The sequence below is a fragment of the Lacerta agilis genome, chromosome 3 (genome assembly GCF_009819535.1).
Source record: "Lacerta agilis isolate rLacAgi1 chromosome 3, rLacAgi1.pri, whole genome shotgun sequence".
NCBI lineage: Eukaryota > Metazoa > Chordata > Lepidosauria > Squamata > Lacertidae > Lacerta > Lacerta agilis.
Window position 1 is genome coordinate 79,138,867 of NC_046314.1, and position 238,904 is coordinate 79,377,770.

At 40.8% G+C, this 238,904-nt stretch overlaps 4 protein-coding genes and 1 long non-coding RNA gene across 22 annotated transcripts; 3 read left to right on the forward strand and 2 right to left on the reverse strand.

Moving 5' to 3' along the window:
- Nucleotides 1-6,960: 6,960 nt before the first annotated feature.
- On the forward strand, nt 6,961-149,916 carry CRIM1 (cysteine rich transmembrane BMP regulator 1). Of its 3 annotated transcripts, XM_033144428.1 has the most exons (18): nt 6,961-7,100; nt 7,143-7,548; nt 24,553-24,723; nt 80,344-80,586; nt 84,855-84,975; nt 89,869-89,990; nt 98,750-98,932; nt 100,000-100,197; nt 116,772-116,900; nt 127,654-127,810; nt 131,408-131,529; nt 132,708-132,917; nt 134,959-135,174; nt 141,350-141,571; nt 143,664-143,858; nt 144,994-145,116; nt 147,750-147,937; nt 149,385-149,916. In XM_033144428.1, the coding sequence occupies exons 2-18, from the start codon at nt 7,197-7,199 to the stop codon at nt 149,559-149,561; spliced, it is 3,129 nt and encodes a 1,042-aa protein (XP_033000319.1). In that variant the 5' UTR covers nt 6,961-7,100; nt 7,143-7,196; the 3' UTR covers nt 149,562-149,916. The 3 variants fall into 3 exon arrangements, with proteins under 3 accessions (XP_033000319.1, XP_033000321.1, XP_033000320.1); XM_033144430.1 differs by lacking the exon at nt 80,344-80,586; XM_033144429.1 differs by lacking the exon at nt 24,553-24,723.
- Nucleotides 149,917-156,707: 6,791 nt separating this feature from the next.
- Nucleotides 156,708-174,833, forward strand: FEZ2 (fasciculation and elongation protein zeta 2). 2 transcript variants are annotated; one of them, XM_033144431.1, is made up of 10 exons: nt 156,708-157,030; nt 159,042-159,150; nt 159,829-159,945; nt 160,265-160,409; nt 161,671-161,939; nt 164,795-164,875; nt 168,954-169,029; nt 171,408-171,473; nt 173,855-173,883; nt 174,328-174,833. In XM_033144431.1, exons 1-9 carry the CDS (start codon nt 156,765-156,767, stop codon nt 173,863-173,865), a joined length of 1,140 nt encoding a protein of 379 aa, XP_033000322.1. In that variant the 5' UTR covers nt 156,708-156,764; the 3' UTR covers nt 173,866-173,883; nt 174,328-174,833. The 2 variants fall into 2 exon arrangements, with proteins under 2 accessions (XP_033000322.1, XP_033000323.1); XM_033144432.1 differs by lacking the exons at nt 164,795-164,875; nt 173,855-173,883.
- A 6,476-nt stretch (nt 174,834-181,309) lies between these two features.
- LOC117044064 lies at nt 181,310-184,833 on the reverse strand. Its single transcript, XR_004426264.1, has 2 exons — nt 183,494-184,833; nt 181,310-182,327 (listed from the first exon to the last, which is right to left on the reverse strand). It is a non-coding gene; the product is annotated as an uncharacterized LOC117044064 (long non-coding RNA).
- A 1,123-nt stretch (nt 184,834-185,956) lies between these two features.
- LOC117044062 (protein SOGA3-like) lies at nt 185,957-203,781 on the reverse strand. 13 transcript variants are annotated; one of them, XM_033144442.1, is made up of 7 exons: nt 203,534-203,773; nt 201,636-201,860; nt 199,357-199,515; nt 193,753-193,824; nt 191,423-192,589; nt 189,471-189,639; nt 185,957-186,022 (listed from the first exon to the last, which is right to left on the reverse strand). In XM_033144442.1, exons 1-6 carry the CDS (start codon nt 203,756-203,758, stop codon nt 189,532-189,534), a joined length of 1,956 nt encoding a protein of 651 aa, XP_033000333.1. In that variant the 5' UTR covers nt 203,759-203,773; the 3' UTR covers nt 185,957-186,022; nt 189,471-189,531. The 13 variants fall into 13 exon arrangements, with proteins under 13 accessions (XP_033000333.1, XP_033000326.1, XP_033000334.1 ...); XM_033144435.1 differs by having other exon boundaries at nt 189,471-189,667; XM_033144443.1 differs by having other exon boundaries at nt 189,471-189,623; nt 191,419-192,589.
- A 5,598-nt stretch (nt 203,782-209,379) lies between these two features.
- On the forward strand, nt 209,380-230,049 carry LOC117044065 (opsin-5-like). 3 transcript variants are annotated; one of them, XM_033144448.1, is made up of 6 exons: nt 209,380-209,835; nt 215,052-215,257; nt 226,395-226,494; nt 227,142-227,246; nt 228,512-228,735; nt 229,243-230,049. In XM_033144448.1, the coding sequence occupies exons 1-6, from the start codon at nt 209,715-209,717 to the stop codon at nt 229,684-229,686; spliced, it is 1,200 nt and encodes a 399-aa protein (XP_033000339.1). In that variant the 5' UTR covers nt 209,380-209,714; the 3' UTR covers nt 229,687-230,049. The 3 variants fall into 3 exon arrangements, with proteins under 3 accessions (XP_033000339.1, XP_033000340.1, XP_033000341.1); XM_033144450.1 differs by lacking the exon at nt 209,380-209,835 and adding an exon at nt 212,434-212,773; XM_033144449.1 differs by lacking the exon at nt 227,142-227,246.
- The last annotated feature ends 8,855 nt before the right edge of the window (nt 230,050-238,904 follow it).

The following is a 238,904-nucleotide window of genomic DNA, read 5'->3' on the forward strand; positions in this document are numbered from 1 at the left end:
GTACCAGGACTGCATTTTCTGCCTATTTTTATTGTTATGAGTTTAGGGGCAGGGTAGGCCGAGACACTTCAATTTCCTGGATGCAGCAAGTGTTAAAATCTAAGGAAGGATTCAAATTGTTGGAACAGTCAGACAAGCTTCTTGATAAATGCCCTCTAAATATAGGTCGTTAAGGTAACAAATGAAGCAGCTTTGTGCCAGAAGACAAAAGGGTGGGCCTCTCTCCCTCCATTTGCTGGTAGTTAGAAAAGACAAAGTCCAGAGCTGAGTTGTGTGTAAGTTAGAAGCTGGAGGAGGAAGCAGGCTGAAACTAGAGAGTCAGAAGCATGCTTGATTTCTGCCAGAATCCAGGGCTGCAGCCATGGGAGAGGCAGAACCCTCTTGGGTTGATAATGCTGTGAACCCCTCCATCGTAGGCTCAGGTTGTTTATGTGTTTAAATAAACCATATACCATAAAGACACCACAGTCTCCTCTGTGCCTTATTCTGAGGGAAATACGAACCATTTTGGAACCCCTGGAATTTCGCACCACTCATAAATTAGGGTAGTGTGAAAGAGTATTTTTGATCTGGTCATGTCACATCATTTTTTATGCTACTCCCTTGCTTCTCAACTTTCCCCACCTATTTGGAGGGCATTGTTAGATTGCTACTACACTCTGGCTAAACTTCACGTCCACGTCTAGCTAAAAATGAAGTGTTTGCGGAGGGTTCTATTGTTCCATCACAACAGCTCACCCCTGGTGAATACAGGAAAATCCACCCTGCATTCCTTTAATACAAACAACAACTCGGTCACAGTGCAAAGGGGGTTCCTTCTAGGTCAGTGGTGTCCAAACTTTTTTCAAAGAGGGCCAGATTTGATGAAGTGAACGGCCGACCGAAGAGCCAACCAAAGTTGTTAACCTTTTTTTAGGATTGAAGTTGTTGAGGCTTTTTAAGGATTTTACTCCAGGAAATAAACTGCCACAGGGGCCGGATTAAACTGACCGGCAGGCTGGATTAGGCCCCCAAAACAGACTTTGGACATGCCTGTTCTAGGTAAATCCACCCAGAAAGGAGAGAAAGGTGCCCTTGGAAATGAACATCAGCTACAACGAGAAAGAAATGAGACAAGGAGAATTGAGGCTTGGTGGGTGGAGTGTGGGCAGCAGTACAGAGGGGGAGCTGAGGGGGAAATGGGATAACCCCAAAAACGTGATATGGCAAACACAGTGGAATATAATCATTTTAGAAGAATTTTTCATGTTAGTTAGGCAAAAAGCGAATTTTAGCTCCAAGAAACTGAGATGCCACCTGGACAGTGTAAGCATAATGTGATTCAAAGCTAAAAAATGCAAGAAGAGGCAACCTACAAGGAGAGTTTTGAGATGGTGCAGATGAGGCCTGAAAAAGCCAGGCAAATATTGAAAAGCAAGTCTCAGCGTAAGTGCACTTTCTACCCCAATAATCTTCCCAACACATGCATTGGGTTGTATCCCACACTGCATGAGCAGAGTTCTAGTATGCAATGGTACTTCCCCTTCCTGAGGACCCAAACAATTACCGCCCAGTCAGCTTGACATCAATACCAGGAAAGATTCTAGAGCAGATCATTAAGCAAATGGTCTGTGAGCAACTAGAAAGGAATGCTGTGATAACTAAAAGTCAGCATGGGTTTCTGAAAAATAAGTCATGTCAGACTAACCTGATCTCATTCTTTGACAGAATTACAAGCCTTGTAGATGAAGAGAATGCTGTGGATATAGCCTATCTTGATTTCAGCAAGGCCTTTGACAAGGTGCCCCATGATATTCTTGTAAAGAAGCTGGTAAAATGTGGGCTAGACAATGCTACCAGTCAGTGGATTTGTAACTGGCTGACTGACCGAACCCAAAGGGTGCTCATCAATGGCTCCTCTTCATCCTGGAGAGAAGTGACTAGTGGAGTGCCACAGGGTTCTGTCTTGGGCCCAGTCTTATTCAACATCTTCATCAATGACTTGGATGATGGGCTTGAGGGCATCCTGATCAAGTTTGCAGATGACACCAAATGGGGGGTGGGGATGGCTAATACCCCAGAGGACAGGATCACACTTCAAAATGACCTTAAGAGATTAGACAACTGGGCCAAAGCAAACAAGATGAATTTTAACAAGGAGAAATGTAGAGTACTACACTTGGGCAAAAAAAATGAAAGGAACAAATACAGGATGGGTGACATCTGCCTTGAGAGCAGTACATGTGAAAAGGATCTAGGGGTCTTGGTAGACCACAAACTTGACATGAGTCAACAGTGTGATGTAGCAGCTAAAAAAGCCAATGCAATTCTGGGCTGCATCAATAGGAGTATAGCGTCTAGATCAAGGGAAGTAATAGTACCACTATATTCTGCTCTGGTCAGACCTCACCTGGAATACTGTGTCCAGTTCTGGGTACCACAGTTCAAGAAGGATACTGACAAGCTGGAACGTGTCCAGAAGAGGGCAACCAAAATGGTCAAAGGCCTGGAAACGATGCCTTATGAGGAACGGCTTAGGGAGCTGGGTATGTTTAGCCTGAAGAAGAGAAGGTTAAGGGGTGATATGATAGCCATGTTCAAATATATAAAAGGTGTCATATAGAGGAGGGTGAAAGGTTGTTTTCTGCTGCTCCAGAGAAGCGGACACAGAGCAATGGATTCAAACTACAAGAAAGAAGATTCCACCTAAACATTAGGAAGAACTTCCTGACAGTGAGAGCTGTTCGGCAGTGGAATTTGCTACCAAGGAGTGTGGTGGAGTCTCCTTCTTTGGAGGTCTTTAAGCAGAGACTTGACAGCCATCTGTCAGGAATGCTTTGATGGTGTTTCCTGCTTGGCAGGGGGTTGGACTGGATGGCCCTTGTGGTCTCTTCCAACTCTATGATTCTATGATTCCTCTATTTTCCCTGCACCCTCAATCCAAATCTGTTCTGGAGAATCCTCCAGCCCTCTGAAACAGATTTGTGGGGTGAGGTGGCAGGAGGAGAGCAGCTGAAATTTCTGTTGGGATGCACAAGAGCAGTCAACAGGTAGCAGCTTTTCCTAGGCTAAGCAATTCACCCCCAGAGAACACAAATTCTGAGGTGGGCCTAATACTGCCAAAATATCCTTACAAGCTACAGCATCTCAGCATTTCAGTTCCATGTGTTTGTTTATTACTCATTCCAGCTTTCAGTGTATGTCATGAACGCTGGGCATTGTCAGGAACAAGGCCCTACTAGACACAAACAGCTGCTAGACTTCTTTGCTTTTTATATTTCCACCTTGCCCTCTTGGGGGCTTACTACTTTGCTGAGAGCGAAGTGAGTAGGCATTGTGTTTGTTTTCAGCATTTCCCTTCTCTCATTAGTCACTCTTCGTTATTCTTCCCCTGGGCTGCAGTTCAGATGTTTAATTCAATTGGGCCTTCATTCCACCATGCAGACTCACACCCTCTCTTGTCCTTTTTCTCGCTTAGTTATTTCATAGCCTTGTGTTCCTTTGGAGGAATGTTCCATTTTGCAGGAGGAGAAGGGCAGCTGTTTGACAAGGAGGTTTATTGATTATTGGGAAAGATTTGTGATCTTTGCTCCAGTATAGGCCAGGGATTCAACTGGGGACTTCATTTGCTAAGATCAGAAAAGTTACACACAAACTACTGGTATTTCATGTGCTGTTTTGAGAGGGCTGCTGAAAAGCTCAGGGTTGATGCGAATGGAAAAGGAAGAAGGCTGAATTCCCCTGAAGAGGAATCATGTGTCATTTTGCTGACTTGTGAGCAGCTTAACAACATCTGGGTCAGATCGGACGTCCATCTAATCAAGCACTGTGCCCATGAGTGGCCAACTCCAGATAATGTCTCAGAAAAATATCCAACCTGGGTACAGTGGAGACTGGAGACAGATGCCCTCTGTTGCATGTCTCAGCCTTAGGGAATCAGAGGCATGCTGCCTCCTCACAGATTCCATTCACATGGTAAACAGTCACTGATAACTAAACCCTTCCTGAGCATTTGCCTGCTGACTGACAGGGGCACTGTGTTAAAGCTGTTTTGTGTAGGAAGAATATTCAGTCACCAAGGAGTAGGCCAGAGATGAAAGCGCTCTGCCTAAGACTCATCACACATGGTCTGGAAATGTGTTGGTGGAGGCGTGTGTGTAATAGCCTTCTGTCCTACCCAAATGGTGCCCTTGGAGTCACAGCCAAGACTCTACATGTCTTCTGGTGGCTGGTGGGAGTTCAAAACACCTGAAGGGCAGCAGATTGAGGAAGGCTACTTTAGTCACTCATTTTCTGGCTTTATGACTTGGGCCACACTTCTCTGCAAGCTCTTCCAGGCCTAAGAGAAATAAGGAGATTTTGCTGCTTTTGAACCCACTCCCCTGCTCTACAAGCGGTTTCCCAGGGAGGTCAAAGGCACATTTTTACGGGATGTCATGACTTTTCAATCACCAGGGCACCTCACAGCAATTCAGTTTCCCACCTCAGGCTGTGCCTGTAAAGCAGGGTTACCTTTCAAATAATTTTTTTTTGTTTTTAAGGAGCATCACAGGGAAGCTTTGTGGTTCATTTGCCAGAGGCTTGTTTTTCTGGAATAAAGAACATCTATCATCTTTGGTTGCAAAACAACCTTCTTAAAAAAAGAGAAAAAGAATTTTTTTTTTTTTTGGAGCATGATGGGGTTAAAACAACAATAACAAACTTACGATTCACACAATACAGTGAAGAGAGAAGTCAAGTTTCCTAATCCTAGAAATGTTTGCAGCCTCCCATCTTTTCACCCTGGTCAAGGACAGGTCCCGTCCTCTTTGCTCTTTTGAAACACCCATTTCTGCACCTTCTCACCACAGATAGAAAGGGGAACAGAGGCATTATTCACTCACCTTCCATCCACAGTGGAATGGCAGCTGAAAGGAGAAGCCACCACTACTTGCTCACTTGCAAAACCATCCTTTCCGAGTGTCAGTAGAAATAGGATCCAGCTGCACCTAGAGGGAGCGACTAGGCAAACAGTGTGCAAGAGTGTACAAATCCTGGACATGTGTGGGTATATGATTAGTGGTTTCCCAAAGCATATTTTGGGGTGCTTATTTTTTCCCTATGTATCTCTGGTTATCTCCTGCTTGGACTACAGTCATACCTCATGTTACAGCCGCTGTGGGTTGCGTTCGTCACAGGATATGAACGCGCCGAACCCGGAAGTACCGGAACGGGTTACTTCCGGGTTTGGCAATTAGTGCATGCACAGAAGCGCTGAATCGCGCTGCGCACATGCGCAGACGTGACACTTCATGTTGCGTTCTGCTCATGTTGCGAAAGGGACTCCGGAACGGATCCCATTCACAACATGAGGTACCACTGCACTGCAAAACTATAACTAATTTAGAATGCAGCTCCCAGATGTGACTGGGAACAGCTGCCGGGACCATATAACATGGGTCCTAAAGGATCTACATTGGCTCCCAGTACATTTTCGAGAACAGTTCAAAGTGTTTGTGCTGACCTTTAAAGCCGTAATCAGCCTCGGCCATGTATACCTGAAGGAGCATCTTGTCTCTGTTCTTCATCCCAGACACTGAGGTCCAATTCAGAGGACCTTCTGGTGAGAAGGGAACGGGGGGGGGGGGGTTATTCGGTTGTCTTTGTCTTTGTTTTTATTATATATTTTGTTTTTTGTAATGTTATGTTGTGAACTGCCCTGTGATCTAACGGTATAGGGTGGCATACAAATTTAATAAATAATAATAGGCAGAGGGCCTTCTCGGTAGTGGCGCCTGCCCTGTGGAATGCCTCCCACCAAACAGGATTTGACTTTATTGACCAAAGTTATTGGTGTGCATAGATGCCTTTGTTTGTACCATGCATCTGCAGGCAGCTGAGCTTTGCTGGATCTGTTGGTATGTGCAATTGCAAATTTGTTTGCTTAGAAGATGTATCTCTGATTTATGCTGACCCCAAGCACATTTTGGAGTGGCCATCCCCCATGGATCTGGGCTATTGTTGACTATCCTCAATGTGCACAGACACCCTTGTCCGTGCCATGTGCTCACAGGAAGTTTATTGGCATATAGCAGAGAAGTCTCTTTGATGTTGCTTGGGTGTGTGCTTTGCCCAGGCTCAGATCATATTTTGGGGTGGGCACCCCCAATGATATATTTATTATGGTGTTCCGATATCATCGTGAATTTATGAGCGTTTTGGAAGCATGATGTTCTTTTTGGCATTCTGGGATACACGAGCTTTCCTTCTTCTTCTCGCTTTGCGCTTCCGAGCCAAGGAGGGGCTGGGAAGAACTAGCGACGAACTTAAGCGCCGTGTGGAGTTAGTTTCCCGCATACGGATTTGCAGCCTCCAGGTTGACTTTCAGTGCAGCCTCGCTTCCCCACCTCTCCCCTTTGCAATCAGCGCTGCCCTTTATTTAATTAGGGCCCCTCCCACCCGCGACTGCCTTTTCCCGGACTGGCTGGGCATGTCGCTTGACCTCCGGTTGGTCGCTCTCCGGGCCCGCCTCTGAGAACTCAGCGCCACAGGCAGGGGAGGGGCAGAGCACGAGGGGAGGGGAGGGAGGCAGGCAGCCGCCGTGGGGCCCAAGCTGCTGCTGCTGCTGCTCCTCCTGCAGCAGCGCCTCTCCCACTTCCATCCACCAACAGAGCGAAAAGGCTCCGGGAGCGAGAGGGGCGGCGCGAGCGGTCCAATCCGCGGGAACGAAAGCAGCCTCGGGGCGGAGCCAGGCGCGCCGCTACCCAATGGCACGGGCGCTGGGGCGGGGCGGAGCTCTGGGAGAGCTTGTGAGGAGTCTGAGGCGGCGAAAGAGTCCGGAGTCGGGAGGCGAGTTTGTTGGTGGAGCTGCTGAGGCTCGTCTCGTGCTCTCTCTGGCGCCCGTTATAGCAGCTGCGTAGTCGCCGCCGCCGCCGTAGTCGCGCGCGCGGGGCCGCTGAGGGGAGACCGAAGGCTTTGGAGGCACCGGCAGGCCGGCGGGGAGGAGTGGGCGGGAGGCGCTTCTTCACGGCGAAAGGAGCGGGAAGCCGCCCGGGGTAGAACTTTGGCTGGACTCGCCGCCGCTGAGGAAACTTTTCTCGAGGGGCCGCTGCCGGGGGAGGAGAGGCGGCTGAGGCGTCGCCGCCGCCGCGGCAGCAGCAGCAGCAGCAACAAGAGCCGCAGCTGGGGCTGGGCTGCTCCCTGCCGGACTCAGGGGCGCTTTTTCGGCCCTGGCCGGGATGTACCTGGCAGCGGTATCGGCGGGGCGGCGGCGGCGGGGCGGCGTCGGCTGGCCCTGGGCGGCGGGTTGGCCTCCGCTGCTGCTGGCGCTGGTGTTCCTGGGGGAGTCCGGGACGCGGGCGTTCGTGTGCCTGCCTTGCGACGAGTCCCGCTGCGAGGAGCCCAAGAACTGCCCCGGCGGCGTCGTGATGGACATCTGCGGCTGTTGCTTCATGTGCGCCCGGCAGCGCAACGAGAGCTGCGGGGGCTTCTTCGGGCTGCACGGCGCCTGCGACCGCGGGCTGCGCTGCGTGATCCGCCCGCCGCTCAACGGGGACTCGCTCACGGAATACGAAGCGGGCGTCTGCGAAGGTAACAAGGCAAAAAGCCCTTCCAAAGGCGAACGGCCGCCTCTTCCTTCCAGGCAGAGGGGCGCGGAGTCACTCCGCCCCGGCGCGGACTGACGCGCGTAGAGCTAGCGCGTGTCTTGGGAGGTTGGGGGGCGGCGGCGGAGAGAGGGACTGGGGATTTCTTTCCGGGAGGAAAGCGGGGCGGAGGGGACTGGGGCCCTTGTCAGACCCCACTTTGAAAGTATTTTGGTGTTTCGGGGGTCTCTCCACCACCCCACCCCCGCCAAGCCACTCCATTTTTTTCAGGACACTGATGATAGTGTGAAATGTTGGCTGCATGTACCGTGAAAGCTGGTCGGCAGATTGGAAGGAAAGGTTGGGGCTTCCTAGTGTGGCGTGTTGTCTCCGTCGATTGCATGTTCTGACTCTTCTCTCCCCTCCCCCTCTCCCCCCACCCCGCTTTCCTCATAGTTATTTTCCATACTTGCCCACATCATATGCAGGTGTTCATCCGCCAATCTGCACTGCTTAAAAAACAAAAAACAAAGAGGAGGTATCTCTCTTTAATGCTACAGTGGCTCAGAGTAGTATGTGCACGCGTGTGTTTTGCCGGTGTAGAACCTATTGCTTCCCCCTCACAAGGTGGATGTTGCGTTTTCCTCTTCTGTTTCGTCCTTTACATTTCCCTCTCCCTTTGCTTATTGTTCCCAGCGGTCGTGGATTTTAAAGTGGCTTTTGAACTAGGGCATGGAAATAAAAAGCGTATTTTTTCTGAAGTCGGGATAGGTTCTTCTTTATTTTTTAAATGTAGGTATCTCTGGTCCTAACAGTTCGATTTTCTTTTTCCTTTGGCTTTGGTCTGCTCTTTTTTTCAACCTTTTTTGCAGCCCATTACTAACAATGTTTTCCACCTAGTAGTGAGACAGTGAGAGTTGTATATTAGTAAGTGCATTTAGGGCTATAGTCGTCAGTGTCTTGATTTCCCCCCATTCCAGATGTGCAGGCAGATGGCTATTGATTGTCATGTAGCAATCCAACTTTTCTGCAATTTATTTTTGAAAGCTATCATAATTGCATAATTTTTGTTTAATGGTATATTTTCAGAAACATTACAACATGCAGACAATATTTGATAAGAGTAGCTTTATTTCATAATTGGATGATATTGCTTACCCATTAGCCCTGATTCATGTTTTTTTGAAATGTCAGATTGACACCTGTCTTTTCAATCTTCTGAATTCAAATGGCTTGTAATCAGTAATGAATGAGAATTCTTGAATCAGTAAATAATCAAAGGGTGACCATTATTGAAATGTTTAAAATGCTTATACCTATCACTTTATGCATCATTGGGGGGGGGCATAAATCTACCTTTCATTTTCATGCAATTCAATTGGCTATAATTTGTATTGTACATCAGTCTTCTTCATAATAGGTTGGAGTCAAATAATTGGAAATATATGAATATTTTGCCTGATAGCTGTGTAAGTGGCATGAGAGAGTTCAATCTACCATTTTCACCTCTTCAAACATTAGGAAAGTTTGGGATACTATAGTGTGGATGAGAATCAAAATTTATATGGAAATTTTTTGTCTTCCCCCTCCCTTTTCATTGGTTACTTAAAACAAGGATGATTTTTGTACATCCACTAGAGAGCAGCTGTGAGTTCAGGAATTCCTCTGAAGAACGGTAGTAAAGTCATAAAAAAGCGCACACTCCAACTGTTTAAAGATAGCTAGTGCCCTTGTATCCCCCCAAATGACATTTAGACTTAACAATTGTTACATACATTTGTTCATAGTTTAGTTTTACTTTTACTACTCTTGGTTATGACATAAATAAGATGCAGTTTTCTGTACAGATTAGCTCTCCTCCGCACATTTTCAGTTGGGTTTTCTGAACATGATGAGAATCGGCATGGATCTGTCAGGCTTTTACAACTGTTTGGAGTTGTAGTTGTTTTACATGTTTGTATGGGGAGAGTTTAAATATAAGGAGCATGCAAGCATATTAAGTTGTGAATAAATATCTGTCATGATCTTCCACTCAGATGTTGCATGTTTCCTGTGTAACTACACCTTAATTTTTATGTGAGAGGGAAATTAAATTGAAAACTTCCTATAATGCTTTGACACTGCCTCCCTTAATGTATAGCAGTCTAGAGCTTTCTGGCACTTTTAGGAGAACTATAATTCTTTAGAAGTGATGCAATGCTGGACTTCAATGGAAAGCACATCTGGCATTCCCCTGCTGAAAATAATATGGAGAGTCTCTCAAGAAGAGACTTCAGCTAGTGGTGGACTTGACATTAGACCCAGCTGTCCCAGTTCCAACTATCCCACAGAAACAGTCTACAGAAATTAGCAAAACTGTTGCTATATAAATCACTTAGCTGCATGAGTATGTACAGTTGAAGCTTTTGGTCACCAGTGGGGCTGAAGTCTTAGTAGCTTTAAATTTGGCAACACATTCATAAGATTATTTTGAGCTTTCACATAAAAATATTAGAGCTAAAATCTGTTAATGATTCCAGCAATTGAATTGGGACCAGTGGTTGAGTTTACTGTTTCTTTAGATCTGTTGATACAACAAAGCTTTACTGGGAACAGTCTTGACATGAATATCATTTGTAGATGAAAGCCTATCTGCCACAAAAGGGTAGGTTTTCACATTTTTACAAATCTATTCTCTTTTCAGTCTTTCTTACAATAGAATTTTTATCCTGATACGACCCCTACTGGTCACAATGTAGAACTCTTTTTAAAGCTTTTAGATGGGTTCATGAAAAACACTGACACAGCCAAAAATGTGTTCTCAGTCCAGTGGTTATTAATATGGATCATGGTTTAATCGGCTACAGCAAATTGTTATCTCAAATCTTCTGAAAGCAGTATGTATTAAATAGAATAAAGCAAATGCTGACTGATATTTTTGTAATGTCATGGTGGCTTAACAATAAGGGTGTTATTTAAATGTTCTCTGAAGAAAACAAAATTTATTTTATATATTTATATAACATTTCATATAACAACATTAGGTGTGCATTCTGATTTTGGAAAAATATCCATTCTGGACTGGCACAACTTCTTGCTACTATACTGTAGTTATACTCTGTGTTCTGCTTCCTAGATTCACCGTTGTGGAGTTCCTTTTTAACATTGCTCTAGCTATGATTCCATAGTTCAACAGTTATTTGCTGAAAGCTGTAATGCTACTGGTATTCCACTGGTCTTGATCCCTTTGTGGTAAAGTACCATATGAACTCATGTAACTAATTTCATAAACCTTCATATAAGTAACGAGCAGGGAACAACTCAAAACTATTTTAACAGTATTGACAGCAGATGCATTGCATTAGAAATAAGCCCTGACACCATTTTAATTACTGAGAAGATTGGTGCTGAACTGGAGAGAGACTCCAATGTAATCGGGTCATGTATGTGATGCCAATAAGCAGTTGTTGGAGCTTTGCTGGTGGGGTGGGGCGGGGCAGCTGTGAAATATAGATCTATAAAAGTAGTAGTGTGGAACTTGTAGTCCTCCAGACTTCAGCTCCTGTTATCCCTGATCATTGTACATGCTGGCTTTTGTTAGGGGACATAAACTACTATTTAAACTATTTCCAGTATTTGGCCTGGAAACTATTCTAACATTTGGCAATAGTCCTCTGGGAGGTCTTTGTTTAGAAACAGTTTGGTTTCCTTTCAACTGTGTAAACCTTCACTTTCCCTTCTGGAATATTTGCATGTCATGGACTCAACTTAGTCCTGACCCTTTCCATAACAGTGCTATTCAATGTAGTTTTACAATACTTCTGTAAAAGTTCATTAAGCTTTTTTTTTTTCTTAAGCAGGGCTATTTTTATTAGGGGAAGAATTGGTGATGAATTTCTGAAGTTGCTGCACCTGATTGACATAAGGTGCCTAAAGCTCATTTGGCGACCTTATTCCAGGCACTGTCTCTTTGTGTGACCTACCTCACTGGTTGAGCACCTGCTTTGTATGCAAGTTCAATCCTCTTCATCACCAGGTAGGGCTGGGAATGTTTCCTGCGTGAAATCATGGAGAGCCACTGTCAGTCATTGTAGACAATGCTGAGCTAGATGGAGCTATGGTCAGCAACAATATATGACAACTTCCTATGTTGCCTGTGATATGAATGTAATAAATTAATAATATACAGTATTAAACTACTTGTTTCCATATAAAGCATTCTAAAATAGCACATCTATGGCTAGTGCTCTATAAATGTTCCAGGTTCCCTGGATCTGAATGCTATAGCTTCCTGAATTTATGCTAAATTTCCATAAGAGGTTAAGAAGAGCCAGCTGGATCATGTCAGTCCAGCGTCTTGTTCTCACAGTGGCCAACCAGATGCCTGTGGGAAACCTGCAAGTGGGATTTGAGTACAAGAGCACTCTCCCCTCCTGTGGTTTCCAGCAGTTGGTATTCAGAAGCGTTGCTTCCTCCAACTGTGGAGGCAGAGCACAGCCATCATAGCAAGGAGCTTTCCATAGCCCTCTCTTCTATGAATTTGTCTAGTTCAGGGGTTGGCAAGGCTTACCTGGCATGGGCTGGATCACTCCCGCGGAGATCCTTTGTGGGCCTGGCCAGCGCAGCGCGATGACGGAAATTGCTTCTGCGCATGCCCAGATGCTGGAAATCGTGCCTGCACAGAAGCGATTTTCGGCATCTGGGCATGCGCAGATGCGATTTCCAGAGCTGCAGAAGAGAGTCGCCACTGCACCCGTTTAGTGCAGCGTGAGCAGGCCTCTCGGTTTGGGGGCAGCTCTTTGACCAGTTAAATGGCCTCCGTGGGCCACAGGTTGGGGATCCCTGGTCTATTTCTCTTTTGAATTCATCTGTGTTGGTGGCTATCATTGCCTGCTGTGGGGGCAAGTTCTGTAGTTTAACTATGCACTTAGCTATGTGTGAAGAAGCACCTACTTCTTTAAACATTCAGCTTCCTTGGTTGTAAATGAGTTCTAGTTTACAGTTAATGAATTATGTTAGTTTTTGTAGGAGATGTTTGTGATCAGCTTTATACTGCCACAAAAGCAGTACTTATAACAGGAACAGAACCTCAGGCCTCTCTTCTGTAGGACTTTCCCCAAAGCCTACTCCTCATTGTCTCTGTTCTGTGCTCTCCTCAGGGATACATTCCAGCCAAGCAGAAGGACTTAACTATGTTAATGCCTCTTGCTTGCCTGGACGGATGTGTGTGTGCTGAGCTCTCTGAATTTTGTGTGACTGGAATGTAAGCTAACAAAAAGGTAAAAGTAAAGTCTGTTGCTCCACCTACTTTTTGCCTCTGGTCCCACCCAACCCCATAAGGGAATGCAGTACTTGGACTGCAAAAGATTCTCCACACTGATCTGTCATTTTAATATCATTTTCTCATGACTTTCCTCAAACAATCCAGGAAAGGGCAGTTGAGTGAGATACTGCGAAATATTGGAGATTCCTAGTTTATTACCACAATAAACATTTTCAGGGAAGATAGGAAAGTTTGTTAAAGTTTGTTGAAAATGCCTTCAGTCTTACCTTTGACACCTTGGCATGTTTTTCTTGTTAAACTTCAAGGCTATATTGGTATGCAGCACCTTTATCATAAATACTGATTTCCAAAGAAGTACTCTGAGATATAAAAGATGTATGGATTTAGTAAGTTAATTTCATTAAACGTTTTATAACTCTGACTGCAGTTTGATACTGCAACTGACTGTTGCTACAGTTTTGCTCAAGAATAGCAGTATCATTTTTAAAAAACAAAACTGGCAGGATTATGTGGTAGCCTATCCAGGCAAATCTGCTTGCTGTGAAGTGAGTCTGGTTTAAGCTTCTGTGTGCTGCTTCTACATGAATAGTGCTTGCAGTACAGTATTCTGAACTATTTTGAGATTTGAGTACTCAACCAGACTGAGATGTTCAGGCTTAGCCTTTTACATCTTCATCTGGAGGTTCTAGTTGCTGCTTTCTTCTGCATTGTTATAATATTTATATACCGCCTTTCCCCCAGAATTGGGACTCAAGGTGGCTTACAAAAATTAAAACCAACTTGAATAAAATGCAGAAAGCTTAAAAGATATAAAAGATATGATTATGTTGTTGCAGTTGCACAATCTGGTGTCAATGTGAGATCAGTGGCTTTTGATATGATCAACCATGGTATGCTCCTGGATTGGTTTTGTGGGCTGGGGATTGGAGGCATTATTCTTTAGAGATTCTGCTACTAACTGCAGGACTGGTTCCAGAGAGTAGTACTCACTCTCACTTTCACTCTCACCCCCACCCACCCCAGGCACATTACTTTGCCCCCAATACTATTTAAAATCTATATTAAATCATTGGGAGCAGTCAATTGGAGTGCAATGTCTTAATTATTCTGATGACACTTTGCTCTATTTCTCTGTGATCCAGAAGTGAACACTCATGGCCTGAGTTGTTTTCTGGATAGAGGCCCTTTGGATGTTTGGTTCTTGTGTCCAGGAAGTGATACATTTACTGGTCACATTCCTTTTGAAAGAGCAGGATCATCTTTGGGGCCTTCTCATTTATTCATCTTTGGCTTCAGTGGCTAGGAGTACTATCTATCAGGTTTGGCTGGTACAGTAGCTACAGCCATTCCTGGACAGGGATGATATGGCCACAGTGATCCATGTATTGGTAATATCAAGACTGATTACTATCAAGAGCCAACCATCATCAATGTATTAAACCTTTTGTTGACACAACTGCACTGGCTACCAATATACTACCAGGCCAGATTCAGTGTGACATTGTTACTTGCTTAGAAACTCCTAAACATCTTGGCACCAGGCTACCTGAGAGACCATCTCTCCCCTGCCTGGCAGTTGCATAGATTACCCCCAGTGCTACTGAGAGGTCTTAATATTTGCTTTCAGTGTTGTTGCCCTTTTAATATGGAATGCGTTACCACCTGAGATAAGGCATGCACCAATTATCTATTCTTTCAAATGCATGCTTATGAACTTTTTATTTACTCAAGCCGTTTCTGACTGAATTTTTAATTACTGGCTGCTGATGCATCTGCTGCTGTACTGCTGTTTTCAGCTGTTATTTTTAGCAGTTCGAAAGCATGTCAGAGTGCAAGTAGATAAATAGGGACCGCTCCGGCAGGAAGGTAAACAGCGTTCCTGTGCGCTGCTCTGGTTCACCAGAAGCTGCTTTGTCATGCTGGCCACATGACCCGGAAGCTGTACGCCGGCTCCCTCGGCTAGTAACATGAGATGAGCACCGCAACCCCAGAGTCAGACACGACTGGACCTAATGGTCAGGGGTCCCTTTACCTTTACCATTACACTGCTCAGATATTTTTAAATTAGAGCAAAAATTTTAAAATGAAAATAAAGTAAGTTTAGCAGAAGCAGGTACTCCCAAACCATAGTTTGAATTGTTGGCACTAAGCATAGTTAATGATACTGGTTAGAATTGGACATGCAAGCCAGGATTATGCTCAGTCAGCCATGGTTTGTCATGGTTTCAGCCACACAGTGGTCCCAATATACACCAGGGTACTGTGTAACTAAAGCTGAAACAAGAGTCCCAAACTTTTTGTTTTGCTGTTGTGTGAACAAGAAGGAAAATGCAGAAAGGGACACTGCAGAGGAAAGGACATACGGTACTTTATTCTTAATGTCTGAGACATAGAAAGATTGTGCCTTAGCTCGGTAATGTGCCTTTCCTTTTTATTTATGAAACTTGTGTCTGACATGCCTTCATACAGGAAAAAAAGTAAGTGCTTTATTTACAAATAGTGTTTTATGGGGGACAAAGCATGCTCTCTATCTCTTACAATGCTTGGCCAAAACCACTGGAAAGTACTGTATATGTATTTTTTGTGCAGGGAAGCATCTCTTGGAGATGCTTGCAGGATACTAGCCAGCACTCCACACCTGCCTGTCATGACTGACATTTTGCTAATATTTGCTCAGTGTTCTGCAGGTATCAAAGCAAATACTAATTACTTGGTATAATACTTAATGTACAAGGTGCAGGGCTAGCCATTTTAATTAGAAGAAAGCAGCCTGCCTCAGACAGCAGATTTTGGGGTATCATTTAACGGCAGGCAAATGTAGGAGACCGGGCATCATTTAATTGATTTACCAATATAGGAAGACACAATCCCCTGCCTTGTTTAAGTTGCAATATGAAATATTAGCTATGCAAGATAAATAATAAAGGAGGAACAGAAAAATAAATGTCATTTGTTTAGTTACAGGATATAACTTTTTTGTCTTTAACAATACAATCTTGTATATGTCTACTCAGAAGTAAGTGAGGGCAACTAGTGTGGAGCTCCACCACAACACACCTGACCTCCTATTAACAGTATCACTTTGCTTACTGAGAGGAAGAGGGGTGAAGTTGTGGGGAGTTCAGCATGGTGCTGGTGCAGTGGGGGAACCAGTTCAGTGCTTCTATTGCTTGACCTGCATCACATCACTGCCTTGCTCCTCCCTCATTCCCCCAGTCAACACAGCAGCAACACTGCTGGGCAGCCATGTGTACAGTGGCACACCTCCACAATGGCTGCCCATTGAAGACTTACTCCCAGGTAAACATGTATAGGATTGCAATCCTAAATGTTCTTAATATGTGGAAATTAATAGCTGAAGTAAAAGGGTTCTGGTCTGAATTCTGGAAGGGAAGAAGTTGCTTGAAACTTGCTGAAACACAAAGCCTTGTTGTCTCTGTGTCTCCACCCTCTATGAATTGGAGTGTGACTGAAATACCAGTCTACAAATGTAGGTTTATTGCTAGCCCATCTTATCACAAATCCCTATAATAACATTTTTTTGCTCACTGACCAGAATTGGAAACAAATCCACAAAGTTACTTGTCTACAAAAGATTACTGTTACATTTCCCTCCAGTAATCATTTCTAGTATCATTAACTCTCCAGCTTACAAAGGTTTCCTGCCTTTATCTTCCAAGGATGATGCTTGCTTGGCATAGGAGAGCAGACATGTGGCTATTTACAGGGCTTGTTAATGAGATCTAATGAGTGGGAGGGGAGGAGCCAAGGGCCAGGCTATTGGTTCAGGCAGACTAATAGGCAGGACCTTTGATCAGCTATATGGATTTCTATTTTGAATGGGGGTATCAACTCTTAAAATTATGTATTCACATTGACTCTGCAAACTTAGGGGCCAAGAGTGATCAAGTTTGCGGCCAGCAACTTGGATCCAACTCTAATTTATATGTTTCCATTGTGTAATCTAACTCATTATTGGGTTCCTCTGCAGTATTTAGAGTCCTTGGAAGAGGGGAGAGAGCATAATATGCTTGAAATCAGTTTTTTTTCTGTATTAGTGTGAATTGAAGTTCTGATGTAAAATTCTGTAAGGATTTAGTCCATTTTGATCAGTAAGCAAGTGAAATTCTTCATCTCAGTTCACTAATAAATTCTAATTTCATTACTAATACACTGCATTATTATATATCAGTGTTTTAAAATACATTGTCTATTCCCAATAATTTGATGATATCCAGTTGGATCCATACCAAGTTAGTTGCACTTTGAGATCGGTGTGAAAACATGGTTCCCATTCAAATTAATGGAACCAGTGTAAGTAATTTAGTCACCTCGTCTGTTAAGCGTATAAGACATTTGCCCCCCAAATATCTGACTTTTATAGAACTGAGAAGACCTCAGTGACATTGTTAAGCTAGGTTTCTAAGAATTTTAACACTGTCTCGTTGGCTTGAAAAACTTGAGGTTGGCATCCAGAATATTTATCCTAGTAACTATGAATGCTTTTTCTAGTCCTGACAGACACAGTTCCAAAAATGAACTGACAATGTAATAAATGTTGGGTCCTATTATTTTAGCTATCAGGGATTACTTCTAGACGTTGGACATTTCCAGAATTCCATTTAGTGTCACATTTACGCCATCACATGTAATCAGGATTGACCACTGATTCAGCTTTAGCAACCAGTTTCCATATCACTTGTTTCTTCATCTTTGGCTTCATTGTCATGAGTATTTCAATAGAGAGACTATAGTTCATTAGCTTTTGTTCCTAATACTTTGTATGTGGAAATACACCCGAAGCAGTTACATTGCAAAGTGTGGAGAAGTATGTTTACAAACAGAAATACTATTGTGGCTTTTTACTGACTTACACTAGCTCTAAGAGTGTGTTGCACTTATTCCCTCTTGAATTAACTTGAATTTTCTTGTCCTGTTATTCTAATACAAATATTTTACTTATCCTATAATTGAAGCTATCAGTCTCACTGTGTTGAGGACTAGCAGTAATCATTTAAGTTTCCATAATTTTGTCTGCATTTTAAAGGAACAATTTCCATATGAAGATATACTAGAGTTATATATTGTTTTTAATTTCCTTTCGTTGTTTAATTTAATTTCGTTGTTAGCCAGAAAAAAATATTACTTTACAAAACTACATTAGCAGTAAAAGCTGTGAGAATTTAATGAATTTTTACATAGCTTCAAATATTTGTCTGACAGATTTTAAACCAGAGGGCCTTTTTAGATGTTTGATTTATGATGAGAATGCATACCAGTTACTTATTTGACCTTTGAGATGTTGCGTCAGCAAGAAGTAATAGTCATACTGCTGTTTTTTTAAGCAGGTAGCCTGCTTAACTGAACTGCTGGGTGCAATTTTCCTTCCATGAAGCATGGTCATTGTATTCTGGGGGTTGGGGGTACTTATTGGCTAATGCCTGTGGTATTACGTTTAGTGCATTTTGAAAATACTGTGATATTTTGAAACATATTTTAAAGAGATTTTTAATTTTTACATCAATTACTTTCGGCTGATCATCTTTTTCTGTGTTGCTTTACTGGGAGGCCTCATCTTTTCAGAAATTATGAAAGAATAGTACCTGCATGGCTACACCCATTTGATTTGTTCCTTTCCTTATGCTTTAAGTTAAACTTGTTCTTTTTCCACTTTCCGTTGTTGAAGTGTTTGCGCAGCCTTATTTATAAGTAAAAGTAATGGTGGGGAAAATAGTGAACAGGTTACCCCAATAGGAAAATTACCTTAGTGACCCTATCAATTTCCTGGTAGCAGAATATGATATGGTGCTATGAACAACAGATTTAGGATAACTGAATGGCTTTTTGAAGAGTACATTCTGAACATGAGTCCTAACTGAAGCTTCATGGAGCGATCTACATTGTGCTATACTGTATGAATTGAACTGTGAAAGTGTGGTTTTGACTTCAACTAGACTTTGATCATTTTTCTTTTTCTTTTATTCTCTAACGTAACCTGAAGGGTGACAATTCCCTGAAACATGTATTATACAGTTATACTGATGAGATATAATGAATAAAATGGACACTTTTGGACGTTTTTGTTGTATACACCCTGAAATGAATGATACTTGATACTCATCCAGGATTCTATAGTCTTTTTAGAAACAGAAGTTCTGCCAGCCACCAATTCATTGCCTTACTCAATTAGAGCTTCAACTTTTAGAACAATATTTTGGCGGAAAGATTGAATATATTTATAGGCAAATATATCAAGGCTGATCAAGTGGAGTTTCCTAAGAGTGGTAAAATGGCACCTAATGTTACAAAACAAAGATTCCATATGGGTTGTTATTTATAAATGCCAAAAAGGAGTTTGATAGAGTAGAATGGAGGTATCAATTACAGTTTCTGTAAAAAAAGATTGGGAATAGTTTTCATTTCATTGCTCAACTGATATATGCCATCCAACAGCCTCAATATTTGTGAATAATGTAAAATTGGAAAAATTCTAAATTTTAGAGTGGCACTTGTCAAGGATGCTCACTGTCACCATTGCTATTTAACATGTCAATAGAATAGTTTGCAGAGTCTGCTGGAACACATCCAGGAATTGTGGGGCAAAAAGCAGGAGGTAATTACTTAAGTCAATTTTCATGCATCTGCTATAGTCCCAATTTTGAGAGACCCAGAGGAAATAAAGCCAATCTTAAACATACTTGATATTTAAGTACATTTATATCTTGGAATGTAAGATAAAGCTGCAAAATTCAGAATGGTTTGGTTATCATAAGCAGAGGACTATAACAGATAATGGGAAAAGATGCCAAATTCTATGGAGAGGAACCCCAAGTAGATATTTCAGAATCTGGATTACCCAGGATCTGAAAAAAATAATATAAACAATAATAATGATATAAAATTATTGTTTATACCCTGCCCACCTGGCTGGGTTTCCTTAGCCACTCTGGGCAGCTTCCAGCAAAATATAAAAAATAATAAAATTAAACATAACTACTACTATTTAATTCAGGAAATGAGAAAATATCATCTAATTGGGAAAGTCTAAAACTTTCATGAGTAGGTAGAAGCACCATAATAAAAATGAATATAATGCCTTGTATTCTGTTTGTTATGAAATCATATTAAAAGCAAATGATCATTCAGTTAAAAATATTCTGTTACGTTTTCAATGGTCAGGCAAGAAACCCAGAATTATGATGAAAATGCTCAGTCAATAAACTTTAGAAGAGTTGGCATTTCCTAATGTAAAACGTTTTATTTTGCTTGTATGTTTGAATGTCTAAAGATACTGTTTGAAATTTAAGAGTTAAAAAATTGAACAAAGGCGTTTCTGTAAAATAAAATAGCACCCTTTGGTAACACTAGGAGGAACTTAATAGTAACTCAGACCCTATCAATTTGCCATTAAAAAAAAAAACTGGAAGAGCATGCTCATCCAGGATTGTCACCTCACTGTGGTTTTTTTATAATATTGAGTGCAAAAAGAAAGAATCATTAGGAGATATGAAGCTGTGGAAACATGGGGGTTAATTGAACTTAAGGGTAAAGGGACCCCTGACCATTAGGTCCAGTCGTGTCCGACTCTGGGGTTGCGGCGCTTATCTCTCATTACTGGTTGAGGGAGCCAGCGTACAGCTTCCGGGTCATGTGGCCAGCATGACAAAGCCGCTTCTGGTGAACCAGAGCAGCACACGGAAACACTGTTTACCTTCCCGCCGGAGCGGTACCTATTTATTTACTTGCACTTTTGATGTGCTTTCAAACTGCTAGGTGGGCAGGAGCTGGGACCGAGCAACAGGAGCTCACCCCATCGCGGGGATTCGAACCGCCGACCTTCTGATCAGTAACCCCTAAGCTCTGTGGTTTAACCCACAGCGCCACCCACGTTGAACTTAGGGATGTGATAAAGGAAGGACTAGGGAAAAATGGCCATCCAATTTAAAACATGAAAAAGTTAAAATACTAAAACAGATCAGAATCACCTCAACTTCCTAAGCATCTGGATAGGCTTGTCTGAACAATAATGTTTTTAGCAAGAGCTGAAAACTACATTGAAGGTGTCTGCTTGATATCAATAGGCAGGGAGTTCCAAAGTGTAGGTGCTACCCACTGGTGTTACATGCTGACAAGGTCTTACTCTTGTCAGCAGCAGGGGTGCCAACTTAAATAAAATATTGGGGAGGGGACCAGGTAAGACCCGCCCAGGCCCCACATAATCACAAGATGGCATGCACACACACCATTTGAACGGCAATGCCCATCAACTTTGGGGGGGGCAGGTCCCCTCAAATACTTTATGTTCCTTTTTCATGTTCCTATTCTAATAGGGTTTTTATATTGCTGTGTTTTGGAATAAAGTAATGAAATAATATACATGCATGTTTTACAAATAAAGAAAAATATACATGCATTTTTAAAGATTAGTGTTCTGTATGTATTTATGTATCCAGTTATCTTACATGCAGCTGTAATATTTCTATTCATAATACTTGTAATCTATGTAAATATTGACTAAGTAAAGTGAACTTGTGAGTTTATATAGCTCCACATGTCCACTGCATGCTTCATAGCTAAATGGTCTGTTTGTAAGCCAGATTTATTGAATTACATTAGACATTTTAAAAATGGGAAATGAGTTATTACCTCATTGCTTGACAATAGTGCAAAGGAAAGTTTTGCATTGTGGGGTAAAAGTTCAGTGTCTCATTGAACAGGGGAGTATGGAAGTTATGCCATAACTAGTTATTTCTATGCCCCCATACCATATATGATTGAAAACACTTCAAAATAATATGGAACAGTTAAAGAATTTAAAGGTATAAAGAAGGTGGTAACCCCTAATACTGGCTCCTATAGGAAGTGTTTATTAAAACGTTTTTTAAATAGTTCACATGTAGCTTTACATTTCTGAAAATAAATGCTGAATGGTTCACAGTTAATCTTAAAACATTAAATATAACATTGCAAAAAAGTACAAATGAAAATCAAATACAAAATATAATAAAATATTTACATTTAAAGTAGCATGATTAACATGAATGAAAATTCCACATATAAACTAGTATAAGCCACCGAACACAATAACTCTGTCCCCCCCATTGCCTCGTAGTAGCATCTTCCATACACATCCTTAGCACTTCCACATACAAACATGACCAGTAGATTTTCTGGACTGTTTTCAATTGCCATAAATGGAAATCTAACTAACTTAGGAACATTGGAGGTTAGCTGCATTATGTCAAGTCAGACAAACTGGTCCATCTAGCTCAGTATTGTCCACAATGCCCTCAACTAACTGGCAGAGGCTCTCCGGGGTTTCAGACAAGAATCACCCTGGAGATGCTGGGGATTGAACCCAGACAGATGGGCGGGGTATAAATAATAAAATTATTATTGTATTATTATTTTTCATACACGACGGATTCTCTACTGCTGAGCTGTGGCTACTCCCCCAGTACTTAGAAAATGAAAAATTGAAAGTAGATTGATTTTCCATGCTGTAATTCACCCCCCCCCCCAATAACCAAAAGTTGTTGAACTGAAATATGCTGTGGGTGAGGTTTAGAAATGCCTTTATATATAAAATATTATATTTAAACCAATCCATTGGAATGCTGCTAAATATTTTAAGTTTTGTCAGCTAGGGGTGTGCAAATCTGTCAATTTCTGCAATTACACATCAGTTTGTATATATATAAAAAGTCCTAATGAAATTTCATCAGTGAACTTCTCCAAACATAGATTATTTTGTAAAGCAATTTCCCCTACTAAAATGCATTTTTGTCTTTTTTCAGCAATACATGCATTTTTTCCTACTATATACATTTTTGTATTTTTGCTTGTGGTGAATATCTTGCAAAACTTGTAGAAGTGCAAATCATGTAGGCTCATTTTTAGTCCAAATTTTCTCCCATCTCTAATGACAACTCAGTAGCAATAACTCAGTAACATATACCTGCTTTACCTATTTTAAATTAGAAGAGCAGTGGGAAATGAAGATACTGAAAAAACATATCCTAATTTTGGATATCCAAGCAACTGTACACTAAATATGTTTCCTAGGGATGTTGTTGTTGTTGTTCAGTCGTTCAGTCGTGTCCGACTCTTCGTGACCCCATGGACCAGAGCACGCCAGGCACGCCTATCCTTCACTGCCTCTCGCAGTTTGGCCAAACTCATGTTAGTAGCTTCAAGAACACTGTCCAACCATCTCATGGGATAGTCACCTATAAAGAAGTTAATTGCAACTTCAGTTTTAAATTGGAATAGTACTGTATATTCTGGCGTATAAGACTACTTTTTAATCCAGGAAAATCTTCTCAAAAGTCGGGGGTCGTCTTATACGCTGGGTAGAGAATCTGTGGTCGAGTATATCTCAAACTATATTTTAACTGGAAAAGTTTGGGATCGTCTTATATGCCCAGTCGTCTTATACGCCGGAAAGTACGGTATTTTATCCTATCCAGTTCCACAGCTTTGGCTTCTGTTCATTATGTTGCTAATTACATTTATGTAATTGTATTTCTAAAAGTGGAAATGGGAAAAAATAGTTATGGGTTGAAAACTTTCCACCCCATTGTTGTAAAGTACTTATACTTTTTTTTACCTAGTACAGATGCCTCTTTTGCCTCTTTCTATTTACACCACTGAAGAGATGTCAGAGATCTGTCAATGCGTATCATCATGTGCTAGAGCAGCTACTGTATCGTTAAACAGACAGAGCTATAAGTTATGAGCAACACATTTTTCTGCCAGGTATACTTGTTTCTAGTGGTGAACAGTCAATAATTTGGAGTAAAAGCAGGGAAATACAATGTGATAAGAGATCATATACATGTGGGTCCTAATCTTGACACACCAGTGCCATTTGCAGATCCATGTTGTATGCAGTCACTATGGAAACTGATGCAGGTGCTGGATAAAAAGTGATTTAGGAGTAGGCAGAGGCCATAATTGAGTGGACATAGTATATAGTATATGTATTGTATATTGGAATACCTGGGAGGCAGTGCTGTAGGACTGCTTGTAGGTTGATGAAAGACACATTTTTATCATGAAAAGCTGCCAATATTCCAAACAAAATAAAATCAAAAAATCCTTCCAGTAGCACCTTAGAGACCAACTAAGTTTGTTCTTGGTATGAGCTTTCGTGTGCATGCACACTTCTTCAGATGCACACGAAAGCTCATACCAAGAACAAACTTAGTTGGTCTCTAAGATGCTACTGGAAGGAATTTTTTATTTTATTTTGTTTTGACTATGGCAGAACAACACCGCTACCTACCAGTAACTGCCAATATTCCAAATTGCTTAGAATTCTTTCACAGAGACTCTTAATTGGGACTTGTGTGTAGTCTAAACCTCTAGAAAGTTAGTGTCGTTTGTTCAAAATTGAGGTTATGACTTGAAAATAAAGGGCCTTGTCTGAGCCTGTAGGATGTTCTGGATTTTATATTCTCTATTTGGTTACAGGTGCTAGAAATAACTTTAAAAAGAGAAAGGGGGAATAAGGTGGTTCTGAAGCTTCTCTGATGAATAGAAGTGCTCTAGGTTCACACACAACTTTTTTTTAAATTGTGGTGAAGTTATACAAACATGAAATGTGAACTGTACAGAACTTCATAGTGTACCTGCTAAAGCTGAATTTAATATTTGCATTTAGATGTGTAGGTGTTTGGCAAAATATATTAAATGAAACAAATCAATGACCTACTGGTATTATAGTTGTTTCATTTTGGTTTTTAGATGAAAACTGGGATGATCAGCTACTTGGATTTGAGCCTTGCAATGAAAACCTCATAACAGGCTGCAATATAATCAATGGAAAATGCGAATGTGATACTATTAGGACCTGTAGTAATCCCTTTGAGTTTCCAAGCCGGGATACTTGCCTGTCAGCTTTAAAAAGAATTGAAGGTAAGTCTGTATTCACTAGTACTTGATTTGTAATTATTTTTGGCACATCACCTTAAAGGCCTAATATGTAATTTTTTATTCTGTATCCCATGCTTGTTGAAAGGAGATGTTAGAGCAATAGTGTTGGCAAATGAGATGTTTCTGGTTTTGTGATTTTGAATATAATGATTTAAAGTTTTTTCTGTTGTGGTACGTGAATAATGAGTATTGGATATTTTGCTTGGTTGTGTATCCTGAATAAAGGTGACTTTTATTGTGGGGAAAAGGCAAATTGATCGGAGTTTACTTACTAGTGTCTATTGTAATTACACATATGTTCCTTGTTGCCTCTGGAAAACTTCCCTTTCCCAATCCAAGGATATTTCAAGCCTGTGAAAAGAGATGATCCACACAATTGCATTCTGCCCAAGGCGTGGCCTGATTTGTTTTCTGCTGCAGTGCATGTTGAGACTGTTGTAAAGTACACATGGGCTTTTTTAGACAGGTGGAGCAAACTTGTGTTCTTTTTTCTGCTGTAGAGGTATCTTGATTTTCATAGCTCTGTGCACAATACCCAAAACATCCCAAATGTGGTAGGGAAACAAACAGCACCCTGGAAAGTGTAGGCTTTTTGATTTTTAAAGTTCTGAATCAAATATGTTCTGTTGTCAGAGCAGTTGACAAGTTGAGATTGATGTTTAATACTCTAATTTTTCTCAGGTTTGTGAAAGATTATACATTTATTTGCTTTGCTCTGTCTTTCCTGCTTGGTTAAAATATGTTAGTAGCATAAGCTGTCCAATGCAGCTTTAATTGTCTAGTGTTAAATGGCATATTGTCTACGTGAATATAATCATATAGCTAGAGAGACCAGGAATTTTTTACTAGTGTCCATATAGAAAAATAATTACTTGTTCTGCTTAGGAAATGAATATATACACATGATATTGTCAGGTAGAAAAAAATGCCATATATGTGAAATTGCCATTGAAATATTCTGCTATCAGCCATGGGAACTTACTGTGTATATGTGGATTGTTCCTTGAAATAGCAGCTTTATTTGTGTTGTGTAAAATTAGAATTGGGAGCTGTTGTCTTGGTGTTGCTTCCTTACTAAAACTGTTCCACAATAAAGGAGAGTACTTGGGATTGTGACAACTAAAGTATAGCCTAGAGCAGTGGTTCCCAATTTGCTAAGTACCGTGGACAACCTGTTTTTCAAAGACCAGACTATGAACCCCCTACTTTTGAAAATTCTGATATCTCTGTGGTAGTTTTTGTTATGTGAATGGTGCCACGGACCCCCTGGATGGGTTATGTGGACCTCCTAGGGTCCATGGACCATCAGTTGGGAAACACTGATCTAGATTATTATTGTTACTTTAAAGATGTCCCAAGTATTTTAAGCAGTTCACAACTGTTAAGCCATGTGTATGTTCTTTAGTATTTCTTCATTTTTCAAAGGCAGTAGTATCTGTCCATATAATAGAAAAGGAATGACAGGGTAGAATTTAACTTACCTTAAATGTGCTAAGAGAACGGTTTCCCACTGCAACTTTGTTGGTGGGCAGACTACTGGTGTGTAATTTCCAGATCATTTATGGTAGGTAAGAGAGCAGAGTGTCCTTGTACTCAGGTACCAACAGATAGAAGCTTGTATTATTTTAAAAAAGTATTTTAAAAAGGGTTATTTAATAGTTAACTATTGAAGGTGGTCGTAGTTAAGAGAGTGGAGGAAGAAGTGATATTGCCAAAGAAGTTGTGCTGTGACTGCTTCAGTTTTCAAGATAAAGTGTAGTGAGAATTGAAAAGGTGACCAGAGTTGTACCTTACCTTTCTTTATGCTGTTGCTTAAAACACAGGGAGGAGGCATGTTAATAATAATAATAATAATAATAATAATATAATTTTAATATCCTGCCCTTCATCAAATGGTCCTAGATAGGTTACCAAATATAATTAAAATAACTATAGTGTACAATTAAAATCTTAAAATAAAACAATGAAAACAACCAATATTAAATAACAAATAGTGTGGTGCAAAGTAATGTAGGATGTATTCTCTAGTGTGAAACAAGAAAATATTAAAAAGAGAACTCTTCTCAGCCTCAGCAAGTCTTTACAAGGCAGAGTTCACTGGAAGTGGAAGTGTACAAAAATAATGTGCTAAATCATGGCTCCAGTGTCAGTCAGACTGATTTTAACCCAGAAATCCTCTTCTGGGGTTACCTGGAGTTCAAAGGTTCAGAAATGGCAACAAGTCAGCAGCTCCAGAATGTAGACCAGAGTCTACTATGTGCAAAACAGGTTGTACTGAATCAGAACTGCACTGAATCAAATCTAATTACATTGGAGTGCAGCCCATGGTAGGATAAATTAATTAGATTAGACTATGCTAGGTGCAAAAGAGAATTTGAAATGCAGCCACACTAGAGCTCTTGATGCAACCAGAAATCAGTTTTGTACCTAGCAGAGTCTAATCTAATTAAACCCTACCATCTGCCACACACCATTTTAAGATTGTTATAAAATGCAGATTTTAATGCTTTCTTTATACCAGTCCTTTCCTTCCCCTGCCATGTTTTACCTACCACCCAGCAGTTACAGACACTTTCATATTGAGTAAGAAAAATAAGTACAGCCTCATTAATCTTGGAGTGGGAGTATGGAAGATGGTGCAGTTTGGAGTGTCTGGTTTGTGTGGACACTTGATTGAGAAAAAGGAAGGTAGAATTTGAACCAGACTAATGTGAACTGAGATCATTTAGGAAGATAGGGTGGAGAATTACTCTTTCCATCAGCAGGATACATCATGGGGGGTAGGAGTGTTGGCTGCTGCTTTTAATAGCTTTTTCAGCCTTACCCTCCTGAATCAGACTGATTAGTCCATAGCAGTCTGAATATCCAGCTTGGAAAAGGTATTTATCTATCTACACACAGGAAGTCAGGATAACACTTCATGGATCTGATAAAGTAGACTATAGTCCATAAAAGCTAACAAATTTGTTAATTTTCTAAGGATTGTCAATTCTTTTAAGTGTGTTCAAAAAGTCTTTGGCCAAACACTGGTACCTGATACATCCAGGTCTATATCCCAGAAATGTTTAAGTCAGATTTAACATGTGGAAGACAGTTTGTTCACATCTGGCAGTTCAAATCTAGAGTTCACTAGGAATTAAAACAGCTTTTGGGAGCCTTTACAATATACTATTTACCGGTACATTCCTGTAGCAGAATAACTCTAAAACTGGTTGAACAGGTATTTTAACATTTGCCTGTTAAATGAAGATTTTGTGGAATTTTTTCCCCAAATACTTCTAAAGTTCCTAGCTGTCAGGTTTAAATTTGTGATGACATGTAGATGAATTCTCTGAAAGTTTTTGGAATATTTGTGGTCAAAGAGCTAGTTATAACATTTAACCCAAGGAAAAAGGCACTCTTTTCTCCTCTTATAAATTGGATTGTTCTTGTGACTGAACAACTGTTTGGCTTGCATAAGCATACATACATGGACATTATATAAATTTCCAATGAGGAATGCAGTCCTTTCTATTACCGTATTTCTTCTTACAGTTTTTATATATTTCAGTCCTCCTTAATTATAGCATACTTAACATATAAGTTACTTGGTTGTGTTGTCTGACATTTTGGGTGTTGCAGAATTGCCTAAGGTCAAATGCAATTTATTTAACACTAGAAAGTGTTGTGTTATTTCCTTAGGAATGCTTAAAAACTGCATGTAGAAAGTCCCAGGTTCAGTCCTTGGCAATTCCAGGTAGAGCTGGGGAAAACTCTGCTGTAGACAACACTGAGTTTGAGTTATGAAAATGCCATGGTACATAAGTTTTTAATGACTGCATGTGGCCCTGAAGAGCTAGAGCATGGCCTTGGAAACCATTTAGAGCTTTAAAAGTCAATATAACTTAAAACTGGGCCAGAAAACTGGCAACAAGTATTGCTGGTTGTATCTTCCATCCACTTGGCTCTTGCCATTACCCAGACAGAGACATTTTGCAACATTATAAATTCTTGAACTGTTTTTAAAGGCAGCCCCATGGAAAGCACCTTACAATAGTCAATTATGAATGTCACCAGAGCATGGGTAACTGAAGCATGTTCCATCTGTTGAGATAGAGTCACACTTGGTGTACCAACCTCAGCTGTTAAAAGGCACTCCTGGAACATTTGCTACCTGAACTCTTTCATTTAGTTCTGAGCCCTGCAGAACTCCCAAACTGTGTACATGTCCTTCGGGGGGAATGCAGGCCTGCCTGAGGCTCATTGCAGATTTCCATGCTGGGCATTTGGTTACCTCACACATATTACCTCCATCTTGTCCAGATTAAGCTTCACCCTCATCTAGCCATCTGTGTTCCATGCACAGTGGCCCTGAATGTTCCTGAAAATCTCACACTTTGTGTAATTTCAGTTTTGGCAGCATGTTCTGGCACTCCTATCCTAAACCAAGAGCTTACAAAAATGCTGCGTTGTAATTCAGTTCTATCCTTCAATTGCAGTTTGTTTAGAATAGCTTGGGCCAGCAAATTGTGACCAGACTGGCTAGTATGCCTTTAAAATGAACACAAATATTATCCTATCCTGCACGCTGTTCTGTATGTTCTCTTTGTTCTGTGCTGCTACTTTTGTCAGCCTTAGTTCTGTATACTGTATTCTGTTTGCGCTCCTGTTGCAGGGGGAGATAAAAACATTTGGAGCCTCAAATATTTATGTAATTTGAAAAAGAAAATGAAAGGATTATTGTGAGTTTAGAAGTGATGCTGTGGATAAATAATGGACTTTATTCTATCAGAGAACTAAAAACTCATTATTAGCTGCCTTAAAAGCACTGAGACTTAAACTTAACGGTTGTAAGAAATAATACATTCTGTAGACTTGATACCAGTATTGAAGATAGAAGTATATTCCTTTGGCAGTGTTTGTGACAATTTCAATCAATAGCTCAGTACAGTAACGTCTTGCTCTATTGAACCATATCATGTTAACTATGAAACAGATGCTCTCCAAGAGTATATGTTCTATCATTAGCAGCTTTAAATCCAATGGCAGTAGCTATTTATTTATTTATTTTTACTTATCTTACCTAAATTAAAAGTTCAGATTAATGAGAAACATTCTTAAGAATGCAGTTATTAATAATCGACTATATACTTGCCTTGAAATAAAACACTTGACACTTACAGTGTCAAAATTGTAATGATAGTTTTTTTGAAGAATTGGACTTCAAACAGATTTTGCTAATCATGCTGCACATGGGCATTCATGGTTCTGGAAAACCAAAGAAAATATTCACCCAGGGCTTACGAATACAGGCTGTCGGATGTTCTCTTTGACCTTTGGCTGGAGGATATAGTTGCAAAGGAAATGCTTAACATTCTGGCATCTGGGGTTGAGTCTTCATGTTACTTGGCACAGTTATTTAAGCTGGTTTTTACTTCCTCTATTCAATGGCAGCTAAGCCAGATGTTTTGCAAAAAGTAGATACAGCAAATTGGCCAAAAGCAATATGTTTGTGTCTTTGGTCTACACTAAGTATAATTAAATAACTTATTACAGGAGAATAGCTTGAGAGAAATTTGGCTTTCTGCAGTTAAGAAATTAAACTTGAAAGTAACATGATTACTACATTCAATTCCACAAAAACTTCAGCAGCATGTTTAAAGCAATATTATTTCTTAATTAGCAGCAGCACAGTGCCCAATATCGCAATAGTGAGCAAGCTTTTGAATTCCCCAGGACTCTTAAAAAGGCAGGATGTTAAAACTGTGTTAGTGTTTAACCAGAAGTAGTGTAGTGGTGGTTCCCCATGTCTGCATCCTGGAATTCAGGATGAGTTTAGCACATATTTATATGATCCTTTTTGTGCTTCTGTGGAGTTGGATTTTCTCCTTATGGGGCAACATGGCTACCTTTTGCTTTTTGTGTACCTTGAAGAATATTTAGCCATTCAAAAGTATGATCCTAAAATGGAGGAAGCGAATTTTATACCATCTAAAAATGGTACCTCAAACCACTACAGAGAACTTTGGCATAGGTTTGTGTGTGTAAAAAGATAGTTTTAATGCATTGCTCAAATGTGTGAATATTTGCAAGAGAGGCAAAAACTAATACAGTGGTACCTCTGGTTGCGAACAGGATCCATTCCGGAGCCCTGTTCGCAACTGTTTCCCGGGATATCTTCAACAATTGAATGGTTTTCATCCACATGAGTTGTAAGAACCAAATACTGTACTTTCCAAATGCTGAATTTTAGTAACTTAAACAGGATTTATTTAGGATATTTTAAACCTGCTTATATACTCCAATTCACAGCACAAGACACTAATTATAAAGCTGTCTGAAAAGGCAAGTTGTAACTACTCACTTGACAGGGCAAGCTCCTAGATTTAACACAGTGTTGGAGAGCTTATTCTGAATGCATGTTAGTATGGTAGCCACTGTCTAACAGGTGGTGGTACTGCAAAAAGGTTTTCATATTCAGAGCTTAAAAGTCAGGAACATATGGAATAAGAATTGTCTCAGGTACATGGGGTCATGTTGTAAATGGCATTAAAGGTAAATACCATCACTTTGACTTCAGTTGAAAAGCAAATCTGTGATTAGAGGAGTTCTTAAAGAACAGGTTTTATTTGCTTACTGCAGTTAACTAAAAAGAACGATAAAATATATTCCATATGGTTACTAAAATAGGCAGTAGAAGGAATATATCACTTTTGCAACAATTAGTAAAAATGAAAATAGATCCAGTTTATCTACTGGTCCTACTCTTAACCTCTGGGACTTGTTTTGCTTTTACTTTCCTGATTGCTGCCAAAGCAAGCCCTATGTGCAGTACTACATGGCACAAAGACCATTACCAGACTCCCTTGGCATAGCTCTCTTTGTTAAGCTTGCCCTTTTAGTTAGCTTTGTCAGCCTATTAAATTGTTCTCTTTAAATCAATTGGGGGAAAGTGTGCATTCCTATCATGCTGTTGGTTCTAGAAACAAAAAAAATCATGTGGAAAATAGACTTGTTGAATATATGTTACCATATTTTTGCCAGTTATAATAAGAGAAAGGCGGGGGAAACTGTTTATAGGCACAGAAACTGACTATTAAAGTGAGCATATGGCAGTTGTCATAGTACAGGGTTGTGCTGGGTTCTTCAATTTTTCTACCTTCTCGAATCTTAAATTTTAGCAACAGCATCTCTTCAGAGTAGTGCAACCAGAGCTATGAAAACACAACTTCTATCTCCACTATTTCGTGGAGAGTTTCTCATACAGTTAATCAAGATTTATCTTTTGATTAGTGGATGATAATTTCTTAGCTTTTCAGAGCTGCTAAAATAATGTTAAAGTTTTGATCTCCCCTACTATTGATTAAAGGGAAAAAAATGCATAAGGCCAAACAACATATTGCTATGTCTATTTTGTCCCTGAAGCTATTACCATTTCCCAAGCTTAGGAAGATACAAAAATGCAGACTAGGAATGCTTAGAGTTGGTTGGTTGGCATCCACCAGTCTCAGGAGACAATGGAGGAGTGTGCCCTTTCAGGTGAAGTCAAACTGTTGGAAGATTAGTGTCTGCCGTGGCTGTAGAGACCAATGTGGGGGAGACATGTTTTGTTGCAGCTGGGGCCAGTGACAGTGTCTTCTGTGCTGCGTCAGATCCACTATGGTGTTTCTTTTTTCTGCATTTCTCCCAGTGATCATTCCAAATATTAATTTATACCACCTGTGATATTGGAGGTAGTAACAGTCATCAGTGAAAGGTGTATGTAGTCTATCTGGAGTTCATGGGAGTTGAATAATATCAAGGGCCATAGTTTCTCCACCTCTGATGTAGATAGTTGACATGTTCAAACGTTAATATTTTGCTTGACAGCAGATGCATATGAGGGGAAGACATTCAGATTTGTTTAGTTATCATTTGCCAAGAATTGACAGATGAACTATCTGTTGTATAAAATATTAATAAGAACAATTGTGCTGTAGTGTTCTCTTAAGTTATTTACTTTGCAGAGCACTGAACAGAGATCTGGACTGTTAATGCATGGAATGAATTCCAGTTATACCCTTGTACCCCAACCTATATGTTAATGACTAGAAATCTGCTGCCTGACTGCACAATCCCATGCATGTCTTCTCAGAAGCACGCACTACTGAGTTCAGTGGGACGTATTCCCCAGTAATGTATACTACTGCAGCCTAAAGCTAATTAAAGGCTGCCTGGGCTGCATTCCAAATGTAGATTTCAGCAGTGCTGACTTTTACTGGTTTTTGTTTGATCCTTTCAGTGGGAGCGGTGAATGCTTGCTTGTTTACTTGCCAAACCTAAGCTTTATACTGTAACATAAAATGTATTTAAAAGTATTATCTATCTTTGGATATATCTAATATTGTTCATAAATATACTCAGATTCTGAATATGGAGCAACAAACTGCTGTGCTCTGAGGTACCATATATATATATATATATATATATATATATATATATATATATATATATATATATATATATATATATATATATAAAATCAATTGAGGAAAACTGGGAACAGGAGGGAAACTTGAAACTGAAGCACATAAATATTACAGTAAATAATGGAAAGTATTATTACTTTGGTTGGCATAGCTGTCATAAGGTCTAGGGAAGTATGGAGTGGCACATATCCTCTGCAATGTTAGAAATCTGCCAGGCGCTTTATGCAACTGGCACGGGTCCAGTTGCGACAGCGTGGAGATCTCTGGTTGCCAGGTTGGCGACTGACATCTCCATCTGGTTGACCTCTCCAGCTTTCTTAAGCAGGTAAGCAGAAGAGCTTATTTATTGCATTTATATCCCACCTTTTTCTCCAAGGAGTACATAGTTCACCCCCCACCTCAGTTAATCCATACAACAACCCAGTGATGTAGGTTAAGAGACTGTGGCTGGGCCAAGGTCACCCAGTAAGCTTCATGACTGAGTGTGGATTTGAACTCTGATCTCCCAGGTCCTAGTCGTGTGACACTCTTAATAACAAATTCCATTGTGGAAAGAATAGTGCCTAGACCATAACCTAGAAAAAAGTGCACCAAGAACTCTGGCCAGTAAATTTCAATGGTGGGAATAAATCCTACTCACAAGTCTAAAGTCAAACAAAAGTATGTATTCTGAAAAGAATTACAAACTTAAACAAAGAATACAAATTTAAACAAAGATTACAGCTTCAAAACTCACAATAGTATATGTGGCACAATAATTTGTTACAGTATATGGATACAATAGTTTTTAAATAACAACAAATTCATATAAGCCGTTTCATGTATTGAGCCGAAGTTAAGAGTCGAGTCTGGGTCGAAAACCAGGACAGGGCCCTGTTTCGATGTGGATGCCTTTGTCAGCTATTTTTTATGGGTCGTGTTAATTTGTAGTACTCGTATGAATATATCTTGTAATTTCTAGGTGTGAATTGATCCATGTGTATCTTAAGCTTTTCTGTGCGTTTTTAATCTTGGCTTAGACCGTAACCTAGACTTAAGGCTCCACTTGGCAATTAGCTTCTTTATCTGAGTTTATCACTGGGTTTGTCTCCTGCTACAAATCTAGGCTGAATTGCACCATACTCCAGGAAGCTGTCTAGCCTAGCATCTAGTGGATCCATGCCTTGCTCAGCTTAGCCCCAGAATGTCCCATTTCAGAGCCTTCCATTGGCTATTGTGGGAACACCACTAGTTGTAGCTTCTTACCTGCCCATACTTTCTGTGATGTGCATGGATCTTTGGCAGCAGAGTCCTCCACTAGTAAAGGCTATGGCAGAAAAAGATTAAAAATTTTATCTCATCCCATTCCTCCTGACCAATCCTGCCAATAGGTCACCTCAGGACTCATGATAGTCCTAGTTGTTATCTGCATTGGATTTGAAATTGTGTAGATATAGATATAGATACAGATACACACACATGAATTGTAAAATCGTTTTGAGATTCTTCATAAGAAGTGATTCATATACAAATAAAATAATAATGCAGGGTGGGGACTTCAGGATCAGGGACTGAAAGCAGCCCTCTAACCCTTTCTATCTCATACTCAGGATTCTCTGCATGCACAGCCCTCACTGGCACTGCTAGACATCCTCCTCTAGTAATTTTACTTGGCTGGAATGTGTCCTTGAACTGTGATAATACTTGGGTGGAGGAATGGACAGTGCGTATCTGGCCACACCCACCACTAGTATATGGCACAAAGGAATGTGGCCCTCTGGCATAAATAAGTTTCCCATGCCTAGTACAAGGACTTAGGTTTCTAGATGACTTTTCAAAAGCGTAGTTGTCTGAAGCCGAAGTACAAGTATGACTATACACACTGGTATGGATTTACAGGTTTATTGTTAATATGGACTGCAGCATTCTTTGATTTGTACCCATTAGGGAGCATATCAAGAAGTATATAGAATTGATTCTAAGCATCTCCCTTCTTGCTCATTTCTTATTTCCAAAACCAATGTTGAATGTGTGAGCAGATATTAGTGACTGATTTATATTTGGTACCTCAGGTAAAAAAAAAATCTATTAAGACTTCTGAATGCTTTCCCTAAGTATAAGAATAATGTTAATGTGGGGTAGGGGACAATCCAAAGTCATTTACTGTTCATTTTTGCTGAGGAGAGCTAGAGAATAATAATTTACTATTTATTATTATTTATTAAATTTGTATATCACCTATCATCTGACAATCACAGGGTGGTTCGCAATAGAAAAATAAAAAATGGGAATACAGAATGCATAACCCCCCCCCAAAAAAAACCAATACCCCCCTCTGAATAGCTCTTTCCCTGTTTTCTTGTACACCAGCATCACCTGCATCAGGAATGGTGTAGGTAAAAAGTGTGATGTGTGTGAGTCCTTGTGCCAGATTTCTGCAACCAGAAGCTGGGATCTCCATAAACAGTAACTATTCCTAGATCAAGACCAACACATGTATTGTAGTTCTTATCAGATGATTAGACTTTGTGAAAGGTAGCAGCACTACCACCTGTTCAGGGGATAAGGGACCAAATACAATTGCCTGTCTCTCCATCAACAGTAAATCAGTACAGTACTTTCTGTCAGATCAACAGACAAATGTAGAAAGTGTATGCAGAAGTGTGCTCTCTCTGTCTCGCTCTCTCTTTATATGTGTGTGTATCTTGGTTGGCACCAAAACTTCTGACAACTTACCTTGTTTCCGTTAAGTTTCTTCAGTGACTTGTCATTCTTTATATTTGATAGTTCCAGGATTTTTAAAGAAATCCTATTCCTACAGATCTTCCTCTTTTTTTAATAGAGAGCAACAACAACAACAACAACAACAACAACCAATCAGTTGTAGTCTGAAAGAGTATACACTTGCATATCTGCTTGCTCCAGTGCTCCAGTCATGTTCTTAAACTATATTCTCTGTAGGCTTTGCACAGATGGCATTTTACTCTCAATAGATTGTATATAGTTGTGGCGATCACCCAAATTTAGGATTGGCACAGAAGGAGTTAAAAGGATTAACCAGTAAAAGCCTTTAGGGGGCGGAGTTATGTGGGCTATATAAACCCCTCCCGGGGAAGGAAGGGGGTTCTTTAGTTCTTTAGTCTTTGGTCTTGAGTCTTTTGGGCTTGTCTTTAGGCTTGTCGTTTGTCTTTATCCAGGGGGCTTGTTGTGGGTATTGGGAGGTTGGAAGAAGGGTGGCAAGGGAAGGAGTAGGAACAGGGGTGGGAGAAATCGTTGTTAACAAGAACACAACCAAGAAAGTACTGTTTATTCAGAAACCACATGCTTATGTACTAAACTTCAAATAAAACAGTTTTGTTCCAATATTCTCCTTGACTGAACTGAGTGAAGTAAATACCAGACAGACTGGTTGGTGGCAGCGGTTAATTAATAAAGTGGTGAGTGCAGGTATCAACGGACCGTTAAACGTCTGGGGGACCTGTGCAGGTTGAGCGAACCGCCACAATAGTACAAAGGAGATAAGTCAAAATTGTTGTTATGACTTATATATGGAGTCTCCAAAGTGATGCGCAGGCACACCACACCAACGTCAGACAATCCCCATGCTCGTCAAGGCTTCCTGGCCCTTCAGATTATTAATACTTTTATTTGAGATTTTTTTTGTTGAATTGTTGTTGTTGTTATTGTTCAGTCGTTCAGTCGTGTCCGACTCTTCGTGACCCCATGGACCAGAGCACGCCAGGCACGCCTATCCTTCACTGCCTCTCGCAGTTTGGCCAAACTCATGTTAGTAGCTTCAAGAACACTGTCCAACCATCTCATCCTCTGTTGTCCCCTTCTCCTCTTTCCCAACATCAGGGTCTTTTCTAGGGAGTCTTCTCATGAGGTGGCCAAAGTACTGGAGAGTTGTCTTCTTTTTCGGTTTATGTTCATTTGTTTTTGGGTGTATGTAGATGTTTTTTAGGCTGAGGTTTGACCATCACTGGTTTTTCTCCTGTTGAGGGGCATTTCGTGATGCCCACAAAAGCTTCTTGGATGTCCTAATGTGCTTCCAAGACCCCTGATTCTATTCAGTTCTTTCCTAACATTTTATTTACAGCACATTACTTTTATTATTATTTTTCAGTTGAGCTTTCTAAAATGAAACAACATTGCATATTCTGGTTACTGTTAGTACTATATGAAACCCGTTGGTCAGAATTCCATGGACTTGCCATCCATAAAGGTATCTTGCATTAGAAATGTTACTTACAAGATTATTTTTTTAAAAACAACAACCCCCTACTGGTATTTTATAAAGAGAACTGATATAAATGAAGAGAGTGCTGTTGCCCTTAGGTGCTGATAGCAGACTTCTCATATGCATTTGGTTGGCCACTCTGAGAACAGGATGCTGAACTAGATAGACCACTGGTTTCATCCTGTAGGTCTATTCTTATTTTATGTTAAATCTTGTAAGTAATGTTCATTTCAAGTTTTATAAACTCAAAGCAGATTACTTTATGCTACTAACTAGAAAATGTTTATTACTGAGAAACAGCAACATTTAGTTTTATTTCTGATAATATGACTGGTCTCTTCCTATTCTTCAACAGATAAAGCCTCCAAGTGATGCATGAAATATTAATAAAGCTGGGACCCAGAACCTTTATAAAGTTCTAAAATATTAGTAACTCTCTACAGAACATAGGAGTCTCTTAATAAGAACCAACCCAATAGTTTTGTACTTTGGCATATCTCTAGTTTTGCTTCAGAGCATGTAACTGAATTCCCAGACTTGGTTGAAGCAATATATTGCAGTTCATCTTCAAGCATTTGAGGGGGTGTATGTTATGATATTTTCTTTCTCTAGATTATACAATTAGACTTTTTTCAGGTGGAGAAATAGGTAGGTAAAAGAATCATAATCTGAAGTGTCGTCTGTGCAGTAAAATTAGATGTCGGGTTTTAAGTGGAGCACTAAAACCTACCATAGTGTGATTTTTAAAAAATACAGTTTTGGTTACAACATGTTAAAAGAATATTCTGTGCATGTTAAAATGTACATCTTAAAACAGATTCCTAGATAACAATTGCAGTGTGTTAAACTTTCTCTTTCACTGTAGCTGGCAAGTGATTGTATTTTCAGATAGGAAATGCTGTGACTCTTCTTTCTGCTGCTCATTTGTAACCTTTTCAATTTTATGCAGTCCTTGGGTAGTGGTTTGGCTTTCAGTGATTTCACAGATGAGTTCTTTGATTCTTTTAATAAACACTGGGCAAACCTAATTTAGGCTAGAGAAGTGTATGAATAGTGCAAAATGTTATATATTACTATAGTGAACATGCTTTCCTCTTTTTTCCAAACTGTGCAACATTTTCTTGGTAAGCTCAGCTCTCCAAAGAAACATTTAATTATGTCTTTCTATCACCTTTGTGGGACCCAGGTGGCGCTGTGGGTTAAACCACAGAGCCTAGGGCTTGCTGATCAGAAGGTCGGCGGTTCGAATCCCTGCCACGGGGTGAGCTCCCGTTGCTTGGTCCCAGCTCCTGCCCACCTAGCAGTTCGAAAGCACGTCAAAGTGCAAGTAGATAAATAGGGACCGCTCCAGCGGGGAGGTAAACGGCGTTTCCGTGTGCTGCTCTGGTTCGGCAGAAGCGGCTTAGTCATGCTGGCCACATGACCCGGAAGCTGTCTGTGGACAAACGCCGGCTCCCTCGGCCTATAGAGCGAGATGAGCGCCGCAACCCCAGAGTCGGACACGACTGGACCTGATGGTCAGGGGTCCCTTTACCTTTACCTTTATCACCTTTGTAGTACGTACTTAACCTCCCGAAGAAGAGCTTTAAATGAGGTGGAAGCGGGCAAGGTGGTACCTTGTGATGTTCTTGATTGACAATTCTTTTGCTTCCTGGTAGGTGGAGCCATTACGCTTAGTATAAGGACTCAGTTGTAGGCTGAAGGAAGAGGAAGACTACTGTTAAAAGAACTGCTGGTAAGTTTGCTTTTCATTTGTACTGATCACACAAAAGATAATGTGAAGGCTTTGCTGCATGTCAGATTGAAGACTGCTCAGTAAGGCCTTCCAGGAATCAAGGCATACAGTAGGAAATCTAGAATGGTTTGATCTGATGAACATATTGATGCACTGAAATATTTTGTAGGAAAACACTTGGTATGTTCTTAGGGAAGCACGTGGTGAGGCAGCAAGGCTTATGTGGAACACTTGCATTTTAAATGTAGGTAGAATAATTTGACTATATACTTTACTATTTACTTTTACCTTGAACATTATGAGTACTAAAATCTTAACCAAGTAAGTCTATCAAAGCTCATGTACATACACACAAAATTATATTGTATATTTAAAGTATATTTGCAGGAACAGTGTCTGTGGCAGGTGAAAGATCCAAATACAGCTTTCTGTGTTGTATGACGTAGTACAGAAACTCATGAACATGGTGTTCTATACTAAAAATAGACTGTATTGAGATCACAAGAGACTCTACACCCAACATTGTTGCATATTTATTTTATTTTCCTTATTTTAAGAATTTATAAACAGTTCTGTATAGAATATCTTAAGTGGTAAACAGGAGTATATAAAAATGCATAAAATAAAACCAGTCAAACAAAATTACAAAGCATAATAAAAATCCTTCTTTATAGATCTTTCTGACTGTAAACTAAAAAGGATAGTTCAAATAAGGAAGGCACTAGGTGCCTAAAGTGCAGGAAATGCTACCAGACTGAGTAGGCACCTCTCTAATAGTCCATGGGATAGAGTTCCATAATGCTGATTCACGCACACTGAAGGCCCCACACATTGAATGTGTGGCATCACCAGAAAGGCCTAATCAGCTGAGTACAGAGACCAGATGAGGATATGGAGCAAGGCAATCTCCAAGAAACCTGGTCCTGAGTTGTTTAGGGATTTATGAACTGCAAGTGCTTCATATTAAGTGTGTGATACAGTTTTCTCAGGCACTCGGTGTAGCTCTTTGCATCGTCTGATAATGCTATCTTTTCTGATTTATCAGACATGTTTCTTGCTCAAACTAAGATGTAATATGATGTGAGAGGCAAATCTTATCTCTGATGACTTAAATCAACTATGAACTGTGGATGCAATCTGGCTTTATGAGTTTTGTTTGAAACAGACTCTATGCTTTCTCCCTAATATATTTGTTTAGCTGCTACAGTATAAATAAGTTTATAGTCTTGGCATTGTAACTCTTGAGAGAGATGTCTTTTAACGTAGTAACATTAGTGAATTTTGTGTGTGTGTGTTTGTACTCTTGGTGTTTAAATTGATTGAATCTTACCTAAAAGGAATCGTAAGATGAGGAAGACAAAGATAGTATACAGTCATCTAAGCTTGTAAGAATAAGTGGAAGTTTTCTATATTAGCTTTTTTTGTTTTGCAAATACTTAGCTAATAGCTTTAACTGGACACTTTAGTAGGCTAGAACTAGAGAGTTGTATTACTAATCATGACTGTAATGCAGTTTCCACTCCATTTTCATAAAATTTCATAGTGCAAGTCTTGGGGAACACAATATTAACAATAGGATACTTTCCAAGTACAGTATCTAAAAGATGATGTGCTAGTGTACTGGAGTAAATACTGGGTTACGTTGTTAAAATTAGAAAAGCATAACATTTGTATGCCCAGGCGTATTAAGACGACTGGGCGTATAAGATGACCCCCAACTTTTCCAGTTAAAATATAGAGTTTGAGATATATTCGACTGCAGATTCTCCACCCGGCGTATAAGATGACCCCCGACTTTTGAGAAGATTTTCCTGGATTAAAAAGTAGTCTTATACGCCAGGATATACAGCAATGGTCTAAAACCAGGATGCAAAAGTTTCCCCAGTACTGTAATCCTGATAGCTCTAATATTTCTGTGCACATTTCACAAAAGCCTGGTGTAAAATAAACAAGTAAACTACCAAACAAACGTGGTTTCATTAAAATTTATTGTTTATTGAAGTAGTGAGTAACTACTTGAAGGAGTCCCAGTGATGACAAATCACTTAGTAAGAGAGTAGTGACATCTGTAAAATCAATGTCCAGTTTTCAAGCTACTAATGTTGGACACATTTTATGAAAATCTGCTAATGCCCAGATACAGTGGTGCCCTGCTAGACGAAAATAATTCGTTCTGCGAGTATTTTTGTCTAGCGGGTTTTTCGTCTAGTGAAGCGGCAATGCAAACCGCGGTTTTCGCTAGACGAAAAAAAATTCGTCTTGCGAGGCAGCCCCATAGACAAATTCGTCTAGCAGGGCACCACTGTACTACCTTTTCTGTAAGCTTTTCTGTCAGTGGCTGTGGCTGTCCATACTTAATTTGTAACCAAATGCCAGAAAATACTATATCCTATGCTTACTACATCCCTCTCTAACATTTCAGAGGATTTTCAATTTAGGACCTTCCAACCAGTTTTGAGCCATCTCCTAACCCTCCAGAATGGATCTGTGGGATACGTAGGAACAGAGGGGGGCAGGGAGAGAGCTGGAAGCCGTGTTACACTAGTGGGAGCCATTGTGCTGGGTTCTGCTAATGCTGGGTAGTTGAATCTAGCCCTATGTCTGTACTTCATATAAACAACTTCTGATTAGCCTTTTTCATGGTCAAATTTTGGGAAATAAATCAAAATTTCGGAGCCCTGTATAGCAGTCCCTCGGGGTTTCTCATCCTTGTTCCTTGCACTTCTCTTCTTATTTTCTTACTTTCTATGATTTCTAATTTTAACAAAAAGTTATAAATACTGTGAAAGTCTTGAAGGTTTCAGATTTTAAAAAAGTCACATTGTGCTGCAGTGGGTGTCCTTTGTATCAGAAATGAATGAGGATGAGTAGAGGGGACATTGATCTACCAGTTGGACTTTTGGATAAACTGGATATATTATGCATTATCAGATAATGAAAAGTGATATAAACAAAAATAAATAAATTTCTACCACTAAACAAATAATGTGATCTGATAGGGTTCTTCCTTGGATCATTAATCTTTGTGTTTTGTTTTTGTTTTTGGTGGTTTTTTGGAAGAATACTTTTTTAAAGAGAAATGTATGCAGATGGGCCTAGGATGTGTTTAGATTTCAGCTTTATTATGGCTGATGTAGTTCTGTGGCAGGAATATTGGTGAGGGTGTTCATAGTAAAATGTACCAACTATGCTGATATTGTCTACATCTGTATGGGCTACTAGTGGTTACTACAGGGCTTCATTGAGCCCCTGTGTAGTTTAAGGTTTCAGGCATGCTGAATCAATAGTTTTCATGATAAAAAAATGGTTAACCCATTCTTGCCTAAAATTCCTGCCTAAAATCCTGTTCATATCTCTTATTTGAGAAAATGGTACAGGGTATCAAGAGCATTGCTACACACCTCTCGTGGCTGTTACAACTTGTCCATCCGTCTGTGTCCCCCCCCCCCATTAAACCATAGTTTATTAGACAAACAAAGTGTAATGCCTGTGCATAACCAAAGTCAGATCTTGGTTAGATATGCTGGCTTGTAGTCTGTTTCCTAATTTGGATGTAACAGGAAACTGGTTTAACAAAATCTAAATGTATAGAAGGGCAGACTAGGAGAAGGGAATACATTGCACAGTTTTCATAGTATTCATTCTAATGAACCATAAGTTACTAGCTCATATCTAAACCGAGCCTGTACTATAAGTAATACTTTTTAATGTGATTTTGTATGACACTTTATTTTATTTATTGAATTTATATCCCACCCTTCCTCCTAAAGGAATTTCTGTGAGGTTTCAGTCATGTTCTTAAAATGGTATATTCTATTGAGATTGTTTCTGGAAATTGCTTTAGTATCTAAATAGGCAGAGAATTGTAGCATTTCTTTTACAGTATGATCACATCTTATGCCTGTTTAACTTGTGTGATTTCATCCTTCTGCATTTGAAGTTTGGCCGGTTGAAATTGTGCAAATTAAATCCATGCAAGTCTTTCTGACTTGCTTACTGTGAGGGTGTCCAAGTTTTCATGAGATTGCCATGGATTTAACCAGTTGTAAGTTAGCCTGATTTCATGTTGTAAAGTCCATTGTACTTCTTTTCAGATACTTCTCTGTCTGACATTGAGAAAGTAACTTCTCCCAATTTACTGAGATCAGTTGAAGTGGAGTATAACATGAAAACCCTTCAGTTTCTGTAAATTGCCATTAAAATGAATTATTTGTGTACAAGTAAATAGGGTGGGAAATATGAGACAGAAGTGATGATAAAGCTGTGGTATTCATACTATGAAACATACACTGTTGTACTTTTTTCTAAACTCCAAATATTGAAAATATTTCAGGCTTGTGATACTATTAACATGTTGTGTATGATAACTTGCACTTGCATTCAGTATCCAGTATAAATTCAACATCTCTTGACTGCTCAAGAAATTCCATATTTAATGTCACATATTAGAAAAAATTATAATCATTTGTTAACAAATGTCTTAAACTTACCTATAAGGAATGCAACTATGAGGTCCTCACAAAACTTGAAAGGAAAAAATCTCTCCTCAGTAACACTTTTTAATAAGCAGAAGGCCTGCCTTCACACTTGTGGAGGAAAATGGGTCTACTCCATGGGTAGGCAAACTAAGGCCCAGGGGCTGGATCCGGCCCAATAGCCTTCTAAATCCGGCCTGTGGACGGTCCAGGAATCATTGTTTTTTTACATGAGTAGAATGTGCCCTTTTATTTAAAATGCATCTCTGGGTTATTTGTGGGGCCTGCCTGGTGTTTTTACATGAATAGAATGTGTGCTTTTATTTAAAATGCACCTCTGGGTTATAGTCTGGTCCCCCACAAGGTCTGAGGGACAGTGGACCGGTCCCCCTGCTGAAAATGTTTGCTGACCCCTGGTCTACTCTCCTCCATGTATCCTTAGAGCTCAGTCGCCTCCCCATTTTTCCAAGTGTAGAGGGTCTGCCATTGGTAGAAACCCTTTCCTATCCAGCCCCCAGAATTAGCATTCTGTGGTCACTGAGCATTCTCAGTTTTCCTGGGACCGCTTGAGTTTTGAGGGGTTTTGTCTCCTTAATTTCTTTTTCTAAATATTTTTTTGTACTTCTGCAGACTTTGGGGTTTTCCTGAGCGTTTGGATATATTTTAGTTTTTCAGTAAATACATAGCTGACACTGCCTACATGTAGAAGCAAAAGGAGGCAAAAAGAAAGGGGGAAGAAAAAACAGCCTTGAATGGGGAAGGAGGGGAGCAAAATATATATGGAGTAGCCATGATAGGAAAAGAAAAGTGGTGCATGTGTATTTGGGTAATGGTTCTGGGTGGTGGTGAGGAAGGATATGTTCAGCAGACAGAAAAAAGTTTGCCTTCTGTAAATAAATAGGAGTTTTACCTTCTGGTAAAGGGTGTTCTGTTGGAACAGAAAACTGGGTTCAAAAGAGTGGTTTTGTAGCTCAGCCTCCTCCCCTGCCTTGTACCTATTTCATTTTCTGTGGTGCCCTCAGCACTTGCTCAGAATCTGGATGTTTCCACAGGTCCAAAATGGTTGGGGAATTCTGGCTTTTGTTAGTTACTTATTGTGGCTTATGATTTCTAATAGCTTTCCTTTTTAACATGTACAGATTTCTAGACTATGCTAATTAGAAGGAGTGGGCAACCAATTGGTTGTGTATTATAATCAGATTGCAAATTATTCTAATTACTTTGCATATGTTCTTCTCTACATCTGGTGGAAGTTATACAAAATACAGGTTGAAGCCCCATGTTTAGGTGGTATAGAGAAGTAGTTGTAGGGATAGCCAATGTGATGCCTTCCAGATGTTGTTGTACTTCAACTCCTGTCAGCACCAACCAGCATGGACAGTGATCAGGAATGATGGAAACTGTAGTCTAATAAGAAGTTGGCTAAAATGCATTGGGATTTTAAAATTGATTTAGGATTTACAGCGTAAAAACCAGCACCTTAAATTGTGCCTAGATTACTGTGGAAAACCAGCATTGATTATTACTTGTAGGGATTAACTGAGGAGGGGTGAAACATGTCCTCCTTGCAGAGAGAAATGGGATATAAATGCAATAAATAAGCTCTTCTGCTTGCCTGCTTAAGAAAGCTGGAGGGGCAAGCCAGATGGAGATCTCAGTCGCCAACCTGGCATCCAGAGATCTCCACATGGTTGCAGTTGGACCCGCACCAGTTGCAAAATGCATCTGACGCATGACTTAATTTCTAACACTGCAGGCCCCTCCCCCATACATCTAAGTGGTCAAAAGTTGTACTACTTTGACTAAATGTAAGAGTCGGACATGACTAAACAACAACAACAATACTTCTTTTGTTTTTAACAACAAAAGTTTGTGTTGGCAACTTTGTATTTAAAGAAGCTTATATATTTTCACCTCAAGTTCAGTCTACAGGAGTTGGAATGAGAATAAAGCACTGAGATTCTTTTTTGAAAACACTAAATTGTTGAACATTGCAGGTGGTTTTTTTATGGCAGATTGTGTGCAACTATAATTAGTGTTTCTTAAAGGCTGATGTCTTCATGCCTCAGAACCTAAGGATGGTGATCACATAAGGTGATACATGTTTTCTTTTTTGTCACATTGTCTAGTAAAAGGCTTTTAGAATCTTCTGTAATATCAAAATACTTATTTTAGTCTAGGCATACTTTATTACGATGCAGTCTTCTGGCATTCAGGGTAGTTCAAAGCAAGTACATATGAGAATGCATTCTGTGTGAAGACTGGGCTGAAGTGCCATCCTGCCTCATGACTGAGTTGGTTTTCAAGGAGCCGATTGTAGAAATGTGTGAGCATTTGTGCTGGGTCACTTTCTGTGTGAGTATAGCTCTTTGCTTGCTTGTGCGTGTGTGCATGCACACACAAATTGGTAGCAAATTGGGTGCTGGGGGCACTTTTCCACAGTGGCTCTGCTCCTACATACAGGACCATGTCTCCAATGCTCTTCATTATCTATATGAAGCCACTGCATGTGGTCATTCAGAGTTTTGGGGCAAAGTATCATACAGTACACTGATGAGATCCAGCTTTCCTTCTCCATAACATCTGAGTAAAGAGAGGCTGTGCATGTTCTAGATTACTGTCTAAGATCAGTGGTGGAGTGAATATGGGCCAGCTGTGCTGGAACCCTGGGAAGACAGAGGCACTGTGGGTTGGTTGTTCCCATGCCTGGGAGATTGGCCAGTTGTCTGTCCTGTATGTTGTTCGACTCCTGCTGGGGGAAAAAAACAGGTTTGTAGGTACTTTTGCTTATATCTTTGTCTGAAGGCTCAAGTAGGAGTGCCTTTTACCAGCTACAGCTGGTATGCCAACTATGGTCATTGTTAGACAGGGATAATCTGGCTGTGGTGATTCATGCATTGCTAACCTCAAGACTTGATTATTGCAATGTTCTCTCTGTGTGGCTACTCTTGGGCCTGATCCAGAGGTTCCAGCAGGCGCAAAACACTGTGACTAAATGGGCACATACTATTCCTAGCACATAACCCTGGTGCTTAAAAGTTTACATTGGCTGCCCAAATGCTACTAGGCCAGGTTCAAGGTTTTTGAAAATTAATACAAGGCCCTTTACAACATTGGTCCCTGCAGGGACTGATGCCTTAGATCCCTGCTCAAACACTGAGGTCTTTGGGCAAGTTACTGTTAGTGGTCCCTCAAGGCCTCTATCCACAAGGAGCTGTGCATTAAGTATTGTGGGCCCAGTTTTGTGGAACTCCCTTCCAGTTGAGGTCAGACAGGCCCCCTTCCACTGAATCTGTAGCACTTACTGATGACTGTTTTATTGCAACAGGCTTTTTAATTGCATTCTGATTTTAGAGTTTTAACTCACTTTGAATCTTACTGTATTGGGTCTCCTGTAAACCATTTAGACAACTATAAGCACTATACAGTAAAAATCATTGAAATAAATAAGAAGTAATTGTTAGAAGTGCTCAAATTGCTGTGTATGTTATCTCAGTAATCCTACAGTCATCCCATAATGAATGCCATATTTCTACCACATTTCAGATCAGAGACATGAAGCTCAAAGTGTAGTTTTCTTCAGGTCACATGACCAGTTTCAGGCTGAAGCAAAATTTGCAACGGAACTTTGTATCTTAACTTCTCACTAAATAACAGTCAGTGGATAGAACATACACCATTAGATGTACTGCTAGTTAAGTGTTTAATGGTTTTTGTTTTTGTTTAAAAACCAATAAACAATTGTTTTTTAAAAATTGATTCAGCAAGCCTGTGATATTGAGAAGCATTAAGCATAAAAATACCAACATTTAAGGAATTGAAGTACTGTAGTAATATTCTGTGTATATTGCTGAAATGGCTTAATTATGTGGATGCTTTCAAAACAAGTATTGCATTCCATTTTGCAAGCTTGCAGTTTCCAACCTTTTTGTTTTTGTCTGGAAGATTAAATACCTCTGTCTCATCTTGGTGGCAGTATCTGAATTCAGATGTTGTGCATGGGTTTTAAATCAAGAAGCTTGAAATTGCCTTGCTCCTCACTGAAATCAAGATAGAAAAAGAAGGATTTATTGGGAAGGTTAATGGCTGACTTTTAGTCTGTACTGCTGTCTATTGAAAAAAGCCAGGAAAGAATGCTGAAGCTTTATGTGGTATTCACTGTAACTCAGAAGCATAAGTTGCTTGTGATGTATCTTTCTAGAAAGCCTGTGAGATGAGTCTGCTGTTGAGTTCTTTAAAACACTTGTTTTAAAGATTCTTGTTTCAAGACTAACTGGCCTTCATCATGGCTTTCAAAAAAGCTTCCCTGATGGGCTGCATAATAGTTTTCTGGAACCACTATAGTAAAAAAAAAAAAATTAAAAAAAATGATAGTTTTGCCTTCCAAGCTGAAAATTGATATCTGTTCTGAAATGTTTGCTAAACTTTAAAGTTCGGTGATCACAGGGTAACCAGTGGACTCCTGTGGTTTAGACTGAGGAAAAGGAGTTTACCTTATTTTGTTGGCCCTAAGAGAGCTTGTAACGTACAAATAAAAAATGGGTTGGGTGGGAATTGGTAGCCATTAGGAACCAGTGAAGAACATAGTATTAGATCTTCTAATTTGGTGTTTCTGGTCACAAGGTAAACTGTAGTATGCAGATTTGACTTCAGATAACAACTGTGATTGGTACTGATGCTAGCTAAGAATAGAGAAGGTACAGTATGTACTGTAGATTGTTGCTGTTGCTGGTGTGCACAGATATAGTGGCATTTTGCAGGAAGGACAAATACTGAAACAACACATTTTCACTAAAATAAAATCCATGCCCATCAGAAGGAAAACTAATAACCCATGCCTGCATCATTTTGAAATGTTATTCCACTGATTTGCTTCCACTTAGATGGCTCATTTTAATAGCTTGTATGGACTAGGTTATTTTTTCAGGAAATAGTTTGTCTGCAGTGACTTGAACATTAGTGCCTCTTAGGTTAGGGTCTAGATCCCAATAATTACACAGGGTTTCTTCAGTTTCGGCATATGCACAGAACTGCAATTGTGTGCCCTGTTCAGCAGTTGCTAGTGTATGAGGAACTTCTGAGATGTATATGGGCTATACCTATTGTAAGGCACCTCTGCTGGTTTCAAGGGAGGAAGCTAATGTATGTGCTCTCCAGTCATATGAGTGAATCAGATCCAATAATTTAAAATATGGTCACATGCCTGTGCATGCATGAAAGCTCTTGATGGACTGCTTAAGGGTCATAGCATGAAATAAAACATGTTTTAAGTTTTACAAAAAGTAAAGGTAGCTGTGTTGGCCTATAAGAAATATTCCAACACTATCTAAGGGGAATCAGGCTGACCTAATAAATGTATCACTCTAATATGGACTTTGGAATATTATAGTTGGTGTCACAGGAAATAGTTGGAATATTTGTGGAAACTGTCATACTTTGAAATTATAGTTTCCCCTGACTTTCCATTACCACCACCCTTAAATATGTAGTATATTTAAGAAAATTGTATAAGCATTCTTTTCTGCTAGTGCTGTACTATTTCATGCCATAGGTTACTGAACCTGAATTTTGGCCTTAATTTTTTTAAACACTTCCATAAATAATGACTTTTAAAGGAAAATGTTTGGAAGCAAAATGTTATCCAAAAGATCTATATAATGAGATGTTACACCATGCATCCTTACATTGTAGTCAAGATGTGTGGTTTAACATAAATTTACTCAGCTTGTGATATGGAATTTGGTATATGTCACTCTTGCCATACGACACTCAATTTGGCCAATGAACCTAAGTCAGCTTTTTAAAATTTAAACTTTCATTCTGTGTCTCTCTCTTTTCTGTTTAGGTCTTCGCCCCTCCCCAACAACCTGGCTATAGGGTGGGACCACTCCCACTTTGCTGATGACGTCTTAGCTGGATCCATTGTGGGGAGGAGCAGCATCAGCAGTTCTGAGGGTGAGTAGAGGCTGCCAGGGCTTGGGCCTGGACTGTAGTGCCTCTCTTCCCCAGCTCTCATCCTTTGTCCTTAGTGTAATTACCCCAAGGCTACTTCACAAGTGACACTTTTCTTAGATGGAAATAAATCTGCATGGGAAAAATGTACACACCATCCTACCTCTTCTGAAGTGTAGCACAAGTATGTGTGGTGTTGTCTGTAGGCAGGTTGGGAAGGTTGTGTCGATAGCGACTTTTCCAGTCTGGGTGCTCACAGAAAGGTGAAACATTGTGCAGTGCTTCAGAAGCTATGGAGTTTCTCTGCATAGTGGAAAATGTCATGTGTGAACAGAGTTTGAGCCTCTGTTTGAGCCTTTGTCTCCTGTTTGGAGGTAGGATGGGCCATCATTTTGTCATCTATTTTTTTGGTTGAGCATCCAGGGAATAGTTCAAAGATTTCTGTCACATGGGATGAATAAATTATTTGACTCTCCAAGACTCTAAAGTGCAGTCTTGTCATTTGAAAGTTGGGAGGAATTGTAGACAGTTGCTATATTTGATAAAATGAATCAAATGCAATTGTAGTACACCAAAATTTGAATGGGGGCAGGGGAAAAAATTAAAATAGAACTGCAAATAGCATTATACATGCTTAGAACAATCTGGGGGTCACAAGTAAATGTGGAACTATAGTTTGGAGATTAGAAAAAGATGCTGTAGATAGGCTATAGGGGAAATAGCATGAGTATTCTCGAGTGATTCCTACTTAAGTATTTTGTTTATTCAAGAATTAGGTTATTTTCATTCCTGTGGTTTAGCACTTGATCAGACATACCGGTACCTCCTTTTTTCCAACCTCCTCAAGGGCTTACTTCCTCAATATTTTGCATAAGTAAAATAAAGTAGTCATGGTTCATAAGTGTATGAACTTGCAGCTAGGAGTAAGGTGTTGCCAAATACAGAAGGTTCCAGTTCAGTCCCCAGTATCTCCAGGTAGGACTGGGAATGTTCCCTGCCTGAAACCCTGGAGAGCTGCTGCCAGTTAATGTATACAATATTGAGCTAAGTGAACCAATAGTCTGACTCAATATAAGGCAGCTTCCTATGTTCTTATGTTCTCCATCTTTTAATTGTGAATCCTATACATGATGAGAAATTTGCCATTTTGAAGCGATCAGGCTCAGGTCTGACATTTACCAGTTTTAAGATTGAGTGGAAGTGCCGTCTTAAAGATTATCTGTGCAACAATTTAGGCCTGCACAGTTCCACACAGCGCCTTTTCAGCTGATTCTCCTTTACTGACAGAGAAATACTTTCTTCCATGTGGGAGAAACTTCAGTTATGTCAATGGTAATGCAGAAGACCACTCATCACAGTGGGTGATATGGATCATGTATAAAGCTATATGGCAGCAATACCCAACCTGGTAATGGCTGGCACTTCCAGACAATTGGGGCGATATGTTTGATGACTGGCCTCTAAATGTTATGACTGTTACTTGTTCTTCAGCAGCCTGTCATGGGGATGGAGAACAGTAATGCAAGGAATGATCCTGAACATATTCTGGAAGCGATTTAACTCACTTTATTTTGGGGCTCACTTTTAGGATGGTGTTTTAATAATTCTGAGATGCCAGTTCTCATAATTAGTCAGTGACTTGCTTTGGACCATAGGATGTATACATTGTATAAATAAGTCTCTGAAAAAGTACTGTTGCTTCTTTGACTGCTGCTTTAAGACTGCTTTTTTGAGAAATGTTAGATTATATTTATGGAAATATGCCGTATGATGATTCCTGTGATTTTTAACATACTTAAGAGCAACAGTTTCTAATTGGTTTTTCTCATGAGATTGGTTATGGTAGTAAACAATTATATGAAGCCTGTTCACCCTCTTTGACAGACATAGTTGATGATACAGAGGGAACAAATTGGGTCCAAACTACATGTGAAATTGGTCATGTGTTTAAGCAAGTGTGCATAAAACTGGTTGCTTTTTATTGTTATGGAAAAGCAGCACCAGGGCTCCAATTTAGAACATGCTCGCAGATCAGGGAAGTTGTCTGCTGAAAATAGTGATAGACACTAAGAAGTGTCTTAGCTGACTTCTGCTTGTTTTTTAAACCAATGCCCACAGCAGTCTTGGAAGCATCAATACCTTGCTTCTGAAATCGTTATGAGGACTATTTAAAGCTCCAAGCAAATAAGGGCTGAGTTTGACAGTCAGAACTGCACCAGCTACAACTTGTTACCTTCCATATCATAGCAAACCCAGTTCAAGCTACACCTATCTGTGTAGTTTTACCCACCTTGTGTGATTCTGTTTATACAGAAGAATATGTTATCAGTTTAGACATTGATTTAATTCACATGTCACGGTCAGCTACGGTTATAAATGATAATCCATAGTTTAATGTGAATGAGCATCATACTAGTGCATGCTGCTGAAAACTTCCCACTCCACTCTTCCCCTTGTGGTAACCACGCATAAGGACTCCAACTAGTGTGAAGGTGGCTTGAGAAAAAAACACATCTTTTATATTAAAAAGTATGGTATACATATGCATTTTGGACATCATGTGAACATCAGTGTTAGAAATTACTCAGGCGTCAGGCACGTTTTGCAACTGGTGCAGGTCAGGTTGCGACCATGTGGAGATCTCTGGATGCCAGGTTGGCGACTGACATCGCCATCTGGCTGACCCTTCTAGTTTTCTGAAGCAGGTAAGCAGAAGAGCTTATTTATTGCATTTACATCCCATGTTTTTCTCCAAGGAGGACATGGTTTACTCCCTCGTCAGTTAATCCCTACTACGACCTTGTGAGGTAGGTTTAAGAGGCTGTGATTGGCCCAAGGTCACCCAGTGAGCTTCATGACTGAGGGGGGATTTGAACCCTGATCCCCAGTTCCTAGTCTGATACTTTAATCACTGCACTACACTGGCTTCCTGGAGTACTATGCTATGAGCAGCTATATAAATTAAGTAGGTAAATATGGGGAAAGCAGAATATCATTTAGAAAATGATTGAAATATTTTTTCTTGAAATTTGTTTTATTCTGAATTACTTTAATGTTTTAATGTGGTATAAACTGCTTTGAGATTTTTTTCTTTAAAATATATAGTTGTATAGAAATGAAACTAATAATAATAACAATTGAATATTTTTCCATTTTTCAAAAAAGGCACCTAGTCATTCCCTCGTGGCAACCATAACCTACATTTAAGGTGTCATTTGGTGATTAGCTTATTTATCTGAGTTTCTAACACTGGTGAACACATTAAAAACCCCGCACTGGAAAAGTAGTGAGTGCACCAACAGTCCTTTTCTCATTTTACAATTTTCCTCCAGTTTTCAAATTTGGGTGCATTATGTTTTATATAGATCTAGAGAGGTAATTGTTGCATGAATTTATGATAACACTGTCATGGGAGAAATAACTCTAAAAATCTTGTCACAATCCTGAAGGATTTAAACTTGTTTTTCTTAAAAAATAAATAAAATAACAACCCAGCATTATTGGGATTCTGGTGGATGTAAAGAAAACAATTTGGTAAGCTTTTTCCCCTGAATAAGTTCCAAATCAAATAGCAGCAGAGCAGGAAAAAGTAGCATTAGGTATTAAATAGCAGATAAAACAGAAAATGAGTCCGCAATGATACCGGTACTTAACTGATAAATACAAATCATTGTTCACTTTTTAAAAGGGTGTGATTAGAGATGTAAAATCTCCAGAAATTTTGAGGCTCAGAAAAAATTCTGTTTTGGGGGGGGGGAATTTTTGGGGAAATTGAAAAAATGCACTTCTTTTTTTCTTTTCCAGATTGAAAGTCATTCTGTTACTTTAGAAATATAAAATATAACTATGGACAATTTTAATGGGCATAAAATTATCACAACTAGCATATTAAAAATATAGTGTATCCAAACAATTATTACAAACAGAATTTACTTTTAAAATAATATTTATTTGTATTTCTAACAAATGGAGCAACAATCTCCTGAACTGTTTACTAGTGTATGTGGAACAAAAAAAACCTCCACAAAACAATTTTTAAAAATCCAGAAGTAACAATTATTCATATTTCCTCTCCACAGTATTTAAAAAAAAATTCTCATAAAAAGAACTGAAGAAGGAAGTGGGACTAAGTTTCAGTGAATGGGCATGAAATTTAATCAGAATCATTTTCTGAGCTGTAATTAAGTATATACTTTCAGGCCCTTTTTGTTGCTCTATATTTTCTTCTAGTGCTTTGAGGCCTAGTGAAGAGGAACAGAACCAATGCATACCACACACATGCAAAAACAAAACTGAAACCTTTTTCTTTTCTGGTGACAACAACACTTCCTAAAGGAAGAAATGTATCTTGTTCTTGCATTGGAGAGTTCAGTTTGTAACATAGGACTTGCTTGTCCTCACAGAAATTAGAATAATCTGACACCATACATATTTTTTAGAAATGATTTATAAAATATTTGAACCCCTTATCTTAAAATATTTTATTCATCATGTTAAAATAAAACATTCCATAATCTATTTTTTTCCATTTTGGGGGGGGGGGGAGGGAAAGGCTTCAGGAAAAACCCAGTTTTTTCTGATTTTTTCTGGGGGGGGTTTCCGGGCCTTCACATCTATAGGTGTGATACCTTCTTCTTTTTTGGTGGCTGGGGGGGGGAGTGTCATATGCTGGTAGTGGATGAGACCGAAGACAACCGTGGGTAGCGTCAGAGCTGAAAGTGATGAGGCCACCACTGATTTCAGATGGTTTGCTCTCCCTCTCCATTCAGTGGGCTAGTGGAGGGAATGCATTGTCTTGCCAGCAGTCTGAACTGCTCACTTCCAGAGGGATTTTGAAACCATACCATATGTCCCAAGGTCTCCAGAGTACCTACTCCTAAAACTGCAAAAATATTAATGTGGTGCCTAAGCTAACAAAGCTGCCAAGCAACCTGTCTTAAGACTGTTATATTGCTATATTGTTAGTTACATGCTTTGGGTTGAGTTGCAAATGCACTGCACCTTTATTTGGTTAGGTCCACTAACTCCTGACTTGGAGGGAAAAAGATGCTATTTTCTAAATAGCAGATCCTAGGACTAGAGAAACCTGGGTTCAAATAACCACTCACCTATGAAGTTTACTGAATGACTTTTGGCCTGACATACTCTAAGCCTAACCAACCTCAGAGAGTTTTAGAATAAAAAGGAGACCATATATGTTACCTCAACCTCCTTGAGGATAAAAGGCAGGATAAATATACAATTTATGTACTTGTTTGGAAGATCTGCCCACATCACCTGAGGTTTTCAGTCTGATCTTAACTTTGAGAGTACATCACATTTAAATTTAGTAGAGCTTACTCCTAAGTAAGTTTGTGATGTGATGAAAGCCTTATATGAAGAGCCAAGTTAATTTCATGAGAACTAGGATTTGTGTGTTTGAGAGGATATGCTATACCAGAGCAATTCCAGGAACTAAAATAAAATACTAATAAAATACCATAGCACTTGTATTTTTAATGCTGTCCACCGTGGGAATGTAGCAGGATAGAAATGAAATATTTTACTAGTGACTGTTCTACTGTCCACTAAAGCCTGCTTACCGGTTTGACAGGCAGGATTCTATGCAAATGCCAGAGGGGGGCTAATGGGCCATAGAATTCCCCAAGGGGGGATCTGGAGGGATTGCCCAGAATTGATGCATGTCATAGGGTGATCTTAAACCAAGGATTGAACCTGAAGGAATAATCACCCAGCAAAAGGGTGGGTTGGTTGGGAAACATATCCAGTGCCTATGCCAAAACCTACTGACATCTGTAATCAATGAAATTGTGGCCATTTTGATCCCAATATATTGTCCTGCCATTACTATTCATTTCCAACACCCCGACCCAGATGACTCTGAGCACACTGCCTGGGACTGCAACCATTTTTCCTTTCTTCACAAATCTTTCTGTTCTGCAGGACTCCCAAGAGCTGTGGTCAAATGCACCTTATTTGAAAGAAGTATGACCACCTTAATTGTGCACTGCGTACAGTTTTCTCTCAGTTGTGTTCATTCCTCAAGTTTTAATGTACTCAATGCAGTCCTTGCAGTTTGCAATCAGATCGAATTGAAATGCTGATTAGAAGGAATAGAGGAGCATGACACATCTCTCATTGATGGTTGAACCCTATTTAAAGTGAGGCCATGGTATTTTAGAAATTACCTATTCACTAAGTACTGTATAAGCACACAATTATAGAGTTCAGTAGCCATCTTTGATTCTCTCCAAGAGACTCTTGCCTATCCTAGTGAATGAACCCTAGTTGATATTTGTGAAATAGTGCATGATGGATTGGGTCAATCTGGCTTCTGCTGCTGTGTAAAACATAAAAATAATTTAAACTTTTTAGCAGTTAACTGTAAGTTAATTTCATATTTAGATGTACATGTGCACACGGGCCCTTGGACGTAATGATTTTTAAAAAATCATACCTCTGTTGCTATGTAGACATTTCTATAATATGTGACAGAATTGGTCCTCTAGACTTAAGTGGTCAAGTAAATAAAAACACATGATGAGACTACTCTACTTCATTAGCTATAGCTTGTAAGGTAGAGAAACAACATGATACCACAGCCCATATTTTTACCATAATTTTAATTGCTACAAGACTATTTTCACTGGCAGGCTCACATCTCTTGCAACTTCTACTACTTCTCTTAATTTGTCTGTCAATACACACTGCATTTGTGATGTTCATACCACTGTTGACACATTCCTGTACATTTTGACCGCAATAGCTGTTTAATACAATGCATACTATATCAAATGGATAGCATTTTTCAATCTCATGCACTTAAGCAGTCCCTCATTAGGTCATCTGAAACAATTTGGCATTATTTGCACAGCTACCAGTAGATATCTTAAATTAGAAGGTTCTCGTGTGTGTGTGTCTGTCTATCTATCTATATCTGTCTTTCTTGCATGCAGCAAGTGCGCCTATCTTAAACTTTACTTGCAACTTCTTTTCATTACGTATAAAACCATTTAACTTGGTTACCTTGAGTAGAATAAAGAACACAGAATGGACTTAACAGAACAAGGCTTTAGATCTTTAGACAAGTCATTTGCACATACCAAATAAATAACTCACTGTAGGCATCTAAGTTTGAGCTTCTGCCAAGTAACTTGGGAGACTTGCCATTTTTTGCTTAGCTTCCGTTAAATTAGTGCTGGTTGGTAGTTAGCACAGATGGGTGTGTACATATGGAAGAATGTAACCTGTTATGTCAGTGTTGGTATGTGAGAACATGCCTTATACTTGACCTGTGTAAGCAAGGCCTATAATTTTTCAGACTTGTCTCAACAGGAAAGCTTTTTATTAAGGGGGTTAAACTAACTCAAGTGAGAGTGGACTGTAGGAGTTTTCTGCTTCGGAAAGCAGAATTACATTGGTTGGAACTAATTTAAATGGTTTTAAAGGACCAGCCTTATGGTGGTGAAAAATCAACTAGTATGCAAAATATGGGGGGAAATATTAGTGGGCAACAGCTACACAGTTCTAACTTCTGAATATTGTAGAGGAAGCTACTTAGTGTTGCCATGTTCAGTTATTAGTTGTTTTATCCCTTATTTTGGAAATAAGACTCAAAAGCCCTTTGAAGTACAGAGTATTTACCATATACTTAACATGTTCTAGAGTTTAAAGTAGATCTAAAGAGTCTGTTTTAATAAAGTTGTTTCATTTCTCATTTCTTTTCATAATACCATGTATTAATTTTATTATGAGTATTCCATGTGCATCTAGTCTTCACTTGAATTATCTCTTGCTTCCCACCCTTGGCTATTCTAAATTTCTAATATGTTTTAGAACCACCTCTATAGCAACTATCAGTGGATCTTAGTAGTGAGACATATCATTTGATAACTTTTGTTTTATTATTCTTTCTTATGCAAATTTAGTAATTCCAGGTTGACATCTCATTGAGTAAGCAGTGTCTTCTGATTCATAAGCAAAATAATTGTAACAGGTGGAGAATTTGTTTGAGGGCTGTACCATTTATTTTGTGACGTTCCCTGGAAATTGTTGTGTTAGGTGAGGGTTCACATAGGAAGTGGGAAACTCAGGATGTTTGGATATCTAAATCTGCAGAGTGTATAGCGAGGTTTGGGCATAATTCTTTACATACAGATAAATGAATTTTCACATTGCAAGTGGGTAGATAGTGGGACCTGCGTGTAATTCAATAAATTATGTGACAGTGAACTGTGGTCAATCTGCCTCCTTTGATGTCTATCTGTAGAATATAATTTTATATTTTCACCTTTGTTGTTCTTTGTCCATGGAGTTTTCTTGGCAGGGATACTGGAGCGGCTTGCCAGTTCCTTCTCCAGGTGGATCACGTTTGGTCCAAACTCTCCACTATGACCTGTCCATCTTGACCTGTCCATAGCTTCCCTGAGTAATTCAAGCCCCTTCGCCACGACAAGGCAGTGATCCATGAAGGGGATTTTCACCTACACATTTTTATTATAGTGAAGTATGTGAAGCAGCACTTATTCCAACTTTGTCTGAAGACCGAACTCCTTAGCAACTAATATTTTCTGGTTTCTGTCTTAGCAATCAGTAAATGGCAGCTACTATCAAAATGTAGTGTGAACAAATTCTTGCAAATTAGGTTTGAAGTATAGGTTCAGTTGCTTAGTATATGTGAAGTTGCAGGATCCTCTGTGTGTTTTGTGTGTATGGCTTCAATTAGTAAAGGACAAGTACAGGAAGCTGCAGAGCACCTTGTAGTGCTCCATGGTCACTAGACCTATAATATAAGAGGCAGCAACATTTTATTGGCAATTGCATGTAAGATTTAGGGTAGACAAGTGAACTTAGCCATATATGCCTGACATTTATAAAGGGTTCTTTACACCTTTTGGATAAAACATTCACATACACCAGCAGTCTGTTGCATGGGCAGAAGCTGTTCTGGCATGATAGAGCTGGCAGACATGTTAAAATCACTTTAGGCAAGATGTAAGGCTGCACAAAGGCCAAAAGAAGTACTGTAACTATGTTTTTGTGACTCCTATATTTATATTGGCCCTAAATGCACAGCCAGAACAGCACTTTGATCTATTTCTTGAGGGCCCATTGTAATGAGCTGCATAGTCTGGGGAATGACAAAAGGTATGCTCAAAGATATGTTTTGTATATTATACTTTCAAAATCTACTGGTATGTTCTTGAGGTAATATACCTAGCAAGATTTTGAAGAGAGTACTTAGTACTATTAAGTGACCTTAAAACCACCTTTTCAAGCTTTAGTTAGGCTTCAGGGATTTTGAAGATTTCTTAGTTTTATTGGCCACATTTTTTTCCTTTTAAAGGCCAGATGTATAGACCTTTTCTGAGAGTAACTGAGATTCCAATGTATTTTTAATCTAAATTATTGATTCTCCAACTATAGTTTTTGATCAGGAATATAGGAAGCTGCCCTATACCAAGTCAACCATTGCTCCATCTAACTCAGTATTGGCTACACAGACTGGCAGCAGGTCTCCAGGATTTCAGATGGGTCTCTTCTAGCCTAGCTGGAGACACTGCGGATTGAACTTGGGACCTTCTGTGTGTTAAAAGCAAAATGCTCTACCACTGAGTTACAGATCTGGTTTTGTTTTAACTTCTTGGTATCTTAATTTTGCACTTAATGCATGGGTTGTTGGGTTTTTTAAATGATCCACACAGGGTGGTACAAAGGGAGGTGAAGAATCAGACATTCCCAAATTACTGTTACCTGAACATACATCAAAACAAAATAAAAAATAAAAAAAATCCTTCCAGTAGCACCTTAGAGACCAAATAAGTTTGTTCTTGGTATTGTTTTGACTATGGCAGACCAACACGGCTACCTACCTGTAACTGAACATACATGTAAATCCTACTGTCTGTTGGCAGTCAATTTAAAATATTTACTCCTATAGCTGAGAATTAATACTATCTGGTACTCTTTACTTCAGTAAGCTGCTCCTGTGGGTCTCTTAGTTTAAAAAATGATTTTTATTTCTACATATGAAATAGGGAAAGGAACCCAATTGTAGAGCAAACTGCTTTGCATAGTTGCTTTTGGAACAGCATTTAGTTTACTTAGAAGGCAATCCTAATTGATTAGGTTACCTGATGTGCAGGGTTTAGGGTAGACTTGGCCCTTCCCTGATCTCAGAATGTCGGGGGGGGGGGGCTTTCTACTGTCTGGCTTCACCTATAGCAGGCAGACTGGGAAGGTCAGCACTGACAAGAGTAATGTTGGTCTCACTCCACTGGCAGGGCTGGGAGGTGTGGCTCGGGAAACCCATCCAGATAGGTGGTGTTTAAATAATAAAATTATTATGAACATGGTTTATTAACTCAATCCAAACCCTACCTCCAGACAGTTGTAAATGGGTTTGGATTGCTCTGCCCATTTACTTACTTGAGTTTGCAAAATTCAAAGATATCTGAAGTACTTGAAAGAGTTAAACACTGATTGGTTTTGAAAGTATATTTTTACTGACATGCATGTATGATTTAGCAATGATTTTCTACTTCAGTGTAAATATATTACATGGGCTGGTTAGAAAAAAGGTTGATCATGTAGATTTTAAATTGATCATACAATTAAGATTAATAGATTAAATTACATAAATATGCATATGAATACAAATTGTTTTGAAAACCATTACTTCTTCGTATTTTAGATGATGAACTTGTGTGGCACTGTGCCATCATATGCAGCCCTAGGTCACACAACTCAAACCATGGTGTAGTACAAACCTACATGTTCCAGGACCAGTATTGTGGCTGCAGCACTCCTCTCCTGCTGCCGTGCTCTGTGCAGCTATGCCTATACTTCTGAACCTAGGCTTGTGGTTTGTCATTAAGCCAAAAACAGTGGGTGCACTCGAGAAGAGTTAAGATGACTGCTTGCTCCAGCTGTTCTGTGTTGGGCTCTTCCCGTCCCCACCCATACCACTTATTTCATGGCAGTATGAAAGAAGTTAGAGAGAATTTGATACTTAACAGGATAATAGTAGGAGTGATGGCAACCAGGGATTGGGAGATAAATTGGATTTAGGTGATACATGAAACGATTATATAAAAAAGGGAAGCAATCTTAAGAGATTTGCATGGTGAAGAAGGTGGACTGGATGTGGGTGGGGAAGGGAGAATAGAAAAGCTATTATCTGAAGAGCAGGTACTGTGTTGGCTCTTCAGTAAGGAAATTGAAGCCATCTGCTGCAATCTTTCTATTATCCTCTCATCCTCCACCAGCCTTTCTTAATGAGGAATGGTAAGGTAAAGAGGCAATACTTTTTCTGCAACCCCACCTATCTTGGAGAAAGCTTCATTAGAATCATTGGACTTATTTCTGAGTAGACCTGTATGATTCCTTGGTTTAAGAGGATGGGGAACAGGGGAGAGATTGTACGTTTAACATAGAATGTCACAATTTTTTCGTGCTGACTCTATGGTTTCAGTGGCACAAGCTCAGGAAAGATATTGAATAGAGAGGACCCACTGAGGATTAGAACAGTGAATGGATGGGTGGGATAATGGGACAACAGAGTCAAGAGATTCAGGATAGGCAGAAGTTGAAGTTGGGAAAGATAGTATAGTAGTACATAAAGTACTGATGCATGGATAGATGAGATAAGAGAAGGGGGAATATGCTTTCAACAGAAGTCAAATAACTTTTAAATATAAAAAATATTATTTAGCTTATTATTTCATTTGGGAAGGTACTGGCTTGAATATGCCCTGATCATAAGGAGTGGTTCCCAATTGATCCTGGCCTGTCCTAGGAGAGTGGCGAGCAAGAATGAAACATTCCTAGTTTGGGCACCACTGCTTGAATACATGATATGTTATGGCATGCAAAATTCAGTGAAATAAAGGAGAGCACCATCTTTTAAGAACACATTTGCAAACCACAAGTTTTGTGAATATTTGTATTAAATTTGAAAATCTGTTTAATTAATCAGGAAAATTCAATCAGTCTGACAGTAGTAGTGGGAGAACAGAATGCAAAGAAGAAATTAGTCTTGAGTTTGGAACCTTTGTCCCACAGGTTTAGTACAATGGATTTTTCCACAGTGTTCCCAACAGAAGGTCTCTGTATGGTACAAAGTTGAACACAATTAATGGGAAGTAACTACCTCCATGACATCATGGTGGAGGCAGGCTTCAAAGAGCAGGCCTGAGTTGTAGTCTTCAGAAAGAATAAAAGAGGCTTTTCTTTATCAGCTCTTATTCTTTTTGAAATTAATGACCAGAGCATTGCATAGTGTTCAACCTGTTTTTTTTCTAGTTAGCTCCTGCCATTTTAGACACCATTGATGAATGTCAAATTAAGTGTTTTTTACTCCTGGATTATTCCATATCAAGTGGTCCAACTTTTTTTGCCTCATGTCATCCACTTTTCTGAATATTTTGTACACTTGTTAAATTATCAAAACTAAGTTTAAATCTAAAAATTTAATTTTTTCACATCATCCCATTTTTGCATGATAGAATTAACACTTTGAAAGAATTCTTGTTAGTACTTCATCTCATGGACATTTAGATTTTAGTTTTGAAGTATCTCAATCCTGAGCTGAGCTTTTAAAGGCTTTTGTGCAAGGCCAAAATTGTCAATTTGCTATTTCAAACCCTCATAAAACCCCCATAACTCAAAAATGGGAAATGTTTTAGATATGAACTTAGTTTTGATAATTCAACAAGTGTACAAAATATTAATAACATTGGATGTCATGAGGTAAAAAAGTTGGATCACTTGATATGGAATGACCCTCCTTGTATTGATAATTTTCCATGTAATAACATGTTAAGTTATTCAGTAATTTTGGTACTTATTAACAGTTTGAAGAAAGCCCTTTAAAGCTCTTCCTTCTCTTGGGATTAGGCCACCTTAAATTTGCTATCTGTAGATAGGATCTTGTGACATTAGATCCATGGGTGTACCAACTTTTTTTTTTAAATATTTTTTATTAAAGATTTTCAAAGGTAGTACAATGTCTCTCTCAAGCTTTTCCATATAACATTTTTATAAGTCAGTGTTTGTGAGACATTAGAAGAGAAAGGGGGGGGAAGGGGGAAGAAGTGGGTGGGACGGGGAGGTAGGTGGGGTGGGGTGACTGTGTTTCTTTTTTACTTGATATGAGTAGGGTTTGGTGTCAGCATTGTTTATGTAGGTTCTCTTTTTAAAGGGAACAAGATTCAGTATGGATCTTTAGGGAGACTTCAATGGTTGTCTATATTTATTAGGACTGCGCTGAATTTTTGCCCACAGAAATGGTTCTGATTGCAAGGGGACGGGAGTTAGTCTCATGAAACCCCTGTACCATTTTAGGTCCTGCTTGTTTGATGTTCATAGCAGCTGCAATTCACAGTTTGACTTAAATTGACGGCCAGTCAGGCATGACATTGACTGTGTGGCAACATGATACTGATATTTAGGTTTGTAAAAGTGAAATCAGAATGAGGGCAGTGCTTCATTTTCCAGCTTCAAAAGAGGAGACCTAGTTTCTTAGCTTTCCTTGTTGATAGACTTTTGGAAAAGTCCAGATGATATAGTTGAAGAACCTAAAGAGGTGCTGATATTTATACCTGTGTCTAGTAAGAATGGATTCTCAGACAAGTAATTTTGGATGGTTTTGTAAATTGGAAAAAGTTGGTACTTAGGTAAGATTTCACTCGACAGATACTCATTTTTAAAAAATTCTATCTGAATTTCTCTTACCGCTTTTCTTCCATTCCCTTTCTCTCTATGGTTTAGCATTCTTCACCATTCTTTCTCACTTCTCTATGGTCAGATTTATTGTGAGGGCTAGAAGGGTTACTGCTGTATCAGACACAGAGGCAGCAGGGACCCCAGTCTCTGAACATTTTTCTTTTAAGTCTCTAGGGTTTGTGAAATGAGTTACAAAGTAAAATGTGCACTATTCTAACCAGTTGTTTTGCGACAAATGAGGTGTTTCCTGCCTTTCAGTGTTTTTAACTAGTGTGGACGAGATGACCCCTTGAAGTTCATTCCATCTCTTATTCTATGGTTCTATGTAGTGAAGTCACAGTTGTAGGTATATTCATGTCAAAAGTTCAAATCCTGTTTTCTCAAAGCAAATGGTCACTTGGCACTGGTCAGTGTGCCGGTACAATTCCTATAGTCCAGGGTTTGCCAATCTTTGGGGGCCCTTGGTCATATTTTGCAAACTGGAGATACACCTGTGGGCACCATAACCATACACAAACGTACATTCCTCCCCCAAGCAGTCTGACTTGGGAAAAAAGTGTGTTAACTTTTTAAATGCCAAATTGCATGGGCAATGATCTTCCTGGAGACTGCAGCTGGGGACATAGGAGTTAACCTTCTATTCCAAGCTGTAATCTTCATGAAGATCACGCCATCCTAGCTGAAATTAATTAACTGCAGGTGGGGATTTCTGGAAACTGAAATTCAACAGGTCTTTCCTGGTATGAAAATACATTGTCTTTTAGACATACTACTCTTTTGTAGTTCCTGGTTTATTTTGGGTGTCGGAATACACTTCGTGGATCCGTTAAAGATCCGCGGTTATTTGTTTATTTTAATGGTTATTAAGAACTACTTTTTGTATCCTTACACTTAAAATTGAAAGTGAAAGTAAGAATGAAGAGTCACTTTGCTATTAGGATTATTCCGCCCTTAACTTGTAGTCCCGGTAATGTTTCAAAGTTATCAATGAACGTTTATCCTGCTTCCCGCCTTTTTGGAGGGCAGCAACAGTGGTTTTATTGGTTGAATTATTTGTTGTGATGTCATACCTGTTCCTAAATAAAAGGCTGAGGCTCCCCGCTTAGGCAAGTTATTCTTTAGTTCTTTCAGTTAGGTCAAGTTTAGTTTAAGGGTTTTGGGAGCGGGCTGGATGGGTTTCTTTTAGTTAGGTTTAGTTTGCGGAAGATCTTTCGGTGAGGTTTTTAGTTAGGCTTTTAGGTTTAGCCTAGGGCTAGATTTGCGGAAGATATTTCGGTTTAGTTTTATTTAGTTAGCATCGCGGAAGAATTGGCGCGCAGGGACTGAGAGCTCAGGGAAACTTAGTTTAGGGCCAGAAGACGAGCCTATGCGGGTTTTGCCAAAGCCACTAAAGATAGATTCGGTGTCTGTCGTCAATTGGGGAAAAGAGAAAAGGTTTTAGGATTTTTTAATTTCTGCCAGAGAAATCTTATGCTTAAACAACATCCTTGGTTTGGTTTCCTTTATTGCTAAATGTTAGTGCAGGAGGTTACAAGTAGTTCCAATTCAGATTCGAGGCATCCATTAGTTTTCGAGGCATCTACTTTATTTTGAGGCATTCATTCACTCACGCACCTTCGGAGTCATTTTTCGTCTTACTCAGCTACCTTCGGATTGTGAGACTTGGCCAGCGCCCGTGCTCATATAGCACGCGGAACGCTGGCCGCTTTCCCCCCGCAACTGGTACCTCGTGCGTGGGCAGCTTAAGCTCACGCACGGGGAGCTCCAGCACCGAACCCGGCATTTGGGGACCTCTATCCCATTTGTTGAAGAGGGCACAAATATGACACAGTGCATATATTGTGTCCTTTTGTGGGTACCTGTCTATGGTATGCATTCACTTTTTATTTGCTTGGTAGTTGATTAATTTGCTCTGTCTATATCACAGACTGCACTGGTTATGAATACATGATTCTGCTGCTAGGCAGTTAAATGCCTGTCAAAAACTAGTGGTCATCACTCTAATGTTCTCGTTTTTGCCCAAACTTCTAGGCTCTTGCTTTTCTTCGTGTACATGTTCCTTTCAGCATTCACAGTATTGTCATCTACCACAATGTGTACTCTGATCTGGGGCTACCTCAGAGTAGCTGGAGATTACAAGTGGTTCAGAATGTGGTTTCCAGGGTATTGACAATAGTAGGGCATTTGGAATATAAAACAGCAGTTTTTGCAACCATTTAGTGGTTCAGTGCTGACCCAGTTTAGTGATGCTTTTGCACTTTAAAACCCTAAAACTCTCTGGGTCCAGGACATTTCAAGGGCTGCCTTCTCCCATAAGAATCTGACTAAACCTTAAGAGATTTCTCCAGGCTATCTGAGGCAAGGTTGTTACACAGCTCTTAAACATCAGTACAGTATCAAGTTTATTCACATCTCTTCCTTTGAAAGTCAACTTTTCTCCATTCTTGTTTTTAGGATTTAAGCAAATATGGTGCTCCTCCAGCAGGTTTTTGGGGTTTGTTTATTTCTAACAATCTGTACATTCCTTTTGTCCTAAATTGTTGGTGGCTCTGTTTGTTTTATTAGCAATTTGTTTGCTGAAACAAATTGTATTCATTTACATTGCTGTTCTTGCCCATCTTGTTTGCAACCTCCTGCAAGACAAAAAGGTTGAGTGTTATTCATTGCCCCCCTTTGCACATATGCAGAAATTGAAATGCTTCCTTCACCCTATTTTTTTAATTGAGTAAAGTACTTCGGAAATTAATACTCTGACTTAATAGTTATGTCAGCTAAATGGAAAAACATACTCTTTCAGTCATCATTGTGTTCTATATCCTTCCACCTGTACCAGGGGACTCACTTCTGCTCAGCCCCTTTGCCTCCACCACTTTTTGTCCAGTGTGTCCATATGCCATATGCCCACTTTACTGAACAGAAAATCTGGCTGCTGTCTTATGAGTAAAGAAACTGTCTGGTCCAGCTGCCCACGAGGCAAACTTTCCTCTGCTGATCAGTAGCTAGGCTAATCTGAACCAATAAAAAGTAGATTGCATATTCTTTCCCATTCATCCTAAAAGTAGATGTTGCTGCCAAGCCCCTCATGAAGTAACAAGCTTGCACCTCAACTTCTCAGCTCCTAAATTTCTTTATGTTCTATATAAATGGAGTGACAAGGATGTATGTGACTAGATTTGTTGCTTTTGGCTATTGCACAATAATAATAAAAAATAATAATAATTTATTATTTGTACCCCGCCCATCTGGCTGGGTCTCCCCAGCCACTCTGGGCAGCTTCCACCAAACATTAAAATACATTTAAAATATCACAGTTTAAAAACTCCTCAAAGTGGAGGAGGATAGTTTCTAGCAAATTCTGGTATTTTACAATAGAAAGGCAATGAGTCTGTTTATACTTGAAACACTGAGAACAGTTCTGAATCAGGAAGAAAATTGAAGCTGCTGTTGGATGAGTTTTGTTCCCACCACAGTTGTGAGAAGATGCTGATCCAGAGTTCTACCTTTCATTGAAAATCTTTATTGCATGAGATTCCTTACAATTGTAAAAAAAAAGTTATTAAAAATTTGATCGCCCCTTGCTCTTGTTGCCTGAATGTGTAGCTATTTATTGTTCATTTATTTTCAGTGACTTTGTCAAATTTCATCCAAGATAGCTGCAACCCAGTTTCAAAAACTTCTAATTATTTGCCAGGATTTTATTTTATTAATCTTCATTTTCACCCTTTTCCCTCACACATCACCCCTCTCTCCCTCCCTTTGTTTGTCTTGAAATAGCCCTGAAACTCTTACTGTATAATTTCCAAACCAATTTATCAACTTCATAAAATTAAATCTTCCAATGCACTTCTAGCATTCAGAGATATTCTGCTTCTTAGATTGCACCAAAGACCCCTACAGTATTGCATCCTGTTCCCAACTGTCGCCAGCTATTTGAGTTGAATAATTTGTCTTTCATGGTTTCATTTAAAGATGCATCTCTCACTATTAAGACCCAAAAGGGAAAAAGTGTAAGGTGTAGCATCCCCCTTCTGTTCACTTGAGGTAGGGGTTTTTCTTCATGTATCCTTCCACTTATCCTTGTTCTTAGCTCCTCTGCACTGCTCAGATTGCAGGGAAATCCTTCGTGGCTGATAACTATATTGATCTTAAATGCAGCTCCTTAGGCTACATTCTCCTCTGCTCTCCTGAGACATCCAGATTTCCTTCCCCTAGAAGCCAGATTTTCCCCTAGGCCAAAATAACGTGGCTACTTTCTGAACCTATATTTCTATTTTTTCTGTGAGTCGTTTTCTTGTATTTACCCGGTATGTTCTATCTTTCCTCCATGGGGTTATACATTTTTCTCCCTCACAAGAACTCTGTGAAGTAAGTTAGATGGGCACTTAATGAGCTGCATGGCTGACACCTCATGCTCCACCAGAACAGGGCGCAAGTGCTTAACGACTATCAGGTTAGCTCCTGGTGGGGATTGGGGGGAAGCAACAGGAATCCATTTCCTTACCTAGTTCGCAGCATAGGTAACCTTTCGTGGCCTCCCAGGGCAGTTTTATTCCCAAACCCAGGCTAGAACCCTGACTGCAGTGGTCCATATAATTCATAGCATCCAAAACAACCTCAAGTTAGGTTGCCACCACATAGTACCACACTAAGTGGCGCTGTGGGTTAAACCACAGAGCCTAGGGCTTGCCAATCAGAAGTTCAGCGGTTCAAATCCCCGCGACGGGGTGAGCTCCCGTTGCTCAGTCCCTGCTCCTGCCAACCTAGCAGTTCGAAAGCACATCAAAGTGCAAGTAGATAAATAGGTACCGCTCTGGCGGGAAGGTAAACGGCGTTTTCGTGCACTGCTCGGGTTCGCCAGAAGTGGCTTAGTCATGCTCGCCACATGACCCAGAAGCTGTACGCCGGCTCCCTTGGCCAATAAAGCGAGATGAGCACCACAACCCCAGAGTCGTCCACGAGTGCACCTAATGGTCAGGAATCCCTTTACGTTTAAGTGTATCTTATGTAAGACTACATCTCTGTCATTGCATGAAGGACAACACAAGGGTTTACCTTTTCATTGCTTATTATAATACTATTAGTACTTTTGAATACTTTTGAGTACTTTTGGCTGAGAATAAGAACTTCAAGTGAACTTGTTATTTGTATTGCGTTGAGGATAATGAAATGCCATGCTTAATGCTACCTTTCATTCATATATGAGATTGGTTTTAATGGATTGGTTTAAAGCCAATAGTAAATAGTAAGCTTCAGTAGTAAATATTTCATGTATTGCTTTCTAATTGCTGCTTTAGGAACTTTCTGCTTCACTCAGTCCAGTCCTCGTGTGCCCCCGAAGTCTGCTTCTGGGGGTGCTCCAAAACTCTCAGGCACATTTTAAGAGGGCACATGGAGTTGCAAGGGGAAGGGGAGGAAGAAGAAACCTCGTTGTGCAAGAGTATGTGCTTGTATTATGTTTGATTTTACCCTTAGTACAAGTGTTGCCACAAGAAGATCTTTGGGATCAGAGCATTGACAAAGTGAGCAATTGGACCACTTTGAGCATGGAACTACATATTGTACAAATGGGGTCCAGGAGAATGAGATAAACATTTAGGTATGAGAAGAACATTTTCACTCTCCATGTCTGGTTGGTGGCTTTCTTCTGCAGACCACCACCACCACCAGCAGCAGCAGCAGCAGCAGCAGCAGCAGCTGCTGCTGCTCTTCCTTTCAGATCAGATTAGACTCCCACTCTCAACTTGCATAGGAGATGAGAAGCTGTGCTTGGCAGAAAGATTTGCCTCAGTTGCTGGGTACTTTGCATAGCTCCCAGGTTTTATCCCTGGAACCTGCAGTTAAAAGCATTAGGTATCTGGTATTTCGTCTGAAGCTTGGAGGATAATACTAATAAGATGGGACAAAAGGGTCACCAAAAGGCAGCTTTATATGTTTTAAGGAAATTGTATACAGTTTTATGATTAAAGTAAGGTGATGCAATTGGGTTTTACTACAGGTTCTGCACAGTGAGCCCCTTCTCTGTGGTGTGATCCTAGCTTTGCAGGATGTTTTTTTATGCTTGTATTCATTCATTTACCTGGTGGGTGGGGACTCTGAACCACAATTCAGTTAAGTAAAATTTCTGTTTTCTCTCTCACACAAGTAAAGATTAAGATGTGTTCTTAGTCTATCCCTATTCTTGTACATTAGGCAGGTGATGCATGCACAAAACTCTTATGGTGACTGGAGGAAAGAACGGAATATTTTTTGATGATTTAATGAGCACAAGTCAATAGGCAGATTCTACAACTGCCTTTTCCTCTGTTCAGTGTGTGAAATATTAAAAGGAAAAAACCCAATGCAAATTCTAAAGAAAAATGCAGTTCACTGTTCCTATGTAGCAGGAAGGGGCTGTGGACTGGTGATAGGCATTTATGACATGTAATGCAGTGTAATGTGCACTGTAAACTGTATATCAGGCTCTTGAGAGATTTACAAGAACCCCAGAGTGTTGTCTAGAGGTGTTGGGTGCCTTTGCAGGTTGGGGGTTGGAGAGAGAGAGAAAGAGAGAGTGACTTGCAACAATTATGCATTGTTATTCAGTGCTTTTATCCACACATTTCCGTTAGGATATATATACCACAAACCAGCAGTAGTATTCACTCTTATATCTCTGTTGCAGGTTGAAACTCTGAGTGTAGCTCTCAGCCTGCTATTGTCAAAGGTGCTTCTCAGCCAAAGGACTGCACACGGCAGATAGTTAACTTTATTGTCAAAGATAGCACTTACAATTGCTTCTACAGCTCTGGATACCTACATGCACCAATCTAGTGTCTATGCAGCTGTTTCCAGATTGGCACTCTTTTAGTGGAAAACGTGGAAGAAGAAAAATGGAGGAGGTATAGGTTTGGCATTACGCAGCCAACCCTTCCTGTGAGTCCTTGCAGGAGTACTCCTGCCCTTGAGTGTGGCCCATCTGGGACTTGATTGCCCAGATTAGGATCCCTGCCTGGTTGAGGCAGGTACAAATAGTGCAGGGCAACATGGTCGAGTAGGAAGAGGATGATGGACCAAATACTGCCGAGGCTTCCCACGGTTGGATCTGGTGTTATATGTGGGTCTGGTGGGGGGAATTGTTCTTTTAGCGGTTATTCCTTTGGGGTTATTTCTCATTGTAAGAAGGTTTACTGTTTGAGGGTTGTTGGTTTATTTCTGTTTGAGGAGGTTTTCCTATTCTGTTCAAATAAAAATATCATTTCCCTCATATATTGACGATCAAAGATCCTTTAAAGAAGCTGTAGAGTTATTTGGCAAAACAGCTCCATGGAGCAGTTATAGCAACAGGGGACTACTCCCCCTCAACCAGTTTATGTACCTTCCCCTGATGGGCTGTGAACATGCAGCCAGGGATTACACCTACATGGAAACTTTCTCTGCTCATCCCTTTTCAGTCCCCTCTTGGTCCTGGGAGGCAGAGATGCAGCAGAAGATGGGGAAGCACCTGGTCCTTCACTTGCCTGACCTGCCTCTTCGTCCTCTTCTTCTGATCCATCCTTTGCTCCTCCCTCCAACTCTGAAGTTATAAAGATAATCTTTCATTCCACAGCTTGGAGTTATCCCCCCCCCCATGTGAGCCTTCATTACCTTAATAAAGAATACGCTTCTTCCTTCAACTTTGTTTATATCATCTCTGCCTCCCCCCCCTAAATTAATGGTCTTCAGCTGGATCACACTAGTAGCTCTACTTTATTTTTGCACTATTTCATGTATGATGAGGTGTGTGCATAAAGGATTGAGGAGTTCACAGGGAATTTTAATTCCAAAGAACAGTCTCTAACTGATCTTATGGTGGTTATACTTGAACAGAATAGTACAGTGCAAATGCAGAATTACAATTTACTAGGTAATTCCATTGTGTCACCTGTGGCTTCAGTCAACATGGGATTCGAACTGCCGACCTTCTGATCAGCAAGCCCTAGGCTCTGTGGTTTAACCCACAGCGCCACCTGCGCTCCTTAAATGTTCTATATTTTTATTTGTACATTAAGAAATACACAGTGTGTGTAATAATAGATTGATACATGCAAGACTTATTCACCACTTTCATTTTGCTAATTTGTGTTAGATCATAATTATACACATGTCCCAGTGTCCACCCCCCTCCAAAGTATTGTTTCACATTCCCTATCTTCCGGGTATTCAAAACTTCTTCGTATATCTGCAGAGACAATTAGTGGAGGAGAGTGATGCTTGGTGGGAGCCTACCAAGGTGGTGGTAGTATTGCTGTAATTCCCTAGACGAGAATATATACACTATTGTGATGTTTGTGAATCAGTCCAGAATAAGTGGCAGGCTGCTTATATTTACTAGTGTGCATTCGAATTGGTACTTTGTGCAAAAATGCACATTATAAGTATGAGGAGAAGCAAGCCACTTTAATGTATCCTTCCATATGTTTAGCTGTAAAAGGTATGTGATCCATAAGTTTTGACAGGGGTGAAACTAGACTCATTCTCACCCAGGTCAAAGACCCAGTTTGATACACACACACACACACACACACACACACACACACCTGCAAGGGGTATAAATAATCTATTATTATTATTATTATTATTATTATTATTATTATTATTATTACTACTACTACTGCTACTAGTGTACACACACACACACACACACGCTGGGAGCCTCAGTGGCACCCCTCTGGAGGCTCCACCCAAAGCCAAAAACCCGGCTTCTCTCTCTCCCCCCCCCCCCCCGGCTACAATTTAGTTTTGAGTGTGCTGCTTGAGTTTTTTTATTCTTTCGCCATTTCTTCACTCCTGTTTTCCAGTTGTCATTATTGAAGTTTTTTTATTTGTGTAGCTTCCTTTTTTCCAAGGTAATTTTAGTTGCTCTTCTACTTCAAGCTGAAACTTCCTGAAGTTTGTGTTGCTCAACAAAGTAGAACTATGCAATATAAGTATAATTGATGCTACATTGTGGGAGAAGTTTTAACAATTCCCAATTCAGACACATTTTTAAGGCAGGAATGGTGGTTTCTTTCTCTTGCATACTAGTGAAGCAAAGCTGGCACAACTGATGCATGGCATGCAAACAGTGTATCTCATAAAAACAAGTTGATAGCACATACTTTGATGGCTGTAAGGCCTGTGAATTCAGAATTGGAAATATATTTCCAGATAAGTAATGTTAACATTTTTGGTTGGGTTGTGCACATCTTTTTTTAACACTATCATGTTTAGTTTCTCTTGCATCTCTGTGTTGTTGGATCCACACTCTCCCTTGATGGTTACTACTGAATTATTTTAGTAATAAATTTCACATAAATGAATTGCTTTCTTGGAATTGTTTGTAATAACCCCCTATATCTATTATGTGAAATATTTATGAACCTCCCATAATAGGATATCTCTAACTTAAATCAAAGTAAATCATGATTGTGTTCCCTTCCTCATCTTCTGTCAACCTGTGCAACCCAGTGACTGCCTCCTTGTGCCTGCCCTCAGAACAGCTTTTGAATTTGGCATGATAGATGATTGAAACGCAGTACCTTCCACATAGGTGGGGAATTGACAGAGACCTTTCTCAGAACCTTTTGTAAGTGATGAAGAGATGGACAGTTCTGCTGTTTCCCATATACTGGTGAATATGAGAGTACTACAGTCAATATTCTACCCACTCCCAGTTTACGTATTCTTGTCTTACTTGCAAAATGTTATGAAGTCTTAACTTTGAAGAGAGAATGGGGGAGCTGCTTTAGTTTCTTATATACCTAATCTTCAATTCTGACAGTTGGATTAAATATGGCGCTAATAGCAGGTTTATGCTAGTATTCAGTGATAAAGTGTCAGTTTGTGACATGTATTCTTCCCATCTCATCTTTTGTAGTTATATTGGGTCTTCTATCTTACATTGATCTCTTCTCTGCTGCTGGTATTTTTGGCTGATATTAATATAAGTGGGCAAGTTTAAGGTTTCTTCCTCTCCTGGATAAATTAAAATCCCACCCCCACTTGCAGTGTAGCAATGCAGCATTGACTAAGAATTGACTAGGCTGCTACATTTGCAGTGCTGGTCGCTCCTTTTCTGCTTCCCCCTATACCTGTATTTATACCCCATCATATGGAAATCAGAAAACTGAATCATGTTTCCTGGAATGCAGGTGATACCATTCAATTTTGCTACTCAGCTGGCTTTGTGCACTTTCCCTGAAAGTATAGACAGTGGTTTTCTGAGTCATTGATATTGCTAATGTGCAGTACCCCTGGAAATTGCCACACTGAGCAGTTAGCTATCTTACCACACCAGGTGGAATGGTGCTGCTTAGAAACTTTAGTTTGTTAAAGATCATCATGAAAATTAATAAAATTAGTTTTACGCTGACAGCATTATATCTGAAGAAGTGAGCATGTACACGAAAACTCATACCAAGAACAAACTTAGTTGGTCTCTAACGTGCTACTGGAAGGAATTTTTTTATTTTATTTTGTTTTGACTATGGCAGACCAACACGGCTACCTACCTGTAACTAGCATTATGAGTGTTCAACATGTTGCAGGGTGGAGTTAGGGCTCAAAAATATATCGAATTCCTAGCTGAATATTAGATGTTGACTTCTCGGAATCTCGTCTTTCCCCCCCCCCAAAAGGGCCAGATTTGATGAAGTGAAGGGCCGTGGGGGCCAACCAAAGTTGTTGACCTTTTTTTAGGGTTGGCGTTGTTGAGCTTCTTTTAGGGTTGGCGTTGTTGAGGTTTCTTAGGATTTTACCCCAGGAAATAAACTGCCACAGGGGCCGGATTAAACCGACTGGCAGGCCAGATTAGGCCCCTGAAACGGATTTTGGACATGCCTGGTTTAGAGGGTCTGCCTTATTCTCTTTGTAGCTTGTTTGGGAGGGGCTAGGATAGAAATTCTCATTCTTTCCTCTGGCAATTCAAGTAAGTATACATGCTTCCCAGTTGTCTTACTTTGTTCTCAACAACCACTACATGAGGTTTAGATTAAGCTGAGAGTGACTGCCCAACTTCATCTAGTGAGCTTCATAGATAAGCAGGGATTTGAACATAGGAGTGTATAGTCTAAATTCATCATTTAGTATTATAGGATAAGAGAGTCCTTCTAATGGATCAGTAACTGGTTAAAGAGCAGAATCCTGAGAGGAATAAGAAAGGATTGAAAATAAAACTGCCAATATTACTATGCTGTTATATAAACCTATATAAAATAATCTGCTAGTTTGTCATGTATGTTGTATAAAACCTTGATCCTGTCCCTAAAAATCCAGAGCATTTTTTTTAAAAAAGAGTCCAGATACGATTTGAAGATTATGTAAAAGTTCAGTGTAGTTCTTTTTTTTTCTATCTCAAACCAGTTCATCCATGTGGGATGTTATACATATTGTGTGTCCAAGATAATCTCTCTTTAAAATCTAATTAACTATCCTTTTGATATCCTGAAAATCCTTTTGGGTATTTTGCATTCCTGTAGAGATGCCTGTCTGGCTGACTGCTTCAGCTGGGTAATCATTTTTCTTGTTTATCCCTAATCCTTTTAATATTTCCTTCCTGCTCATGTGTATAACTGTACAGTACTTCTATTGTTTGGCATCTATTTCAATGACAACTGCAAGGGACTGCCAAGTGGAAGAAAGGTGTTTTGTGTTTTAGTGTGGATTTAACAAGGGATATAAAATAAAAAGAACAACTGTTTTCAGCACAGTGACCACAAAGAATACTAATTTGAGGCATAATTTGAGTTGAACTCTTTGCATGTCCGACAGTGCAATCTTATACATGTTTAAGTATAAGTGCTACTATGTTCAATTAGACTTACTTCCAAGGAAGCATGCCTAGGATTGTATTCTGAGTAAGACAAATTACATAATAAAAGAGTTATGTCAACAGATCTTGCTTTGTTTCGAAATAACTCTTTTTTCAACTCTCCCATGGATGTTCTCATGCCTTATTTGTTTAGTTTTCAGGCATCAGAGGGGGGAAACATTCAAAAGAATAATTTCACTTGGATAAGATTACCCGGTATATAGAAGCATAATCAGAAACACTGAAAAACAGCATTACTTTAGCTGAATTAGACTTCTGGGCAATACTTCATCAGTTTTGAAAGAATAAAACTTGGTTTTGTGTTTGGTTTTAGAGAATAAAAGGTAATATATGTTATAAAATAGTGGTAATTTTCAAATACTGTATATTATGTATGTTAGCATTTCAGAATTGGTCCAAAAGCTTTATTGATATGGGGACAATATCTTTATTAGGCCAAACAAACTGTCACAAAATAGTATGCTACATACAAGCTTTCAAGTTTCACAGAATTTTTCATTAGGCTAGATGGTAAAAAATACAGAGGCAGTTGGAGAGAGAAAGGAAAGTTGTTGCATCAAGCCATCCATGTCTGCATCTGATAAGTGTTTTAAGATGGAGTGTGGGGAAAGGTAGCAGGCATTCAAAAGGGGCCTTTTAGGTGCTTTGCAGAATTCAGGTTGTACCTGGGTCTTGGAGAAACACATGATGACTGATTCCCCACTCTCTGCAAATATAATAATCAACTGTAAATACAGTTTTATTTCCATCCTTTAAGTGATATATGCATTCCTCTGACTAGGTGGAGTAACTATGCACCATGTCAGTTACATTGCTATTGTAAACTTGCTTGAAATCAGTAGCTAGTGTGCATTTTCTGAAATAGTGACTTGTATATATAAATTATCCTTGAATTATTATTTGGGTGGTAGTTTATGCACATTGATCAGATGGTTTACTTGCCCTTTCCAGAAGAGCTGTGATGTTGTATGAGTTCAGAGTTGTAATATTACGCTTCTTGGGTGTGTAGTTATTTGTGCAAGTAATTTGGCTATTGATTATGGGAATCAACTAAATCAACAAACATCTCTAGAGTCAACTAATTCATAATGGGAAGCACATGTCCTCTGGTAGCTTTACACATTCACTCATCCTGTAGTTCCAAACATACTTAATCTGGAAGTCCTGTTGAACTTTATAAATCTTTTTTCTAGATGTAGACATAATTATGACACTGGTATGTAGAGAGATTTCTAGCCTGTCCATTTTTGTAGTCTTCAGATATGGTTGCAATAGATTAATAGCCATGCAGCATTGAATGTCAGGGTTAATGTCGCTGGCTTTAAAATAAAAAATAAAAATCATAGCTTCTTTTTTGGTAGCCCTGGGATGAAATTTGTAGGCATACTAGCTCCTGAGGAAGTGGAGCCTATCAATTTTCAGCCAGAAGACAAACAGTTGAACATATATACTATTGCTCAGATACAGACTTAAAAATATTTAACATTGAGCTTTTCTCAAATGCAAGTAGTGCTAGGGGTAGGGGTATAAGGAAAGGCCTTAACTAATAACTGAAACACCAGGCAGAAACAAAAATGCAAGAATAAATAATTGGGATAGAAGGGCTTGGATTTTAGAACGGGATTGGTCAGGATTATTTTTTTAAAATACTGTTTCACTATAAACAAAATGGTCAATTATATCTTGCACATATGACCCAACAAAGAGCATGTGGATGTCACATCCAAAATATTGACTTAGAACATTGAGATAACAAAAGTTTTGATGAAATATAAAACATATAAATAAAAACAACCTGAAGCATCCATTCAGCAATGGTATGGGAGTCCTTCAAATAACTGAGCTTTTCTAGAACAGGTAAGTGGTAGTGGTTTTCCTATTACGGGATGGTATTGGGGTTAAGTTGACAATTGCTTTTCTTATTGTCTGTATATGAATAACAAAATACAGCCACCACTCCATAGCTCTTCAGTGTTGTACTTCCTAGCAGAGTCAACCTGATTTCTCCTCCAGAAGATTAGGTGTTCTTTGTCTTCTGCAGCAAAAAACCCAGAACCTTTTGGTGCCTTAAAGACTAACACATTTATTGTGGCATAAGCATTTGAGGAAGTGGGCATCAGTTCATGAAAGCATATGCTGTAATGAACTTGCAACTTCAACTTGCAAAAGAACACTGAAACAACTTCTAAAATGTTGGTTCGGGGCAGAGATCCTATGGTCCTCTTGTTGTCGCTGGGGTCAAACTTGCATCATCCCAGTCGACTGTGCTGGCTGGGACTGATGGGAATTAAGAGTCTGAACACTGGGAAGGCCACAAATTTCTGACCCTTGCATTAAGGAAACGTTCCCTCCAAAACTATTGTGATTGTAGAGCCCTGGTTGAAAGCTACAGCTGTCAGTCACAAAAGATGCCACCCTCCCCCCTGCCTGGCAGTTCCCTTTTATGGGTAGCTTGAGGGGAGGTTCAGAAATTTACCACTTTTGGCCAGAAAGAAAAAGATACCTAAAACAGGATTGAAATTCTGTGAGCAGCCCACTGAACTTCAGACAAGACCTGTTTTTCTTTAGAGTGAATACCTCCAAATCAAGCCAGTTCATTATTAGGTTACATCCAAAGTGGGTGCACACTCCTCCTGTGCCCCACCCACAAATGGAATTCACTGCATCTCCCCAATGTTCTTCCCCTCCAAAACTATAAAAGCCCCAAATTCCTTTCATCATAGGGAAGGCACTCATGCCATTTAAATCATTTTGGTTTTCCTTTTTTGTATATTTTTGGTTCAGTGAGTTACTTTTTGAGCACACAGTGTTGATTAAAAAACAACAACAACCACTCTGGCTACTGCTGTCTGTAAGCTCAGACTTTTTAATGCTGTCACTGTTTTACTGATCCAGCTTTTAAGTGCATGTTCCAAATTCAGCCCTATAAGAGGGAGGGAAATAATGGAATCCTACAGGAAGGATCCTGTAGAAAATGCTCAGATCTTGTAGTATTGCACCGAAATACTTCTTCAGAACTGTTCTTAAGTTACTTCCATGTTACCCTACAAATCCAGAATTAGGGAGAATAAATTTTACAGAAATATATGTTACTTTAGGTACACAGAAACCCTGAGCATTGGAAGATTATGATGAGCTGGATTATTGTAAACCAATTAGAATAAACTTTCACAAATGTCAGTTTCTGCTTTTTGTATCTCCACTCCCTCCACCCACTACATTTTCCAAACATTTTAGATTTCTGAACCTCTGGGAGTTAAATATGTGCTTAAGGTGCTCTAACATAGAAATGAGAGAGGGATCATTGATTTAATCCAAAATGGTGCTTCTCTACTACAAGAAGCAAGCCAAGTCAAACTGCTTTAAATTAATGATTGCAGCACAACTAACCTCAGTATATAATAATGGAATGGAAAATGGCCAGAAAGTTCAAAACCATTATATTAAATTTTAGAAGGGCCATTTATAACAAATGTGAGGATTAGAATGTTGAACACTAAAATAGTGATGTGGGTGGTTCAGTTAATGAAAGCTTAGATAGTATTTAAACCATCTTAGGGACTCCACTCCAGATTTGTGTAGGGTTTATTCCTCAGCCTTTTTTTCCCCCTCCCGAAGATATCCTGCAAGGCAGTGGAGGTTTAGAATCAGAGATTTCCTTCTGTTAGATGGACTACCTTCCCAGCTTGATGAGCCCTATCGGCCCCTCACTTCCCTCTACAGCAGCCTTTTTCAACCTTGGGTCCCCAGATGTTTTTGGCCTACAACTCCCATCATCCCTGACCACTCGTCCTGCCAACAAGGGATGATGGGAGTTGTAGGCCAGAAACATCTGGGGACCCAAGGTTGAGGAAAGGCTGCTCTACAGCATTTGCAGAAACTGCTTTCTTGATTGTTGGACCCACTATTGGTCTTGTCCTCGGGTACCCTCATTTGGTTTAGCCAGCCAGTTGAAGCCATTTCTGGGGCTTCTGGGAGCTACAGGCGAGAGCTCCACAGGTGTGGAGGTTGGGTACCAAAGGTGGACAGTCTACCCCAGAAGGAACACAACATGTCCACTCCAGAGGTTACCCCTCTGTTAGCACCCCATACTTCCAATGATTGTCTGTAGGATTTTAATATTTATGGTATATTGTGGCATATACAGTTAGATCACTTTTCAGCAGAGCCAGCCCACCAATGGGATGAGGAGAAACAACTTGCCTCAAGTGGTGGAAGCACAAGAGTCGGTGCCCCACCTGCCCCACTGCCACCAGTAACAAAGCACTCCCTTCTCACTGGTGAGAGGGAGGCATTCTGGCATGTAGTGTTGCCATCCATCTTCCTCACCTCTGGGGCAGAAAAGACAAGTGACAACGCTTTGAGGAGTGCCTTGGTGAGAGCCAGAGCGAGGAGTTTAGCAAGAGCCAGATGTTCCTGCGCACAGTGGTGCTGCCGCTCATCTCCAAGTCCAGAGAGATGGGGGAAATACAGTGACAGTGGAATTGAGCAGTACGACAGGGAGCAAAATATTACCACTTTTGCCTTAGGTGGCGAAAGGGGGTGGGCCGCCCCCACTTTTCAGGCATGCCTAGGTTTCAGTGATTGATACCAGTGGTGTCTTAGAATGGTAAATCTGCCAGGAGGATTATTATCCCCCCCTTTAAAGCAACCCTAATCAATGTACTTGTTCCAGCATGTTTGTGTATGTGTACATGCGTGCCTGAGTAAAAAACTTAGAATGATGAAAATGTGTGCCTGCTGTGTACTTCATGCCTATGATGAAACAAGTACTTGGCAGTAAAAGTCTTTCTTCTTTAATTTTTAAGGCAGAGCTTTCCAAACTTCTGTATCACAGTACGTTAGTGTGTTGTCTTCAGTGTGTAGGTGTATCATGCAAATGCTCCTCGTGCTCCTCCCAGGGCTGGAAAGGGGTTAGTTTAACCTCCAGTTTGCTAGTAAAACTGAATTACTGTGTTGTGAAATGTATGTCTAAAAAGTGTGTCACCAACATAAAAAGTTTGGAAAGCTCTGCTTTAAGGTTCCATGGGTCTCTTTCTCCATCTTTCTGTTACCTGCAATGGCAGATTTAGCCAAAAACAGCTGACATCCCTTTTGGGGGAATGGACATAGCTCCGTCAAAACAGTTTCTAGTGATACCTCTTCTGTATGGTATGAATGTCCTAAGCTTTAAATTAACAGGACAACGTATTACTGACATCCACACACTGTCTTGTTTTCAGAAGAAAAGCCTGACTGCTCCAAGGCCCGTTGTGAAGTACAGTTTTCTCCTCGCTGTCCAGAAGATTCTATTTTGATTGAAGGGTATGCGCCACCTGGTGAATGTTGCCCTCTACCTAGCCGCTGCGTGTGCAACCCTACAGGGTGCTTGAGGAAAGTTTGCCAACCAGGCTATTTGAATATATTGGTTTCTAAAGCATCAGGCAAGCCGGGGGAATGCTGTGACTTCTATGAATGTAAACCAGGTAATGTGTACCTTTACCACCACCCCAGCCCAATTGCATCAGTGTTTATGCATATTAACCTATCAAAAATGAACTCCTTCATGTGTCTCTTTTCCTGTCACTGTCTCTATCACTGCACTATCAGGGAAAATTTCACCCCAGCCAAACTTTCCTATCTTACAAGCTATTCATAACAGAGGAACACTGATGGAATAACATATATGCAAAGATATGTGAGGCAGGTGCTATAATACTGATTATCCTGACCCCTTGTGTTATCAAGCTAGGTAACATAATTGTTTGATAATCATGTGCAAGCATTTAGTCCAGTGGCAGCTAGTGCTCACAAATGATGATAAAACCATTTGGTGGAAAGCAATGCATGATAAAAGCTAGACTATAACTATATTATAGTTATGTGAACTGATCTCTTTTGTCTGACACAATAGCATCTCCTCTAGTAATTGAAAGCACAGTTCTAGAGTTCAAGTTGACCATTTAGAGTACAAGATGTAGAGGTGAATGTTTGGAATTGAACATGTTTTGGAAACTGACAAAGAACTGAAAAATTGACCATCCTGCACCTTCCCTTTCATTGGTTGTCTACTCATAAAAATAAGGGGCATTCCCAGACTGATTGAAATCAAGTCTCCCCAAGGGCAAATCCAGCTGACTTCAAAGGGACTGTCCAGTATGTGTGCTTGGGATTGCAGTCACCATCTAGACAGATTCACACATCCATTAATGGGCACATACTAATGTATTGTGGCTATTATTATTTTAATTTATTATATGTCCTTCACTCTGATGTCCCAACAATTTAAAATACAAAATTAAAAACAATTTTAAAAACTTACTGTTACAAAAGAGAGAGCAAAAAATAGGTTGGATCTAGTATCAGGGGTCCCCAAATGGTGTCTGCGCTTGAGAGGAAGCTGTACAGATACGTAGATAATTTGCTGCCACTGTCTTGTCCCTCCCTGTACTGAAACCTTGGCTAGACTGGAATACAACTTTCATTAGTTGGATAAATGGAAACACAAGCACCTTGTCACTCGAAAAATTATAATGGAAAAGTTCATTTATTTCAGGAATTCAACTTAAAAGGTGAAACTAACATATGAGATAGACTCATGACATGCAAAGTGAGAGATGTCAAGCCTTTATTTGTCATAATTGTGATGATTGTGGCGTACAGCTGATGAAAACCCCAAATTCACAATCTCAGAAAATTAGAATATTGTGAAAAGGTGCAGTAGCTACTCAATCCATAACACCTGCAAAAGGTTCCGGAGCCTTTAAATGGTCTCCCAGTCTGGGTCAGTAGGAATCACAATCATGGGGAAGGCTGCTGACCTGACAGCTGTGCAGAAAACCATCACTGAGACCCTCCATAAGGAGGGAAAGCCTCAAAAGGTAATTGCGGAAGAAGTTGGATGTTCCCAAAGTGCTGTATCAAAGCACATTAATGGAACGTTATGCGGAAGGGGAAAATGTGGAAGAAAAAGGTGCACAAGCAGCAGGGATGACCGCACCCTGGAGAGGATTGTCAGGAAGGGACCATTCAAACGTGTTGGGGACTTTCATAAGGAGTGGACTGAGGCTGGAGTTAGTGCATCCAGAGCTACCACACACAGACAGATCCTGGAAATGGGCTTCAGATGTCGTATTCCTCTTGTCAAGCCACTCCTGAACAAGAAACAACGTCAGAAGTGTCTTACCTGGGCTACAGAAAAAAAGAACTGGTCTGTTGCTCAGTGGTCTCAAGTCCTCTTTTCTGATGAGAGCAACTTTTGCATCTCATTTGGAAACCAAGGACTCAGAGTCTGGAGGAAGAATGGGGAGGCACACAATGCCAGATGCTTGAAGTCCAGTATGAAGTTTCCACAGTCTGTGTTGATTTGGGGCGCCATGTCATCTGCTGGTGTTGGTCCACTGTGCTTTATTAAGTCCAGGGTCAACGCAGCCGTCTACCAGGAGATTTTGGAGCATTTCATACTTCCTTCTGCAGATGAGCTTTATGGGGATGCTGACTTCATTTTCCAGCAGGACTTGGCACCCGCCCACACTGCCAAAAGTACCAAAACCTGGTTCAATGCCCATGGGATCACTGTGCTTGACTGGCCAGCAAACTTGCCTGACCTGAACCCCATAGAGAATCTATGGGGCATTGTCAAGAGAAAGATGAGAGATATGAGACCAAGCAATGCAGAAGAGCTGAAGGCCACTATTGAAGCATCCTGGTCTTCCATAACACCTCAGCAGCCTGATAGCATCCATGCCATGCCGCATTGCGGCAGTAATTGATGCAAAAGGGGCCCAAACAAAGTACTGAGTACATATGCATGCTTCTGCTTTTCAGAGGTCCACTATTGTTCTATTTGCAATCCTTGTTTTGATGATTTCATTTAATACGCTAATTCTCAGATTGTGAATTTGGGGTTTTCATCAGCTGTATGCCACAATCATCACAATTATGACAAATAAAGACTTGACACCTCTCGCTTTGCATGTCATGAGTTTATCTCATATGTTAGTTTCACCTTTTAAGTTGAATTCCTGAAATAAATGAACTTTTCTATCTCATATGTTAGTTTCACCTTTTAAGTTGAATTCCTGAAATAAATGAACTTTTCCACGATATTCTAATTTTTCGAGTATCACCTGTACATAGCCATATAGCCATATATACACGGAGGAAAGGAAGGAGGGATGCATGTGCACCTATTTACTTATTATGATTTTTTATTTCTCACCTTTTGGGGTAGAAGTCTACGGTGGCTTATAAGTGACTTACAAGTCTTTATAAGTGGCTTATAAGGTGTTTTTTTTTAAAACCCACAATAAACAGTATCAGGATCCTTCCCCAGGCAGTTGGTGTTGGGGGCAAAGAATAACCGGAAAACACAGCACAACCTCCTTCACTGATAAAGGATATGACACAGACAGCCCACCTCTCCCCTATGCTCACACACAAATGGAAATTTATCATTGTGGATCACTGAAATTCTGTCCTATCCCTTTGCTTTCTACACCGCTGCTGTCACTAATTCAGCTGTCACAAACAAACACTGCATACTGGCTGCATTGGTTGTGTTTCACTTGGAACAGCCAGTGGGTGTGATGGGTGGCTGCTGACTAAAAGGGAATTGGATATCTAGCTATCATGAGGGAGAACTACTAGTAAGTTCTGCAATGCCGGTGTAGCCTCTGCAAAGCACAGCCTACTGTGCCAGAAATGGCCGCTCCCAAGTCTTCTGACAACTGAACTGCCTTTTATAAATTGTATACCGCTGGTTGGCAAGTCACTTAACAGCATTCCATTTTGAAATAATAAAATTAATGTTATAATGCCTCTATGTCTAGGATAAAATTTATGCTCACCACTTTTGGCCAGAATGGTTGGGAGCTGCCCCACCTATGAGCATGTCTTGCCTTGATGTTTTGGCATATTACATAAAAACAACACACACACTCTTCTTAATTCCAATGCACATATTCCAGAAATGTGTAACATGACTGAAAATGGGGTTTAAAGATTGCACATATCAGTTGTACTTGCTTTGGAGTTAATATGCAAATATCAGGCTTACATGTTATATTAATGCATGGAAGCAGGCATAATTACCCTCCCCACCTACATGAAGGTGCTGTGAATTAAACCTTTGAGAATATAGGTTTGGGGACTGTTGGTTGGCATATGTCCTTGTCTGCATTTGCAATCATCCAGATTGGTATTGAAGTAATATAGTTCGGATTCAGTGACCTGTGTACCATATTATTCTATTTACTTACTTATTCCTTGTACACTGCCCAATAACCAAAGTTATTTGGGAAGTTTACAGTGAACATTAAAACCACAAGATAGAACAATCTATGAAATCTAAAAGAGAATTAAAAAGCACAATACAGGTCCAAAAACAAGCAGAGAATAGCAGTAGTGTAAAATATCTAAGAAATACTAAGACACTTCTAAAAAGCCTGAGAAAATGATAATGTATTCACCTGGTGGCAAAAGTGTAGGTGCCAGGTGAGCATCTCTGCGGAAGGCATTCTGTAACTTAAGATGCCATCTTTGAAGAGGCCCTCTGTTTAGTAGCTGTCTACCTCACCTCATTTGGCAGGGGCACCCGGAAGAGGGTCACAGAGGATTGCTTTATTCTGGGCACATATAAATGGAAGGAGACACTCCTTCAGGTACCCTGTGAAAGAATTGGACTCTTTATTGTCATTTTTTCTAAAGCAATATGAGTTCTAATCAATTTCTAAATACATTTTTCTTCCAACAGTGTTCAGCATAGACTGTAGCACAGTAGAATGTCCTCCTGTCCAGCAAGTTGCTTGCCCCTTGGATAGCTATGAAACTCAAGTCAGGCTGACAGCTGATGGATGTTGTACTCTCCCTACCAGGTTTGTTATACATTTGATACAAGACTTTAAAAGTCACTGCATTTAAGGTTTCTACTTAAGAACTAAAAGCAGTTGTGATACAAGTACCAAAGGAGTACTGAGCATCACTGTTGCTCTAGATGATTTTACATAACAGTTGAATTCCTGTTGAAGATTTTGGAGGTGTATGTTGAGCAATTGCTGTGTGAAAGTGTTAATGACTAAAATGGAATTAGTAACTGCTTTGACTTCTGAAATAAGATATATGAGAAGAATTAGTGACTAAATCTTTTCTTTAAAATCTTTAGGGGGGAATTGACATGTTTCTCATTCATGTAAAAATAAAATAGGAGTAATTTTAGCTTGTAGTTCTCATGTTTTTATTAGCCTTAACTTAGTAACTTACTTAAAAAGGGTGTACAGAAATAGCGTATTTTATAGATGGGAACAACACAAGGAGAGAACTAGATGTCCTACAGTTTTATTTCCAAACACAAGGAGAGAACTTAATGTCATGTAGCTTTTTCTTAATGTATTTGGTTGTATAGAAATATAAGATTAAACTTGGTTGCATAGAGGATGACCCTGAATCTTAGGATATGATGGTACCAATAAACACTTCCTAGTAAGAAGCTGTACATCTTTTTCCGATTCAGTCTTGCAACAATAATTTATGACCTAACCTCAAGTCTTGACTACAGTAATGTGGTATATATGAACTATAGGGCATTTCTGGGTTCTCTAACTTGATACTTTAAGATGAAGCAGATCCTGAGAGTGTCCCAGCAACTGCTCCCCAAAGGTTCCACATATCCTATCCAAATACTACCATTCCTGTCATGTGTTCAGCAACCAAGAGCCGTCACATGCTGAGGACCTGGAATCTAATCCCACTGTAGATAATTCTCTGGTCCAAGAAATTACCTGATATGGCAAGATAAAATAGTCTAAAAAACAGCACAAAATATAACAGTATAAGAATTTAGAAATTATTCTGCTATATAGTATTTAGGAACTAGTGACACTGGGACTGCAAATGTCCATACATTTCACTGGATACAGTATCTAACATTGATTGCTGTCTTGTTCTTAAACATTCTTGCGTATCTTGATTTCAAACAGTATTATCATTTAGTTGTGGAACGAGTGACAGCAGGACAGGAAATTTGTTCTCTGAAATAGTTTTAAAGCTGTCTTACAGTATTAATGTTGCACTAGAGTAATTACTTTCATTCTTATAACTATAAGTAACAGTTCTTGGTTAACTGCTGATGGCAGTGCATTCAGAAGTCCTAGTACAAAATGCATGCTTATCCATATCCCAGACTGATGCATAGAAAATGTTGCATTTTATGTCAACTGACTTAAGTGGTTATTTTAATCCTCTTCCTTATTGCATTTCTGTGAGTTTATTCCAATCTTTAATCTGCACTTGTTTTGATTATAGCATTCGCTTCTCTCTACTGCTTCTATTTGTTAGGTTCACAATTCTTAAGTGAGCTGAATGTTAAGCATATGCTGATGGTTGCTGATAGAAGTTTTTAGTTTCTTTAATAATCACTCTTGCTTCCTAGCCATTTATGAAAACAGAAGGGAAAATTATTAGTACTCAACATCCCTCCTTTTTCTGTATAGTCATAGCTAACCAGCTAAGTAATTAGTAGTAGTGTTAGATTTATGCTGAAAAAGCAAAAACACCGCAAAACAATTCCTCTATCATTACAGTATCTGTATAGTCATAGTAATCAGGCCTAAAGGACTCTTCCATCCTGCCAACAAAAATCCTTCTGACAATTATTAAGAACAGTTATTGTTCATTTTATTTCTTCTGTGTGCTAGAATTGGTGAGATGATTTACCCATGGTTGCACAGCCCTACTCTTGCCAAAAGGGGTGAGCCGTTTTGGTGACATTGCACCTCAGTGACTGCTTGATTTCAAGTAGTCTGCCAGGGTAGGTTCCAAGCTTGTTGCTCCCATCCTTCTCTCAAATGGCTGTGGGAAGAGAGAGCACACTGCTCTTCAGTATTCCTTAGATGTCATAAGTGGCAGATAAGGGGAAACATTCTTTCCATAGAAAGGGGAGACAACATTTTAAAAAAATCCTTATTCTGCCCCTGCTAATCTATTTGTCTGTCCTGTATATATTTATGTTATATCTTGTAGATCACTTGGTGCTTTTGTTCTTGACCTATTTTGGTAAAAAAATAATTATATTTGATTACACTTAACAAGTTGGATGTGGTTCAATTTATTTATTTTAGCAGTTGCAATTCCAGCCTTCATCAAAAGATCTCAGGGCAGATAACAAGATTTAAAACACACCCAAAAATGAATAAAAACAAAATATACTAATTAGTTTAATCTCATCAAAATAGCTCCACTGTACTACAGAGGTCACACATCTTATTACCCATTGGCCTGACAAAAGCTGGCACTGAACGAATTAAAAATTACTCACAGGACTTGTGGAGAGCTTTTCAAATTTATTATTTTCTTAAATCTAACTATATTATGGTCTGAAGGCACAGGAGACCAGCACCTTGCTGAAGCTAAGCAATTCTAGATCTGCTCATTGCCTGAATAGGGGACTATAATAATAATAGCCATGAAGGTGGGACAGAAATGTAAGAAATTCATAAATAGTATTTTCATGCTTTCTGTAAGTTAATAATAAATACAAAATGTTATTCTTTTTGAATGTTCCTGTATGCTTAGTGATTTGATCTTCTAAGCCCAAATACAGATTCACCCTTGTTGATTAGCAACCAATAAAAACATAGAACAAATAAAGCAGTAAACATTCCAGATAATACAACATTGGGTAATGAAATCTGATTTGCCACCCTCCCCACTTTTGACATAACTAACTAATCTCTCTCTTTAAAAAAAAAGTGCCAATTTTGTTCAGTAGGAGCATATTGTGAGAGAGACTACGAAGGGATGGGTGACCATTGTTTGCCTCAAAACTATTGGGGGTTTGTAGTTTTTGTGATAGGCGTGCCTGGCGTGCTCTGGTCCATGGGGTCACGAAGAGTCGGACACGACTGAACGACTGAACAACAACAGTTTTTGTGACTGCTCACAAACCAGTGAGGGATTTTCAAGAGCTTTGATATTTTTTATGATATAGCAATACAGGCAGCGACCATTTTTGTGTGTCTAGTTGACGTGTGGCTGCCAAAGCATAGGTCCTTTTGGACCCGGAAGAGGACAAAACAGGGTGGAGCGGGCTTATGCACACTCCACCAATGTGCACAGGGGCAAGGAACGGAATTTCTGTGCAAAACAGTTGCTGCTTTATATACATATTTTCATAAATAAAAATAAAGTTGCTGTGAGATATTTCTCCTGTATAAAGCAGCTGTGTGGGAAGAGTTTGGGCCTCATGGCATAGATCTCTCAACCCTATCTTAATCTCAGTACAGGATATTTTAAACTGTTTGGGAGAGGGGGTTATAGATTAATTAGGAATAGAGCAAGCACCTTTCTTCTGACCCTGAATTGGTCTAGACCCTAATAAGATTATAGTATACAGGGATACGTTGGGGCACTGAGTGTCAGGGATGCACACAAACTAGTTTTTCTGCATTGCTTGGGAGTTGCCCAAGCAGTTAAAAGCCCCTGTCTTATTGGAGGCAATATTGATTGATTTAGGTGGTAAAATGGTGTTTTACTACTAAATGGGGGGAATCTGCTGCCACAGTTAAATTCTCTTCCCCTCTGCCGACTTTTTTCAAACAGTCCTCCTCTACCCCACATATATTTTCAGCAATATTCAGTATGCTCGTACTTAATATGGTACCCTTCAGGTGTTATTAGGCTTCAGCTCCCATCAGCCCCAACCAGCAAAGATAGTGATCAGGGATGGTGGCATAGCTGTCAACCTTTCCCTTTTTTGCGGGAAATTCCCTTATTTTAGCATTGGGAAACAGCAGGGAGGGTTGACAGCTATGTATATAGCAGTGGGAAACAGCAGGGAGGGTTGACAGCTTTGGATGGTGGGAGGGTCCCACATTGGTTACCCCTATCTGATACGTAAGTATATGATGTTTTATTCTTAAAGGATGATTCCATATTCTTCTTTTCTCACTTCAACTCTCCTCTGGATGGATATTTCAGGGGTTAGCATTCATGATTTAAAAAATAATTTGCAAATGTCTTCACTGTCAGCTCCTCTTTAAAGAGGGGTTTATTCATCCTTTTGTGTATCTCAGAAACCTCCTAAGTATTCATTGTAGGTAGATTAAGCTTTGGATTGTTTGGATAGTTTAAGGTTTATTATCCATAGTTTGAAAAGCTAATGACCAGAAAATGTCTGGTGTGGGATGTTGTTCACTTTCCATGAATGAGGCTGAAATGACTTGTATAAGTAAACTTTAAATGTTGATGGTTGAGTTTGCAACACTGTCCTAGGACTTCTGGAAGATTTATACAGATCCTAATTACTCATGTTACCTTATGTTACATTTCCATGCCATTTCAAATTAAATATCACATCACAGAGTTAAGAGAATGAGCTGCTAGAGATAGGGTTAGTACTGTATAGTACAGTAGTAATATTTTAAGCAGTTTCGTAGCATAGAATGCTCCTTCGTTATTATTTTGATGATTCTCCCCAAAACTCTGTAAAGTATATGGTTCTTATGATAAAGAACTTTTCAACAGACCTACCTCTGCTTGGGGTGTATGTAAGATTTGGAACGCCAGTCTTCTGATCAAAGCCAAGCATTGTCCATTGGAACAAGTGTTAAATCTCGTTTACTGTGTTGTGTTTTAAATAGTCATGTTGTCTTTTATTATGTAACAGCAGAAAACCAACTTGCTATCACCAGCTGTTTGCCCCCATGTTTGTGCTTTCCCTCCCTCATATGTTGCCTCACTTATTTATGGAGCTTTCAATGCTTCGGTTTCAGGTGCGAATGTCTCTCTGGTTTATGTGGTGTTCCAAAATGCGAGGCAGGCTACATCCCCCAAATAGTGTCACGTGGAGACGGAACACCTGGCAAGTGCTGTGATGTCTTTGAATGTGTCAATGGTATGTTACGTTCTCGGTGTATTTGGGCTGAACATTTTAAGGAGTTTGGTTTATGAATAATTTAGATATGTTGTCCAATATGGGGCACAAGTAGAAACTATATATAAGTTTACATAGGACAATATTCCTCCTGAAAACTTTTAGGGTATTAAAACTTAACCTTATTTAGAAGGGATCTGTGCATACTGGGTATGATAGGTTACTTCTTTGAATTAATTATTTTTCAGGGGGAAATAAGCATATAATACAACAATATGAAAGCCATTTTAAATATTCCATAGCCATAGATTAATTTTAAACCCTTGAACAGAGTACCGGAACCTTTGACGATGACCTTGAAAGCCAGGTTTTGCCAGAAGTCGTGCAAATATTTATTTATTTATTTATTTATTTGGGTTTATGGCCTACCCTTTATCCCAAAAGAGGTCAGGAGATTGAACTGGGTATGCTTCTCTGAGACATCACTTTACACCTGACATATGCCATGCAAAGAGTCTGGGAATAGCAGTAGGAGGCAGTTGCACATACAGTCGTACCTTGTGTTACGAATGCACCAAACCCGGTAGTACCGGAATGGGTTCGGCGGTTCGCACATGTGCTGACGTGCAAAGTGACATCATGCGCAGAAGCGCCGATTTGTGTCATGCACATGCGCAGACGTGGCGCTTCAGGATTTGGACCTTTCAGGTTATGAGCAGGGCTCCGGAACGGATCCCATTTGTAACCAGAGGTACCACTGTATACAGGGTACATGTCTCTAGCACCCACACAAGGACAGTTAGAGGGACTGTTCGCTTTTAATGAAAGTGGAGCCCTCTGCAACTCAGATCTTATGAACTGCCTCCAAGATTTTGTCCCTATTTTTCATCAAAATCACAGATTTTTATCTCTCGGTAAAAGTGTACCATGTTCCAATTTATTGTGCTAACAGGAGGCTGTCTTAAATGAGATGCTGTGCTTAGAAAATGGAAAGGAGCACTCAGATCTGCTACAATGTTTTCTGAGTCCTGGTGATGATTGCAAACCACTCAGGAAAGAGTACCCCTTCTTGGTTCCTGAGCACTTTGTAGCCATCTTCCTGGCAATCCTTTGCTCCTGCTGTTATGTGCAGTTCGTTTTTTTAAAAAAAAAAGTCTGCTGCAGGTGCCATCACAGGCAACTAAGTAGATGGAGGGGGCATGTTTCAAGGGGTGAACCCAGCCCTCTTTACACCTCTGTGTAAATAGATTATTGAAGAATTGTATCCTTCAACTTAAACTGCTAAACTACAAATTAAGCCATATCACTGAATAACGAGGGGGGCACAGTTAATTAATAGTGGTCTGCATTATTCTTGTTTGAAAGTTATAATTTCATGTTGTTTACACATAATGTGAAAAATGGAAATATAGTGGAGAATAAATACAAATCTTCCAAAGTATATCTGCAGTGACATGGTTTTTTCAAATACTCATGAGGGAAATCTGAAGGCAAGCTATTTTTGTTTATTCTATTCTGATTGATGGCCAGGCAGGCTGTGATACTTCTATGCTAATGTAGCAAGTGAATGGGCCAGGCACATGGAGAAATGTGTATTAACGGCAAGGCTTTACCTGTAGCTCATGCCCTGTATCAGGTCTGAAAAGCCCCAGTGAATGCTCAGAGATAGCCAGATAACTCTCTGGATTCTTGCTCACAAAATTAGGAAAGAATTGGGCTACAGTTATACCTTGGGTTGTGCTCGCTGCAGGTTGCGCATTTTCAGGATACGAACACACCAAACCCGTAAGTACTGGAATGGTTTACTTCCGGGTTTTGGTGCTTGTGCATGTGCAGAAAAATAAATCGTACTTTGTGCATGCACAGAAGCGCTGAATTGTGTCACCCGTGTGCACAGATGCAGTGGTGTGGGTTGCGAACGTGCCTCCCACACGGATCGTGCTCGCAACCTGAGCGTCCACTGTACTAGTTAACTACTGAGATTTACTGCTAGATGTCAGCATTACCTGTTATGCATTACTTTCTACTGGGATTGCTAACCTATGACCCTCCAGGTGTTTTTAAATTCCATCTCTCATCAGCTTCACCTAGTGTGCCCAGTTGCCAGGGATGATGAGACTTATAGTTGCCCAGTTGCCAGGGATGATGAGAGCCAGTGTGGTGTAGTGGTTAAGAGCGGTAGACTCGTTATCTGGGGAACCGGGTTCGCGTCTCCACTCCTCCACATGCAGCTGCTGGGTGACCTTGGGCTAGTCACACTTCTCTGAAGTCTCTCAGCCCCACTCACCTCACAGAGTGTTTGTTGTGGGGGAGGAAGGGAAAGGAGAATGTTAGCCGCTTTGAGACTCCTTCGGGTAGTGAAAAGCGGGATATCAAATCCAAACTCTTCTTCTTCTTCTTCTTATAGTCCAGCAACATCTGGAGGGGCACAGTTTAGCTATCCCTGAACTATTAGTTCCCAAAATATCAATAATAAACAATAAGTATCAACAAAACTACTATAAATGTTCAGATTCTGTGCATCTCAGTATTAGATTAGTTAAATAGTAGTTTAAATTTAATTAAATCTGGGGCAGATGGCAAGAGCAAAAACAAATCAGTTTAAAACAAAATAAAACCATTTGAATGAAGTACCCGTATTTAAGAAAGATACAAAACAAGGGTTTAGGAAACAAATACCACAACTGGAGAGAGATCTGTTGGAATGTAATGTTAAAGTGCTGTCTAAAATGTATAAGATATTATTGGATTAGGAGACAAAGGATGAGCAAGTAAAATCTTCAATGATACATTAGGCAATAGATATAGATACGAACCCAGATTTAGATGTACATAATGCTAAACTAAACCATGGCTTAGGGCAGTAGCAGCAGGATCAGGAGAGAGCAAAGCTACCACAATTTTTGCTGTGAGAGCCCACATGCTTGCTCGTTCATGCTTAGCCAGGGTTGGTCTTAGCATTAAGGGTGAACAGGCCTATAATCTCTAGAATTTTTGATGTTTTCTACCATCTCTCTTTATATCGTTACATTTCATATCTTTGAGTTCATTTTGAACGTAAAAATCATAGGGACACGTGCTATTTTAATTACTCATTGAGATGCTGTGTAATTATAACATGTAAACCAAGTAAACATTAATATTCTTTTCCTAAGTACAGTGGTGCCTCGCTAGACGAAAATAATTCGTTCTGCGAGTGCTGTCGTATAGCGAATTTTTCGTCTTGCGAAGCACCAACGAGAGAATAGCGGTTTGACGAAAAAAAGAAAAAAAAAAACGGAAATTTTTTCGTCTTGCGAGGCAAGCCCATTGAAAAATTCGTCTTGCGAGGCAGCCTTCCGCTAGCGAATGCCTTTCGTCTAGCGAGTTTTTCGTCTAGCGAGGCATTCGTCTAGCGGGGTACCACTGTACCAGGCAAGATGCAGATATTCTAGTGAAGCAACTTTTGTTTGCTTGATATAAAAACACATCAAAGATCACAAACAAAATGATATGATAGAATAATAACTCTCATTGTAAGAATTATGTTACAAAAGTACCACTGCTGAAATAATGTTTACTATACAAACCACAGAGCCTAGGGCTTACCGATCAGAAGGTCGGCGGTTCGAATCCCCGCGATGGGGTGAGCTCCTGTTGTTTGGTCCCAGCTCCTGCCCACCCAGCAGTTTGAAAGCACGTCAAAGTGCAAGTAGATAAATAGGTACCGCTCCGGCGGGAAGGTAAACGGCGTTTCCATGCACTGCTCTGGTTCGCCAGAAGTGGCTTAGTCATGCTGGCCACATGACCTGGAAGCTGTCTGTGGACAAACGGCGGCTCCCTCTGCCTATAGAGTGAGATGAGCGCTGCAACCCCAGAGTCATCTGCAACTGGACCTAACAGTCAGGGGTACCTTTACATTTACCATTATACAAATAACAACTCAAACTAATAAATGTATAGTATGCTACTGGGCTATAGATCTAACAACAGTGAAGTTATGCCTTTAAAAGGCAAACTCAGTTAAGGATTATTATTTTATTCTTTCTCTCTTTTCCTGAAATTTCTGTTCATGCTATGTACCGCTCTTTAATGAATGTTACTGTGCAAATATGTGTTTAAAAATCCGTATCCTTTAGGGGTTCTATATCCAAAGTCATAAAGTTATAAATATAACAGAGGTTCTTTATTTAAATTTAGATCTACTGGCTTCTGGCCAGATACAGCCCACTCACATTCCCTTCCATCCTGTGCCTACTCCTTGCCCCCACCCACTGGTTACCAATGGGAAAAGTGTGCTTCACCAACAGCCTTGAAGTAGTGGCTCCTGAAGAGCAAGAGATGGGGAAGCAAGCTGAGTACCTCATAGTGGTGGTTCCTGAAACTTCACACATTCACACACACCCCTGGGTCAAAGGGAAATCCATGCTCCAGATAATGATAAAGAGAATGAAGTGAGCATACTGTGTAGGAGACCCAGGTGCTTTGCAATTCTAGATTTTCCCCCTAGTGTTTTCTGGTAGAGAAGGAAACACTGAGGGGAAGAGTAGATGAGGGCAAAGCAGGGCTTGATTTCTGGTCTCAGGTTTACCTGTAATCACGTTTTCTGATCTAGAAAGCGATCCTGAAAGTCTCCCAAGTTTGTGTGGACTGGCTGCTGCTGTTCAGTGATGGCATCAATGCAGCCAGGCTGGAGCAGGAGATGGCAGTGAGATCCAATCCTTGTGGGAAGGGTGGATATGATCTTAGGAGAAGGAGTGATGGTGATGATCTTGAGAAAAAGAATGAGGGACGATGATGATTTTGAGAGAAATTGTGTGGGAGGTTCTAGCTCACTCACTTTTGGTTCTGGCCCTTTCCAGCACTAGGATGCAGCTCTGAACAAATTACCCAAGAGGGAATGTGGGCTTTCACCTAGTGGTGGTGGTACCTGTTTTGAAAAGAGAAAAGAAGTTGTTTGACGGCAATTACAGTATTATGGTGACTATTTGGGCTGGCACTGTAGCATCAGGTAAAATAAAATTCACCCTGCAGAATTGGATGGACTGTAGCTAAGTGGTAGAGCATCTGTTTTGCATACAAAAGGTACCTCCTTCAATCCTCAGGTAGGGACTCCTGCCTGAAACTTTGGAGAGTCACTGCCAGTCAGTGTAGACCATAATATTTAGGGAAGCTTTTAATGTGTGATATTTTAATGTATTTGATTTTTGTTGGAAGCCGCCCAGAGTAGCTGGGGAAATCCAGCCAGATGGGTGGGGTACAAATAATAATAATAATTATTATTATTATTATTATTATTATTATTTATTATGAACTACATGGACCAGTAGTCTGACTTGGTATGAGGTATGTTCCTATAGTGTTACAGATTAAAACACATTATTTATGTGGAATTTAGCAGCTACTAATTATCATAGCCGCAAAAGCAGATTTAAGATAGGTTAGGTAGGACATTTAGGCAACAGATATCCCACGAGTATGCTACATGGCTTAGTGAAGGAAAAAGAACTTCCTGCTGATAATCTGCTGAATTAAATACAAAAATGTCATCCAGGGTTCATAGCAATCAAAATACACTGCAGTCACCTTTAGAAATTGTCTGCAAAGAAATGTCTGGAATTTTTTTTGTTTTCCTAATGTGTTCCGACTTCTAAAACGGTTGGAGTAAGATGATCTTGCTCTTAACAGACCTTAAACGCCTTTTAAAAACATTCTCTGAGTTCCAGTAACTTTCCAGATGTAATGCAGTTTCTGTTAATTAATCCAATAGTGTACCATCAAATATTTTCTGTTTCTGTTTATTGCACTGAAATAACGCCCTTCAGTGTCAATACAGATAGCTAAACCCTAAGAAACACCAGGCATATATGAAAGCCAGGATGATCCAATGGACAGACAGAATTGCCAGACAACATAGGTATGTTAACTCCTGACCAAGAGATGCTTGGACTGCTTTGATCCACCTGCAGTTCCTGAGCTCCAGGTACATCTGGGGATTGCTTGAGCTGAAAGAGGCACAGGCAGCAGTGTAGTGTAGAAGTTGTAAGAAGGTGCACTGATGTTTCACTGCAAGCATTGACTTCCAAAATCATTAAGATTATGCATTATGAGGTATTCTAAATGGAGAGGCTGTGAGACAAAGGACTATGTGTCACACCCCAATACCCATAACGTTTAGCTATATATCAGCTACCTTTCTGTTAAACGAGTGAATAGGAGTTGTGGTTTGTTTTTAATATAATCAGAGTGATAGACTGCATGATTTGCATGCAGAAAATGCTAGGTTCAATACTAGTCTGAAATCTAGAGAGCCATTGCCAGTTGGTGCAAGTGCCAAGTTAGACCAATGGTCAGACTCCATACTGAGAAAGCTTCAAAACAAAATAAAGAAATCCTTCCAGTAGCACTTTAGAGACCAACTAAGTTTGTTCTTGGTATGAGCTTTCGTGTGCATGCACACTTCTTCAGATGCAATTCTTCAGATATCTGAAGAAGAGTGCATGCACACGAAAGCTCATACCAAGAACAAACTTAGTTGGTCTCTAAGGTGCTACTGGAAGGATTTTTTTATTATTTTTTATTTCGTTTTGACTATGGCAGACCAACACGGCTACCTACCTGTAACTGAGAAAGCTTCATTTACTCATACAGAATCTTAGCTGCAAATAAAATGTTTTAAGTATGTTTTACATGCAGTATACAATGTGACAATAGATGGCGATGGTGAGCCTTATGGAAAATTCAATGTATTTTTTAAAATCGCTTTTAAAAAAGCATTTTCAGAATGTTTTTAATTTGTGGGCAGATTCCACCTTAGTGTCTTCAAAGTGCTAGGTATACATCATCACAGCAGTACTTACAACAACTCGGTGAGATCGATCCGTATTATTTTTTTCCTTTATCTAAGGCTGAAAGAGTGTATTGCTAGCCCAAAGCCACCTTGAATTGGAGACTTCTGTGTCACTGCATATTCTGTGGTTTAATGTTGTTTAATGTCCACTTGCCCTTTTTAAGCTGTAAATAGCAGTCATTGAATCCCCCAATTAGGATTAGACCACAACAGGGAGGGAGAGCTTAATGCTTCCCCTGGGTCAGAGTCACAACAAATTTTCATTAAGAGGGAATTTCCTGTTGGGCTAAGTGGGAGCTGCCTCTTCAATGTAAATAAATTCAAAAGGGCATTTTTGGGTCAGGGCTACAGTGCAGGCACAGGAAAAGGCTCCTCCCTCACTTCCTGATTGGGGCCCCCGGTGCTGTTATTTGCAATTTTAAAGGTATACATGCAACATTAAAGCAGGTATTTAATGTTGCATTTAATTTGGCCTGAAGCCACTGTGCTATGTTAGCTTCCATTAAGAATAGACAATATTTAAAAATTCTTAGACAATTTATCCATGAGATGAATCGGTAAAAAAATTCAGTTTCATGTGCCACTCTTGAATATGAATGATTTCAGGATAATTGATAAAAAATAAAATAAAAATTAGGGTAGTGGAACCAATTAATCAATAATTAGCAATATGTTTGAACAGAACCTTTTTCCTGGCATAAGCAAGTATTTGTAGTACATAAAGGTAGAATGGGGTTTGGCATATAAATTGGGCTCAGAGAAAGGTGCAGGAGTGCTGCCAAATGATTCTGTGCAATGTGGGGGCTTGCCATGACATTTGATCCAATGAAGGAAATTTATCCCAAATTTATATCTGTGAAACCAGCATAGTCATGAGCATTTTTCAAAAAATACATCTTTATTGAAATTCTCCTGTAAAGTATATAAACAAATAAAATGTAAAATGAACAGCAACAGTCATATTTCATTCAACAAAACAAAACGTGTGCTGGGTGTTCACCAGCAAACTCTGTTGGCAGAACTAAAATGAGAGTTAAATATCACCCTACGGCCTCACAGTAAACAGGCTGTATATAGAACTTTTTGTTTCTGCACCCTGCATGTCTTCCGACTTTTTGAAAAGGCCTAGCCTACGTTGATGAAGCTGAGGCTAAGTTCAATATAAGTGGCTCTTTCCTTCATAGATGGATGGAGTAGCTGGAGTACACCAGTAGTTCTTCTGTCACTATCATTCTTTTTTATAATTGTAGATGTAGAACATGCCCTAGAACAGGGGTCCCCAAACTAAGGCCCGGGGGCCGGATGTGGCCCAATTACCTTCTAAATGCGGCCCACGGGTAGGATGTGTCCTTTTATTTAAAATGCATCTCTGGGTTATTTGTGGGGCCTACCTGGTGTTTTTACATGAGTAGAATGTGTGCTTTTATTTAAAATGCATCTCTGGGTTATTTGTGGGGCATAGGAATTCGTTCATTTTTTTAAAAAAAAATATTCCGACCCCCCCCACACAAGGTCTGAGGGACAGTGGACCGGCCCCCTGCTGAAAAGGTTTGCTGACCCCTGCCCTAGAATATGCAGCTGCCATCCAGAAAAAAATACCCTCCAAGCTTAAGTCCCTCCTGAAAACCATTCCTGAATGTTGGGGGACCCTCCAGAACAAAATAGGATGTATCGTGGAGGACTACAGTAGGTGAAGGTAGGATTAGCAAAAATCACATTCCCCAGCTTTTACAAGTAGGAGCACTTTAAGCTGAGCTGAGGCACTTTCAGCCTGGTACTGTATATATTAAGTAAACTGTGAAACATTTCAAAAACAAAAATCCAGATTTATTTATTTTTTACCAAGGAGTAGATAGTCATATATCTGAGAATTTCATGAGTTGTCACTATGCTTTTTATAGCCAGGCACCTTTATGAAAAGTTATTTTGTTGTTGTTGTTGCTATTTTCAGAAGTGAAGCCAGCTTGTATATTTAATAGTGTGGAATATTATGATGGAGATATGTTTCGAATGGATGCCTGCCGGTTTTGTCGATGCCAAGGTGGTGTGTCTATTTGTTTCTCGGCACAGTGTGGTGAGCTACATTGTGACAGATACTATGTACCAGAAGGAGAATGCTGTCCAGTATGTGAAGGTAATTATTATTATTATTATTATTATTATTATTATTATTATTATTATTATTATTATTATTGCTCTGGTGCTATTTGAATTTGATTTAAAAGTAAAGTCGACTCATAACTTGCATGCATTTAACTTCAGCAATGACAGCTTTACATGTTTAGTGGCCAGCCAGCTGTGGTTGCACAAATTAAATGCATGCAAGGTGGAGAGCTTGAAAGCTCCCAGGCTTGCTTACTGAGCGCTGGGAAGGTCTCATGAGATCTCACAGGACCATCTGAGATCTTGTGAAACCTCTAGAGCCTAGTAAACAAACCAGAGAGTTTAAAACTGCTATCTGGGCTGGTTTCCCCTGCCACAGAAAGCACTTTTAAGCTCTCTGCCTTGCCTACTGGGCTCTGGGAAAGTATCAAATGGGCCCTGGGATCTCACTGAAGTCTCCCAGAGTCCAGTAAGCAAGGCTCCACTTTACACTGGGGTCAAGGCCCACTCAGCACTCTGGCTTCAGGAAGGTTGGGATGGTCACACGGGTGTGGTTCTGGGCTTGTTCTAGCTATACATGATTTCAGCTTTACATGCAGTTCCTGGAAGCTAACCCCTGTGCAAGTTGTGAGTTGTCATAGATTTTAGTATTATTTAATGTGTTGAAGCGATAGCTCAAAATTCCTGGCAAAAGAACCTTGAAAATGGAATGGCTGCTCAGGATGCTATTCACTTCCCTGATACCCCAAGAGTTTTATAAAAAATCTGAATTATCTCTCGTGCTTATATATCTTCTGCAAATGTAGTATTTCTGTCAGTTTTCCTTATTAAAATAGAGTCCAATTCATAAAGTTCTGTAAAAATATAATTCACTGTTGATAAGATTTGGGAAAGATAATTTACATTTTTGACACTTTTAAAGCTGTGCAGCCTTGCTGTTGTAATGAATATCAATGTGGTCTTGTAATAAATTATTTTTAATCCTATGTTGATATTCTCTCAGAATGTTCAAAATGCTATATTATGAACAAAACATATGTATTAAACACTACAAATAAATTGAACCATTTTGATGTGGTTTGGGGGTTGTTTTTTTAGATTCCATTTCTCCCGTTAGTAACCCTGCTGGGTGTTACGCTAATGGCCAGATTCAAGCACACGGTGACCGCTGGAGGGAAGACGACTGTACTTTCTGCCAATGTATCAATGGAGAATCTCACTGTGTTGCCACAGCCTGTGGCCAGAGCTGCTTGAATCCTGTAAAAGTGCCTGGGGAATGCTGCCCAATGTGTGAAGGTAAGACATGGAGAATGCAAAATACCATTTTAAGAATTGGCATAAAAACTTTCCTAGTGTTAATTTTTGATACGGTGCTAGAGTTACTGTTAACATTCAGAGGAGCTTCTCTAGTATGTGACGTCAGCCAGGTATAGATTATATAGTGAACATGATGACCGGTAGCCAATCAGAGCAACTAGGTGCCAACTTTCCTGAGGGCACATGAAGCCTTCCCATTTCCCACACAGCATAGGAGGAAGAAGGAACACATCTTTATCGGTCAGAAATTTTCACTGCTTCATCATATTTGCTGGCAGTTTCATTGCTCACCAGTGTTTTGTGTTCTGTTCTAGATAGAGATTCAGGTCCCCATCCCTACTGCTTTGCAATCAGCCATTGAAATTCAGCTAGTTTCTGATGAGGGTACATTGCCTCCCTTGCCCTGACAAGGGGGGCATGTTTGTTTTTCCTTCTGTTACGTACCCCTCTTCTGAATACCATCAGATCAGGTTTGACTATGGGATAATAGTAGTGAAAGCAAACAAAGCCCTCCCATTGCCCTCACTCTGAATTGGAGAGGGGGGGTACATTTCTGTTGCCCAGGTAACTGGGCAATTCTTTCTGTAATTCTTCCCAAGCTTTACTGGCAGCTTTGCACACTTTCTTGCAAGAATACAAATGCCATGAAAAGGGGCTGTATTTCATAGCGGGAATGGTGAACATTTTCATGAATGTCCTTCCCATTGCAACTTAGTAGTTGTTTGAGTACTGTTGATTAGGAGTGAAAAAATGAGAAGGTGCCAAAATGTTCCATTTTCTGAAACATTGGAAAGTATTTCTCTCTCCAAAAAAAAACAAAAAAAAAACCAAGTCCTGTTTCCTGTTCAGTACTATCATCACTATTAGCTTTGGATCATAGATCTAAGGGATTTGCAACAAGTCTGAAATGGCTTCAAAACAACATTGTTTCTGTAAGAAATGAATTTTATTTCAGGCTCCCCACTATAAAATACATTTTAAAAAATTAGGCTTCTGAAAATAAGAACATGAGAACCAAAAATATGCTCTCCCCCCAATTTTTTTAAGGTTTTTTGTGGTTTTAGATACTGTCAGAGCACTAGCTCTGAAGCTGTTCAGAATTCTAAGAGGCCAAATTTGTGATAACAAGCAACAAGCCACACTCCTGATTGACTTTCCTTTTTTGATGCCCACGGTGACATTGATTTCACAGAGAGCCAGGCCTTTGGCTAGATACCTCAGGTGAAATTTATTTATTTTTGAACCTGAATTCCATGTTGAAGAGCACTCTCACTTGTGCCAGTTTGCCATGATTTTTTTTTTTATAAAGATTTATAAAGATTTTATTGGTTTTCCACAAAAACAAAAAGACAATACAAAAACACAAGTACAACATACAACAATTAAAGACAAAAATAAACAAAAATACACCTAAACTAGAATACCAACATCCCTTGACTGGTACAAAAATAATAATTCTTCTTTCGAATCTACTTGGGGTGCTTCCCCCGTTATCTCTCCTTTGCTTTCAGTTCTAATTTACTTTAATAACATCCATCTTTAAATTTTAAATCTATTATCATCAAAATATCCAAATAGACTTCTTTATATTTAATTTACTTCATAATACAACATAATACTTCTTAAATCAAATCTTAAATCTTATTTTACTTAAACTGCTGCTGATAATCAATCACATATCTCTTCACTAGTTCAAAATCATAAAATCTTAACACACTGTCTTCAGGGTACCATGGTAGGCCGTCCTAATTATATTTCAGATATTTTCACCCTATTCCTCTTCTAACCATTTTCCTTCGCCATCTCGGGATCACCCACCAAACATCTCTCCTCCTCCCTCCAGCATCATTGTTCAGAACATCCTCTTTTTCTTTAAAACCAAAGATCAAAACACAATCCATAAACTTCCTCGCAGAGAACTCCGGGAAACACAGACCATCACCTTCCAGCATCTCCATTTCAAAGTTCAGATCATCTTCAAATTGCATTCTCAAAAATCTTTTTGCCTTCATTTCTGGGCTCTCACCCCAGAAATAGGATATAAATCTTCCAACCCTGGGTCTCTCACACCAACAGGGTTTTCCAGCTTCTTGGAGTTGCATTTCAAAGTTCAGATCATCTTCAAATTGCATTCTCAAAAATCTTTTCGCCTTCATTTCTGGGCTCTCACCCCAGAAACAGGATATAGATCTTCCAACCCTGGGTCTCTCACACCCACAGGATTTTCCAGCTTCTTGGGGTTGCATAGTCACTTTGTTATATTTCTCAGATATTCCCTCCAGTTCCCTAGAAAGGTTTTCTTCCAATTTAGCAAAGTTCTCAAGAGTCTCAAAAGTCTTTCCTGTTACATAAAACTTTTCTTCCACGTTCTGTCTCAACAATTCCAATTTCTGGTTTAGCAGTTCAAGCTTTAAAAGAATTATCCTTTGTTCATGGGTCATACCAGTTTGAAAACGAAAGCCAGCATGGTAGAAGTAGACAAAGGGTATCAAATTTCAGCACTTTTCCATCTTTAGCCGCAAGTTTTCCGCCGCCATTTTCCCCGGAGTCAGGGTGAAAAGATTACAGTCAAGCAACTTCTAAGAAGAAATATTTCCAATATCTTAATTCCCTTAACAGGGATTCAGTCAAACTCGCCTGTCAAAAGGCTTCTTAAGCAACATTGTATCCGCAAATGCAGCCACAGCCAGAAACATTGTTATTTTCTCCTTTGAACAAAGGGAGGAACGGGCTTCCTTTTAACATTCCTCCCGGGTGCCAATTGTCAATTTTCAATCCAATCAGTCCGTACTTACGGCATACGGGGTTCTTTTTGCTTCCTTCTAATCTCAGAAGAACGACACGCTCATGCAGGCGGCAGCCGCCGCATCGCCTGCCCGTTTGGGGCATTACCTCCACAGCCCGGCGCCGTAGTCCCTTCACTCCCAAGCCCCTTTTACAAGGGGATCGGGAGAAGGGTTCAGCGCCATAGTGGGCTCGCTGGAGAGCCCGTGCCGCGGGACGCTCGACCCGCAGTTTGGCGGAGCCCCGCTGTGCGGTAGCGGGGCTCCTACCCCCGGGCTGGCCTGGGTCGTCTCGCTACCGAAACAACCCACGACCGCCCAGCATGGCGTCCTCGCCGGAAGTCTTGCCATGATCTTTCAAATGATCTGTCTTGGAACCTTTTTCTGAAAAAGGACACACAATGCTTGAACCATACATAGCTATGGGAGTCCAGTGGTTTAGACATTGTTTTGGGAAAATATTCCTGAACTGATATGCATCTTATGAAGTTGGTGAATCTGTGTTGCCCTTCATATGAAAAGCTGAGAAGGTGGAGGTATGTTGAAAAAAGAGAAAAGAGAAATGAATGCCACTCTGTTCTAGGCTTGTCCATACTCATGTCTGCTCTGTTGGGAGAGTTTTCATGCTTCTTCCTTTGCTTCTATTGTTGCTGTAGAATATCACCTCCTTTGTGAATTCTTTGCTTTTATTTCTTCTGTAAAGTTTTAATTAAAGGACCAAACCAAGCAATGCAGCCTTAAAGCCACTTTGTTGTTTCTGCATTAGGAATTTGGGCACCAGGAAGGAAATTCTCTAGCACTGAACTTGGAACTGGTATTTTTCATGTAATGAACTCAGGGAAAAGAAAAGCTGTCTGGAATGCTAGCTATGAGGATGGAAAACATTTAGTCACCCTTGGAATGATATGAATGTTTTTCCAGGAAGCTTAAGTAAACGCATATTATGCAGCTCAGGAGGCAGCATTTAACTTTTTTTGGAAGACAGACAATGTTCCACAAAGAACATGAAAGTTTAAAAAGTTAATTAAGGAACAGGTTTGTCAGGGGCAAAACAGATTGTTCTGTTTGATTAATCAGTTAACCTTGCAGCTGCACACTTTTGTGCACTTGAGCATATCTTTATAACATTTTAATAAACTATAATATAGGCATTTTAATGAATCATTTGCCTCTGTGGCTTAGATAGAAAGATGTCTGGCATAAGAGGAGATACACTTCCACATGCATATAAGGAAGGCCCCAAACTTTTGATTATTTCCTATCCTTCCCGAATCACACCCTTCTTGTTCTGAAGGCTCCCCAAGCTTCCAGTGGTTGTTCAGGGGCAGTGGGGGAAAGGAATTGAGCTAGGAAGGAAGAGGTAAGGAAGCTCCATTCTGTGAGCAGAACACTGTGTGTGGAAGTTAAGAGCCAAGAAACTTAACTTTCTAGTGCCTGCACTGTCATATGAATTTAACAAAAGGGGTCCACAATAAGTCCAGCTTCTTTGAGGACCATAACACTTTTTTGGTTTATATTGATGGACTATCATGTTCTGGAATGGAGTGGCCATTCTACCCTTCCTATCTTTTGGCAGACAGCATGAGTAGATCTTAGAAATTGTTCACCTAAGTACAGTATTGTCTGCTAAACCTTTTCCTGCATGTTTTGTTTAGTTTTTGTTTTTAGAATTCATTGCCAAATCTGAATTCTTTCGGATATTCATGAATGTTTTATAATGCAAAGCATATACACCGATCATTTAGCAATTTCAAAAATTTTAAAGACTACCAAAACTTTATTGATCCTCAGTGCCCTAATAAGCAATCATTGGGCAATGTAGGTAGGTAAAAATTAATTAAATAAGCATTCCTTATTATAGATTGTTTTAACTAAAGTCTATGGTAATGAGAGTAGAAGTTGTTTGAAAAGCCACTAATTAGAGGTGCCACCTTCTTAATGCCCTGTCTCTCATTGTGACACTTTGATCTAGATGATGTGGACAAATCATTTGAAATAATTCTAATATGCACCTTGCATTTTGAAACTTTCAAACACATTCTTCTAAACTTGAAAGGAGATGACTCATAAATGGAAAGTACTCAGCAGAGAAATTATTTAGTAGTTGTAGGTAAGACAGCTCATGTTCATAAAGAAAACGAAAACATGTATTTGCATTGTGTTTCATGATCTAAAGAATCTGAATACAGAAGGCATTTAAAGAGAAGTTGAGTATTTTCTAGTGGTTAGCCTGTCCCAACTCTTCTCCCACTCATGACACCTCAGTAACTGACTTATCCTTCAATAAGGCTCTTTCTGCTGATGCCTTCATTTTTTCTGTAAGTACTTATAGTATACACAGGGACCTACAGATATAGTTGCCAGGTCACTAGTGTAGTTCTTGTAGGACCAGTGGAGAAAAGCCTCTTGTGTTCTATGCGATTTTGTGATCACAAAATAAGAGGATTGAGTTGGTTTTTAAGGGCAGTGTTCCACTTCTTCTGACCAAGAGATTGCAATACAGTAACATGAAACCAAGACTTTGCAGGCAATAATAATGTAGCATGTTGTATTGTCTTTACCAAATATTTTGTAAGTGTTTGGAGACCTTGCACAATTTCAGCTATAATGACATATTGAATTTGGTGATCTGTAGACAAACTGTTTACAGTAGACAGTTAGACCAGGGAAACACTGAAAATAGAGCTGAAACTTTACATTGAGCATTCTTTTAGTTCTTCATGAACTAAAAAATAAAATTGCCCGGTGGTTACAGACATATATGCAGCTGGGTTGGTGGATTGGCACCACATTGGCATCACATTGGGTCTTTATTCTGACAAGTAAACTTGTCAACATTATTTAGCTAGTTCAGCATTAAACTTTAGTCTGTCAATGTTATTTTCTCGATAGACTTTCTGAATGCTGGTGTATATAGTTTGTTAAATACCACAGTGTTATTCCACAGAAATTCCTATGAATTAATGGCTGTCCGTTGCAATTACATTTATCTTTAAATATAATTGTAATCAGTAATATTAGCAGCAGTCTTCTTTACCATTTTCATCCCTTTTTAAAAAAAATCTTTCTACAGTTTAGAGTCACATCTAAAATATACAGAGACAGAATGTTATTTTCCCATCCATTGTCTCGTCATCTGTGCACTCAGTCTTTCTTCTGCAGTTTGTCAAGGGCAGCAATGAAAGGCTAACCTAGGTCACATGACCATGTGTGCTTTTTCAAGCTTAACTGTTTGTCTATTCAAATAGCTAGAAGCCTGGCAGTAGCTGAACTAGCTTTATTTGTTGAGTCTTGTTCAGTGAAGTGAAAAGAGCTGATTTCCCCCTCCTTTTTTTGTAACTGCATTTTTTGGGGGGGAGGGAGGGGACTGAAATTATTTCTTTTGTCCTCTTTTGCAGCTTATTGAAACTCAGGCATCCATATAAAATTACTCTATCTTGGGGTTTACCTTTGTGGATAGGAAAAGTTAGTTATTGATAAGCTTGTTCTGAGAAAAAAAATTGAGATGTATAGAATTGGAATCTGTATGTGAGTAGCTGCAGCATGAAAAAAACACCCCACATATGAATGACTACCAGCAGTTGTTTCTGCCAGGCATTACAGAAGTTCTAACACATTATTCAAGAAAAAACAGCTATCTTTCAAGAATCTGCAAAACATAAACAATTGTAGTTTACAAGGGTTGAAAGAAGTACCGTAATTGAGAATAACAGCATAGCTATGTAAATGTATAAATAAAATATTTAATATTTATTTTCGGGTCTCTTCTCAGCATCCAACAAAGACTGAAATAAATATTTCAATAGGCTTTTAACACAAGGGCATAATAAGAGCTTGTTGGGTCAAGCCAATGGCTGCATCCTGTTCTCATTCTGGCCACCCAAGAACACTCCTGTGGGTACAGCCATCATGATCAGTAGTCATATTTATAGCCTTATCTGCCATGAATTTGTTTAATTCTCTTTTCAAGCCATCCATGTTGGTGATTATCACTGCCTCCTGTTGGAGTGAGTTCCATAGTTTTAACTATGTGCTGCATGAAGAAGTATGTTCTTTTATCTGCCCTTAATTGTCCAACATTCTGTTCCATCTGATGTTCATGAATTCTGGTGTTACGATCCAGCCGGCTCTTCTTATATCCTTATGGAAAAGGATATCCATTCTCTAACTGCATGCCATGAATAATTTTATGAATAAAAAACCCTTTGTCTTAGTTAAACACTAAGCTATGCATATTCTTGTAGGATTGTTCGTCAAGTTTTCTGAAGGATCTCCTTATCAAACATTGTTCTTTTTCACTGAGACACACATATTGTACATGTGGCATAGCACCTGCTAGATAAGAAGTGTATTGACCCCCAAGGCCCTGTTTAACAATTTGATTTTTTCCCCCTACCTAAAGTTTCAAAACTTCATTCAGATGTATAGGGAGCTGTTTTGATAGCATCTAGCTTTATCTAACATGTATTATAATCCAAGATTGCTATAATTTGTTTATATAAATAAAGATTTTAAAAATGTTGGCTCTTCTCAGCTTAACATTATGTCTGAAATCGCAAATACAAAATAATGATTTAGCACACTTGTTCATAGCTGTCTGGACTATACATTTTCTTTGTGGAGTCAGTCTACTTACGTTGTGCCTAACAAAATGAAATTTCAAACTCATTTAAAATCTATTGGGACTACTATGAGATTAGAAATAAGATATTTTCACCATTTCAGTGGTTTTCTTTTACAATAATTGCACAGAGCACAGCAAAACATGAGAGCCTTTCTGAGTGATAATAGTTTCACTCATAACTGCCTTTGCTGGCTTCACTTAGTTATGTCTCTGTGATAGATCTAATAGAATTCTCAAGCCCATCTAAATTGTTTGCAGCATTTATCAGTTCAATGAACCAAATATGTTTTGGCACTGGCATTGGTCCTTGCAGAATCTGAGGATTCCAAATACCAATAGCTTATATTTTTGTTTTGTTCTTTAAATATGTAAGGCGTTCTGAATTTCTCTCAGAAATCATCCGTTTTCTTATTACTGACAATTCCCTGGCAGCATTCTTTCATTGCATTCATAGGAAATTATATATGCACATAGAATGTATGAATTTATTTTTTTTTTTATAAGATTTTATTATTTTCTATTAAGACAAAAGAAAAACATAGCATAAACACCAACATTAACAATACAGAAATACAATACATAAACACAACACAAAAACACGATCAAACAATTACAATAAAAAGAAACATATACAAACCTTTAAACTAACACTTGTCCTCTTACTTTTCTTGTTGCTATCTTCTCTATTTTAGGGGACTTCCCCCATTCCCTCCACTGTCTTCAAAATCATATATATCTTCTAGGTAGCTTTGTATCTTATTCTATTCACATTTGCTCAATTTTTAATGTGCTTTACTTTACTTAATTATATCTTAACTTAAACACCAAATCTTAACATATTTTCTAACAAATAAATCTTTCACACAAAAATATCTTGCTAACCATTTTATCTAACATATACCTGCTAAAGCCGCTGTTCTATTTAATTCTGCTCAAATATTCAATTTTACTGATTTAACTAGATAGTCTTTAAATTTCTTCCAGTCCCGTGACACCTTCTCCTCCCTCTGGTCCCGGATTCTGGCGGTCAGTTCTACGAGTTCCATATACTCCATCATCTTCATCTGCCATTCTTCCACCGTTGGTATCTCTTTGCCTTTCCATGTTCTTGCCAATAAGATTCTAGCTGCTGTTGTGGCATACATAAAAAACACTCTATCCTGACTGGGTATCTCTTCATTAGTTATGCTCAGAAGAAATGCCTCTGGTTTCTTACAAAAGGTAACCTTCATTACCTTCTTGAGTTCGTTATAAATCTTGTCCCAGAAAGCATTTACCGCTGGGCACAACCACCACATATGAAAAAAGGTACCTTTCGCATGTTTACATTTCCAACATACATCTGACATTTTGGTATTCATCCTAGCTATCTTAACTGGTGTCAAATACCATCTGTAAACCATTTTCATTATATTTTCTCTTAAACTATGACAAGCAGTGAATTTAATACCTTTTTGCCACAATCTCTCCCAGTCATCCATCATGATATTATGTCCTACATCTTTCGCCCAGTCTATCATTGACGATTTAACCAGTTCATCTTTCGTATGCCACTCTAGCAAAAGATTATACATTTTGGAAAGGTTTTTAAAATTCGATTCTATCAATTCTGTTTCCAGTTTTGATTTTTCTACTTGAAAACCAACTTTTTTGTCCATTTTAAATGTTTCATATACCTGATGATAATGCAGCCAGTCGGGGACCTGGCTTTTCACTTGATCGTAGCTTTTTAGCTTAAAAGAGTCCCCTTCCTGCTGCAATATGTCCATATATCTTAACCAGTTTGCAGACATGTTCGGTCTCTTATAGGCTTTGGCCTCCACTGGAGAGATCCATCTAGGGGTCTTTCTCTCTAACAAGTCTTTATATCTAATCCAGACCTGATACAAGGATTTTCTAACTATATGAGACTTAAAAGTTCTGTGGATCTTAACCTTGTCATACCAAAGGTATGCATGCCAGCCAAACATATTATCATGTCCTTCCAAGTCCAATACATCAACGTTCTCTAGTTTGAACCAATCCTTTAGCCAGCAAAAGGCCGCTGCATCCCAGGCAATTCTTTTCTCCACTTCGGAGCTCCAATTTATCTGAAAGTATTCTTTCATCTTTTTCGCCGCTCTTTCTACTAGCTTGGTGTCTCTCATCAAAGCGTCATCCATTCTCCATCTAAAAGAATCCTTGGAAATCATTTTTAAATTTAACTGTACCGGATTGTGGTCTGAAAGAGTTTTAGGACCAATTTCTGCCTTTTGTATTTTTGGAGCCAATTCATTCGAAATCCAAATATAATCTATCCTCGACCATGACTTCTGAGATTCACTAAAGTAAGTTGCCTCTGTATCTGTAGGGTTTTTTAATCTCCAAGAGTCCACCAAATTCAAATTATCCACCATTTCGAAAAAAGTCTTTGGGAGTTTCCCATCATTCGTTAATTTGGTTCTTTGAGATCTATCCATTAGTGTGGAAACTGCACCATTAAAGTCTCCAAGGCAAACTAATTTGTAATCCAAATAGTCCAACAGCAGATCATGTATTTTCTTATAAAAAATTGACTTTCCGTCATTTGGTGCATAAAGTCCCAGAATCAAAAGTTTTTCGCCTTGTATATTAATTTCAATTGCGATGTATCTCCCTTCTTCATCTTTAAAAAGCTGTCTTGGGCTATATTTCTCCTTTGCATATATCACTACTCCTCTCTTCTTGACCTTGTCCGATGATATAAACTCTTGGCCTAATTTTTTGTTCTGTAGTAATCTTCTGTGACGTCGGGCTATGTGGGTTTCCTGTAAACATATTATATCCAAATTCTTCTTTTCTATGCTGTAAAACACTCTGCGTCTCTTTGGTCTCTGATTCAATCCCCGGACATTCCATGTCATTAGCTTGAGCGCCATTTTCCTTTCTTTATTCTTCTCCTCCAGTTGCTTCTCCTTTCTTGTCTTTCTCTGGATCCTGGCTTGAACCTGGTAAACTTGGTAGTCCCGGCGGTGGTGGAAATTCCGCTGGGAACCTGTATAATTGTGCTGGATCGAGTGGTGTGCCTTTAAATTGTTCCTGATGCTTGTCCAAAAACTTTTGCTTCTCCGCCAAGGACCTTATTCTTATCTTTTTTCCTTCAAACGTAAATGCCAGGCCTTCTGGAAATTCCCAACTGAAGGGAATTTTTGGCCTTAATGCCATTCAAGAATTTTTCTCCAACTCCCATCCTTTCCAGATTCTTTTTCATAAATATCCAAGAAACTTTATCAAATGCTTTCTCTGCATCAACAAACAGTAGTGCCGCATCTGTGTTTATGTTTCTCTCCAGTTTTTCTAAAATATCCACAATAATTCTCGTGTTGTTACTAATTTGTCTTCCTGGCAAGAAACCTGCTTGATCTCTGTGTATATAATCTTTCAACACTCTTTTCAGCCTTGTAGCCAATACATTTGCAAAAATTTTATAATCCACATTCAAAAGGGATATTGGACGGTAATTTTTCATTTGAGTCTTATCAGTATCTGGTTTTGGAATCAGTGTGATAAAGGCTTCTTTCCACGTCTCTGGTGCCCTATCTCCTTCTAGTATTTTGTTGCAAATTTCTCTTAGCGGCTGTGATAACCAGTCTTTCAATGTCTTATAATATTTTGCTGTTAATCCATCCGGTCCTGGAGCCTTCCCTAATTGCATGTTATTTATTGCATCTTCTATCTCCTGTGTCGATATTGGGTGGTTGAGAGTAGCTAGTTTTTCCTCTGGGACTTTTTGCAATCCGTTCTTTTCCAGAAATCGGTCTATTTCTACTTCATCTATCTTCTCCTCCTTGTACAGTTGCTTGTAGAATCTTTGAAAACACCATCTGATTTCCTCCGGTTTCTCCACATTTTTTCCATTTACTACCAAATTATTGATGACATTTGCCTTTTGTCTTTTCTTCAATTGCCAAGCTAGTAGTTTTCCACACTTATTAGCCGATTCAAATGTTCTTTGTTTCATCATTTTCACTTTCCATTCGATGTCCTGATTCATTATATTAGCACATTGGGATTGCAAGTATTTAATTTCTTTTTGGATTTTAACACATCTGGGATGCCCTCTTAATTCTTTTTCCTTTTCTTTGATTGACTTCAACAATCTCTCCATTTCTGCATTTTGTTGTCTCTTCTTTTTTGCTTTTTCACTAATGAGAAATCCTCTCATTACAGCTTTACTTGCATCCCAAGCAATTCTTTTCTCCACTTCGGAGCTCCAATTTATCTGAAAGTATTCTTTCATCTTTTTCGCCGCTCTTTCTACTAGCTTGGTGTCTCTCATCAAAGCGTCATCCATTCTCCATCTAAAAGAATCCTTGGAAATCATTTTTAAATTTAACTGTACCGGATTGTGGTCTGAAAGAGTTTTAGGACCAATTTCTGCCTTTTGTATTTTTGGAGCCAATTCATTCGAAATCCAAATATAATCTATCCTCGACCATGACTTCTGAGATTCACTAAAGTAAGTTGCCTCTGTATCTGTAGGGTTTTTTAATCTCCAAGAGTCCACCAAATTCAAATTATCCACCATTTCGAAAAAAGTCTTTGGGAGTTTCCCATCATTCGTTAATTTGGTTCTTTGAGATCTATCCATTAGTGTGGAAACTGCACCATTAAAGTCTCCAAGGCAAACTAATTTGTAATCCAAATAGTCCAACAGCAGATCATGTATTTTCTTATAAAAAATTGACTTTCCGTCATTTGGTGCATAAAGTCCCAGAATCAAAAGTTTTTCGCCTTGTATATTAATTTCAATTGCGATGTATCTCCCTTCTTCATCTTTAAAAAGCTGTCTTGGGCTATATTTCTCCTTTGCATATATCACTACTCCTCTCTTCTTGACCTTGTCCGATGATATAAACTCTTGGCCTAATTTTTTGTTCTGTAGTAATCTTCTGTGACGTCGGGCTATGTGGGTTTCCTGTAAACATATTATATCCAAATTCTTCTTTTCTATGCTGTAAAACACTCTGCGTCTCTTTGGTCTCTGATTCAATCCCCGGACATTCCATGTCATTAGCTTGAGCGCCATTTTCCTTTCTTTATTCTTCTCCTCCAGTTGCTTCTCCTTTCTTGTCTTTCTCTGGATCCTGGCTTGAACCTGGTAAACTTGGTAGTCCCGGCGGTGGTGGAAATTCCGCTGGGAACCTGTATAATTGTGCTGGATCGAGTGGTGTGCCTTTAAATTGTTCCTGATGCTTGTCCAAAAACTTTTGCTTCTCCGCCAAGGACCTTATTCTTATCTTTTTTCCTTCAAACGTAAATGCCAGGCCTTCTGGAAATTCCCAACTGAAGGGAATTTTTCTTTTTCTAAGCTCAGTCACCAAGTCGTTGTAAGGAACTCTTTTGTCCAGGAAAAATCTGGGGATGTCCTTATAAAAAATTACTTTATTCTGCTCTACCACCAGGTTGTTTCTATAATGCAAGTCCAGAAAAAAGTCCCTATCGTGTCGATCGTGTAGCACAATCAAACAGTCACTGACTGTTTTGTTGCTTTTCTTTCCTCTGGAACCTCTTGGACCAAATCTGAAGGCCTTCACTATGCGCGCTGAGACGTTAACTTCTTCTAGCTCCCAATATCCTGAAAATAGCTTCACAATATAAGCTTTTAGGTCTTCCCCTTCCAATTCTGGAAGACCCCTTAGACGGATGTTGCCCTCTCTCTGATGTAGTTGCAGAAAAGCGAGAGACTCTTCAACAGTTCTCTGTCGTGTTCCAATATTCTCTATCTGCTCCAAATCCAAATTGTCCAATTTTTCCTCCACCTTTTTTATTTTTTCTTTGACCACTTTAATTTCCTCAGAGTCCTTTTTCAGGGTGGTCACCTCCTGCCCAATTCTATTAATTTCTTCTCTGTTCTTCCTTACGTTCTCCTCAATTTGCCCAATTGATTTTTCCAGGGTCTGCGTAGAATTTTTAATATCAGCTTTTATGTCAGCTTGTAATTTTTCTATTGCTGAGTTCACTGCTGTATTTCCTGATGAAACTTGATCTTGTGTTTGTTTCAACCCTTCAGTGACGCTTTTCAATCCTGCTGCAATTTCTGCCACGCTAACAACCAATTTCTCCATTTGTTCCTGTAGAGTTAGGGAAACAGAGCCTCTTTTTTGTGCAGAGCTAGAACCAGCTGTTTTTGATCTAGTGTCCATCTCCTGTGGGCTCTGCAATTGTAATCTCAAGGTCACTCCAGTTGCTGTGGTAACAATCTCAGACATTCACAGCAGAAGGCCAACAGTCCCAAAAGTAAACACCAGGTGGCCAGCAGCTCAATTCTGAGAACAAAGAGACTGCTGAGCCAGGAGCCCACACCAGTCCCAAAAATCCAGCTTTTAGGCAGAGAGTTTAAATTTTCCAAAATATAAATTCCTTAAAGCCAAGAAGGGTTTATTTTCATATAGCCCAAGTCAGTAACAGTTTCTAACTTGCAGTGTTACCACCAAAGTCCATAAAGTAACTTGTATCTGGTTACAAAGAAGTCAAAATGTCTCCACTGGTAAACAGTCACTAAAACACCAACAAAGAAAAAATGGCAACAATATATCACAGCCCGCTACTGACCCGGAATCCTAATCCAGAGGGTGAGGGGCATCTTCTTTTGCCATATCAACTGTTTTTAAGTCTTTAAACATCCTTTAAGCAACTTTTAATCAACTTTTAAAAAGTTTGGCAGAGTTCGCAAAACTTTCCCGTTAGTCGCGGCTTTGATCTTTTAGCGCTACCAAGCTCGCGCAAACAGTTCAAAGGGAACAGGCTTCCTTTTGCAGTTTCCTCTGCAAGCAGTGCTCTTTAAACTTGTAAAATAATCCAATATTTTAACTTACAGAGTTTCTTTGGAAGTTTCTGTGTAGGAAGTGCCGGGTGCTCAGGTCTGGCGGGATCGCTGCTTTGATCCTCCGCAGGCAGTCGCTTCTTCAGTCCCGTGCTGGGGCTCCGCTCGCCTGATTTTCCCCCTTACGAGGGTCAATCAGGAGCGGAGACAGCACGTCTGGGACCCACGAAGCCGTCGGTCCACGGGACGCTCTTCCCGTGGCTTTAAGGGACCCGTGGCGCAGGCACGGAGATCCCTATCGCCTAACGGAGGACGGAGCCGTCAGACTCCCGTCCGCCATTGACTCGGTACCTAACCGGAAGTTCCAGAATGTATGAATTTAATGACGTTAACAAAAGGCCAGTTTGAGACCTCAGTCATGTGCGTTTTAAAGAACATGATGAAATGTGTATACATATGTTTTTCAAACTTGACAAAGCATATCTGTATTGTGTGTTCACATAGTGTATTTTATGTATTCACAAAAATAGTGAGAAATGGCCACTAAAATATCTTTCAAATACTATGCATTTCTGTGTCTGGTGGTCTGGAAATTTATCCTATGAACTAGAAAACTCATTTGAAATTAAGAATAATGGTCTGGTTCCAATGAACTTCTGTATGTGTAGAGTATTTGTGGTGGCAAAACAAGACTGCATTTCCTTGCCCACTAGGCAAGCTTAGCACACCATACATCCATCTATGAATACTGTATAACATTTGTGTATGTACTGTCTAGTGTGCATACTCTTCTGTGTAATTGACAAGTCACAGAAAGTTGACATACAGGCATGTGGTTCAAATTTATGGATGTTGAGTTTTATCTTTGTACACTTTAAGTAAACATTGGATCCAACACATTGGCATCTGGGAGTCTCATTGCAGTGAACTGGACCAATAAAAGCTACTGTTTGGCTGCTAATACTTAAGTTCCAGTTAATCTTTTAAAAGAGTTGAACAGGCTATGATTGCCACAAGCTCATTTGCATAGTATGTGAAATTAATTATTTTGTTTAAGTTTACTGAAAGATGGATTCTGGTGAGACGGGTCTTAGCTTTGGGATATGTTTGGTTGCAGGCTGAAACTATGAGTCACTGAACAAATATGGTAGGCTCCCCACTGCAGACAACGTTTTAGTTCCTAGCCATACCATGTGTATTGCACAAAGCAACATTTAGCACCTTGAGCAAAATTACCGTATTTTCCGGCGTATAAGACGACCCCCAACTTTTCCAGTTAAAATATAGAGTTTGGGATACTCTTCTAACACACACCAAATAAAAATTAAAAAACATCAGATTTGATTTCAATATGGTAATTTTAATTCAAATGCTTATGACATGCAGGTACTGCCTCTGAGAAGCTGCTTCAAGGAACCACCTTTTAGCTTTTAGCTTCCAGGACAGAAAAGTAGTGGGGGCACTAGGACCCAATCAAGTACTGTTTGCTGTTGATCGGCAGCCACGTGGGGCGAACATAGCAGGAGGCTGCAAGGACAAGCCAGCATGTTTACACAGAAAATGGTAATCTAGGTCCCGCTCACGTCCTCAGAAGTATGCTGCCTGGTTTACTCGAAAGGCAGTAAGGGAGAAAAGGCTGCGATCCCTAAATGGGAGCCCTGAGGCTGCAAAGCAGAGTTGCAAAACCATGTGTAATTAATCCAGCCAAGCTAACAGGGAGCTTAGCAGCTGAGCTTCATTCAAAAGGACAGGGCATACAAATCACAGAGGCTGCTGAGGGGAAGAGGGCTTGTGCGTCTTCGAGAGCCTCTTCTGCCTGATCTCCGGTAAGCCCAGCCTTGTCTTCAGCTGCCCAATGCCCACCCGCTTCCTTCTCCTCCCGGCTGGACTTTCCTTCAGCTCCCCTAGGGGAAACACGGTAGCATCGCTTTTAGCTTCCAGGACAGTCCTGAAAGCTACAACTGATGCTAGCAAAGCCCGGCAAAGCACCCCGGCTTCATCCGCCAAGTGCCTATAAGATGACACCCGGCGTATAAGACGATCCCCAACTTTTGAGAAGATTTTACTGGGTTAAAAAGTCGTATTATACGCCAGAAAATACGGTATGGCAAAGATAAAGTCAGATCCTGTTAGGGGCAGGAACTGGGGAAGGCAGAGCAAGTGTAACAAATCTCAGTTTCAGATTTCAAAGCAGATAGCTAATGGGGTCTGAGCAATTAAATGAAATGTAGTCAAGTTTTTCTAGTTGGCTAGAGCCAACAATGTCCAAATTTTAACACATTTGAATAAGCATTTCCACTAATGACTCTTAGATCTTAACATGTGCATATTTTAAAATAAATTATTGCTTTCCTTCCATTAGAGCCAACATACATCACAATAGGTCCACCCACGTGTTATCCTTTGGTGAATTGCACATTAACTGAGATGGATTGTATTTATGACTTCAGAATAGACCAAAATGGTTGTCGCATCTGCCAGTGCAAAACTCGTAAGTATACAGTTGATGCTGAATTGTGATTCTGAAGAGCCTATGTTGACCAAAATCATTTTCAAAACATTCTTAGCAACTTTGCATTCTTTTTTCCGTCTTCAATACTGTCTCATGCGCAATATACCATGTTCCCTTTTCCCAAAAAAAGAGTAAACTTACAGTGAGAGAGTACCCTTTTGAAAAATCTATGCAACAGAAATAAATTTCCAGGTATATATATATTTGATATGAATTTTGTCAGTCATATTTTTGGACCCTGCAGATAAAGGTCAGTATGGCTCTATAAACTGTTTGGGAGCATTTGAATGGTCATCCACCATTTTTTAAAGGTGTTTGTGATCCTGATTTACTGATGTTAGCATGTCTGTGCCCATGAAAATGGGGAGAGGGGAGAGAGCGCTATTCACACATTACATATGGGCTACCTGTTCATCCCAAGGGAATCAACAGCACCCTATTGCAATTTCCAGCAACTGGTATTCAGAAGTATATTCCCTCCAGCCGTGGAGGCAGAACATAGCCATTGATAGCCCTGTCCCTCATGAATGTCTCTTGTGGGTTTACTAGACTCGTAATTAACTCCTCTCAACCAGGCTTTCTTCTGAGATGGTTTTGGGATGAGGGAAGATAAATTCCACCTTAGATCTGAATGTGTGAAGCCACAAACTGACATCCAGTGGTTTCCATGCATAAGTAGAAGTCAACTCACACAATGCTGGATTTCAGAAATGTGCTCTAAGGAGTGTTTATTGGTGGGATTGATGGAGGGGAGGGGTTAACAGGGAAGCATTATGTGGTTGTTTTAACTAGACATGTTTAAAGAAAGCTTAAGGTTGAGTTCTAGTGCATCATGGGAACTAAGGGGGTATGCCAAAAAGGATTTTGAAGGAAGTATGACAATGATTGTATTAGCCATAAACTGTAACCTTATCAGCAGTGCCTTTTCCAAGGGGTTAAGAATGATCAATGAGAGCTGATTTGTGATAGCACTTATGCAGATTGAAATAAACAAAAGCTAAAAACATAGACTGATATATACCTGTAAGTATAGACAAGTTTAAATATAATTGCACTTAGGAGTTTAGTCCTGCATTTTCTTTCTTTCCAACCCTGACAGTGCTTTTGACAAACTGTCATTTAGAGGCTTCAGACTACAGGGAATGCAATTTGCTGTTCTTTTCAATTGCCCTTTCTTCTGTCTGGTCAGTCCAGGGGATGGTGAACCATTTCTCACTGGTGGACCAGATCCATACTCATATCCAATTTCACAGATGTCCCTATGACATCAGTAGATGGTGCACTTTAAATCCTGAGTGTTTGAATGTAATGCACAGCTGGGCAGTGTTCAAACATTCCTGTCGAAACAAAATAAAATTCCTTCCAGTAGCACCTTAGTTTGTTATTGGTATGAGCTTTTGTGTGCATGCACACTTCTTCAGGTACTGGAAGGATTTTATTATTGTTTTTGTTTGTTTGTTTGTTTGTTTCGACTACAGCAGACCAACACAGCTACCTACCCCCTGTAACTAAAAACATTCCTGTGCTACTCTTTGAATTTCAGAAAACCAGCTCGTTTTCAGAGTTTTGAAGAGGAATGTAGGGAAGTTTGTGAAAAAGGTTTTAAATAGTCCTGCACTGTTCTTTAAACTTCCAGAGGTTTAAAGGTTTTAAACACCACCGGTTCAAGGAGCAGCACAGAGTTGTTTACAGAAGGGAAACTGCTTCCCATTTCTGGAGCAGGGCATGTTCCCACTGCCAATCAGCTAATGAATGAGGGAAATGGCCTCATGGGACAGATTGGAACCCACAGTGGGTTCAGTGTGGCCTGCATGCTATCCACTCCTGCTCTTAAGAGCTTGCCGAAAATCAGGGAGATTTTCTTCTTCTTCAGCAACTCTGTTTCCCCGATCCTTAGTATCCCTGCTTCTCTGGGTTCCCCCCAGACCCAGAAATTCTACTTCTCAGCCACTTGCCTGACACCATGACTAGTTGTCCTGTTGTTTCCTCCACCTTCATTCTCATGGGTTCCTCTCAAGGCTAATGTTCCTGTTAATTTAAGGGAAAGCTATGGCTGATTTCACTAATAACAAACTTTAATTTGTTATTAATTTGTTTTGTTTTATTTATACTTAAAAACAGTGATGATAAAAGGCAACAAAGCACAGTCTAGCAATGTTTTCTTTGTTAAGTTGCTATTCGAACTACACTTTGCTTATGGTAGCTGTATACTTAATCTGTGATTCTCCAAAAAAAACCTTTAGAAATAAATACCGTATTTTTCGCTCCATAGGGCGCACCTTGTTTTTAGAGGAGGAAACAAGAAAAAAATATTTTTCTGGTTTTCCTCCTCTAAAAGCCGGGGTTTTTTTGTTTTTTTTGTTTTGAGGATCGGCTAAAAGTTTTGCAGCTTTTTTGCAAAGGGAAAAGCCCTGTTTTTTTGAGCATCAGCTAAAAGTTTTGAAGCTTTTTTTGCAAAGGGAAAAGCCCTGGTTTTTTTGAGGATCAGCTAAAAGTTTTGCAGCTTTTTTGCAAAGGGAAAAGCCCAGGCTTTTTGAGGATCAGCTAAAAGTTTTGCAGCTTTTTTTTGCAAAGGGGGAAAAGCAAGGCTCCTTTTGCAAAGGGGGGAAAGCAAAGAGGAAAAGCCCCGTTTTTTATGGGGTTCAGCTCACATTTCTGCAGCTTCTAAAGGAAAGGGAGCCTTTTATACAGTTTCCAGACAGATAATCTAATCAACCAGTCACATGTCGCTGGGGAATCAAACAACCTCCCTCTGCAGCACATTCAACAAAGGCGGGCGGGGCTGAAAGGGAGCCGGGGACTCTTATCTCTCTCCCGATCTCTTGCTGATCAGCTGCTGAGCGGGGTCCTTTCAACACTCCCTTTTCTCTTTGTAAAATAAAAAGCATGATCCTCTTTTGGCCCCTTAGCAATTCAGCTCCAGGGACCACCATTCGCTCCGTAAGACGCACAGATATTTCCCCTTACTTTTTAGGAGGAAAAAAGTGCATCTTATGGAGCGAAAAATACGGTATATACAAGCTGGGAGGGAAATATTCATTAGCATTTCTACCATATAATGCAATTCTTTTAAACAACTAATTGTTGTTAGCAAAATGTACTGTAATGTGTATCAGTTCTAACATTATAGAGTTGATCTAGTTGAACATGATCTGCATTTTTACCTCCACCAAGTGAAAAATCAGTCCTGAGTGTGGAGCTCCCTGAAGCACTACTTCTCCATACCTTCAGTTTCAGTAGGCTTTGTTGTCCCTGCTGCCACCAGTAAATGGGAATTAATGCATCACTTGGGCCCCAAGAGACATGGACAATGAAGGAGCTGCTGCAGTGACCTGCAACACCTATGCCATGTTTGTCTTCCTTCCTGAGAACGTGCAAAACTACACCTGCAGCAAGTGCAAGCTGGTTCCCTTGCTGGGAGTTAGGAGAAGCATTATATGTAAAGGATGTGTACACTTGTGAAGAGATCTGTGACTTGGAATATGGAATGCAGATTGAGAGTTTCCCAAGGTGGAAGAAGTAACAAGGGGATCGTCTCTCTTGGACACAATCCTCACCAACAGGGAAGAACTGATTGATGAAGTGAAAGTACGTGGGAACCTTGGGAGGAAGTCATCGTGGTTTCATCATACAGAGGCAAGGGAAAGCTGAATGTAGTTGGACATGCACTCTGGACTTTAAGGCTGCTTATTTCAGAAAGCTTAAGAAGATCCTGAGTGAGATCCCATGGTCAGAAATACTCAAAGAAAAAGGGAGTTCAAGGTGAATGGGAGTTTCTTATTGAAGGTGAAATATTGAAGGCAGAAATGCAGGCAATTCCAACAAGAAAAAATGGTGAAAGGCACCTAAAGAAACCAGTGTGGCTGTAAGGATGAGCTGAGATGTTAAGAAGGGCATGTATAAGAAATGGTATAAAGGAGAAATCACAAAGGAGGGGTATACACAAGTAGCCAACAGTTGCAGGGAGAAGGTCAGGAGCTAAGACTGATCTAAGGCTTGCAAGAGAGGTTAAAAATAATAAAAACTGTTTCTTCAGACATGTTCAAAGCAAGAGGAAGAACAAGCAAGTGGTAGGTCCTCTGGAGAATATGGTTAAGTGCTATTGGGTGACAGAGATGATGGAACTGCTCAACACCTACTTTGTCATGCAAAAGGAAGGACAGTACCCCACCTGGTGATAACAGAATAAATGATACAAGGAAGAAGATGCAGACCAAGATAGGAAAAGAGAGTGATGAGGGAACACGTAGCTGCTTTAAATGAATTCGGATCTCCAGGGCCTGATGAGCTGCACCCAAGGGTACTCAAAGGAGCTTGTGGATGTAATCTCAGAGCCTTTTGTCTATAATCATTGAGAATTGTTGGAGAACTGGTGAGGTCCCTGTGGATTGGAGGCCTGCAATTGTTGACCCCACTTTCAAAAAGCTGAGGGAGAAGACCCAGGTAACTACTGACCGGTCAGCTTTATGTTGATATGAGGAAAGGTCCCAGAACAGATAATTAAATAGTCAATTTGTGAGCACTTAGAAAAGGAGGCTGTGATTACCCCAGCTTGGGTTTCTGGAAAAGAAGTCATGCCAGATGAATCTGGTTTGGTTTGGTTTGGTTTTTTGATAGTTACAAGCTTGTTGGATCAGGGGAATGATGTGGACATAATGTATCTTGATATCAGTAAGGCTTTTGACAAAGTTCCCCATGATATTCTTGTGGAGCAGGTGATAAAATGTTGGCTGGACAAGGTAACTGTTATGTGGATTTGGTTGACTTACCAAACCTAAAGACTATTAATGGTTCCCTGTCACCCTGTAAAAAAGTGAGAAGTGGAATGCCGCAAGGTTCTGTCCTGAGCCCATTGTTGTTCAACATCTTTATACACAATTTTTTCTAGGCTGCATCAACATAAGCATTGTGTCCAAGTCAAGGGAAATAACAGTACTGCTGTATTCTGCCTTAGTCAGACCACTTCGGGATTCCTGTGTCCAGTTCTGGGTGCCACAATGTAAAAATGCTAGCTGGAACATGTGCAGAGGGCACCCAGGGTGATCAAGTGTCTGAAAACCAAGCCTTATGAGGCAAGGCACAATTGAAGGAGTTGGGTATGTTTAGCCTTGTAAAGAGGAGACAGAGAGGAAATATGATAGCTGTCACATGGAAGATGGAGCAAGCTTGTTTTCTCCTGCTCTGGAGGCTGTGACCTGAACCAATGGTTTCAAGTTACAAGAAAGTACCGGTAGATTCTGACTAAACAGGAAGAAATTTCTAACAGCAAGAGCTGTTCAACAGTTGAATGGTCTCCCTTGGAAGGTGGTGGACTCCCCTTCCTTGGAAGTTTTTAAGCAAAGGTTGAATGGCTACCTGTCATGTATGCTTTCATTGAGATTTCTACATTGCAAGGTCCCTTCCAACTCCACAACATATAGTAAACAAGGTACAGTACACTTAAGGATATAATAAGCTGGTTTTCTATACATGTTCACAGCTTATCTTTTAAAATCACATGTGGTTATTGCTGTAGCTACTCATTACTATTTTGTACAACACAAGTTGTGACCATCATTTTCTGTCTTACCAATATTTTCATACAAACCATAGTTTGAAAATTCCAAAGACTAAAATATCTGTGAACTTGCAGTGTTCGCGTGTTTTCTTCTGTACATTTGAATTGACTTACCAGGTTGTCAGCTTTCACAAATTCATATGCAATGGGGTTTGGGATCTTAAGTTCCCCAAGAGAAGGTGTTGTTTCAATTTTTGATAGGCCTTCTGAGGTAGTAGTAGTAGGTGGCACTTTGCTGAGAGTACAAACTGAAGATAACGTGTTCAGGTTGTTGCAGAACCTTGCCTGTTTGTTTACTTGTTTGCTTGCTTGTTTATATTGCACACTCTTGAGAAGTTTAGAATGGTTTACATGGAGTTTCCAGGTTATCTCCCTTAACAATCAATTATTAGGCTGAGACCTACTTAGCTTTAACAGTGTAGCAGCAGCATGTGCCTATTCCCTCTGAACTGAGTTTGTACCTACCGGTACTATTTTTTCTGTCCCCAAGTAACATGGTACAACATGCAAGTTGGGCTTCCCTTTTACACGTGTGGTAAAAGGGAAGGAAATGGGAATAAGAAAAGCAGGAAATCTTGTTGGGTGAGTTTTGAGAATAAGTAGCTCAAAGATCTGCTTGCTTTCATAAATAATATCCAATAAGTGGGTTGCTATTTGTATTCTTCAGCTTTTAGTCAAGTTGTATTAGTTTCCACTAAGTGTGGAATTCTCTTTCTTTACTGTTTTGCCTGACCATCTTTTGAATAGGAATAGGAAAGATCAAGAAGAAAGGAGGGGAGGTAGAATGTGGTAAAAGGATTCAATCAAGGAAGTCAAATAAAAAAATGAGGCAAAATAGAAAAAAATAAGTTACTTAATTTATATCTGGCCTTTTGACCTAGGATGAAATATCCAATCCAGGCCTAAAGCAATGGAGAAGCTATGCAGTCCTAAAGCAGTTGGCATAAAATATAAAAGGGTAGATCCGCAAAAGCCCACAGAAGGGGGCTGCCAGCCGCTGACTGCTCCTGTAGGTTGGAGGGTCCTACTGAATAGTGTGAGCTGTTAACTTGTGGAAGTTGCCTCTGCCCAATCTGGGGGATTCCCTTTAACTTCCCATGCTGCAGCCCACTTCTTCAGCCACAGCCCCACCCCCCGGCCTTTTGAACAGGCTTTTCAATGAGTTGTCAGAGAAAGGAGGGGGCAGGAAAGTATTTATTTATTTATTTAAAATATTTATAATTATGGCTTACATTATACTAAATTATAATTTATTTTTAGGAGTCGCCTTCTGTAGACTTTTCTTTGGATCCAACCCAGTAACAATAAACTATGCAAATATAAAACACTGTAGTTTTAAAACCGGCAAAAACTATGTAATGCATCAGAAGTCAATTAACAAGGTGCCCTCTATAATATAAGTACCCATCTAAAAAGAAGAAGAGGGTACCTCATATATGTTTCTCAAAGTTTGAAAAGTAGCACCATTTTGGGAAAACAATTCTGACCAAGAACTTACTTGATTCAGCAAACGCTGTCCAAAACATGGGGAGAATTGAGTATGTTTCTCTCAGATCATTGACTTATTTTTTTATATATGTGCTCCAGAAATACACTAGGAATATGGCAGTACACTTGCAACCAACGAAAAACACAGGATACTGTTCTTACATTCCTAAATCTCATTGCTGAGTTTTGAATGACTTTTTCTTGTCTTGCCTGAGCACTTGAAAAGACCCATTCCATTTCCTCCAGGCTAGGTGGAACGTGAAACTTTTTTCCATCACTTTCTTGGTTTCCAAAAGCAATGGAGGCCACTAGCTGCCTGTGGAGCTGAAGGAAGCCTCCTCTTTCTCTTGGGTCCCAAGCTTCAATAGACAGTCTTTGAAGTAAGTGGTCCAGGATTTTCATTGTGTATGAAGAATCTGTGTGCAGGCACAAATGGCTAATCCCACATTATGTATTTGGTAAAAATATTTTTTATTACCACACATCCAAATTACCAAGAGCAATTTGGGAAGGAGATTTTGCCTCTGCTGTAATGCGTAATAATGCTGTATTATGAATATATGTGAATTTATACTAACTTGCGAAATTTACATCGACACATAGTTATAAGCTGTATTTGGAAGAAGTGGTCTGAAGGATCTTAATTTGACTTCAATGTTATTGGAACATAATTTGCTATTAATGTTAATGGAAGTTTTGCATGTCAGGTGTTGCATAGTACTTTGGAAAGGCACACTGTTTTCTTTGTGACATCTGTATTAATGGATTATATATCATACATGCTGTTACTGTGATTACTTTTCAAGATACTTGTCGAAGCTGTGAACCTGCTGCTTGGAGTCATCCAACAAAACTGGTTCACAGTTTAAGATAATAGCATGGACATATTTTTAATGCAATATATCCTTGGCCTTATTGAATTCATTGCCATAAGATATGGTGATGGACATTAGTTTATGTATCTTCTTAAAAAAAGGATTAGAAAAATTATCAATCAGTGACTATAATGATATTTTAAAATGGCATTTTCATTTTCAGGTGTCTTGTACCTCTGATTACCATATTCTGGAAAAAGAGGGTTGTTAACTCAGTGGCATCTGACTGGTGCTGGATTATCACTGATCTCATTCAGAAATTTAGTTCTTCTGTTCAGGAGATCAGAGTGTATCCTTACTGTACTCTACTGTATGAGATTAACAACATTGATGTTTAGAATCCTTTTGAGCTATGCAGTTACTACCCTATTATGAAAGTTTCTCAATATTTTATTTTGTCATAATGGTTTGATCCATTGTTTCATCCATTCTCAGATATATCCCATTTTTATTATCCATTCATTTTCACCTCTTGACTTCCTTTGCTATTGCCTTATATTTCCTTATATTGTGGCTTGCTCCTTTATGCCTTACAGTGCAATACTGTTTACTCAAAAGTTAGACCTCTTGTATTCAGTGGGACTTGCTCTAAGGTAGTGGACCTATGATTGCAACCTTAGTAGCTGTAAAATACTTGAGTATTATTTAAGTTACTATTAAAAAGTAAGGTAAAAGTTTTCAGGAGTACATTATTAGTCACTCACAGCTCTTTGCATCTGTTTGCTTGTACATAGCATGTGAGTTCCCCCTAGTGGTTGAAGGAAGGAATATCTGTTCAATTTGAAGAAGCATTTTTGTATCTAATTTTCTGGAGTAGGTACGAGTGTGTTCAACCTTTTGGGTCTGTCTAGCTTCTTTTCAGTAAAGCCCCTCTCCTTGGTGGTTAATCTGAGTTCCTGTTTCTCCCTTGGTCTATCTAGCCACCTACCACTTTTTCTTACCCTTAACATTTTTCTTGTTTATTTGCACGGACTTGGTATAGTCTAAAGACAAGACGAAGTCTCTGCATTTGGTCAAGAAATTAGAAGAACAATATCCTTTTCATTGGTTCTACCACCCATACCAACTGCCTCAGTCTTTTTGTCCATTCAGAGGAAAAGATGTCTGGTCCTCTCACCCCTTCTGTGATAGGCAACAACTCCAAGTAGAGGGCAACAGCAATTCCAGAGCATGTTCTTCCTCCCCTCAGTTCCGATACAAAAAACATAGTTCTGACACCACCCTGCCACCAGTGGGAGGTCATATTCTAAAGTACTGGGATAGGTGGGCTGCTGGGTGCTGCAAAGTTCTACAGCTGGGATTCATTTCCATGCCTCCTCACAAGTTTTTTTCCATCTCTGGATTCTAAGGATCCCTGAAAGAGGGGCAGCATTCTCTTTAAATGCACCTGCACCATACTGCAGCCACTTGGGCTAACCCCAATGCATTTATCAAGTACTATATATTGTGAACTGCCCTGAAATCTTTTGATGAAGGGTGGTATATAAATCTAATAAATAAAATAAGGTGGATTTTTTTGCTGCAGCTGAGACAGCTTTGGGGAAGTGTGTCCTACAACATGCTGTCCCTAAGAGGTAGCCAGCCTTTTATTAATGTCCAACCCTATATGGGTCAGCTTGGGTATGTCCCACATGATGTCATGATACACATGAGAAAAGATACCATTGGTACTTACCTGTGAAGGTTCTTTTTCATACATATAACATGATGCCAGGACATCACCCTATTTTGGTTATACTGGCTGCCTAACTCCTTTTAAAATTTCTGCAACCTACCAGTTTTTCCCACATTCCAGTTTTCTCTAGGCAGGGACTGTTGCATGTTTGCCTTTTTCTGTTTGCTGTTTGCTGTTTGCTTCTTGCTTGTATACATACATGGCTTATCTGCGTACAATTGGCTGTATGTACAACAAAGCACCAGACGCCTCTTCAGATTGAGCAGCAATTCCTGCCTTCAACCACTTGGTGGAGCTCACATCCCACCTGATTTCATGATATGAAAAATAACACTTCAGAATAATACTAATAAGTAATGGCCTCACTTATTAGTATTATTCTGAATCCTGTGGATATATTCTAGACAAAAATATGGCAATTTTATGTAAATTTCAACAGCAAGTGGTTTGAAAATCTGTAAATGATAGACTTCTTTGGTGTGAGGATTCTATAGCCATTTCAGAATTGCAAGGCTCTGATGCCTAATTCTGAATGCATTACATGAAACTCCTGCTGATTTAACCATTAACATAATTAGTTTAATTAGTGTAGATGTAGGCAAGTTCCCTATTGCAATCTAGAGAAGCAATTTCTATGTAGTTTAGGGGAAAATCCATGCACCAAAAGCTATATTTGGTGGTCTTTTGCAACAGATTACAGTTCTGAGGAGGCAGCATGATTTTTAAACTGCAGTTTGCAATTTATGCATGGAAGCTGCAGTAGAGAAGATATGGGAGGGGGGACTCTTAACTGAATAGAGAGGTCCGTTATGATTAAATGTTGTCTTTGGACTACAACTACTGTCTTCATCTATTGCTTTCAGAAAAGGCAAATTCATTTTGCAACTAGTTCTGTTGGCTCCCTCCTGTGCTTTCTTAAACATTTGCCTAACTAGTAGTCTACACAAACGTGAACTGCATCAAAATGAAATGTTCTTGCTGATGGTTCCAGTCAGGCAGCCATGACCTATTCCAAAATACCATACTCTGTGAGGTGTGTTGCGGGGGTGGGGGGGAGTATTCTTCATGTGCCTGCATTTTATTTCTGATATGAATAACTATTAGTGGTTTTTGCTAAGTTTCATGTGTTCTTCACAGGAGAAGAGCTGTGTACTGACCTCATGTCGGATTGTTCCTTGGATTGCGCCTTTGGCTTCCAGACTGATGTCCACAACTGTAAGACCTGCCAGTGCCGCCCACGACCTAAGAAATGCAAACCCATAGTATGTGACAAGTACTGTCCATTTGGATACTTGTACGTATTCTTACTTTAAAAACATGCTTATCAAAATCAATAAACTAATAATACTGTGTAAAGCCCACTAGCATTGTTCTGTGTATTATAGGAAAACATGTAGCATGCAGAGTATGTAAGAGTCTCAGAAGTACATATCAACATGGATAACTTGAATGTATATACATTTACAAATGCTTTTGATTACCTAGAAATAGCAAAAAAAAATATATTATAAAAAGAGAAAATTAGAACTTGAGAAGTATTTTCTTACTATCTCTTCCACCTCCTGTGGTCAGCTGAAATTGATGTGTGGGTTACTGAACAGTTGTTTGAGGAGCACTACTGAAGCATCATCACAAGAAATAGTTCATGTGAAATCAGCCAAAAGAACAACTTCTGCCAAATTCTGCTTAGCAAAGTACCCCAATACCCCTTCTTAATGATATTTGGTCTTCACTGAGCACTTTTATCTCATCCATCAGCCTAGGGGTGGGTATGTCCACCTGTTTTGACTGTGCTCACCCATGGCATGTGGCCCCTGGACGTTTGGCCATGAAGGAATGTCATGCTGTGGCTGAAAAAGATTCTTTACCCCATTTTACAATATTCCAGCCTTGATGGGTCATGGATTATTATGACCAGATCCTCTCCCCAAGATGGGACCTAGCTGGGCACTTACAAACTACCAAATCTGATCCTTGAGGAAAAGTGTGACTCCAACCAATTTGTGGTCCCAGTTTGTACTGGCTGAGCAGATAAGCAGGATTCTTGGAACTGTGATGCCAAACACCTGAGTGCTTGGCCCTTGCCTTTAAGGCAGCCAGATGCAATTACATAAAGATAGTGATCAGTGCCTCCTTAGACTGATGGGAGAATATAGCTCCACAATCTACAACAAGGCTGTTGTAAAACTTTGTTGAAGAAACTATTTTTAAGTCACAAAATTTTGGACAATTTACAGACAGTCTCCCATAATCTCTTTGGGGGCAATAATCTCTGCTTGGTGCGTGTGGTCGCAGCTCAATTCCAGGGATCTCTGGATGTTAGAAATTATCTAAATATTTCAGTCCAGCCTCAAGTTCAGTTTCAGGATGGAGAGAAGTCATTATCCCCTCGTTTGATATATTGATGAGGAACTGGCCGGTTTGGGGGGTGGGGTAGGCTATTGGTTCAGCTTTCACCACCATCACCATTTTAAGTTTCTAGGTTGCCTAGTTGGGATAGGACTTGGATGCACTGTGCTGCAGTGGCTCCTGGTTCTTCCCAGAGGGACAAACCAAAAGGAACTACTGTGGAACTACTTTTAGTTGCTTGGCTGCTGGTCTGTGGTATTCCCACATGGTTCCACCTTGTTCCCCTGTATTATTCAATATACGCATGAAACCACTGGGAGAGGTCAGCCAGTGATTTGGAGTGCTGTGTCATCAATAAATAGATGAGACCCAGCTCTAGTTCTCTTTTCCATTTGTGTCTAGAGAAGCTGGTGAACTTTAACCATTGGGCCAGACTCTGTACTGGTGCCCCATCTAGTGGATAAGATGATGTCTGCACTTGAACTTTTGAATAAAGACTGATGCATCTTGCATATTCCTGCGTGAAATGGGTTTCTTAGTTTCTGAGCCCGGTTTTGGCTGGGGAGGGCGGGGTATAAATAAATATTATTATTATTATTATTATTATTATTATTATTATTATTATTATTATTTTGAGAAAGAAGATAAGCATGACAAGGCCACAGCCAAAGTCTTACGGAAATTGTAATAGTTTAGACAAGAATTACTCTGTCCTCTGTTCTGAGATAGCCTGGATAGCTCAGTTGGCTAGAGTGTGATGCTAATAATGCCAAGGTTGCAGCTTTGATTCCCATATGGGATAGCTGCATATTACTGCATTAAAGGGGTTTGGGACTAGATGGTCCTCAGGGTCCCTTCCAACTCTACGATGCTATGAACAGGAGTAGGTGTGCCAAGCTGTATTTAAAAAATGACATGGCATCTTTCTTAAGTTACCTATAAGTTTCTGTGGCTGCTGCTAGTGTCAGCACACACTTCTAAGTGTTGTCAATTCAGAAATGGAATTGTAGCTGTTCGCACAGATGTCCAGCCAACTGAGTTTCTGAGCACAAGGTTGGCCTAAGTGGTAATGGTTCTTTTAAGGTTTTGGGTAAGCTTACAAGATAGATATGCCAGACCTTTCTAAAATGTATTCATGTGCATCTTTCTTTTCTGATTTCTCATAGTATTAGATGCTTCTATAAATTTATAGTGCAATCCTTCTACTCCAAATTATGTTCCACTTTGTGTCGCTCCATAGTAAATGTTTTTTAAAATCACAATCTTAGGGCCCAAGTGAATTTTAAACATGCCTGCATGAATTTTGTACCTCTTCAAGTCTTTTTTTTTTTAAGCGGGCCCAAATGCAGGTAGAAGGTGATATTCAACTTAAGTTTTACTCAACATAGACCCATTAAAATTAATGTGCATGACTTAACTTAGGTCTATTAATTTCAGTAGGTCTACTCAGAGTTTGCAGGGGAAGGCGTTATAAACTTTTCTTGATATCATTTTCCCAGCTAAAATCCCACACAGAAATATATATACCCCAAAGGTGCTTTTTTGCCCTAGAAAGAAAGAAAACACCTTTTGAAGTGGGGCAGTCAGTTTTTGTTGTGAAAACTCTAGAGCAGGAATATGGAATTTCTGGCACACAGGACAATCTTGGCCCACCTGGGAGTCCAGGTTGGCCTATGAGGCCATGTCCCCCAAACCACAGTCACCTGTCCATCAGCTGACAACCCCATCCTGTGGGGAATGTGTTAGCAAAAACCAGCCCCTTCAGCCAGCAGAATTTAACCATCGCTCATCAGCTAGAACTGAGGGTTCTGTTCTGGGTGTTATTTTGCCAGCATATTCCCTGGGGAATTCACTGGGGAATGAATGAGATACCTGTATTGAGCAGGAAGGTCTGATGAGCAGACAGATCAGTCCTGCTGGATGCTGCTTTACCATCACATTCCCAACAGGCACTGCAATGGTGAAGCACAACCCTTTCCCCCACATGAGTGGGAGCGACCACCTGTCAGTCATCTGATGTCTCTGTGGCATCATGTTTGGCCAGTGGTCACAGGATATCTGACCCGCCAGATCAAAAGTGTTCCACACTCCTGCTCTATAGGTTACCACCACCATAGTTTCAGTCCTCATGTGGAGGAAGCTGCTGTTTTCTTTAAAAGTTCTAAAAGTCATCATAAACTTGTAATCTTGTTTACACAGTTGTTGTCCAATTTTGTTCCGTTTGTTTTCCTATGAGATGGAGAAGAGTTCATAATGTCCTGTAATTTATAGGTGTTTTTATATGCACACCAAAACAGTTGTTCCTAAGTGATGTTATAAACAGGACCTTGCTGCAAGCCATCTCACAATACAAACAAAAGGCTTAATTTTATTTTACAATGTTTTTTTTTTTCTTTTTGTTTCACTCCCTTTGAGAACAGAAGTATAATTAAATAACTTTCAACATTTGTCATTTCAGGGAAAAAATTGTAGTAATTACTACTGTTTAGACTGCTTTTTAAAGTATGACTAATCAAAGTATGTATCTTTTAAAACTGTGTAGGAAGAACAAACATGGATGTGAAATTTGCCGCTGTAAAAAATGCCCAGAACTTTCATGTGGTAAGATTTGTCCAATGGGCTACCAGCAAAACAATCAAGGATGCCTTGTCTGCAAATGTACAGGTAGACTCAATTCCTTCAGAGCTGTTTCTTTTCAACCCATTTTGATATTAAGGAAAATGTATATTAACAATAATGTTGTGTCTTGAAAGCGAGTCCCATCTAACCCTAATAATAATAATAATAGTTATGATAATCAATTAATAGGAATTTGAAAATGAAAAACTTGAACAAGCAAATTGAATTATTGCTTATTTTATTCAATCTAAAAAAAACTGTATAGTATGATATTCTTAAAAGTGTTTTTATACCTACAGTTAAAAGATCATTGTACATTATAGGCGTCAATTATTTGAAAAACGGCCAATTTTTAGTAATGGATGCATTATGCACCCTTATCCAGAGCATCTATGTAGACAGAGCTCTTAAGTGCATGTGTTTCCCTGGAAATATCTAATTAGCATTCAGAGGAATGGACACGTGGATCTTCATTTCTCTTGAACTGAACACGGAAGCCCTTGTGATGTGAGCATCACTCAATGAAAAGATCAGGACCAGGATATTGGCCCTTATTGTAAGATACCAGTTCTCAGTAGGAAACAGTGGTATAAAACAGATCTGAACAACCCTACAGCCCTTTAATACCTAGCATACTACCACCACCACCACCACCACCACTACTACTAAGAATAATAATTATTATTATTTATTTATACCCCGTCCATCTGTCTGGGTTTCCCCAGCCACTCTGGGTGGCTGTTGGCTAGGTAGATGTTAAACGTAAGGACAGGCGGCAATGAGTAACTGTTCTCCAGACTTCAATACCCAAAATAGTTGGGAAATGTTCATAATTTTCAGTTAGATCGCTCTCCCATGCATTCTAAAAGATAGTATTGTCCTTCACAGAGCCAGCTTTTGGTGGATACATACAGGAGAATACTACTTCATGAACGCAGTGTTTGAATATTCTTCTGTTACCAACTTTTGAAAAAATAAACCTACAGATCTCTTTCTAGTTCTTTGAGTTTGTTCCCATTAACTATTAAATGTTCTGTATGTGTGCCCTTCAGCATTCTGCTGTTGGAAGCATATTAGAAATCTATGCTATACATAGCCTCTCAGTCTGAACATTTTACTAAGTTGCTACAACAAATAAAAGAGAAGATTTAGCTGTTGGTTGTTATTACCATCCTATTGATGCACTGGTTGTTGTTGTTTTTTTTAAAAACAAACTCGTACAGAGATACCAGCTTCTGTAATGCCACCAGCGAAGGCAGGTTCTTGCTTGTCAGTGGATGGGCACCGTCATGAAAATGAAGAAAGTTGGCATGATGGCTGCCGTGAATGCTACTGTCATAATGGACGGGAGATGTGTGCTTTGATCACCTGCTCTGTACCAAACTGTGGCAATCCCACCATACATCCAGGACAATGTTGCCCATCATGTCCAGGTACCATTTTGTGTTCCCTGTTGGGCTATAAAGCACACCTTGCATTCTATCTGCATCTCTTTTTCTCCTTTCGGAGGAAAATTGAACAGTAAAGACAAAGTATTTTGTCTCCACATAATTCTGCCTTGACCTTTGTAAATTAACAATTGACACTAAGTTTATATATCACAAATGTTCAGTTTTAGCCATAAAATATATTGCCTACTATTTTTTCTGAGTATTGTTAGCATTTTAATTTAATGCAGACAAATAAAGTATTGGGAGCAGAAGGAAGGAGGTATACTTCAGCATTTAGCAGTTTTAATTTCCAATAAAGGGGGAGGGGAGTAGAATTCTCTAAATTTTAGATGCACTTACCGTGAGGTAAGCATAATATTTCTCAAATTCTGTCCCAGTTGCTGCCAACCTGTCAGTGACTTTTGAATCCAATTTATTACAGTTGAGTTAGTATTTTTTCTTACTGCATATTTTCACCTATTTCATACCCAATGCACAGAGTTCACCCTGATGTGGCAAGGAAACTAACCCAAACATCATTGCAAACTATTGCTTTTTCTTGAATCATAACAGAATCTGAATCACTGTGTATATGTGTTTGCCTGTACCTAAAGCAGTGGTGGCTAACTGCAACTCTCATTATACTTGACCGTTGGAGCGCTGGAATACAAATTTGTATTCAAGCCCAGAATTTAGGTCAGGGTTTGAATACTAATCTGTATATTTCATTTTCATGCTGTGTTCATTTTCAAATGTCTACCTTGCAAGCAGCTATCAGGTGTACCAAAAGCACAATAAGCATTGTGGGGGACAATTTTAAAGTGTTGGGTTTCTGTGCTGTGTTTGGAGGTTATAAGTAGCATGCAAGAGTCTAGTTGCTGCCCACTGTGGTTTTATGTTGTTGTTATTTAGTCGTTTAGTCGTGTCCGACTCTTCATGGTTTTATAGTGAAAGTAAAAAAGAATTAGCATGAAAAATTATGGACAAAAGTAGATCACTGAAGTTCAGAGGGTTAGACTTTCTAAACATGGTTACTCCATGTGACCTGACTCAGAAATCAGAAGTAAGTAAGGAATCTACTATTACCCTCCTTGCATATAAAAGTATTGTACAGTATTGAAACGCTTTACGCAGGGAAAGGGGGAAATGGTGTGAGAAAGCTCAGTCGATTTTTATGTCAATGATTGATTTGTAGGTTTTAAATTTAGCCCTGTTTTGATCTTTTGTTTTGCTTGTAAGCTACTTTGGATGGGCATTTGTCCAGAAACATGATCTAAAAAAGACATTTTCTTAATAGTCATTTACTGTTGTGATCTTGACATATCGCTAATAATTCTCTCAAACTTCGAAGGTCAGTTGTATAAGGAAAAAGGACCAAGGACAGCTATGTTATTGGTATTCTAAAGTTGTTATGATACTGGTAGCCACGGTAACATTCTGTACCTCGTTTTACATTTATTTATATGGAAAATTCATTGCTGGTGATTTGTAGTTAGTTTAAATTTCCTTGGCTCTGGCACATATGAGATAGCATGCGGAAAAATAGTGTTACTCAATCACACTGCTGATGAAATACAGGAAACTGGGTTTTACTAAACCACAGAGCCTAGGGCTTGCTGATCAGAAGGTCAGCATTTCACATCCCTGTGACGGGGTGAGCTACCATTGTTCGGTCCCAGCTCCTGCCCACCTAGCAGTTCAAAAGCACGTCAAGTGCAAATAGATAAATAGGTACTGCTCTGGTGGGAAGGTAAATGGCGTTTCTGTGCGCTGCTCTGGTTCACGAGAAGCAGCTTAGTCATGCTGGCCACATGACCCAGAAACTGTCTGTGGACAAACAGCAGCTCCCTCGGCATATAGAGCGAGATAAGCGCGGCAACCCGAGTCATCCGCAACTGGACCGAATGGTCAGGGGTACCTTTACCTTTATTTTCATATATAACATGTTATCTATGCATAAACAAGCTCATAAATCTATTGGTGCAAAACTTAATGTGTTGCTTAATTTTCTGTGACTTTGTTTTGGGCTTCTTTTCCCCCTCAGATGAATCCCTTGTGCAGAAGCCGGAACTCAGTGGTCCAACCATTTGCTATGTTCCAGGAGGAGAGTATTTTTTGGAAGGAGATACGTGGAATATTGATACTTGTACACAGTGCACATGTCATAATGCACGAGTTTTGTGTGACACGGAAGTCTGCCCACCTCTTCTTTGTCGGAACCCCTCCCGTACTCAGGACTCATGTTGTCCTCAGTGCCCAGGTTAGCATTACCTTCCAGCTTTCAGCATACACTTCCCAGTTGTTGGTTCTCTCTGTGCATGATGCTGTTCTAAAATATGATACTTAATCCTTGTTAAAGTGTGCAAGAAGTAAGCTAAACTGACAATTATTGAACAAAAGTCTGTGAAGCTAGAAGAGTGTTTTGTAGGGCTGATACAAATAGCATATAACCTGTGGCTAACAGGAAGTATGAGAGCTTAGTTTACACATTCATATACTGTGATGCAGAACTTTTACTATGGGTTGTTCTAGAGCCTACATTCTGACAAACTGAATTTTCATTAGTATATTTGTACAATTCATTATTTGAAAGCACAGTGCTAATACTAGATTATATCCAGGAATGTTGCCCCCTTCATACAAGGACTTCGACTTGCTCAACAGAACTTCTCTTCCCCCCTCCCTGTGCACCCCACCCCCTGACCTGCTCTAGGTGGTGGGGGGTGCATGGTGGGAGGGGAGGTTCAATTGTGCAAGCAAAAGTCCTTGCATGAACAGGAAAGCTTCATTGGATACAACTCACTATTTACAACTCTTTCATCGAAACAGTTATTAAAATGTGTTTTCCTGAAAAAGTGTTGTAAACAGCATCAGTGATGGGCTTCTTAATCCAGCAAAAATTCACTTCAGGCTTAAGTCCTCTTTTTAAAAAAAAAGTTTTAATTTTAATTAAATTTTAACTATAAATACAAATAAAATAAAATTACAGATGAATTTTCTGTTCCTGCCAAGTTGCTCCTTTGGCCTTGTGAGACCCACTACTGTTGATTAAGCATGCCCCAGAAGTAGTGCAGCCTTTGTATTCAGGGAAGGTATGTGTGGATCAACTTCCTGGTGGGCATGACTAAATTAACAGCTAGGTGTACTTTCTTATAATGCTATCTCAAAGTTGTACCTCTTTTTCTCCAAATGCAAGTGTACAGTGATATAAGAATGAGGGAACTGTTGTGATAGGTAAAGTTGCCAAAATTCAGAAATCTTTCATGGCTTATATGTACTTTGTATCACACAAAAACGGTGCAGATAAGCCTTTAAATAAAAATTACACTATGAAAGATAGAAGAGCAACTGTTGAGAACTAAATTGCCCACCAAAATAAAAAAATCCTTCCAGTAGCACCTTGTTGTTGTTCAGTCGTTCAGTCGTGTCCGACTCTTCGTGACCCCATGGACCATAGCACGCCAGGCACGCCTATCCTTCACTGCCTCTCGCAGTTTGGCCAAACTCATGTTAGTAGCTCCGAGAACACTGTCCAACCATCTCAACCTCTGTCGTCCCCTTCTCCTTGTGCCCTCCATCTTTCCCAACATCAGGGTCTTTTCTAGGGAGTCTTCTCTTCTCATGAGGTGGCCAAAGTACTGGAGGCTCAACTTCATAATAATAATAATAATAATTTATTATTTATACCCCGCCCATCTGGCCGGGTCTCCCCAGCCACTCTGGGCGGCCTCCAACAATCAAAATACAATACAGAGTCACAAATTAAAAACTTCCCTAAACAGGGCTGCCTTTAGGTGTTTTCTGAATGTCAGGTAGTTGTTTATTCCCTTGACTTCTGACGGGAGGGCGTTCCACAGGGCGGGCGCCACTACCGAGAAGGCCCTCTGCCTGGTTCCCTGTAGTTTTGCTTCTCGCAGTGAGGGAACCGCCAGAAGGCCCTCGGCGCTGGATCTCAGTGTCCGGGCTGAATGATGGGGGTGGAGACGCTCCTTCAGGTATACAGGACCGAGGCCGTTTAGGGCTTTAAAGGTCAACACCAACACTTTGAATTGTGCTCGGAAACGTACTGGGAGCCAATGCAGATCTCTCAGGACCGGTGTTATGTGGTCCCGGCGGCCACTCCCAGTCACCAGTCTAGCTGCCGCATTCTGGATTAATTGCAGTTTCCGGGTCACCTTCAAAGGTAGCCCCACGTAGAGCGCATTGCAGTAGTCCAAGCGGGAGATAACCAGAGCATGCACCACTCTGACAAGACAGTCTGCGGGCAGGTAGGGTCTCAGCCTGCGTACCAGATGGAGCTGGTAGACAGCCGCCCTGGACACAGAATTAACCTGCGCTTCCATGGACAGCTGTGAGTCCAAAATGACTCCCAGGCTGCGCACCTGGTCCTTCAGGGGCACAGTTACCCCATTCAGGACCAGGGAGTCCCCCACACCCGCCCGCCTCCTGTCCCCCAAAAACAGTACTTCTGTCTTGTCAGGATTCAACCTCAATCTGTTAGCCGCCATCCATCCTCCAACAGCCTCCAGGCACTCACACAGGACCTTCACCGCCTTCACTGGTTCTGATTTAAAAGAGAGGTAGAGCTGGGTGTCATCTGCATATTGATGAACACCCAACCCAAACCCCCTAATGATCTCTCCCAGCGGCTTCATATAGATATTAAAAAGCATGGGGGAGAGGACAGAACCCTGAGGCACCCCACAAGTGAGAGCCCAGGGGTCTGAACACTCATCCCCCACCACCACTTTCTGAACACGGCCCAGGAGGAAAGAGCGGAACCACTGTATAACAGTGCCCCCAGCTCCCAACCCCTCTAGCCGGTCCAGAAGGATGTTATGGTCGATGGTGTCAAAGGCCGCTGAGAGATCCAGCAGAACCAGGAAACAGCTCTCACCTTTGTCCCTAGCCCGCCGGAGATCATCAACCAGCGCGACCAAGGCAGTTTCAGTCCCATGATGAGGCCTGAATCCTGATTGGAAGGGATCCAAATGGTCCGCATCTTCCAGGCGTGCTTGGAGTTGTTCAGCAACCACCCGCTCAATCACCTTGCCCAAGAATGGTAAATTTGAGACTGGGCGATAGTTGGCCATATTGGCCGGGTCTAGAGATGTTTTTTTAAGAAGCGGTTTAATGACCGCCTCTTTCAGCGGGTCTGGAAAGATTCCCTCGCAGAGGGAAGCATTCACCACCGCGCAGAGCCCATCGCCCAGCCCTTCCCGGCTAGCTTTTATAAGCCAGGATGGGCAAGGATCTAGGAGACAGGTGGTCGGTTTCACTCGTCCAAGCAGCCTGTCCACATCCTCGGAGGTAACAGATTGGAATTGATCCCATGAAACATGACTAGACAGGGCTCTAGCACTCTCCCGCCCCGGCCCTGCTCCCACGGTGGAGTCTACCTCCTTCTGAATCTGAGCGACTTTATCTGCAAAAAACTTTGCAAAAGCATTGCAGGAGATCTTGGGGTCCCTACCAGACCCCGGTGATAAAGGTGGTTCTGCTAGGTTGCGAACCACCTGGAAGAGTCTCCTGCTGCTGTTTTCTGCAGATGCAATAGAAACAGCGAAGAAGGTCCTCTTCGCTGTCGCCATTGCCACTTGGTAGGCTCGAAGTTGAGCTCTAACCCGTGTCCGGTCTGATTCAGAATGAGTTTTCCGCCACCGGCGCTCTAGCCGTCTCAGCGACTGTTTCATCGCCCTCAGCTCCGGGGAAAACCACGGAGCTGTCCGGGCTCCATGCAATCGGAGAGGACGCTTCGGAGCCAGACAGTCAATAGCCCTGGTTAACTCCGCATTCCAGCGGGCCACCAGGGAATCAACTGAAAGGCCATCAACATGGGATAATGCATCCCCTACCACTCTCTGGAAACCAATTGGATCCATTAAGTAGCGGGGGCGGACCATCTGAATCGGTCCCACCTCCCTGCAGAGGGGAAGGGTTGCAGAGAAGTCCAGCTGCACCAGGAAGTGATCTGACCATGGCACTTCTTTTGTTTCACTTTTACTTAGTGTCAGATCACCAACATCCATAGAGGTAAACACCAGGTCTAAGGCATGTCCGCGGCTATGAGTTGGACCAGACTTATTCAGGGACAGCCCCATGGAGGCCATGCTTTCCACGAAGTCCCGAGCGGCCCCTTGTAAGGTCGTGTCGGCATGGATGTTAAAATCCCCTAAGACAACCAAACTAGGTGTCTCCAGGAGCATATCCGCCACGACCTGAAGCAGCTCGGGCAGGGAATCCTTGGTGCAGCGGGGAGGTCGGTACACCAAAAGGAATCCTGTACTGCCCCTATTGCCCAACTTCCAGAACATGCACTCAGAAAACTGGGTCTTCCCAATAGGACGCCTGGTGCAAACTAATGACTTCCTAAAAATCACTGCAACCCCCCCTCCCCGCCCAGATGGCCTGGGTTGCTGTGCGTAAGAGAAACCTGGTGGACAAGCAGCGGCAAGGACAGGCCCATCTGCTTCATCCAACCAAGTCTCTGTTACACATGCCAGGTCAAATCCTCCATCCACAATCAAGTCGTGGATGGCAGTGGTTTTGTTAATCATTGACCTGGCATTACACAGCAACACTTTCAGGTCATGTGGGTATCCCCTGCTGATTCCAATATCCATCCGGTCAGGACCAGACCTGGAGGCAGGGATAGTCCTCAGACAACGACTAAACCTGCCTCCTCGGTAATGACATGATCTGGTCTTAGCGTGACTCCTCCTCCTGCCCATGATCACTGAGATCGGGTGTCTTTCCAAGACTACCCCCCCCCTGTGGAACCTGCCCCAGCCATCCTGTTGGCTGAGGCCCAATCCCAGGCAGCCCTACCCCTATCCCCTTAAAAAACAAATAAAGACCATACACTAAATTAACAAAATAATACAAATAAACAGAGAACAACGCTAAAATTAAACTAAACATTTGCCCCACCCCCAACAAAAAATAATAAAATGATATAAAAACCACCATTAAAACAAATTAAAAGTGCAGCAGTGAGTGCAGGCCTCGCCCCCTCAGCCAGGTGGAATTAGCAGGAGAAGGGAGCGGTCTTCCCAACACTCACGCAGCAAGCGGCAGCAGCAATGTCCCAGGCCTCTCTGCAGGCTTTTAAGCTGTAACGGTGAGTGCAGGCCCCGCCCCCTCAGCCAGGTGGAATTAGCAGGAGAAGGGAGCGGCCTTCCCAACACTCACGCAGCAGCAATGTCCCAGGCCTCTCTGCAGGCTTTTAAGCTGTAACGGAGAGTGCAGGCCCCGCCCCCTCAGCCAGGTGGAATTAGCAGGAGAAGGGAGCGGCCTTCCCAACACTCACGCAGCAAGCGGCAGCAGCAATGTCCCAGGCCTCTCTGCAGGCTTTTAAGCTGTAACGGTGAGTGCAGGCCCCGCCCCCTCAGCCAGGTGGAATTAGCAGGAGAAGGGAGCGGCCTTCCCAACACTCACGCAGCAGCAATGTCCCAGGCCTCTCTGCAGGCTTTTAAGCTGTAACGGAGAGTGCAGGCCCCGCCCCCTCAGCCAGGTGGAATTAGCAGGAGAAGGGAGCGGCCTTCCCAACACTCACGCAGCAAGCGGCAGCAGCAATGTCCCAGGCCTCTCTGCAGGCTTTTAAGCTGTAACGGTGAGTGCAGGCCCCGCCCCCTCAGCCAGGTGGAATTAGCAGGAGAAGGGAGAGGCCTTCCCAACACTCACGCAGCAGCAATGTCCCAGGCCTCTCTGCAGGCTTTTAAGCTGTAACGGAGAGTGCAGGCCCCGCCCCCTCAGCCAGGTGGAATTAGCAGGAGAAGGGAGCGGCCTTCCCAACACTCACGCAGCAGCAATGTCCCAGGCCTCTCTGCAGGCTTTTAAGCTGTAACGGAGAGTGCAGGCCCCGCCCCCTCAGCCAGGTGGAATTAGCAGGAGAAGGGAGCGGCCTTCCCAACACTCACGCAGCAAGCGGCAGCAGCAATGTCCCAGGCCTCTCTGCAGGCTTTTAAGCTGTAACGGTGAGTGCAGGCCCCGCCCCCTCAGCCAGGTGGAATTAGCAGGAGAAGGGAGCGGCCTTCCCAACACTCACGCAGCAACTTCAGGATCTGTCCTTCTAGTGAGCACTCAGGGCTGATTTCTTTGAGAATGGATAGGCAGACTCCTCACTCTCTCACTATATATAAGGGTCTGGTGACTTCTATTTCAGTGTATCTGAAGAAGTGTGCATGCACACAAAAGCTCATACCAAGAACAAACTTAGTTGGTCTCTAAGGTGCTATTGGAAGGAATTTTTTATTTTGTTTTGACTATGGCAGACCAACATGGCTTCCTACCTGTAACTTGCTCACCAAAGTCATTTTCTAGATTTTGCCTGAGTGGACTGGAGGACATTCATTTAACAGGATGACTCCTCCCACTGGTTTGGATAGGCAGGGCATTGCAAGTCTTGATTGCTTATTTGCATGCTTATATTTTAGATGAGCCAGTTCAGCCTTCCTTGTCAAGCAATGAGAGCATGCCCAGCTACTGCAAAAATGATGATGGTGATATTTTCCTGACTGCTGAATCCTGGAAGCCCAATGTTTGTACCAGTTGCATTTGCATGGATGGTGAAATCAGCTGCTATTCTGAGTCTTGCCCTCCAGTATCTTGTGACAGACCTGTTTTGAGAAAGGGACAGTGTTGTCCTTATTGTATAGGTAAGTTCTGAAAAGGGGAAAGAAGTATGTGATAGGAGGGCTTTTTCAGTTACTCCCTATCATGGTGTCTTCTCAATTTTTACCTTCTTTGACTTCTATGCTTTATTTCTGGTGTATCCTGCTGTTTCTGCTGAGAACAGTGATACTATTTTTATTAATACCATTAGCAGATATATTTTTATGTATGTCATCTTCTAACATGAAAGTATTTCATAGGATTGAGAATGTGTTGTTGCAATTTGGGCCAGAATAGTTTCTTTTTTTTTCATCGGTCCTGGATCCAGCCATAATGAGTCATGCCTTGCTCCCACCAAAAGTAGTGAAACTTGACTTAACCGAACAGCTATATTTCATTGGTGTCAATGGAGCTGAAGGGTGCATCTAGACATTAAGGGGTGTGTGTGTGTTTGTTTGTTTGTTTTAATGTAGTGGCATTATCCTTTAATCTCTTATTTTAAACTTTATTTAGTAAGGAAAATCTGCTGCAAAAAGATCTTTAGCTATTAAGAGGACCCTCTTCTGCCTAGAAACAGATTTATTTTTTTTATCCCGCTCATCCTGGCACAATCCATGGTTCCATACCATGCATTTGGCTTCCGTTTGTTGTCAACAGCATAAAATTACTGTGCAGAAGAGAGACCAGATGCACATAAAAGTGCCCCCCTCAGCAATGAACCTTGGGAACAACCAGTGTTTCACATGCCTTCAATATGGCAGATTTATATTCAAAAGACCAAGATTCTGAACAGATTTTTGAACAGACAGGTGAAGGTTGTGGCTGGGTGCTTGATGGAATTTTTTAAGGTCAAGACTCCAGGACAGCCTTCCCCAACCTAGCGTCATCCACAAGTTTTAAATTAAATCTCCCATCACCTCTGACCATTGGCCATGCTGAGGCTGATGGCATTTGTAGTCCAAAATATCTAGGGATCATTTGGCTGATACTTTAACCCCATCACATCTGTAATAAGCCTCGGGTTAATGTGTTTCTTCAACACCCCTCTTCCACTGGGGTCTCCCCACACTACATAGATGTCAATGCCCAAATTATGCCATCCTAGTTGTTCACTGTAGAGTAATCCCTTAAACCTGGATACTGCAATATTTCCTCAGCAATTTCTGAATAGGGAAGATCCTAGAAATGATCCAGTAACCCAGAAATGTATGAACCATGATATAAGGATAAAATGGAGGAATCGTGTGCACCCCAGCAAGCATCTTGGAGGAAAGTTAGAATTAAAATGTAGCAAATAGAAAACATTGTAAGTAATAATTCATAAAGTTACTGAAGTCACTGATTTTAGCAATTTAGGGTTGTGACCAGTGCAGGGAAGGGCAAAACAATTGTGTCCAATGATGTCACACAATGGCTGCGAGACAGCATCAGAGTTTCTGAAACTTTTAAAATAAAATTAAATAATAGTTGCATTAAGCATAGACATACATAGTTTTTATTTTGAATTTCGTTGGAAACCAAGAGAAATAAGAACTGTGGACTTATTTTACTTAAGGTAGTTTAAGTAAAACCAGTGTTGGTTTTAGCATAATGGCTCTATTAATAATTTTTTTCCAGCATATTAAGTCTTTCCACTGCTTATCAGGTATAAGGCAGACTGTTATTACCATTTCACAGAGGAGGAATTAATGCAGAGAAAGGAGACTAACCTAATGACTTCATAACTAACTGAGCAAAGGTTTTAACTCTGATTTTGCTGGTTAGTATTAATATACCAGTCACAGCACCACATTAAATAGATATGTTATCTATTTTATAAACTGAAAAATGTTAACACAAAAAATGTTTTAATTTCTCACTAACTGGAGAAGTTGAAGAGAACAATTCAGATCTCAGAAGATCTGCAAAATTTATTTGATTCCTTTCTCCTCATAATGGAACTTCAGTACCTGCTATATATTATTTGATTAGCAGTAAACAGATGCTTCCAGCCAAGAGCAAAATGTCAACCTGCCACGCAACGACAACAACAAATCATCTAGTCCCAAGGCTGGGCCTATAATCACTTGTTTCTCTCTTTCAATTACTCTGAAATGGCTTTCTAAACTCCCAGTTGTGGCATTATTATTTCAACAGAAGACACAACATCAAAGAAGGCAGTGTGTCACTTTAATGGGAAAACATATGCAGATGAAGAGCGTTGGGATATTGATAGCTGCACACACTGCTACTGTCTGCAGGGTCAGACCCTTTGCTCCACGGTCAGTTGCCCTCCTCTTCCTTGTGTGGAGCCCATCAACGTGGAAGGAAGTTGCTGTCCCATGTGTCCAGGTAAGTTAATGTTCATATTCATGTTAAGAGTTTATCAGGAATTTTGCACATGCATAAAATAGATAATCACTTTGCCTAGACAAGCATATACTATGCACATCCAGGATTGCAAGACCTACTGGTAACCAAACTGTCTCCTTTGAGACCTTCCCAGCAACTATCTTACAATCTAGCTGCTGTATTGAGAAACATAAGATGACACCACTGGTATAATTTACACCAGGCACCCCCAACCTGTGGCCTTCCAGATGTTTTGGGCTACAACTCCCATGATCCCTATCTAACAGAACCAGTGGTCAGGGATGATGGGAATTGTAGTCCAAAACATCTGGAGGGCCAAAGGTTGGGGATGCCTGATTTAGACTGAGGATTAAGTAAACATTTTGTTTGTGTTTCAGATATAATATATCTTGAATCAGGATTTGGAATACAGCAAATGAATATTTTCCTGTTTTCTCTCAGAACAAATAATTCAGCCATTCAAATATGCTTTAATTAACAGAAATGCCTTATTTATTTATTTATTTATTTATTTATTTTAATCTAACACAGTTTTTAAGTTTTGCTTGTTCTACAGTATTTTATTTGGCCTATTTCATATGTTAAGTAAACTATGATTTAACATTAGGTAGCCATAGGTTCACACAAACGCCTACCCATTTTGTCCTCTCAGGCATAACTGTTTGAAAATATGCTGTAGTTGAACCACAGTTTGCCCTTTTTGGATATAACAATAAATTACAGCTACTGTTAAAGAGGAAGCAACATTTTCAAATCTCCACCATGCAGCAGTACTGAAGGAAAAGAGAAGAGCACATGAGCCTAAGTTTTGTGCCTTTTTCTAGTAGTGATACACTTAAAACAGCCCTTTGTTTAAATGATTTTATTTTTGATGACTCAAAAATTACCTTCTTGGTCATGTTCAAGAACAACAAATTTGCCAGAAAATATCAAGAAAAACATTAATGAAGTATCAAAAGGTATCTCAAACACTTATTAGTTTTACTTTGGCCTCATAATAGAAGCAGTAGGTGGGCAGGATAGAGTAAAACATTAAGATGCAGGAAATGTAAGGATGTAAGGGATGAAGCTTAATGACTATTAAGTTCCTTTGACAATTTTCTTTTTTTAATAGAAATGTATGTACCTGAACCTACCAACATTCCAATTGAGAAGACAAATCATAAAGGAGATAATGAACTGGGTGCACCAGTTTGGCCTACACACAGTGAAAATGACATTGTTCATATCCACAGAGGTAAATTGTATTTCATGTCATGAGTCAGAGGCTGCTTAGGAGGGTTTTTGTTTTGTTTTTGCTCAAAATCACTTTTTGGAGTCTTAAAAAACTTTTATCTATGACTAAGAGAACCAGATTTCACTACAGAGCCTAAGTCTACCGCCATGCTACTCTTCTTTTTTCTTCTTCTCTTTTTACATCCAACTACTTAGGAGTTTCTGCTTATATTGATACAAGCATTGTACGTTTAGTCTACATTCACCCACATCACCTATTGTAGATGCCTTTCCAATCAACTTCATATCTCACATTTGTCTTACAGCAATAAGACATAGGAATAGCCTCTAAATTCATGTGGTTTCATGAGATTTGTCAGGGAACTGCCCTCGGCAGGGCAGGAGGTCTTGTTGATATACTGAGAGCTCTGACACCTCCTCAGTAGTGAAGCCTCTTCCAGAGGGAAAAGCTGCCCTCCTCCAGCAGGGAGGGGCAGGCTGAAAACAGCCAGGCGAGACAAGGGCTTGGAGATGCTGCTGAGAGCCCCAGCACACCTCATGAGTTTCGCTCTGAGGGGAGCACGCCACTTCTGTCGCCCCAGTTGCACAGAGGGGGCAAAAGGAGACAGGGGAGGCGGCGCTTTGGGGTGTTGAAATTCTTATGTTGGGGTCACAGCTGGAAACGGGCACTCCCGGATTCTGCGAGTGACTAGGACGGTCATGTTTTCACGTTCTCTGCAGTGTTTGCACCATTAAACTGTTAAAAGACAGTTGAGACTCATGCCTGATTACTCGTGAGCAACCCTAAAGCAGATCTGACAAGATTAAAATAACTTGAGGCAAAGCAGATAATCAATACACACAATGAATATTTCTTTTGGAGTAATCAATGTAATTGCTGCATTAAAAAAACTTCAAGCAATTCTAACTAAGGTTTTAATTCTGTTATGATGTTAAACTGGAATTGGATCGGTGAATATAAATGTATATAAAGCTTTCAGTAACTCATCTTTTTCAAGGGGCATTAGACAAAACTCATCCTTACCAAGGAAAGCTTCATTTGAATAAACAAAAAAGGGGGGGAGGTTTTTTGACCAAATGTTATATACATACAGTAGGCCTAATACTTTTGGTTCCCCTAAGGCAGGAGAAACATATGTACATGAAACATATTTACCAAATTAAACAAATGATTATTAACTTGGATGCTTCCTACAGAAAATTTTAAGCGTAAGGCAAAGGGCAGGAGGCACCCCCTTATAAATATTCATCAACACAGAACAAAAGGAATGCCTGGTTGCATTATGCAGATTTTACAGGAAAATATGGTTTCAGTACTCACACCCAAGCAGAATGCATACTGGCAAAGCGGGTTGCCACATACCCTCCAGAGTGGAGTGGGATGGAATTGACTACAAGCTGAGCATTCAATTAGTGACTCTCCTGTGTATAAGCAGAAATGTCTTCTGTTTCAGGTCTGGGTTCTTTGGATTCATCCCAATGTCATATGTGTTCAGATAATGTAATGACTACTATGAGTACTGTCCAATTTTCTCAAAATAGTATGCCAATAAATTATAAGAAATATTTAGTTCCAGTTAAGACTTACTTAACATGGGTGGTGCTGTGGGTTAAACCACAGAGCCTAGGGCTTGCCGATCAGAAGGTCAACGGTTCAAATCCCCGCGACGGGGTGAGCTCCCGTTGTTCGGTCCCTGCTCCTGCCAACCTAGCAGTTCGAAAGCACATCAAAGTGCAAGTAGATAAATAGGTACCACTCTGGCGGGAAGGTAAACGGCGTTCCGTGTGCTGCTCTGGTTCACCAGAAGTGGCTTAGTCATGCTGGCCACACAACCTGGAAGCTGTACGCCGGCTCCCTCGACCAATAAAGCGAGATGAGCGCCGCAACAATGATATCTGTATTGGGCCCATTGCTGTCACTTGATGGCAGCAGGGATAGCTCAGGATTCCATGGCTCCAGAGATTGCTGTGCCTTGCTTTCTGTTTGCCATTGTATGGGGAATGCTGCTGCTAGTAGCTTCTGCCTATTGTTTGGGCAGGTGCATTGAGGCATCCCTCACTGAGGGGCTTCCCTGCCAACATTGTGGTCACAATGTTGTGTAAAATGATAAACTCAAGATGACAGTCAACTCGAAAGGCTGAGTAGTGTACCTGTGGCTCTCCTGATGTTGGACTCACAAATTCTGTTCACCTCAGCCAACACTGCCAGTAGTCAGGGAATTGGGAGCTGCAGTTCCAATAATATTTGGAGGGCCAAAGGTTACCCACCCCTGCTGTAAAGAGTAAGGAAGAAGAGGTGATCCTTTAGGTATGTTGGATTCGAACATTGTGGACTTTACCAGAATCAGTTCCCTTCCATGTCTTAAATAGGATGTTTTAGTGCCATGGAAATATTTCATATATTCTACTGTAATTTTATAGTACTCTCTCACTTTGTTGTTACATGTCATCTTGTTAAGTAAGATAATACATATCCAAGGTAACTCGATGGGGTAAAGTGTAGAATTCTTCTTACTCAGGGTAGCAGTTATGGTGTCTTGTCTTGGGATTTTAAAAATAGTGGCATGATGGAGCTACTCTATTAGGGGTGTTATTTAATTGTTCATTACCAACATGCTTATTCACACCTTTCAGATATGGGTCATCTTCAGGGGGATTATAGAGAAACCAGAGGATCGCAACCAAGTGCAGAAGCATCTCTTAGTTCTCTTGCCTGGGTGACAGTGCCCATCATGACAGCTCTCGTTCTTATAATAGCACTTCTACTTATCAATCAGAAAAAGCAGTGGATACCAGTATCCTGCTACAGAGCACCAACAAAGGTAAATAGAGTTCATATATTTAGGCATTAAACCATCTTTCTTGTACTGCATTTGGTATAAACAGGTAGCATGATTTCTTGAATTGGCTAAGACACTTGAACAAAAATTGAAAAGGGATGGAGAAAGCTCCAAAAAGGCAGGAGGGCAAATACAGTCATACCTCGGGTTGCGAACACTGTGTGTTATGTCTTTTTGGGTTGCACTCTGCACCGAACCCGGAAGCACCAGAACAGGTTACTTCCGGGTTCGGCGCATGCGCAGAAGCGGTGCTACGGGTTGCGAACGTGCCTCCAGCACGGATCACATCGCAACTAGAGCTTCCACTGTACTAATGTCTATCTGGCTGTTCCCTTTGAACATGTTTTAGATTACATTCCAGATTGTATAGGGTCTAGTTCAAATAAGATCTAGAGCAGGCACCCCCAAACTCGGCCCTCCAGATGTTTTGGGACTACAATTCCCATCATCCCTGACCACTGGTCCTGTTAGCTAGGGATGATGGGAGTTGTAGTCCCAAAACATCTGGAGGGTAGAGTTTACCCCCTAGTAGGTTCAAGGTCCGAAACATCAACGCTTGCCTGGGCCTTGATAGATAAAGAGATGTAGCTGCAGCCTTTGTTAAATAAAGCTTTCCCTTCTGCCCTTAATATTCCTTCATCATAGGTAGAGAGACCTTCAGTTGTGGCCAAAGGCTGCATCAGGTACTTATTGAATCCTCTCTGCTTGACATTATTCACTAGAGTAGGAGTACACTGTGAAGGATCTGAATGATGGACTCATGGAGCCCTTGGTCACTTTTGTGCATGCAAATTAACAGTGTTCTTTTGCTATTTGGATTGTGTTCTCCGGCTTTTGATTCCAATCTTTATTGGGACCAACTATTATGGTTAACAGTGATGCTCACAATGCTAGAACTTGCATTCATATAAATCACAGGGACTTGGGAAGCTGTTTGATCCCAAATCAGATCATTTGTCTATCTTGTCCAATATTGTCTACTCTATTTTGACTGATGGCAGCTCTTTGGGGTTTTATGTGGTACACAATTCTTTTAAATGGAGTTCCTTAGGATTGAACCTGGGAATTTTTTACATGCAAAGCATGAGCTAATTTGTTGGCAGTAGGTTCAGGTCATAGCTCAGTGGTAAAGCATGTTCTTTGCATGCAAAAGTCCCAGATTTAATTCCTGGCTCCTCCAGGTAGGGTGGGGAGATTCCTGTGTGAATTCTTGGCTAACATCTCCCAGTCATTACGGATAATACTGAGCCAGTTGGGCTATTGTCTAACTTCATAAAAGCCAGCTTCCTAAGTTAAAGAAATCACTGTTCCACACAGCACATAATTGACTTATGAAATGCTCTACCAAAAGATGTGGCAAGGACTACTAGCTTGTGTGGCTTTTCATATATCTTGACTTCCTATCCTGTGCCTTTCTATATTCCAACAGCCTTCTTGTCTAAACAATCAATTGGTGTACGTAGACTGCAAGAAAGGAACTATGGTTCAGGTGGACAGTTCTCAGAGGATGCTCAGAATTGCTGACCCAGACTCAAGATACAGTGGATTCTACAGCATGCAAAAACAGAACAACTTACAGGCAGATAATTTCTATCAGACAGTGTGAGAAGTTGCACCCTTACAAAGAAGTTAAGAAGAAACAAAGACTGAGTCTGCTATTAAAATAAAACTAGAATTGTGCACTTGCTTAGTGGATTGTATTGGATTTGTGACTTCATGTACAGCTCTAAGACCTTACTGGGATGGGCTCTGACTCCTGCAATGTGCCAGAACAAGCATTCCCATTTCTCCTTGCGATAACTGACCAAGTGTTTTCTTAGAACCAAAGTTTTAAAACTTGTTAAGATGTTTTGCTTGTAACATAGTAATAGAGATTGTTTGGAAAGGGGAAATTGGGGTTGAGTTTGAGTGGTAATAACAGGAAGCCTCAAAGAAGAAAAGCTGGTCAGCTTGACTTGGAGTCAAACAATATAAGAATATAGCTTTTTTCCTATCACTCCAAAATAGCATTTATTGCAGTGAAGTATAAGCATAACCATACCTTGAACTTAAATAACCAAGTCTGGGGTTTTTTTTCAGCTGTGCTACAAAAATATAGAACCTGTCACATCACAGGTGTGGTATAGCTGCAACTATGTTTTTCTACCTGATCAGAAGCTGCAAGAGCTAATGACATAGTGAGGGAAACATTAAAGCAGAAATACAAAGGGTGAATTATTGAAGCTGTGTACAATTATACCTTGTGCTGCTTTTTGTTTTTCCTTTTGATGCTGTTTGTCAAGTTTTTTTGCAATCAGCAAGTGGCTAAGGCCTGTATAATTCCTGATATGAGCACTGGATCTTTTGACAACAGTAGTGGCGAGGGAGAGAAAGGAAGGAGAAAGTTAAAAACACCATCTGATTCCAGAGCTTGTGTGTGTGTGTGTGTGTGTGTGTGTGTGTGTGTGTGTGTGTGTGTGTGTGTATGTGTTTTTTATTTTATTTTACCATTGTGTATCAATTTCAGGTGGTTCAAAGGTTTTTCATTGGAGGAAAAGAAATATATTTGTTGGTTGAAGATCTTGCTCAGATTACTTTTTTTTTTTTAATCATGTTAAGGGTTTTTTCTGTTACTGATTATGCAGACTAGAAACAACTTCCATGCTAGGAAGCTGCTTAATTTTAATTGTATATTACTCAAGCACCTTTTTGGAAGCTCAGAAAGAAAGGAGATCATGCTTCTTTAAAACTTTAGCTTTATAGAAATATTTATGTAAATATAGTTATGCTGGAAACAAAGCATTTGTATGTCTGTGTGTGTATATATGTGTGTGTATGTGTATATATACATCTATGTGTGTATACATACACACATATACACACACTATATATGTGTATATATATGTATATATACAGTATATATATGGTATTTATATATACAGTATATATCAGTATAATTTTGTATTTTCCCCTGTTGAATGTATTTTTAACTGAGATTTTACCCAGAACAGAAACACAGGCATTCCACATTTTTGCTTAATCATTTGTGTTTAGGAAAGACAAGATGAGAGTATCTCATTCTACCTAGTTTTATTTGATTTGAAAGTGTGAGTATGCAAGTGTGTGTGCACGCGTGCCCTTGTGTTTGCATATGTGTACAAGTATGTGCACAATTTTAGCAGTAAGCATTGCTCTTGCTACTTGCTACATTTCAGGGTGTGTTCCTTTTTCTTTTCCTGCATGGCCTTAAAAAGGCTGTTAATTCAATGCATTGGCTAGATACACTGATAACATACAGGCAGCACTCATCAGTTCCACAACTTAACTGCATCAGCATTTGGATATATTTGAAGATAGTTGTTTGAAACAACTACTGGAGTACAGTCTACAACTAGCTGGAAGTTTGTTGCAGCTTGACTCGTAACTTTTAACTGTATCATACAACATTAACTTTTCCAAATATGTCTTGGCACTTTTATACTAACTGCCCATTTGTGTATGCCTCTTTCTTTTACAGTTGCTTGTCATAAGACACAGATACCCAGTATGCTTAATGTGAAAAGAAAATGTATTTTTTGTAAAGGAACTCTCAAGTATTGTTGTAAATACTTGGTCAGAGGTTACTGAACTTTAAAACTGAAAAACCTAATTTATTATATGACCTAATTTATTAATCCGAAGATTAACAAATGTCTTGTTTTAGAATATCAAAAAAGTGTTCTAGCTGTTTGCATCAAAGAGAAAAATAGGTGTATCATAAAGGCTCAACATTTTTTTCTGTTTATAAATTCAGTTTCCAAAAAACAAAGAAAAAATGTAGTCACTCCCCCCCAGCATTTTATACTCATATGACAACACTGAAACAAATGTTACTCTCCAGTTATTACCCAGATTCTGTCAAGATAAATCATCCATTCCTTTCATAAGAGTAAGCAGTCGTTATCCAGAAATTGTAAATGCTTGCTTTTATTTTACAATCAAGGCCATATTCTGAGAAATATTAGCAGGATATAGGACATGGTGTAAAATGTTTTATTATTATTATTATTTTATTATTATTTTATTATTATTATTATTTTGAAGATATTATTTATCCTATGTGCTGTATCCATTACATTCTTTTACTTTGGTTCCTGTTGTGCTCTTGTAAGAGAAATGCAGATATCATTTTCTGGAAAAAAAATAGATGCATATGTGGCACTTGGAGTGCACTGCAATTCGGCAGATTGCTTGTTTACTTTTTAAAATGTAAGACGGTTTCTTGTAATTTGGCTCTTGGCAGCACAATAAAAATAAACTTGATGAACTTTTCATAAATTTCTAATTGATTTCTTCTCTGTTATGTTTAACATCTTTTAGTGTTTTATTGTTTCCCAGTTACATTGTGGCAAAAAAGGTATACAAGTGGAACCTGCTGCCACCATGTTGCAATGTAGAGTGCTCCTGTTTATGATTCCAGCAAACAATGCCCTCTGCTAGGATATTCCAATTTCCTGACTGCAGTTTTCTGTTTTCTTTTCCTTCCTCCAACAGTCAGCATTTTGTGTCCACTAAGCATGCTCAGTCCATTTTGGGATGTTTGGGGGGGATTTCTCCCCTTTATTTTTGAAGAATTGCCAAACATTTCACCAACACATGCTTAAGCATTCATATCCTTAACATAATCCTTAAATGTGACATATGCAGAACTTTCTATCGTTACTCTTAATTCTGTTGGTATGCCACTAATACTGATGTACTGTATGACAAAAATGTTTACCTGACCAGGCACTGCAGCAATTGTTAGAGATTGAGAGCATTTTAGTACAAAAATGGGAAGGGGGTGGCACAGGTGGACAGCAAGTATCTTTATGTAACCAATAAGACCCAATTGCCACTGTATGCGGGGACATTCGGACCCAGGGGCCAAATGCAGCACTCCAGGCCTCCCTCTCTGACTGGCCCTTGAAACTCTCCTTATGTCACATTGCCTCCAAATCCCATGCCCCTTACCAGTCTTGCTTTGCCACCCTCCTTGAGTGCTTTTACCTGGCTGGAATGTTTCCTTGAACTCTAATGGTGCTTCTTTGTGGTCTGGATGGAGGCCAAAGAGAGTGCAAAGAAACTAGAGGGCTGTACTGTCATGAACTGGTTGGACGCAGAAGAATGGTGGGAGAAACCAGCTGGAGAACCACCAAGGGAAGAAGACTCAGAGACAAGGGAGCAGTGATAGGACGCTGGAGACGCTGGAGAAGAATGGGAAAAGGTGTCAGAAGTTCAAGAGGGAACAGGGCTTAGTGAGCTAACAGTGTGGCAGAAAGAAATCCAGAAGCTGAAGGAGGGGAGAACGAGGCACAGATGAGTCAGGCTGCTGAAGAGTCACAGATATCTCTCCCTCCTGCTGCAACAAGCTCCTCACATCCTCTATCTCCCAGAACCAGGAAAGGCATGAAAAGGGTGGAGGAGAGATTGGCTACACACAGGCACAGACACTGCTTTCTTGGGGAAAAGCCCTGGAGTGGAGTGGACTTATTGACAGCTGTGGTGAGACAGGGACTTTCAGCCTCAGCAACTGATTCATGGGGGAAAGACCTACTGGGGAGTAGCAGCTGTGCTCGTTAGGCCCAACACTTGGCCTAGTCTGCAGATCGTGTTTTTGTTGATAGTTTACTCCAACTCTGAACTCTGTGATTTACTGCAAGCTCGCTCTTTGGCATGTACAAAGGTAAAACCTGCATTTATTCCTCTGTCCACCACTGATAATGGGACCCTCATAAGGGACTGTGGTCCTCAAAATGAAAAAAGGTTCTCTAACCCTGCTGTACACACAGAATCAGCTCCTGGTTATGGTTCCACAGCATGTAGAAACAGGAGCCAACTATTGCTTCAAATTGTGCCACTTTAGAGTTACTGGGCTTAAGTATCTGAAAGAAACACACATAAAGTACCCTGGTTCCCAAAATGGCTTAGTTGAACAAATCAGCTCCCGAATGCCACAAACCCAGACGTAAGTGTTCCAGTTTGTGAATGTTTTTTGGAAGCCGAACATCTGTTTTGGCTGTCAGCATTGTTTCCGGGGCCAATCAGCCAGTCGGAAGTCGTGCCTTGATTTTTGGAAGTTGAGCGGACTTCCAGAACTGATTGAGTTCAAGAACCAAGGTACCACTGTACTAGATAGCAGAAATGCCAATTACAACTTTGAGTTAATATTTTTACTAGCTCACAAAAAATGTATTAAAACTGTCTATAAAAGGTAAAGGGACCTCTGACCATTAGGTCCAGTCGTGTCCGACTGGCGCTCATCTCACGTTACTGGCCGAGGGGGCTGGTGTACAGCTTCCGGGCCATGTGGCCAGCATGACAGAGCTGCTTCTGGTGAACCAGAGCAGCGCATAGAAACGCCGTTTCTGGTGCATAAGGGCATTCCACAAGCAGGGAGCCAACACTGAAAAGCCTGTTCTTGTGTCACCACTTTCCACACCACACTCTTAAGGGTGCATGTGAAGGGCCTTGGAAAGGGAACACAGGCTCCAAGTTGGTTCATGAGGGGAGAGGCAGCCCTTGAGGTATTGGGGTTCTGAGCCACATAAGGCTTTTTAGGTCAAAACCAGCACTGTGAATTGAGCCAAGGTAATTGGTATCTAGAGCAGTCATACCATAATTGGTTTTATATGTTCGGACCATCGTTCCCTGGTCAGCGATTTGGCCACTGAATTCTGCACCAGCTGCAGTTTCCAAACCATTTTCAAAGGCAGCCCCACATATAATGCATTGCAGTAATCTAACCAGAGCCTAGACAACAGATGTTAAGCTGTGCTTGTCCATTCATGGTGCATGGTGGAAGGCACCTCACTCACTGCAAGGCTTGAGCTTTGAGCAACAGTAGTGGATCCAAAAGTCCTTCAGAGGTAGTGTAACCCAACCCAGAGCAGACAAAATCCACTCCAGTCTCATGAACCACTCCCTACCATTGCCTTAAATCTTGTATGGATTAAGCTTCAGGTTATTGGCTCTCATCCTGCCAATTTACAGCAGCAAGACATCTATCTGCCTTGCACATCCACTCCTACACCTGCATATGTCAAGAAGCAGAACTGCATATGACTGCATATAAAGGTGCTTACCCAAGCCCTATCAAGTTATTATGACAGCTGGGGCATAAAATCCCACAAGCACCTCTCCTCCCTCCTTGGCACTAAAATAAAAATAAATTAAAGTTAACGAATTTCTGCTTTTCCATGACACCCTCAATCAGTTGTGTGAGGTAGTGCCTCTCTGCTTGGTAGGGAAGGGCCTATCCATTAACATGTAAGGCACTAGGTTGGCTACCCATGGACTCCATGTTTAGATATATATTTTTAAGATGCTTTCTATCCAATAGGAAAGGTGTTCTGTACATGTTCACAGTCACTCACTGAGAAGCAAAATGTTTTTGTTGGGTTTTTTTTTTGAGGGGGGAAGTGCAAACATTTTAGAGGACATCCATGAAGTTCATCCCCAGCACTCATTTTAGGATTTAAGTGATGCTTAAAAGCCTTACTGAAATCAAGATGCGCTATGTCCACAGCATTCCCCTGATCCACCAAGCTTGTAGATCTGCTTCCAACAAGCCTCTTTCCTAGCTTAAGTTCAGCATATCTTGAATGCAGAGGAATGCATGAAAATGCAGCCATTATTATTTAGAGGTTGCTTTTTTGAGAGTTTGTCAGTGAATTTTAAAAATGAAATGTTTGGGCTCTATGCCTGTTTAAATATCACAGTGACTGACTCTACATCCTTCCTCAAATCTGGAAAATATTCTCCCTAACACAGAGGCCAATTATGATTACCCTAGTGCCATGCTCTGCACATGAGCCATATCATTTTCAGTACTGAGCCATGCATTGCAATTATGTTCTGCTATGCCCTGGCTGAAATGATTTTTTTTTTGGGGGGGGGGTGTCTGTTGGTTGGAATCCTTAAAAAAAACAACTAAGAGTGGGGAAAGCATTTTTTATCATTAAAAGTTAAACTGATTTGCAGGGGCATGAAAACTGCATGCCATTGGAAGCAAGTGTTCCTCACATTTTATAAAGTTGTGTGTAGGCCTACTATGTTTAGAGTTCTGGCAATGGTCAGTGAAATCGATACATGTATTTTAAAACTTACATGGAACAACTAAATTTCTAAATAAGAGTTATGGAGTCAACCTTGTTTGAAAATCATACTTGATTGCTGTTGCCTTGAAGGTGTCCGTAGATGCGCAATAATAATTCCTCCCCCCCCCTTATTTTAGAGAAAGTGTGGAGACAGCAGCACTCTGCACATGTGTAATGGCACCCTTTCCTTAAAAAGTGCCGCACACTCGCTTCCTATGAAAACATGACAGGCTAAAAACTGCAGCCCAACCCACCCGAAATGTTACCACCAGCGGCCCCTGATGTAACTCTTCTTGTTTAAAACCAGTTCAAAATCTGTTGTTGTAACTGAAACAGGTAGTGATAGGTAGCAATGGGGGCGGGATACGGTTCGCACCGGGCACAGGTGTGGTTTACTACGGCACTTGGCCAGCTCTTAGATTCAAAGAGGCTGCAATTCTAGAGGAGAGTATATAAACTTAGGGAGCAAAGCCACGTTCAACAATGCGGGGCTGGCTTTCGAGTCACCCAACTGCCTATTATCGCGAAGCTTCCCAAACCAAGATCTCAATTTCGGTGGGAGCGATGGGCAGCCTCCCTCCTTAACGGGGCGCCCCTCCGCCCGGGCAAACCGGGAGCGCGCGCTGCGGAGTGCCGGGGCGGAGGCGAGGCGGCGAGCACGCGCAGGCCGGGCCCGGCCGGCCTCTCTCCTCTCAGCCGCAGCGTCGTCGGCCATGGCGGCGGCGGCGGCCTCGCAACGGGACCCTGCCGGGGACTGGCAGGACTTCTCGGGCTTCCAGCCCCCGGCCGAGGAGAGCGGCTGCACGGAGGCCCCGGCGGCGTGTCGGGAAGGCGGCTCTTGGGGCGACGGCGGAGGAGGCAACGACCTGGCGGCCCAGCTGCCGCTCTGCTTCCAGGCGCCGCCGCCGAGCTGCGCCGAAGGGGAAGCGCGGGTCCCGCCGCGGCCTCTCAGCGACCAGAACGCGCTGCACGAAGACGAGTGAGTGGCCGGGCCGGGCTTGGGACCTTTCCTGGTTGGGGGGGGAGGGTGCGTGATGGGACCGCCTGCCCCCCAGGCCGGTGTCGCCTTTTCGAGACGGGGTGCATAGTTTGGGGGGGCAAATATTAACGCCCTGGGGGAGCGTCGGCCCTGAGAGGCTGCTCCCCGCGAAGAGCTGGTGGTTGGGGATGAATAGGCTGCTGGGAGCGCAGAATCGCCCCCTCGAGGAGACGGAAGGGAGCTGCGCCTCCCTGTGCATTCCCCAGCACTGCGCGGTCCCCGAGGCCCTTGAGGAAGATGTCGGCATGCAACAGTGGGGTTGGTTTTGCAGCGTTCGGCGAGCTCGGCGGCGGCCTTGCCTTTTGCTCGTGAGGGGGGTTGCTCGGAAGCTCAGAGCAGTTTCCTGTAGGTATCGTGCCAGCTTGCGCGTGCCAAGGGTTGGACTAGATGACCCGCGGGGTTCCCTTCCAACTCTGCCATTCTATGAAGCTTCTTTATTTTAGTACGTCAGGACTCGGCCACGCAGGCAAGCTTTTTCTAGTCCCCCAGAACTGGCTTCCAGTTTAGAGCGGGGACTTCTCTGTCTGATGGAAGGAGAACTACCGGTATCTGTGGAGAGGCCCTTTACAAAACCGTCCAGTCCCAGAAGACGTGTTGGCTCTGCATGTTTACTCACTGCATTCAATGGGGCTTATTCTTGGTCAAAAGATTGCAGCCTCAGGCTTGAGGAGTTTACATACAGACATGAGTTGTCGCTTCTAAACCATAATATTTGAGAACGAGCTTGTCAGTGTTCTTAAAACCTCTTGCTCACTAGAGGTTTCTCTTTAAAGTCTGTGGAACTTTGACTTCGTCTTTTATGTTTGCTTCTTAGCAAGCACAAGTTTGTCATCTGCTCTGATTTGTGCTCCAATACAGTTAATCCTCTCAGATTAGATTCTCTGTTTATAAACACATATTCTCTGGGTTGTCCCCAAAGTAATAAATCTTTGAGGTTACAGGTGGGTAGCCGTGTTGGTCTGCCATAGTCGAAACAAAATAGGAAATTCTTTCCAGTAGCACCTTAGAGACCAACTGAGTTTGTTCTTGGTATGAGCTTTCGTGTGCATGCACACTTCTTCAGATACTTTGAGGAATATTCTTCAGAGCCCTTGTTAACCTAGTCAACACAGTCCAGTTACTGGAGACAAAAAACAAGTCAGCTATTTGTGTTGCTGACTTGCTGGTGAGCTTCCCAGAGAAATATGATTTGACCACTGTTACAGACAAGAGTACTGACTAGATCAGTGTTTTTCAACCACTGTTCCGCGGCACACTAGTGTGCCGCGAGATGTTGCCTGGTGTGCCGTGGGAAAAATTGAAAAATTCAAGAGAATTACTTTATATATAGTCAATATAGGCACAGAGTTAATTTTTTTAACATTTTCTAATGGTGGTGTGCCTCGTGATTTTTTTCATGAAACAAGTGTGCCTTTGCCCAAAAAAGGTTGAAAAACACTGGACTAGATACAGTCTAACCGAGCAAGGCAATTGCTAGATTCTTGCCTCTGCGCATGCAAAACTAATTGCTGCTGTTATTCACGTATCTATGTTATTACCTTAAAAGTACTCACTCCATCCCAGCAACGGAAATCCACATGCAGAAGCAAGTATACTTCCATGGACACATAGGCATTATGAATGTGCATCATGAAATCCATCTGGGTCCCATTGAACTGGCTGGATATGGCTTTTTATTTCCCTAAGGGTGGGGGGTAGGAATGAGTATGGGCCACAGCTTATTGCACACAAGTAAGGATGGGTTAGGGCTATCCCATCTTATTTGAGAGATTCATTTTTATTGTTATGTATGTAGTTCCAAAATATTTTATTTTGGAACCACTGTGGGATTCACCTGGTTAATGCATTTTTAAAACCACAGTGTTGCTCAGTATATTTGTCAGATTCAATATAGTAGTTGCTGTATAGCTTGAAGGCTAAAATATAATTTCTTTATTCCCCACCCCCTCAGGATTTGGAATGCTCTGACAGATAATTATGGTAATGTAATGCCAGTTGACTGGAAGTCTTCACACACCAGAGCACTGCATTTGCCAACACTGAATCTTTCTGAAAAGGGAGTAAGTACACGCCTACAATACTTTCTGAACAGTTTTCTCTAGAATGCTTTATGCTGTGGCACATAACCACAATGTCGTTGCATTATTTGTCAAATGAAGGAACTTTTGCCAAAATTCTCAACATTCTGTTTCCATCTTGAGGTTGTCTCTTAAATACAATATCTGCCAAATTTCTGTGATTAGAAATGAGAGTCAATGTATTTACCTCTTTGCCTTGGCCTTTTGACACTTGGAGTTGTATATTTTCGGCACCCACCCTATTTTTTGTGACTGCGGATGAACTGTGGGTAATAAATTAAAGTAATAATATTTAACATTTCTTTCACTCTTATAGTTGCAGTTGTGTGCATACTTTTAAGTTAGTGTATGTCCAAATCAGAAAATGGCTTCTTTGGTTACAGCTAAAAGCAATTTTGCCTCTAATTTTGGGCTAAAGTTGTTGTTCTGACCTAGTCATTTTGTTTTGCTTCCAGTGCTTTGCAGTAGAATCCTATGCATGTTTACTGAAAAGTAAGTTCCATGGAGTTGTGGGGTCAGTGGGTTTAGGATTGCCTTTAGTTTAAAGTGATCACATATTTCTTGGAAGGATTTAAGATCCAAAAACAATAGTTGAGATTTGGCACATAATGTCTTGATGCTTTTAATAGTGATTTTCTTACACCTCTTTTTGTTATATAGGTTAATGACAACATGAACCTTGACTTATCAGATGACGAAGAGCTGAGAGAGCAACTAGACATGCATTCTATTATAGTTTCCTGCATTAATGAAGAACCGCTCTTCACAGCTGAGCAGGTAAAGAATGGAAAGCACCCATGCAGCTTTTGATAACTGCACCTAAATACACTTGAAGACAAACTATAGGAATGCAGGAATGTAACCCAAAGTCCAGCCTTTGCTATCATATTGTAATTTTGTTTGGATTTACAAGTATGCTTGCTTTTCATAAAAAGACACAGATGAAATATCAGGAGAAGATTTGCCTCATACGACAATATTTTATATTGAAGGGAAATGCTTAGAAAGTTATCGTTCAGTTTTGAAAATCAGCCCTGAATGTTACGTTGTGTCTTTGATTTTCCATAACTCTGTGTTTGTGTGTTTACTTTGAAAGGTGATTGAAGAAATAGAGGAAATGATGCAGGAATCTCCAGATCCAGATGATGAAGAAACACCAACCCAGTCAGACCGCCTGTCCTTACTGTCCCAGGAAATTCAAACGCTTAAGAGATCTAGTACAAACCACAATTATGAAGAACGTAAGGAATCCTTCTGTATTTTGCATTTGATTTCCTCTTCTTACAAACTGTTCTACGTTTGAAATAGCATTTCACTTCTATACACACAGTCAGGCATTATTTTCATTAGATGCCTTGATTGCATGATTTGTCTGAAGAGGTCAGAACAGTAAGTCATATGAAGCCAAGGAGTTGTTTCTGATCTGTCAAAATAAAACATTTTCCAGAACACTTTCCTGCATTTTGTCAGGATTCTTTTTGCTTTTTTTGGAACTTGCCTGATTATAGAATAGTTTGCAATGAGCTGGGATTCTTCTGAAGACCTTTATGCTCCAGCGTACTGCAATGCCATCTTCACATAACAGGGTTTTGTCTAAACAAAATAAAATAAAAAATTCCTTCCATTAGCACCTTAGAGACCAACTAAGTTTGTTCTTGGTATGAGCTTTCTTGTGCATGCACACTTCTTCAGATACACTGAAACGGAAGTCACCACACCCTTAAATATAGTGAGGGAGTGGGGAGGGGTATTACTCAGAAGGGTGGTGGGAATGGGTGATCAGTTAAAGGCTAATGCCTGCATGGCACTGATCTCAATCTGGATATAATAAATATTATAAGGAAACTTTTTAAAGCAAATCCCAGTTTGTGTAACATACAAAAGTTTGCCTCATTTACATAAAAGTGATATCCCTCCCCCCAAAAAAGTATTTTCCAGTATAGAATGATGAACACCTGATTTACTATGTTTCAATTTATGATGTTTGTCTATCTTTTTCTTGGTAGTTTTGCTATGTTGTCCACAGATAAGGCCAAGTAGAAGTGGAAGCAGACTGTATGTGGTTATGTACATGTCTGTAATTCTCTGCAGAAATACAGTCTTGAGGAATTTTAGTTATCCAGGATAACTAAATGTTTTTCTGCCCCATCCTGATAGGAGGCTTTCTCCTCCTATAAGCAACTATTGAGTAGGACAAATGGACATGTTGTCCTTAAAACTGGTGACACCTCTTGAAAATAACATTTCAATTCTTCTGGTCAGTAGTCAGGGATGATGCAAGTAGTCCAACAGCACTTGGAAGGTGATAGCTTGTCCACCCCTGATACACACCATCATATGTGAAGTGAGTTACAGTTGCAGAAGAGTGTTTCACCATAAGTTCATAGATTTGACAGCTGTTGCTCTTTGGGTGCATTTGTTAGGAGCAAAGTACTGGATTTATGCTGTTTTTGATACACATTATTATATGCAACATAATTTTTTGTTCTGTTTGGAAAACAGGTGTGAAAAATCTATCTGTGACAGAATTAAATGATCTGTTAGAAGAGATTGAGACCGCCATCAAGGACTACTCTGAGGAGCTAGTACAGCAGTTGGCACTACGAGATGAGCTGGAATTTGAGAAGGAAGTAAAGAACAGCTTCATCTCTGTCCTTATTGAAGTACAAAACAAACAAAGAGAACAGAAGGAAATGGCCAAGAAGAAAAAGAAACTGAAAAATGGCAGTCCTCAGAATGGCAAGCAAGAGAGGGGTCATATGCCTGGAACAGTAAGAACATTGTCTTTTGTGTCTGTATATATAAACCACATTTATAATTTTAACTCTAGTTGATCACTTTCTATCTACATCTTACTTCTTAAAGTATATACAGCTCCTGTCTTTCTGGTTGCCATTATTGAATCTCATAGCTTCTGATTGGCAACTATGACTTCATCAAACTGTAACAGTTATACATTTACAGTGGGTTCTTTTCAACATAGTACTAATCCTTGCAATAGTACAACCATTTAGTCAAATACTTAGAGAAGTTGTACTCCTTATGGATAAACACTGCACTTATTCTGTTCTAGGGAATGCATACATGCTTTGTTTTACTTCCTTGAGCAACTTGTAAGGAGTAAAGAGGAATGCCCTGGAAATTCAGAAAATGATGGAAACCTTTCAATCTAAAATCTAGAAATCCGAAGTACAGAGTCTTGGTAGTAATTTTCCATTAGAGTGATTACAGAAATGGAATAGAAGTTAAGTTGTTCACAAGGATGCAGAACTGTTGGACAGATTTCAGTAACTGTCATTGCAATAGCATACATACCCTTTCTCATATAAAGTTTCCCACATACCCCATCTCCTTTCATTAGCCTTCTTTTTTCTCAATTCTGTATGTCTTCTATGTCCTGCTTAAGCCTCTGTCTCCTCCAGTTGCTCAGGGATCACGCATTATTTTGCCAGTGTTGTCATCAGCATGCAGAGGCCCCTCAAAACCCTTTTCCAGGTACACTACAACTTAAAGATGCTGGAGTACTTACCACATACAGTGCATCCTCTTAATGTCAGGGACTTTGGGGGACCAGAAAGATCCTGCCACAGATTTTAGTAAGATCTATGCTAAGTAGGATTGCACTGTAGTTGTCAAGTAAGCTTTGCCTCATTGCATTATATCTTCATTAAAAAAAGAAAAGGCTAGGGAGTAAGTGCTTAATGAAATATATTTATGAAGGACTTCATGTATAAATAATGCTGCCATAAAAAGTACAGAACACTTTTAATAGTAAATGCATAAATAACAGCATTAATAGACTCTGTATTGGCCAGGAGATTGGTTAGTCATAAGCTTTGTTAATTTTAGGAATAGGAACATGTACCATAAAGTGACTGTCATTTTAAAGGTCAGTTGGCTCCAGAGAGAAGTATACAGATGCTCAAACATCATGTGCTAGAGCATCAAGGAGTTTCTAGTTGAACGCTAGTGATGTTTCTGAGGCACAATCTTTTTCTCTACCTTTGTTCACACGTATCATGTGTGCCATTTATGTGTGATGCAGTCCGCATGTCTTTTTACTTGAGTACAGTATCCCAAGTTCAAAAAGTGGTCCTAATCGTAAGTGGTACAAAGGATGATAGAGGTCGTGGCATTGCACAGGGCCTTGTAGCCTGCTTATCTATGAGAGGGGCTTGAGGAGATGCAGGAGGACAGCTGTGAGCTGCCCCTAAATGCCTGCCCCTTTTGCAACCTCCTTATGCTGCTGTTCGTAGTAAAAAGGTCTGTTGGTATGCAACTTCTCTTTCTGCTCCCCTTTTCAGCCGAGGCAAGAGCAGTTTTGAGAGGGGTGCTCAAGGATTTCCAGCTGCAGTTTGACTGCAAAGGATGGTGGAACTAAAAATGCTCTATGAGATGAACATTGGTATACAAAACAACTGGGTTTGGAACAAGAGGGGGCAGGACATTTTCAGCCTGAGGGCCACATTCCATTAGAGGGTGGAGCTGGAGGTGAAACAATTAATATAAATATGATATAGTAAGCTAGTTTTTAATCACATTTGCATACCCCTCTCTATCCTCCATTAGGACAAGCAGGAGGTATTATCAGTGCTCAAGTGCACATTTCAGCCAGGCAAAAAACACATGGGGTGCTAAGCAGGGCCAGTGAGTGGTGTGGCCTAGGAAAAGTGCCAAGTGCCAAATAGAGAGGCCTGGAGGGCTGCATTTGGCCCCCAAGCCTGAGATTCCCCACCTGTGGGTCGTAAAATAGAAACTAAGCTGATGTGTGAACCAAATGCAATGGTCCCTGTGCACCTGCACATTTTTGGGCTGCATTCAAAGCCGTCAAAACAGATGGTTGGTTTTATTCATGTTGTAATCATTAATTACTTTTTTGTGTCAGTGGGGAGGTCAGAACAGAGAAAGGTAGAATACAAACACGTGACTCTCACTGTTGTCAAACCATGTTAGGGGTTACACATGCAGACCTTACCCAGTACCAAGCTCCCCATGTACATTCACATGTGCTATACACACAGCACCCTTTTAAATGCAAGGGATCCAGTCAAGAAGGTGACTTACCAGTGGGACTTGTTTTTACATGTTTTTAATTATACAACTAAGTATAAGTTTTTTTATATCTTAGGTTTTAAGTGTTGTTCTTTTTTCTACATGCTGGATATTAATTTAATGGTTGGTGTAAATAAAGTAAAAGAATAGCTACTATAGCAAGGGTGAGCAACTGGATTCATCCAGAGGGCCAGATCCAGAAGTAGTGAACCCTCCACAGGTTAGCTTGACAGGTGGGCAAACATCAGGTGCCTGAAGCTTTAGGCTGTGGCTGCAAACAAGTCTGTTTTATGACATTTAGCATCTCACATAATTCATGTAGAAAACACTTTGGTATCAGGCCTGTGTTTATAAAATTGTACTCATGGTCCTATTTCTAAATTCTTTAGTTTTCTTTTGCTAAAGAACTAAATATTGAAAAAGTAAGCTTTTCCTCACTTGCATTTATTCATTCCTAACAGCTTGTCTCTGTCATTTACCTTGCTTGCATCTTTAGTAAATCCTAACTAATAGCTTTTAAATTTTTCTGTTCTCCCTTCCCTTTTCCCTCCTGCCATGTTCTTGCTCCCTATAGCGGTTCAGCATGGAAGGGATCTCAAATGTTATTCAGAATGGCTTCCGTCAAACGTTTGGAAACTCAGGTGGAGAAAAACAGGTGCTGGGCTATCCTCTGACGCTTTGATTTTTCCTTGTGCTATCCTTTCTGTCTTTATATAAATCAAGGCCTTAAAAAGCTGCCAGCAGTAGCATTTTCAGACTACAAGTGATCACCAGAGGGGGGAGGGGATATTAGCATTCTCACTCGCGTCTTCTCTGCCTTCAAGGCTATGATTTGTTTGCAAAGGTTTTATTTCCTCGGTAGTTAAAGAGCAGACAAGCCTTGATATGCAGCACAGAAAAATTGCAGCAAATGAACAATTTCCCTCTAGGGTTCATTTAACCTCTGAAAATAAAATATAGGCATCAGCATAATACATACTTGGAATGAACTGCGTGCATAAGAAATCAGCAGCAGAAGGTCATGTCAGCTTAAATACTTCAGCACAAGAAGAAAGAAATGCACGAAAATAGTATATAGTAAATAAGTCTAGCAATTTCCAATATGTTTAAAGCCTCTTTATTATGGATTCTAAAATATCATGTATTTCCTTGGACAATTTTCCTTGGACAATTTATTTTAAGCAAATATATGTGTAATCCGCAATCCAAAGGGATATTAAATGCCATACTGTAAATAGTTCAATACTTTTTTTTCTCCAAACAATTTATTATTATTATGTTTTATATCCCAATGTCAGATTGCTAGACTGTAATATAGTATTGAAAAGGTATGTCTATACAATCTTACCATAATCAGGGGGTGGACTAGATGACCCTAGGGGTCCCTTCCAACTCTACAGTTATGTGGTTCTGTTGAAGAAGTGTGTATATAGAGTAGTGATCAAAAACTGCCACTATATAGTATTGACACAAATGACCTGAAAGTACTAGGTGTGTGTGTGATTTTGGCTGGCTTTTATGATCAGGCATATTTGTTTTAGATCAGGCCCACAGCTAGTGCTGCTATGCAAATTTTCATGAGGATCAAATTGTTTAAAAGACAAGATACACATTTTTTTTTACTAAACACATTCCCATTTTAAAAATCTCAGACAGAACATGTTCTTCTATATTTGTACAGGCTTTAGATATAGGTAACAAAAACAATTCTGAGACAGATGGTATAAGACAAGGTAACTTCCTATGTACGTATTACATAGTCTGTGGTTATCTTTTAAACAATATTAAAATCATTGGACAGCTTCTCTTTGCAGTTAGCACCACTTAGCATAAACATTGGAGTGACTAGTGACAATAGGATTTGGAGAGGGTAGAATCTAATGTTGACCAGCCCTCATCTTGGAGAGTCCTGAAGAGAGGCTGCGAACATTAGGGTTGAGAACTCTTTAAATCCTGGTTCCGTAAAGAATATGGAAGGTAGAAGAGCAGTGTGATGCTGATAAAAACAAGGTTGAAGGTTCAATCCCGGTATGGGACACCTGCATAATAGAGTTGGAAGGGAACCTGAGGATCATCTAGCCCAACCCCTGCAATGTTGGAGCACACAGCTGTCCCTTACAGGGATTGAACCCGCAACCTTGGTGTCCACCACATTTTAATCAACTGAGCTGGACAGCCCTCAGAGTCTCTTCCAACTATAATTCTATTGGGTCAGCCTGGATAGCTCAGTTGGTTACAGTGGTTTGCAATCTACTAAGTCCAGAAGAAGGTCATGGAGCTGAAAGGAATAAGCTGGGGTCTTTTGGACTGCTGTGTATGTTGCCAGTGTCCCCAGTGGAGCCCGTTCCAAGCAGTCCCTGCCAGTGCTACCATGGTAGTCCGTATACTAGACGAATACAATCCGTTTGCACACTGAGCTCCTGCAGATGCCTAGATCTCTGTTCAGCTTGGTGCTTGCAAATTAAGCCCTTCTGTTGAAATAAATGCCCAAGTTATTGGCAGAGAACTCGGGGTGCAAAATCCCATGTACTACTTATCTATCTCTGAACTGGAGCAAAGGTTGTATCAGTTTTTGGTGTTAGAGTGTTGAAAGGAGGGGCTGTGTGACCATTGCTGAGCTCCAATATTGTTTGCTGTCAGAACCTTCAACATTGTTTTAGAAGCTCATCGTAAGGTATATGTACTATGTACATTAATTTGACACCACCTCTGTAATTTGCAAAATAAGTATTTTACTAGTTTGATAGCTCTCTATCCCAAATACAAAGATGCTAACATGCATATTTCTTTTTCTGGAATTTTAAAATGCATAATGCTTCTTTTCAGACTAAGGTATTCTGCCTCAGGCAGCAGCTTCTCAAGTCATTTAGGCTGCAGTCCTGAACACACTTACAGGGGAATAAGTGATTGAACATAGCAGGACTTGCATATAGCTCAGTCAGTAGAGCATGAGACTCTTAATCTCAGAGTTATGGGGTTGAGCCTCACATTGGGCAAAAGAGTCCTGTGTGGTGTAGTGGTTAAGAGCGGTAGACTCGTAATCTGGGGAACCGGGTTCGCGTCTCCGCTCCTCCACATGCAGCTGCTGGGTGACCTTGGGCTAGTCACACTTCTCTGAAGTCTCTCAGCCCCACTCACCTCACAGAGTGTTTGTTGTGGGGGAGGAAGGGAAAGGAGAATGTTAGCCGCTTTGAGACTCCTTCGGGTAGTGAAAAGCGGGGTATCAAATCCAAACTACTCTTCTTCTTCTTCTGCATTGCAGGGCGTTGGGCTAGGTAATCCTCGTGGTCCCTTCCAACTCTACAGTGCTATGATTCTGTGAATAGGATTGTGCTATTTATTATATTCTTATCATGGGGGGAATACTCTGTGTATGTTGCCATAGGGTAACAAGTCAATTGGTTTCAATGGTTGAAAGAGTTTTAAAATGTTATTTGCATGGGTACAGCTCTGCATATTGCCTTGTGATCTATTAGCAAGGAGGGCTTCTTTATTTCAGAAATCCCTGCGAGTTCAGTTTTGGGTTTGAGGGTCTACAAAAAAACCCCAATGAATGCCAAATTTGAAATTATGGAGCAAAAAAATATTGCCAGTAAAAGCTTCAAAAGAAACACGTTCAGTTTTCTTAAATCTGTATATTTATTCAAACCAATTTGAACTAAATTCAGATGTGGATAATGTAAGCCCATGTATTGGGAGCAACTGTGTTTAAAGTTGAAATACATAATTGAAAAGACTGGAGTAGTGATGGGTGTCTGCCATAAAACATTACTACTACTGCTACTATTTTCATTACTATTATTACTACTACACATTTCTGTGTGGCAATAATAAATCATGCCACCAAAGGAATAATGCTGAAGAACTAGAGACAGAATGCTGATTGAAAGCAGCTTGGTTCTTCAGCAGCACAAAGCAGCTGCAGTTGAAAAGAGTACCTACCTGTAGCTTCAGAAATGCCTTTCCAAGCAAAATGGGCTATGTCCACAAAGTGAAAGCAAATAAGGGTTGTTCAATACAGTTGGGCAGCTCAGCTCCCTTGACTGTTACGTTGCCATTGCCACTTAGTAAGCCTGCATGCAAGTGTATTGGGGAAGCTAGCACACAACCTTTCCTGGCAGCAGCTGTGGGAGCTGGGCCTGACAGAATGCGATAATTCCTGAACAAATATAGTAACTATTCTTTATTATTGGCATTTAAAAGATCTGTGGGTTTACATTTGGTTGTCCAGGTTATCAAATGCAAAAATAAAATGTGTGTACTATCCCATTATAACTTCCTTGCAGCGCAGAAAACCTCTAAAAGGAAGAGTTTGGCTAACTACAATGTGTCATATCCAACAGTGTCCATTGGCATAAGTAATCTGTCAGAAGAATGAGAGAGCGAAACAATTTTCAGCATTTGTCTCCCTCAAATCTGCTTTGCAGAATCACCAGAAATTGTTTCTGTCCTCATTCTGCAAACAGATTCTTTCCATCAGTGAGGGAATGGACACCCTTGGATGCTAACTTTTAAACAATATTCTGGAATTTAAGATCAAGTTTGACACGCTGTATTGACACACATCATTTTGTTGCTTTCTAGAATATATTTGAATTGGCTTCAGTGTGTTTAGATAGAATTTAACAGATGTGGTTTGTACATAATGAGATATATTTATCGTATGACTGTAAACTGGAAGTTGTGCCCAGAATCACTGATGCTATTTAGTAATCATTGCATTCATTTGGCAGTACCTGACAACTGTTATTCCTTATGAGAAGAAAAGTGGACCTCCATCAGTTGAAGATCTCCAAACATTAACAAAAAGTAAGTATATAGCAGTGACTATTTTCAAAAGTCAAATTCTAGATTATTTTCTCACATGTCCCGAAGAGTCAGTGGGGTTGCACATCTCCCAGTGTATCATTGGAGGAAAATTGCATTAGAAGGCCAAGCAAGCATTTTATGTTCTAAAATCAGAAATAACTCAAAAATGCCTGGAGTTGATTAGCAGCCATATGCTTGTTCATGTTATCCAGAGAGGCCACTAACTGCCCCATGGCATGTAGATCAAATGAAGTCTTATTTAAAAGGTTGTACCTTTCCTGCATCTTTCGGTGAAATCAGTGTTATTCCTCAGCTCAGATATGCATTAATATTCTGAAATTGGTAGAACTAACTTCTGTTTAGCTTTAAACAACCAGGAAGTTCAGGTACATAATATGATTAGCCAAATTTCTTCAGGTTCACTGTCTGCATCCCAAGGTAGCAGTAACTTCCAAGCAAATAGTTATCCGATTCTCCTGAAACATTTCTCTCCAGATTGTTTTTCCATATCAAGTACTTGGCAAGAGTCACAGCCATAGTAATGAAAAACTATCCCTTTCTCCATTCATAAACAGTTCAGAGGAGGCACTGTCTAAAGAGTTAACGGTATTGTTTTCCACTGACTAGCTGCAACTTGATTCTTGACGCAGTAACAGACTTCCTGACTCTCCCTGCTAACACTGTGTGGCAGGCCTCAAAACATTTATTTAGAGCACTAGACTCTCAGCTGTTGGTATACAAATATTTCAGAACAAAACAGTAAATGTGCTACAATCAAGTATAATTTTACATATTTACTCTTAAATATTAAGGAGGTTGGGATATGTTCTTCATAAAAGTTGCCCATTATTTGACTCCTCTGTCTAGTGAGCTTTTAATTATAAAATGATTGGTTTTAAAAAAAAGAAATCTGAGAGGCTGGCTGATGTGCATAGTTTGGCAACACTTGAGTTGTAAACTTCCCCACAAGAGAAATTTTTGTTCCCTGTATATTTTTGTATAGAATTTAAGAAAGCCACATTTTTGTAAATATATGGGTACTAGATATGTGAAGACTCAGGAACAGGTGCAAAAGTTTGCAAAGGAGCTTGGTAAGCATTTTAAGCTCAAGGAACTAGGTCCGTTGAAGGTTTACCTAGGTGTCAAGAAAGACAGGACAGAAGATGGAAGTTTCTTGCTGAGTCAAGAAGGTAAGATTGAGCAATTGCTCTGCAACAATTCTCTCTGCTCTCTTCCTGGCTCGAGCAGCATAAAGTGTCTCTATTGGAGGCAAACTAACACCAATTACCCTCTGCAATTCTTACTGCTCGTTGGAGCCTCTTCTTATCCAGCTTAGAGGCTGTGCCATACCAGACAGTAATAGTAATAAGAAGTAAACCCTTCTTATTCTTTTATGAAGGCACTAAAAGATTAATTATAGATATTAATGTTTGTTTGTTTTTCAACTGAGGCTTCTAGAAATTGACAAAAGGTTGTGTTTGATCTCAACACATTGAATTTTTTATTTCAGTAAGCAGAAAACATGTCCAAAAAAGTTCCATTTAGATAGGTTTTCTTCTAGGGTAGATTCTCATCTATCCCTCTCCAGCACAAAATCCAGATACAGCTTTGAACATTGATTCACATATATTGATCCGAAAGGGAAATAGTAAAATTATCCTTGCCACTTGGCAGGTTAGTACAAGTGGCCAGTTTACCAAATTACCAGCATCTGTTGGTTTCTAGACCTGTTGTGGGGAGGGGTTGCTTTGAATGCACTTGAGAAATAATTATTTTGGTGCATTGTGGACAAAGCAGCCATGAAGTGAGCTATCTACCACTTGCTGACCATGGAGCGCAACACTAAAGACTCCAGCTTCCAATGCTGCAGCTAGGAACCCCTGCCCTTGTACCGTGAGAACTTGGGGGACATTTGTGAGGTGGCCAGGCAAGTAGTGCTATCATGGAAAACGAACCCAGTTATTAGAGATTAATAGAACAGTCCACTTTGTTGGGGAGACATACATTTGATTAAAGCTATGGTTGTTTAATGTTCTTATCCATGGTTGACTTGGATGAAGGGGGGGGCGCGAAATAATGTGCACCAGAACCTTCAATACAGTTGCTCTAATGATGGGTTTCTAAACAGTTGTCAGTGCACTTCTTTTAGGTAGTCGACTACGTGCCTGTAAAGATACAGTTAAAGATCACACCTTATCTAGCACAGTGCATTGCAATTACTACAACAGGCAGAAAAATCATTAAATGGTCTGCCAAGACCCTCGGCAATTTTCCAGCGGTTTGTGTGAAAAAAGTTTGGGGAGCACTGCTCTAAATGCCAGGTTTATATTGACTAAATTGGTGCTTCTTCCACTGATCATCTTCTCCACATTTTACAGTTCTTCATGCCATGAAAGAAGACAGTGAGAAAGTGCCAAGCTTATTAACAGACTACATTTTGAAGGGTGAGCTAGTCATGCATCTATTTTTTTAATGTTGATTTGTAGAGTATGAAATATTTCTACATTTCAAGACGTTTATCCATTCAGGCTTTTGGCCAATAATTTTATAAAGCCTTTTCACTACTAGTTTTAACTGCTGTCTGCAGTATGTTACAGTGTTTTTAAAAATTGTTTTATGTAATATAATTATTGTGAGCTGCCCTGGGGTCCCTTTAGAGAGGAAGGGTGTAAGTTGTGAATTTGAAATAGTAAATAAATCAAAACACTCTGCTGGCTTCACGAATGGAGCAGGTGAAGAAGACACATTGAGGGAGAGAGCTCTGAGATGTGGAGATTAAACATTGGATGCAGAGACTTAAAAGTCATTTGCCTGTGTTTTGGAAATGGTTCAAAGGGCAATGCTCCCTTGTGAGTGTTGCTGGACGAAACACTTCCTCACACCAGTATTTTATAGGGGTTGTAAACAACTTGCCACATGGAAAAGCTGCTCTCATGAAATATGCCAGCACTAAAAGCTATGTTGCTCATGTCTTAATGAGACCTATGCAATGTTTGAGAAGGTTCTAGAGAATTATTACATATTCCTCAGTAACTGTTTACCTGGTCAAAACAAAATAAAATAAAAAATCCCTTCCAGTAGCACCTTAGAGACCAACTAAGTGTGTTCTTGGTATGAGCTTTCGTGTGCACGAAAGCTCATACCAAGAATAAACTTAGTTGGTCTCTAAGGTGCTACTGGAAGGGATTTTTTATTTTGTTTTGACTATGGCAGACCAACACGGCTACTTACCTGTAACTGTTTACCTGGTATTCTTATAGAAGCTGAGAGAAAAGCAGTGTTCTGTTCTACCTGTGCAGTGTTTCAAAGTGGTATTTTAAACTCTCCACCTTGCGTGTGTTTAATTTGTGTGATGGTGTGCGGGCTAGCCACCAAGCGCATAAAGCAGCAATCACACAAGTTAAATGCGTGCAAGTTGTGAGTCAACTGTAAAGAAATATTTCCATAGTATGAGGGTTTTTTTAGAAAAGGATTTCTAAGGTTAGGGTGATAACTTGAAGCTGAATAAAAAACAACAACCCATTAAGCTGGTTTTCAGAAAATCCATTTTGTCTTTATCCTTTGACTTGTGGGAAAAAAGCAAGTACAACAATGTAATGCTGTTCACATACCTGGTGCGATACTGCTGCAAAATACTTTTGTGTCAGTTCAATGTAGCAGTAAGAGTTTAGGATTTGCATTTGCGCCTGTTGGAATTCAAGGTGTGAGTGCTAGAAATTTACTTTATCGTAGGCTTTGGAAAATTCGTTGGGCACTGCAGATATGCAAATAGCATAAACAGGATAGGGGATAAGAAATATAAAATGTTAAAAAGTATGTCCTCATACACTTTTAAGAAACAATTATCATATTCCTTTTTGTAAAAGTTTACTTGTGATTTTTTTTAATGGTGTGACATGTCAGTACAAATATGTCTAACAAACCAAACAATCCCCTAAAACCAAATATATTTCTTTCAAACCAGCCAAGTCCCACATTAGTAAGGCACAAAATATAACCTAAAGACCTCTATAAAAATAAATGCAGAGCAGCATGCAAACAAACATGAGAAATTAAACCATTTTTAGAAACAGTTCTCCTATCTAGTAGTAACTTCTGTTGCAAGAAGCATCTGAAATGAAACTTTTTATACCCTCTTAAACCAATTGCCCATGCAGTCTGGTGCTGCCAATAAAGCAGAATTTTGAAGAGAGAAACTTTTCACCAGATGCAATGCTTAAGGCTAATCAAATGGAATACAAAAAGTACTTTTAACCCCTTGCTGGCATAAAGGTTCCTGAACCTAAATAAGTAGGCAGTGGACTGAAAACCAGTGGCAAAAAGCAGCAGCAGAGGAACAACAAAGAAAATTGCTTAAAGCTCTGGCCTGCAACAAGGTTGGGAAGGGAAAGGGTTACACCCCTCTTCTCCCATGTCAAGCTTTGTGTAAAAAGTGTTGAACAATCACATGATTGCCCAAACATCTAGATTTATCCTAGCAAGAGGGAGAAATTGTTCACCTTCCTGGTTGAAGGTTGACTTATGGGTGGAAAAGAACTTGACACCACAGAACGTTTGTGTGCTATCAATGAATATATATAAGATAGATAGATAGATAGATATGTGGTGTGGTTTTGAGCTTTGGGTTTTTGTTTGCAATCTTTTGAATTAAAATGGGATTTTAACACTACTTTTATAGTTTGTTATCTGCAGGGTAAAGGTTTTCTTAATAAAAAAACTGTTTTAAGATTAGCACAAAATATTCATGGTACTAAAGAAATATGTACTTTTTCCTCTTTTGATAACCTTAAACCTTACTTCTTCATTTGCTTTTGTGTTGTGCTAGCATTGGTTTGAAAGCTGGATTGCTCTGAGGTTTGTGTCTTTTAGCTCTGAAGCAGGAATGAGGAATATGTAAAGGACATGTCTTGACTCCCGCTGTAATCTGTCAGTGGAGAGTACACTTTGCATCGGAGTTGTTCTTTCATTGTTGCTGCATGGAGTATCTGAGAGATCTGCTAGTTATCCAGTACAATTACTTTTTAAAAGAATTATTCTGTGTCACCCAAGACATGACCTTCTATTTAACTCATTTCTGTAAGTAATTAGTTGATGGTAGTGTGTGTTCCTTTATGGATTTGTTTTGTGTGGTGGGGAATGAGGTCCATATTCATTATGCATAGCAATTGCTTCCTGTGGATTTGGTAACGCTTTTAGAATAGAGATCTCAGCATTCTAGTTTTATTAGCTCATATCTGACACCATTTTGGCATGAGCCAATCCAAAAATACCTATATGCATATCTTTATTCTTTTCCAGTTTTGTGCCCTACATGAAGAGAGCTGTGTTTGGTGCAAGGCGGCCAGGCTAATTCCTGTGACAAAGGTTGTTCAAAGCCTTTCAGTTTGGCCCTGTGTTCTCATGTATTTACTATTTTCATTGCCTGCTTGGACTCTTGAATCCTGGAGTGAGTTCTCCAGAGTATGTAGAATTCATCCATTATTCTTTTTGTGATGTATTTGAGCAGAGAACAAATGCTGTACAGTTTTATCCACATGCATTGTTTTGGCTTTTTAAACAGTATTTTTACAAACACACGGCATGTAATTATCCTCCACAACAATCTGAGTCTGTGGAAGAACAAGAAACTTTAGTGTAAATAAAAACCTATTACATTGAATGGAACTTTAATAGTAACTGCAATAGGTTATTGCATTAAATGTGTAAAATGGCTCAAAAGCTGAACCTGCACTGCAAAAATTCGACTTAAGTTCTTCATTGGAGACTCTAGAATAGTGATATGAGAACTAGCACTGAACTTTTTTTAATGTAACAGTTAAAAAGAAGTATTGTTGTGTGTAGTGTTACTGTTTACCAATTCTCATCCATTTTTCAGCACTCTACAGAAGTAAAAAGAGATATGGAAAAATGATACCCTTACTGGTTGGCTCACTTAATGAGATTGCAATTCATCAGGAAGTTATTCTCTACAAGTCCCACGCAAATGAATGTGAAAGACCACAGTTAGCCTTGCATGGGAAATCTTCCTGATTGATTTGTTTCAAATTATTGTCTCATTAATATTGTGCTCAGTATTTTAATTATTTAAATTAATGTAGCTGAATATGGATATCTTGCTGCTATCGTGCTTTTTAGTCCACATGTTAAATGTTTGGTCATAGTATAACATTTTATATGCTGCAGTATATTAATGAACATTTTTAAAAAGACATGCTTGTCCTGTTGTTATTTGATTTTATTTATGTATTGCAGCACAATGTCTGCCCACTGCACTTCTTTTGCTTATGGTGCATAACATACCAACTCCTCTCAAAGGTGGGACTTTGGCAATAACAACAAAATAGAAGTCTCGCCAAGTTTTCAAGTGTCTCAGCAGCTACAGGGGATCCTTAAAACTGCAGAAGGAAATAGCAATAGCTTAAGAGAGGAATGTGCAAAAAAAAACTGGCTGTAAAAAAGCATTCCCTTCAGGATTGTTTATCCTGTGCAACTTGCTGCAGCCTTCAGTTTCCCGAAATGTCAAGAATGTGACCCAATACACAAGTTATCTGCTGGTATATCTAATACTGGAACAGAAAGTTACCCTGTTCCTAGGAACACCTATGCAGGTTCAATCTTTCATCCTTTATCAAACGTAGCCACATCACAGCAGCTCCAATGTATACTCTGGGTAGAGGCAAAGTAAGAACTATAGTCTGAGGGTTGGCAGAAGGAAATTCTTTTTAACAAGGGTATCCTATCTTTATGGACTTCTCCTAGTGTCAGATTCATTTTGAAGCTGAGAAGATTTCACATTATCTCTGTCTGAGCAGGAAGTTATGACTTTTCCTCTGGGATGCTAATCTCACCACAGCAATATGTATCTTTGCCACCTGCAGATCAAATTGCCACCATGCACAGGATATTTCATGACAGCCGGAAACAGCAGCTAGTTGAGAGGGTAGCAGCTTGCGTGCTTAGCAACAGTGTTTGTGACGGATTTTAACCTGCGCTTTCCAAGATCTACTGACTTTCAGTTTATTTATAGATGCAGTATACCTGGGCACAAACTATTCAGTAAGTTTCCATATATCCTCCAGAAGTAACGAAAATTAATTCAGGGTTTATTTCCCACCCACCCTCCTCAGTGTGGCTCCATTGTGTACAGTGATTTTGGTGCAGAAAATAATAATACTGAAGCCCTGTCCATTGCATATTAAGCATATCTATCTAAATTTATGACATGTTACAGAGGCCAATGGCTGCTTGCCAGCAAAGCTGGTTTGAAAGCGACTAACTGATTACTGGATGTAGAGTGTTGCATTGTTTTTTAAAAAGTCAAATCACTAGGTCAAGGACCAGAAAACAATAATGACACAGTATTAACAGAGGAAACAAGAAACAATGGACTGTTTAAAGCAATTAAACCAGTAGAACAAAAATAGACATGTATTGATAGAGTTATAATTGTCATTTAGCATTAGTGGGGATTTCCCCCCTAAATTATCTTGCTAAATTTGTATATGCTTTTATTTAGTATCTGAGAAAATCATAGATGCAGCTTCTTATAAATCAAAAAAAAAAAAAAAGATTATCCCTTTTCACCTTTCAGATGGAGGTGACTTTGCTTAAGGTTGCAAATTCACATAGTATGAGGTACGAGTATCTTCAATTAGAGAGTTCTCTTTTTCTCCTCACTATTTTGAATACAGAATTTTTGCTGCTAATCTTATATTGATTGGTGGTGTCTGCCCTGGATTTTGGTAGTGGTGTTGCACAATGCGTCTAATCCTGATTTTGGCCCATTTCCCTGCCCCAGTAACCACCCCCCATTCCATGCCATTCAGGAGACGCTCCCAACCCTCTGGCCATATTATCTGTGAGGGGCTGTTTAAATCAAATAAATCCTGTCATTGCAGAGGACTGGTGATCTTCAAGGTCTCTTCTAATTGTACTATTCTACATTTTAGGTCAATACCATGTGTTTACATGTATGAATGGAAGACTTGGAGATGTCAAAGTCACTGACTCTAAATCCAATCCTAGAAGTTAAAACAAACAAACAAATTTTTTAATCGTTTTTTTGTACAGTATGTCTAAATGCTTAACAATGCCTGACCTTTAAAAAAAAAAACAGCCTTCCATTCCCATGGGGCCAGATCAAATATAAATTAACACTATTGACTTTTTGGCTTTAGAGCTTAAGCCTCTATGGCAGAGGCCCAATATTTTAAAAATGGTGAATAGGTATTGATTTGAGGGAGATTATATCACAATCTCATTAAAAAGCTGCATTCAGTAATGGGGCTGATTGAAATTTCAAATTTTATTCTTTCCCCCTGTATTAGAGATAAGGATATTTCCTCTTTGCCTTTCATTTTGAGGTAAAACATCTGTGTCACTAACCTCTACAGACAAGACTGTGTTGTCACTATTTTCTTTGTATGTTCCTGCTGGGGGGTGGGGGATGTGTGTGCAAACCAGCTAATCTAACTACTCCTTCTCCTTTGGTCCACACCACGGACACCAAGCAAATATTTCCCCCCCCCCCACTCTGGTTGCTTTGGGCATGGATCAGCCCAAATAAAATCACAAAGAATGTGAATCTTAGCATAATGACAAATGAACTTCGGAAAGAATGACAGTCACCCAATTACAGCTTACAATTATTTGAGGCATGCACTATAAAAGGAAAAAAAAAAATTTGAATTTGTAGTTTTTAAGAAAAAAATCATATTGTAAATCAAAGATGCTGAGAAAAGGGAGAAATTTGTTGACTTGTGGAAGTCAGTTGGTAGTTCACCATGCCCAAGCAGTGTGATGTATCAGCTAGATAATGCTGTTGTGATAGTGTTAGTGGATCTCTCTGTACTTATGTATCTTACTCCAAAGACCAAAAGAACTATATATTGTAGATAGCAGTGTCTAGCTTTGTCTTGTGTCTTGGGACAACAAACACTTTGTTACTTTGAACTGTATGGGAGAGGAGTTTTTCCTTTAACCTGGGACTCTGGAATAAGCTATCTGCTGGGGAAACGAAATCTCTGAAGACTCTTACTGGGGCTTCTCAAACTCTGCTGATACATCACACTGCTTGGGCATGGTGAACTACCAACTGACTTCCACAAGTCAACAAATTTCTCACAGATTCAGAGTCAGACCCTGACAGCAAACAGGACAGGACATGGCAAGACATAGTGAAATCGGTAGCCTAGAGACTATTATACCCATTTCTACATGTAGGCATATTTCTTGAACAATTGGGAGAGTGAATGACTAGGCCTCACTGGTGTTGCTATGGTAACCCAGTGCACCTGGCACCTTATCTCAGAACTTCCAGGCATGGGGGATATGCACCTCAAGACATGAGCCCAAGCACTGTGCAGTTTTACACATTGTTCACATTACACCAACAAAATGTTATCAGTCATTAACTCATTAATATCCCACAGTCTTCCATGCAGCTGAAAGCAGAATATATAAACTTTCCTAGCAACCTTCAATCCAGACACGGTCTAGGCCCAGGACTGCTTAGGTTCAGCAAAGTGCTATATAATGTGCCTTCATATTGTACCACACGACTAAAAAGCAAATAGTGCATTGTTCTGGTTACAGGTAGGTAGCCGTATTTCTGAATCAATTACCCAACTTTTAGAAGACATCTAAAGGCAGCCCTGTTTAGGGAAGCTTTTAATGTTTGATGGACTACAGTGGTACCTCTGGTTACGAACTTAATTCGTTTCGGAGGTCCGTTCTTAACCTGAAACTGTTCTTACCCTGAAGCACCACTTTAGCTAATGGGGCCTCCCGCTGCTGCTGCGCCGCCAGAGCATGATTTCTGTTCTTATCCTGAAGCAAAGTTCTTATCCTGAAGCGTTATTTCTGGGTTAGCGGAGTATGTAACCTGAAGCGTATGTAACCCGAGGTACCATTGTAGATAAATAGCTACTGCTCCGGCGGGAAGGTAAACAGCGTTTCCGTGTGCTGCTCTGGTTTGCCAGAAGCGGCCTAGTCATGCTGGCCACATGACCCGGAAGCTGTACACCGGCTCCCTCGGCCAAATAAAGCGAGATAAGCCGCAACCCCAGAGTCGTCCGCGACTGGACCTAATGGTCAGAGGTCCCTTTACCTTTACCTTTAACTATGCTCAGGATTTCAACATGTCAGACCAATCCTAACTTGAAAGTAAATCCTGTTTTGCTTGCCAGAGCGTACTCCAAGTAAGTGATCATAGGACTGCAGTTCTTTAATATACTTCAGAAATTTTTCTAGAGATAGGGAAGCGCTCAACAAGGTCTTATCAAGCAGAAAATGGACATTTAGTACCTAATGTTTTCTAGTTTCCCACTGACACAAACCTACAGGGTTACAGAAACTGCAGCAGCAAGATTTAGCTCAGCTGCAACTTGTCAGTCCCCCTGTAAACATCTCTGGACTGCACCACTTGCTCTCCTGCCTAGCTCTTCCTTTGATCCTTCTCTGCTACTGCTACCACCTCCTCTTCCTAGTCCAGAGATCAGTGGAAGCCAGAAGACCAACACAAGAGGCTGGAGGAAGTAAGCTATGCCAATATGGTAAACCCATCACCAGTGTTTGGTACAGTTTCTCAATCTTGGGGGGTGGGTGGGGTGGAGAGAATCTTAATAAGTCTGTTTTGTTTCCTTGGAAGTTCCAGGAGGCGAGCACAACACACCAGAACCCACACGTTACACAAAGTTTAGTCACAAACTTTCTTTATACAATGCTAAACACGTTTCACACCATTATCCATTTAAGAGATGCAGATAGGTACCACATTGCACTGAAGCTTCCCCTGCAGCCACTGGGTACTATTTGCAATGGGAGCCGTTTTATCAGGCTGTGTGTTTATATCCAAAAATCAAACAACCGACCACCTACCTACCTGTTTATAGAATTCAAATATCTGGTTATGTAGATTAGAAAGACACAATTCTTTTGGGGAAGGGAGAAAACGCTTTTGTTGGTATGAATTATGTAGCACAGAATTTTGATTTAAAAACAAAACAAAACTTTAGTGCAGTATATAAACTAGTCTATTCTCTGGTTCTTTTACTGACACAATGACGGTAATAGAATCACTATCTGGATTAGCACAATAATTTCTCCAAGAGTACTACAGTCACCTTACAAGACAAAAGAAGTCCTTCTCTTTGCAACCTTAAGAAAATTCCCATTAAGCAAAATGGTATCATAGAAACATAGAATTGATCATCTAGTCCAACCCCCTACAATGCAAAAATATGCAACTGACCTGTACGAGGATCAAACCTGCAACCCTGGCATTAGCACCATGCTCTAACCAACTCAGCTATTGGTGGATGTTGAAAGCTTGCCTGAAATGTCTGAACATGCTACCTGTACTGAGTTGGGAAGGGAAATGTAAGAAACCAGGCTGATGTAACAGAACTGCCTCTATGTTCCTAGTAAGCTGAGTGGATTGTTGTTTGCTCTTCCTCCATTTTTATGGTACTTAAATAATGAAATATAGATCCTGCTGAGATGCCTTAAGACTGCTGGGAAGCCAGGCCATATACACAGCACACTAATAGCTAAAAACACAGAGACGGGTTATGACAAATAGATACTTCTAATGCCATCAGTCTAAATATCCTGGCAAGCCAGCAAAGTTATCGGGATTCAGCATGTACTTTATGCCAAAATGCAAGCAAACCTCACAGTGGAGAGCTGCTTGTATCACCCATGGGAGCAGAATGTGTGCAACTGCCTTGGGCATCTGAAGCCCAGCTGGAGATTAAGAAAAGCAGAAGAGAAGTAGACCACTGTACTTCAATAGATTCTACTTTTGTTCCAAACAAACGTTGCCTTGCCAGACCTCTGACTGCAGTCTGGACCAATGTAATGGGAAGCAGGAGGAGCTGTACAAAATCCACCAAGTTTAGCTTAAGCCCTGACATTCAGCAAACCCTGACAGCAATTACCTAAATGGCTTGGCTGTATCTTCATAAACAGAATTTTAAAGGGAAAATTTGTCCTTCCCCTGCCATGTTACGGAGTTAATCTAACTTCATGTCTGAGCACAGTAACAGTTGGTGTTTTCCCACCTCAGCTCCTTATCATGTTCTGCAGCTGACAGGGAAATGGGCATCTCAAGACTTGGGGCAAGTTGTAGCAGAAGCCCTGAATTTCTTGTAAGGGTGAGTTCTCCACAAAGACATTGTGCAGCAATCCGTCTTGTCCTTTCCCCTCTGTGCAACACACACTGCACACTAAAAATAAAAATGCACTGGAATTTAGTCTCCAAGCAATGCAACAACAAATGGCAGGTGTAAGCACTTTATGAAAGTTGACCATTTTTAGGTATGTAGGCTAATGCAGTTACGAGTAGCAGTTCATTTAATTCAGAAAAATAGGCCCAACTGATTTTCACCTAGCACTGCAATGTTTAGAGAAGTGAAGCAGGAAAAAAGGAGCATCAACCATGAATAAGGAATCAATCTAATGAGCTAGTCTGCCTCTGGCAAATATTGTGCAAATGCCTTATCACTGCTATCCATTTACAAAAACAAAAAGCCTTTCTCTTTATCAAAGATTAGACCTGTGAAACCTGTAAAATATATACAAAATATAATTATCACCAGAACTATGTATTTTCTAACCTTCAAAATAAACCACAAAGAGGTGTGTGTGTGTGTGTGTGTGTAGGTAGGCCTCTAATTTCAGTGTCAATACTAGTACTGAGTTTGTCTCTTCTAAATACACACTGGTTTACTTCCTATTCCAACACATGCACTTACAAACACATGCATACAGCATTTCTTCCCGCTGTTTGCAGAAAAAGACAGAATATACAGAGCTGTACATTATTTAAATTACAAAAATTTTAAAAAAATGATGGAGGCGATGAATATCAGCACGTGTAATTGAAAACAAAAATGGCTGTGAGCTACGAAAGGTTATATACACAAGTGGGGAAGGGCGTTCTTATCTTATTGTTAAAAACACTGAAGACTGTAAGGATGATCTACGAATCAAATACGTTTCTCCAGCAAAGTCAAAAAGGTGGGGTCATTATTGACCAACCTATGACTGCAATAGAACTTGCCACGATTAGGAACATGAAAATGAGAGTCCAGGTGAGGTATGGAGATTTCACAACAGCACTGAATCAGCTCTTGAGTTTGCATCCACTGGGATCTCTCAATAAAAAACCCAGTGTGTGTCAATTCCAGGCTATCCTTCACACTGCATGTGATGCTGACTTGCAGGTCCCATCTAGTCGCTTGTCGAGTTGGCTGAGAAAAGCTTTTCCCATTTGACTGTTTAGCTGGTAAAGATACCTACAAAACAAAAGGAAGCTTCTTGGATAAAGAAGTCAGAAGAAATCTCAACAACCATGTAATAGAAAGATGAAATGACGGAAGTCTTGTATGTGTAAAGAAACTAAGGAAGACACAAAATGCCTGAGGCAGAAAGACTTTAAAGTGGGTGAGAAATCTGCCCCTCCATATGTTGTTGCATGAGAACTCCCATAATCCCTGCCCATAAGCCATGTTATAATAGAACTGGTGATTTCTACCACTAGAAAAGGCCACTTTCAGGTCAGGAGCCCCAGTCTTGGGCAACCTAGCAAGACAATCAGAGCACAACCAAATATGCCCAGTTATTGCCACTAGAGAAGCTGGCTAGTTTCCACACAGGAAGGGTACTTCTGTTGCCTTCTCCCAGGGTGGAAAGAGAAAAATATAATGAAACAATAATCTCTTCCTCATTAAATAATATTTCCTTCTCCAACCCAGTTTGATAACCTGGTGTTGCTTCTATTTTTAATCCTTTTTCTTCTCTCTTTCTTTCCCAGGATAAAAAAGAGTGTAATTTTATCTGGATTGTGTTCATGGCTGCCTGATGACATTGTTCAAAAGAAAGATTATGGCAAAGGATTTACAATGGCATAATGAGATTATTTTTCTCCTTTATTAATGCCATGTTATCCTCTTAGAGTAAAAAGGATAAGTTCTAGAATTAAAATTAAAAGTTATTACTATTATGAAAATGAATATCAGAGAATTGCCCTGCTCTCCAGGAAGCGGAAAAATAATTAAGCCAAAGACAAGCAGTTAGCTGAGAATGACATACTTCTCATCATTGGTCATATGCTTGCCTGAGGTCTTTGTACTTTTTAGAATTAGAATGCGTCCAATGGAAAACTGACAACATATATACCAGTGGCATATTCCTTCACAGTGGTATAGGTGCTTCATCCAAGAAAGGTGTGGTGGTGGCCACATGAGAATAGACCTTTTCAGTGGTGGCCCCTGTTTGTGGAGCTTCACCTCAGGAAAACAATCCCTGCAACCAGGAAGCATTTTTGACAACTTCCATATGGGAATCAAAATATTTAAATCATCCTTTAGAGCTCTTCTTAAAATTTCTACTATGGCAGAATATGCAAAATGGAAGAAGGGCAGAATAAAAATGGAATACATTTTTAAAAAGTAGATTATACCTCATGCAAAATTCTGCTTCTCTTTGCCATACTTGGAGTAAAGTCCAATGTACTTGGTTGAGTTCTTCTGCTGGTCCTGCTTTCCTCAACCTGCCTGTCCTAGTTTCTCATTCCTACCATTCTGGCAAATTCAGAACCTGACTGTACTCACTGCTCCTCGTGGAATTTTGAATTGCAGGAGAAAGTCAATTCCCCCCCACACATAGTTCTTTTGAAGCTTTTCCAGCACAATATAGTGGGATCTTGAATCAGCTGATCGTGGGTAACCAGTCAAGCTCAGCCACCCAGAAATCAATTTAGTTACTTTTGTTGCTCTGTTAAGCTTTGCAGGGTTTGCACAGGTACTTCTTCCTTGAAGACTCTTCATTTGGTGCTCTGCTAGTCATACAGTCCTGCTATATGTGGTGGGCATCTGGTTCTCCAGGTGGTGCAAGAAGCATATTGGTTCTATTTCAGCCCATTTTAGGCCTTTACAAAACTACTCATCCATTTTTGCTTCCAGTGTTTTATTTACATCTTTCCAGTTCCATATCACACATTGGCTATGGCTGCACATATTAACTGATGGTTCTATGCAAAAGAGTCCCATGCTCAAGAATCTGCATTCTTCCATGCTCTTGGCCGTGCTGCTTTGGGAGCAACAACCCACAAACCTTGGCTTGTCATGTCATCTGGGTTCCTGGTCTCCCCAAACATCAGAACCACTCTTCTGGACAGAGCGAGGGAAAGAGCCATTTTTAGAACACTTCCCAAATTTGCCAGCATCGCAAGACTACAAGCTGTGAGAAAATCCTGCTGGCAGCTTTCATTCAAAGGATGGATCCCATTTTTAGATGACCACTGCAGAACCAATGACACATTTCCATTCTTCACTAGTGGCACTGAATCAGGACACTGTTTTGCAGAAGATGGATTAATAAATTCTTTTCCATCTGGACGTTCTGGGGACTTACCACTGCTTTTGTGCATTGTGTCTTTTGCTAATGCTCCAAAAACCTGTGCAGAGAGAGCTTGTTGAACAAGCAGGGAGAAATGCCTTTTGAAGGGATGTATTTCCCTCCTCGCTGCTCCCCCCCTTCTTCCTTTTTGTCTGTTTAATCAACCTCAGCAAGAGCATCAGGCTGCATCTCCTTCAAACACCTGCTGGTGCCAGTCAAGTCCTTCCCATTATTTCCTTCCCCTGTTTCAAATGCAATTGAAGCTGCTTGTGTGTTCTTGTTACACATGTTTCACCTCTTACGTAATTAGTGCAATTTCAGTCTTCTGCATATTCTCCCAGGAAAGGAAACACATATTTTCTGCACAAATGAGAAAAGCATTTTAAGTGATAAGCAGTGTTTTCATCTATATTAAATCAGTCCTGCAAGCGTTATGATCAATGTAGAATTTGAAGTGGAGACCTATCCTCTTTTAAGTTCATTTATTTATCTATTTGATGAAAAGTACTGTACAAAGATGGGGGACCCAGGTGGCACTGTGGTCTAAACCACAGAGCCTAGGGCTTGTCGATCAGAAGGTTGGCAGTTCGAATCCCCACGACGGGGTGAGCTCCCATTGCTCGGTCCCTGCTCCTGCCAACCTAGCAGTTTGAAAGCACGTCAAAGTGCAAGTAGATAAACAGGTACCGCTCTGGCGGGAAGGTAAACGGTGTTTCCGTGCGCTGCTCTGGTTCGCCAGAAGCAGCTTAGTCATGCTGGCCACATGACCCGGAAGCTGTATGCCAGGTCCCTCGGCTAATAAAGCGAAATGAGCACCGCAACCCCAGAGTTGTCCGCAACTGGACCTAATGGTCAGGGGTCCCTTTACCTTTACCTTACTGTACAAAGATAAGAGCCGCACCCAAGCATCAGCTGTGCTTTCCTCGCCCTTCTCTGAAATAAGTATGTTCTCCTTAAACAAAACAAAAAATGCTGCCTAGCATTAAGCTATCCTTATATCTCACTTTGTTTATATCCCATTTATTGTTTTAAATAAATGGAGTACGGAAAGCATAAAAATAATGGACAGAGACATCAGCCACAGAAATGTTCTAGTCTGACAAATGCAGAAAGCAGTGGATGTTAAAGGCAGTTGTCAGATATGCACAGCCTTCTTTACGAGTGACCTAATCATTCAGTTGTGCCAGACTTTTGGGTACTCACAATACCATTTGTTAGTTTGGATCCCAAGCTTCTGTGCTATGGTGCATACACATTGAAGACTCACTCACATTAAGAAAATTTAAAAAGTAACATTCAAAATGTGGTGTCAAGTCATGTAGGAAAACCTCACTTAGCATATTCTTTTTTAAAAAATCATGATTACTGACCTACATTCAAATCAGGATTGAAACTAGACAGATGTGCAAAAAAACCAACCCACTTAAACCTATCTCGATTTGAAATTATTCTTATCATCAAATAAGAATAAATTTTAGAATGAAAAACAGTGCACCAACCTTTCGAAAAGGAAGAATCCTTTCAGCAGTCCAGATGTAACATAGCAGTGAATGCAGTGAGGAGGGGAAAGGGTTCCAGTTACAAATATATCCTTCAAAGAAAGGAGAGATCAGCTTATCAACTAGGAGAACTCTTGGATCAACTTTGCAACTGAAAACAATCTTACATCATTCTAGTAACTGGTTTTCATGTAATGTCAGCGCATGGAAGTGTTTTAAAGTCTCAGCCATCTGGATCACATTACGTATTTTCATAGTTCACGTACAAATAATTTCATGTCTATGATGTGTTTAGGTTTCACAGAGAGCTCATTTTAAAATCTTGCCAAAGCAGCCTGTGTAATACGTTAAGACTTCTTTTGTAGTGGCATTTTCCCAAGGAAGCATTCTTTTACCGGCCCAGGTATGTATGATATTCAGTGCAGGTCTGGTATCAACCTTCCTCCATTTATCTATCTTAACAAGTGGCTGGGGAAATCCAGCCAGATGGGCGGGGTACAAATAATAAATATTATTATTATTATTATTAACAACAATCAATCATATGAACAAAATGAAACAAAAATAAGGCTTCCCATAGAGAAAAGCCATCTATTGCGCAGCCAGGGAACTTACTGCGCTCCAGATGCTGTTAAGACTCCAACTCTTCTAAATCCCACAGACACAGGCTCAAATAATGCATGACAACACAGGCACATTGGACAGTGTTCTTGAAGCTACTAACATGAGTTTGGCCAAACTGCGAGAGGCAGTGAAGGATAGGCGTGCCTGGCGTACTCTGGTCCATGGGGTCACGAAGAGTCGGACACGACTGAACGACTGAACAACAACAACATCATTTTGAGTTACAGGTAGGTAGCCGTGTTGGTCTGCCATAGTAAAAAAAAAAAATTCCTTCCAGTAGCACCTTAGAGACCAACTAAGTTTGTTCTTGGTATGAGATTTTGTGTGCATGCATGATAACAGTAGTTTTTCTAATGTGCCCTATTGGAAATGGATGGTTATCATTTTCACTAAATGATTATTTACAGTGTTCACATAATCATTTTGCTGCTAAGGATTTTGGACCAGCATATAGAATTCAGGGGTGGCTTTGTTTTCCCTTGCCATAGCAGCAGCCTGAAATTAAGCCAGCACAAGCCAAGCAAAGGAACTGGAGTGTGGTATTCCTAAGGCTGTAGACATGCTGTAAACAACTTCTGAAGGTCATCTACAGTTCATCTATCTAGCTTTCTTTCTCTTTATCATCATGACAGACTTAGGCACTGTTTCTGTGAATGTCTTGTTATCCAACGGCTGTGTATTTTTCTGCTTGTCAGTGACACTTTCCCCCATTCTGATTCCAAAGGGCTGATGACACATGTCGCCAGAGCCATGTCTTATTATGACTGTAATCAGGAGTTCTGGGCACAAGTTTATTCAGAGCAAGGCAATATTGCAGTCTTTAAGAGAGAGCCTTCTACTTATTTGCAGTAGCACCATCATGATCCACAAGCCATTCCAGTGGCGATATTAATCTTTAAACTTGTCAAGCTTATTGTGCTGGGGGTTGAGCAGCAGCCCAGCCTAACAGAAGTAAAGCAGAGTAAGCAGAGCAGCCTGCTCTTGGGGTTTTTTTTTAAATTGCTTTTCAGAAACTGGAAATCATGTTGTGCCTGCAGTAAAAAAAAAAAAAAAAGCAACTAAAGTGCTCCCAAATGGCCACGTTTCCTTGAAAAGGGGAAACCTAAAGCTGGAAATACTTTTTGAATATTCATTAATGCTTCACATTGTCTCTTGTGCATGCATTTGATCACTATGATCCCCTGATCTCTGTGCTCTGCAAGGCTGGACATTTTCTAGAGAACAGAATGCCTGAGTGATGGTGTTCTGGCAGGGTATGCCAGGAATACAAGCTGTTACTCTAAATGTGTTCCTCAAATGTGTTAGAGCTACACAAGTCACGCTAAAACAGGTGTGAGTAACCTCTGCCAGTGTTAGAAACTCAGATACATAAGCTAGGCACCAAATGGCTCCTTAAACCAAGGTTACAGTCACCGAAACAGAATGTCTGGTTGCCATTTTGGAGCCGGGCAGCTCAAAAGTACCGTATTTTTCAATATAACTTTTGGGTTCCTGAAACTTGTTCTGACTGTGCAGATAAAATATCACAGATAGAATTTTTAAAAAAATTGTGTTGCTAGTGGGTGAATACAGGCAAGATCCGATGATTTCTAGGATTCCAGATGATGGAGATATCAGGTGCCATCTTGGCACCTGGGCATCTTCACTTGCTTGCAAGTGGCCGATAGCTGGGTGCAAAACGAGTCTGGGACATTTGAAATGTTGCCTCTGGCCCTCCAGATATTGCTGAACTATGCTTGCTTTGGTTGACGGGAGTTGCAGTTCATCAACATATAGAGGGCTGAAGGATCCTTACAGCTACCCTAAAAGGTCTCCCTGTTATGTACTGGCCAAAGGCAAACCTACCTAGGGCCATTCTAGATGCAACAGGGGCTGTTTTTCATGTGTCTGTCATGTTCAAATGGCAGAGACTTAACCTATACAGCAAAAGTTTTGCACAGGAGAACTGGGCAGGGAGAAAAGTATCAGAAGAAATGGGATGTGGGGAAGCATGGCAGGTGAAGAGAAAAGGCTCAACTCTCCTCAGTCCTACAACCCATTGACAGTTAAAGCTACACTCATTGACTCTTCACCTCACCCCATCACTTTATAAGTGAATGGAGCAAGCAAACAAGAGCCCTTCACGTCTAATCTGGCCCTTAAGTTTGAAAGATGTAATTATAGCAGATGCTTTCAAACATTTTGTCTTGACTCTGCCAAGTACAAAGCACCCATGAAGATCTGTCATGACAGAGTTGTAGCTGATGGTCACAATATGGTCTGACATTTCATGTTTGCAAGTGAAGAACCCATTTTTGTATATTTAATGGGATCTGTTTCATGGAGGGGAATACACGGAATTAGCACCTTATCACTAGCACAGTTTTATCATTAACTTTTACATTTGTTTGTGTTTGACGCAGTGACTTTCAAAGCAAATTTTCCTCAAGGGAATTTTTTTTAATTAAAAAAAAGCACACAGAGAGAAAAAAAACCCACCTACAATTCAATCTTGTTCTAATAATTTATATGACAAGCTTTTGGCTAGAAGAGATTCACTGTTGTTGTTTCTTAACTGCCACTCATGTGCCAGAGGGCTGTTTGTGAACTTGAGAGCCTTGCTCCCAAAGGATATCAGTAGTAGTTCTGTGCCTTTATAAACTGTCAGGAGCAGAAGTCAGGCAAACTCCATGTAGAATTATTATAAACTCACAGTCCCTGTTTTGCATAGCACAAACTGCAGGAACCTTTAGTTAGCTTGCAACTGCAATGTAAGAATTTGGGATGAGAGATATGCAACATTTCTAGCATTCTACATTACGTTTCAAGTACTGTAAAGCCAACTTTTGCATAAGTTTCAGCCTCATTTTTATCCCAAACTTACTAAAAAAGAAAGATTATTATAAAAAGAATAAAGACCTGTTTTCACATGCTTACCTAGCTTTTTGGTTGAGCACAATTCTGGTTCAGTTGTGGGGGTTTTTATTTCTTTTGTGTTCTATATTATTTGACTTGTGAGGGCTGGCATCCCTTCTTTCCAGTGAGTAGTCTTCAGTGTTTTTACAGCATCGATTACTACAGAAACTACAGCTCTTGCACTTCTTATCTTGGAAGGATGGACAAAACAAAACAAACTGAAAAGAATACTACAATGAATGGCAAAATGATGAAAACAGTCTGTTTACTACAGCACAAAGAACAATGTGAAAAGGAAGACAAGTTTAAATATTGTTGCATAAGAAAGGGATGAAAATAATACAAGGATGAGAATAAGTAAAATGATAGGCTGGAACATCTGGGAAGGTAAATACAAAGACAAGATAATGCTACATTAATGAAGCAGCAAACTTAGCATTTCAAGTGAAAAGAAAGAAAGAACCACACCTGAGGCTTAGTCTTATGAACTGGGTGTGTGCAGTACAGCTGAGTGCTGCATGGGACAATGATGCAGGCAATCTGAGGAAGCTTTTTCCACCTTGGTGCCGGTCCTCCAAAACACTAGTGAGAAACTAGGATGATGCCAGCAGATTCCAGGAACCCTCTTTAATGTGAGATTTTGTGGGAGTACTGTGAGTTTGTTGGGCCCTGAACGAGAGCAAGGGTGGATGTGTGCAGTCTTGGAGCTGAGAGAGCAGATGTGTCAGGAGGAGAAGGAACTGATATCGGTCTATGTTTATTAGTAACTTGCATTAATGTAACAGCTGTATATGTAACACTGTGTATTTTTGTTGCTGTTGAATTGTATTAAACTGTATTGTTGTTAAATTGCCTGTTGCTGTTGTTTTTGGTTTCTGTACAGTGCTTAGAGATATTTGTATATATTAAGCGCTACAGAAATGGCCTGACTAAAAAAATATAAGCAAATATGTACAAGGTCACATTGAAGCTAGCTCTCTAAAATGACTGTTATGAAATGCCTGCCAACCAATTCCACTGGATTAACCCAAGTTTCAGCATTGTAAGAGAGGAACAAAATGTATCTCAGTGTATCTGTACAATTTGTAACAGGAAGTCCTTTCAGCTATGGATAGGGGCCTGAATAGTTTCAGGTTCAGAAGAGATAAGTGCATTTTGTAAGACAGGGAAGAACAACATCAGAACTGCCCTAGAAAGTACTGGTTAAATATTCAGTATCCATCTTCCATACATCTTCATGGCACATAATTCTATATAACCAGGTCACTTCCTTGCATCTCAAATGATAATTATTCAAACATTCTGCCGCTAAGTCAGGCATCTGATCATTCCTGCCATGTTACTTTCTCAATTTTAATGTGCAGATTGGGGGCTCCCTAAACCCTGAGCCGGCCATGGTTCTAACCAAGTGGCATATTTCAAAATGATCGAGGGTTGGCTCTGCCCACTGATCCACTCCCCCAGAATAAACTGCAGCAGAACCTTTGGCCGACACTTTTATTATGGGAACACTTCCTCTTTACTATTCACTGTATTTCCTCATTACCACCTCTGCATGTTCACTTGAGAGAGAGAGAGAGGGAGGGAGAGATGGCTGGGTGGCAGGCAGAAAGTGTCAGGTATTTCTCCTTCACACTGCCTTCATTTGTCCCCAGTGAGTCCTAAGGAAGGGGCAAGCAGACAAGGAGAAGCAGCAGATGGGAACAGGGGGCTCTTGGCAATGGGCTCACGGAATTGGTGTGGGCAGGTGCCAAGTCATGCCAACCCATACCAGCCCAGTGTGTGGTGCTAATAACCCAATTATTAGGACTACGCAACAAACTTCAAACTAAGAAAGCCACAGCAAATATAAACAATGTGCCTTTCGTGATATATAAGAATGTTAGGGAAATGCCAGTCAACCATCCATATAGCACCTTGGGCTGAAAGTTTTTACCTAGGCATCTTATGAAGTAAAAGTCTACCTGACTCACTGACAAAGGTTCATCTGTACTTCGATCATCTGAAGACTTTGGAACTTCTAGTGTGTCAATAAAGGCCTGGAGCTCTTTTCTAAATGCCTTCATCTGGGCATTTATTCGGTAAAGAAGTTCGTGCTCCCGTATCCTACTGCCATCATCTTCATCATCCATAAGTCCAAACAGGTCCCCATTTGCCACATAAATTCTTGCCTCTGTTATTATGGTGCTTGTGTCCGAAATCAGGCGGTCAATCGTCTTGCCCAGGCGTTCCGCTTCGCAGCGGATGTCCTTCATTTGCTGCCGGTCTGTGAAGCTTTTCTGCCACCCTGCTGGTGCTGGGTAGAAGGATCTAGTGGGGGTCAAGCAACGGATGTTGCGGACCTCCTCTGAGTCACTCTCCCCACCGATGGGACCTTCCCTCTTGCGGTGTGGAGGACGAGAATCATCATCACTTTCTTTCTTCCCTGCATCGCTTTCAGCATCACTGTCCCTAGGGCTGCCCCGGATCCCTAGATGAGAGGCCAGGTCATAGCGCTGCATGTTAGACATCAAGACTCTGTTCTCATACTGAAGTTGCATGACCTTACCACTGAGTTCATTGATCTGCATGCGGGCAGCTTTGAGCTCTTCCTGGAGCGCTTCTGTCTTGGCGCTGTCGTGATGCCTTGAACTGTCATGAGCCCCAGTCTTGTATTTGTATTTGTTCAGCTCTGCTGTGATGCGCTTGTTTTGTTCTTCTACATCAGCCAAGTTTCTTCTCAGCAGCTCCGTTTCATCTTCAACTAGCTGCAGATGCTGCCGTAACTCAGAGAGTGATTCATTCTGCTCCCCCATAAGGGGGTTGGCTGCTCCTGAGAAATCATCTCCCCTCAAGTCATCAAGCTCTGCTTTCAGCCCTCTGTTTTCTACTTCCAGCTCCACTATTTTCCTTCCCAGAATATTGGCTTCTTCCTCTACTAACCTCAGACGAAGCTTGAGTTCTGATTCTCTTGTGGTAGGTGGGCCTCCAGCCTCCCCTTTTGGCAAGGGACTGTCTAGATCACCATAAAATGACCGGTATTTTTGTAGTTCATGTTCAAATCTGTCCTTTTCCTTATCTATTTTGGCCAGCTTTTTCCTCATCAGGGTAGCTTCTTCTTTGATGAACTGCAACTGGCATTTCAGATCTTCATTGTCCTCCTTAGAAAAAAAGGAAAGAAGCTCCAACAGTTACTAGACAATTGAGGACACCATTTGGCAATTCAGCAAATGAAAAATCCAAATCATAGATTAATAGCCCCAGTAAACTCCATGAAGGTATTATTCCATTTGATACACATTTCAAATATCAAACAAAAGCAAAATGTACCACTAAACCTATTTTTAAAAAAATCATTACTCCATGTTCTGAACCATTGCACCTACTACTCAGTAGTAGGTTTTACTCTCTACCAAGGGCTATTTCACATTACACAGAAACAATCTGCCAACCATTTATCAATATACTATCAACAGGAAGCTGCAACCTATCCTAACTCCCTTAACAGTACACCTGAATGACAGACACGCTTGTGTTTATTGAATTCACAGGTTATGTTTTATGTACGTATAAGGGTTCACCTAAAAACAAGTGATGTGCGAAGTGGTTATGAGAAATGTTAAGATTCTGAAAGCTGAAAATATCTCTGACCAAGAGATAAAGGACATCAATATAGCAGGAACATGGTGTGTGCCATCTTTTCAAGTAAAATACTGCTGTTTCCATTATTTTTCCAAGTATCATTGTAATAGCCATTCAAGAATAGCCCAGGCTTTAAATTTCAGCAGTACATATACTAGGAACTTCTCTATAATTAGCTCCTAAATAGTTTCAAATGGATTGATAGGTATAGATGACAAAATAAATTTATCTGTAACACAACAGAGCTGAACACCATCAGGTGTGTGCAACAGAGTTATACTTAGAGAAGACCCAGCGACAATTCCATTTATTTCAATGGGTTAACACTGTATATGACTCTGGTAAACACAACCCAATATATTAAAATATACTGCTATAGTTATTAAAACTGCATTTAAAAATTTGGTCTACAGGCTACTAAATGAACGCCATAAAAATACACTTCTGTTTCAGTGTATCTGAAGAAGTGTGCATGCATACGAAAGCTCATACCAAGAACAAACTTAGTTGGCTTCTAAGGTGCTACTGGAAAGAATTTTTTATTTTGTTTTGGCCATAAAAATAGTCACAGTTTTCCAATTTTGTTGACTAAGGAAAGGCTTGCACCAATGATTTTTTTATTTCATAGCCATAAGATTTACTGGGTTGTGCCATGGGACAGACAAGAAGTATTTGAGGTTACCTCAGTGGGTGTCTGCTGTGACTTTTTTTCTGATTTCTGCAAGTCTTTGCTCCCTCTTCTTTTCGTGGATTGCTATAAAAGAAAGATAAGGTATAGTATGTATTTTACTAAATGTGTATTTTTATTTGTTTTTGAAAACAGTCATGTACCTCCAACTAATACACAACAATATATACAAATACAATAAAATAGTTGTCTCCCAGTTATGTGTCCTTTGTTCATCATGATTCTATAAGAGAATGATTTTGATACTACTTTGAAGATCTAAGGATGCAATCAATGAACTCATTTCCCCTCACAAAATAGGAAGGTCTGTTTATTTATTTGGAGTTCTTAGACACCCTTCAGCAAATACTCTTAGCATGGTTTAAAATAAAGCAGTTTAACAGAATATTTTTTTAAAATCTCAAAACAAGAGAAAGCAGGAAATAAAACCTCAACATTACACACACACACTCTTCATCATCATCATCATCATCATCATCATCATAATTTATTATTTATACCCCGCACATCTGGCTGGGTTTCCCCAGCCACTCTGGGCGGCTTCCAACAAAAGATTAAAAATACATTAAAACACCAGTCATTTAAAAACTTCCATAAACAGGGCTACCTTCAGATGTCTTCTAAACGTCAAGATAGTTGCTTTTTTCTTTGACATCTGATGGGAGGGCGTTCCACGCCACCATATGGGTTTAAATGTTGAAACACATTTAAGGGCTAGGGGTATGAAAAGTTTTTCACCACTTACCAAAAGGAAAACAAAGAAAGTGGCAAGCAAACTTACCAGAAGGGGAGTTGCAAATACAAAGTGCTACAACGGAAAAGGCGTGCTGCCAACCACCTCAGTTCAAAGGGTGGCAAAACCAGAGCAAGGCCTCCGAAGCTGATCTTAACACCCAGGTGCTTTCAAGTGGAAGCAGTGGTCCTACAAGTAGCCTGGCCCTAAGCTGTTTGGGGATTAACAGGTCAAGAGTGGCACTTTGAACTGTGTTTGGAAACAGACCAGGAACCAGTTTGACTGTTAAGGAATTGGCAAAATGTGTCATTTTTTAACAAAGGCAGCTCCATGTAGAGAGCATTACAAACTAAACAAGATGCTGCCAGTACATAAATAACTGTGGCCAGATGCAAAACATTCAGTTTCTTCGCAGGCAAGAGGTAGACAAGACGACCTTTGGATACTGTCATCCCCTATAGTTCTATATCTTTGACTTGAAGAATGCTGTGTTCCTACCGCCCCAGTGTGCCCTACAGCTTTGTGAGGCCCAGTGTACTGTGAAAAACATTTCATGCCAAGTTTAATATCCTCGGTTGCCTGCCTGATGTATTTAGGTTTGCAAAAAGCAAAGCATTTTTGTCTTTTCTTTGAATTTCAACAAAAATTAAAGGCAGTTTCAACAAGCAATGTATTAACAGTTCAGTCGAAACAGCACTTGTATACTACTCTTCTACCTCTCTATATATGGAATACACAAACTTCATATTGCTTTCAGTAGCATATTAAAGTTGTCCATAATTGCTGCAAGTAATTGGAAGATGACAGGCTAACATTCTAAATGGTAACCCAGCTAAGAATTCAAATGGAAGTAGGAAAAAAACACCAGTGGTTCTCCTTCCTAGTACTGGATGGGCCTCTTCCTTATATTCAACAGGGAGGCAAAAAGCCCTGCTTTCCTGTTGGTTAGATGCACACTTTGCGGGGGGGGGGGGAGTAATGGGTTGTATCCAATGCTGCACCCATATACAACTGCTGGCACAATGGGACTTTAAATTTGCCTGCTTTCCCTCCAAATCTGCTTTGGGGGGTGACCCAACACTCCACAGCTGATTTTGAGCACAAACAGAAGCTGGGGGGGATAGAAGAGGAACATGACCCTATGTATCACACACACACACCTTCCTGTTCAGTGCAACACTAGGTGCTGTTTTTTCTCATCTTTTGTGCTGTTATAGGGTTGAGATCCATTTCCCCCCTTTTACATTCAAGCTACATGTTCTCCAGCTGTTTTAATTAAGGTATGCTAAATAATATAGTGCTAGAGTGGGTGGGGAACTAACCAACTTGTGTTAAGTTCTCATGAAAATCCTCCTGCTCAGACTTTGCATCTTTCAAATGAAAGTCAACCACATCAAATCATAGAATTGTAGATTGGAAGGGACCTTCGAGGATCATCTAGTCCAACACCCTGCAATGCAGCAATATGCAGCTGTCTCATATGGGGATCGAACCTGCGACCTTGGCGTTATCAGCACCACACTCTAACCAACTGAGCTGTGTTAAATCTACCTCCCCCCCCCCCGCCAATATCAGGAAGGCCTACTTTCCTGGTATACTGTCAATTTTACAACCACTGAACTAAATCACATTATTGTAATCTACACTGCCGGCATCTATTCCAATTAATGGCAGAGTCAAACCAAAGGCATAGTCATATGCTTTTGGTAATTAGGTTTCTAGGGCAGACACTATCAATCATGCTTTAAATTAATATAAGTATCCGTTTATTATAAGCAACCAGAATGGTAGCAGGTGCAGAGCAAATATTTTTGAGGCATGATGATCAGTCTTCTGAAAACTAGAACAAGGATTTTATTGGATATGCAAGTTTCAACTAAAATTATATTTCAAAATTCCCTATCTGACAAATGTGGTGAATTTAGTATTTGTATACAAACACCTGCAATTATATATATATATATATATATATATATATATATATATATATATATATACACACACACACACACACACACACACACACACCAAAAATAACAGCCACAGGCAGGTTGGGCAGCAAAAGGATGTTAGGAAAGATGCCAGGCAGACCTCACTAGGTAGAGCATTCCATGGAAGCAACACCTGAATATACAGAACCACAACTGAAAAGGCCTTCCTCTCGTCACCATCCTTTGAGACTCTGCAAAGGGCAGAACCAAAGAAGGGTCTCAGAATAAGATCTAAGTTCACAGCAGGAAAGGTGTTCCAGATGTTACTGGGGCCCTGAGCCAGAAAAAGCTTTATAGGTCAAAACCAGCACTTTGAATGGGACTCAGAAGCATACATGTAGCCAGGACAGAAAGGGTTTGCCTTGAACGTGTCAACAGTTGGACAGACACATTGAAGCTTCTTGAAGGTAATTAAAGCTTCCAACTCATTTTCAAAGGCAGCCCAGCATAAAGTACACTGCAATAATTCAGCCCTGAAGTTACCACAGCATAAATTACCGTAACCAAATTTTCCCTGTTCATTCCATAGACATGATAAAAACAAACCTAACTACTGTACTAATCATTATTAGCAGCAGTGCAAGCAGAAATAAGAGAGGAACTATTCATAATTTGGAGCAGTTATTAGCACTTGTAACCCAATCCCTGCATACATTCAGATATTACATTTTTTGGTGTATAATACATACAGATCTACACCCTGTTGCCTAACTAACCATTTAATCAGTGTGGTACAGTGTTACTTTGCACATATTCTACTTCTCCTCATGAGAGAATAAAAGAATGATGTAATACCACCTACTGAGGCATCATGTCACCCAGAAATTACCTGTAATACACCAAGCTCTTGAAAAGAGTAATTTATTTTCTTCCAATACCCTGAGTGTCAAGATATTAATCAACGGTATCACCATCTATCTTCTTTCAGTAATCTCTGCCTGGTTTGTCTTATAAGCAGAGATACAGCAGACTTCTTTCTTCTCTGGCTCCTTATTCCATTACAGGAAGCCACCAAATAGTTCTTCCTGGTATGGACACCGGAGACTATTCAGGTTTTTTTACCAATGAAATGTTCTCTACACCAACATACATAATTCCAGTGAGAGCTTGCCCAAAGGTAAGTAATCAACCCATCAATATGTCAAAACAATAAACGTGAAATTGTATAAATACCATTTATTGCCACCCCAAAACAACAGCAAAGCAGGGTGGGGAGGAGGGGTCGGGAAAACAGAAGCAGCAGAGATATTAAAAATGGGGGCTGGCTTAACAGAAACACACACAAAAAGAGCATCATAAATCCTGGTGTATAATTAGCTGCCAATTAAGATCCAATATGACATTTAAGAGATAGGATATTTCTGCAGTAAATTTAGATTGACAACTAAAGATGCAAGCCAATGCAAACAGTCCCTTTCACAGTGTGGGTGCCAGTGAATGATCTAGACCAGCCTTTCTCAACCTTGGGCCCCCAGATGTTTTCGGCCTACAACTCCCATAATCCCTGACCACTGGTCCTGCTTCCTGCTACCTAGGGATGATGGGAGTTGTAAGCCAAAAACATCTGGGGGCCCAAGGTTGAGAAAGGCTTTTGTAATGAGGCACAATGCAACTGGGCCACACCAGCACAATGTAGGCCAATTTTTAACAACTCTTAATATAGCCATTCGAGCACCTCATTAGCAGCTTCATTATCCAAATACAGACCAGTAAATAGTTCAGTAAACCTGAAAGGCTGTGTGGATTTATCTATCGCTAATTAATAACACAGGTAGGTATAAGGAAGCACGGCAGTAGGAAATAAATTTGGGCTAGTAATATTTGAACTGGGTGTTGCAGTTCACTATCTCAAATCTCATAGGACTCATGCAGGTTGTTGGATACACCTACAAAGAAGACTGGATTATGGCCTATGGTTTTATGTTCTCAGAACTCAATGGGAATGTGAGCAGTTGAACTAGCAGCTATGTTTGGCTTTACTTTTTCAAAAAATCCAGTAGCACAGACATGCCTTATTTTAAGGTAAGAAGAGCCCTATTGGCTCAGATCAAGTGTCTATCCAGTCCAGCCTACCAGATGCCTATGAGAATTTCAGCAACAAAACAAGAGCACTCTCAATAGCATTCAGGAATAAATGTACGTAACTCATTTCAAAGGCAGGTATAGGGAATACTTTTCAGCAAACAAATACATAGGTAAAGGGACCCCTGACCATTAGGTTCAGTCGTGTCCGACTCTGGGGTTGCGGCGCTCATCTCACGTTAATGGCCAAGGGAGCCAGCGTACAGCTTCTGGGTCATGTGGCCAGCATGATAAAGCCACTTCTGGCGAACCAGAGCAGCGCACGGAAATGCCGTTTACCTTCCCGCCGGAGCGGTACCTATTTATCTACTTGCACTTTCACGTGCTTTCGAACTGGTAGGTGGGCAGGAGCTGAGACCAAAGCAACAGGAGCTCACCCCGTTGCAGGGATTCAAACCGCCAACCTTCTGATCAGCAAGCCCTAGGCTCTGTGGTTTAACCCACAGCGCCACCCGCTACATAGTAGCTAACAAATACAAATCCCAAACATTTCTACTCATCCATGAAAACCAACAATTCACAGTAGAAGGCAAAAACTGACTAAAAGCAAAGGTACGAAAGGGGTAGCCATTTTTCCTTCTGGGAAATGTTTACCGTTTCCCTCATTTGTGTTCTCATTTCTAAGAAGAAAATTATTCATTGCATTTTAGGATTCTTACTTAGTCAAGCGTTCTGAGAATCTCTGATGTCCTCCTCCATTAAGTGAACACACTACTACATGTATTTCAACCATTATAAAATTCAGGGTAGAATAAAAACTCATTTCCCCAAAAGTAAATACTGAACATTAACCTCTTTCATCCTGTCAAGTTCGTTCTGCAGAGCCTGTTTAGCAATCTCTACTTCTATCAGCTGCTGTCTTAACTTTTCATTTTCATCTTCTGTGGTGGTACGTTTTTCTTCCACGTTTTCCAACTCATGGTGAAGTCTCACTGAAACGTCTTTTGCAACCTAATGGAACAGAATTTTAAAATTTAAAGACAACATTTTTGTGGCGGAGATAATTATGGGTTGTATACAGTGCTGTTTTTTTTAAAAAAAATGTTTAGGGGTACTCTCTTTATGACTCAAGAAAACCACCATTTTATATTTCAAATCGGGGAAAATAAATGCAGTAAATGGACAAAAGTACAAAGATTCACAAAATGTTTAGGGGTATACATACCCCTGCATCTCCCCAGAAAAAAGCACTGGTTGTAAAGCACTGGTTGTATACAATGTTAGTCATACTCATCATAGACACATGAAAATTAATAGGCATAACTCACTTAGGTCAATTGATGCAATGGGTCTACTCTTAAGTTTGATACAACCCTATGATCATGTGATGTTTATAATCCTGTTTTCAGCCAACGAAAACATAGCTGATTAGTGTATTCTAGAGCCAGAATGGCATTCTGATTAGTTTTGTCTCCAATCCAATTCCGTTAGAAGTCTCCACTGATTTTAAAAACATGAGCGCCTTCATTACAAATATTTAGGCACCAGGCAAAAACTCTCCTCCCAGGCCTTTGGCTAATTAAATACTTTATATGGCCTTTAAAACTGTGGGGGGTATTGTTTTTGTTGGCTACTATGGTATTCATTCTTTTATTTTTATATTGTAAACCATGCTGTAATCCTTGGGTAAAGGGTTTCACAGAAATTTTATTTATTTATTTATTTATTTATTATTATTATTATTATTATGACTCAGTTCACATGCACTCTAGCTTATTCCTGATGATTTCCAGTGTGACTCTGAGCACTGGTAGTATCCCATGATTACAGGATTTAGGTAGTACTTGTACATGGAATTTCTAGGTCAAAGGCCAACTCTCTATCTATTAGAACACTGGACACAATGCTACCCAAAGTTGGACTTTAACATGGGAATCTCACTTGCTTTTTCAGTGGAAAAACCTCTTTACAACTAGAACTGTACACCTTATAATTAGTTGATTAATCAAGTAACACTTTAGTAGATAAATCATGGGTAGCAATTTTATTTGGTGAGTACAGATTTTCACTGGTTGCTCTGAGAAGGGCAAACATTTATTTTTGAGCTATTTTGTTTCTGGTATGCAAAATGGAACGCAAAGGAAACCCTTAAAATGGCTTTTCTTTCTATTAATGAGTGATGAATTATGGGTTGTATCCAACTTATACCACACTCAAAGTATACTCAGTGAAAACAATGGATACAACTAAAAAGTTCATTGTTTTCTGCTGCAAGTATAATTTAATTGGATTCAACCCTCTATTAAATTCTAAGTTATATTTTCAAGTTGTGTCAATGTGCAGATTCATTTCAAGCTAAGAGGCTCTGGCACTACAGAAATGTATTTCAGTTTATTATCTGATAATGAATTAGTTAAAAGCAGCAGTGGACAACATGGTGGGTTGGTGGCTGCACCACTCACCTGACCTACCTTCCAGCCGAGTCACTGAGAGGTCAGGCAGTGAGGTGCAAACATGCCAGCGGTGCCAACCTGTCACTCCAGTTGGCCCTTTCTACTGCGCTGTCTTTGTCCTCCCTTCTTTCCATCCCAGTATGTAGTAGTGGCTCGGCTGAAGAGAGGTCACGTGAGCAGCACAGCCCCATCATGCTTTCCACAGAGCTCAATGGAACAATTGTCAAAGCAACAGTGTAATGTACCTGGGAATTTACTCTCTGATAACTGTAAAAGGGGTAAATACAGTAGTACCTTCTGTTACGTAACCCTCTGGTTACGTAAACTTCAGGATGTGAAAGCGGCAAACCCGGAAGTATTTGACCGGGTTTCACCGTGCGTGCATGCGCAGAAGCGGTCCTCAGGTTGCGGAAACCTTGGGATCCAACCGCACCTCCAGAACGGATCCCGTCCGCAACTAGAGGTACCCGTACCACTGTATCTGAAAGTTACAGCTATCTAGAAAGTGAGTTCTGAGAGTCAGGATCCAGGTCATCAAAATACTGGCTCTCAGAACCACGAGACAAATCGGATCTCTGCTTTCCAGTGAAAGATTTGACCCTACGATGCTTTCATTGTCTACCTGTACTTCCCCCTCAGTGCCTTCCCACCTATTTGCTAGCTTCTGGTCCTGTTTACCTTCAGGTCTTGCTCCAAGCTTCGCAGAAGTTCTCCATCAATCTCCCCGGTCTGTGCATAGCGGAGCCTCTTGCGCTCTGCCTTTCGAAGACGGTACTGAAGGATCCTGCAGTTTTTGTTGGCCCTCTCCAATTCGTGGCGCATTTCTTGCAGCTGGCAAGCATCCTCTTCAAAGAAGCTGTCCCTCATCTCATCCATCTCAGTCCTCAGCTCATCTATCTCATTCTGGCACCCGTTCAGAAAGGACAGTCGGAAATGCACCATGCAAGTTCACATTAATAAAATGAAAGGAAAAATGGGACCTAAGTTGATCTTCACTTAAAACAACAACAACAACCACAAGCATCAATCGCTATATTATGCCTGCACTTCAAACATCACTTGTGTGGCATGTATAGCCTACCAAGAGGTAATCAATGATAAAATCATGGGTGGATGAGAGTTATGCAGTGTGGGAAGAACTTGGTTTTCCCACCATGTCCACCAGCTGGAGTGGGGAACAGAGGGTTAAATATGGCCCTCCAGGCCTCTCTATAACTGGTCCTCAGAACCATGTGCCCTTCTAAGGCCACACCCCCTTTCACCAGGCCACGCCCTCACTGACCCTGCTCCACCCCCTCCTCAAGTGGCTTTCCCTTGCTGGGATTGGATGTGTCTATGGTCTTTTGCTTGCCTGGATGAAGAGAGGGGTGTGTGTGTATAGCTATGTTTCCCAAACTTGGGTCCTGAGCTGTTTTTTGGACTACAACTCCCATCATCCCTAGCTAGCAGGACCAGTGGCCAGGGATCATGGGAACAGCCAGAGACACAAGTTTGGGAAACACTGGTGTAGAGCAACTTCTGACAAGTGACTGGATGTAAACTCCTGTAAAAAGGCAAGAGTCATACCCGTTGTCCCACCCACTTTTGCCTCTGACCATACCCTCTGGTGTCATGCAGCTCCTGGAAGTTTATCCAACACTTAGACTGAAAAAGGTTCCCCACCCCTGTGATGCAGCCTACCAGTTCTACATGGGAACACAATTATGTGTGCTGAGTTTTCACTTTCTCAACACACCATAGCACATAGCTAGTCAGCGGAATGATGGCTTGCAACTCCGCTGAACATTTTACCACTAACTGTAAAAGTGTAGATGTACTCTTAAGACATGCCTGGAATGCAAGACCCTTCCCTCGCAGGTGAGACAAACTGTAGAGGGAATGTGATCTGAAAAGAGTAATTGTTATGCTGTTATGTTAAGCATTCTCCCTTAACATTCAGAATAAAGGATGTAATGAAGGCACAATTGCATGCAGCAAACAGGATGGATGGCTTCCTTAGCTGGATGAAAAGCCAGGGCCTTACCATTGCACAGCATGTCAGCCATGCATGTTTGAGAGCGTCTGAAGGGAAAACACATGTGTGACATGTGAGAAGCATGCCACAGGGAGTGATTATTATGAGGCAAGACACACACAGCTGCCCATACAGTGCTTTTCCCCATCTGTGGGCTATCATCAGGTCTGAAATGGCCAGGGCTAGTTTCCTCCAACAGCTTTTCTAGGGAACTCAACTTTTCGGAGGCGGAAGTTTCCCACATTTTACCAAGTGAAGAGAACATGAAGCTGCACCATTAAGAACTGGAATGGTTTACCTTTTCGGTGGCGGACAAAAACGACTAGCATTTGTACATTCCCCCACCCCACCCCCCAAAGGACGGACACCTGCTTTCTTTTCCCTTTTCTTGCACCTGCTGCTAAGATGGGGGTTATCTGTTCTCTATCACTTCGCCTCCTACAAGCCGGGTTGACTGACAGAAGAGAGAGCGAGAGAAGAATAAATGGCTCCCCTCCCTCTCCCGGCTGGGCCACACCCGCCTCCCCCCCCCCCCCCGCCGCCCTCCTCTCCTTCTGCTCACCTTGAGGGCCTCGTTCTCCTCCTGCAGCTTCTCCATCTCCTCCTGCAGCTGCTGCTGCTGCCCAGAGTTCAGGCTGAGGGCGCCTTCGGGGCCCGGGGCTCCGCCGCGGCCGCTGCCCTCTTCGGGCCCAGCCAGCGCCATTGGAGACGGGGTCGAAGCAGCGGTAGGCGCAGGCTGGGGCTGCTCCTCCGCTGAGGCGCTGCCGTCGCCCCGGTTGCTTTGCATCTGGGCCGCCCCCCACGGCACCGGCCTCTATCTGGGATGCAAGGCGAGGCGCTCACTTGGCGGGCATCCTTCCTCCCACGAGCTCGTGCCGCCGCCTGTTCGGCCGCCTCCCGCCCGGGCCTGCCCCTTCCCTGCGCCACAAGAAGATGGAGGAGCCGGCGCTGCCTCCTTCCCTCTTGCTTTGCAGAGAGAGACCTGCCGGCTTCCCCCCGGACTTGGGCGGCGGCTGAGCAAGCGCAAAGCCAGCCGACCGCCCTCCGTCTGGGGGGCTGCTGCCGGGAGCCCCGAGCTCGGCGCCTTCGAGAGGCGCGGCCTGCCTGTCAGCCGGCGGTCCCCGCCCACTGCCCTTCCCAGGCTGGGTGGGAAGGAGGGAGACGCGAGGAAGGGTCGGTGCTTGGCCACTTGCTGCTCGTTTCGGCGGAGGCTCCCCTCGGACAAGGAGCGCTGTCTCCTCTCAGGGGCTGCTCCAGGGCTGATGTTGCCGGGGCTGAGAGAAGCACCCCTGAGGGGTTCTTGCAAGAGAGCTTCCCCCTCCCCGCAAGGTCTTCTTTTCTCTTTTGGCGATCACTCGTAGCCGAGTAAGATTGTCTTCCACACGTCCTTCCACAATGGGGACATAGGTTTCTGGGCGGGAGTTGATCAGGGTGAGGGTTTGCCAAGCATGCCTTCCTCTTAGCACGTTCCTCCCTTTCATCCTGAGTTTGAGCATCTTCAAAGTCCATGACACACCTTTGGTAAACCCTGTTCTCTAATTGGAGCACTCCCAGGCCAGTGTTTCCCAGTTGCCGGTGTTTATACTACATTTTTTTAGATTTGCCTTGAGAGAGTCTTTGAACCTCTTTTGTTGACCACCAGAATTATGCTTTCCATTTTTATGTTTGGAATAGAGTAGTTGCTTGGAAGATGATAATCAGGCATCCGAACAGTCCAACGAAGTTGATGTTGAAGAATCACTGCTTTGACACTGGTGATCTTTGCATTAGTTCACCTGTCTTCCCGAATGATGTGTAAAAATTTTCAGAGACACCGTTGATGGAATCTTTCAAGGAGCCGAAGATGACATTTATAAGTGGTCCATGTTTCACAAGCATACAGTAAGGTTGGTAGTACAATAGCTTTGTTAACAAGCATTTTTGTTTCCCTGCGAATGTACCAAACACTCTGCACTCGCAGAACTCAGGCGATGCTGGATTTCGGCATCAATGTCAGCCCTTGTGGAAAGATAACTGCCCAGGTAGGAGAAGTGGTTGACACTTTCCAACGTTACACCATTGAGTTGGATTTGTGTGGCGCTGTGGAGTGGTTGTTTTGTAGCACCACCAGGCAAGCCTGTTTGACCCCATGGGTGCAAGGTGCCTACAGGGAAGATGGCGCAGGGCGAAGCTGCTCCACAAGGCTTCCCGAGGTGGGAAGGTTCAGGGCTCTCATCCAAGGCAGCGACAATCGCCTGCAGAGCTTGCTTTGAAATCTCTGCAGCCAAGTCAAGCTTTGATCTCGCCCATCATCATAGAATCATAGAGTTGGAAGAGACCACAAGGGCCATCCAGTCCAACCCCCTGCCAAGCATTATCATCATAATTGCCAGCACCATCATACCTCTTGCTGCTGAAGGAGCTTTGACCAGAAGCCTGTTCACTGGATGTTTGCTTTCTTTGTTGTAAGGCTGGTCAGATCAAAATGCAGGCTAAGAGGGCAGCTTTTCTAATGCCGGTTTTCTCATAAAAGAACCAGAATTGTAGAGTTGGAAGGGACTTCAAGGGTCACCTATTCCAACCCCATGCAATGCAGGAATTGCAAAAGCATCCATGAGAGATGTTCCCCACCCCCACCTCATTCAAACCACTTGCCCAAAGTAGTTCTCCAACCCAGAGGTATTGGAGCAGGTCAGTGAGGGTGGATCCACACAGGCATTTTTAAGTGTGATATGCAGCCCCCACCCCTTTAACCACATGCCCATTAAACCACATGGTGCTTGTTCTTCCGTAACTCTGTACCCCTGTATATTTGAGTCTTGTTTTTATGTAGTTGGATCTGGGCCTTGGAATTTTTTTGTTTGTTTTTGGAGCAAGCAGTTTATTAATTTTCTAAATGAATAATAGTTTTCACAGAAAAAAATAACCACATGCTTGTTTAACAGTAAAAAGGGTTAATGTGTCAATTTCTAGCACTTTTCAACTGTGGCCATTTTTATTGGAGGGGTTTGACATTTGGCTTATATGGTGTTTGTTACCATTTGGTGGTATTTATTCAAAACCTTTTTGTCTTTGGGGGAAGACTTCTTATTGTGAGTACAGTAAAGATAGTGTACAAGCCTGGCTGAAACTCTTCATTGCCCCCAGAGGGTGGGTTGTTGTTCAGTCGTTCAGTCGTGTCCGACTCTTCGTGACCCCATGGACCAGAGCACGCCAGGCACGCCTATCCTTCCAGAGGGTGGGTGGGTGGGGCTAATTTAGGAACCAAGCAGATTTGGTAAAGGGAACTGACAATCAGAGGACTGCAGAAAATGCTAAAATACTCTAGAGGGCACTCTGATCTAAAGAATAAGTTGAAGGGGTCAGAATTGTGGAGTTGGAAGGAGCCTCAAAGGTAATCTAGTCCCTTCTCCAAGTGTGGAAATCTGCTTTAAGGTACACATGGTTTTCCAAATGAAAAGCCATTTTCTGTTATTCTGTTCCATTCAGAAGTTCACGAACCATTTCTGATGTCAGCACAAGAAGTCTACTCATACAGTTTGTAAAAATGTGAGTGCACGTTCGTTATAGTTTCTAAGCCTGAAAATATTCCCCATGTCCTATTGCTATGTTTACATTGTTAAAACAAGTTAAACTTATATTCGTTTGTTGTTGTTTTCTCTTTCTGTCCACCCCACAGAAGAGGATTTGTGTTGGTAAGGAAGGCTAGAAATAAACCCTAGGTTACCCATGAACAGAATGCAGGGAGGAGGACAGGCAGCAAATGCAGCCCTGGTCAAAACAATAACAGTGAATGGGAAAGGCAATCAAAAGACGCACTGGCCATGATGGTTACAATGGCAGTTGGCTTTGAAAAAGGAGGTGCAGAAGGTTGTCATGTTGCCATGTCCCCCCCCCCCAAACTTGTTGGTAGTGCTGCCAAACTAGTCAAAACTGTGTTCAAGTGTGACTCAAAGAACATTTCAGATGCTTGGAACCAAGTGCTGCCTGCAGGCATATGGGCATCAATGCTCCCTGCCTTCCAGCTTCAATAACCTGTCTATACCAAAGCCTAAAAGGACATCATGGCACATAGCAACATATCCCAGTATGGGGGGATGTGAATAATTTAGCTTGTTGAATAAGATTATTAGTGTCTTTCTAATTACTAAAAGGTTAACGGCTTCTGAGCACTCCAGTAAGACACCATTAGTCATGTACCTTTCGGAGTAAAAGCTCTCGCATACAAAGGCTGCACTATTGGTTTGGCTATAAAATGTTATATTTGCTTTATATTGGCGGAAAGCGGGTTGCTTCAAATTGCCAGCCAGTATGATGTGCCAAAAATGGAGTTTCTACACAAAATGCTTATATCCTGTCCGTGACATAATGATGCATCTATTGAGGTGTGATGAAATAATGTCTTGTGATGAAATTCATACCACATGGCCTAAATGCCTGCGTTCTATAAACAATTCTTTTGGCAAGCACGCAAAAGAACCAGGGGCAACCCAATGCTAAGCCAAACCTCAGTTTGCTTTCCCAGAAACTGCACTGCTGATTCAAGGTGGGTGCCCAAATGGTGGGTGTCATTTTTCCAGAATACAAATATTAAGGGCTATTCATGTAGCTTGTTCAACAAGGGAACTCTGTCGTTATGTAACTTGAGGGTGCTTAATATTTCAATCCCTTTTACAAAACACCAAAATCTCTAATTTTGGTGCTATAATGTGACATATCCACGGTGGCAGCTTAACCTTGAGGCTGATCATCCTGCAGAAGTAAAAACTAAAAAAAGACAAATTATTGCAAAGAAAGTCAAATTTGCAACTGTACAGTATCAGAGACAGACAATTAAGCAAATCCCCCCCCCACACAGACAGGATAGAATTTAAAACCTATTTCATTCTGTACAGCACTGCTACAGCTTTGAGGAGAAAGAAAATGGCCACAACCCAGACTGGGAATTATAGCCCCCAAAGTTCCCCAAAGCAGCAGCTGCAGCTAGGGATATCTGAGGAAGGTATGATGATGCCCCTTCCCTTGCTCAGAAGCTAGGAGGTGGGGAGATGGTTGTCCTCTTAGACCTGTCTCTGAGAGCTTCCTAGAGATCTTTTGTAGCAAAAAGAATGGCACCCCCACAGATCTATGGGGGCAGCCATGTTTATTGCCATATACTGTGTGTGCAGGTGACAGGATCAGAAAGGTATTCTTTTTAGTGCTGGACAAATACTTGCTACCCAAATCTGCAGGCCCATGCATCCCTCTGCTTTGCCTGCAACTTTGAGATGTGGGTGTTATTTTCTGCTCCTTTTGTATAGACAGTGCAAATTGGCAAGAACTTTTTTTTGAAGAATGGGGAGGGCTGTGTTTACCTTATTTGAGTGTGCAAAGTGGCTGTGGGAGTCTTTATTTTTATTTAAACACTGTGCAAGTAAAAATGTTATGCATGCTCACAGCATCACCTAGCTCTCCAGGCAGGCTGCTAGCTCAGCAGCACCCCCAGAGATGCCCATGTGACTATGTGCCCCCCCCATGAAATAATTATCCAAACATAATTTGCACCCCACCCTTTTTGAGGGCATATTTGGTTACCCCACCCCTCAAATGGTTGGGTGGAAAGGTTGTGCAATGCACTAGTTAATTCCCACCCCCTTAAATGTACAGAAACAAGGAATAATTTCATGGTTTATCTAAGATAAATTTTCCTTTCATGAACACCAATCTGTTGTTACATGCAACTCATTTGTGGAAGTCTTGGGCAAAATATTATGTTATATTAGTAGTAGAAGTACTGTATACTTGAAGGAGCGTCTGCACCTTCATCATTCAGCCTGGACACTGAGGCCTTCTGGCAGTTCCCTCACTGCGAGAAGTGAAGTTATAGGGAACCAGGCAGAGGGCCTTCTCAGCAGTGGCAACCTCCTTGTGGAATGCCCTCCCATCAGATGTCAAGGAGTTGGATTCCAAATGCCTTGGTACCCAGACGTTTTGGCTCCCGAACACCACATACTCAGAAGTGAGTGTTCTGGTTTGCGAATGTTCTTTGGAACCCTAACGTCCGACGGGGCTTCCGCGGCTTCCAATTGGCTGCAGGAACTTCCTGCAGCCAATCAGAAGCCATGCTTTGGTTTATGAACGTTTTGGAAGTCGAATGGATTTCCGGAACAGATTCCATTTGACTTCCAAGGTACGACTGTACAACCTTTAGAAGACATCTGAAGGCAGTCCTGTATTGGAAAGGTTTTAATGTTTGATGTTTTCTTATGTTTTTATATGTGCTAGAAGCTGCCCAGATGGCTGGGGTGGTGGTGGTTGTTGTTGTTGTTGTTATATTGAGAAATTCCTTCAGAACAATTTATGGGTATGTGTCTCTATGCACATAATGAATGAGGGCACCTTGTGTTTTCATATTTATTATGAGCCTGATTTTTACCTACTACGTAATTTTTCTCAAGCTGACCTCCATTTTTTTTTATGCCACAGTTTTACATGCTGAAGTGACCATCTGCATACTTTAGCCCCAGGTAAATGACAAATCGCCAGGGTCTTTGTCTAGTCACAGATTGGTGATCACCAGTATTAATAGATAGGATTAGCAAATGCAAGCAGTCCAGCAGGCTGCAAAGCTGCTACTTGTCTCCTTAGATTCCCCTCTGCCTTATCAGTCCCGGGGCTCCATAGAAAGAGAGTGATCAGAGGTTTCAGGACGGCAGAGGTCGGTTTCTTTCTCTTTGCACCAGGACTTGGGGAAAGGGCAAATTCTGGGTCAGAAACGACAGAAAATGTCTTTCCAGGCTTCCCCTCAGGCACCATGGAGAAACAACAATATCACCTTTTTGAACAAAGACGCTCCTGTCTCAGAACAAGGAGAGACGATCATTGGCTTCTATCTACTGGCTCTGGGTATGTATATGGATTTATGGATTAAGCATGCCTGCAAAATTCAGAGGGACTTCTGTTGAGCTTAATTAGTTGCAACTCTTATTGAAACAACAGTGGTGCATTTTTACTAAAGTAAACATTGAAACACCTGGAAGCGGGGAGGGGAAGACTATATTGTTAAATCCAGTGCAGGTAAGATGAAATACTGGACTTTTAACTGGATTAGGTCCCATTCATTTCAAAGGGATTAAAATGGCTTGAATCCAAATACTTGGGGTTAACCAGCCTACATATAATCCAAGCTGCTCCTCTGCTAAAGCGCAGTTGAAGATTCTTTGGCAAAGAAATAAAATAGATGGGAGAAGAATCATGTGCAGAAATAGATGACCTCATATTATCTTAGCGAAATACTGCTGTCACTTATTTACTGTTCCAATACTCTACCTCTTACTAACTAAAAGATGTATTTGCTTTGCACGCTAAAAATAATTCAGTTTATGAAAGTTTGTGTGTGATGTATGTAGCTGATAATTTCCAAGGTGATTACTGTGTTAGTCTGTTGCAGCAAAAATAAAAAATATTGTGGAATATTCAAAGACTAATAAATTATGCCATGTGCCCTAATAAATTTGGAAGACTTTAAGCTGTTTCTGCATTCAAAAAAGCAATCTACACTGTGTAACATTTACTGTTACAAGCATTATTAAACTGTGTACCCAGACATTTGAGTACAGAAGTTTGAACATACTGGCACTGCTGTGCTTACTTAATAATAAAACAGCAGTGCTGCATATTCCCCCCTTTAAGATACTGACCCTATAATATAACAAGCTGGTGAATAGCTGAGGCCTATCATAAGAATATCACTGTTCATATAGACCCAATATTTTAGAGAGTCCTAGTGTCAAGATTTTAAACATGGTTAAATAAGCAAGACACTATCAAGAATAAGAGCAGAATCTTCTTAATGTTCTACATCGGTATTAGTGAACTAAATATGTGTTTTGTAAGGCAATGGTCAAAATTATTGATGAAGTTTCTCCTAGAGTTTTAACATGGGGGGACAGCTGGTTGTGTTGTTCTCTTCTTTTCTACTTTTTCTTTTTTTACTTTAGCTGATTATAACTTTGTTTTACAAACGAATACAATAATTCAAAACTGAAGTGTTTCTTTTCTGATATAGTAGTGCTTTATTAAAATTAATTCTTACAGAGAATGTGAATATCCATTTCCCTAACCCAGAGCTTTCCAAACTTTTCATGTTGGTAACACACTTTTTAGACATGCATTATTTCACGACACAGCAATTCAGTTTCACTAGCAAACTGGAGGTTAATCTAACCCCTTTCCAGCCCTGGGAGGAGCACGGGGAACGTTTGCGTGACAGACATACACACTGCAACCAACACACTAAAGTGTCATGGCAAACAGTTTGGAATGCTCTCTCCTAACCTCACCTCTCACCTGTGTTTAGCAGAAGGAGCACCTCCAGCACAATGTAGTGCATTGTAAACCATCCAAGATGTTGGCCTTACTATGGTAGGAATAGATGAATCTGTCAACTTCAGTCTCACATTTTTCCACTCTTCAGTTCTCCCTATCTCTGCATCAGTTTGTGAAATTAAATTTTAAAAGTCCCCATGAGACCTGATCAGCATTTCACTGCAGATTTCTCCCAATATTCACCTTATGTATGCAATTTTGCCCAATACATTTCTGTATGCAATATGTATAATGCATTTTTGTAAACTATTTTCACTAATATATGCATTTTATGCACATTTCCCCAATATGTGCATTTTTGAAAATATTTTTTGATCGGAGAACTCCATTGCCAGATTCAGAAAGGTACGAGCTTGAAATACATTTTTGTAAACCATTTGGAGGTTTTGATGATTCAGTGGTATATAAATCCTGTTAAACAGATAAATAAGAAAATTCTAATGCATCAATGGCAGAATTTTATAGGAGGTGCTCCCTAAAGTTTAATTGCCACTGACAACCACCTCTTAATTTAAAACCTTTTTTGTCCTTGCAGTCATCAGCTGCTAAGTAATTAGGGCTTTAAGTGTCATTAGTGCACTATATTTGTTTAAATGTGCTTAATTGTTGTTCTAGCATATAACCAGTACTTACTGAAGTAATGATGTTCCTTAATTTGTCTTAACTGGAGTTTGGGCAGTTTGCTTATCTTACGTTGCACAACCGCAATCTTCATCTTCTTCAGTATGTGGAAAACATAATGAACTAGAAAGTAATAAAACATGAACGCAAAATTAAACCTGAAAGTCTGTATCTGCTGATCGTTTGTGTATGTGTCACTTCCTCTTTAAACAAAAACAATGTAGAATTGTGGAGAAAGAAGAGAAAACCAGACTCATAAAAGAGGGCTAGACAAGTTCATGGAGGATAAAGCTACCAGTGACTATTAGCCACAATGACTATCTTCGCCCTGCAGCATTGGAGGCAATATGGCTTTGAATTCCACTTTTGGGGAATCCCAAGTGGGGAGAGCGCTCTTGTGCTCAGGTCCTGCTTGTGGGCTTCTCAAAGACATCTTGTCTGATCCTACCGGGCTTTCCTTGTGTTCTTACAATTAACATCAGATATACTCAAGGATGCCCAATTCAAAAAAAGAAAAGAAAAATGGTTACATGTACAGTGGGTTGAAAGCCTCTTGATAAACAGATGGTCCCCATCTGCAGATTGATGTTGCAGAGTAAGGGTGGGGAACCTCCAGCCTGGGTACAGGATGCAGCCCTACAGGCCTCCTCACCCAGCCCTTCCGTGTCTATGCCACAGTCCTCACTGGCCCTGCTCTGTGCCCTCTTGAGTGCTTTTCCCTGTCTGGAATGGGTCTTTGATCTGCAATGAGGCCTCTTTGCTTGCCTTGCTGAAAAAAGATGCACATGGAAACCTCTGTCTTTTTCACGGCTAGAATGTAGCCCACTGTACAAAGGTAAGAGCCCTTTCCATGGCTTCATGCACTTTTGCCTCTGATCAGCCCCACTATGAGCTCTCCCTCCTCTGATCTCTCCCACCAACGTAGCCTCCAAAGACTTCCCCAAGATGGAATCTGGCACTCAGATGGACAAAGGTCTCTCTACCCTGTGGTGAAACTTTCTAAATCCTGCCTTTGCTATCTATGAAGCCAAGACTCTTCGACCCTTCAAGAAATGCTTATCCATCTAGCATATATCCATCAGTCTACCAGTAGTATTTTCCTATGTCTGTGTTATATTTAGCCTGTGAAGAAGTTACATGCATTTATTTTAATGGTATGCTCCTATCTCCTCTATAGGGTTTCCCAGTCAGGGGCACCGCAGACCTTGAGATTTCAGGGCCAAATCTGAGGCCTGAGGGGATGTCCCTGGTGATCTCATTAAGCATGACACAACCACTGAGAACATATTCAAATAAAAAACACAACATGTAACATTAGAGCAGAAACCCTAGCTAAAGGCAGTGGTCCCAGGTCCATCTGAAGAGAGGGGACAATTCCTTCTCACCTGTATAGGGAACCTGAGTAGGAAACATGCAAGCTAACCTGCTTGCTTCTGGGCAGAAGGGTTAAATTGCCCTAGGACCAGGTGGCAGCTCACGAGAAAGTTTTTGTTGGAAGAGGGGAGTCTGGTGTGGTGATTTTAGATGTGGGCGCTCACATTCAGGAGGACAGAGCACAGATAGATGCCCCTGAAGGCTGCAGTTCTAAACATCCTTCCAAGGACCAAGCCCCATTGAACTTCATAGGACTTAGTTCTCAGTAGATAATGGTTAGGATTGTGCTGTTGGTAAGGCTGGGTAATAATAATAATAATCATCATCATCATCATTCCTCACATCACCCAGCCCACACAATAGAAGGTGTAGCCTACCTGGGAAGTGGCAGTCGGGCTCCAGAGCTTCTCCCACCCTCCACTCCCTCAATTAATGCTTATTTTTGCAGGTTAACCTCTTCTTCACAGGTACGCAGGCGCTGCTACCGGTATGTCAAGGCCACTGTTGAAGGGCCGGAAAGGAATTTTCCTGCATTGGCAGGTTTTGCCTTTCCCGTAGCAAAATGTCACAACTTTGGTGGTTTCAGGCCTTGAATGGAATCCTTTAGTCATCTTCCTATATGGGGGGGGGGGGCGGTGATCCCATGCCCCCAGTGTGCCGGTGATACCAGGGCTCCCCGTTAAAGAGGTCTTGAGGGGAGGCAATGGCCATACGCCAAGAGGTTGTCATTGCTCTCCCCTCCAGCGGTGGCAAAACAGGGGACGGGCTCTCTGCTTGAACATATGTTCTCCAGAGCCAGCCCAATCCCCAAACATTCTGGATAACCCTGAAGTTTCCCAGATCCCCAGCTGGGGACTGGGAAGGATAAACACCCAATGCCTGAGCCATGGTCTCCCTACATCTGAATCGTAATAAAGTTGTGGCCAATTTTAATCCCATAGCACATTGTCCTGTGTTGTCATTCCACTCAGGGGTCACTGGGGGACTCTGCCTGTCCACGCAATAATAAATTTTATTAGGGACTATGGATCCTTCACAAACTTATCCATAGCTCATTGTCAGCTGCTCTTGTAAACAGCTGGTGTTAACAATGCAATTGGCCATCAGTACGCAGGTGGCGCTGTGGGTTAAACCACTTGCCAATCAGAAGGTCGGCGGTTCAAATCCTGTTGCTCGGTCCCTGCTCCTGCCAACCTAGCAGTTCTAAAGCATGTCACAGTGCAAGTAGATAAATAAGTACTGCTTCGGCGGGAAGGTAAACAGCATTTCCATGTGCTGCTCTGGTACACCAGAAGCGGCTTAGTCATGCTGGCCACATGACCCAGAAGCTGTACGCTGGCTCCCTCGGCCAGTTAAGCGAGATGAGCGCCGCAACCCCAAAGTCGTCCGCAACTGGAGCTAATGGTCAGGGGTCCCTTTACCTTTACCTTTACCTTTACTGCATGCATTTAATTTCCTCCTGACCTCATCCTCCTCACCGACACGTATGCTATTACAGTTTGTTACCCTTTAAGGTACCACAACACATTCTTGCGTGTTCAGTAAAAAGCAAATAAAAGACTTTTAAGAAGAACACACAGCCCCATTCCTCACTTGCGTTCAGCTGGTTGCAGCACTACAAGGTTCCAGTGTAGAAGCCGTGATAATTGTAATGTGTGTTTGTGCTGTGAAGTGTTTCCTACTTGACAAGTGCTGCTTTTTGCAGGTTTTCGTTCTGAGCATTTTCTTTTATTTTCCAGGTTGGATGTCTTGGTTTGGGAACAGCATTGTAATTTTCGTACTGTATAGACAGCGGGCTACCCTTCAGCCCACGGACTACTTGACATTTAACCTAGCTGTATCTGATGCCAGTGTGTCTGTCTTTGGTTATTCCCGCGGGATCATTGAAATCTTCAACGTATTCAGAGATGATGGATTTCTGATCACATCCATATGGACTTGTCAGGTAAGAACTAAATTTCTGTGGCTCGGCCACTCATGAAACACAAATCTCATATAATCCATGGCCTAGAACAGACACAATGCTGGAAATACATTCCCTCCTCACCTCTCCAGAGCAAATTCAACCACCTTTCTTCCCTTGTCACTTTAATCATGGATTAGTGTTACATCTGCACCAATGCTAACCATGTGCTGCATCTTATTCATTAATTGGAAGCTGGTTTACAAACTCTGGTTAAGTGGTTAGGGCAGATATAATGCTATACCAGTGCTGCGCAAGTTGTGAATCACTAAACTGAATACCTTTCACCAACTACATACAAGTATCCAGCATTCAATAAACTTCCCATTTATATTTTCTCCCTGATGTGCAATACAAAAAACTGGGAGGGGTGGTGGGTTTCCATCAAGTACTTGGCAGGTCATGATATATGTCGGTGAGGCTCTTGTTGGGTGCACTCTGTGCTAAATCAAGATCAATGTGGGAAAGAGAGGGGTGGATTTACTCCAGCACTTACAAGTGCTTCCTTTGGTGGAAAAAAAGTTGCAGCTGGTCCAGCTAAATAAATAAATAAATTTTAAAACGTGCAATGAAAAATCATTAACATCTCTGCTCAAAGCTTCGGAGACCAGCAGGAGATAATGTAACTTTTGGATATTCAGTGGGCCACTGCAGTACCTGAACATTGGCCTTCAATTTTCATTTATAGGTAGCATGTAATCTTTTTCCCCCCATGGAAAGTTGTCAGTTGGCTGCAGTCCTGTGCACAGTTAGGCTACAGGCCTGCACACAGTTAGGCAGCTTAAATTCCATTGATCCCAAATCAAATCAATCAATCAATCAATCAATAAAATATCCTGTAAGATTTAGGCAATTGAATTGAGTGCAGGTTTGCACTCTCTTTTGTAACTGAGCTGAATTCGGGATTACACTTTCCTTTGGAAAGTGTAACCCCTCCCCACTCCCTCACTATATTTAAGGATCTGGTGACTTCTGTTTCAGTGTATCTGAAGAAGTGTGCATGCACACTAAAGCTCATACCAAGAACAAACTCAGTTGGTCTCTAAGGTGCTACTGGAAAGAATTTCCTATTTTGTTTCGACTATGGCAGACCAACACGGCTACCCACCTGTAACTTATCTCATTATACTTAACAAAGCTATCTTTAGCCATCTCACCCCTTGCCTTTCCCTGCAAGACTTATTGCAGCCGTTAAGAGTCGTCAACAGGTTTTCCACACCTATCAGCTGATCACCCATTCCCACCACCCTCTGAGTAATACCCCTCCCCACTCCCTCACTATATTTAAGGATCTGGTGACTTCTGTTTCAGTGTATCTGAAGAAGTGTGCATGCACACTAAAGCTCATACCAAGAACAAACTCAGTTGGTCTCTAAGGTGCTACTGGAAAGAATTTTCTATTTTGTTTCGACTATGGCAGACCAACACGGCTACCCACCTGTAACTTTCCTTTGGATTATTCATTTTACAGTATAGTCAACTTCTGGCTCCATTTTGCCCATAAAAACAGGGATAGTGTTTCCGAGACCATTTAGCAGGTAATGGAAATCCAAACTGGGCTACATTTTTGGCAGAGATGCTGAAACAAATGCCCGTTTATTCAATTTTCATGCAAAAATGTTAGTCAAGTGATTGTGTAAATATTTTATTAAAACAAATGCATGTCTATAGCAGAGTTTTAAACGGAACATATGAAGAACGTTGTCCATTTTTAAATTAAAGAAGAAATGTTTTTGCCAACATTTCTTAAAAGAGTAGCATGAGTTAATTGCCACCTAATTTGTTGAGAGGTATGCCAGATATATCAGGTGACAGAAAAATTATGTCTTTCTGCTGTCAGTGTTTGTTTGGCTGTCATTTTGACTAGAACTCTGGCTTCACAAAACAAACTTTTGCCAACAACAACATTCCATTTTTAATTATTTTTCTAACCTGCAAAGAGGAAACTAAAATTGTGTTAACAGACTTCAGAACGTGCAGTCACAGTATGCCATCAGATTTCCATGAAATGACCAATACTGAAATCACTGGTAATATTTTGAAGGAAAATAAACCACACCAGAATTTACCGTTTGGCTTTACATGTATAGAAACATATTTTTGCCCTCAATTTAAACTACCTAATACTCGGCGAACAAACTTTATATACATAGGAGTGAAATTCATTTGTTCAAGTGGTTTGGGAAGAGTGTCCGAAGCATTCATTTCACCAGACCTTTGTGTAAACAAGATTGCTAATTGTGTTTGCAAACTCTAATATAAGGAGATGTTGCTGAGGGTGAGGTGAAACATGAATAGTAAGTTTTTGACAATCAAGGGTTGAATAAGCGATTCTACACAATAGAACGTTACACAATAGTGAACCATGAACACCCAATATAGGCTGGGAAACAGGATGGTGAGCGAAATAATAATAATAATAATATCCCTCATAGGTCAGCCCAATGGCCTACTTTCGTACCCTGTTTCCCACAGCGGAAAACCAGAGGCCTATGGGTAGCCTTCAAGCTGGACATGAGAGCAATAGCTCTCTCACACTACTATCCCCCAGCAAGTGGCATCCTGTTGCTATCATGAATAGTGGCCATGGACCACCTTCTTATTCTCTATGAATTTGTCTACTTTTCTTCTAGAGTCATCTACAGTAAGTCAATGGCTGTCACCACATATTATGGTAGCAAATTCCATCGTTTAATGATGAGGTGTGAAGAAGTACTTGCCATTTGTCTTCCCTAAATCTTGAGCTTCGCTGGGTTCAGATGTTATGAGGGATAAAAACTTCTCTCTATCCACACCATGCATAATTCATTTTTATACACCTCTAATTTTATACACCTCTATCGTGTGTGCTCTTCCACCTTACTTTCTGAGCTAAAAGTCTCCAAGCAATGTAATCTTTTCCAACAGGGGAGTTACCGGTACTCTAGACCCCTGATCATCCTGGCCTGCACCTTTCCATCTCTACAACAATCCTTTTTGAGATGTGATCACTGGAACTGTACCCATTCTTCAAGCGTTGTCGCAACACAGATTTGTATGAAGGCATTACAATATTGGCAGTTTTATTTTGCCAATCCCTTTCCTAATGATTCCTACCATGTAATTTGCCAGTTTCATAGCTGTTACAGACTATATTTTCACTCAGAGAGCCACAACTATCCCAAGTTCTCTGGTCAGTTACCAGTTAGTGATTTTTGTTGCAATGTGCATCTCTTTACTCTCAGTTCCACTGAACCACATTTGCCATTTTATTGCCCATATATCTAGTTTGGAGAAATCCTTTCAAAGCTCCTTGTAATTCTGTTTTTTGTTTTGTTTTACAAACCCTGAATAATTTAATGCCACCTGCAAACTTGCCACCTCACTGCTCACTGCCTCTGCTATGATCTAACAAGGCTCTTCTTATGGCACCCTGACAAGATCTGGCTGTATAACCAAAGGCCATCTCCAGAAAACAAAGATCAAATATTTAGTAGAGTCTAAGGTTCCCTTAGACACGGGTGGAGCCTAGGGCTTGCCGATCAGAAGGTCTGCAGTTCGAATCCCCACGATGGGGTGAGTTCCCGTTGCTTGGTCCCTGCTCCTGCTAACCTAGCAGTTCGAAAGCACGTCACAGTGCAAGTAGATAAATAGGTACCGCTCTGGCGGGAAGGTAAACGGCGTTTCCGTGCGCTGCTCTGGTTCGCCAGAAGCGGCTTAGTCATGCTCGCCACATGACCTGGAAGCTGTACGCCGGCTCCCTTGGCCAGTAAAGCGAGATGAGCACCACAACCCCAGAGTCGTCTGCGACTGGACCTAACTCAGCGGGGAAATTGCTTCATAGTAAATCTGCACAGGATTAGGCTGCATAGCTAAATATTCCTTCAGAATGGGAACAGATTCTCTATTAGTACTGAGTTCAGAATATAGAGCTGGAAAGGATTCTGTTTGGTACAGAATAGAGGAAGTACCTACGGGTACAGTGCTTCTGAGTATGTTCAGTGTCCCCCCCCCCATAAAGGAAATCAGCTGTTGCTTTGAAAATGGATCTCACCAATGAATTTATTTAAAATAGCAGTGTTAAGACATGCAATAGAAAGAGGTCTGTGGCCACAATAAATGAAAAAGAAAAAAAAAAGATGTAGGGAATAGTGTGGCCTTAAAATCCACCTACATCTGCACTGGATTGTGGCCTAATTTGTTTACTGCAACAGGAACGCTCATGATTCAATGCGTTCTGTACACCTTAACTACCGTACAGTGAGCAGCAAAGAACACTGACTAGCATACACATGGATTTACAAACTGCTGTTCCAGCAACAAGCATCGAGGATTAAATTCTGTCTGGGCCAATATAATTCTAGCCAGTTGGCAGCCCAAGAGAGATGAGGAAGATAGGAAGGGAGCCAGGACCATCTGCTGTAGCCAGAGGAATAGGAATACATGGGAGGTTTTAAAAGGCTCTTAAGATCACCAAAGAGGATCAGACAGGAGGGCCAGGAGCTCTAGTGTGCAGTACAAGGTTTGTTTCTGCTGCAGTTAGTAAACTGCTGTGGGTTGCTATGTTTTGCATTTGGGGTTGTGGGCTTTTAGTGGGTTTTTATGCAATTTTTTTTTGCCTTGGTTGATTGTACTGCAAACTGCTCTGTGGTTTTTTTTGCAAAAGGCGATATACAAATCAACCAAATAAATAAAAACCCGGGAGAATAAAAAGGTCTTCATTTGGTGCTGAAAAGTTCCAGATGAGTCTCCAAGGGGCGGCTATTCCATAGCCGAGGTGCTACCACCAAGAAGTCCTTTTCTTTAGTCACTACTCGCTTCACTTGGAGGGGAACATAGACTACAGCCTCTAAGGAGAGCATGCATATATAAGAGAAAGTAATCATTCAGGTAACCTGGTTCCAAGTAATTAAGGGCTCTGTAGCCTTTAGACAAGCACTTTAAGTTGAACCCGCAGACAGACTGGGGGCCTATGGAGGTGAAGAAACATTGGCAGTGAAAGACAAAGTCCTAGTTAACAATATCGTAGCCTACATTGAACCACCTGCAGTTTCTAGACTTTTTTTTTTAAAGGCAGCACCACCCACAATGCATTGCTGTAGTCTAAATAGGAGGTTACCAGAGCATGGGTAACTGTGGCCAGGCTTTCTCCATCCTGCTGGATGGTTGCAGCTGGTGTATCAGCCGAAGCTGATAGAAGTGCTCTATTTATCTCCTCAGTCCACCCTGCTAGCATGCGTCAAAACTGACCCAGCAGTCCTCAAGAAACAGTTCATTTCCTGGGCGTGTTTAACCTTTTGCCTTGGCAGAGGCTGCCAACATGGATTAATTAGTTGTGTCAGCTGCAAGGGAACTGACTGAAACTCAGATTGACTTTTTAAAAATCCCCTGAAGCATCAAAATGCACACAGACTACAATCCTAAACTATAGCTGTCAACTTTCCCTTTTTTGCTGGAAATTCCCTTATTCCAGCACCGTTTCTCATTGCAAAAAAAGGGAAAGTTGACAGCTCTGTTAAATGCTCATACTAGGGAGCAGCCTCACAGAATATTGTGGGACTTACATCTGAGTAAGCAACATGTTTTAGGGTTGCGCTCACAGTGATGTTGCTATTCTGCGTACATCTCATCTGGTGAGTCTTCTCATATCGTGAGTTACCAAAACACATTTGTTCGTGAAAGTAGTGTTCTGTGAGCAGCGTTTGGGATTCTGGTGGACCATATCACTCCTAATAGAGAACTCAGGTGGTGAGCGGCAACAGGACTATTGCCAAAAAGGAGCCACTGGGAAACAAGAAGGAAGTATCATTGGTTGGCATCCATATGTGCTGGGAGACAATGGAGGAGTGCACCTTTGGAGGCGAAGTCAAACTTTTAGAAGGTTACAGCACCTGTTGTGGCTGTAGAGACCAATATGGGGGAGACATGTTTTGTTGCAGCAGAGGTAGGTGTGTGGTTGTGCTGCTGCAGATGCATCATGGTGTTTCTTCTCTCTGCGCTCCTCCCAGTGGCCATTCCTCCTCTGGTTACTGCTATGGATACATGACCTGACTGTCAGTCTCCAGGCACTGCAGTTGTCTGCAAGGGATTCCCACACGGAAGGCTTGATGTTACCAGGCTTCATGTCACGTTTTCAGGCATCTTTGTAGCACAGAGTTGGTTTGCCGGTGGACCTCATGCCTGATGCCAGCTCCCCACAAAGCACGTTCCACATGATTGAAGATCTTCATTGAAAGATTTCCAAAAGTACAAATTTCAAATTAAAGCTGTTTATTATTTGTTGTTGTTCAGTCGTTCAGTCGTGTCCGACTCTTCGTGACCCCATGGACCAGGGCACGCCTATCCTCCACTGCCTCTCGCAGTTTGGCCAAACTCACGTTAGTAGCTTCGAGAACACTGTCCAACCATCTCATCCTCTGTCGTCCCCTTCTCCTTGTGCCCTCCATCTTTCCCAAAATCAGGGTCTTTTCCAGGGAGTCTTCTCTTCTCATGAGGTGGCCAAAGTACTGGAGCCTCAACTTCAGGATTTGTCCTTCTAGTGAGCACTCAGGGCTGATTTCTTTAAGAATGGATAGGTTTGATCTTCTTGCAGTCCATGGGACTCTCAAGAGTCTCCTCCAGCACCATAATTCAATGTTTATTATTAATTATCATCATCATCATCATCATCATCGTGAATTATGTAGGTTCACCTTCAAAAGCATCAGTTTTCTCCTCCATGCCTACCTATAACTCAGGATAACACTGCATGGATGGGACGAAGAGTCTGACCCCTGGATATATCAGTTTTTAAAGTGCCACAGGAATATTTGTTGGTATTGCTACAGCAGCCTAACCTGGATACCCTTCTAGAAATTGTTAAATGGAATGGGGGTTGAGAATTAGGCTCTCAGACTTAATAATAATAATAATAATAATAATAAATTTTTATTTATACATTGAATTATGGTGCTGGAGGAGACTCTTGAGAGTCCCATGGACTGCAAGAAGATCAAACCTATCCATTCTTAAAGAAATCAGCCCTGAGTGCTCACTAGAAGGACAAATCCTGAAGTTGAGGCTCCAGTACTTTGGCCACCTCATTAAGTAGTAGCTGAAGCACAGGTATTCCTGGGGATTCATGCCTATATATAGTTCATTATTCCTGGCATTTGTATAAGATGGAAATAAATAACAACCATAGATCTGACAGCCCTTAAGAGCATTAACAGATAAAGCAGGTGGTAAAAGTGCTAAGGAGACATGCTGTGTAAGCTCACCTCAGCATCCTGGTTAATTAACAATGGAGTCTCTTTAAAATAAACTCATGGAGCAAAACCAAAAGCTGAAAGGGTGGAGAGAGCTTTTCTACTAATATTTTCTGTTGCCTACTACTGTATAGGAAAGATGGTTGGGGTGGGGGAGGAAATTCCCTCCCCAAAAATCTGCGTTACAAATTCTGATATTGTCAATCTTAAAATAGAATATTTGCTGCTGTGTGACTACCATGCCTGGATCTTTCAGTGTCTGAAGGACCTGGGTCTATAGTTGCCAGTCATACTGGAAAGGTATGGCTAGAGGTATGTTGGAAGAGGGAGATCTTCAAAAGGTGCCCAAAAGACATTAGAGATGGCACCTGTCTTAACACTTAACAGAAAGGAATTCCTGTGGGTTGATTCCTTCATTTCCTGATAAAATGGTATCTGCAGGAGTGTCCCGTCCCCCTACAGAACACAGTAATTGACCAGGTATATAATAGGTGAGGTGGCGCTGTGGGTTAAACCACAGAGCCTAGGGCTTGCTGATCAGAAGGTTCGAATCCCCGTGACGGGGTGAGCTCCCGCTGCTCGGTCCCTGCTCCTGCCAACCTAGCAGTTCAAAAGCATGTCAAAGTACAAGTAGATAAATAGAGACCGCTCCAGCGGGAAGGTAAACGGCGTTTCTGTGCGCTGCTCTGGTTCGCCAGAAGTGGCTTTGTCATGCCAGCCACATGACTCAGAAGCTGTATGCCAGCTCCTTCGGCCAGTAACACGAGATGAGCGCTGCAACCCAAGAGTCAGACCTAATGGTCAGGGGTCCCTTTACCTTTACCTTTATAAGGGGTGAGGTGATGTGTCCTGGTCCCTGACTAGTAGGAGCTCTATGGAGTTTCAGATAGGAGTGTGTCCTCTAAAAGGCAAGGACTTCCTATGGTTATCAACTTTTAGGGAGAAGTGTTCCTGTGTATTAAACCTCTGCTGAGCATACAGGAATTTAGCAAGTGAAGCTTTTCTCACCCCTTATATTCATACCAGAAAAAGCTTCATCTATATTTCTGTGTGTCAGGCTTTTGTTACATGCCACCAGAGTTGGGAGAATAAATGAATTGGCTTTCTGAAGCTGGAGTCCCCAAAAACTTAAATTCCGTATTTAGCAGCTCAGCCCTGTACATGTTTACCAGGAAGTAATTGCTTTTGAGTTAAACAGGAATTGCCCTCAAGCAAAGGCACATTGAGATATAGATATAGGGTACTCTGGGCATATTGCAGTTTAAAATATGGGGCCCTTCCTTGTGTTCATGTCTTAGCACGCAGGCAATCAGTGAGCAAAAAATTGTTTCTCTCTAAATTGCCAACAACAGTATTGATGTAATTGTGGGATGGGAAGCAAAACTGACAATCTGCTAATATTTTCTAATTGGTAAGAAGAGCTGACAGAGTCAATCCTGAGATTGGCTAAACATCCTTGATGTTTAGTAAAGTTGTCAGAGTTAATTTGCCAGTTTAGAGGCCTGAGTGGTTATTTTATTCCACACTTCAGTAAGTATGATAACTTCTCAAAAGTCCAACAAATAATACTCCAGTCACCATTGTAGGTTGTTGGTGTAATGTTTGAATAGTCGCAATTTGTTAATGGAATATTATTTGTAAGATTTTTGAGCAGTTATTGTATGTATGGAAGAAGAGAACTACACAGACCAAATGAGTAAATAAACTAGTCAAATAAGCTAAATGAGTTTTGGGCTTATGCTCTCCCTCCTCTGTTCATGCTCGGCACTTAGAAAATTTTACAGCAAATGATAGTTCTTTGCCATTTAAAGTCATAGTCTATTATTGTCTTCAAACCATAGTTTTCTGTTTGCGTGTTCAGACCCAGAAACCTCCCCCCTAAAGAAATTCACACTTGAATCAAATTTTGGTTTGGGTTTTGGCAGAATTTAGGCCACAACTTTATTGATTACAGAAAGTGAGTGGTTGCATAGGCTCTGGTTCGACTAGATCCCTGCCATGCAGGTAGCGCTGACCCAGAGCTCCATCATAGGTCAGCCAAGGGTGAACACCTGGATAAGCGGAAAGCCGGGAACAGACTATATCCGCCACCCAAATGTCCCCCTGGACTCAGGCACGGGCACAGCCCCCTCTCAGGAGTTGACCAAACCATTGAGTCCCTGGATTCCTTTATAGGGATGGCGAGAGTGTTCTCCCATCCTTATCACCTGAACCAGAGCCTATCCGCAACCTTACAAGTTGTGACGATTTGCTACGCGGCAGGCAAAACCCAAATGGCAACAGCCAATCAGCCAAGTGTGGAAAATTCCTGCTGTGCCCCTGTCCCAATGACAGATGACACACAACGGCATAGCAAGATCAAGAGCAAAAGCCCTAAGAGAAGGGAGAGGTGGGCGGGTGCTCCGAATGCACGCGCCGAAAGAGGAAGCTCTGGGTCACATGCATGGGTATAAATAGGTCCCTTGATCCATTTGGACTGTGCCCCATTGGCCCGATTAAACCCAGCATCGAGGGACCTTCCAATCGGGTGTTGTGGCTGACCAATCGTACCCACCCACAACACAGGGTGTCAGTTTCCAGGTCTCACCGCAACACGTGCCCTCTTTGAGGGAAGACCCCATAAACCAAGAATGATTGCTGTGGAAGGCAAGAGCCCACAAACGCAATGTTCTTTAAGAATTGTTCTTGGAACACCAAACCATGGCTTGGCATTAAGTTTTAATGTGCTCATTGCATTATTTGAAAGTCCCTATTGATAAAATAGCTTAGCTACAATGATCCACACTTGTCTGCCAATGTCCGGCTTGGACAACTGTATATGTGGAGCTGCCCGTAAAGATAACTCAGAAGTTTCAGAATTTAGTTCAGAATTTGGCTGCCAGAATTCTGTCATGTGGGCAATTATAGAACTTCTTAGAGTATTTCAGTGACTGCCCATGCACTTCAGGTCACACTTCAAGGTGCTGCTGCCTACTTTAAAGTTCTAAACAGAGCCCTGCACGCCCTGCCTCCTCCCATACTATCCTGCCCTTGCATTAAGGTCTTCTCTAAGTACTGTCACTTTTTGAAGTTTCTTATGCTTGCATGTAGGAAAAGACCTTTACTGCGGTGGTGCTCTGACGGACTGGCATTGACCTTACAGTCCTTTGGGCACAAGGTTTAGACATGATTCTTTGCCCAATGATTAGAAAGTGGTTACATATACTTGGTTTTCAGTTTTTGTCTCTTAGTTTTATTATGGTTTGTTTTCATTTTTAGGATACTTTATATCTTGTTTATTATTTCATTGTGTTATTGTTGCCCTGCTGTCCATTTGGATTTGCGTGTTCTTGGAGTTGCATACTATTTCATTACTCCTATTCTTGTGGTTTTAACAGCAGCTTGACAAAGGCGTGCAATTGTTTAGCAGGTGAATCGTTCCCTGACATAGGGAGTTCGATTTCTGCTTAGTTCTTTTGGCTACGGTTCATCCAAAGTTAAGCGCTTTGCAAGCCTCACTGACTTAACTGAGCCTCTTCCACTGAAATCAATGGCATACTTCGATTGACTGCTTCATACTCTTTCTCCGTACAGAATGTTAAATGTACTTTTATTCTTTATTTTGCATTTCAGTAATTCAGGAGCTTAGGAGTATGTGTCTAAAGCATGTGTTTGCTTGTTCATTTAATGTACTCCTCAACCACATGATTTATCCCTGATTTTCAGATACCTACATGTTCACTGATCATATGGATGATAACTCTCCCTGACATTCAATATTTCACTGATTTCTAAGATGCTTGTATGCCCTAAAGAACCTATGAGCTCACTGGCACCATCCCAATATTTGTTATTGCTCCTAGCATTCTGAAACTTAGATGTGGGAACAACCCCATTAATATTTGTTTTTCCAGGTTGATGGATTTCTGACGCTGCTGTTTGGTCTTGCTAGCATTAACACACTCACAGTGATTAGCGTGACTCGCTATATAAAAGGATGCCATCCAGACAGAGGTAAGGCATTTTGGACAACACAAACTGCATGGCTTTGTGTTATTAAGGCTTGATATCCTGTCTCACAGGTATTCCTTTCTTACAATAGGCCAAACTTGCCCTAATTTAAATGTTTTTAAAAGAAAACTGGGTTATTCCCTTCACCCTGATTCTAGAGAATCTCTTACAGCCACATTGTTCTAATTTGAGTGTAACAGTAAACCATGGTTTATCATTACGGTAGCAAGCTGCAGTGAACCTTAAACTTGTGCACACTCACTCACCTTTTTCTCCTTTAGCAGAGCCAGGAGAAGTTCAGAGGTTTTTTGCTTCCACTCTAGATTAATCAGAGTTAAACCTTGTGTCCAAACCTGGACAAATTGCAGTTAGTCTTAACTATAGTTTATGAAGCTTTCTTGTTTCAACTGACCATTGTTAAGATTAACCACAGTTTAGAGTTCTGGCAACACTGCTAATCTGTGGTTCATTGAAATCTGCAGCAAAACCTCCCAACCTAAGGGCTGCAGTCCCAATATTTCCATCAAGGGTAGGGAATCTACAAGGATTCCCGGTCGCACAAATGTACCATTTTTCTTTATTATGACTGTGTGCCTTAAGTGTACAATAGCAAAATGAGTTAAGCACCAAACTTCTGCTGTGTATTTCAGGGCATTGTATCAACAATAGCAACATCAATGTGGCCCTTTTTCTTATATGGATAGCAGCTTTCTTCTGGTCAGTAGCTCCAGTCCTGGGATGGGGCAGTTACACAGGTAATTAATTTCTCTCTAAAGTATTTGTGGAAATCTGGAAACACAACAACCAATATCTACAATGAGCAATTTAAATAAAGTATTATTTTTACACTATTTTAATCTAATAGTGCTGGAATCTAGGTCAATTTTCTAGATCCAAGCATTCTAGATGTAGGCATCAGCACTTTACAAATTAGACTGCAACCCTTTATGCACTTTCCTGAGTGTAAGCCCAACTGGCCTTACTTCTGAGTCCAATAGACATATTTAGGATTGCATCACTTATCTCAATTTTTTTAAGTCTTCAAAATCCCAAACTAGATCTCACTGAAGGAGTCAGATATTTATCCTGAAAATCCATATGGATTTTTAAAATTCTAACTTAGCATTTTGCATTGCTCAGTGGGAACTATTTCAAAGGAACTCCTGTTGGTGGGGGATCACTTTGTCAGCACTGTCCATAGGAGCACTATAGCGCTACTGTGATTGTGCATTTTTCAGGCCTCACACACTCAAGAAGAACTATCTCCAAAGGAGGCTAGGAATCTCTTACCTTGTGCATTTTACACACACACACCCCCACAACAGTGTACATCTGTTTCGTTATTGCCACTTTTGGTAGTGGTGCAACCAAACCAGTTGCCATTTCTGTGCTAAAAAGGTCAGGTTGCAGGTGGTTGCTTATTAAAGGTAAAGGTACCCCTGACTGATAGGTCCAGTCGGGGACGACTCTGGGGTTGTAGCACTCATCTCGCTCTATAGGCTGAGAGAGCCAGCGTTTGTCCGCAGACAGCTTCCGGGTCATGTGGACAGCATGACTAAGCCACTTCTGGCGAACCAGAGCAGCGCAGATGGAAACGCCGTTTACTTTTCTGCCGGAGCAGTACCTACCGGTTATTTATTTACTTGCACTTGACGTGCTTTCAAACTGCTAGGTGGGCAGGAGCTGGGACTGAACAATGGGATCTCACCCCGTCGCGGGAATTCGAACCGTTGACCTTCTGATCGGCAAGCCCTAGGCTCTGTGGTTTAGACCACAGCGGCACCCACGTCCCTAAGTAATAAGTGGTTGCTTATTACTCTGGTGGAAAGCTAAACTAAAGTGAAGATTACAGCAATAACTCAGCTGTAATTCTTGGACTTCATTAAGACATTTCAATTTTCTTTTCCACCAGGAATTCTAAAGAGAAATTAATCTTGACAAATTTTAAAACTGGAAAATCACAGCAAGATTTTTTAAAAAACAAAAAACGAATGACTAACCAAGTTCTTTTGCTTCCTAGATCGCATGTATGGAACATGTGAAATAGACTGGGCAAAAGCTAACTTCTCAACCATCTACAAGTCTTATATAGTGTCCATTTTCATCTGCTGTTTCTTCCTGCCTGTGTCTGTCATGGTTTTTGCTTACGTGTCCATCATCAATACTGTCAAGTCGAGCCATGTATTAGGCGGAGCAGGTGACCCAACTGATAGACAGAGGCGAATGGAACGAAGCGTCACAAGGGTCAGTCTGGGCTTTTCTTTAGTCTGCATTGGGTGCATTTCCTTCAGAGAAGTAGTCAGAGCAGCATACAATGGGTGGGTGGAGTTGAGGCCAGTGGTGGATGGAGCTAAAGTCAAAAGTGGGACGGACACTCCTTTTCTCTCTCTGCCACCCCCTTCCCTCTCAAACACACATGCACACAGTGTGGCTGAATACAAACCATGCATTTAAAGCGCATGACTTCCCCCAAAAGAATCCTGAAACTGCAGTTTGTTGAGGGTGCTGGGAAATGCAGCGCTTGTGAGGGGCAAACTAAATTTTCTAATATAAAGCTTAGACAACCTTAAAATGTGAGGTAGCTAGGAGGCAGATAATTCTAGAGGATTGAAACATATTTATTAGGTCTGTGGGTCAATGAGACAATTGAAAATACGACCCAGGTCTCCCAGTTTTCCAGGACCACCTTCTTTACAGGGATCCTTTGGGCAAGAAAGTGGAAACTGGCAAGTCTCGTTTTCTCTCCTCTAGGTCTCCATAGTCATTTGCACAGCCTTTATCACAGCCTGGTCCCCATACGCGGTCATCTCCATGTGGTCCGCCTATGGTTACTCTGTGCCCAATTTAACCAGCATCCTCGCCAGCCTTTTTGCGAAATCTGCCAGCTTCTACAACCCCATCATCTACTTTGGAATGAGCTCCAAATTCCGGAAGGACATCCTCATCTTGCTGCACTGTGCCAAAGAGATCAAGGACCCTGTGAAGCTCAAGCGGTTCAAGAACCTCAAGCAGAAACAGGAGAACTCGCCTTCTCAGAGAGAGGAGAAATACGCGCCAGAAGTCCAGCCTGCACTGAGTCCTGATTCTGGTGTGGGGAGTCGTTCTAACACCCCACCCCCTGTCAACAGGGAGGTGTATTTGGGTGCTTTTGATACCCCGTCCAACAACCCTGATATCGAATGCGACAGGCTGTGACCCGGCTGTTCACAATGTGCAGCCGGTGAACACAACCCATAGGATACTTCTGCCCCACTTCCTTTCACCCCTGCCCTTTCCTCTAGCACTTAACATGACATACCAGCTCGACTTCCAATGAAGCAGGACACATAAAACCAGCACTAAAAGCATGTGCGGTACATATGGGAGACTCATAAAAATTGCTGCGTGGCTGATTAAATATAAAGGTGGGCAGCACATCTAGCCTGAGCAGGGATTCATTTCCCCCTCTGCAGCTGCAAGTGAAAGACGTTTTTGTGGAGAATCCATTCACTGGCATGTAAAAAAAGAAAAACAAAATTGCCAAAATTTTCTCCACCTAAATAATATAATTCAGAAGTTACATATCTTTTGGGCTGGTTTTATTTCTTGCTTAAAATCCTGGCTCTATTCACTTTGCTCGCAGTCCTCACAACAGTGCATTTACTCAGGGGCCGGTCAGGAAATACCGTAGCATTGCAATGCTGCTCCACAGTCAGCCACCAGAGGGTGGATATTTTTTTTTAACATACTCCCTGTGGGAGACTAAACATTTCAGGTCCCAGGTGCTGTCTACCGGAGGGCAGTCATGAGAACCAAAACCCTTGTTCTTAAATCTGCTGAGCCACTAGAGCCGAAGTCCTGAGTCCTTAATCGCAGGTGCAGTTAGGTCATTTTAGACTCCGGACTTAATGGTCTTTTGGGGGAAAGCCCTCTTTAGATGGTAACATGTATCAATTCACTTACTTCCGAACGCTGCCTGTCAGCGGGGAGGAGGGGCCTTCCTGTTCCTATTCTGAATGGGACCCTTGGACTTCTTTCCCCACTTTGGCAGAACCTCAGGCCACAGGTGAGATGTAATAAACTACCCTCGCCATATTGACGACCCGGTGCTTTTCATGCCTGTTGCTATTGCTACCATGCTTTCCTGCCTGAATTAAGAAGTACAAAGGACACCTTTGCCCTGCTAATTGTGGCTAATATGTAGAGGAGGCAGATCGAAGCGAAGAAATGGCGTCCCTCTTCGTCCTCAGAAGCAGCTTCACCTAGCTTTACTGATTTATAATTATATCTACATACCACCACTTCTAAAAAAAATATCACAGCAGTTTACAACCATTGTACACAAAACCATATAATACAAACCATTTTTCTATAAAAAAAAGAAAAATCAGAGATCAACTAACTACCACAGAAGGATTTTTTCTTAATTGCCAACACAAGCTTCATGGCAAAACCAGAACAGGTCAAACCAAACCAAGAAATGTGTTTAATATGTAGCAGGCAGGTATGTACCTTGTTTTGTCTTAAATAATTGCAGGTGCAGAAGAACCTAATTCTTACTGGGAAGACATACTTCTTTTTTTAAAACAAGGCTCCAAAATACATGGGAGTGGGGGAGACTCTGATAATTGGTGGGAGGCAGGTGACATTCATGGGTTGCCGTCCCAGTAAGAATGGGGCTCCTTTATAATCCTGCATACTATGTTCCTGTTTTGGCCCTCATATAATTATCTCTAAACCTTCTGCCAAGCAGGAAAAGACCCTAATATTAATAAGAGAGAGAGATTGGGATTTGTATTGTTTATCTCTCCACTGAAAAGGGGGGTGTTGTTCATGCAGGGGGAAAGAAAGCCCCCAGCAAAACCCTAATAGGCATACTTTATTTTTGTGAAATAAACAGAAATTTCACAGGAGAGGTCTTATATTTATACAAAGGTGCTAAGGCTAAGTAGGAACTGCTGTTGTAGTTAGCAGTAAGTCGGGGGTATGCAAAATTTTTTTGGGGGGTACCTAGGGTCTCTCTATAGTCAGCATTCGAGGGGTTTACTTGCCCTTCTATCAGAGAGCCCGTAAAATGCCAGTGATGAGACCAGGAGCCTGCAGTCATGCGCCATGAAAAGCACACTGCTTCACTATATAAAGAGAGAGAAAGAGTGCTCTTTGTGTTTTTAAAATGATTTGGCATGGATTTCAGGCCCTGGTGCAACATTTTCAACATGGATATGAACAACTTTCTTTCTCATTTGGCTTTTTATACAAAGACTGCCATGACAACAGCACAGTGTCCATGAGTGGGCACATGTGATAAAGGTCTGTGCTCTGGAGTATTCTTTTTTCATGTGCCCATAGAATCGTATTTGTACACTTGACAACCAAATGTGGTGTGTGTGTGGGGGGGGGGGGGTCATTATCATTTTAAAAACTTGTGGAATTTTACACTCGCCAGCATGAAGGGAGGGGGTGGGGGGAGAGCCTAATGTGTCTTTGCAAAAGCTACATTTTTCTATTTGTATTCCTTGGGATGGTTACAAAAAAACCTTCCTTTCCTCCCTCAGCATGTTTGTTTTGAGATTATCATCTCTAATTTCAATTTTAAAACAAATAAACTTTATAAGCAATAAGAAAGAGGACTATGATGTCTTTCATGGCCATGGACGAACTGAGGGCATATTCATTTTTAGGAGAAAATAAGAGATTTTTTTCTTGAGGGACTTCATTACCATGACTAATGAAAAGCTAATATATATCGTGTGTTTCGTCCTGGGTTCATTTCAGAAGCAAAATGAACCAAATGATGCCAATAGCCAAGTCTTTTCATTTTCCTTGGAAGCTGAAGCAGGATGAGGAGGTCATGGGATGGCTAAAAAAAACTGGTCTTGTCACTCCCTCCTGTTGTTCAACACAATGCTTCACATAATATGTCTGTGACAGATTATCCTTTTAGTTGCCCACCTGTTGTCTAGCAGCAAAAGCTGTCATTCCCCCATTGTTTCTTTGTATGGAGAATGCCACCAGATCTGTGCCTCATTCTTTGCATGTGAGGCGTTGTTTGTATAGGGCCAAAGGCCACAGTCCCTGGCTAGACCAGTCAGGTCCATAATAACCATAACTAAGGACGCAGGTGGCACTGTGGTCTAAACCACTGAGCCCCTTGGGTTGCCGATCAGAAGGTTGGTGGTTCAAATCCCCGCAATGGGATGAGCTCCCATTGCTCGGTCGCAGCTCCTGTCAACCTAGCAGTTCAAAAGCACGCCAAAAAGTGCAAGTAGATAAATTGGTACTGCTCTGGTGGGAAGGTAAACGGCGTTTCCATGAACTGCTCTGGTTTTGGTGTTCCGTTGCGGCAGAAGCAGCTTAGTCATGCTGGCCACATGACCCGGAAAAATTGTCTGTGAACAAACGCCGGCTCCCTCAGCCTGTAAAGTGAGATGAGCACCACAACCCCAGAGTCGTCCGTGACTGGACTTAACTGTCAGGGTTCCTTTATCTTAACCTTTTTAAGGCCTCATCACAGTCCAGGGTGGGCAACAGTACTTTTTAAAATAGATACTGTTGAACAGGAGTATTTTTCAAATTTCCTTCCTTCCTTCCTTCCTTCCTCCCTTCCTCCCTTCCTCCCTTCCTCCCTTCCTTCCTTCCTTCCTTCCTTCCACTATTCATATAAGTATGAAATCCAAAGCTATCGTGTTTTGATCATATATTGTATCAATCATAAAGTGTGCAGGCTCCTAAACACAACTTTGCCACTCATTTAACAGCAGACAAATGTTCTTTCGGTGTTGTTTAGAGGCAGCTACTCCTGCACTACATGCTCAAAGGCCAGTCACCAGCCCTCAGTTGTGTGCCAGTTGTGTGCCAAGATGAAGATTTTGAAAGGCAATAGGTGGCATAAAGGACTAAATATGGGATGACTTTTAAACCAATGTGGAGAAGTACAGCCATTATCAAGACAGAAAGCAGAAGAGATGCAAAGCACATTTGTTGTTGTGGCGGGGGGCACGCTTGACCTGATAGAGCACCACAAGCCTATGAATGAGGCTGACAGCACATACAAATGATGGGGTGAACTCTCCCACCCCTGGCCAGTGAGCTCGCTATCTCATCTTGCCAAGTGGTTCAGATGTGTGGAATGATAGGGTGTTCTAACCTCCAAGAAGATACACAGAGATAGAAAATGAAGACTGGAATTAGATCATGGCAAGGACAGCAATATATAAAACAGCAGTAGGACCCATCCAGACTGCTGCTTTATTGTAGACGTATGTAGCAACATACTGCTGATTGCGTTAATAGTGCATTTGAAATACATTTATACCAGATCATCCACATCCCACTTTATCAGCTGTTCTGCAATGTTTCCCAGTGCTCCCACATTATTGCATCAACACTTATCCACACCTATCCATTTTATTGTTCCCGCCATCACCAATTCCTCCCTTTCCCTCTCTAACAGCAAGTAAGTTGTGCTGTGTCTCCATGCCACCATTGCTTAATTTGCAGACTTTTAACATTTTTTAAAAAATGTTATCATAGAATCATAGAGTTGGAAGAGACCACAAGGGCCATCCAGTCCAACCCCCTGCCAAGCAGGAAACACAATCAAAGCATTCCTGACAGATGGCTGTCAAGCCTCTGCTTAAAGACCTCCAAAGAAGGGGACTCCATCACACTCCTTGGTAGCAAATTCCACTGCTGAACAGCTCTCACTGTCAGGAAGTTCTTCCTAATGTTTAGGTGGAATCTTCTTTCTTGTAGTTTGAATCCATTGCTCCGTGTCCGCTTCTCTGGAGCAGCAGAAAACAACCTTTCACCCTCCTCTATAGGACATCCTTTTATATATTTGAACATGGCTATCATATCACCCCTTAACCTTCTCTTCTCCAGGCTAAACATACCCAGCTCCCTAAGCCGTTCCTCATAAAGCATTGTTTCCAGGCCTTTGACCATTTTGGTTGCCCTCTTCTGGACACGTTCCAGCTTGTCAGTATCCTTCTTGAACTGTGGTGCCCAGAACTGGACACAGTATTCCAGGTGAGGTCTGACCAGAGCAGAATATAGTGGTACTATTAATGTTGGGGCTGTGATTTCTGTGCTAAACGCTGTTCATTTGCGATGGGGGTCACACAGAGCTGGTGTTCTCCACAGTGGTGATGTGGTTAATTTTGGAAGTCCTGCCAGTAGTTAGACTGGATTCATTTCTTCTTTAAAAGTGGATCGACATGTGTACAATGCATGATGTTTAAACTATAGGATGGCTGATTCAGATACCCTGGCATCTGGGGATAAGCCCAGCATGTACTAAATGGTCACAGCAGGCTCAGGAACCAGAACAGACCTCTATGCTCTGTTCATCCCACTTAAAACCATTTCAAACCAATCACAATTATCCTAGGCTTTTGCTAACCAGGCGTGGGACAATTTGACTTTCTCAGCAAGATACTTGAAAACAAATAATCCAATTAATGAAAGAAGCAGAGTGTAAAAGTGCTTTGGAGTATTGGGGAACAGGGCAGATAATTGGTCAGCGGCACCTCCCTCTTGGAAAGAATCTCTGAACAATGGCTGCTTGAGAAGCCCTCCTTGTTTAACTTAACAGTGCGGCTGGTGTTTGACCTCCACAAAAGCCAAAGCTGTGACATTTCACTGGCAATCCAAAGAGAGAGAGAGAACAAAGATGGACACCACATTGATGTGCTGGGCTATAATTAAACAAACTTCAGGAATGGCATTCCTTCGGATTCAACAGTGCATTCACAGCAATGGGTTATGTAACATTTCCCTAGCTATTCAAGCCGTCTGCTGTTAGTGAATAATCAAAGAAGGTCATCTGTTAAGAAATGCAGCTTTTGTTTCTAAGGTGGGAAGGAGAAGGAGGTTATGAACCACAACTTCAGTTCATCAGTTTTACAGACTCAACTTTCTTACAAGGATTTGTAGTGATGGTGGTGGTTATTTTAGTATTTTTAATCCTAATTCTGCTATTTTTAATTCAACTCTGTCCCTTTTCGGGAACCAGACACCTCTTTGTCCCATCTGGGCCAAGGAAATAGATGGGTTTTGGATCAGCTTCCCTTAGAATGTTGCTCCAAGCATGACCCACGCTGTGCAAAAAAAAAAGGTCTTGTGATTAAGATGCCTTGTGACTGGCTTAATCTTAACTGGTGCTCAGAAATTAATTATTTAGCCATTTTCCTTGCAGAGAGAGGCCTAAAACCATTGACCTTCTCCGTGGAGACTTCATGTGAGGTATAATGACTTTTGTTTTTAACCGAGTTCCCTAAATCAATGCAAATGATGAGGGTCACTGGTTATTTTAATTAACATGTCTAACTCTTTCTACTAAATTATCTTTTCCCCAGCCAGATTAGATGGGTGTTATTTGAGTTCCCTCACCTACAAACATAGTTGCAAACTTTAATTGGTTTAGTCAGTAGATTAGTAAATGCAACATTTACTTGGGCTCAGGGAACACCTGCTACTCCCTAAATGCTGGAGCTAAACAGGTGCGGATCTGACCTGTTCCCTGGATGGGAGGCTATTGGGAGGTAAGGTAATTGTGGAATATTAATATAAAACATGAAAGAAAAGGAATAAGAGTAACAATGGGCTTAGTTTTTCAGCATTTAAGGTGGCAAATAGAAAGGTGAAACATTTGCCATGAGCACCTTTGAGGGCTCAGCCACACTTCCTGTTGCCTGCTACTTTCCCGTGAGAAAAACTTATCTTTTGTGTTCAATCAGCGCAAATGGCAGTTTGAGTTTTCTCTGGACTGACCTTTGTTCCAAATTAGCACTAAAGAGCAGGTTTCCCCTGAGATCTGTTGGATCAAAGCACTGCTTAGTCCAACAACTTGTTTCTCACAGAGCCTTATATGATGTCCACAAGCAGGGCATGAGGGCAATAGCCTGACACCATATTTGTAACAATCTTTCTAAGGTCCTCAGCCCTATTCAACACCAGTAGGGTGATTATAATAACATCAGCAAGTTGCTTTTACCCCAAGCACTTTATACAGGCCTTCCTTCCACCCACAAGTGCATATATGCAGTAATACTTCACTTCTGATTTAATATACAGTCACAAGGATGTCAGGGAAGTTTTCCTAGCCCTTCTCAGAATGAAGGTGCTTCTTTCAAATAAGTCTTGGTGTGCCTTGCCAGAATATCTGTGGCTTGCTGAAAAAGTCACTGCATGGTTCCCCTATCCAGCCGAGATGTTAATTGGCCTTATAATGTTGTGACAGGGTTGTCTGCTCAGCTGTATCGAAAATCAGCAGGAGTCCAGGTTAAGTAGGGGAAACTCTCCCGACCTCTTCTGATTGATTTAACAGGTTTGTTTGTTGTTGTCTTTAAAAAATAATAATACAACCCAAGAAAAAATTTATCAAGTCATTAGACCTCATTCCTTGAAGGAGCTGAACAATTCACATCGCAACAAAGCACACAAGGTAAGACCCAACAAACCATTAAAATTAAAGTTTTATATCATGTTCCCCCCCCCAAAGAAGATAGACCAGTAGTGTAGCAGAGGAGGAACACTGGGGAGCACAACGCCAGTATTTTTTTCGCAGCAAGAGTGACACTGTCACCTGCTGAAACAGCATTATTACCCCTAAGTGCTGTAAACTTAGCGGATTAGAGGATAGGTTTGTCCTGGCACATGATCCATTCATTAGGCAGGCTAATCTTGGACAGTGGGCATGGGGTGGGACCAGCCATAGAGCCCTTCTCCCACCAGCAACATTGCTGTTACCTGGACAGGACAGGACTGGTAAGTGTCATGATTATATCGGCAAGAGGACTAGATTCCCAGTGCTGGTTCTACAGGTGCCACCCCAACCTTAACCACCATCTCTACAGGGGAGAGGCTGTGCTGGAGGCAGCAATGGGCAATCCAGCTTCACACCAATTGGAATCCTTAAAGCTGTTCCTGATTCACCTCTAGACATCCCTGCCTCGCCAACACCTCCTGGTGTGTATACAAACAAACAAATTTGACATTAGTTAAGATGTGCTGGTGTGGACAGCTGAGAGGGTGAGCTGTGAAACAAAGCAGCAGAGCAAATTTCTAAGGTGGTAATGTGAAACACCCTTAGGCTAGGAAGTTGGGTTTTTACAGCTCCTTCAAAAAGCCTCTGAAGACTGTGTACCTGTCCAGGGTTTGAGAGCTATGGACTGTTGACCGCCATTGACAAACTAAACTGGTAGAGCTCATCATAGCACTCCTCTAAGAATGACTTGTCTGCAGTGCCATTGTCCTTATGAATGGGGCAAGGTGGAGACGAGGTTAAGGGTGTGGGAGGGATTTCCAATTATACAGAAGCAACTTGGAAGACTTCACATTAATGCTGTTTAGAAGATCTCCCGAGGTTCATATGAGGTGGTGATAGCACAGAGGCTGAATTAACTGAGCATGAACAAATTATGCTCACTTAATATAGAAATGTTGAACTTTTGTGCTCGAGATGGCTGATTCATCATAATGTACTCTCAGTCAACCCATGCAGGAAAAACACAGCTCTGGTTAAGGCTTCATACTTCTGACAGAGTGGACTGGAGTCTGTTAAAGTCAATAATAAATGTTGTTGGTTTTTAAGGTGTAACAGCGAAACCGGATGCCATCATCTGCCCAAGCTGCACCAAAACATGTCTCTCCTGCATTGGTCTCTACAGCCACAGCAGGCGCTGTAACCCTCCAGTGGTTTGACTTCTCCCCCGATGGTGCACTCTTCCATTGTTTCTCAAGACAGACAGATGCCATCTGGCATTATATGCTCTAATATTTAGGGAAATTTTGGTTGTGGTTTATTCTGTCCTAGGCCAGAGAGGATTGAACATGGTGACACCATTGTGTCACCTCCGGGCCTCTGTTTCTCCATAGTTTGGTTGTGCATTTATCAGAATGATCTAACAGACGACTTACCTGGTAAGACACTGCCCAGAGGCCGGTGTCAGAGCAGGATGGCCAGGGACATATTTAGAAGGCATTATCTCTCTAACAAGATTTGGACAGCTATGTTCAGCATTTTAGGCCTAACAAAGGAACAGGTATTTTCAAAGTGAGCTTTCAAAGAAGGCTTTTAAACTCTTTTTGATCTCTCTAAGTATCTTAAAGGGAATTTAAACTGAGAATGGGTGACATTCTTTGTTCATGTGCCACTCCATATTATTAGCTTTGTAAATAGACGCTGAGCCTCATTCATGTCGCTCAGACTAACAATTTGGCTACATTGCCCATTCGCATATTTTCTGACTTACTTTTGATTATGTGCAACTTGTCAGGGCAAGATGGCTACTTATTTTGTGCTAATGTTTGCATGGACACTTAGCAACGTATCTGCTTCTCTTAATAAACCACTTAAAGTGAAGTAAGGAAGTTCATTCAAAGTCTCATCTCCCTTGTTCTCCTCTGCAGGCACTTGTGTTCCCCCCTCT

Bases quoted from the DNA above. Each gene is read 5' to 3' on its own strand.
- CRIM1 (XM_033144428.1), top strand. From the start codon at position 7,197: ATGTACCTGGCAGCGGTATCGGCGGGGCGGCGGCGGCGGGGCGGCGTC. The intron at 98,933-99,999 runs GTAATTATTATT...TTGTTTTTTTAG, and splicing joins ATGCTGTCCAGTATGTGAAG to ATTCCATTTCTCCCGTTAGT. The intron at 135,175-141,349 runs GTTAGCATTACC...CTTATATTTTAG, and splicing joins ATGTTGTCCTCAGTGCCCAG to ATGAGCCAGTTCAGCCTTCC.
- FEZ2 (XM_033144431.1), top strand. From the start codon at position 156,765: ATGGCGGCGGCGGCGGCCTCGCAACGGGACCCTGCCGGGGACTGGCAG. The intron at 160,410-161,670 runs GTAAGGAATCCT...TTTGGAAAACAG, and splicing joins AAACCACAATTATGAAGAAC to GTGTGAAAAATCTATCTGTG. The intron at 164,876-168,953 runs GTGCTGGGCTAT...TTCATTTGGCAG, and splicing joins ACTCAGGTGGAGAAAAACAG to TACCTGACAACTGTTATTCC.
- LOC117044062 (XM_033144434.1), bottom strand. From the start codon at position 203,758: ATGCAAAGCAACCGGGGCGACGGCAGCGCCTCAGCGGAGGAGCAGCCC. The intron at 201,861-203,533 runs GTGAGCAGAAGG...AACGGGTGCCAG, and splicing joins AGGAGAACGAGGCCCTCAAG to AATGAGATAGATGAGCTGAG. The intron at 192,590-193,752 runs GTAACCTCAAAT...TTTTTTTCTAAG, and splicing joins CACAGCAGACACCCACTGAG to GAGGACAATGAAGATCTGAA.
- LOC117044065 (XM_033144448.1), top strand. From the start codon at position 209,715: ATGTCTTTCCAGGCTTCCCCTCAGGCACCATGGAGAAACAACAATATC. The intron at 226,495-227,141 runs GTAAGGCATTTT...TGTGTATTTCAG, and splicing joins AGGATGCCATCCAGACAGAG to GGCATTGTATCAACAATAGC. The intron at 227,247-228,511 runs GTAATTAATTTC...TTTGCTTCCTAG, and splicing joins GGGATGGGGCAGTTACACAG to ATCGCATGTATGGAACATGT.